This window comes from Notechis scutatus, chromosome 3 (genome assembly GCF_049901735.1).
Source record: "Notechis scutatus isolate UNSWTSFEM ecotype Mainland chromosome 3, rNotScu1.2, whole genome shotgun sequence".
Taxonomy (NCBI): domain Eukaryota; kingdom Metazoa; phylum Chordata; class Lepidosauria; order Squamata; family Elapidae; genus Notechis; species Notechis scutatus.
The window spans coordinates 135,359,091-135,566,971 of record NC_142011.1 but is presented as its reverse complement, the minus strand read 5'-3'; the positions used below and the strand labels follow the sequence as shown (position 1 = coordinate 135,566,971).

Here is a 207,881-nt window from a genome sequence, read left to right as displayed (position 1 = left end):
AAAGCTTTTTTGGAAGATGTTCACCACACAAAAACAATATTTGCATTTATTGTTATTTCTTGTCAGTGATAATTTATTACACTTAAAAAAAAGTTAACATAGCTTGTTAAATGATGTGAGGAAAGTGATCTTTCTTAATCTTCCCAATTTTTGTTTTCGGTTACTATTAAAAGCATCGGATATTTATTTTTTAAAGAATCAGTTATGCAATTTTTGCAATGATGGTGCATATTATAGTATGTATATATTTATTACACACATACAGTATGTGTGTGTATACATATGTATGCACACATACATATACAAAAGTGTGTCTGGAAATATAAGCAGCTATGAAATTCTGTGATTAAACAAAATCAAAACCATAACAATAGCATGAGGGAAATACTTAGGGCTAGGTACTATTCTGAAATTTATCATTCACATTAATATTAGAAACTATGTTTTTAATATAGGCCTGTTTTTATATTGTCCAGTATTTTTTTAAAAACCAATATCATAAATCTGCAAATTCCATAAATAATTTAAATTGCATCAAAAATAATTTCATTTTCTAGCAATCAGTAGCTGTTCTTTTTTAATACTATATGAGGTAGGTGTCCAAAATAATTTAGTAAATACAATCAACCAATAATAATAACAATAAACTATTTTAAATGCTCAAAAATCACTATCAATAATTTTAATAATCAGTATATTTTTACATTTTGCTGGTACATAAAGATTTTAATATGGAAGTTTTACTTTTAAAGATAGATATCCACTGCTCAAAAAAATAAAGGGAACACTTAAAAAACACAATGTAACTCCAAGTCAATCACACTTCTGTGAAATCAAACTGTCCACTTAGGTAGCAACACTGACAATCAATTTCACATGCTGTTGTGCAAATGGAATAGACAACAGGTGGAAAGCATAGGCAGTTAGCAAGACATGCCCAATAAAGGAGTGGTTCTGCAGGTGGTGACCACAGACCACTTCTCAGTTCCTATGCTTTCTGGCTGATGGTTTGGTCACTTTTGAATGCTGGCGGTGCTTTCACTCTAGTGGTAGCATGAGACGGAGTCTACAACCCACACAAGTGGCTCAGGTAGTGCAGCTCATCCAGGATGGCACATCAATGCGAGCTGTGGCAAGTAGGTTTGCTGTGTCTATCAGCGTAGTGTCCAGAGCATGGAGGTGCTACCAGGAGACAGGCCAGTACATCAGGAGACATGGAGGAGGCCATAGGAGAGCAACAACCCAGCATCAGGACCGCTACCTCCGCCTTTGTGCAAGGAGGGACAGGAGGAGCACTGCCAGAGCCCTGCAAAATGACCTCCAGCTGGCGACAAATGTGCATGTGGCTGCTCAAACGGTCAGAAACAGACTCCATGAGGGTGGTATGAGGGCCTGACGTCCACAGGCGGGGGTTGTGCTTACAGCCCAACACTGTGCAGGACGTTTGGCATTTGCCAGAGAACACCAAGTTTGGCAAATTCGCCTGGAGACACCGTGGAGAACATTCTGCTGCCTGCAACATCCTCCAGCATGACCGGTTTGGCAGTGGGTCAGTAATGGTGTGGGGTGGCATTTCTTTAGGGGGCAGCACAGCCCTCCATGTGCTCGCCAGAGGTAGCCTGACTGCCATGAGGTACCGAGATGAGATCCTCAGACCCCTTCTGAGACCATATGCTGGGGCAGTTAGCCCTGGGTTCCTCCTAATGCACGACAATGCTAGACCTCATGTGCTGGAGTGTGTCAGCATTTCCTGCAAGACCAAGGCATTGATGCTATGGACTGGCTTGCCCATTCCCCAGACCTGAATCCAATTGAGCACATCTGGGACATCATGTCTCGCTCCATCCACCAATGCCATGTTGCACCACAGACTGTCCAGGAGTTGGGGGATGCTTTAGTCCAGGTGTGGGAGGAGATCCTTCAGGAGACCATCCGCCACCTCATCAGGAGCATGCCCAGGCGTTGTAGGGAGGTCATACAGGCACGTGGAGGCCCCACACACTACTGAGCCTCATTTTGACTTGTTTTAAGGACATTACATCAAAGTTGGATCAGCCTGTAGTGTTTTTTCCACTTTAATTTTGAGTATAACTCCAAATCCAGACCTCCATGGGTTGCTAAATTTGATTTCCATTGATAATTTTTGTGTGATTTTGTTGTCGGCACATTCAACTATGTAATAAACAAAGTATTTAATAAGAATATTTCATTCATTCAAATCTAGGATGTCTTATTTTTGTGTTCCTTTTATTTTTTTGAGCAGTGTATTTTGGATGTTTCCTCCTTTTGATAGGTGATCTGCTATTACAGGTGCTTTAGTTGTTTATTGAGACCAAGATCACTCAAGCTTGATGAACTGTCTTGTCCTTACTACATTGATCCTCCCCCTCTGGTCTGGCAGGAAGGGCATAATGTAGACCCCTTTGACTAAAGAATTTTGATTGGTGGGATCTAGGAGGAGAGCCATCTCTGCCATTGACCTCATCCTATGGAACATCCTATCTCTGGAAGTGAGGTTGGCCTCTACTCTTTTGACCTTCTGGAACAGTGTTAAGACTTGGTTCAGCCAACTAGTTGGGGATCCAAGAGGGATGAACAGCCATAGGGGTGGCTGGTTCCTTCTGGAGGCTCTTTCAGACTTTCCATATTGTTTTTATGGTCTCTTTTATTATAAATCACCTAGAGTTACTGATACAGTGAGATGGGTGGTGTATAAACTTGGTCAATTAATAAAGTCAATGCTAAGGACAGGTAAATATGTCCTGAGAAGTGATTTGTAGAATTAATAGTGTGCTTTATCCTATAATGAAAAAGAAAGGAAAGAGAGAGAGAAAGGAAAGAAAGAAAGAAAGAAAGAAAGAAAGAAAGAAAGAAAGAAAGAAAGAAAGAAAGAAAGAAAGAAAGAAAGAAAGAAAGAAAGAAAGAAAGAAACAACAACAACCCTGGTGCCTTGAGTCCCAGTTAGAAAAGTAAATATATTCTCCCAAGCAGCTTTCATTGATTATGTCAGCCATAATTGTAACTCAACTTGTCATAACAAAGTTTGTACGGGAATATAAACTAGCAAAAAAATAAGCCACTTCGAATTCACTGGATATTAAACATGCTAATGTTATTCAATATCCAATTACAGAGTTTCTGGAAAGACAATTAAAATTCTGAAAGATAAGGAGTCTCAGTGACTTCATTGGACAGGTCAGCCAAAACTGCCGTATCAGCCATCTGTTCTTGGGGTGATAAAGATTTTCAATTGCTTTCATAAACTTTTAAACTTTGTCATAATTAGTGCAGAAGAGGGGAGATGGAGTGGTTTACTTTAGTCCTTGAAGAGCTGGGCCAGACCTTTGCTAGAGAAGGTTTCATTTGGTGGAATTCTTGGCCCTTTGAGATGCGTTTGGGTTAGGAAGAAAACCGCTAAAATAAAACAATGTGCTTTTAAAGATCAAATGTGGGTATTAATTATAGCCTGAAGAAATGGATTAAAATGTTCCACTTCCAGGTTAGGAAATGACTTATGATAGTTTCATTGGGCAACCACCTTAAATGACAGGGTGTGTGGAGTTTCAAAGTGTGCTTTACTTCATCAGAGCTTTGTGATCTCCTGTGAAAGTGAAGCAGAGTATCTCTTCTAAGAGTCAAGAGGTGATCCAGCTTCAATCACCTGATTATGGGATGAGAACAGAGAATAGAATAGAATAGAATAGAATAGAATAGAATAGAATAGAATAGAATAGAATAGAGTAGAATTCTTTATTGGCCAAGTGTGGTTGGACACACAAGGAATTTGTCTTGGTGCATATACTCTCAGTATACATAAAAGAAAAGATACATTCGTCAAGAATCATAAGAAACAACACTTAGTGATAGTCATAAGCAATCAAATCATACTAAGAAACAGTCAATATAAATCGTAAAGATACAAGCAACAAAGTTACAGTCATCAAGTCTCTCCAACTTGAAGCAAGTTGAGGGGAGATGCTGCATCGTGGTAAGTAACTACCTTGCACAAAGCAAAATAATCTAAATAAAACAGCCTGGTCCACAGCAGCCAAATAAAAAATTTCTCCATCCAATCTTCTCTCTGCTGTACTTTATGTGATAAGTGCTGGTCCCAAATAACTTTCTCCCAGAGACCAATCCTCTGCACCATTGCACTTTCTAAGTACTACTTGACAGGTTTACTTCTTGTATTTTTTTCAATGTAGTTGCCTTGTCTGTTGTTATGGTAAGTGATGTTTTAGAATTTAAGAAAATGTTGTTATATATTGAATTGGTTTATATCCTGGGAGTTTAAAGCAACCTATATGGGTTTTCTGCAAACTTTATCTCCCCTCTACCCCAGCCCAACTACAAAAATAGTTGAAATGAGAGAGAGACTCTTTGGTACTAAGTCACTTTAATGGAATACTTGCGCCTGAAAGGTAATTCATGTTACACCAATTCTGGATTCAGTTCAACATTAAAGATGACTCCTGGACTTTCAGGCAGTCCCCCAAAGGAGACTGGTGGCTCACAAGGTTAGGACACTGGGCTGATGATTATCAGGCTTGCATTGTACCCTATGACTATCACTAAGTGTTGTACCTTATGATTCTTGATGAATGTATCTTTTCTTTTATTTATACTGAGAGTATTTGCACCAAGTCAAACTCCTTGTGTGTCGAACCACACTTGGCCAATAAAGAATTCTATTCTATTCTATTCTATTCTATTCTATTCTATTCTATTCTATTCTATTCTATTCTATTCTATTCTATTCTATTCTATTCAACTGTCTCACTTAGCAGCATAAATTTTGGGCTCAATTGTCGCCGTAAAGTCGAGGATTACCTGTAATGATTGCAGACAGAAACCAACATGAACATTTCTCATCATCATTATTGATCCACTATCTTCTTATATCATTCCATGAGATCTTTGTTTTCTATAGAAGAGAGGGGATGCCCATACCCCCAAAACCTTTTTTTTAAATAACCATCAAGGTACTCCAGGATCCTGGAATTTCCGGTTTGTCGGCTTTGCGAGCGGTAGGGATTCGCGAAGCTGCGCGATCCTGCCGCGCTAGCCGCTTTTGGGGCTCCGATCCGAAAGGGTGCGGAGCAAGGCCCCTGCAGGGGCAGCTGAAGGTAGGGGATCCGGAAAAGGGTTTGGGGTGTTGCAGACCCCCTCCTGGCCGGCAGAACCTCCTTTTACCAAGACGGCGTAGCGGCGGTCCATAATGGCCACCACAAAGAAGCCGGCAGCTGGGCAAGTATGCGCAGGAGGAAGAGGAGAAAGTTTTTAAAAGTGAAAGTCTTCTTGGTCAATCCAGGACTCTGAGATATATTTAATTTAACTCCTGGAAGTGATGGCTTTTTGGATGATTCTTTCCACAAGAGAAAGTAAGCGGCAATTCTGAGGTGCTGAAAGGAAAGTTTACTCTCCCTCCCGACGGAATTAACAAATGGATATTGAGAAACCTGTTTTTTTTTTCAGGTAAAACTAGCTTTATGGGATAAGTCGGAAGGGAGAGGACAAAAATATATTTATCTGGCTGGATTTTGTTGGAGGAGATGCCTTAAGGATTTGGAGACAGAAATAAAATTTTAATAAGGCTTCAAAACACAGATTTGGATTTTCTTTTTTCCTTTGTCTGATACTACCCCTGGAAGAGAAAGTGGGAATTTTGGCTTGGCTTGGATTGATTGAGGATTGTGGACTTTGGGATTGTCTTACTTTTCTTTTGGAATATTTTGGTTGGAGTAAGAAGAAAGAGGGGAAAAAGAAAAGAAAAGATTTATAATGGCTTTCTCCCTTGAGGAACTGAGGGATGAATATGAGCAAACAAAAGCAGCCTGTAAGGATGGTATGGAAAAAGCTTTTCTATTTTTGGAAATGGCGCTGGTTAACTATGAACAGACGGTGCGACAGATGGAACAACAACAAGATGAAGACGAAGACACCATCTTTAATGAATCCCAAAATTTACCTGGGGAAGAAGGAAGGAAGAAAGCGAGGAAAATGAAGGACTTAAGATCTAAAAAAACATTTAAGAAAGAGAAAAATATGATGCAAAATAAATACAATGATAGCAAACAAGACAAAAAGGGAATACAACAGAGAAGGGATGCCAGCAAGACAGAGGTTAGAAGAAGGGGGGTAGGAAGATTTGGTGGGGGAAGAAAGAAAGGGGAAAGGCGGAGAAAAGCCACAAAGTTTTAAAATTGGATGGGAAAAGAGGAATCTTTTTCAGGGATAAAGGGTAAAGTATAAATTTTCTTAAAAAAGATTTTGCAAGGTACATAAGACGGTATTGTAATATTTGTATTAGAAATAGAAAATTAGAATGGCTTAAGAGTTAATAAGAAATTAAAATGTTGAAATGTTTAATAATGATTGATTTTTAAAATGTAATAAAATATTGAAGGAAAGGCAATGAGTGTTATAAGATTTATTATTTAGATTTATTATTTAACTACGTATTTAGGAGGATACTATGTATTTAAACATTTCCGATTTATTACTCTGTTTTTATTGTTATTAAAAGTAAAAATTAATAGATAGAATGTACCAAGCAGAATCAGATTGGATATTAGGTGTCATTTTAAATGTTAATCTAATATTTAGGGAGAGGATAGAAAGGCATCATACTCTGATTAGAGATTTCAGGAGAAATTCTTTTTTTTTTTTTTTCATTATAAGGAATGAGATAGAGTGATAATAAAGGATGGGCAAAAGATACAAATATAATGATTTAAATTAAGATGGATTGAATAGGATAGAATTGTGAAGAGTGAAATGTGTGGAGAAGTATATATAGAAGATACAGAATGGTAAATAAAATAGGTAATGATCTGTAAGATGAGCATGAATATAATTAAAGCCCATATAAAGAGAGGTACCGGGGGCCAAGTTACTTTACTAAAAGATTTTTATATGTTTGTTTGTGTCTGTTTATGCTTTTGAGAAGTATTGGTGAAACCTTTTAGAAACACAGAAAGAGAACGACGATAATCAAGTCAGAAAGAAATAGAGGACAAGAGATGTTTTTATGTTCATTTAGAAATGGTTTAAAATAGAATTGTATTGTATAAGATAAGGTTTTATCTGACTTGTAAAATTTATAATGGAAAAAGGTTCAAATATGTAATGGTTGATGATGATTTGTTTGTTTTTGAAATTAATAAAACTTGTTTAAAAAAAAAAAAAGGTACTCCAGGATCCTCTCACTGAAATGTACTGGCTAATCACAAAAGCATGGCAATATGATATCTTCTTAGTATCCAGTGGAAAAGCAGTTAAAAGAGTATTCAGCCCTTGGGGTAATTTAGCCCAAGAAAACAGTAGGGGGTGGATTTTCTTCCCTTTGTCTTGATGTATGATATTCGTATTCAGACAATGTGTACAGTTCAAGCTGACCAGAATTTATGTTGATGAGTAAATGCTGCTGTTCCTTTCCTCTATGCATTAGGAATACTGTATTAACAATGTCCTTTAAGTTTCCTTTTAAAATTATTCATCTGTTACCCAGTTGCAACTTTTAGTTGACGTTGCTTGGTCCAAAACATTGACATAACAAGAGAGTTTGGGAAGGCAAGCAAAGTCCCAGCCAGACATTTAAAAGAAAGTTTTGTCTCTTGGGTCAACCTTGTCCTTTTGTGATTGGTTGGATATTTTATTTAATGATACTGACCTTTGTAGTGAATGTTGGCTTCCGATAAAAGCTAAAATTGTTGACCTGCTGGGACTCGCTTCTTGGGAAGTGTTTGACTGGTTTTTTTTTTGTTTTTTTACTTGTTCAGATGTGTAAATATAAGTCGTTGTTGACCCAATTGCCTTTTATCTCACTTTCCAACCTGTCCTATATTTTGCGATTGATAAGGTGGGCTTGAACCAAACTAGCTTTACAGTATTTTTTTTAATATGTCTTATTAAATTTCTACAAAAAATAAAATATTAAAGAAAGGAAAAAAGTACGAGAAGGGGCAAAGGGGAAAAAAAGCAGAAATAGAAGAAGGGTGATTTTCAACTTTCTTCAATACAGTTATAATGCATTTTATCTAAAATTAAATAATAGTATTTCTATAATCATAAACATTTCCAATAGTCAAATCCTGAATCCTAAAATTAATGGAACTTTTTTTTGTTTCTAGCAAAAAGTCCAGAAGTGCTGTCCATGTAGAAACAAAGAAAGAGAAAGTCTTTGCTTTAATCAAGATAGTTAATTTCACCAAGTTAGCCAGTACCATTAATTTCATTTTCAGTGGTAAATTTTTGTATGAACATTCTTAAAACCTAATGTCTTGCTTTTGTGTACTGATAAGGGCAGGTAGCATTTTCTTCCCATTGACATGGAAGTTCATTGCAACTACTTTACTCCTACCCTTTGGGCTTGAAAAAGCCAAGAAAAGTTGCTAAAATCTTATTTGCACCAGCTTTATATTGAGCTGATTGCCTTGACAAGCTCTAGTTTGTAGTTTCTATAGATTAATCTACTACTACTAATCTAATGAGAAAATGGGACTGTTGTGGAGGAATGACCTAATAGGACTGTGAAGGTGCATAGACACATTAATTGGAAAAAAATAGCAGTTTCCTTTAAAAAAAATCAGTTTAAATGTTTATTTATTAAAATTAGAACAATTAATCAGTGGAACAAGTTGCCTCCAGAACTTGTGAATGCTCCAACCCTGGAAGATTTTAAGAAGAGATTGGACATTTGTCTGAAATGGTATAGGATTTCGTGCTTGAGCAGGGGATTGGACTAGAAGACCCCCCCAAATCCCTTCTAACTCTGTTATTCTGTTATTTTAAATAAATAAATAAAATTTAAATTTATTTAAATTTTCTGCCCATCTTGCCACAAGGCAATTCAGGGACAAGGGGGAGGCTTACAATATTAAAAACAGTAAAACCATTCAAATAAATATTTCTAATGACAATAAAAATATAAATGCAAAAAAAGTCAACCAAATTATTTACAAAATGATTGTACCTCCAATGGACTGACTAAATGTTGTCTTACAGAATAACCTCTTAAATCTTGCCATCCTATAAGAGATTTCTATGGGCTGATGTTTCATGCCCTTACATTCTGTACCATATTTTGTCCATAAATATGTAAATGATGATGCAAATAATTGGTACTTATTTATAGAAGGAGCAATATCATTTCTCTTCTGCTCCGAGGGCAACCCCCCCTGCTTTTAGAGCATTTATAAAATCTATACATTGCTATCACCAATGGCATAGCATTAAGCCCAGCTAGAGTAATCTATCACTGATATTTGTATATGATGCTATGGTTTAGAGTGTCAGCAACCTGTGGCTCTGGAGCTGTGTGCAGCTCTTTGGGCCCTTTGCTGTTGCTCCCTGTTGGGTGATCCCACCCCTGGCTGGCCCTGCCCCTCACCGTCCCCTCCCAGTCACTCCTTGCCTGGCCTGAGAAGATAAAACACAAAAACCAGAAACGAGAGGGAGAGAGGGAGGGGGAGAGAGAGAGAGAGAGAGAGAGACCCATTTCCCACAGAAAACACCAGGAGCCACAAAACCTGAGAAGGCATGGCAGGGGGGGTCATGTGACTGGGTGGTAATGATGTTGAGTTGGCCACTCCCACCCAGGTTTTGTGGCTCCCGGTGTTTTCTGTGGTAAACTGGTCCAAATGGCTCTTTGAGTATTTAATGTTGCAGACCCCTTTAGACAGTTGCCCTTAACATCCAATAAGAGAGACTGCCAGGGTGGCACTTGAGAGATTCATTCTTTAATTATGGCACTTTAAAAAAAATCTAAATAGGTCATAAATCCCAAGAAAATGGTTAGGGAGTTTGTTTAGTAGGGCTCTGTGCCATCTAGTTTAAAGTCACCTTCCAGAACTACTGGAATTAGCCAAGATTGGTAAAATTCTGGCTGAGCTTAATAAACTATGGACGTATATGTCTGTCTTAGATAAATGCTGGGGAAATTTGTCTTAAATTCAGAATTCAGAAACTCTAAAGAATCATGAGGACTGCTGGAAAAAGTTGAATAAGTGTTTAAAGTGACATTCTCTCAGTAAGCCTAACATTCCATACTTTATCATCTTCCGATGTCCCTTACATGAAAAAGAAGTAGAAACAAACAAGAATGTCCAGAACACTTGAATTTTATGGGACTATTTATTCCATCATTCTTATTGGCATCTAGCTAATGAGCCTGCATTGTTGATATTTATGTAGTGGTTACTTTTGAATGTTCCAGTATTCTAATTATTCTTCTGTATTTAGAATACTGCATTCTGTTCTATTTAGCCTAGATTTTTCCTTCCCTACCTTCATAGCTTCTTTTTATGTCTTATTCACAGAAAGTTCAATTTTGTTAATTAAATTCTTTCTTTTCTCATGTTACCTTGAAACATTTTTTGAACTATGATCCCATCCCTTTTGGCTGTTTTCTTTTTCCTATTACAAAATTTGTGTGTGTGTGTGTGCAGTGATACATTATTTCTATCCATGCATATTATTTGCAGGAACATTCATCCTAGAACTATTATGGACACTTTCTACAATCATTTTGACACTACTGTATAGCTATTTCAAACTAATAGCATTTATCCTATTCATCCTTATTCATTTTCCCTATGACACATAATAGGTATATACACATAATTTTGAATTCAGTAAGAACCTAGGAGTAGCTTTATTGAATATCAGTGATGAGAAGCAATAAATCTGTTGTTTGCTAGCTAGAGAGTTACTAGATGGACAATAGAAACTAGGAAGAATAAGACTAGATAATATAGTACATTGGTAAGAGTTGAATATTTCTTCTACCTTATCAAGCATTAAGGAGAGTTCTTATTATATTTTAGAAGCAGATGCATAATAGTAAAAGTTTTGGGCATTATATGGCAATTCATTTCACTTCTAAAGGATGAAATGAAAATAGGATAGTGGTTGTATTTAGAAAGCCCTGTATTAAAGAACTGCATTACCATGACATTTGGGTGAGGCATCAAAATTCCTTGGTAAGGAACCTGGCAAACTCCAAAAGGATGCATGTATGGGTTCTAAACGTTACCTCCTTGCTATTGTCACTGTATTGTTGTTGGTAGTTACAAAGTCTGTCTGACCCATTGAGACCCCATAGACAATGTTCCTCCAGGCCTTCCTGTCCTCTACCATTCCCTGGAATCCATTTAAGCTCACACTGACTGCTTCAGTGATTCCATCCAACTCATTCTCTGTCATCCCCTTCTTATTTTGCCCACAATTGTTCCCAGCATTAGGCTCTTCTCCATTGAGTCCTTCCTTCTCATTAGGTGGCCAAAGTATTTGACTTTCATCTTCAGGATCTGGCCTTCTAAAGAGCAGTTGGGGTTGATCTCCTCTAGGACTGAACTGTTTGATCGCCTTGCAATCCAAGCACCATAGTTCAAAGGCCTCAATTCTTTAGTGCTCAGCCTTCCTTATGGTTCAACTTTCACAGCCATACATTGCAACTGTGAAAACCATAGCCTTGATTATATACACTTTTGTTGGCAGGGTGATGTCTCTGCTTTTTAGTATGCTGCCTAGATTTGACATAGCTTTCCTCCCAGGAGCAAGCTTCTTTTAATTTCTTGGCTGTAGTCCCCATCTGCAGTGACCTTGGAGCCCAGGAAAATAAAATCTTTCACTACTTCCATTTCTTCCCTATCTATTTGCCAGGAATTGAGAGGGCTGGATGCCATGATCTTAGTTTTTTTAAATGTTGAATTTAAAGCCAACTTTTGCACTCTCCTACTTCATATGCATTAAGAGGCTCTTTAGTTCCTCTTCACAGTCCTGGATAAGATTTTTTTTTCCAGTTTCCAACCTTTCCTTTTTAGGGAAAGTGTTTAAGAAAATAGCTTTAGTTGACCTTGTGGGAAACAAATAATCTGGACTATTGGGAGAAATATCCATTTGTTCAGTTCCAAGCCGGGAGAAAGACACTTGGAAATGTGGAGGCTGATTGGAAAGATAGTTTAATGATGAAGCAGAACCACATGGCCTTGAGGTCCTGGACAGCTGACCAAATAGAGTTGAGAGTGAGGGGTATTTATACATTCTCTTGGGCTTTGCACTTGAACTTCCTGTTCCTGTGCAAGAACATGTATTCTATTGGCTGCTGTAGGGGTCATACCTGGCTCTGTAGATTGTCTGAGCTCTCAGGTTTGGTTGAAGTTTGGATTCTGATGCAATGTCCTTAGGAGATTGTGCAATGTAGTGAGCTCTACTGCTAGTGAGTTAATCCTATTATGTCCTGGAGGATCATGTCTTAATCCCATCATCCTGGAGCTGAGGGTCTCTTGTTTTATAGGTAGGATGGCCTTGTCTTTCTTAATGGGCAAAAAATATCTGCTGTTAAGAAAGGTGGTGGGGTCTTTCTGTCTCCCAAGAGCATGTTTCTTTATTCCTCCTTTAGGGAAATATAATATTCTGCCTTTTTAATATTTCTCAAAATATTTCATTCATCTAGGAGAGGGGACTCTTCCCTCAGGACCTTTTCCATTTTTTGTTTGTTTAAAGACAATGAGTTTTCAATTACATAAGATTCTTTTTAGTTTTTCCTCACCTATTAATATACCTTCTCTAGGAATACATCCTTGTTAGTTTTTATTTTTATTAACTCAGATAATCCCAAACAACAATGTGTTATTTTCTATCTTCTTCTCACTTGTCCTTCCAAGCAGAATCTCCCAGTTTTCATTTTGGCACGACAAGTGTACGTTGATATATTAGACAGTCGCACCAGAGGAGCAGAATTATCGGGAATCCCTAAAGATTATTGCTGAATTGGGGTTGGCAACAGGTTATTGGGAATGCTGAGGAGGGGATATAAGCAGTGAGTTGTCAGGATCAAAAGAGCATGTAAGAAGCCTGGAGTGATGTGTCTACTAAATTTATGATAGACATAATGCTTCAAAATTGTGGTCTAGCTTTCAAATATTTTCCTTCCCACTGTAGGGAGGAGCAAAATAGTTACAAGCACTTTAATATCCTAGACAGAAAATACACATATCAGTTACAAAGAAACGTGGGGTCTGTGTCCCCTCATAATGCTCCATCTTTTCTGAAATCTTTGCCCTCCTCTGACAAAAAGAACTACTCTATAAGTGTTGTGGCCTGCCAGCGGCCAGCAGAGCTGGTGGCAGACTCGGACAGTGAGGAGGTTGGAGAAGAACATAGGCCAGTCCTGGAATCTGGGGAAGGCTCTGATGAGTGTTCTGCGTCGGAGGCAGAGATAAGGCCAGGGCCGCCTGATAGTTATCAGCTGCCTTTGGAGTTAGAGATCAGTGGGGCAGAAGAACAATTGGAGCCTGTTCCCGTTGTGCGCATGCACAGAGCTGCCAGGAGAAGGGAACAGTTAAGGAACAAGTATCAACTTGGGAGTAAAGGCTCAGGTGGACGGTGAATGGCCCCTCCCATAGGGAATAAAGAGGAACGAAAGGGGAGTGGTGTTTGCAGGAGACAATTGGTTCAATTCATTAGGGTGAAGATCTGTGCCTGACTTCTTGCCAAGTAATTGCTGCTAGAGCGTGGCGTTTGGAAGGTATCAGTTTGGCAACTCTCCAAGCCTGATGAAAGTCTGTAGTTGTGAAATCTCATGAAAGACTGTTTGCCAGGACTTTGCTGGAGAGGAATTCCCTTTAACCTAAATACAAGGTTTTATCAGGACAAGGAGTCTGCTTCATGATCTTGGGAAGAACCTAGGTCAGAAAAATAGGTGCTTGAGAGGCATGGATGATTTCCCCCTGCTAGTTCTGGTTCTCTCAACCAACATGCCAGAATCAGGAATGAGTCAGAGTGAATTATGTGGCTAGTAGTTTTCCCATAAACTTAATGAATACCCAGAGATTGCAAAGACATTCCAGCCTGAAAGTTTTCCATCACATTAGAGGTCTATTTCTCCTCCCTCCTCCCCAGTTGCTACTGTTCAGTTTTTATCATTTGCCAAGTCACATTCGGAACTTTGGCAACAATTAAAAAAATGATCAACCCATGAAACTACAGACATTTCTTCTTTTTTTTTTTTTTTAAAAAAAGTGATGTCTGTGATTATAAAAGAGTACAGTACTTAGTCATTGATTTGCTTCTGAGAGTTCTTTTGGCTATATAAATCTCATCATAAATCTGTAACGATCTAACTCTACAAGGCCATCGTTTTGATTACTTTTATTTCCATCTCCCTTTCTCAGAAAAAAAGTGCAGAAAAGTCGGGATTTTAGCCGGAATGGTCCTCTTAGCAGCTTGAAAGTGCGGGTTTATTTATTTATTTTTAAATATGCACAAGGTTGAAAAATGCAGGCAAACAGATATTGTTGCACTGGTTGATCTTCATCACACTGCACGTGTAATAATACAAAGAGCATTTAAAATTGATTTGAATGGAAGGAGTAATAAAGATTCTTGCTGGTGAAGGAGAAAAAGTATTTATTGTCTCTTGACAATTCGGGATAGGAAATTTGGGAGACAACGTACATATGACTTCAGCAACCATACTTCCTTCTTCCATGGGAGGAATTGTTTTGTTTGTTTCTTTTAATAAAACAAGTCTGTTCTACTCATGCAGGGTGGGCCTACTTTGGATGCCATCAAAGAACGCTGTCTGTCAGGATCCCGAACAACTTTCTCAAAGTGCTTGCCCTTTGAAACATCTTACCCTTTTAAGGCAATGGTCCCCAACCTCTCCAGTTCTGTGGACCAATGGTAGGGCAGCAGGGGAAGGGATGGTTTCACATGCACATGCCCCATTTGGGCAAATGCAGCTTTACACATTTGCCTGTGAAGTCCAGTTCCCAACCATTTGGGAACAAAACAACCACTTCATAAATGCATGGCACAACATAGGAGAACAAACCCATCAGGACAAGATTCAGTAGTCCATCTGCATTTAAAATACACAGGCTACTCTTTTGAAGACAGCAAAGTCCAAATTGCTGGGTTTCCTCCTTCTCCTTCCTCTGGGGCTTGTTCCAACAAGTGTTAACAGCCTACGATTCCTACTTTATGGGTGTGTGTGTGTCTCAGGGCTCTATATTCTTTTCTCTCCTATTTAATATCTACCTGAGGCTGCTGAGTGAGGTGTGATGAAATATCACCAATATGCAGATGATACCCGGTTTTATATCTCTACCCCCAGCCCCTTGAGTCATTTAATAGATGTCCTATCCCAACGTCCAGAAGCTGTTGGGGTTTTAATGAGGTGAAATGGGCTGTGGTTCAACCCTAGCAAAACTGAGTGGTGTTGAGTATTTGTATTGTCTGAAGACGTGTTTATTCCATCGTTGGTTCTGATGGGGTAGCACTGCTCCATACAACTTGGTGCACAATCTGACTCATGGCTCCTACTTGAAGAGCACGTAGCAGTCTTGGCAAGGAAAAGCTTATGTGTACTTTCAGGAGGTGTGTCAGTTGCACCCTTTCCTGGATTGGGAGGTTCTGCTCATTGTCACCCATGCTCTCTCATTTGGATTACTGTAATGAGTGCTACATGGGCTGCCCTTGAAGAGCTTTCAGAAGCTTCAACTGATGCAGAATACGATGGCACAAGTAGCAAATGGTATCATACACTTGGCACATGTAATACCTCTGTAACCTGAGCTACTTTGACTGCTGGTGCATTTCTGGATGCAATTCAAGGTGCTGGTTGTCACTTTTAAAGCCTTACATGGCTTGGAAGTGGGTTACTTGAGGGATTGACTGTCTTTGTCCAACTCTATCCAATTTTGTCCAGCATGCTGCAAATCCCATCAGCTAGTGGGAAGCTGAAGACAAAGAAAAGCAGAAGAAGAGAAGGCCTTCTGTGCTTTGGTCCCTGCCTTGACTGCAGGGTAGGGGTACAATCTTCAAAGATTAGAATGGCTCTGTTGATCTTAAGTTTAAAAACTTCACTGGACCTCCAAATATTTTAAGAGTGTAGTTTCATGGCTTTACTGTTAACTGTTTACTTGACTGTTCTATGTATATTTAGTTTTGGATTGTTTTATTGGTTTTAAATGTGTTATTGTTTTAGAACTATAAACTGCCCAGGGTCACTTGGTTGAGATGGATGGCCATAGATATTAAATAAATAAATATGTATAGTCCGAGGTCAGGCTGGAACATGGACATAAATCTTCCTGCCCAAGATGCACTAAGTATCTTTTTTAGAAATATGAAACTATTGACCTAATATTTACTTTACCAATAGAGACACTGAGTCAAGCTTGCTCTGCTCTTCTGTCTCGATAGCATCACCACTCTAGACAAAGTTGAGTGCTGCACTTTTTTTTTAATAGCTGAAAGATACACCATTAGAAATATTGCCTGGCCTCTGAGCATTGGAGACATGACACTATTCAGGTGATATTAGGGAGGTTGGAATTTTTTCTGCACTTATTTTTGTATGTAAGGAGTTGAAAGGAACTTTTAAGAAGGAAATGGATAAGCCTAATGGAGTATTTGTTTTCTGTTTAAAGTAGAAAATTGCACCAATGATTTTCTATGATTTGCTATATAATTTCAGCCATGCTATCTTGGAGAGGATCTGAGTTAATAGAGAGGAATGTATGTTGTCCTAAGATCACTCAGTTTTGCTCTATTTTTTTTAAAAAATCTATATACCACTAAAACTCTCCTGTCTGCATCATTGGACAGCAAACTGCATCATAATTTTCAGAATTTGGGACCCATTATTCCACTCTAATTGAAATTTCAAGAAAATAAGTCCTTCCAGCCTATTCCAAATTCATTGAGACAGTAGGAGAGGCAATACAATTCATTTGGAGAATAGCAAGGTGTGAAAGTTAAGTAACATCGTTCTCATTACATTACTTGTCTTTCTAGTGGCCTGTATTTAGAAACACATCAGCATATCTAGGATTATGTTTCATATTTTAATATTTGTGGATCATTTTATCTGTATTTCATATTTTTTAAGTTATCTTTTCTTAATATTTTTTTTGTAAAGACCAAAGTCTTTATAAAATATTAATAATATTCTTTTTTTTGTAAAAGACCAAAGTCGTCCAGTGAACTTCTACATCTGAGGATGATCTCAGACATAGAATTTCAGAGCTCTGATTGAGCATCTTAACTAGTACATCACACTGGGGGGAAGAGGAAAAAAAAATTCAGGACTCCATTTTGTTTATGAAATTTACTTCTGAAATGCAAGGCCATCTTTCAGAAAGGAATCTTCTGAGTTAAATAGTAGCGATGACAGGAAAGAAAGTCTGTAGAATTGCAAGGGCATTGTAAGGGCATTTTTGTAATTTACAGGTTTCAAAATTGAGCTCTACCTAGTGTTGAAAAAAAATGTCATTGTGAATTCCATTACAAACTAAATCCTGCATCCACTGCTGAGAATTTTGTGCACTGTGAAAGTCATGTGGATTTTAGTAGCTGAGATCTGTCAGTCTTAAAGCAAAATATTTCTCTATGTTAAGTATGTTCCCATCCTGTCTTCTACCTCAGGTGATTTAAAACAACTGCATTGGAAGAATAGCCTTTCAATCTTGTCAAATGGTGCCTTCCCCCTCTTAATTTATACTCAGGTCCATTCATTTAATTAAAAGAAATCAATATAAAAAGGGGGAATTTTAAGGATTTGAAAACCACTAATCACAGCAAACACTTTCAAAATTAATGTACCTCCCCGCTCCAAACATTATATGCTTAAAGTACGTACAGCATTTATTGTAAGGCATGAAAACTAAGGTGATGTGTGTGGAGAGAGAGAAAGAGTTTTTTTTTTTCAGAATAAGTACAATGGAATTGGACCATAAAAGTTGATCATAAGGAAGGCTGAGCACTGAAGAATTGATGCTTTTGAATTGCTGGTGCTGGACAAGACTCTTAGGAGTTTCTTGGACTGCAAGGTCAAATCAGTCAACCCTAAAAGGAATCAACCGTGACTATTCTTTGGAACCATAGATACTAAAGTTGAAACTCAAAAACTTTAGCCACCTAAAGAGGACTCGTTAGAAGAGGCTCTGATGTTGGGAAAGAGGGAAGGCAAAGGGATGAGATAGTGATCAACACAATGAACATGAATTTGGGGAAACTTTGGGAGACAGTGGAGGACCGGGGGGGGTGTGTGTTGTGCTCAGAGGTGGGCTTCAAAAGTTTTAGCAAAGAGTTCTCTGCCTGTTGCTGTGTAGCCATGGCCATGGTAGGCATGGTCTAGTCGGCCTCCTGCACCATGGCAGGGTGTGTGTGTTTTTGCCCTCCCCGGGCTCTGGAGGCTTTCCTCAAGCTCCAGGAGGGTGAAAATGGCCTCCCCAGGCTCTGGAGGCTCTCTGGAAGCCAGAAACGGGCCCATTTATAGCCTTCACAGGAGGCCCGTTTTCACCCTCCCTGAGCCTCCGCACGCTTCCCTGCACTTCCCTGCATCCAAAACTGGTCGCGTGGGGACTCCTGGGTGGGGCGGGGCAAGGTAGGAGGAGCCAGCCAGGAGTGGGATTTGGGGGTTCTCTGAATTGCACAGAATCTTAGCTAGGGGCAGGGGTGGGATTCTACCGGTTCTGGGTGGCTGTATAGAACTGGTAGTTCTGAAGAACAGCGGACACTGAACCAGTTCTGTGTTTGCTGCTGTTTGGCCCACCCACCCGCCCGGGCTCTTACCTGTCCTTTATTTCCTGCTTTTTCAACCGCAGCTGCTTTGCGCGGCACAGCTGAGGTTGAAAAAGCAGGAAAATAGAGGCTTTTCCAACCACTGCGCACCCTCACGCAGCGCTGCTCAGCTGTCCTGTCTGGACAGCTCAGCAGGTCATAAATTGCACTTGCGCACAACGCAAAGCAACAGAACTGGTAGTTATACCAGTCGGATCCCATCCCTGGCTTGGGGCTCTCCCGATCCCCTGCAAACCCCCAGCAGTCCACCCCTGTTCTATGGTCCATGGGGTTGTGAAGAGTTGGACATGACCTAGAGACCAAAAACAACAACAAACCATGGAATATAACTTTTGAAGAGTTGTCTTCTGCACCAGTTGTCTGGTCAGAGTGAAAGTAGCAACAACATGGTCGTTTTAAAATTTTTTATTTTATTTAAAATGTCTTTACCTGAATGCCTAATACTATACAGTTTTAATAAACACTAAATTAATAGACTTTAGAAAACTAAAAGCTTATCGAAAGTGTTATCTGGATGTATTTACATAAACAGTGCAGTCTTGTAGAGAAAGGCCAAAAAAAAAAAAAAGGCAAACAAATGTTTTCAGACAAAACCTGCCGTTCTGCAGGTCCCTTTCCTCTCTTCTGGACTTGTACAAGGGTTCAGGTCACATTTCCTATTTGAATCATTCGGAGTCCCCCACAATTCTCTCCCAACTCCCACCCCTCTCTTTCTGATTATGGACATACACTATGCAAAAAGAAACCTAGGGAGAGAAAGATGGCATGGCTGCACAACATTGTTTGATTGGCAGTATGAGGACATTTTTTTTTTTCCTTTTGGAAACTCCCTTTGCCTACCTTTACCAAAACTATCACATCTAGAAGACAGGAAAGTAAAACCTTGATTTTACAAACTGGGAGGAAAGAGTGTTGGCAATGCAAGATTTACAAATACATAACATAAATGTAAATTTTGTGTGATGTATATACAATTATGTTCTTTATGTAAAATAAGCAAATTCCAGTTTTGTCCATAATATCAAAGTCTGTGCAACGAAGAGGTCTTAAAAATTGAGGTTTTATTCTGCATCCTTTGCACCTGGTGTAAATGGCTCACATTTTCCATCCCCCTGTTCCAAATAAAACTCAAGACCACTTTTCTGCTTTGCTTCCCAAACTTAGAATTCACAAATGGCCTTACTTCTGGGCCTTTATGGTAGCTTGAGGTGGAGAAAATGGAAGTTGAAAGCCTTCACTGTCATGTGGGTAACTTTCTACATATCTGCAGCTGAATTGCTGTAAGGTTCAATCAGTTTTAAAAATGGACGACTTTATCCTGTATACAGTATACCTATTATTAAAAAGCAGGTCATTAGTACGTTTCCCTCAAAGTTGCTGCTCTATCACTCTTCCCCTCCCTGTGTTTGTCTGAATGTCAGCGGAACTCCCTTGGACTCAATTTGCTTGCTTTAAAGGGACTTTCTCATATGCAAGAAATCTTGGATGAGAACTCTAGTGCTGGAAAGGGTTGATGTGTTGAAGATAGTCTCAACAGTAGCTATTTAAACTGCTAATACAGGAAATGTAAGAAATCAATGACATAAAAATAATAACTTGCTTCATTCACTTCTAATAATTATGCCAACCATAGCATTTTCTCTTTAGAAAGCCTTCAAGCTCTTAAAGACATCAAATAAAATACGGTTTCAGTCAGCACTCCTCAGTTCATTTGCACACAAATCTCATAATAGCTACTTGACTATTTCTGTATCATTACTAGCTATATTACATTGATATGTGACTATTCTCTTATAAATAGGGACATTCTGAGATTCTGGCCAGTTCTTCAGTTAGCAGAAGGTGGTAATCGATGTAAAAAATAATAATCAAAATACTTTAACAAACTCTGCCTTTATCCATCTCCTATGATGATGCAGAACCTCACAAGTATGTTATATAGTATCAGTATTAATGTTTATCCCATTAAATGAAAAACTTATAGATGTTATATTCCTTTTTGAATGTTCCCTTGATTTTGGATACATGTGTATTTATAATCAATAGGCAATGTCTAGTCTCAAATAGACTAGAAAGACTAGACAAATAGACTATGTTAGAAAGCAAATGGTCCATTCCTGAGTATGTTGATTTAGACAAAAGATTCACTGATTGAACCTAATAATAATGTATCAGATCCTGGTCCATATCTTTGTGCTATTAAAAGATAAGATTTTGCCCAGTTCATTTTGAGTAAGTTAGACAAGGATGAAACCCAGGTATTAAAAGTAGATTATTCTGAAAGTACTAATGGGACTATAATTCATTTGTTCATAACTGCTACCAGCTCAGATCCTGTTCATGGGTTCTTGGAAGGTATTCAGTGGGATACATTGGCAGGTATTTATGGAATGAAGCCATAGTCAGAAGATGTTAAAAGGAACAATTGAGCATCAAAGGACATGCAAAGGGTTGTCCGGTTAGTCCTGTTGTATTCAATAGGAATTGTGGCTACAGAAGCATTTATAGGTTTTCAGCCAGCCTTAATACTGTTATGTTTTCATACTGGATTATCTAGTCACATTTCTATTATTCCAACATCAGATAATATACTTTTTTTTTTACTTTTTTCCTTTGTTGTTGCTCCATTCCGGCACTCAGAATTCATGGAATTTTGCTTTGAACTGCATTTTCTGTTGCCTGAAGAGAAAATCTAAAGGTCTTAGTCATATATCAAAAAAGTATGAACCAATGCCAAGACGGGGCCTATTATTGGAAAAATTCATGTTCGTAAATTGCACGAATAAGAAACTTCAGGTGATTAATGCATAATGCGTCAACTTCCAGAGAAGACCATAATTCATTTTTTTATTCAGTTTGGCATCTAAATTTTGATGCCAGTATGTTAAATAGTTTATATAATATTTATGCACAAGCTCTGGGTGGCTTACTGTCATTTTATTGAAAAGGCGAAACATTTCATCAATAAAATGCAAACTTCTGGCTCAAATAACTGGTACTTAGTGTCAGTAATTCCGGGAGGTGGTGAAAGAGCCCTCTAGTTAAGCCATCAGATGTCACAGAATTAGTGTCAGTAATCCTAGCTAAATTAACCTGAGCCATCAAAGGAAATTTGCTGTATCAGGAGAAATGTGCAATCATCGTCTTCATAGCATAAACTCAGCATCCTAAACTGTTAAGACACATTTGGCAAAAGTGGGTTTAAGGAACACCCTTTTCTATGGCCAACATGTGGCGTTACAGTGAACGCTGTTCTTTACATACCTCTAATTTCTACCAATTTAACACTGCTTTTAGGTGGGTTGACAAAAGGTTAGTCTCAAGCTTTACATTTCAGAAGCTGCATATCATACAAAGAACCTTATCAAACACAGGCTATTATTATATATTACTAATACTATCATTATATTAAGCTGATCAAACCTAGCATTTTTTGTCACAACTGATCAACTGCATGCATTTGGCACGCAAGTTTGGTGAGCAATTATTCTCTTGCATTGTTACTTTTCAGCAACCAGTATTAAAGCAGGATGCTGTGATTCAGCAATAAAGAATATTAGTAGGCATTGATAGTCTGCTCTTTGATGAACCTGTTCAATCTCCTTTGAAAACTCTCCAATTGCTTGCAACAAATTTCAGAGTTTAACAAGATGCTATGACATCCACCTCTGTCTCTCTGTCATCTCTCCCCTCCCCATGTTTGGTCCATTGTTTTGTATGAATGAGCAAAGGAGACATGAAGACAACACATTACATGACATAAAGCAAACTCTATCCCTTATGCTCTTGCATATAATATTGTATTGCTAATATGAAAGGGTAGAGTTTTCATTGTGACATTTTATAAACATATTTGACCCTTTTTAATGCCATTGTGATTAAGAGCAGACAATTACAGATGGCTAATGTTCTGCTGCATTTAGTTTCAATGAATTATCTTGAAGTTTAACCATAGGCAAGAGGGGAATAAATTCTCCCTATACATTATGTATGTCATGCATTATTTTATATACCCATAACATCTGTCTTCCTACCCTCCTCAATTTCAAGCTAAACAGCTTGAAATTTGTGTAGTCTTTTTACACAAGGGAATTACTTCAGCCTCCTCATAATTTTAATTGACCTTTTTGTAACTTTTCTAGCTCTGCGTTAGCCTACTATAAAATGCAGAATTCCTCATACTGGTTTGGCACCTACCTCCTTACTTCTGTTGTGACCAGGACTATAATCAATGCCCACATTTGTTCCTTCATAAATTTGTTTAAGTGAATTATTATATTGGTAGTTCTATGTTCAATTCTCTTCCTAATAATGCTAAGTACAAAAGAATTTACCACTTTTTTGCGCACATCTGTGCAGTTGATATTTTCATTGAACTGTCCATCTTGACTCCAAGATGTAGTCAGGAATCTTCTTGAAGACTGAGCACATTCATCACCATGAGTTATCACCATAAAGTGATTGCTTTAATTTTGATTTGTAGCACCAGCTATAGTTCCTTAGGTTATAAACCATGGATTATAAACCATGATGCCTAGATTCATTCATTATACTAAATAAAAAATAAACCACATTTCGCATTACCATGCAATGCAGACTCATTTTAGGTATAACTAAATAATATAGCTAAATAACTATGGTTTAGTTTAAAAAAAATACCTCAAAATGTCTACATATAAATTAAATTTCACTCTGTCTGATTGTTCTTTATTGCTCCTTCTTTATCAAACTAATCTGGATCAACTCCAAATGTATATCTTTTACTTCAGATCAGTTTACACACACTTAATATTAATAACCTAGTTCCATAAAACCAATTAATCCATTTGTAGCATAAAATAAATTATTTGAAAATTACTGTCAGGAGATGATGTCTAAAATTTCACTCTTTTGTTAAAATGTCACTGAACTTTTTATTTGGTTATTTGCAGCACGGTATTCTGTAGACTTGATCTCCTTAAAATAACATATGTCAAGAGATGTACAAAACCTGAAACATTTAACTGATTACTTTGGGATCTGATACACTCTTTGATTTAATTTTCTTACTTGCATCAGGATTAGAAACACATTGGTCTTATTTTGTTCTACTTTTTTTTAAAAAATGAAAACAGATGAAGAATGATTTCATTACCTATCGTGTATGGTAGCATTCCCCAACTTAACTCTTCACTGGGTTACCTACAACTCCCATCCTACCTCGGTAAGCATAGTTTAACAGTAACATCACCACCTATCTGAAAGACACCAGGTTGGGAAATATAAAAGGGATATACATGCCTCAATCCTACTGATTTCGTTGCCAAAACAGACCTAGCAGTTTTGTTTTTTTTAAAAAAAATAGTAAACCAATAACGTCCAAAAACAAAGCAAATTTCTACATAGCTACTTTTACCGCCTCAGAATCTTTTTCCATACTTGCCTTATAAATACTATATTCTCATTGCTATGCCACTCTGTGTTTACCGGCGGCCCGTGCCCAGAACATGGCTGCCCATATAAGGCAACAGAAGGGTAAGTATGTAGCTAGTGTCCCATATCTGCTTGTAGGTGTTTTTTTCCCCCTCTTTTTTCTTTTGCAACAACAAGAACAAAAATACACCCTAGTCGCTGTTTAGTATAATGGCCAATTTGCTTCTCAATTCAATGCACCCTCAAGAGGAAAATGGCACAGTGCCATACAAACTTATTTTGGCAGGGAAGGGCAGACTGGGAGATTCGGGAGATAGATACCAATTTGAAACCTCCCATCTCAAATGTCTTGTGGGAGTTCTGAAGAATTGTTCTCTAGGTTTCTTCTGAGCCTCAGCTGAGCTGAAAATTATTGACTCAGAAGCTTGATTAAGTTGTGAGCCTACCCAAAAGGCAAGTGCTATGTGCTGGAGGGTCCTGAAGATGCCAATCTACGTCAAAATGGAACAATCAGCTGTGTGTGTGTGTGTGTGTGTGTTTGTGTGTAGATACAGCAGAACTGCTCTGGAAATGCTGATAAATCCTACTTTTTCAGTCATATTTTATATTCAGGTCTTATTAAAGAAAAGCAAAAATTACTAGATGGTGGGGGGGGAAACCCCAAATTCAATAATTTTTTAAAGACCTTTAAAAAAGACACACCAATAAATTGGTTTCTTAAGTATGTACCTAAAATTGGACAGGTTTAAAAGAGAGATTCTGGCAATCAAATGACAAATAATTGGGTCCATGGCTTAAAACAGTGGTTCTCAACCTTTTCTTCACCACGGACACCCTCTAAATATCTTTTGTGACCATGGATCATGGCCACGGACCACCAAGACTCAACTGACATTTTAAATCATACCATTTCTTCAAGCTTTTGTGGATACCCTGTGATGACATTGTGCCCACCCACCCTGGGTTCACAGACCATGGTTGAGAACCACTGGCTTAAAGTTTTAGTAACAATTAGGCTAGAAAGCAATACTGTTGGAATTCTCTAATGAATCAATGGGGCTTAGGTATGAGTGGATATGCCTAGGATTACAATATTGGGTTTTTCTGATAGCAGCTTAGTATTTTTTTAACACAGCATAATAGATGGGTCTGATTCAGTGTCTCTCTGACCTTCTATGTAAACCCTTAGCAATTTTTTAAAACTTTTCCAGCCCACTGGACCTTCTGTTAACTATAATACTGAAAAGCTGCTTTATATATCAGACAAAGGAATTCAGGAACACCTAAATGTAATTTTGTACATGTGTATGTGCACACACATGCGCACACGCACACACACACACAAACAATATAAATATTGCAATAGTAATTACAGAAGAGGAAATCCTACAATTAAAAGAAGCTACATCATTTTCATAGGCTTGGATCTACGATACGTAAAAATGAAAAAATAATAATAATAATACAAACATTCGCTTTAAAATGCAGCCATTAAATAAATCAGAGAGCTCATAAGGAACTCCTATTAGACCTCTTTTTGGTGCTGATTGTGAGGCAGATGAGTGGGTCAAGGAGCCATTCAAGCCAAGGTAGCTCAAAGCTTTCCCTGCTCTTTTCAGCCTGCTCATTGCAACTGAGTTTCAGATAGTGGTGGTTAGCACTTCAACCTTGTTTTGTGTCTTGTTCCTGTTTTGCATTTCATTGCCTTAAAACAAAATCTTGACTCTTTGTAACATCTGCCCATGTTTCATATTTTAATCCTATACAGGGCCATCTTTGATGCACCTCATGGCTAGTGCAAATTCTTGTTAATTGGTGTGGCTGAAATCCTTTGCTCCACAGTGACTTAGCAGCATGAACCAGTGTTGAACTGAATTAATATTGTAAGGTGAGGTCATATCAAATGCAATTTGTTGCTGCTTGCTTAGCCAGGCACTACTGTAGTACTAGTTCCTTATTTCTGCCATGTCTTTTCCTTGCTGCACAATATAGCACCTGCTGCCAGCTTAGTCCTAGGCACTACTACCAGAGTATTTTGTTAAGAAGGAGGAGGTAGAAATAACAGCAATCCACCAGCTGAGCAAGTGGGGAGTGATAAAGAGAACATAACATCCTTTGTTTTGCTGGTATGGGTTGTTATTGAGCAATAATTAATATGAATTGACTCACAAAATACACATTAGGAACCCTCTTTATATATTATAGATTGGATCCAGACTCAGTCCTGCTTAAAATAGAGTGACTAAAATCAGTCGGAATTAATTTAGAACTTTCTAACTTGAAATTCATTGATTTCAATTATTCTATAATTATTATTAAGTTGGTTTACTTGAAATCCATACATGTATTTTCAGAAATACTCTGCTTTCTTGATACACGTTCTTACAATCTCTATACATTACCTTACCTAATAGACTACTTTCCAGGAATAGAATATCTCTTGAAGTACATTACTGTAGCCCACATACTGAATTGGCTAGGACCAATTACCAGGCACATATATACACAAACATATTTATCTTTTCTTCTAACTTCTGATTGTCCATTATTATTATGTTTTGATAGTTTGAGGAAAGTGACCAATTCAAAATGAACCCTAGCATTCAAAAGACCATTGAATTACTTTAAAAGTATCTTACAGGTAGCTGTCACTTAATGACGGTAACTGGAACCAACAAGCCCATCGTTAAGTGATATGGTTGTAAAGCCAATCACCACATTGACCAGGCCAACTTAACAGTGGCAGTTCCAGCACTTCCAGTTGCTGTTGTTGAATGAATCCCGCATGGTTGTTAAGCCAGATGTTATGTGATCATGACTTGCAAATTACTGTACTGCTGGCTTGCTTATTGATTTTGCTTGTGGGAAGCCAGAATGAAGGTTGTAAATGATGATCACATGATTATGGGATGCTGCAAGAGTTGTAAATGCAGGTTGGTTGCAATCAAGTGCCCAAATTACCATCAAGTGATCATGGGATTGCTGTCATGGCACAACTTCAAGGCTTGGCCATAAATCCCCTTGTTCGGTGCCGTCATAGCTTCAAATGCCACTGAAAAAGTGATTGTTAAGTGAGAACTGCCTGTAGCTCCCTTGTAACTTTTAAAAAACCTACACTCATTTCCTATAATCTATGATAAGCCATACCATTTCCTTAAAATAGGGTGTTCTATATATAATTTACATACAAACGTGTCTTGGGTAAATCATTAAAATATAGGTTATTTGGTGACCTATAACATTAAGGTAATCCCATTTACAAAATTAGCAGAAACATATTAAAACTAGTATTCCATTTCTGTTTGGGGAGGGGGGGTTTCTCCCTCAATTGCTTTGCCGTTTGGCCGTTGAACTGCCTAAATAAAAATGCGCTTGAAAAAAAATAACAAAGGTTTGGTGGCATTTCTTCCTCTCTTGGAAGCTGAAATTACAGTGGGGAATGACATTAGATCCACAAAGACTGCAGTCAAGAATCAATTTGAACCAATAGGTTTAGAGAAACCTTTCCGAGAATGGTTGATATATAGAAAGAAGTAGCGACATCACACATTTCACTGCTGTTTCTTGAAAAAAGGAAAAGGCAACATTATTAGGAGTCTTTATCACTCTCTTCACCACCATACATATCGGCCAACTTCCTAAAACGAGGTCCCCAGTCACTGAGGTAATCATAGTCCTGGTCCCCATCTGTAGTCGCCGACTCTAAAGAGCTAAGAGAGTCAGCCACTGAGCCACTGCCTTCATATGCATATGTAGCTAATGAGTCATAAGGGGGTGCAGTTGGATCTGTATCATTCTCCTTTAACCTTTGGCTAATAAAATCTCTGACATCAGTGTTGTCTCGTACCACTGGAGTCCGGCGTGGCATGAACAGCGTTTCTGGCACAATGTCTCGGCGCAATTTATTGTCCTCTATGGCTTCAGGATTCCGCAGCGTGCCAATATCAAAGGCTTGGGTGTCCTCTTCTCCACCACCTTCGTCATTGTAACTGACAATGTTATCTCGGATGTCCTCTTTAGAGATGATCAAAGGCTCTTTCTTCCTTTGCCGTCTCAGAGCCGCAAACAGCACCACGGTAACTGGTAAGAAAAGAAAGAAAGAAAGAAATTGAGCAAAGTCGGCTGAGTTGAGAGGGACATTAATTCTCCAGCTAATTAAAACAAAAATCAAGCTGCCATGAAATTTGTATTCTTTGGAACAATTGTTTTGTTTTCTTTTGCAAGAAGATCTGCAAAACAGTACAATCCTTAACCTCATTCTCACTTTGGAGCGCATCATTTTAGGAGTCGCTAAGTACAGGAAAAAAATTGGTGAAATGCAGGTTTCAAGCTAAAACGTAAATGAATTTCAGTTTGCTTTCATGTTGCAACAATGCAATCCTTTTAAAGTCCCAGTGATTATTTTGAGGAGAGACAAAAGAAAAAGAAAATTCAGTTACACCAAAGGTTGATGATGAACTGCTGAAATTATTTGAATTTTGTTCTCTAAGGATTTTTTTAAAAGTGAGATATACAGTATCAATACGATACAAGAAAAATGTTATCGTAACACTTCAAAAATGTCTTCCTTTAAAACATTTATTGAAGGTATATTATAATTCTTTATTTAATCTATGCTATTTAAAAATAGGCAATTCTGAGTATTTTTTTCCAGTTGCCTCTGGTGCTATATTTGCTTTTTGACACTTAAAAAATTTGGGAGCCCAGATTTGGCTCTCAAATGGCCAATTGCCAAAATCTAAGTATGAAAAATTAGGAACTGTTATTTATAACCGGTGGTTTAAAATAATAGCCCCCAACCTTTTGGGCACCAAGGACTGGCTCCATGGAGAAAAATACCAGAGGGGGCATGATTTCACAGGCTGCCTGCATCCCACAGATGGGGCTCGGCTTGTTTGTATGGCCTAGTTTCTGGCATGCTGTGGCCCAGTGTTGGTCCATGGACTGGGAGTTGGGGACCCCTGGTTTAAAATGCGGACTTACCTCCAAACATTTCTGGAATTTTAATGTTTGGATGTGAGTGCTGGTATAAATAAATCTTCAAACACACAACTACCAACATTTTCAATGATATTCTTAATAAGGTCTTTCCCACCTTAGTTTGAACTTAGTTTCTTTTATTTTAAAGAATAACTAATCCAAATAATTTATTTTGGAATATTTATTAGATAATTCTCACTATACTCCAAATTCAAAGATGATTGGCATAACATTAAAATAGACACTTAGCTATATTCTCAAGCTTACTGCCCCATTCTTTTCTCAACTTCACTGAAATGCTTGACTGTGGAAATAAAAATACTAGTTTTCTTATTGATAGAAATAATGAAATTATAATGCCTTTCCAGTCTTCTTACAAAAATATTCAAGTTGTTAATGGAGCTACTCCATGATTTTCAGACGACCCTCAAGGAAGACAACTCTACTGAGTCTCTTAGCTTAGAAGAGTCTTCAAATTATAAATTAAGAAAAATAGAGTCTTACACAAATGAGACTGCTTATCCATCCAATCTAGAACTATTTTTTTTGGCCAGCAGAACTTCTCAGGAATACTTTTCCCCCTCTTAAATGCAGATTACCTGGACAAACCCTATGGTGTTGAACACAAATAAGGTATCCCTAAAATAACTGTTCGGAAATCGGAAGGCATGGAAAGGATCGTGCAAAAATTTCATAGCCTCAACAACTATCATTGGAGTTTATCTCATCCTTTGATCAATATATTTATCTCTGTGCCATATAAATTCTGTCTCAGTCCAAATAGTCATTTGTGCAATATATCGTCTAATGCTTTACCAACTGGTGTAAAAATACAGAGCTAATTTGCAGTTTTAAATTTATTTTTAGTCTGATACTCTAATATCTCCAGAAATGAGATTTCATTCAAAGAAATAAATATGCAAATTGAATTTGTGAAAATTAATAAGTAATTCAGCTCAAAATATAATTGTGTTCTCACTCTCAAGCTATTTTTTCCATTTTATGGAATGTGAACTTGTAGAATAGGTCTTCTTAATGGTAAAAAAAACATGTTAAAAATGAAGCTGAGTTGTTGCTTCTCTTCTGGCTCTTCAGCAATTCTTAGCATTAAAGCTAGGTCTACTAAGATTGAAAATAAAATATATAACCAAAAGCAAATAAACGATCAAATCATCTGCTTTTGTTACTCTTACAAAATAGAATTTGTAGTTTAATTATTTTGCTGTTTTTGGTTAACTACCTGGCATTAACATTGTATTGCAGATCAAAGGAGATTGCAGATCAAAGGAGAAGAAAAAGATGATATCAGCTATTAATTGAATTCCACTGCAGGCTATAGAACTGCAATCCCAATAATTATTATTTTAAACCCCATCCTGAAAGCATAATGTATTGATTCCTAGATTATAGAGTTATAGGGAGAAAATCAAGAAACCATCAAGGAGATATCCTCTTCCCCAAAATTGGCAAGACAAGCTTTTATATCCAAACAGGGGGGAAACCTCACACTCATTCTCACAAATGAAGTTATCTAGTTGGATAATGAAATGTCTACAAGCAGGCAACTAAGCTCAGAGACCATTCACAGTTCAACCCCGAGCTACAGATATTCTCATGTATTGGTGAATTTTTTTGCAAACACTTCAGAATTCCAGTTGATGAACCTTTCCCATCTGCCTCTACCAAACATGTCCTGACAACATTTTGTTGTTGTTGTTATGATCACCTGCTATAACTTTAAGCAGAGGTAAAGAAAGATCAGAAATAAGATACAGCAAAAATTACGAGAATATAGTTTTCTTGCTATGTTGGTTAGCATTTCAACCCAGCAATACCTCTATCAAGCTGGGGAATGATGGGAATAATAATGACCTGATTGGAAGTAGGAGGATATTTCTGGCAGCTGCATTTAAGAAATTAGTATGCCCACAGCTTCTTAGTGGGTGAACTTTAAATTGTATGTATTTGAATTGATCCATGTGAGTTCCTCCATAATTATAACCACAGAACATGGTTAGGATTAATAATTCTGAACTGTTTATGGAGGATACATACTTGAGTTTGTTGATTAGATAGCAAATCCACTGAAACTAATGAGCAAAAGAAATATGGGATATTTGATTGATGTGTAGAAATAGGAAAGATGGCATGACTATGGAGATAATTGAAACTGAAATGGTGGTTTTCGCTTCACCACAATCAATGCATTGGGTATCACTATTGACGAATAGTCAGAAGACCCGGAAAGTAAAAATGTATCACGGGCTAATTCTATCTATACTAAAAGATGACTCTACTAAAAGCACTTCATAGTTATATCCTTCTGTAATATGCTTCATTTGTTCCTTAGCACAATGTTCTCCATCCTACTCCCCATAGCCCTTGAGTTCATGCAAAGTTCTTTACCTAACAATATAATTATACAAAGGAGAATTGCGATCAATGCGCCTGTGCTAAGGCCAGTTGGGTGGATCAGTGCTTCAGCATTACAGGACAGCATTTTGCCTCTTTGGTCACAGGCACACACTTGAATTGTCACCGTCTCTGTGCTACTCTGAACTGGATACTCATTGTCTGAGATTATCACTGGTAGGAGGTACATATTCATTTCATGACGGTTATATCTCATTTTCTTTGTGAAGATTCCAGCTGTGTTATCTGAAAAGAAAGGAAGAATGTAAAAACGTGGCAAGGGTTGTGTTCTTTCTGACTGTCAAAAGCCAAATAAGAAAGAATAGAATAGAATAGAATAGAATAGAATAGAATAGAATAGAATAGAATAGAATAGAATAGAATAGAATTCTTTATTGGCCAAGTGTGGTTGGACACACAAGGAATTTGTCGGTGCAAATATTCTCATTATACATAAAAGAAAAGATACATTTGTCAAGAATCATAAGGTACAACACTTAGTGATAGTCATAGGGTAAAATAAGCAATCAAATCATAGTAGTCAATATAAATTGTAAGGATACAAGCGACAAAGTTACAGTCCTACAGTCACAAGTGGGAGGGGATGGGTGATAAGAAGCGATGAGAAGATTAACAGTAATAGTAATAGTGTGCAATAAAAAACCCAAAGGATACCTTTGTTGTCCCGAAGGGTGAAATTGGAGCTACTGGCTACTTCTGGGGCCAAAGTGAATGAGAATTTGTGCCCACCAAAAGCATCATCTTTGTCAACTGCACTTAGAGTCTGGATGAGCTAGAAAAGTGAAAATATTGTTATTTTATCTTTACCTATGGCACCCAGACCAATATCTACACCTTGTCCTTATTCATCAGTAATAATAAATAGGTTGAAAGCAATCAATTAATAACAACAAACAAGATAACAAATAGTGATTGATAAGGATGGTTTTTTAAAATTGTATATTAATCTTTCCTCCAAATAGAACACTTTCCCCCTGAAAACTGCTTTGAGAGGAAAAAACTTTGCTTTTATATTGGTGATGTAGTTAAAGAGGGATTTATTAATCTCCCAACATGCTTGCATGTTTCAGGCATCACGGAAGGTCAGAGATTAACGTATCCGTCTCTGTCAAATGATTTTGTTACCTACTCTGGTATGTCTCTTTTTCTTCCATTCAGTCATGGCCCGATGCTCAGAGGCTGCCTGGACTAGTTCCTTAATTTTCTTAGCAAGTTTTTTTTCAGAAGTGGTTTGCCGTTGTCTGCGTCTTAGGTCTGAGAGAGTGGGACTGGCCTTGAGGTGGTCCTAAGGCCAGAATAGAATGGTTTCCAGTTTCTAGCTTTATGTCTTAAGCACTATGCGAATCTGGCTCTTGTTATATGTCCATTTCTCTGAAAATATTATGCATGTGGACTTATGTGCGTGTGCACACATACAGACATATACAAACACCACATCTGTTGTGGTTAGTTGGCAGCAGGTGCAGACAGCTGAGGAGAGCGAGGACTCAGATGAGGGACCAGGACCATTAGGGAGTGGACTGCTGCCTTCAAGGGGCTGGCAGCAGCGATGAGGAGGTTCCCGAGGAGCCTGTGCCAAGTGCGCGTGCGCACAGGGCTGCTCACAGGAAAGAGCAGCTGCAGCAGCACAGGCAACTCGGGAGTAAGGCTGCAAGGTAATGCCCCCTCCTTCAAGAAGATAAAAGCCAGCTGTGAATCGGACGTTCTTTGCAGAAAGCAAAGACGTTTTGAAACTCGAGCCTCATGGACATTGCAATATCTTAGTTGGTATTTGAAGACTCTTATATTGTAAAATATTTCTAGATAACCTTATCTGTTATTCTTGGCAGCCTCACACAGTTTTGGTGTGGCTCGTGCTTATCAAAGTTAATTAATTTGCAGCAGCCTTTTAACCGGGGATTCATAAGAATCATTAAAAGGTTTGTGTTCCCTTTGGTTCATGTTTGTTTTATTGGAAAAGGGTTTGGGTCAGAACAACATCATAAGAGTAGGATTGAGGAAAAACAATCCCTCCAATCTCGTTGCAAAAATGAAAGGACTTGCAGATTTTCCATAAGCTGAACACTTATGGGGGAGTGGAAATCCATAGTTACATCAATCATGATTGGAGCCCTGAGGGCAATACCTAAAGGATTCCTTCGATATTTGGAAATACTGAATTCATCAGACTTGAACATCCTTATATTACATACAAAAATACCTTGCTTAGAACTGTCTATAGATAGTGCTCAACTTACAACAGTTCATTTAGTGACCATTCAAAGTTACAACAGCAATGAAAAAAGTGACTTATGACCGTTTTTCACACTTACGACTTTTGCAGCATCCTCATGATCATATGATCAAAATTTCAGATGCTTAGCAACTGGTTCATACTTATGACCATTGCTATGTCCCAAGGTCATGTGATCCCTTCCTTATCCCTTTCTGACAAGCAAAGTCAATGGGGAAGCCAGATTCACTTAACAACCGGGTTACTAACTTATCAACTGCAGTGATTCACTTAACAACTGGCAAGACCGGTCATAAAATAGGGGAAAACTCACTTAACAAATCTCTCACTTAACAACAGAAATTTTGGATTCAATTGTGGTTCATAAGTCGAGGAGCACCTGTATATCCTTGGTTAGGACTTGAATTATTCTGTTTTTGCCAGCCTCTGTTAATGAATCAAATAGAAGATTACACATAAAATAATACTAACTGGTTGTTTGGATTGCTGAATAACCAGAGTTTGGATCTGGCGATATTTGCTTCATTAAGGTTGCAGATCCTGTGTATATTACTCACCATTGGTTTATCAAAAGGAACAGAATTTTCTGTCGAAAGGAACTGAAGAAGGGCAGAATGGCAGATAGTGAAACAAAGTGCAGAAAGAGACATCTAAACCATGCAAAAATGCCAGTTACAGTTTGGGCCAAGAAGCGATGAGCTGATTTCATTTACCATTGTCGACAGTTCCTTGCAACACAAAAGGCACAAATGTCAGATATTTATTTCCTTCAAAACACAAAAATGCTAACCTGCTCGGCTTTTGCATTTTCACAGACGAAGGTCTCATAAAACATGACAAACTCTGGGGCGTTGTCATTCACATCCAGGACTTTTATAAATACCGGGACTTGGCTGCTTTCTTTTGGGTTGTCTGTAAGAACACAAAGGGAAGGTATTTTAACAGGATGACTTGTTTGTGGGGGTTTTGTTTGTTTGTTTGCTTTTTCAGGGAGCAAGACATTCATGAGGTGAATTCAAGCAATGAGTGATAACATTCTTTTACTGAGAGTAGCAGAAATACTGAGGCCTGACAAGTTATTGTCTGAGGAATAATTTTCCTTCCTTACAGGATTAGAAGCAGGATACTATCTTCCCCTCATCCAGTGGTGTGATTCAACTGGTGTAACAACTGGTTCGCATGTGCATGCGCACTTCACGTGTGAGAGTGCCAAATGCGCGCTGCAGGCATGCGCTCCATGTTTTAACAAGCCTCTAATACTTACCTTCAACTGCAGCCTCTATGAATAAAACAGCTGAGGTGCGGCAGACTGCTCTGCCGCACAAATCAGCTGTACTCTAAACAAAGGAAATAAAGCACAGGAAAGAGCAGGGGTGAGCAGGCGGGCCCACATGCTCATCACAGGTTCAGAGCCAGCTGATCATCGGAACAAGGGGTTCTCCCAAACCGGTACAAACCGGGAGAATCCCACCTCATCTATATTATTTCTATTGCTACTACTACAAATGAAAACAGAAAAAAGAAAGAAAAAAAATGCAATATGAAAGAAGAGCCTTTCTGGTAATTCTTGAGATTCCACTATCTGCAGATATGTGGATGATTAATATAACCAGATAAGGTGGGGAATGTGAGTCAGTGATTACCAAGGGTTCAAGGAAAGGGAGCAAATGGGGGAGGATTTACTATTAGAATTTTCATTCTGATTTGAGTAAAATTGAAAGAGAAACTTTACCTGCTTTTATGCTTCTTATCTGTGCTAACATAAACAGAGATCTGACATGCTGTTGCTTGCAACTCCTTTTCCAAGGGTGAACTTCAAAGGAAGCATTGATATAATATTCACTTTGTAGTGGGCAGGTTAATCTTTTCTCTTCATCATAGGCAATCTGAAATGCTTTGGTCCACTTTACTATAATGAAATTTTAGCTTTTCATTTCCATATCAGTTTTCTTCATTTTTAGTCTCGGCCTCAGAACCTATCTATATCTTAACAGAAGTCCTGTTGGAAATGAGTCCTGGAAGTCACAGTGCTTCTTAAAGGCAAATTTCCTAACTTTAGCTCCATTTTTCCATTCACCTTACCAATAGCAATAGCACTGTGACTTATATACTGCTTCATAGTGCTTTACAGTCCTCTCTAAACGTTTACAGAGTCAGCATATTGCCCCCAAACATTTTACCAACCTCAGAAGGTTGGAAGGCTGAGCCAACCTTGAGTTAGTCAGGATTGAACTCCGTGGGCACAATTAGCCGGCAATACTGCATTCTAACCACTGTACCACCACAGTTCTTGCCCCAATTCCCATTTTTAATAGATAAATTTGAATATGACACTCTGGTACTCTGTAGACATTTTCTATTACAATTCCTATTAATTTCACCTAAAATGTAGAAATACTTATTGCGTGGAGCTCAACTATCATATTGGTTTAATTTAAGTGCTTTATCATGAACTTATAAATAATAATGATCATATTTTACATTTTTCAGTCAGTAGTGCTCCTCACAGAAAAACACATAGGAAGAACAGGCAGTTGGGAAGGCAAAAGGGAATTTGTGGAGGAAAGAAATATGCTGGAATTTACTTCTTGCTGCCCATATTAATTATTACAGTGGGTCTTATTACTATTGTTATGTATATTATTGTTATCTGTAAGTGATGAGTATCTTTTATGTCTAGTTACCTTTAATGGGCATACCATATCCGAGCTATAATATCTGGGGAGAAGGGCAACAGTAGCAAATTAAGAGATAAAGACATCTCTGTTTACTGTCATCTCATCATCCTCTAGAATTGTGTAGCCCTGATATAGGAGCTTTATATTATATAGGAAAAAGAAGATGGCTGAATTTACTTCAATGCCACATTTATCTTCAGTTGTTCTGATCCCATGAACCATGGAAATGTATAATTGTGCAGTGAAGAATATGTTACTTTTTAATGTACCACAAGACTCTGCTTTTCAACAAATGAAAATATCTTCATAAATGACTTAGATGAGGGAATAGAAGAGGAATTCATCAAATTTGCAGATAACACTAAGCTAGCAGGAATAGCCAACACCCCAGAAGACAGGTTCAGGATTCAAAAAGGCAGATTTGAACAATGGACCCAATTCAACAACATAAAATTTAATGTGGAGAAAAGGAAGATTTTATATCTAGGCAGGAAAAAACCAATGGTACACATACAGATTAGGCGAAACCTAGCTCAAAAGAGTAACTGTGAGAGGGACCTTGGCATCCTAGTGGACGATATTTAAATATGAGCCAGCAGTGTGTGGCAGCAGCCAAAAAAGCTAATACAATGCTTGTTTGTATGAACAGAGGTATAGAATCAAAATCATGTAATATATTAGCACCACTTTGTAAGTCCTTAGTAAATCCACACCAGTGATGGGATTCAAATTTTTAACAACCGGTTCTGTTGGCGTGGCTTGGTTAGTGGGCATGGCTTGGTGGTCATGTGACTGGGTAGACATGGTTTTGGTGGTCACGTTATTGGCTGGGTGTGGCAAACTCAATATCACTGTGGGGATGCTGCAACAGTCATAAGTGTGAAAAATGGTCATAAGTCACTTTTTTCAATGCCATTGTAACTTTGAATGGTCACTCCACACAAGCAAAGTATCAGCAAAGGAGGGAAAAATAACTACAGAGACGTTCCTGAGACAGGAAGTCTAGTCCTGCCAAGAATGTAATAAGGGTTAACAGAGAGGCAGTTTCTGTAAGCAACACCAGAATGTTTCCTTCCAGCCTTCCTTACAGGATTAGGCCAATAATTTCCTCTAACAACCAGTTCTCCAAACTGCTTAGAATGTTAACAACCGGTTCTAGCAAATAGGTATGAACTGGTAGAATCCCACCCCTGGTCCACACCTGGAATACTGCATCCAGGTTTGGTCACCACATTACAAAAAAGATGTTGAGACTTTGGAAAAAGTGCAAAGAAGAGCAAACAAGATAATTAAGAGCCTGAGACAAAAACATCTGAAGAATAGTTGCAGAAATTGGGTAAGGCCAGTCCAGAGAAAAGAAGGACTTGAGGGACATGATAGCAGTATTCCAGTATTTGAGGGGCTACCACAAAGAAGAGGGGGTCATTTTCCAAAGCGCCAGAAGGCAAGACAAGATACAATGGATGGAAACTAATCAAAGAGAGAAGCAACCTGGAATTAAGGAGAAACTTCCTAACAGTAAGGACAATTAGAAAGTGGAACAGCTTGCCTCCAGAAGTTGTGGGCGCTTCATCATTGGAGGTTTCTAAAAAAAGAATGGACCTATCTGAAATGGTACAGGGTCTCCTACTTGAGCAAGGGGTTGGACTAGAACACCTTCCAAGGTCCCTTCCAGTTCTATTCAGATTGATTGATTGAATCTCCATTATCATGAAAGATCACTCCTTCCTCCATCACCTCCGCTTGGACAAAACTGGACATAGTGAAGGATGATACACGTGGCTGACATTTTCAAAGGCGACAAAACATGCCTTTTGCTTTCACTGCAATCTCATTGTCCTGAGGCTAGTTCTTGAAGCATATCTACTTGAAAATCAGTCTCATCAATAACAACTTTTGCACAAATGGATTTAAGAGTGATGAGCTGGTTTTTAGTTCTCCTAATTAATTCTGATCCTAATTAAATTAATAGGCTTTCGGCAGAAGTAAGTGGCTTTTAAACTTTATTCTTTCATTTTGGTCAATGTTATAGGACTGAAATTCCCAGAAATGAAAAACAGGCAGGATTTTCATTCTCCTCCCTGACATTATATATCTGTATCTTTCTAATCTAGATAACTGTTTTTTTTTTTTTTTGCAAATCAACAATTGCTGACTGATAGTCAATAACCAGAAGAATTTTTCTTGCTTGTTTGATATGAAAAGAGGGACCTCTTCATTTTCTTTCTGTTCAGGCATTCAAGTTGCCTCTTCATAAACTATAGCCAAGGGAAAGATGAAGAAAAATACAGAAACTCTTTTAGGTTTATGTCTTTAAATAACGGCAAGTAACCAAAGCATATACAGTAGACCTAACTTCCTTTCGGCCCTGCTTGGCTAGAACGCTGCACTTGTTGAGCAATGGTGTGTGTGTGAGTGTGCTTACAGACAACTTACTGATTTCAGCAGCTATTACTGTAATATTATGCCACAATAACATTTCTCGGTCGAGAGGTTTGGAAGTAAATATCGATCCATTTCCAGAATCAATGTTGAATATTCTGTCCATATCAGTATGCCGATCCACAGAATATCTACAAATAGAAAAACAGATAAGAAATGAGAAGCATTTCCATTTCACAATTCTTTCCAATTCCAGTTGCTTTCTAAACCTTGGTAGGGAAAAACCAATAAACCTGATCTATTTTTCAGCTACTAATAAACCTGATACTATTTTTCAGTATCCAAAGTCTCATTCTAATTCCTGTTCTGTTGGCTTTTGGAAAATGTATTGGAACGTAACAATTTAGTCTGTTTATACACTGTTTGGTCTCTAGTGGTCAATAAGCTAAAAAGTGCAGACTTATGTTACTAGAGCTGCATTCCATTGTAACAGACTTTTTTTAAAAAAAAAGCACATACAATTGAAGCTCATGTCACTTAATACAAAGTTAATCTTCCCACACTTATCACGTGATCAAGTATAACACAGACATACAAAACATGCTTTGGGCTGAAGCACCTGCATGACACTACAGTTTCAGAAATGGGGAGGGATCCTTTTATATATATATGTTTTCTGAGGTTCTCGCGGGTATTTGTATGTGGATCTTTGGTTATTCGGGTTTTCTCCCGCGTAAAATTGGAAGTATCTAGGCAACGTTTCGATGAAGTCTCATTCATCATCTTCAGGCTTGTGTCTTCGGCTTTGTGCCGAAGACACAAGCCTGAAGATGATGAATGAGACTTCATCAAAACGTCACCTAGATACTTCCAATTTTACGGGGGACCCAATAACCAAAGATCGATCGGTCTGTCTGTCAGGTATGGTATTCAGCTTTGTTGGTATTTTTCCACGTCATTATAGTTGTGCTTTTAAAGTTGTAGCAACGTTTCGGCAAAATCTGAAACGTTGCTACAACTTTAAAAGCACAACTATAATGATGTGGGAAAATACCCGAACAAAGCTGAATACCATACATATAAATACCCGCGAAAACTTAAGAAAACATATATCTACATATATATATTTGCCCATACATTTATGATTGGATTGAAATGTAACCTTTCCCCTCAAAAATTAGTTGCCTGACGTTACAAAAAAAAAAAAAAAAAAAGCAGAAATGAAGGATAACTACTAATTCCTGGCTTGTAAAGTCTTTTCTCTACTCCTAGGTCCAAGATAACTTGAAAGGCAAGTCTATGATGTTGTTGCTTTGAAAACTCTCTAATTGTTAGGAATTACAAGATCGTACAGTGATTTTACATAGCTATAGCAATACCAATTACAATAAATTAAAAGTAACAATCCAACCGTTTTGAATTTCATTAGGATGCTATTGCAGAAGGAGCGTGGGCATAACAGGTGGTGAATTTGTAATACAAATGTGCCAGACGTTGCAGTAATGGGAAAATGTGAGGTTGTGTCATGTTTCAGGAGCCCTTATTTCATATGTTATTCCAGAAATTCATAGTGATTAAGTGGCAGATGACGGCTATTCAGGAAGGAGTTGCTGGCTTGCAGGCACTACAAATTTATAAGCTATCATTCAGCCCACTAACACATTCATTCATTCATTCATTCATTCATTCATTCATTCATTCATTCATTCATATGACTTGTCTAAAGGCAGCTCTCAATAATCCATAAAGATGAAAATAAAGCTACCCCTCTCCCCATGAATCAGACCAAAACACGTTCAAAGGTAGTACTGCTAAATAGAGCTCCTTTTAAATTAGAATTTTAAAGCATTTTCAGCAATCACAACAGAGGCTGGTTCCATTCTTTAAGGCAGTGGTCCCCAACCTTTTTTGTGCCAGGGACCAGTTTCACTCAGAAACACTTTTTCAAGGACCGTGTGTGTGTGTGTGTGTGTGTCCGAGTTTGGTGGTTTGCTTGCAGACGTTTCATTATCTGACTAGGTGACATCTGATGTTGTTACCTAGTCGGGTAATAAAACGTCTGCCAGCAAACCACCAAGTTCAGGGAACGCCAATGCCTCCTCATTGCAACCCTGAGCGACAGATAGTCCCTGCAGGATGGCTGAGAAGCCTCGCCTCTCGGCCCTGCCTTCCTCAGCCCCATCCCTCAGGTGTCTCCCTCCCTCCCTCAGCCTCATCCCTCAGGTGTCTGCCTCGTTCCTCTCTCAGTCGCTCTCTCACTCCTCCACCAGCCCAGGAAGAAACTGCTTCAAAGAAGCCGGCAGGGTGGCTTTTCCTGTCGGTGCAGCTTCCCCAAAGCGCCCGTTCACCCCCACCCCGCCGCCCACGGTTCAATCCTCCGTTCTGCCTGCCTGCCTTCGTTTCTGGTGGTTTCGAGCGCAGCTTCTCCGAAGCGCCCGCTCACCCCCGCCCCGCCCGCCCGCCGCCCACGGTTCAATCCAGTGCTCCGCTCTGTCTGCCTGCCTTCGTTTCTGGTGGTTTCGATCCTCCTGAAGCGCCTGTTCACCCCGCCCCGCCGCCCGCGGTTCAATCCAGTGCTCCGTTCTGCCTGCCTGCCTTCGTTTCTGGTGGTTTCGGATCCTCCGAAGCGCCCGTTCACCCGCCCCACCCCGCGCCCGCAGTTCAATCCAGTGCTCGTTCTGCCTGCCTGCCTGCCTGCCTTGGTTTCTGGTAGTTTCGGAGCAGCTTTGGCTGAGAAAAAGAGGCGAATAGTTATTATTCTCAGCTGAAGCTGCTCCGAAACTACCAGAAACGAAGGCAGGCAGGCAGGCAGAACGGAGCACTGGATTGAACCTGGATTGATTGGCGGCAGGGTGGGGGTGGACGGGCGCTTCGGAGGAGCTGCGCCGACAGGAAAAGCCAAACCCCCCCCGGCTTCTTTGAAGCAGTTTCTTCCTGGGCTGGTGGAGGAGCGAGAGAGCGACTGAGAGAGGAATGAGGCGGGAGGAAGCCGAAGCCACTGAGCCAGAGAGCAGGACAGGCTTCGGTTGCTTCCTCCCTCCCCTTCTCTCATTTGTGTCCTTGATCCCCGATCCCAGCAGCATTCACCGAAGGCGAAGAAAGCCGCCATTTTTTTTATTTTTTTTCCTTTGCGGCCCGGTACAGAGTGCTCCACGGCCCGGTACCGGTCCGCGGCCCAGTGGTTGGGGACCCCTGCTTTAAGGGAAACAATGAAGCCTTTAGAAAGCTTAAAGTGATAAATATCATGAGATTTTTTTTAAGATTAAGGGAAAGGAGCTTCAGGGCTCATTCATTCATTCATTGATGTATGCCATAGTGTACAAACTAAGCCTCAAGGACCGGAATAGCCAATGCCATTCTCAACCAGCCCTCAAACCCACTACAAACCAGCCCTCAAACCCACCTTGCACCAGATTAAAAGCAGTACAGGTAGTCTTCAACTTACAACAGTTCATTCAGTGACCATTTGAAGTTACAATGGCACTGAAAAAAAAAGACTTACAACCATTTTTCACACTTATGACCATTGCCACGTCAGCATGATCACGTGATCAAAATTCAGACACTTGGCAACTAACTCATATTTATGATGGTTGCTGTGTCCCAGGTGTCATGTGATCTGCTTTTGCGACCTTCTGACAAGCAAAGTCAATGGGGAAGCCAGATTAACCATCTTGTTACTAACTTAACATTTGCAGCAATTCACTTAACAACTGTGGCAAGGAACGGGGGGACAAATCTCGCATAGCAAACATCTCATTTAACAACAGAAATTTTGGGCTCAATTGTGGCCATAAGTTGAGGGCCACCTGTATTTTATGACTGTCAGCATAAGTAGTGCTTGCTGTGCTTCATTTGCCTTTTCAGCTGCAATAGCAATAGCACTTAGACTTATATACTACTTTACAGCCCTCTCTAAGTGGTTTACAGAGTCCGCATATTGCCCCTAACAATCTGGGTCCTTATTTTACTGACCTTGGAAGGATGGGAGGCTTAGTCAACCTTGAACCTGGTGAGATTTGAACTGCCAAATTGCAGGCAGCTGACAGGCAGCAGAAGTAGGCCTGTAGTACTGCATTCTAACCACTGCGCCACCGTGGCTCATAGCCTGTCCCCTGAGATTCAGAGAGGTTTTACCCTGGTAGCTTTTGGGAAGGAAGTCCTAGCTTTTCTCTCGGGTTCTGGGGTCAGGATGTGCATTATGTATATATCAAATTTTTACGATTTGTTATGGGAAAATTTTGGCTGCCGCCCTGATTGCATTGCATTCTATTGTATTTTTTTCATTTCCCCTGTTTTTAATATTTTATGCATGCTCAGCATCACTAGATTGATGTGGGTGGCTTTATAAAGCCATCTGCAGCTGAGTCACTACTAGTCTCACCTTCTTTCACACAGTTGAACTTATACTATGGCAGCCCTATCAAAGAGCTGTTTCTCTGTTGAATAGAGATTCTAATAATCATTGCTGTGACAAGACCGGCTCCAAAAGAAGAGAAGTGGGTGGGAATAGCTTAGCGGTGTAATATTTTAACCAACTTATTAAGAGTCATGTTGTAGGTACTTGAAAATTAAATGCAGAAAAAAATTGATAATACGTAGCCCTTGGTGCTCTCTGAGCTTGGTTGTCTGCTTGCAGATGTTTGATTAGTAATAGCAATAGCACTTAGATTTATATACTGCTTCATAGTGCTTTACAGGCCTTTCTGAGTGGTTTACAGAGTCAGCCTATTTCCCCCAGCAATCTGGGTTCTCATTTTACCAACCTTGGAAGGATGGAAGGCTGAGACAACCTTAAGTCCCACCAGGATTGAACTCCAGGCTGTGGGCAGAATTAGCCTGCAATACTGCATCCTAACCACTGTGCCACCATAGCTCTTCATTATCCTACTAGGTGACAACATCAGTGCTATTGAGTATAGGTTTTGCTCCTGTTTATATGGCTTACCTTGCCCATGTTGGTATGCATGTTGTTTTCTCTTGGTAGTTCCTTAATTGGGGCATCGTTTTCTGCTTGATTGTTTGTTTAGCTTGTAATTGTCTCCAATTGGTATTTGTCTGTTTTGAATGGTGCATATATGTGAATTAACCCTGTGTGTCTATTGATAGAAATAGCAATAGCGCTTAGACTTATATAGCACTTCACAGTGCTTTACAGCCCTCTCTAAGTGGTTCACAGAGTCAGCATATTGCTCCCAACAATCTGTCCTCATTTTACTGACCTTGGAAGACTGGAAGGCTGGTGAGATTCGAACTGCCAAATTGCAGTCAGTTGGCAATCATCAGAAGTAGCCCGCAGTACTTCATTCTAACCACTGCACCATAAAGTTAGGGTGATTGATTTGTCTGAATGCCAAGCTTCCACGAATCCCCTAGCATTTTGGAATTATCTTGATCTACGCTGCTCACATCACAGGATGCTCACAGGTACAAAACAATTGCTAAAAGTTGCAGAAAAAGTGTTCACATGTGAGGTGGGGAAAATTAAGAAAAAAACCCACCAGAACATATTATTTCTAGCACCTACATCCAGATACCGAAGGATTAACATTCAAGCAGAAAACAATACCTTAAACAAGAAATTATCAAGGGGAAAACCATGCCCTCACGTCACCAGTAGGACAAACAGGGAGCTCAACCATATACCATTTGTCTGAAATGGTATATGATCTAGCAGGAGATTGGTCCCTTCCAACTCTTTTATTCTACGTTCTATTTTACTCACACTGATGTTTCAGATAATGAAACATCTGCAAGCAAACTCAGAGAGCATCAAGGATACCACAATTCAAACCTGAGTAAAGTACTGTATGTTCTCTTCTATTGGAAATTTGATAAGTACTATAGGACATCTTTTTTTTTATCTAGCAGTAAGGATTACATGGCAAGGGAGGATTTTTCTATTAATGGGTGAAAGACTGATTCTTTAATAAGTTCATAGCTAAGGGAAACTTCTTTCTGCTATGATTCCACTGATGATCTTTCCCATGCCTTGTATTTAATTGAAAAAAAAAATTGGGATGTAATTTCTAATTAAACAATTAACATAACAAATGGATAAGCCCTTAATGGTGACCCTAAAGAAGCAGTCAGAACATAAGATCTACCTCTCAGTAAAGTTAGGCAGGAAAAAAAAAGCAGAAAGCTTATCTCTTATCTTGTCTAGGAACTAATTAATAATAAGAAAGGTCCTACCTTAGTTTCCCCCTATACTTCCCTTTCTTTTATATTAATGATGATGACTAAAATAAACCATCACGAGGCAAAGAATTTAAAGATTTAGAATTACTATAGAAAAACAGCAGTTTGAGAAAATATTGATTTTGTTTTTTGTTTTTTATATTACGAGATGGAAAAAAGAAGAAAAGCAGATTTACAATAATTCTATATATATTCCAATTATATTGTATATTTTGATCTGGAGCAGCCGTCCCAAATCTTTTGGGCACCAGGGACCGGTTCCATGGAGATAGATTTTTCCATGGACCGCAAGGGATGTGGTTTCGTGTGCTGCTTGCATCCTGCAGATGGGATTTCACTCGTTTGCACAACCTGGTTTCTGGCATGTCGTGGCCCAGTGCCGATTGATGGAATGGGGGTTGGGGACCCCTGATTTAGGGGATACATTTAATCCTTTATTCTGTCATTAATTTCATCCTGTTTAAAGAATCCTAGGTCTGTTTTGGTCAAAGACTGCTACTTTGTTGAGGTTCTGGTGACTATGACTGAAAAAATCATAGCCTATTAAGAATTAAGTTGACAACATCAAACTTGTCCATGTCAGCTTTGGAAGCCATACTAAGATCTGATGCTTTCATGCTGCCACAAGCCTGAGAAAATGGGAGGGGTGGATTCAATTGAGTAGCTCTAAGTAGACAAAATAAAATTATTTTGTTAGTTCAAGGTCATTGAGTAAGGCGCAGGATGAAATTAGGATCTTACGTTTGGACGGATTGTGATTGGGCCATGTGATGTGATGATGGCCATGAGGGGATGGATTTGTAGTTTGGGAAATTGTAGGAAGCCCGGAAACTTTCAGATTTGGGATTCCACAGATGTGCCAGTTCTATCCTAGGTACTTTTGAGATACGTTTGTCTCGGAGTTACTGATTGGAATGGAGGTTTGCTGGAACCCTGACAGTCTGTACATTTTATAAATTACTATGTGGGTCTGTCAGACTGTAGAATTTGATTCTTTTTAAATCCTGGGAAATGGTTAAATTGGAAGCTATAATTTGCAATGGCTCAAAGCTTTGCTGTACTTGGAGCGCACAGACAAGACAAATGATCAGGGATTGTTGAGACAGCATCTGGTCAGTAAATTTCAGGAACAGCCATTAATTTATTTGATGATTATCATCTTCTTATCCTTGTTTCAGTGTTTCAATTACATTTTTTTCACGATGTTGGAGAGACATTTTTGATCACATCTGAAGGGCTAAATTTCACTTGAGCTGGTTCTTATCTTCACGCTTTTATTCTGCTTGAGATTTCCTCTCAGGCATAGATTCCATTGTAAAGGACTGTAACATCTCTTCTGTTCACAGCTCATACGGAGCTCTGACTGGTTTAATGTTGGCTTTGATTTTGGCCAAAAATATGTGGAACAATATTTTTCCTGTGATCTGTCTGACTCCCCCACTATTCATTTTTTATTTTATTTTTTGGAAAACAGAGACTAGTAATGAAAGTGACTTTTCTGCTATGGTTCAGAAGTTGTGGCTACTTTTTAATGTGACATGGTTTTGGTTCACTTATACTTTATGAAGTAAATGTTCTTAAAATGTTTTTCCCCTCCTTTTCAAGACTCCTTTTTGAGTCTTACTGAATCAAGCAGCATCTCAGCTGTAGCTAGCAAGCAGATAAAAAAGTAGACTGAAGTGGACTGAAGCCTGAATCATACCTTTGTTCCATCAATTGTTATTGTATTACGTGTATTGTACTAAGTCCATGCTTAGCAACCACAACTGAGACTGGCAACCAGGGGTGGGATTCAAAAATCCCAGCAACTGATTCGCTGCCCGGTTGCTGGGTGGGCGTGGCCATGGTGGGCGTGGCCTACCAGAACTTCCGGGAGGGCCATTTTTTACCTTCCCCAGGGTCTGGAGGCTTCCCTGGAGCCTCTGGGAGGGGAAAACTGCCTCCCCAAGGGTCCGGAGGCCCTCTGGAAGCTGGAAACAGGCCCACTTCCGAACTTCCAGGAATTTCCAGGAGAGCTGCCTTCTCCAGGATCCGGAGGCTTTCCTCAGGTCTTTGGGAAGGCAAAAATGGCCTGCCCCAGGGTCGGAGGCATTCCGGAGGGGCAGGGTGGGATGGGAAGGGCCAGCTGGTCAGTTCAACTACTAGTTTGGCAAGCCAGATGTAATTTTAACATCCAGTTCGCTCAAACCGGTCTGAACCTCTAACCGGTCCGATAGAATCCCACCCCTGCTGGCAACTGTGGTCTCTAAATGGAAAATCACACAACGATAGACTTATATCATCACCTTTCCTTCACTCCTTAAGGAAACATCAGGAAATCGTGACATAGGATTTTACAGGTAGTCCTTGACATACAACAGTTCATTTAGTGACTGTTCAAAGTTACAACAACACTGAAAAAAGGGACTTAGGACCATTTTTCACACTTCTGTCCATCCCAATGGTCACGTGATTTACCTTTGGACCCTTGACAACTGATTCACATTTATGACCGTTGCAGTGTCCTGGGCTCACATGATCATCTCTTGCGACCTTATGATGAGCAAAATCAATGGGGAAGCCAGATTCACTTCATAACTGTGTTACTAATTTAACAATTGCCCCGATTCGCTTAACAAATGTGGCTAGAAAAGTCATAAAATGGGGCAAAACTCACTTAACAACTGTCTCACTTAGCAATATAAATTCTGGACTCCATTGTGGCGTTAAGTCGAGGACTTCCTGTACTTCCACGATCTCCCTTAATTCTGCTTGTTGCAAGCTGGTTATGATTGGGATGGCACAACGGTTGTAAAACTATACGTATTGGCCACACACATCTGTTTTTTTAACACTCTCATTACCCTGAACGATCACTAAATGAGGCAGTTGGTAAGCAAGGCCTATCTGTATGTCCATTACATATAATTGTATTGGCCTGTTTATTCAAGCTCAGACTGCTGCACCATGACTGCATTCTATGAGCCCCTTGATAAACGAAGTAAAATGTTGTTTTTCCTTCACACTGATGCTCCTTGAGCCAAAGGACGAGAGCCTCACTGCAACTATGACTAGAAACTGTCACTTCTAACAGCACATCATTCTATTTATGCCTGGGAAAAAAAATCAGCAACCAAGTAGATGGGGGAGATGGCAACTAAAATGCTATTCTATTGACAAACATACATGCCACGCAAATCTGTTCTTGCCAAAGGCAGGTTTTAACAAATCTGGTTCCTTGGAGATCTTCTCTTAATTACTCTTCTTAAATACAGCATCCTCGTGTTTAATGTGACTTGCAAGTTGAATAGATTTCTGGGTCGACAAGACGTGTATGTGAGTGGCGTTCCCCCCCCCTTTTTTTTTTCTTCCTTCTCACTAAGCATTTTCATAATGCCATTATGAAACATTCTTTAATGGGAGATCAAAAGACTTTAAAACTGACAGTGCTCCCTGATTAGGTTTTTCTTTTTAAAGCTACAGTTAAGAAGGGGGAAAATTGAGGGTTTTCAATGTAACACCCAGCGTCTGAAGGTTTTATTCCTAATTGTCAGAGGAAACTGACAAATAAGTGACAAGTACTTCATATAATGGTCTAATTGCGTCCTCCCTCAAGCTGAGAGGAAAAGTTAGAGCTAGCATTTACACTTGAAATAGGGTATGCACTGGTGGGGGGATATGGAAGTATTGTTAGCGCAGAGCAGCTGTTATAGATCTTGGAAGGTACAAAAGAATATTGTACAAGAAGGTCCTTTTAGATCACATTTTATCACATGCATGAAACTTGCATGGAAGCACAACCCACTTTCTTCATCTCTCATCTAGCATTTTTTTTCTTTGTTTGTCCCTAACTTCATTTATTTTGTCTATTGTAGTATGTGTGTGTGTATATATATATATAAGCAGTTTGTGTGTGTGTGAGATTCTGTGTGTGTATGTGAAACAAATATATATATATATATATATATATATATATATATATATATATATATATATATATATATATATATATATATATATATATCCCTCCATTTTCATCCTTCTCTTTTTAATGACCTACCTCTCTTTTCATTTTTTTAAAATTCCAATTGTTGCCCACAGCCAGGAGTTTCTTTCATTATGCAATGTCTTAATATCATTCACAGAATTTTATTGGGGAGAGGGAAATCCAAACATCATATTCCTTCACGATTTTCCCATGATTTTCCTCCACCCATCATTCCCCGCTCCATTTTTTTGAACAAAAGGATAACTACGCTAGTCATCTCCAACTAAGTAGCCTCATAGACATTGGACTATAATTTCCATCTTTCTCAGCCACCATGGACAATGTTGTGTATGTGCATAGTGAAGGGAAATTATACAGGTAGTTCTCAACTTACAACAGTTCATTTCGCTAACAGTTCAAAGTTCCAATGGCACTGAAAAAAGTGACAGGATCATTTTTCACACTTATGGCCATTGCAATATCCCCATGGTCACATGATCAAAATTCAGGCAACTGTCTCATATTTATGTTGCAGTGTCCCAGGCTCATATGATCCCCTTTTGTGACTTTCTTACAAGCTAAGTCAATCTGGGGAAGCCAGATTCACTTAACAACTATGTTACTAACTTAACAACTGCAGTGATTCACTTAACAACTGTGCCAAGAAAGGTCATAAAATGGGTCTTAACAAATGTCTCACTTTGCAACCAAAATTTTGGGCTCAATTGTGGTCGTAAATCAAGGACTACCTGTATTTAATTTCTTGTTTGCTTCCCAAGATGGTAAGCCACAGAAAAGAAGTTTGGAAGGAAGGAAAGAAGGATGAGGGAAGAAGGAAGGAAGGAAGGAAGGAAGGAAGGAAGGAAGGAAGGAAGGAAGGAAGGAAGGAAGGAAGGAAGGGAAGGGTGGACGGAACTTCCACTTTTACAGCCCTTTACAATACCGTAGAGTGATTTTAGTGTTTTGTCTCGCTTGATATTCTTGCATATATTGAAAGGGGTAGAGGGAATCCAGTTCACTTTTTGTATGTCCACTGTCATTTTTACAGAGTACCTGTGTACATTGGCACATGCCTTCTGGTCCCCCTTTACTACAATTAAACATTCTCATCATGGTTGTATACCGCTGCCTTCTCAATTAACCCTTGCCAGTTGGTCTGTATGCTTACTTGATGGGGTTCTTTGCACTGTCAGGATCCCGGGCTGTAACAGCTCCTATGACGGTATTTATTGAGACATCTTCTTTTACTTCTAATATATAAGCTGGTCTGCTGAAGATTGGAGGTTCATCTACATCCTCTACTTGAATTCTGACAGTAGTAATGTCCTTGAAAGGTCCCAGATAGAGGAATCTGGGATCCACATGAGGATTGCTAGCTTCCACTTTCAGAGTAAACTGTCTCCGCTTTTCAAAATCCAAAGCCTAAGAAGAGAAATATATATGTATATACAGAGAGATTAAGAAAAAAAATTGAGAAAGCATCCAGAAATACCTGTCAATTAGAGAAACATTGAGTTGCAATGAATGAGTTTAGGCTGAATAATTTAAACTTAAGCTTTACAGTCTAATTCAGAAAGAACATCCCTTTAATTCAATGGAAAACATAAATGTTTGTTTTGACTATAGTCAAAGAAGACTTTAATGACCATTCCCTAATAACATTTCTTTGTCATTATAAATAGGTGGATGTGCAGTCAAAAGGCTCAATTTGTAAATAAAGAGATGTCTAAGGCTAATCAGACTTTAAAATATCTTACTTTTGTAATCACTAGCAAGCTGTATAGAGGTGTAATTGAACACCTGATGGGCCATGCTACACGGCTGATTATTTCCATTCTATTCAGTATTTCATGAATCGTGCAAGAATATGCAAACATCTACAATACATCTGTATTCCTATCCCCTCTCTGAAAACTCTGATTTAAGATAGAGATGTTCCTCATCTCTGATTTGTCCCACTCTAGATAAAGCAAAAGTATTTAATTATTAAAACATCTCCATTTGGAATAAAGAAACTATCTTTACCGTATTAAGATTTTGAAACCAAAAAAAAAGGCAATTAACTCATGACAACTATAATCCAGGGGTGGGATTCTACCATTTCGCACCTATTCGGTAGAACCGGTTGTTAACATTCTAAGCAGTTCAGAGAACCGGTTGTTAGAAGAAATTACTGGCCTAATCCTGTAAGGAAGGCAGGAAGGAAACATTCTGGTGTTGCTTACAGAAACTGCCTCTCCATTAACCCTTATTACATTCTTGGCAGGACTAGACTTCCTGCCTCAGGAACTTCTCTGGAATCCCCCCCCCTTTGCTGGTACTTTGCTTGTGTGGAGTGACCATTCAAAGTTACAATGGCACTGAAAAAAGTGACTTATGACCATTTTTCACACTTATGACTGTTGCTGCATCCCCACAGTCATGAGAGGCCAGGGGAGGAGATGCGTGCCTCGATGTGAGTGATATTGAGTTGGCCACACCCAGCCAATAACATGACCACCAAGCCACATTCACCTAGTCACATAACCGCCAAGCCATGCCCACCAACTAAGCCACACCCACAGAATCAGTTGTTAAAAAATTTGAATCCCACTCCTGCTATAATCCTATCTGTGGCAAAGATTTTCAGCATCCAGAATCTGGTACTAAACATTGCTTGGATATGATGCAAAATGATGAGAGGTTCAGCTTCTTAATGGAAGCACAAACACCATTTCACTTTTAGCAAGGTTTAATGGCATCAGCTTTGTTTAAGTCAACAGAATGATGTTGACACACTTAATTTGACCTTAAGTAGGTCAAGAGTGTATGCTGGCAGGAGTTCAAATTCACACTTTCCCATCTTTTCTGAAAGGAACATTCCCAAATAGGTTTGCAAAACTCTTTATCAGCTTCCTTGTCATAACAGAACATTTCCTGCACAAATGAGAAAACATAGCATTCTTTTAGCATTCCCTTTTCTTTTCCTTAAAAGCACATGCCCCCAAATAGTACACTGAGGATGCAACTGAGTGCAATATGTGCAGTCAAAAGCAATCAAGTGTAATATTCAGCAAATTGGTGCAGCAGAAATGCTATCAGCAAACAAAATGATAACCATCATGTGATTGCTTACTAACAAGCACTGATGGTGAATTAATGTTTCTAGAAGGAGCTGAAGGAATTTGCCTTAATGGCTTTTGCTGTCCACAAGATTATTGTGCATCAGCCTTAATGGCATCTACTAGCTTTGTGGATGACCCATATGCTTGGTAGTAGAAAATCGTTATAGTACCATCAATGAAAAACATTATTTTGAGTTTTATACTTGGACTGTAGAAGAGAATTAAAGTAGAAAACCAGGAACCAAGGAGGTTGCTATGTAAGTTTCAGCAGATTTTGGTAAACTGATGTGTTATAGGCAAACTTTTTAATGATTCAAAGTCTTTATGTTTCTCATTAGTGAACTTTATCTACTCAGTGATACTGATAAAAGATAATACTTGAAGCTCAGGGTTGAAATGAGGGGTCATTGGTGCTCTCTGAGCTTGGTTGTTTTCTTGCAGACATTTCATTACTCAAACTAGGTAACATCATCAGTACACTGATGATGTTACCTAATTTGGGTAATGAAACATCTGTGAGAAAACAACCAAGCTCAGAATGTTCAATGAGGATGTACAAATTATTTCGATGAACAAACAAACAATACACTTGCCTCTTCAATGTCCTATTGCTTCTGGAAGTGGAAATATTTCTGTGACTAGGTGTAATTACACACACTCTTATTTTCAGAAGATAATATGTACACCTTATGTCTTCTCATGGGAATGGTATTTTGCCAGCTTGTTTAATTATGCTAAGCATTCAGATAAGGTACATAAACCTTTTATTTTTTACTCTTTTAGTAATCCTTATAGTAAGGATTAGTTATAGGAAGACATCATTATTTGTCCTAAACACTGCTTGTTCAGTTTGTTATCCTGTTCAACTTGCTTATTTGAAGGCTGAAAGGCTACTTTTAAATATGCTTGTGTGTTTGTGCTACAGTTTGGAAAAGGTTGGTAAAAAATAATGCTAACAAATCACCTTGTGACTCTGAATCTCTCCTTATCAGGCAACAACACTTGAGAGCCTTTTTCTATCAGCCAAAAACAGGAGCCTTTTTCAGTCTTTAGCCTTAGATCTCTGACGTGCCCATGCACATGGAAACTTTGGAAATATTTATTATTTATTTGTTAAATTTATTGGCCTCTCATCTCACCCTGGGGCTACTTAACAGTTTACAATAGTTAAAGTGGAAAAGAGAAATGCTTTTAAAAAATGTAAACATAACAAAAGCAAGGCAATGAAACAATAAAAATCAACAATGAAAGTACAATAATATGAATTAAAAGGTAGGTGGAAGGAATGGGACATACATAAGTATCCATTGCTCAGTTCTTACCCTCATACGTTCAGGTAAACATCAGCAATCAGCTATTTTTTTTATCTTTGTTAAAGAAGGGTTAGGATTAGGATTAAGGTTAGGAAAGAAAGATAAGGCTGCTGAAATGGTTATTTAATTAAGGCTACCTATCTCCATGGCAAGCAAATGTATTGAATTACGTATCCTTGGTGTGCTACTTTGTGCAGTATGCAATATCAGCTGGCATCAATAACTTATGTTGCCATCGGCATTAGGACAGTCTACTGTAGTAACAAATTTAATAAATAAATAAATATATACCTTCTACATGGGGCTAGTTGTGATGTTTACTAGAAAACTGAAATTGGTGCAGAACACAGCTATCGTCAGGCATACAATGGGTATAATGAAGTAGCTGCTTGATTTACTTTCACTGACTGACTACTACTCAGTTTCTGGGTTCTATTCAAAGTATTGGAATTATATACCTACAGTACATAGCTTCACTCATTGGTATGTATAGCTTTCTCAGTCTCCGTATGATGATCCGGTTTGGAGATGTCCCTGGTATATGGATGGGAGTCCAAGACAGTGTTTCTTGGTGGGGACATTCAATTTGGGTGGAGAAGTCAGATTTCCAGCAACCTCTGTGAAAGACTTTGGTCTTAAAGCAATGAAGACAAGACTATTTCCCAGGCATTTGAGGACTGACATCCAGGTTTGAGGGGTATCTACTTGACTACATGGCTTTATTATATTGGTTTTATCAAAATAACATTTTTACTGTGTTTTGGTTTTGTATTTTACTAGTTTACTGTTGTTTCATTATTGTAAGCTGCTGTGAGCACCGAGATTCAATGGCTTACAAATCTAATAAATAAATGGCACATGTGTCTTCTTGGCACATCTTGAATAACAGGGCCATCAACTGTGTACCGAATGAAGGCAAATATACATGTCCAAGGATAATGTTGCAGGATCCAATCACAAGAAAAAAACTGACCCAGACTGGATCCTGCAACATTTTGTACCATTTAAAAACAATTGGATATACTTTTGGATTTGGCTCTACTTTCATTTCAGGGTAATTAAATGCTTCCCCCCTCCCATATGATTGAAATCATTAACCATAATTCACAGTCCTCACAGGGCCTCTGCCATACAAGCAACCACATTCCATATTTAGCTTTCACAAGAATAGTTATTACGAATGAAGCACAAATGGAAGTCTTATGATAGGTTTAGAAATCCAGGGCTGAGGATTTCAAAGCTAGAATGGATTCTGAAGAGTCTCCATTGGGTACATTCAACAGATGATAGGGCAGCCTGGAAATATATTAGCCAAATTAATTTTGTTGCATCTCCTGGGCCTTGAAGTTAGCTGACACAATAGAGGTACTCTGAAAAATATGTCAGAGAAATTCTGTGGCCATACCTTCAGCAGGAAGGGATTACAGAATCCTTAAAAAAAAAACAGGCAGGAAGGCAGGCAGGACATGACTTATTATCTATTAACTTTTTTATTTGCTTATTTATGTTACAATTTTTATAGCTCACTCCAATCAAAAGACTTTAGACAAGTCACAACGGAGTAAAACATATATAAAAAGCTAAATCAATTAGAATAGACCAGCTCGCCCAGGACAGATGCCAGTAATATTCAATTAGGATTGAAAGCTTGCTGAAATTATAAATATAATACTAATGTGGTTTTTCTAGTCAACTCTAAGGACATAATATAATTTTATTCTGTATCATATTGTACAATGCCAAAGGGTTTGGTGATTGTTCAAAAGGACATAAAAGGTGTAATTAGCTTTAAATGATAATGAAATAAGAACAAGTCACCCATAAAAAATACTTGAGTATTCAGATGCAAATCATGGTTTTGTCATCAAGCCATCTCAAGGTTCTTTTTTTTTCCTTGGTGGCATTCTGCTCTTTAACTTTATAACTCAAGTTTTTAATTTACCTTTGGTATTCTCATATGGATTTCTAGATTTGGTGCATAACTGGAAGGGATCTAATTAGTTTATAGTGAAAATTTTAAGGTATACCACCCTTATGAGAAATGCCAGTATAAGACTGGAAGCAAATCTATGATCCGTTAAATGAAATGCTTGAAATGATAGTTCAGTTTTCAGTTTTCTACTACTGCTCCTTGTTATATTTATTTATTGCTTTCAGGGTTTAGTTTTTTCCTCTCTTTTTTAAATCAGTATGTGAATCTGGGATATGGGGAAAAAATACTGTATTTCTTTCTTGAGGTTTTGAGTAATTACAGCCTAAAGAAGGTTTTGCTCTCTTTTATGTAGAGATTAATAGAGCTAAATTTACAAAATAAGAGAGCTGCAGCTGGCAAGTCTTGTTCTTCTTTATCCTTAAATAACTTTTAAATTATGGAACAGATAAAGCTCTGTATTTGCACACATCAACTGTTTAAATACAGGAGGGTATTTTATGTTCACTTATTTTTAATGTGCTGCACTCTGAATTGTTAATTGATTGATTCAACAAGATTCTGTTTAATGGATGACTTTATCCTTCTGGAATTAGAACTGTCACCAAAGATCTTTTATATATTAAGGATTTTACCCAGAAGACATATTAAAAATGGGGATATCTTTCTGGATAAGCCGTACAGTCCTCTTACTGCCATTGTCGCTAAATCCCTCTTATCTTTAATATACTTTATTTTGCCTCTTTAATTTTATTTGTGTGCAAATTGTAAATCTGTTTGTGTGCGCATTTATATTTGGCCTATGTGTATTTGGTTTTATCAAGTTTGAATTTTTTTCCACTTGTATCTATTCCCCGAGAACCTGGTTTTTTCTGCAACATTCCCATGAAGTTAGGATATACTGGAAATTATTTAAGCATGACTTTGTGTTTGAAACAAATGCAAAATGGCAGAAATGATGAGAATGAATATAAAGAACAACGAGAATGAATATAAATGAATGTTAAGATATTCCTTGCACATCCCTGAGGTGTAGAATTTTAAAACTACCCACACCCCAGCAATCGTTCTATCAGATTTAGCTGAAAATATTTTCAGAGTCCATGCCAAGGTATTCAAAACATGCACAAGGACTGCACTATAAAACTTAAAAATCCCCCCCACCCCACACACATATCTTGCATGAGACTATACAACTGTAGGGATCCTATCTATATTATTTATTTGGTTTCTGAATCCAATAGATTTTTTTTTGTTTAATAACATCTTTAAAATTTAATTTTGCACGTCACAATAAAAGCTTGAATCAAGCATCTTAGAATATACACACCTTTTTTACAATAACAATGCCTTCTTGCGTTTCCTTGTCTGTTGTAATCCCAAACATTTCCGAGCCATCCCCTTCAAGAACACTATATTCCATCTCAGCATTTGGACCCACATCCGCATCATTAGCCTTTATCCGTCCAATTGGTGAATTAAGGGGTGCAGATTCCACGATTTTGAATTGATAGGCACCTAAAGACACGGTTAACATTATTTCAGCATTTTTCAACAATCCCTTTAAATGTTCTTGCTTTACCTGTTTGCTGCCTGTATACACATTGATACACATTGATAGTTACAACTGGATTCCTGCTCCTTTAAAAATAGGGAAGCTTAGGTTACATAAAAGTTTTTGTGGTGCCTCCTTTGGGCCTGGTGCCCTAAGCACGTGCTTAGTCTGCTTAATGGTTAATACACCACTGTATATACTGCTTCACAGTGCTTTACAGCCCACTCTAAGCAGTTTACAGTGTCAGCATATTGCCCCCAACAGTCTGGTTCTATACCTATTTAGGAGGGTTGGGGATCAAAACTGGGATCATCTGCATGCAAATCATGTGATCTAAGACAAAAGAGTCCTCTCCCTCACCAATATCTCTTTGCCAAGCAAGCTCCATGATTAGTTATGCAAACAGAAAGATGCACAAACATTAAAATGTAGGGTTTATATAAATAAAACTGGCTTAAGAATTCTTTAATTGCAGTAGTATGATGCATGACAATGATCAAACTGGTGACTATGATACACGGTACTTTACTCTGAGCAACTTAGTGACAGCTGCAGAGTAAAGAGACAGCTCTTGCTTTTGAATAGTGCTGCCACTGAACAGCACTACTTGTGGTAGGGAAATGGTACTACATCTACTAATTTAACATGAGTGACATAAAGAACAAATCCGAATCTGGCTCAGTTTATTCTTTCAGTCTGAGGAGGTTATGTTCCTTACACTTAAAGGGAACTATTTTAAATTCTTTTATTTTTTTACAAGCTTGCCAGACAGGCAAGTATTCGGAAACCATTAGATGACCAAACATTCTAGGATAGAGAAGTGTGCATAGTCCAACACAGGCGAGTGCTATATCTATAGCAGGGGTGTCAAATTCAATTTCATTGAGGGGGCTGGGGGTGATGGCCAAGGTGGACATGGCCAGCTCGATGTCACTCATATTGGGGGCACCTGTAGTGGCCTGGGCAGGGCTGGGAAGATCCTCCTGCAGCCCTGCCAGCAAAAATGGAGCTCATTTCGTTGGCAGCAAAAATGGAGCAAAAATGGAGTTCTGCCAGCGAAAATGGAGCTCAAGAGGCCTGTGTGCAGCCCTCCTGAGTTCCATTTTCACTGGCAGAGTCACCACAGGCTGGTCCTTTGTTGTTTACATGGTGGCCCCATGGACTAGATCTAAGCATCCCATGGGCTGGATCCGGCCCACGGGCCTTGAGTTTGACACTCCTGATCTATAGCTATTATCTTTTCTTTAAAGCTGATTTCATCCTGTGCCAAACTGTTGTCTTTTCTTTGCTTCATTCTTAGCACAACAGAAGAAGCCATTTTTACCCAAAGAAGAAACTAGAAACACTTATGATATCAAATAAAAACATGCAATACATTTCAGTAATCCAAAACTGAGCACCACCAAAGACTGCCTTCTGATGTGCTGCTCTGCAAATGTCCCACAGATACTTTGTTGGGGGCTGTTTTGTTATTGTGCTATCTGTATTGTTGTTTTACAGTATCTGCAAAGCTTGGGGCATCATCAGAGCATTTCACATTATAAAGAGCTCATGTCAACAGGAATTGCCTGTTCTCTGTACCCACAGGCTGATATTTGCCCTATATTATGAATATTTCTTCAGCAGGAAAAGAAAAAAGAAAAATAAATTCATTTCTCATACTTTTCTCTCCTTAATTTTTTTTTCCTTGTAGAAAAAAGAACTTGACAATGCCTACTTGGGTAGTTGTGCTTTGCAATGCATGGAGAATTCCTTGCTTCTGGAAAGCAAATATGTCAGGCAAAAGGATTCTAATTCAACTTTCTCCCAAATCTATTACTGGTAGATCTGTGTGAGATTTTCACAACGTTTAGCAAAAATAAGAGCCCCAAAATGCATCATATGTAGGTGATTTAAGTAGTGAAAAGGGGAGAGAAAAATAAATGATGTAGACATAGATTAACAATTGGACTAATTTTCCCTATTATATTTGAATTGGTTCCTAAGTGATTTCTTTTCAACACCAGAATAGCTGAAAAGAAAACTCTTATAAGTAATTGCCAGTAGTTAAGATGTGAATTAATCTGTGCCTTGAATAACAAGAAAAGAAAAATAGAAAAATAGAAAGTTTTTTTTTTTAAAAAAAAGAAAACAGAGAAATAAACCAAAAAATAGAGGAAAAAAGTAGGGAACAGCTTTCCCACAATGCAAAAAGGGAATAAAATTCTACATTAGGGTAGCTAGTTACTTAACATTTTAACAATATGTTGGCAATCATAAGGCCTAATTTTCCTTTTTACTAAAATATGTGAATACAAAGAAGATAAATACATTATGAAATAAGAGTTTTGGCTGTTTTTTTGTGTGCTTGCAGAGATCTGTAAACTAAAGTTGACAGTAAATTGTAAAAAGTCATTCCTTTTCCCTCAGCTAGGTCCATTGACTTTTCCATATCTCTACTTGATCATAAAGTTCCTATCATTTTATTGCCAAAATGTTCTATGGATGTAACTAAATAAGGAAAAAAAATATTTTTCCCATACTCTGGGGGAAGTGGGGTGGATTGTCATTGACATCAGTCAGTGTGATGTTCACCGTGGTGGTTCCTGATAATCCACCCATCTGGCCTCCCATATCCTTGGCTTGGATGACTACTTGGTACTGCTCCCGGTTTTCTCGATCCATGTTCAGCAAAGCTGTTTTGATGATACCTAGGAATGAAAAAAAAAGATTTTTAAAAAATATGTTATTCTAAGTAATACTTCAGTCATCAGAATGCAGTGTCTCTAAGATGAGATAGATAAATAGTTAGATAGAGATACAGAGATAGAAATTAGAGATGGTTTGGAAGAGATGGAGATGGCAAAAAAGATAATGCAATACCTCTCCTTCATACCTCCCAGTATGAGTCCAGTTGTGAATTGCTGGAGTAGTAGCTATGTTTAATCTTATGATGACAGAATGTACTGCATACCAAATATGTGCATAAATTATTTCAGTAATTTCTATATTTAATGCTTTGATGACCCTTCTCTTTAATGGGGTAACTCACATATTTCAAAATAAAAAAATATTCTAAAATGGATTTTAGTAACGCTCTCTCTCTCTCTCTCCCTCCCTCCCTCCCTCCCTCCCTCTCTCTCTCTTCCATATGAGCTAATGTGCTGCAATATTGATCTAGAACCAGGCAAACCCAGTCCGATATCGTTCTGAAATGATGGAAAAGCATTAGGTGATTTTCAGTCACTGTCACAATCTAGCTGACAAGGTTGTGTTAGGGAAAAATTGGAAGAAGGAATGCCACATAGCGACTGAATGTATGTTTGTTATCAAAGCTGAAGTAGGCTGCAAACTAAATAGGAGGAGAAATTCAGTAAGTCTAGTTCCATTTTTTAAAAGACTTTCGATTAACAAGATCTTTTTCCTGCATATAATTCCTTTTCTTTTCTCCCACATTCAAAGTCAAATGACTGTGCTAAGCACAGCTTTAATAGAAGTATCTACATACCCAATATTTGCTAAATGGATTTGCATTCAGGCTAAGTTCTGCTTATTAGGTTAAGATATTCTGATTAAAAAATGTATCATGCTTATAGATGTATTGCTCTGTTGGAACTCTCAAAGCTTGCATCAAGTCAAATGGATTTCTTTGAAGAGTTTGCCTAATGACATCCTAGCTTGACTTAACAAGTCATTTTAAATTATGGAGGTTATCAGAGTATGACAGATTAAAGTCCTCTGACCTGACTCAGACTCAACAGAAAAATATGGCTGCCCTTGAAGAATACTGTAGACAACTCGAGCGCTGTTCCCATATGTAGGGTCATCGGCATCCGTTGCAGTGACTTGCATGACAAATGTACCTGTGACAATGAAATGCAGAGTTATAAACTGGTGTATTAAAGGAGGCCATTTCAATGGCTGTCAAGAGTTAACAGAATTTGGGTTTGAGAATAGATTTTATGAGGACAAGTCAGATACCGCAAATTTTGAAGGTCTGCCCTTGGAGCACTGCCTCGACTAATTTTATGAAAATTAGCTGTAAATATAAGCATGCCCATCCTGCTTTGAAAGATGGCATTGTTCCAATGTTTTGTGAATGGCTCAAAGGAATCAAACTGCACGTGATGGCATTGTGTCATTCGTTTTTCAGTTCATTGACATTTATTTTACAAATAGCAGTTATCAAGTTGAAAAGGAGATTTAACCCATATGAGGGAAGGGGCTTTCTATATTCTTTAATGGAATCAGTTCACGCTTGTGCCTGCTGTTTGAAATAAAAGCAAATCCTTATTCTCCTGTTGGAAACAATGAAAGAAGGGCAATTCCGACAAGCCACAGAAGGAGAAAGGAAATTTCTGCTTATCGTGGTTCTTTCTCTCGCTCCGTCTCCTCCCCATTTGGCTGTTCTTGAAAGATCAAACAATTTAAAGAAGAGGCAAGCAAATGGCTAAATTCAGACCGACAAAAATGTATTTTTTCTGATATGAGAAAATTTCTTCTGGGGGAAGAGCAAAAAGAGAGCGTGCTAAAGAACATATAGTACAGACAAGCACAGAGAACCAGATCCCAAGTAACTGATAGTATTTTGGCTAAATTAAAAAGCAAAACAGATTGGTTGAGGGTCCCCAAGGAAATCCAGAACTGTAGGCAAAATTCGAAGATCAAAACACAATGCTAGAAAAGGTGGCAAAAACTTTTTTGGCTCGATATTAAGAAAACTGCATGGCGGTATCTATACAAATCAGCACAAACCTGGCTTGATTTGAAACTGATTTTATAAATACTCCAAAATTATTTATTTATATGGTAAACACACACTCATTCTTTCTAAAGTGGACACTCTTTTCTGGCCTGGCTGGATTTTTTCTTCCTGTCTGGGAACTATAAAGTGCATACTGTGATGGATGCTTAAAAATGAATGAAAAAATGTATTTACTTATTCCATTTATATTCCATTTGTCACACTATCCAGAGTGATCCTGAATACTCTTGGAAGCGTAACACCTATCTCTATTTCATTAAAGCAAGCTAAGTTTTTTCAGACACCTTTATGAAGCAGTTCAAATTAATGCAACTTGTATCCAATCCAAACATACTGGATAAACATAAAAATGACAATGGAAAAATATTGAAGAGACAAATATTAATTAAATCTGAAGCTTTTTTTTAGGTATGATGAACAAATCAATTGAAAAACAATTTGGGGTGTTATTCCTTCACATGGTGACAGCTACAAGGATTGTACTTGCCACACATTGGAAAGAAAAAGAGATGCCGACTATTGAAGAATGGATTTTGAAATTGACTGAATTACAATGTGACCAACTCTATGGACACATCCATATCGTTTTTCTGGTAGCAGTATGGAAGTGGTTTGCACGGCCTGCTACTGGATGTATTGTTTTAAATTTCCTAGTGTAGCTTACAGTCCTGCAATTTCCTTGTGGTCTTTCATCCAACTATTAAACCATGTTCACACCTGCTTAGTTTTCTAAGATCAATCAAAGTCAGCAAAGTGTTCTCTACCTGCTGGGCTGATAGAAGATAGATAGAACCTAATGCTGGTGCATGGGAATGTTACAATAAAATAGCTGCATAAACTTAGATGACACATGAAAATCATTTCATGAACTTAATCAGATGCTAATACACCCGGTTGAATTCTCCTTATTTTTGTCAAATAGACATTTTATCTTCATTCAAAGCAAAAACATTTCAATATACAGAATGTGTATACTATGATTGATACTACAGAATTTTGATTTAAGTGGAAATACTGAGAAAACCAAAGGGAAAAATTGCATGGATTTGTGAATAGTTTTCCAGTTAACAAAAAATTAAAACATCGTTTCCCCTCCTTACCTACACATACAAATTTGTGCAAGTCAGTTCTAATTCAAATGGGACCTTCATGTACTGCAATACAATCTCACTTCCAAATACCAAATCTTTGTCAATTTTCAGAAAGTGTACCGAGTTGACGTCTATCAGAACCTAGAAACTACTGTAATATTCATAGAAGGGCATATGTGAAAACAGTGAAAACAGTTGCTGTTTTCAGTTGCTGAAAACAGTTGCTGAAAGTTAACTATTAGAGGACCTGGTTATAAGGGTGCTTTTGAATTGTTCTCCTTCTTTCTTTTATGACCATGCATAATCTAATCTTATGAAGACACCATCTTATCAAATGGATGCTACAATGATACCAGATGCTTATCTGCATCTACAAACCACTTTTCTCTGTCATCTTTCTTCCAACATAAATGACTTAATGCAGATCTTCTGTCTTTATCCCCCGCACCCTACTGCAGAGCAGAAAAACACACAGCTGGACATGTTAAGTACTCATTGCTTTTGATTTTAGTAATCCCAATTTTAGAACTGCCATTTGACTAGCTCATGAAAACTAATCCCACCATGGTTGAGTGATCTGACACCTACCTACATCAGACATTTCTGGGACGCTGGCATTGTAAATGTCCTTTGTAAACAGGGGCTCATTGTCATTGATATCGTGGATCTTAATGATAAATTCTGATTCTGGTTCCACGGGTCTCTCAGTCTTTTTGTTGATAGCCTGAGCACGAAGAATGTAAACAGGCTTCTCTTCTCTATCAAGTCTTCTCGTGGCCTGGATATCTCCAGTGTTTTCATTGATGATGAACAGGTCCCCTGCTCCATCTCCAGAAAGGATGTACTTGAGTGAACCATCTCCTTTATCCTGGTCAGAATGAAGCTGTGAGAGAAACAAGAATTTTAAACAAAAGCGTATCTGGAAAATTCTTCCAAAGCTTCACCTCTGTCAACCAAGATTTATGGTCACACAAAATTTTGGCTAGAGTGAGTCAGGGAGATTATTTATTACACTGTACATTTCACTCCTCTCCAGAATATTTCTATAATGAGTGATTTCCATCCATTCTAGTCTTATCAACAAAAATTTTTTTCTAAAAAAGGAGAGGGATTATTGTAAGACAGTTTAGACACTGTGAAGAGTTTGGATGGTGATAGCTCTTGCTAAAGTTTAATTTTACTACATAGCATCCATTCCAATGGGCAACTCTGTACTGGGGGTGCCAAGAAACTTAATTTCTTTCACTATCCAAGTATGTGGACCGCAAAATATGGCTTTTCATTTCATATATAGGCTTGTCAAAGTGCCAATAACATCAATAGGTAATGAAAACGATTATGACTATAACAATATATTTCTGGAGAAAATCAATCTATGTGGTTGCTAAGAGTCGACATCAACTTGATGGCTCATAATCAATCAATCATCATCATAATATATTCATGAATATAATAATGGCTGGGACTAAAGCAGCCATTAAAGAACAATTCGTGTGTGTCAGTACTTTTGAGTCAGTATTGACTCCTGGCAGCTGCCAGGACAGGTTTGTGCAGTTTTCTTGGCAAGATTGCAGAAGTACTTTGCTCTGGCCTGCTTAGCTATGGTTGAGAGAGACGGCTTGACCCAAGGTCACCTGACTGGCTAAGTTCCTAAACTGGGACTAGAATTCATGATGTCCTGATTTCTAGCTTAATGCCTTAACCACTAGACCAAATGAACTCAAGGAGCAAATTAACCTAGAAATTTATTTGTTAGGATCGTAAGGAAATTCTTTCAAAAATGGTATCGGCACTGACATAAAAGTTATGTTCCCTGTTATTGGCATTTTATTTAGAATCCCAAATTGGAATGATTTCTTTCTAGTATAAATACCAGCTTTAGATTAGATGTTTTCTCCAGACTTTCTTCAGAAAAAAACAAACACATTTCAATTGTCTCTTTTTGCTTGCTGTGAGCCCAATAATTGTCCTCTCCTAAGATGCCGCTATTTGTATTAAGGGGAAAAATTTCCCTTAAAATCTAGCATGCTAAATATGAAGATATGTTAAATGTGTAAATTTAAATCTGATTTTAAATTTTGTGTGCTTACCTCAGTTCATTTACTCCTAGAGCAAATACATAATCTTGAATGCTAGTAGTAAACAGATATTTTTAATCATTTTATATATGAATTTAAATAGCCTTATGAAGTAGTTATTTTATAGAAACAAATATAAGAAAATTATTCCATATCTCATCTAGAGCGGTAACAAGAAATTACAGAAGATACCTGTTTTTTTCTGATATACAATTTTAAGGATGTCAGATTAAACCAAAGGTTTAGCTCTGGTTTCCCCATACTTTACTCTACAAAATGAAAAACTGCTCAAGAAAATAGCAAAAAAACAAAAAAACAAAACAAAACCCCACCCCATATTCTACATGTAAGAAGGAAAGGTGAACCCACGATTATTATAATAAGGCAAAGGTAAATGCCTGAGATACAACACAGATAGGTAGCCTACTTATGTTGGAATAAATAAAACAAAAGATTTTTTGAAAAGACATTTATGTTTAGAACTGATAAACTCCAGGCTGAGTTATTATATAAAATATGGGATATTGAGAGAGGCCATTTTGCAACTGGGAAGCCTGTCTCTGCTGAGACTGAGATGGAACAAGTAGTATTTTTTTAGTCAACATAATTATGGAAAATAACAATAACAATATATTTATTGTTGCCATCAAATTTATGCACAGGGAAAATGTGTTTGTACTGGAAGTTTTGAGTTATATATATTTATCTGTTACTCATATATTCAAGAGCCCTGGTGGCGCAATGGTTAGAATGCGGTACTGCAGGCTACTTCTACTAACTGCTGTCTGCCTGCAATTTGGCAGTTCGAATCCCACCAGGCTCAAGCTTGACTCAACCTTCCATCCTTCTGAGGTGGGTAAAATGAGGGGCAAGATTGTTGGGGTCAATATGCTGACTCTGTAAACCACTTAGAGAGGGCTGCAAAGCACTATTAAAGTGGTATATAAGTGCCGTTGCTATTGCTATTTTCAAAGTATGATAGCTTATGTACTTGCATCAGACTTTGGGGATAAGGATGGAATTTGCATCATGACATCATCACACATATGTTGGCATTTTTTGGATCATTGTAGCTTTCTGAGGATGCTTCTGTCATAATTATTAAATTACTCTATTTATAGCATTATTATAAATATGTCCATAATATGCTCTTTTACATGTAAAAATCCGTGGAGTCAATTAAAATCCACACACCATTCTGATGAATTATGTATTTTACATTGTGCAGAGCTCATTTGGCAGAGTTGTAAAGCCATCATATTCATTGCAATCATCCAGAATAATTGTTATACATTTTTTTGCAATTAAAATTGAAAGCATAAAAGAGAGATCTTTCACTTGAAGCAAGGAGAGAAAGTTAAAATTCTAGCCAGCTGTGAAATAAATCTGCTCATAACGACTCTCTCTGCTTTTTGTAAAATAAAATGGAATATGCATGTCACCTTCATGTTCTGTAGAAAATAATCCACTTTAAATATAAAGAATATATGTGATAAAACTAAACACAAAGATTTGGATTAATGTATCAAGCATAGTTTAAATTGCACATATCTTTTCCCACAATCACCCGTCCCCTGGAAAAAGAAGTTTGTGAGTCCAGAAAAAATAGTTCTTTTAAGGTGCTCTTGAGAGGTACTATGCTCATGAATCAGTTTAGAGCATTCAATCTGGTACCCTGCAAAACTCTAGTAAATATGATAACAATGTAGTATTTAAATCCCAGGTCAACCTTCCCATACTCCTGCATTCTCAGCTTATTGGATGATGCAAGTTGCTCTCCATTGTTGCTTGAGGGCATCAGGTGAAGGAAAAACTGAGATGCATTTTCAGTTTGAACCTAAAGTAAGCTTATTCATTTAATCAATTTATATATCAACCAATATACCATGTACGAATTATATTAATTTTGACTACCACTTGCAACTCTGGCTAATATACAGTAATGTAAAGAATACAAGTTATAATGACAACGAGGAAGAAGAAATTAAGGAATAACCATGGGATGGAAACATCCTATTGCACAACCAGCACATGCCCCAAGGAAATCCCAATCCCAATACGTCATGGGCTTTTGAAAGAACTAGGACTTCAGATGGTCAGCAGTGTCTAGACTGGGTGAATTTTGCGGGATTTGATACCATTTTAGAGAGAAGGAATATTCCCAGATAAGAGTGACACATGGTGGGACCAGGGGCATGCTGATTGCTCCCAGTTCTTCCCGGACAGGCGGAGACCGCTGAAGAAAGGCAATCCCAAAAGCATGAGAAACTCTAAAACCACGAAGTCCCAACAGTACTTTTTCAAAAGGCAACTGGACTTCGTTTTCCTTGAAGATGTTTTGCTTCTCATCCAAGAAGCTTCTTCAGATCTGACTGAATGGTTGGGTAATAGAAGGATTTATATTCCTTGCAGTCATCTGGTCATTAGCACCCTTTCTGAGTCGCTTGAGGGAGGTTTATGTGTGCCCTCAGGGTCACCTGAATAGTGCAAATGGGTGTGGAAGCTTCTTGGAACTGCTGAAAGGAAAAACAAAGTCCAGTTGCCTTTTGAAAAATGATCATCCTTCGGGATAATCAGGACCCGGGTGACTGAGAGTCTCCACTAGAAATCCTTGATTTTTTCAGTTTTACATTACCAAGTGAACAATATATGTAGAACAGAGTACCAGAAGAAAAATGTCATTCGCAAAGATATTGTAGTTGTTCCCTATCACTTGTCCTTGCTCTAATCCAGATGTGTCATCCCATGGGCTGGATATGTCACATGTAGGCCATGCTCACCCCAGCTCCATAAAGACAAAAAACATCATAATACGTCATGATCTGGTCCGTGACGCAGTCAAATTTGATACCCGTGCAGTCTAGTCTTATGCTTCACACAGACTATTAGTTGTTACTGCTGTTCATGCAGAGACTTTAACTCTTTTCATTAATGGATGGGATGCTGCTTTAGTTATGTGAAGCATTAGCATATTAGGATAAAGCATTTCTAGAAAACACACACACACACACACACACAAATAAAAGCAGTATTCTAAAACAAAATACTCAGCTCTTATTGCAAGATTTCTTGGGGTTTCACAAAATGGTATAGCCACTTTTCAAATTAAGCCAATATCAATTGAGAGTCATACGGGATGCTTAAAAAAAATTAAATAAATAAGTGTAGTCTGTTTGGTCATTTAAGACATTTGTAATGGCAACTTCTTCTAAGGTATTTCCAATTAAAGCTTTTATTGTACAATCACCTTGCCTCATTTATTAATTTTTTTAGAAGGGGAATGTTGGTGTCCAGAATAATTATCTCCCACTTGTGACCTTCTGCGTTTTCCCACTGCTTTTTCTATCTTTTTTTCTAAGTTCAGGAAATTCACTAAGGAGAAAATAAAACATTTGCATAAAAACTTTGGATTGGTCATGTTAGGAATGTTTTATTTCAATAACCCATGGAAGAAAGGCAACAAGATCTAATATTGAGTTCTCATGTTGGGCACAGCCAGATGTTCAGGTTAAACTTCTTGGCTCTATATCAGTAAATGTGTTTTAACTCAAGACAAGTTAAGGAAAGTAATATATGGGTTTTCTGCTTTTATTTTTCCTTCCATCAAGCATAATATGCTAGGGTACAAACAACTATCAACTGTCTTCATGCAGGAGATACATGTAGGAGTGTGGAGGTGAATATAGATGAACACTTAGAACAGGTGGCCTGGCCACCTGTCAAGGCGGCAGGTTGCAGAAGTGGAGTCAGCCAGGCTATTTCTGAACCCGGGTCTCGTGTTCTTTTGAAAGAATGGAAAAATAACCACGATGATAGGTCATAGACATGGAGGAAAGTCTCAAGGTGAAATGGATGGGGAGGAATTGATAATGTGTGAACATCATCCTTGGCTAATAAGGGAAGGGAACTCTTGTAAGTGGCTGGATCTGGCAGTATCCAGATGTAGCTCATGGAATAGGAAAAATGAACTCCTACCCCTCACCCATTTGAAGCAATGGCAACAGGAAAAAGAATGGTCATATGAAATACCGTGTGGACAGAAGCAACAAAAACTTGTAACACAATCATTAGTGTCATCTGGCAGAAGCTGGATCTCCAAGTTAAATTGTTTTTCAATGCAGTACAGGATTACCTCTCTTATTCAAAATATCAGTAAACCTGTACATAAGGGAACATGCACGAAACTGGACAAGCACTTTAGAATGAGCAATGGCACCAGTGAAAGCCAGATGTTCAGTCTTTCTTGCAAGGCAAACAAAATGATCATAGAGAGCAATGCCCAGTGACTGGCGGAAAAAGGGCATGTTCAGCTCAAGTGGCCAATAGGAATGGGAATATCCCCCAATTCCTGACCATGTCTACAACCACATCTTTGATGAAGTATGCCAGATGGTATTTCCCTGGTGGTAATTATATTGGGGGAAAAGAGAAAATGTTCCTGAAACACCCCATTTTAACTTGCCTCAGGGGAAGAGATGACATCATCTGAAGGATAAAGGATCAAAAAATAGTTACTGGGTTATGTTCTTGCCATGATTAAGAGTAAATTTCTGTAAGAACAGAACGTGAGATTTCCACTTCTCATATTAATATAATCTGGCATTAGCATTCTATACAATAAGCTGTTCAAAATAAGATGTGGCTTTGCAAACAGGCTTCCTCTATCAATCTGTCTAGCTGCCTACCAATCAAATGACTGTCAATGGATTGCATAGAATATAAGACAATATTAAACATCCACAGTTTGAATAAAACAACGAGAGGCTATTCAAAAGTCATAAACAAAGGCTACAGAAATTGGAGAAACAAAAAAAAAACCTAGTCACATGTAAGGGTAAGAGAAATTTAACAATTTCAAAAAAAAAAAAAAAAGCAGGGAGGTGGGCTAGCCTGATCTCTTGCTATAGTACCAGAGGTGGTATTCAGCCAGTTCTGACAGGTTCTGGAGAACTGGTAGCGGAAATTTTGAGTAGTTTGGAGAACTGGCAAATAACACCTCTGACTGGCCACGACCCCATCTATTCTCTGCCTCCCGAGTTCCCGCTGATTGGCTGGGTCTTCTTTGGTTGCTCTGCACAGGAGTTGGAAAGCAGGTTAGTGGGGTGGGGAGGGAATGGGGATCTTGCAATAACCTTCCCCCAGGAGTGGGACAGAATGGGGACTTTACAGTACAGTGGGAATGGAGATTTTGGAGTATCCTTCCCCTGCCATGCCCACCAAGCCACACCCACAAAACCGATAGTAAAAGTCTTTGAATCCCACCACTGTATAGTACTTCTAATTTAAAAAAGTTTTCAGTTTATGTTTAAAACAGTTACAATAATGAATGAAAACCTACATTGAGAGATTTTATTAACTGTAGAACAAAATGAAAAAGAAGTCATATATGTTGAACAGCCGCATGAACACATCATTAAAAGACTTTGTAAAATGAACGCATGTTTTTTCCTAATGCCAAAAATTAGTCTTTTCAAACTCTACCTTGCTAGGGAATCTCAGGGGGAGGCTATTATTGAAAAGGTGCTGTTGGGTAGTCACTTCTCACTTCTGAGCATAAGACGGGATAGAATTTTTTAGAAATTGAAGATTCTGAACCATCATGAAAGTCAGTTCAGTACCTTACAGTAATCTAAAGAGGAAGTTGTTAGCTTGTGGGTTACCATAAAGAGAATATCTGAGAATATCAAGATCAAGTGAAGTGTTAATACCACTTTATAATGCCTTGGTATGGCCACACTTGGAATACTGCATCCAGTTTTGGTCGCCATGATGTAAAAAAAAGATGTTGAAACTCTGGAAAGAGTGCAGAGAAGAGCAACAAAGATGATTAGGGGACTGGAGGCTAAAACATATAAAGAACAGTTTCTGGAATTGGGTATGTCTAGTTTAATGAAAAGAAGGACTCGGGGGTGACACGATAGCAGCGTTTCAATATCTCAGGGATTGCCAAAAAGAAGAGAAAGTCAAGCTATTCCCCAAAGCACCCAAAGGCAAGACAAGAAGCAATGGATGAAAATTAATCAAGGAGAGAAGCAATCTAGAACTAAAAAGAAATTTCCTGACAGTTAGAACAATTAATAAGTGGAACAACTTGCCTCCAGAAATTTTGAATGCTCCACACTGGAAGATTTTAAGAAGAGATTGGACAACCGTTTGCATAAAATGGTATACGGTTTCCTGCCTGAGCAGAGGGTTGGACTTGAAGACCACTAAGGTCCCTTCCAACTATTCTATTCTATTCTATTCTATTCTATTCTATTCTATTCTATTCTATTCTATTCTATTCTATTCCTACTCCACTCCATTCCATTCTCGAGTCGTAACCCAACATATTGTGAGGTGGTGAAAGATGCTATGTTCTATAGAAGATCCTATTGCCACTACAGACAAAAATGGACATCAAAGTTATCCAAACTTTAAACTTTGGAGGAAATTTAACACCATTGAGAACAAGCTGGATTTAAAATGGAGATACAACCCATCTATCATTAGCACTTCTATCTTCTCTGGAATGAGCTTCAGGGTTTTGATCCTCATCCAGCTCATTACAGCAGCCAAGTTGAACAATTCTAAGGCCTCTCCCTCCCTCCTCTCCTCCCTCCCTCCCTCCTCCCTCCTTTCTTTCTTTCTTTCTTTCTTTCTTTCTTTCTTTCTTTCTTTCTTTCTTTCTTTCTTTCTTTCTTTCTTTCTTTCTTTCTTTCTTTCTTTCTTCTCTCTCTCTCTCTCTCTCTCTCTCTCTCTCTCTCTCTCTCTCTCTCTCTCTCTCTCTCTCTCTCCAAATGAACTAATTGTTTCCTACAAAACCCCCACTCCCCTTTCATTCCTCTTTATTCCCTATGGGAGGGACCATTCACCGTCCACCTGTGCCCTTACTCCCAAGTCGACCCTTGTTCCTTAACTGTTCCCTTCTCCTGGCAGCTCTGCGCATGTGTACACTGGGAACAGGCTCCAGCTGTTCTTCTGTCCCACTGATCTCCAACTCCGAAGGCAGCTGATAACTGTCAGATGGCCCTGGCTCCATCTCTGCCTCTGATGCAGAGAACCTTCCCTAGACTTCAGGACTGGCTCATGTTCCTCCCCAGCCTCCTCACTGTCTGAATCTGCTGCCAGCTCTGCTGGCTGCTGGCGGCCCACAACATTAACAACCAGGTTACTAACTTATCAAGTGCAGTGATTCACTTAACAACTGTGGCAAGAAAGCTCATAAAATGGAGCAAAACTCGCTTAACAAATTCTCACTTAACAACAAAAAAATTGGGCTCTATTGTGGTCATAAGTCGAGGACTACCTGTATTACTCACCATGGCTTTTAAAGTTAAGTTATATACAAACTCAGAGAGTTATCAATGAGCCCTCCATGAAGTAGATTATTCTGTTCACAGGTGATGTTTAAATTGATCTTGTTATTTCATTTCCCATATCTGTTAACTAAATGAGAAGGCTATACTGACTAGAAGAGCAATTCAGCTGGCTGTGCTCACAAGGAGCAGATAAAGATCCAGCTCTATTGGCAGCTATTCCCAAATACACCATTGCAATCTATAATCTCTTTGTATCATCTTAGCACTTAAGTACTGCTAAAATAAAAGAAATGCATTACAAAAAAGGGCAAAAGAGGATACAAATTGCAGAGGTGTGTTTATATGCCTTTATGTAAATTTAGAAGTAATTGCCATAATTTAAACAGAAGATAATTAATCTTACTGTAGGAGGGAGTGGCAGCTTGAATACCTGCTCAGTGGTATATGCAATGCTGTGAACCATGTGCAGATCTGTACATTGGGGAAACAAAACAACCACTTCATAAATGCATGACACAACATAGGAGAACAAAGCCATCAGGACAAGATTCAGCAGTCCATCTGCATTTAAAAGCAAAGTCCACTTTTTGGACAGAGAGGATCGCTGGTTTGAAAGAGGGGTCAAAATTGAACAGCCCTCTCTCAACAGAAGGGTTGGTATATGACATCATCTATCTCCGGTCTACAACAGCAGTTCCAAGAAGGCTCCACACCCATTTGCACTACTCGGGATACACTGAGGACATAGATCTACCGCCAAGTGGTCTCAATGACTTTCTAAAATAATGCAAATGACCAGCTGCCTACAAAAAGTATCCTTCCATTTCCTACCATCCAATCAGAGCAGAAGAAGCTTCTTGGATGAGAAGCGAAAAGTCTTCAAAGAAAAACAAGAAAATCTAGTTGCTTCTTGAAAAAAAAGCACCTTTGGGACATTTAAACAGAGGTTACCCTCAAACACAAAATTGAAGCTAAAGAGGCTGGTGAGCATCAAAGGAATCCCCAAACCCTGATGAGGCAGAGGAAGCAATGGTTTAATTTGTTACTGTATTATTTGTAAGAACTATCAGATATATTAACAATCTTGACTATCTGTTAAGGTGGCTTCTGTAAAAAAGTGCAAACCCCCCCCCTCTTTCCACCAAAATACTGATTATATTGAATCAAAATCTTGACACATTTTATATTTTTTCAAATGTAAGTGGGATGGAGAGGGCAAATTTATGCTCATTGATGACTGATGGCTTGAAAATGATAAAACTCAAGAGTTTGCACAGCAGGCAAGCATTTTAGAATTGTCGCAAACCCATATGTGATCTGTCATGGTTTATAGCTTATTTATACTAAGAATGTTTTCTTGTTTCTGTGACGATCAGATTTATGATTTGCTGGTACCAACAACATGCAGAACAAAGTATTTCAAACACTGAATAGGAGCTAGGTGATTTGCTGTCAAGCTAAAATATTGGTTTGCACATGGCAGATGCTGACTTCATTTACATTGTTACTTCACCAAAACGCTCATTTTAAATCTAAGATTTCTGTGGCACCAAACAATTTGTTGTGTACAAAGGAAAGAGTTCAACTAGGTATATCATATCAAGACTGAACAATATTGAATAAATGAAATTGTTGGCTTACACCTAGTTTTTCTTTCATGTTAAAATATCCTTTTTACTTTTAAAAATGTTTTTTCCCCTACAGATAAAACAAAAAACATTAGAGTTTTGTTTTCCTGCTGCTTATTTTATTAAAACATCTAGGAACACTGATCCCAGTGTGCTTGTAAAGATTGCAAAAATTGTTCCATCAACATACAGACTGTATTACATTTAAAATCTTGGCACAGTTCTAGTTTTCTTTCAAATGTTAATGGGATGGTGCCTACAGTGACAAAACAAACAAACAAGCATGATTGATTTGTCTGATACTGACAATTGGTATGTACTTAATTTCAGGGGTGGGGTTCAAATTTTTTAACAAACAGTTCTGTGGGAGTGGCTTAGTTGGTGGGTGTGGCTTGGTGGTCATGTTATTGGCTGGGTGTGGCCAACTCAATATCACTCACATCAAGGCATGCATCTCCTCGCCTGGCCTCTCATGATTGTGGGGATGCTGCAACAGTCGTAAGTGTGAGAAACGGTCATAAGTCACTTTTTTCAGTGCCATTGTAACTTTGAATGGTCATTCCACACAAGCAAAGTACCAGCAAAGGAGGAGAAAAAAAAACTCCAGAGAAGTTCCTGAGACAGGAAGTCTAGTCCTGCCAAGAACGTAATAAGGGTCAACAGAGAGGCAGTTTCTGTAAGCAACACCAGAATGTTTCCTTCCTGCCTTCCTTACAGGATTAGGTCAGTAATTTCTTCTAACAACAGGTTCTCCGAACTGTTTAGAATGTTAACAACCGGTTCTAGCAAATAGGTGAGAACTGGTAGAATCCCACCCCTGCTTAATTTGATGGTAACTCAAAAATTACAGTTGAGTATCCACTTCGTGTATAACTGAGTTCTCAGTTGGTTACTCTTTATTATTTCAGCATAAGATGACTGTTCAGCTTGCTTCAGATGTTTGTCCCAAACATTTCTTGTCAAATTAGGTTTGAGAAGATCCAACTTTGTGCACAAAGTAAATCCCAAGAATAACATTACTGCAGTTTGAGTTGTGTTGTGTGTACTGCATTGCAATAATTGGATTCAGTATGATGTTTTCATTGTTCACAAAGCATTCTTAAAACATTTCATCCAATCTATTCATAGCTGGATGATTAGGTTCTGTTGTTATATGCATGATTCTGTACTTTTTCAGAAAGTTCCAAAACTTTTCCCCTTCAGATTGCGATACCTTGCCACTCACAGGTAGTTGTGGAACATCTGTGCTGCCAAAGAGCTCTTTCAAACAATAATATGTGTGGCTATGCCGGAAAACACCTCTTGTCATTTTGTAATAGATTTCCAACTAAATTTTCCAACTAAACAGATTGTGCTCATAACAAGCCTGTTGACAATTCTCTGTAGCAAACCACTTTGCCTCCAAAGATGCAAAACACATTTGCCAGCAAAACATCAGACAATTTGTTCTTCAAACCACGGTCACTAAATCCCTGAGCCCAACATTTTCTGTCAGATACTGGCCATGAAAGGCTACATCAGAATATTAATCTTACAAAATCTGAAGTAGTGCAGGTTTTTTGGCATTTGGGGACCTGCTAGCAACCTGAGAAACTTTGCAAACTGCTCTCTACCATCACTGTTCTGAGGTTCATCTCCTTCAATACTTAAGCTTTCAGGTAGGAATAGTGAGATGTTTCTCAGCCTCCACTTGGTACAACTGTTGTTAACTCTCAGTTTATCACAGCTTTGATAAAACTCCATAAATTTTTTGCAGTCTATTCCAACTGTTCTGGGATTGCTACATAGATTTTAGACAGATCTCTCTGAAATTTCTTGGTTGTAATGGAAAACCCTCAATCTTTGCAAGTGAAACATGTCAAAAAAAAATCCATCTGATGTGGATTTTCCAGATCATTTACCCTGTACAGGTAAATAGGGCAATTTGTGTGATTGGATGTCATTTTGAATTCTACTTTGTATGTGTGCCTCCCTATGGGCAAGTTATATTCAAACCATTGCTATAAACATAATCTCTTGTTCAGGGGGACTGAGAATTATCAGCTGGGGCTGATGAACAGTGATGAGAGTAAACTCCCTTCTGTACAAGTAGTTAACATATTTGACTTTCCAAACCAAATTTCCCTGCCTACTTGTGTATTATTCTTGGTATCAGTTATTAAGCCTTATGTAAAAGCTATGTAGCATTTATTCCCATCTTCCATGACAGGTGGCATAACCACACTGACACCAAATGGCTGTCAGAAGCCCCCTCTCCCAGAAGAATGAAATATTTTGAGGAATATTTAAAAGGCAGGATATTATATTTTCCCCCAAAGGGAGAAATGGAGAAACATGCTCTTAAGGGAGACAGAAACCAGCCTCAGTCTCCCTGCCCCAAGCAGAAACTGAGGAGGCCAGCTTTTAGAAATGCAGATTTGATAAGCCATTCAAAAAGACTGGCTCAACAAGGAACTTCAGATAAGCAAAACAATAAGCAACACAATTAAGCCAAAAGTTGGCAAAATGAGCTCAGACAAACACCTAGGATTTGCATTTCCTCTTTTGCCTATAGAGCCAGCTATGACCCCTACTTAACCTCTACATGAACCCCATAGGAATCCAGAAGGTATAAAGACCCACCCACTCTAAACTCCATTTTATCAGCTGCCTCAGAACCACAAACCCTGGTGGCTTGTTCACCAAAAAACGGACCTTCTTTCCAATCAGCCTCCAGCCTCCATTTTGTTTCCAGTATCTTTCTCCCAGACTGGAACTGAACCAGATGGATTTCCTTCCAACATGGCTTTATAAGCCTGCTTCTCTGGTAAATACAGGTTATATGAATAATGCTGCAGTGGTCGACATTAGGAAAGATAAAAGGAAACGACATGGAGTGGGACAAGGCTTTTCTGATTCACTGGGTGGGGAAGGGGAAAGGTAATTTATTAGTCTGTATTCTTTGCAATGTAAAAGAAGACCCCCCCCCCATAGTGGTTACATCTATCAAATGGATACCACGTTATGACCTGGATTGGTCCATTTTATCTAATGAGTAGATCTCCAAACATCCATCATTTGAATAAGTCCATCATCTTGCCAGGGAAGACTAACAGAAATAGTAGTGATTCTGTGGGACAGGGGTCCCTAAACCTGGTCTATGAACTGGCACCGATCCATGGCATGCCAGCAACTGGGCCGCACAAACAAGGAAAACCCCATCTGTAAGATGCAGGCAGCACGCAAAACCACGCTCACTCTGGTCTGCAGAAAAAACTTTCTCCACACAACTAGTCGCTGTGCCCAAAGGTTGGGGGCCGCTGCTGTGGAACACCCAAGGTGGGGGAGTACATACTAAGGGGTAAGGACAGGCACATATTTCAGGATCCCAGATGTTGCACAACAGTCCTGTTTTATGTTTAAAAAAACCAAATTGTTCAGCTTTTAACTAAAAAAAAAAATCATCCAGTATTCTTAGTTCTTAAACTGCCCATGTTGTTATCCTACAATATACATCACACACAGCGATTTAGCTCAATTTTTTTGTGGTCTGAGATGAATTAAACTCATTATTTGGACAACACTAAGACTTGAATATTTATAGGCCTAATACCAGGGGTAGGATACGACAGGGTTAACTACCGGTTCGGGATTTACGAGCTTTCCTGCCCGCTGTGAGTCCCGCACCTGTTAATCGTCATTAGTACACTGCGTGCCTAGAAGCAGCCTTTGAAACAGCCCTCTTTTCTTGTTTTTTTAACTGCAGTTGTGCCTTGTTCAGTCGCTGAGGTTGAAAAATCAGGAAATAAAGGTCAGGTAAGAGCCCAGGTGGGCGGATGGGCAAAAACATCAGCAGACATAGAACCGGTTCTATGTCTGCTGCTCTTCAGAGCTACTGGTTCTACGGAGGTGGACAGAACCAGTAGAAACCCACCCCTGCCTAATACCAATCAGGAAGGCATATTTTTCTTCAAAGATACATGCAAATTTACATTAAAGGGACTTGACCCCTGTTGAGAAAAGACTTAAATCAATTTCCAACCGTTTGAAAGGTATTAACCTTGAGGGACTAAACATATAGTTACAAGTTATTGATTCAGAACATGTGCCAATTGCTTTCTGTCTCTCCTTAACCTTATCTAAATATGCTGCTCCTAGTGTGGAAGATTGCTACCATTGATCTCTTGAACAGAAGGAATCACAGTGGACACAAGAAGCTTGAGGAACATTGCTTTGCACTGCATTGCAGAAATTCATATCCAATACCTTATTACGCATTACATAGGGTATTTCTAAATCTGATAAACAATTGTACTATTTTTTAAAATGGAGATAAACAAAACATAAAATCATATTCTCAAACATAACTATTTACAGTAGCTAAGTGTTAACTAAAATTTCTTTTAAAAACAGAGTGAAAAACTGCAGCAATAATTAAAATGCTGCATTCAAGCTCTCTCTGTGTTATGCACAATGTACTATGAATATTTGTATCATATTTTTTAGAGCAGGCATGTCTAACCATTTGGCTTGCCTGGGCTATACTGAATGAAGAGGAATTTGTCTTGGGTTTCATATAAAATATATAAAGTAGTTAATATATATAAATAATAAATTTCCTTTATTTTTAAATATTTTTATTACGATCTTGTGGGACTGTATAACTAGCTGTCCAGGGCCCCATGGTTTGGACATGCCTGGTTTAGAGACCCTATTGAATACTCTGTATTATAGGACTAGTACATGAAATATTAGAACACGGGTTCAGTGGAGATACTAGATTAGCAGGCCATAGTTGCATAAGTTACTTGTTATTTAATTTGAGTTTAATTGCGGTTATGGGAGCTGGGATTGATAATAACTTGCATTTAAAGGTTTTAACAGAAGAGCCAAAAGGAATGGACCAGATTGATAAAAACAGGAGGAGCTCTTGAATCCTTTATCAATATGGACTAAGCAGCATAGGTGTAACCATGATCTATCTATCTATCTATCTATCTATCTATCTATCTATCTATCTATCTATCTATCTATCTATCTATCTATCATCTATCTTACCTGGTTACACATGGTGATTATCTGAATAAGCCCCTGCAGTTTTCTTGGCAAAATTTCAGAAGTGGTTTGCTATTGCCTCCTTCCTAGAGAGAAAGTTACTGGTCCAAGGTCACCCATCTGGCTTTGTGCCTAAGGTGGGGTTGGAATTTATGGTTTCACAGCCTCCCACTTTTTAGCCTGATGCTTTAACTGCTACACCAATCTGGGTCTTCTTTTTCTTATATATACTTATGCCATATTCCTAAAGTATATTTCTTAAAGACATTAAGCTCCACTGAATTCAATGGGATGATTTATCTGTTAGTTGTATATCTTAATAATGCACCTTGTTTTAGAAAAAAAAAATAGAACATGATTTTGCATACAGATTTTTTAAAATAACAGATAGGTGGCTATTATGTAGTGTGAGAAATGTAGGAACGTAAATAGGATTATAGATAGAATTAAGTTGAATCTCAAAAGCCTATGTGGTTTGGGCTGTGCTGCATTGATTTTTGTGATTCTGATAGGAGAAACAGGGTTGTTTCCGAAATGAACCAGAGACAACTGAAAAAGAGGAAGGCATTTTGCCTGCAAAAAGTAATAGAGATTTTTTTCCCCTTTGTAAAATACCAGAGGAAAGGAGAAATGAAGTAATATAAAAGAATAAAGTCAAATGACTGACTACATCACGGAATGAATACTTTCATTTTCACCTGAAAATGCTGACCAGGGGTTCTCTTATCACAATGATTGGGAAGGGGAGGATGTTTATCTGTAGCAAAGATTGAAATACTGAATTAAACTGCTCTCTGCTTGTAGCTACTGCATACCCATAGGAGAAAGTTTGCATACACGGGTATCTGTGGGGAGCCATTTGGTAAAATAAGTATTAAGGCACAAGTTCTGCTTCTTTTGTACCTATATTGGATGTTGCAAAGCAAGTGTGAAAAAATGGAGCTTCTGTTTGATGCAATTTTTGTCATTTTGGCATGATAACGGTTAACGATGCCGAAGTTAGAATAGCCAATTTGGTTAAGAAAAATAAGCAGTGTGCTGTTTATTTTTGAAGATATCCAAGAATATCAACCTTGCCCAACCACCTTTCATTTTTCATAAATCTAAACATCTGAAATAAAAGTTCACATGATAATGATTTTCTTTTACTTTATAGCCTGAAACCAAGTTAATAAACCGAGAACATGTTCACTGTATGCCCTTACTTGACTTCTCATAATATAAATACAGATCCTTGCCATCTGAAGTTCACATACTAATTTTCAAAGTAATGCTTTAGCACCCAGCTTGAATTTGAAAACATGATACCAACAATAAGAAAAATATCTGAGAATTTTTTGTTTCCCACAAGTCTCTGAGGGAGTAATGAGAAAGGAGAAAATGCTTCAGTAAATGCACTTCAGTAATCAATAAGGAATATACAAATCTCAATACAATATTTAAAGATTCCTCAAGATATGATTGGGGTAGAGATTGTATAAGGAGGAGATTTGATACTGATTAATAAAAGTATGCATATTGGAAAATGATCATGGAGATGTTTTTCCTTTCTTATGTACTACAAGAACCCCAAACCATTAAATGAAACTGAAATGGTAGCAGATTAAGGCCATGTTAAAAATATTATTTTCATGCTGCACAGTTCATCAAAATATGCGAAGAGAATGATTTCCAGGAAAGAAATGGTTTGGTTTTTTTGTTTGACAAAATAATGAATTTTACTTTATTATTTGCAGTTATTAATTATTAAAGTACAACGTTGCTGATTTTGTATCTTATAAAATGGCATCTATTTAGCTCTGCTATATTTTAGAATGCATGTTTTTCACATAAATGTAACAGCAAAAGAAGCTGTGGTAAATGGAAAGATTTAGTAACGGATAAATAAGTAAGCAACTATAAGTAATATAAATCTGATAGGAAAATATACTATGTGTGTGTGTGTGTGTGTGTGTGTGTGTGTGTGTAGGTCTAGGTGTGTTCGGGTCTTTTCCTGTGTAAGATTAAGAGTATCTTGGCGACGTTTCGGTGAGGTCCCACTCACCATCCTCAGGCTGGTGCTTTCGGCTTCATGCTAGTACAAGCAGTGTGTGATCGGAGCTGCTGTCTCTCTATAAATACTGGTGGTGGGGGCTGGTGTGCTGGGCTGGTTGGCAGCGCTGCTGCCTCTTGATTGGTTGATGTTGGTATAATGGGCTGTGTGATGGCCTTGTGAGTTTTGTTGTGGAGGTATCCTGGATCTTGTGCTGTAATCTCTTGGGTTGTTTGATTTGTAGTGATCTTTTTTCCATTAGCCTCTCGTGTTTTAATGGCTTGGGTAATGGGTTGTGTGATGGGCTTGCGAGTTCTTTTGTTGTGGTATGCTGGGTCCTGCGTTGTAATCTCCTGGGTCCTTTGTGTTTTGATCTCTTTTCCATTAGCCTCCTGTGTTGCAACGGCTTGGGTAATGGGTTGTGTGATGACCTTGTGAAATTTATTGCTGTGGTATCCTTGGTCTTGTGCTGTGATTTCCTGGGTCATTTGCTGTGTTGCAACTTCTTGGGTTCTTGTGCTGTAATTTCCTGAGTTTTCTGATGTGATATCCTGAGCGGGTGGCTGTGATGTAGCATTCTGGGTTTTAGTCTGGCTTTGAGTTTGGGGTCACGAGAAGTTGCAAAGTTTGAGTTTTCTTGGCTGATACTGGTTGAAAGTAGGATAAAGGCAAAGGCCTAGCCAACATCAAACACATTTGAGTCTAGTCATTTGGAGAGCAAGATAGCTCTAGTAAAACTAGTTGCTCTATAGATTCTCTGTTATTTTATATAATGACACCCAGATTGTGCAAATGAATAATGCTTACTTGAGATCTTGGGATTGAAGAGCAACTGGCCCTTGAACTGATAATGGTTGAGACTAAACTCCTCAGAATCCTTTTCCTTTTGGCTTCCTTCGAGCTCCCTAACCTGGATATATATTTATGATGGTCAACCTTAACTACTTTAAGAAGTGTACACTTCAACTCCAAGAATCCCTAAGCCAGCATTAGGGTACAAGTGGTGTTCATTCTGGTCTAGTCCTTAGCAAGTATTTTACTGAGGGAACAAGCTGGGCATTTCCTTTTTCCTGGTACATTAGTGGCAGAGGGGATTTCAGTGGAGCTTTCCTCAGAAAACGTAAGGAAGGTAATGCAGGATTGAAGAAGAAGAAGGGTTTGGTGACTTATCATGGAAATCAGCAATAGCCTAAGCCAACCACACCTTGTCTTTGCCTGCATTCACTACAAGAATGAAACAGTGGTACAATGCTGTAATATAATAATTATAAAATAAGTAGACAGCCAGTGGAAATGTGTTCAAAACACAACTGAAGAAGAAGAAGAAAGAAAATCTCTTCTATTCCTTAGAGGAACTCCACTTTTATTCACTCTAAGATTTTTCAGCTACGCTGAAAACAGATGGTATAAAAAGATCCTCCGGAATAAAATTAGCAACTCTCTTTGAGCTTCTCAGTTAAGTGCTTTAAGTAAAGGAGAAACTCTATAAATCTACTATTCCCTGTATTTCAAAAAGAAAATGTTCCCACTTCTCTTGACTCAATAGCAAAATGTTATCCTCTGACTATTCATTTAAAAAATGGCTATCACACTCATGTGAACAATGGTATCTAGAAGAGTAGGCCATTAATAACAAAAGGAAAATACATCTTTGGTTTATGGCCAATATAAATTGAGATAAGTAGCAAAATTTTAAATCTGATGTTCTAAGGGTTATGATATAGAGGCTTGTGCAGGTAGAATACTGTAGAGATAATATTATCCTTGAAGGATAAAGAGTGAATAAAGAAGAAGGAACACTCTTTATAGGGGGGAAAAGGTATGCTGATCTCAATACATTGTCTACAGCCCTTACATTTTTCTTAACACAGATTTTAACTAATGAGGAAGAACATCCTAATGTAGAAAATTGGGAGTTAAACCAGACATCGGTTGATTATCGTTTTTAAGAGAAATATTTTAAAACCATAGCTTTCCTTTGGAGTCAATGAGGAGGCAGAGCGATGTGGCATATAGTGCTCTTGAAGTATATCCAGTTTCATTTTTGCCTTGAGAGGCAGTTTGGGTAAGCAGTACAGTACTTCATTCTTGTAGTTTGGAATAATATACATATAACCCAGTGATGGGATTCAATTTATTTTTACTACTGATTCTGTGGGAGTGGCTTGGTGGGAGTGGCAGGGGAAGGATACTGTAAAATCTCCAGTCAGAGGTGGTATTTGCCGATTCTCCAAACTACTCAAAATTTCCTCTACTAGGTTCTCCAGAACTAGTCAAAACCTGCTGAATACCACCTCTGATATAACCTCAAAAATTACACACCTGTATTTGGCAGTATATATGGGAGGGAATATGCACTCTACGCGCAGAAACTGCTTCTCCCTAAAGATCTTGTAAGTACAATGTGATTTGGAGGGGAGCGGGATTCTAACAGCATGTGTGCGTATGTGTGTATGTGTGTGTGTGTGTGTGTGTGTGTGTGTATAAGAATTCATGTTTTACCGTGTATTTTGGCTGGAGTTCCTTTATGATTTCAACAGTAGCCTTGGCCTTCCATTCTGTTTGGACAGAAAGTCCTCAACTTACAACCACAATTGAACCCAACATTTCTGTTGCTGAGATATTTTGCCCCATTTTACAATCTTTTTTGCCACAGTTGTTAAGTGAATCATTGCAGTTGTTAAAGTCAGTGACATGGTTATTTAGTTAATCTAGCTTCTTGTCAGAAGGTCACCAAAAGGGAATCACACGACTCTGAGACACTGCAACCATCATAACTATGAAGTCAGTTGCCAAGCAACTGAATTTTGGTCACGTGACCATGAGGAGGCTGCAATAGTCACAAGTGTGAAAAATGGTCATAGGTCACTGTTTTCAGTGCCATTGTAACTTCAGGTGGTTACTAAATGAACTGTTGTAAGTTGAAACTACTTGTACTCAGGGGTGGGATTCTACCAGTTCTCACCTATTCACTAGAACCGGTTGTTAACATTCTAAGCAGTTCGGAGAACCGGTTGTTAGAGGAAATTATTGGCCTAATCCTGTAAGGAAGGCAGGAAGGAAACATTCTGGTGTTCCTTACAGAAACACATACATTTAATACATTTAATTTGTATTTAATATATATTTAAATGCCTATGTATGCATTCACATATTAATGATGTACTTGTAGGACAATTGGTATCTTCATATAATGATACACTTGTAGATTGATACGTATAATGATACACTTGTAGGAATATTTAAAAGGGCCTTCTCCGTGGAGGCTCCGTCTCTCTGGAACATCATTCCCTCAGAGATTAGAATGGCCCCCCACACTAGCTCTCTTCCGAAAGGCACTGAAGTTTTGCCAGTGGGCCTGGGGAACCCAGAGAGAGATGGAGCCCATCAGGTGGCTAGTGTGATCTGCTGTCATGAGGGAGGGGGAGGGGAGTTGGTTTTTAATTTTCTGGGTTTTTTTTTGGTTCCCCCCCCCCCCAAATTTTGTTCTATTGTACTTTACTAATTTATTTGATTCTTTTTGTTAGTTTTCATTGTTTTTATTTTTATTTTTTGTTTTAAATATGGTTTTACATTGTGTAAGCCACCTCGAGTCACCATGAGCGAATAGGCGGCAATATAAATAAAATAAATAAATAAATAAATAAAGATAGATAGATAGATAGATAGATAGATAGATAGATAGATAGATAGATAGATAGATAGGTGATAGATGATAGATAGATAGATAGATAGATAGATAGATAGATAGATAGATAGATAGATAGATAGATAGATAGATGGATGGATGGATGGATGGATGGATGGATGGATGGATGGATGGATGGATGGATGGATGGATGGATAGATAGATAGATAGATAGATAGATAGATAGATAGATAGATAGATAGATAGATAGATAGATAGATAATATAGATAGATGATAGATGATAGATAGATAGATAGATAGATAGATAGATAGATAGATAGATAGATAGATAGATAGATAGATAGATAGATAGATAGATAGATAGATAGATGGATGGATGGATGGATGGATGGATGGATGGATGGATGGATGGATGGATGGATAGATAGATAGATAGATAGATAGATAGATAGATAGATAGATAGATAGATAGATAGATAGATAGATAGATAGATAGATAGACAGACTTGTAGAAAAAATGGCATATTCATATAATCTCCATCAGATTATATACAAGAGTAGATAATCAAGTATATAGTAAAATGAATAAAACAAAGATTATACATTTTTCTTTCTAAGACTTTTGCATAAAACTCAGTCACCTTACTTTTTTCAAGTTGATGAAAGTTCTTTTCATTAGCTGCCTATTTTACAGATTTAAATAGCTAGTTTTCTGTTCCAATTTAATGTGTTTTCTTCAGAGAGACTCTGGAGAAGAAAAAGAATCCATTATTTTACTTGCTTAGAAAACAATCATAGTCATATTGGGTCATGAAGAAAGTATTCAAAATCCATAGTTGAGCGATGTCTTTGTGAAGATCAATGAAAATGTCCCCCCAAAAAGCCAGCATAAGCCTTTACATTTTTAAAAACTCTGAACTGTACATTTAAAATAAAATTGGAAGGGTGGAAAAAGTTATAACAAGAGTTTCAGCCACAAAACCAGAAATAAGACCACACATGGAATACTGCATCCAGTTTTGCTTGCCACGATATAAAAAAATGTTGAGATTCTAGAAAGAGGGAAGAGCAACAGAAATTATTAGGGAACTGGACGCTAAAACGTATGAAGAGTTGCAGAAATTGGGCATGTCTAGTTTAATGAAAAGAAGGAGTAGGGGTGACATGATAGCTGTGTTCCAATGTTTGACGGGCTGCCATAAAGAAGAGGGAGTCAAGCTATTCTCCAAAGCATCAGCAGGTAAGACAAAAAGCAATAGATGGAAACTAATCAAGGAGAGAAGGAACCTAGAACTAAGGAGAAACTTCCTAACAGTGAGAACAATTAACCAGTGGAACGACTTGCCTCCAGAAGTTGTGGTGCTCAAACACTGAAGGTTTTTAAGAAGAAATTGGACAACCATTTGTCTGAAATAGTATATAGGGGGTTGGACTAGAAGACCTCCAAGTCCCTCCCAAACTCTGATATTCTGTATTTTATTCTGTAAGTTCAAATTCATTGGGAAGAAGTCTTTATGGAATGAATGCATAATTAGAATTAAGCATTGTCAATATCAGATTACACCTATGAACAGAAGAAAGAAAATGACCACTGTACTCCACAGCTTTGAAAAACCAAAGGCTGTAAAATATCCAAAATATCATACTATTATATTACCTGGTGACCAATATCTGCTGTTGATTTTTATCTCTGTCAGAAATATTAATTTATTGGCACACCATATTTCATATATTTCCAATCTAGGACAAAAAAAAATACTTGAAGTTTGGAGTAGGGCCACGTAAGAGGAAAAAGATTTTCTTAGAAGTGGCACAAAGATATTATCTTGGATATTATGTCAAGAAGATTGTTGCTTGTAAGATGGACTTACGTTCTGCCTTCTATGTATTCCAAAACAAACCATTCCAAATTCAATAGCAATATGAACTTCCTTGTCCTATTTCTGTCCACTGATGACCATGCAAGTTTTAGCCGGTTCATTTTCAGACTGGATGGATGAGTATGAAGAAGGGATTGCTCTTCTACTTCATCATCAAGATTATTTATTGACATGAGAAGATCATTCACTTGTACCTAATGAGAAATTGGTCACCATAGAATGTTTCCCTACAGAGAGTGGGCCTAATGCTTTCTACATTACACAAGCTGCCGTAGTGAACATTTGAATTCAGGAGGAGAAGGTAAAAATACTGTACATTAAAAAAAATAAATCCACAAATGTTTTACCAGAAGCAAATGAATAAAACATCTCTTTCTTTCAGCAGCAGGTTACAGCTTCTTACTAGATGATGGATGCACTTGAAAGAAAATCTCATCTTTTTCTTATTGACAAAGGTGACCCAGTGGAAGCTGAGCATTCAGTGCTGGCCACTCTGTAGACATATACATTACTCATATACTGAGAATAAGGGAGGAGGAGGAGGAGGTGTGCTGAAAACAAAAAAGAAGGACGCCAGAGCCTAAGCCCTAAGCAATACTCTTATTACCTTTCAGATCCAAAATGAGAAATTCGGTCTGCTCTGCAGATATGCATGCACAACACATAGATATGCTGTATTGCTAAGACCGCAACAGATAGGCATTATCATAGGTTTTATGCAGTGAACTATCTGCCACAGGAAGCTGCAGACTGTTAATTTTTAAAGCGGGTGAGCTAATACACATGCCGCCAAGGATGAAATGGTAAAATTGTGGAGTGAATATTGCATTTTGTTCTAATACTGCCCCACGAGAAATATCCTCTGCATGATGCTAATTTGATTATTAGAGACAAGGTTTAATGAAGTCTCCTCCCTGATGGCAGGGCAATGAAAAATCAAATAGAGTTCGAATCCTGAAATGATAAGTGTCTTGAAGCTGCACGACTCTGTTCACCCTTAATGTGGGGCTATCCAGAGGAGATGAAATTAAGCACATAGTTTAGGTGTTCTCTGAGAAAATAACTAAAGTTTATTCTCAGTCTGAATTTCATTACGTAAGCATAGGGCTGCAGAGAGCCTCTTAAATCAGTAAATCACAATCGCCAAGGGTTCCAACATTTTAGAGTTACTGCTACCATTTGCCCAATGAGGCTTATAAGACACAAAGAGTGCACAGAGTATGACACTGCAGTGTAAACTTTGCAAGCCAAGTTGGTGAAACGTTCGTGCACTTGGGCTCAGAGGACAACTTTGGAGTTTATAATAATGTGCATTACACAGAGGAGAGCAAATGGTTTGCAGAGCAAGCTTTAGAAAGACCATCTAAAAAGCACTGTACAACAAAGGGAGTGGTGCACAATGTTCCTATCGTATGTGCTTTTTTCTAAAGTAGCGTATCCCAATCTCCACCTGTACAACCGACAATTCATTATTCTTTGGCTCATAGCATGCTCACTTCTCCTTTTCTTCCTTCATTTTTGCACTTCTAGAAATCTTGAGGTTCCTACAATCAAAGATGTCCTTAAATGAGCTTGCATTGATGTACTTAAGTTTTCTTAGAGCTGTGCACGGTACAATCTTTCAGGATTAAATTTGCTGTATTGAAATGGAGGGTTACAAATTCAAGGTCTGTGACATGGAGGGAATAGGGCAGGAACAATAAAGACCTTATGCTTCTCCCTATTCTTTCCTGGCATTGCTGAGATAAGTTGAGTCGGTCACCACCAGTATCCATATGTTCAGCAACTGGAGCAGCCCAAGCAGGGAAATGACTGGTTTTCTGCATCATCCTCCATAACAGAATAACAGAGTTGGAAGGGACTCTTGCTCAAGCATTTCAGACAAATGGTTGTTTTGGAGGTTAAAAATCTCCAGTGTTGGAGCACCCACAACTTCTGGAGACAAGTTGTTCCACTGATTAATTGTTCTAACTGTCAGGAAATTTCTCTTTAGTTCTAGGTTGGTTCTCTCCTTGCTTAATTTCCATCCATTGCTTCAGGTGCTTTGGAGAATAGATTGACAGTATTCAAATTATAAAGGTTATTCAAGGTATCGTTCATTGCTGAAAATCTTCTAGAATATCTTATCCCAGACACTTCTGCCTGTCCAATATGATCTAGTAGGAAAAGCACCTTTTGAATACTAGTTTTAATGGACCACTCTTTTCATAAAAAAAGGACATATTCTTTTCTCTAGTGGTCTCTCTTCTTTGGAACGGTGCTCAATGAAAGATCAGATCAGCGCCAACTATGTTGCTCTTCAGGAAATGTTCAAGAATGCTTTTGGAAGTTTTAGAAGTTTCCTTTCAACAGGAGGCAACAGTTGCTGTTAGCATTGTTGGCCTTGGTGTGTCCATGGATTCGATTGTTTTTTGTTTGCTTTTCTCCTTTTAATTTTTTCTCTTTTACTTCTGTATTATTGTTAGCTCTTTGGAGCCTTGTTGGAACTGAGCTGCATATAAATTGCAGAACTAAATAAATAAACACAAAGGCAAAGGCAAAATGGTACTGTAGGAAGCAGAGCCAGTTACCAGTGTGTACTCCCTGAGCCCCAACACTATTGTTGACCTGCCCAAGCATCTATCTAAATCTATCTAAATTGCTACAACTCAAGAATTCTGTGAAACTGTGACTGGAAAGTGAATGATTAGTACATGTCCAGCCATGAAGCAAAGTTAGTCTGACTTTCTATTGTGATGCCGAAGATAGCTAGAGATCAACTAATAGATTCCTACCTATGTACGTTTTGTCAATCCCAACTCAGTTGCAGAAGCACAGAAAAAAAAATACACATTTTCTTCTAAGCCCTTCTCTCTAAAATTCCTTCCACAGATGAGTTTTGAGTTTCAGGTATTCTAAAGGATGCTACACATATAACATGATTAAGCATTCTATTAGATGTTAAAGAAGATATTATTTGATCTCATAGAGGGAGAAAGACAGAGGGCCAGTGGTGCCAAGACAAGGTGAATATTAGATATGGACACCTGGAAGAGGTTAGATGGAAATTAATCAAGGAGAGAACCAACTTAAAACTACTGAGAAATTTCTTGACAGAACAACCAACCAGTGGAACAACTTGCCTCCAGAAGTTGTAGATGCTCCAACACTGGAAGTTTTTAAGAAGAGATTGGACAACCATTTGTCTGAAATGGTACAGGGTTTCCTGCCTAAGCAACATATTGGACTAGAAAACCTCCAAGCTCCCTTCCAACTCTGTTATTCTGTTAAATTGTTGAGGAAACTTATTGCTGGTGGCTTTGTGTATGCTGTGCAGGACTGAGGGAGATCTAGAGGGTCTCCAAATATCCCTGAGATAAAAAAAATTCCTGAGATGTTAAAACCGGACTTTCCTGAGTGACCAAGGAGGACATTGTGTTCATCAAATAGGATTCAAATAGAACTGGCCAGTGCAGCTGACCAGGTCACATGGAGAGCTGACAAAGGAGAGTAAAGGTAGTAGTATTATAACATGGTAGTCCTGCAGCACAGATATTGAAGATAAAGTGGTGCAGCAGAGGCAAAAGGGCTGGTGGTGATCTCTGACCAGATAATGGTGCTAGCAGTATGTTCTGTCAAGAAATTTCTCAGTAGTTTTAAGTTGGTTCTCTCCTTGATTAATTTCCATCTAACCTCTTCCAGGTGTCCATATCTAATATTCACCTTGTCTTGATTCTGTCATCTGAGAATAACTTGACTGATTCTGTCATCTGAGAATAAGAATGTTGTAAGAATGAACTTGTAAGATTTTGGAGGTTGAGCCCAAGGATTTATCTGCAGTTAGAATTAGAGATAAGCTTATTGCCATCCTCATTTCCCCCCCTCTTACTCTTCAGGGACAACCTCTGCTTTCCTTGCACTGATTTGTTCCTGGAGTGTTTTATTAACTTAACATAGATCAATAGTAAATATCATATCGCTTATATGCTTTCCTTCACTACTTCAAAAGAGCTTACCAAGGCTCAAAACGTGAACAAAGAATAAATAGCAGCTAATGTGGATTTGATTTTGTTAAATGTGATTTATTAGAAAATTGAATCTGGCCCTTTTTAGAATCACTGTGTATTATATTTCACACATTTCATTACCTCTGCCAAATGCAAAGTTTCCTGGTGCAGCCTTTTGCATTTTTGTTGGTGTTTTAATTTAAAACTTGGAATTCAACCAGCCTTGTCTATGCTGGCAGGAGGCTTCAGATGAATTCTTGACAGAAGAAAATGAAGAGAGATGGTGTAATGAGATGCTTGTTACTGAATGATGGTTGGTTTAATGAACTCTTCTAGGCTGCCTAAAGGGTTCCAAATAAACAGATCAATATTAAGGAGCTATGTATCTAATTTGAAGAAATGAGGTTTGATCCATTTTCCAACTTCTGTTTTTATGTTCCTCTTCTACGTCTGAGGCTCTGTGTTTGATTTTGTGAATACAAAATCAAATGTTTAGGTTCTTTATGAAATCTTTTCCCCTATCTTCATATCCACAAACATTGTAGCTACCTATGATTTTGTGACATTGTTATGGATTGATGGTACAGTGAATTTTTTTATTCATGTCAGTAACCTGAGGATGGAAAAGCAGAGAAATCAAGTGGGTGTATCTATTTGTGGGGGGAGGGGGGGAGAGAGAGAAGGCTAGGGGGAAAAAAGAGATGCACAGAATACCAAAATTTTAAAAATAAGGGTTCTATGATTTTTCTCTTTGCTAGCCATGAATGCCAAAAACAAAAAACCAGCCAGCCACCCAGCCTGACAAGCAAAATTTATGGCTGGCTATGAATTGGATAGCAGGTGAAGAGATTGGTATTTTCACCTGGGAGAGAGTTAGAAAGTACTTAGCTTTAATGAGTACTAAGCTTTAATGAGTGAAAAGACTTTGCACAGAAAAATGTGTCTGAGTGTTAAAGATTTAAGGGAGAAGACCAGGGGTGTGATTTAACCAGTGTAACAATCGGTTTGGTGAGTGCGTGCCAAACACACACTTCTCATGCACGCAGAGGGTTTGCTACTGACCTTCTCCTGAAATCCTGCACTCTCCTTGTGTGTTAAACAGATGTACGGCAATCCGCTGTGTCACGCAAAGCAGCTGAGCTTGAAAACCAGGAAATAAAGGTTAGAATAGAGTGGGGCAGGTGGGCCCAGCAAGTGATCATTGGAGCTAACCAGTTTGCTCACAGATGATCCTTAGAGCTACCGGTTCAGGCAAACCGGGCCGAACCAGTAGAATATCACCCCTGGAGAAGAACCTTTCCCAAGTCGTTGTTTTGAATGAGGGGACTTGATAAAGCAGCAGGGAGACACAAGGCTTATTGGAAGAAGTCAAGCCAGCACTTCTGTCTTTACGGTTATAGCCTGCATTTCCTTCTTTTAGAAAGATTCTTTCTGAACCAAGAGTTGGATTCAAATTGGCTTTCCCAACAGGCACAGAATGCAGTGAAATTTTCAATTCTGACAGGGCTTTCAAAATCCTGTTATCATACCTACAACAGCAAAGTAGCATTCCTGGAATCCTTGCAGCATCTGTTTCCTGACCTGGTCTCCTTCAAAGAGTTTTCAGCTGTGACTCACTCAACAAGTGTGAGACCCAGTGGTGGTATTCAGCTGGTTCGCACCCGATCGGGCAAACCAGTAGCAAGAATTTGGTGTGGGTCGTCGAACCAGTAGTAAGTTCTGGCTGGCCGCGCTCCCCACCCAGTCACCCTCCCGCCCGATGCTCGCTCACCCCGCCCACCTGCCTGACATTTGCCCAAGGTATTTCTTTCTTTTTTTCCCTCCCGATAATCAGCTGTAGATAAGATCAGCTGTGCCGGGATTCCCCTTGCTGAGGCCCAGAAAGGCAAAAAATGGAGGGAGGAGCTCCATTTTTTGCCTTCCAGAGGCCCAGAGGAGCCTTAGGGAGCAAAAACACCCCCCAGAGGCTTCTCTGATGCTAGGAAGCTCCCAAAACAGAGCTTGGAGGGTGCTGTGCGCCTCTCCCATGCTCTGTTCCCTTTTCTTCCTGAGCCCCAAAGGAGCCTTAGGGGAGCAAAAACACCCCCAGAGGCTCCTCTGTGGCTAAGAAGCTCCCCAAAACGGGTGGAGGGCTGCAAAAAAAGCCACACCCACCCAGTCACATGATCACACTCACCTAGCCACACCCACAGAACTGGTAGTAAAAGTTTTTGAATCCCACCACTGGTGAGAACCCCAGCAACAATGGATTGTAGGTTCAGAATTCCAAAGAGCTACGGTGACTCACACAAACAGCACTGGGAAGCAGTAAGACACCTCCCTCCTCTTATTTTCTTTCCATCTGCAAATTCCTGAGAGGTCTGTCTGCCATCAAATATCTAGCACCTCCCCCTGATCTACAATTTGTTTTTACATGTGGAAAAATTTCTCATTTTCTTTTTCCTTTGAATTTTTCCCACTAAATACTAAGGAGGGTAAGCTTCTCTTCTTTCTACTTCAGAGGTATCAAGCTTGTGGCCCATGAGCCACATGCATCACGCACTGGCCACCCCCACCCCAGTTTAGCGAAGGGGGGGAAAGTCATGGTACATCATGTGACGATAACATGATGCCGTGAGTTTGACACCCCTGTTCTACTTCTTTCATATTTGGAATTTATTATTTTAAAACACTCTTTAGTTAGAAGATCTCAATTGCATATTCATTCCCACATAACACATTAGTCCAGCAGGGGCTACAGTAATCTCATCTGGGCATTAACTAAGAGATCTTACAAAGGCTGTTTCTAACTTAAAGGAAACTCTTCAGATAACCTCTTAGATTAAAAGTAGCTGTAATCATAAACAGTATAAGCTCCTCGCAGATTTAGCTATTCACTAAAATATGCATTTGTATGGACTTTACTCTAGATCATGGGGCGCTTACATTTAGTCTTCATATTTCATGTATTTCCCATTCATGCCTCATGGCTAACTGTTCAATTACCAAGACATGAATTGCTCAGGCACCCAAAAACACATAAAAGGCCAACTGTGAAGGGCCGATGGCCATGGCATTAATAACACTTACATAACTTGTATCTGTTTCTAGCTTTACACTTATGCCATTTCCTTGCTTTGCTTCTCAACCCAGTCTTGGATTTTATTATCCATATTTTAATTAACAAGGTTTCCTTGTAATTTTATGAGTATAATTAAGCCTTTTGAATTGCAATCATTGTGGAAACAAAATGATGAAGTGTTTTAAGATCTTTGTCCAAAGAGACACATTAGATAAAAACGATCATTTTTAATTATTATTAAGGTTTTGATGGACATGTTAGCATTTGCAGGACCACCTTCTGATTCTTTTTGGGAGACAAAGGAGGATCCTATCTAGACCATATTGCCCAATCCATTTTAAAAAACCTGTACATTTTGGTAAAGGAAGCAATGCTTCTTTTGAGGTTCTGTCACAAACTTACTGAAGCAGTTAGCTCTTATTATATAATGAGCTCCCAAACAAGCAGGAAAATTATGATTTATCAAATTAACTAGCCCCAAATTGGAGAAGCCACAGGATATGGGATTTTTCCCACCTGCCTTCTGTACTGCAATATTGTGATGCAAAACATGATCCCAACAATGCAAAGCCTTCTAACAATGTCTTGAGAAATATTCTGACTTTTGCCTCCAAGACATTTTCATTCATTCTAGCTAAAGGGACACATAAATCCAGAAACCTCTGCTTGCGATCTTTGTTATTTTTCACATAATAAATGAAAAATATGGAGACAACAAGCTAATACAGTTGTCTTTCGATAGAAACATTTCTGAATATTCACCATAAAAAAACCTTCATGAACCCAGTTAACAAGAGTAATAATAGTCAGTGTCTGTGTTAATTATTTCAGAACAAAATAATTCATACAACATAATCAAAAACAGATACTTCCTACAGGTGGCTTGCTTGGAGTTAATGAATACTTTTACAAAGGGGTCTAGGACAACTTATCACAGCCAACTTCCTACAGCCAACTTACCATGGCCAAGACATCATGGGACAACACACTGCAAGACAACTTGCAGGTGTACAACTCACCATGAGACAAGAGTTACACTAATGTTTAAGAAATGGTGGAATAGAATAATTAAAGAAAGGATGCAAAAGAAAGGACAAAATGACAAAAATGACACGTGAATGGCAAAAATTAAAATATTCTTTAAAATGATTTTAAATAATTAAATTGAATTCTTGAATTCTTTTGCAGCGAGTTGTCCTGTGGTGACTTGTCTATGGTGAGTGGGCTGCAGCAAGTTGTCCCATTCTGTCTATAAAGTACCAGAACAGAAGATACTGGAGAGATGCCCATTTTAAACTAGGAAAATTTGGTAAGTAACATCCATACCCAGCTTTCCTAAGTTCCTCAAGATTTCAGCAGAATTTGAAAATTAACAAACAGGATCAAAAAGCAACTCTGAAACTGAAGTCAAGAAAGTTCAACCAAAAATTAATGTTACCAGATATGATAGTCAGATCCCAAAACATGCCAATATATACAAACTTCATATTTTCTAGGACTGTTTCCTCACCAATGGCCTTTAGTATGTTCGGGGCATTACCCAGCCATCACTGAAGCAATATGAAATCATAGGCATGTAGAATCAGTTGTAATAACCCAAAAATGAAAAAAAACACCCCAATCATCATCACATCACCCTAAAGCAAACTATCTCTTTTTATATTTGCATGCTGGTATTAGATATAAGCATGTAAGCTATATGGTTTTCTTTGTGACATTTTGACACATGTGATCACTTAACCCTCTTTGCTCTCCTGCAAAGGTTGGTGAATGAAATTTGTTATTTTACTTTTCTTTTAGCTCAATGATATTTGGATGTCTCTAGAAAATACATCAGTAATGGGGGAAAAATTAAGCTTCCAACAACTTTCCCCAGATTTACAAGTAGTTAATTTAACAATCAATGGTGGCAACCTTACATGCATTTCTGATTTGCTTGTGTGTAAAAGCAAGAATATTTACATGTATCTTCATGAAGGAAGAAGTTCTACTAAGATAAATTTTAATAGGTCCTTAAATATTAAGTTAATATCCTTCTGCTGAAATTAAAAGGACAAGTTTTAATCTCCTATGCTGGAACTCAGCAATGTATAATTTCTGAAATGTTTTTTTAACAATCAAATTGCAGATTTTATTCTAAACATGTATGGTTGTTTATGTAAATATCACGATTTCTTTCATCTTTTTCAAGGTGTTAGCTAAGCTCTTGGATAATCCCCATAGTACTCTCAGAAGAGATATCTCTACCCCGAGAGACATTGATTAAAGACAGCTGATGTGATGGCATAATATCCCATGCTCCTTTCCCTGTTAGGAAAGAAATAAAATATCCTACCTTGCCGACGTACTGATAATCAGAGCCTGTGTATTCCTCCAGAAGGAAGAACTGATTCCACATCCAGCTCCTTTTGGAACGACTAAGCTCCTTTCTGCTGTTTTGAGATAAATCCAAAACATTTGGGTTTTCTGGAAAACCAGTAGTTTTTTTGGACAATGATATAGAATAACTTTGGTGAAGAGGACCAAACCAAAACAGGAACCAGAAGCAATGATAAGTTCTCATGATGGCAGTGCAAAATGATGCTGAAGTGATGATTTTCTCCCAACCTCAAATGCGAGCTAGTTCTCTGTGCTGAGGCCAATCACATCCCTTCTTTGTTCCTTAATGTGTTTTTTCGTTTCTTTAAGTCTCGGAGGAACTCTGAAAGAAAAAGAGATGACAATTTATCAAGCATTTAGAGAAGGCTATTTAGCACTCAGTGCAATAGCAGATATGATGAAAAGGTAGATGCCATTGCTACAAAGAGAAAATTATATGGCTCTTAGTTGAAGATTGCCATTTACATAAAGTGAATGCAACATCTCTGTTGAGTAGGAGAATAATTGTGTAATTTGTTTTGTTTGCTGTTCTACTTATTTGAAATATATTATTTTTGGCAATATGATTATGTCTTTTACATGGTTTGTGATAATCCTATTTATTTTAACAAAGAAAAAAGTTGGTTTTTCAGTTGGTGCTAATTGAGAGCCATATGGCATAAGTGAAGACTTCCTCCAGATATGTAAACCATGCACTGTATCATTTGTACATTTCTTGATTATCCGTAGATAATGAGGTGGAGCATGGTCTAATCAGTGTACCCTAGGGAACTATGTGCCTATTTATATTAATGAATAGTACTGGAAAAAATAATTTAGAACACTGGGTATTCTGGTGGTTCATTTTTAATTCTAGTATTTGTCCTGAAGATTTTTTTTAAAAAAAGATTGATTCATCTCCCCATCCTTTGAATGATTGAGCAGTCTCTGTTTCTAGGAAAGGAATTCCATTTTTTGGTGTTATATATTTGAAGAATTTCATTGTTCTTATGTCTTGGTAAATCATGTTTTGTTTTATCTGTCACATTCAGTTCATACTAGCAGAAGGTAATAATACGACATAGAATGTGAGGATCAAACTATCTCTGAAGGACACTGAATAAATGTACTGTAAAATAAGAGTGTAATAATACTACTTTCATTTAGAAAAGCCCTACATATGTAATATTGCTATGTTTGAGGAGGAAAGAAATGGCATGAAGCAGTCCCAGGATAAATGAATCCAACCTTTCATATGATTTGTTGGAACAAGTGAAACTAGTAAACACAAGGACTTGAAAATGGGACATGTTAGTAAATTGTACTAGACAGAAGAAGACTGGAATAACAGCACTCTTTAGCAACCTTCCTAGACAACTTAACATCAGTAAATCTCAGCTTTCCAGACACTTAAAACTTTATTCAGCAATTACTCTCAATGTTATTCAACTACATTAACATTGTTATGGATGGATTACAAAAACAAAGTGAGAGAAAGGACAGCGTATGAAATTTTAAAGAAGAAAGAAAAGAAAATTGAAAAGGAATAAAAGCACCTAGGCCATATATTCATGGATTTCAATGAATGGAAGCCATGTTTCATTGCCACAGACAAGGAGGAAGACTCAGAGACAACAGATGGTTTACCATTTGTGGAAGAAATAAGGCAAGCTTTTACATAAGGTCTGTGCTTCAAAGTCTTAAGAATAAGACTTTTCCTTCTGCCTTTCTAAGTTAACAGATGTTTGGTCCCTTTCTTTATGGTTGTGGGAAGTAGTTCAACTATGTTGACATAATGCCTCTCCATTGCTGCCTTGCCAGATTCAGCTCTAGCACACCTCCTTTTCTATTTTCTCCTTTTCATCTCTCAACTTGCTGTTATTAAGTGCTTTTCACTCTTCCTGCTTCAGGACATAAGTGGCTCCTCTTCCATTTCCATTTATTCTTGGTAATACCTTCATCTTTTTATGTCTGTCCACCAAACTGAAGATAGCAAGGGGGAGGGATTTCCATTTTTTCTTTGGTTCAAACTGGTAAGAATCTCCCCAGTTTCACCCCTGCTCTTTCATGACAACAGATAGTAGAAAGGAAACTATTTTCAATTCTTCTACTTTGTCACCCCCAATTTAAAATTCTTCCTTTCATAATCTTTGGGTGGAATAATACCTACCTCTCATTAATCATACAACTATATTCCCCCTCAAATAACATTTACTGCCCTTCCATATCAGAACTGGTAGCAGATTATATGTCTCATTGCATGGTTAGTGGCAGCTTGGTCTTATGCAGGCATTACAAATTGAACTGCCAAAGAGATATGGTGTGTAAATGTTATCTTTCACCTTCCAAAAATATTCAGTAACAAGAAGTCTGTAGGAGAGGAACATGCTGAGTCCGAGGGAGGAGTCAAGAGTGTCATATGTCATGGGTCCCTGTGTGCCCACAAGTGTTCTAAGCTCAGCCCGATTGAATGTCTTTTTATTCCCGCTCATTTCCCTTGATTGTTAATAGGTCAGATTTTTGTAGACAGCTTAAGCTTGCAATAAATCTTTATGCTAATTTGAACTGCTCGAATCTCCTGATTTCCCTGGTGCTTAACAAAGCCCTTTCAATGAATCATATATTTTAGCTTGGCCCTGCCAGGCTAAGATCCAAAACTATGTCCTACTTCAGTTTCTTCCTCTTCTCTCCACCAGTGGGAATGATGATCTGCAGAAAGTACCTTATAATGCCATATTATTGACACATAGAAAAGAGTAAAAAAAAAGTTATTTAAAAGTGATATTGTACTGTTGTACAATACCATGAAAAATTATGCCAAAGAAAAACATGTTGGTTCATTTTCTCATCAGTTGTAACACTGCCTTTTCCAAAAAAAAGAATAACTTACATATCTCCAAAGAAACCACAATCTTTAATGTCTGAAATAATATCACTTTTCCATTTGTCAGAAAAATTCATCTGACAACCACCCATGTCTCATACAATAATCATTTCTTCAAAGACAGAGTTAAAAAGTTTTGAAGAATAAGTTAGCATCACAAAAAAACCTTGAACATTTAAGGATTTCACCATGAATCCACTTAAGTCTCAATACTAAAATTCTATTGCAAAAAAGATATTAATGGTTCCAAAGTCAATAAACTCACATTGTTTTTCCTTGCCCAACAAGGAAAACCTTTCAAATACATTATTTGGGAAGGAGAATTCTGTTTTCTTGCAGCAATAAGTCAGATAGCCAGCAAAGCTATGAAACTGAGACAGAAGGAGATAATGCTACCTATTTCTCTTCTGCAGCTTTTGAGGTCCATCAGACAGCATTACAACTGATGCCTCTGAAGAATTCTGGAAGTTTTATTATCTGAAATTTTAATTTTTATCAGTACAGAATAAAGGACTGGCAATCGTGTTTCCCCCCCACTACTAAAATGTTTCTGGGCACTGAATCCATTTCAAATATCATTTGGGTATCTATGGATAAATGTGTCACAGAGAACTGGTTTGAAGCCTATTGCTTCTCAGTGGCTAAGACACTGAGCTTGTCGATCAGAAAGATCAGCAGTTCGGTGGTTTGAATCCCTAGCGCCGCATAATGGATTGAGCTCCCGTTACTTGTCCCAGCTTCTGCCAACCTAGCAGTTCGAAAGCATGGAAAAATGCAAGTAGAAAAATAGGGATCACCTTGGTGGGAAGGTAACAGCATTCCGTGCACCTTCGGCATTTAGTCATGTTGGCCATATGACCACGGAGACATCTTCAGACGGCTTTGTAATAGAGATGAGCCGGAAACGACTAGCATGTATGTGCGAAGGGAACCTTTACCTTTACCTTTACAGTCCTACTGGAAAAATAATTCACTTTCAAATAGAGATGAATAGTTACAGAAATTTTGATAATGAAAATGAAAGCAAATCCCTTATATTTGAGATATTATTTAGAGATGATTTTGATCCTTGAAGGCCTTAAAAATCTGGGATCCCAAATATGGGATGTGTCTCCTGGCTGTAGTGACATCTACTGTATGTTGGCTTTTTTCCCCCACAGCTGCCATAGATATTTAATTTTGTAGTAATTGTAACTGTTTTTAAATGTTTTATGGTTGTTCACTGCCCAGAGTGACTTGTTAGCCCTTGAATAATGGATGGAAACTGAACAAGGAGAGATTTAACCTGGAAATAAGGAGAAACTTTCTGACAGTGAGAACAATCAAGCAATGGAACAGCTTGCCCTCGGAAGTTGTGGGAGCGCCATCACTTGAGACTTTCAAGAAGAGATTGGACTGCCATTTGTCAGAAATGGTGTAGGGTTTCCTGCTTGGGCAGGGGGTTGGACTAGATGACATACAAGGTCTCTTCCAACTCTGATTATCTGTTATCTGACTTACAACACTTCATTTAGTCATCATCTAAAAAGTTACAACAGCACTGAAAAAAGTGAGTTATGACTATTTTTCACACACATGATTGTTGCAGCATCCCCATGGTCACATGATAAAAAGTCAGACTCGTGACAACTGACTCATATTTATGATGGTTGCAGTATCCTGGGGTCATTCGAGCATCTTGTGCGACTTTATGATAAGCAAAGTCACGGGGAAACCAGATTCCCTAACAATCGTGTTACTAAGTTAACAATGGCAGTTGATTCCCTTAACAACTGTTATAAGAAAGGCCATAACATGGAGCTAAAATCACTTAACAAATGTCTCACTTAGTAACAGAAAGGTTGGGCTCCATTATGGTCGTAAGTCAAGGACTACCTGTAAATAAATATTAATGGAATAGGAATAAACCAGAGGTAAAACTGAGATTAAAAAACTGCTAATGATCATGTAACTCTGAACCAGTTAATGGAACAATATTCAAAAGAACCTGGTCTTGGTCTTGGTCTTGGTTTTGGTCTTGGTCTTGGTCTTGGCCTTGGCCTTGGTCCTGTCCTTTTTTCTTTCTTTCTTTCTTTCTTTCTTTCTTTCTTTCTTTCTTTCTTTCTTTCTTTCTTTCTTTCTTTCTTTCTTTCTTTCTTTCTTTCTTTCTTTCTTTCTTTCTTTCTTTCTCTCTTTCTTTCTTTCTTTCTTTCTTTCTTTCTTTCTTTCTTTCTTTCTTTCTTTCTTTTTCTTCCTTCCTTCCTTTCTCCCTCCCTCCCTTCCCTGCCTCCCCTCTCCCTTCCTCAGAACAAATGAACAATTTTTAAATGAGCGTGTGCGCATGCGCACATGCATGAGTGTGGATTATTTTTCCAAATGTCAAACAAATAAGGCCCCAAATTTATCAAATATCCTTTGAACATTAACTCACTCTATCCCAGGAAAGTGCTATTTATCAATCAACTCACAGGAATCAATGTGCATACGTGACTGGGAAAACAAGTAAGCTTCTATTAAATTGGTAGAATTAAATGGCATAAGGGCAATGGAGGAGGGCAGCGCTGATGCCCGCAACAGCCTTCTGATTTATTTATTCACTTATTTTCAAAATGAACCTCCGCTTTCTTATGAGAGGGTTTTCAATAAGATTCTTTTCATACTTGCGTGGTGGAGTTATTTAAACCCAAACAAGGCAACTTTATAGGACGTAGGGAACTCTTTTATGTTGTTTGAAGGCTTGACTGTAGGCTGGATGAACGCATGTTCCCCATCTGGGGCTGGGAAAGAGGAATTCCACAGGTGAGTTAATTAGGGCAGCCATGGGTTGAAGTCCTGGCGAGCTGCCAGCAAACAGCAGGCTTGTCATCCCGCTTGTTCTGAGAACTGAGGGAAAGTGACTGATGATGAGTTTTGTTTTCGCTCCAGGTGCCTGGGAAGGAAAAGTTTCTGTAGGCATGTATGGAGCTGAGCATCTGAACCCACTTATTATTCTGTCATTAGTTCAAGCTGGGTGGCATGGGGAGAGGGGAGTGGAGCTCACCCTGTCTCAGGCATCTCCATCTTTTCTTTTCTTTCCATTACCCCAATAGATGAAGCCAGCAGTGAGCCATTATTCTTTCAGTCAAGCTGGAAAGAGCCAAGGAAGATGGAGAGGCTGGCCATTTAAAGAAACAGCCCTCCAAATGTCAATTGCCAGGGAGCAATGGCTCCTCTGAGGAGACTTTTCTGCACTTCAGATTGGTCGTTTTTCACTGCTTTGATATTGTGGAAGAGGTTTTTAGAGCAGTCCTGGATGAAATATGGTTTTCGAGGAAGATATCACAGCTGTTAAATGTGATGTTTTAATGTCTCCCTGGCTAGAATATGCTACGGATATCCATAGCAGCGAGTTAATCGTGAAAGATCGTACTTAACTTATTTTCGCACGAAATCTTTTTCTGACAAAAATCCAGGGCCTTCACATACCTGAGCATCCTTACAAATCAGGATTTACATATCAAATGAAACATGGTGTCTTTTCTCTTCCTTTATTCGGTATCATGTGGCGATATAATTCAGCTCAGGGAAATAATAAAAAGGAATGAATCTGCAATTCTGAGCCATTTGACCAGATTGGATCTCTAGCAATAGAGAAAAATGGAGGAATTTGTACACGCGATGAACAAAATATTCTGCATGGAAAATGAGGAAAAAAGAAATAGGATACCAAATGTTTGGAAGGTTTCTGATAGATTTAGCTTGTTTTCATGCCAGCAGAGTGTATTTCCAAAATTCTATTTTTTGAAGAAGCAATTAGTGAAATTAGTTATTGAGGTCTTCTTCTTGGCTATTTGTTCTTTTTCTATAGTCTGTCAATAATTAATTAAATTTGTACAGCACTCGACTCCCAATTTGTGGTTAGCTCACAAATAAAGCTGTCTGTACAAATACAATAAAACATGAATAAAGAATAAAAGATAGCAAAGGTGACAGAAACCAGACTGGAATGGACAAAAGTAACAGATACCCCCAAGCCATAGGGGGCTTCAATGAATCTCACCAAAGGCTGGACAAAGAGTTACCTTAACCCTAACCCTAACCATGACTTTAGGGCCCTCCAAAGTACCAGAAGGATGTGGGCCATCCAGATCTCAGGGGGCAACCACATCCCAAAGGGCAGGCATTATAACAGAGAAAATGCATTTCTGGGGGCCCCAATAGATACTATTTTCAAATGAAGGCAATCTGGACCATGAGTGACAAGCAGTGTCCTAAGGGCCTATTGTGTTCTAGTGAGACATAGCTCATTTAGTAATTTAAATTTACTTGTCTGTCTGTCTGTCTGTCTGTCTGTCTGTTTATCACCTATCTATCTATCTATCTATCTATCTATCTATCTATCTATCTATCTATCTATCTATCTATCTATCTATCTATCCATCCATCCATCCATCCATCCATCCATTATTTTATTCTAAATTATGCAGTTGTCAATTTATTTAATTATATTGATTCACATAAAATGATATCTTTAAATTGTGTGTGTGTGTGTGTGTGTGTGTGTGTTCTTACCTAGCTTTTAATTTGCAGTCTTCATAGCATAAATCCTTTTCTGACAGGAATGTCAAAAGTTTAGCTATAAGCACAAATTTAGTCAAATTGTTAGGGGGAAAATGGACTTCACATTTGAGACAGTTTTTTTCTCTTTCAAACTTGACATCAATTAAACTGTTTTCTAAATCTAATATCTATAAATAATTTCTCTCAAAAACCTTTAAATCCAGGAAGCAAAATAAAGCACATTCATTCTGCTCTTTAAGTGGTTTTGTTTTCATTATTTGCACTTTGGAATTACAGATACTTCTGAAATGTTTCGGTGGAAACTGACAGCATTCTTTAGTGGAATAAAACTAAATAATTGTCTTCATGGATAATATGGTGATATATGAATTCCATTAATGAAAAAGAATGGCAAGATCCCAAACTTTGTGCAGAATTAGATTAATGAATTTGGACTCCTACCATCAGCATTACATAAAGCAATGACGAACATTATGAGCTTTGTAGGTAGGGCCAAGAAGCTAAGATAAGTACATGCAAGAAAACCTAACCTACATACAATAATTCAGCTCAAAACCTCCTATCTTATTTTTGGGAATTGAAGCTTGTCTTTACATCTCCAATGTGCCAAGCTATATTCCATTATACCAATCAATCTAATAATTAATGATATCAGTATTCATTAATTCAGAAGTGCTTACTAAGCTTACTACTTATTTAAGCCCAGCTTTTTATTAAAAATAAAACAGTTTGAAGCACTCAAAAGAGTATTTAGGTAGTATGTGACATTTCAAATATTTTGCAAAGGGACTATACATTTTTTTCTGGTTTCCCATAGTCCATATTAACATATATTCTCACTTTCCTCAAGCAAAAGATAAGGCACAGAGCAGCAAGTTGGAAAAGAAAGAGAGAATATTGTATAGTACTGTATAGTAAAAGTATGGCTCTCTACTGAAAGTTGTAGTATATACTTACCAATGAGAAGAAATACCAGAACACTTCAACTCTAGAGAAGAGCCTTGTCCCACTTCAGATTCCAAATTAAGTGAGATTATATATACTTCTATAACTGGATCAACTAAATCTGAAAACTCTCTGTAAACCAAGATACCAAGTTTACATCAAATTTAATAGGGCATCACAGTCTCTGGCTACTGTACCCAAGTACTATTTCAGTTCTTGGAGTAATTAAAGAAGTCAGTGATACTTTCAGAACAAATACAATAATCAACTGGACAAGAAGTATTCAAAAGCCCCAGTTAATCTCCCAAGAAGCTTTTATATAGTCTCAGAAGTCTTCTTTCTTGTTAATAGGCGGATGCTCAAGCCATTGTTTGCTTTGATCAAGTTGTATGAAAATCTTCAAATAAGTGATTGCTAAACTCAGCTCTCAGGTGTTCAGTAGGGTAGATTTATTGCTTCAATCAACAAGAAAAAAGAAGTATGCATGTTGAATTTTAGAAAGATAATCACGTTTTTATCTAACCCTTTGAACTGTATATCCTCTGAGGTTTTCTTGGTAACTAGCTTCTCTTGCACCTAGTTGCCTCCGTTAAAAACAGGCACACCTGAAAGAAGGAATTCTAAAAAGATGTAAATACCTATGAACTACAGAGTTGCTACAGAGAGATAGGTTTTTCATAAATTCATGTGTCAGCAGAGATATGCAAACTGGAGATGACCCCATAGAGATTTATAATAGTGCCATGTGAGGTTGGGGGATTTACTTCACAATTCTAAGTCCTTTTAAATTCCTTACAAGAAAGTCCTGGTCTAAAATCAATACAGATCAATACATTACAGTGATCATGTCTCATTGTTATTTATTTATTTGTGTATATTTATTTGATAGGGCTCATATTCTACTCCAGTTCAAAGGACTTTGAGTGAGAAGGACACTGCGATGCATGAGGGGCTGATGATGCAACAGTGGCAGTTTCCACTTGTCCTGGCATCCAACATCAAAAATAAGACCTAACATCTGAATAGCTACAGAACTGTGTCTTCAATTGCCTGTAGAACACTGTGACAATCTCCATTGCTCTGAATTTGTGGGTCCAAGATATAGGGAATTCATTAACTCCTAATTTCAAGCAATACACTTTTGCATCGATTTTACTTATTTTTAGTTATTTGTGCATTTGCTTTAGAAATAAAAATAGCTTAAGTTAAGAGTATATGGGTGTGTGTGTGTGTGTGTGTGTGTGTGTGTGTGTGTGAACAGTGTGAAGGGCACATTTATTTGGGACAATATGATAGCCTGCAGTGGCTTATAAGCAGGCATCTCAATTCAGACAAGATTTTCTTCAACCAGCTTAAACTGGCATCAGCACAAGATAGGAGCAACTTAATGTTGCAATGCAGATATGCCCATAATTTAAATATATAAATACACAACTATATAATTCTCACATGTATTAATCTTTCTTTATAAGATCTATTCCTTACCTCCCTTCAAAGGTTCAAAGTTATTCAATGGGCCCAAATGGATACCACAGAGATCCTAACAAATTAATGGGGCCATTGTATGTTGGGGTCAGGTATTAACAAAAATGGAAGACCAGTCATAAAAGAAAAAAAGCCATCCCTGCACATACACAAACACATTCAGATAGAGAAGGAAAAAACATCTATCACTATCACCATAACAGTTCCTAATTTGTCCCTGTTTGGTTGCTTCACTCAGCTTGCCAACACTGAATAATGTTTGGGGTGAGTTATTGTGCAGGGTACACTCAATAAATATTGCAGTTGAATTGATTGAATTGCCTGGGAGCACTTAATATAGTTAAAATAGAAAATGAAGAACATAGCATGAGCTTGAAGGATATAAGCCTGATACAGAGAAAGAATGAACAAGAAACTTCCAGTTCTGTTTACTTAAATATGAAGATACAGCGCTTTAAAGGATAGCTTGAATAATGCTTATGTTTCCATTCCTGATGATACATAGCACTGCAGAGCCATTCATAATGAACTTGATTTAAAATAGCAAATAAGCAGCTCTGAGGCAGCTTTCAAATTATGTTTCTTACAAGCATTACCCTGAAAACTTTCTTTCATTTTCTGCATTATAAATTAGATTCTAAACTACTTTTCCTCGTCATCCTCTTCTCCATGGATCAGCCCTTTCTAAATTATAGCCATGTACAAAGAAAATGCTATTTCCAGAAAGGAAGAAAAAGAAAAGAAAAAGAAAAAAGGCCAATTGGATGTTCAATCATATTGAATATTTGGATCAAGAAATAACTTAATTATACATACATACTTACGTATATGTATGTAAAGATGGATTATCAAATGGAATATATGTACGTATGCATGTATTTATTGCACAAATTTATATGGCTGCCCATCTCTCTCTCTCACACACACAAAATGATTCTGCACGGCATATAAAAAGCTATAAAACAACACATACAAAAGAATGATGGTTCAGGTAACCATTCAAAAGACTGCATACCATCTGTGTACGCTCATAATGAATCACTCCCTCTTGATCCATCAGCAGCCTGAAAACTGGAAGAAGCAATTTCAATAAATGAACTTTGGATAACCATTCAACTGTACTGTGTTTCTCATCTACATATTTGGGTGTTTATTTTTTTAAAAAAAGAAAAGTTGTTCTTGTATGGTCATAAATACACCAACTGGCTGCTTCTAGAACTTGCTGGATATATATATATATATATATTTCAAAACTAGAGCAGGTCACTTCTTGCCTCCAGCCTTGGAATTATTTGAGGGGAAGATTTTAGTGCACATTCTTTATGGTTCAGAGCTTTGAGGAAAATAGAAGATTTGGAAGCTTTTTAAAACAAATGTTAAAACAAGGGTAAGCATCTGATGCCCTCTAGATGTTTTACACTTGAACACCCACCAGTTTCTGGTGGCATGATCTCTGCAAGCAAAGACTGTGGCAGCTAGAAGCAAAATATCTAGAAAGTCCTGGTTTTAAAGATTAATTCTGGCACTTTCTTGTAGGACATAATCCTCTTTTATTTGAGATTTACCATTAATTTTTATTAGAGTAAATAAAGCCATTTTCTCTCATTTGAAAACTTAAATATACCTTGATCAAACTTAGATGTCATTGGATCAACATTTTTTGTTTTGTTTTAAATCTAAGTATAAGGGTAGTTAGGTCATTTGTTTTTCTGAAAAAAACCAGTCCATTTTTTTTTAACCAAATTGTTAATTTTTGGGTTTTTGGTTTTTGTTTTGTTTTTTGCAAATTCTTTAACTGGACCTGAAGATCAGCATCAAACATTGATTATACTCACATGAAGTCTGTAAAGATTTGAAAATTATTTAACAAACAGGATTTAGTGAATGTAACTGTGTTTTTAAATATGAGGTTAATCTTCCATTATAACTTCAGTTATCATGAGTTAAACCCAGCATTTGTGAAATTACATATACAGACTAATACTGTTGTATTAGGAAATATGTTGCAGAAAATATTAGATACATAGATAACTAATATGAGAATTCTTCAATCAATTTTCCAATTCAAGAATAAGCTCATCCGTTTCCATGCTCTGTCTTGCACCATGTAAATGATGAAAGATTGTAGAATTTTAATTCAAAATATCTAAAAAGCACCAGGGTAGCTTCTTTGGATCTTAGACATTTCACATATCCAATAATACTAATGACTGAACAATTTTAAATTCTTGAAATGTGTGTGTAGAGAACAACATTGCATACCTTAAATCCGTTTTAATTAGACAGTTACTGCAGAGAAACTAATTGGTTTAGGATTTTCAGACTGTGAGGAAAGGCTCTAGCTACAGGTACTCTATTTATTGTACATGTTGAAATAATTGCTAATTCATACTTTTCAGTCTTGCACCAAAAGCATTTACAAAATGTTACTTTATAAAAGATATGAATATGTGAACAGACCAGAATAACAGAGTTGGAAGGGAACTTGTAAGTTATCTAATTCAACCACTTGCCCAAGTAGGAGACCCTAAACCATTTCTGAGAGATAGCAATCCAATCTCTTCTTGAAAGCTTTCAGTGATGAACAACTTTTGAAGGCAAGCTATTCCATTGGTTGATTGTTCTCACTGTCAGAAAATTTCTCCTTATTTCTAGGTTGAATCTCTTTGATCAGTATCCATCCATTATTCCTTGCCTGGCCTTCAAGTGCTTTGGAAAATAGCTGGACCCCCTCGTCTCTGTGACAGTCCCTCAAATATTGGAATACTGCTATTATGTCTCCCCTGGTCCTTCTCTTCACTAGACTAGCCATGCCCAGTTCCTGCAACCGTTCTTCATATGTTTTAGCCTCCAGTCCCCTAATCATCTTTGTTGTTCTTCCCCGCACTCTTTCTTGAGTCTCAACATCTTTTTTATAATGTGATGACCAAAATTGGGTGCTGTATTCTAGGTGTAGTCTTACTAAGGCTTTATACAGTAAAATTTAAATACAGAGAGAACTCTTCATTCCAAAGATAACAGATAATCAGAGTTGGAAGGGACCTTGTAGGTCACCAAGCCCAAGCGGGAAACCCTACACCATTTCTGACAAATTGAAGTCCAATCTCTTCTTGACAGTCTCAAGTGATGGCACTCCCATAACTTCTAAGGACAAGGTGTTCCATTGGTTGATTGTTCTCAATGTCAGAAAGTTTCTCCTTATTTCCAGGTTAAATCTCTCCTTGTTCAGTTTCCATCATTATTCCTTGTCTGGCCTACAGGTGCTTTAGAAAATAGCTTGACCCCTTCCTCTCTGTGGCAGCCCCTCAAATATTGGCATACTGCTATAATGTCTCCCCTGGTCCTTTTCTTGTGGTATTAGTATCTCACGTGATCTTGATTGAATCCCACTGTTAATACAATTTTTGGATTGCATTGGCTTTTTTGGTGGCTGCTGCACATTGTTGGCTCATATTTAATTGGTTGTCCACTAAGAGCCAAGATCCCTTTCACAGTTACTGCTATTAGGCTTGGTTTCTCCCTATCTATATGTGTATTTTTGGTTTTTCTTGCCTAAGTGTAAGACTTTACTTTTCTCTATGTTGAATTTCATTTTGTTAATTAGGGCCCAGTGTTCAAGTCTGTCAAGGTCCATTTGGATCTTGAGCCTATCAATTAGGGGGTTGGCTATTCCTGCCAGGTTAGTATCATCTGCAAATTTGATAAATTCCCCAGGGTCAAAAATTGGGCATGACTCACTTATTCTATTCCCAATTGTGGTCGTAAAACAAAGATTACCTGTAGCCCAAACAATACTCCATTTTTCTTCAGGAGGTTAACTATTAACAAGTCTCAGATTCATATAAAGGTAGCAAAGAACTATCTCAAATCTTAACTTTCTGGAATGATCACCTGTCCTACAGGACAGCAGTCCCCAAGCTTTCAGGCTTTGTGGACCGGGGGTGGGATGGAAGGGATAGTTCTGTGCAATCAGTGGGCAGGCACGCTCATGTATACAACTCCATTTGCATGAGCAGCAGGACACACATCTGCCACTCGTACAAATGGAGCTTTGCATGCAAGCAGGAGCCCTTGCTGCTTGCACAAGGAGAGCTGGGCGCATGAGCGTGCCTGCCCACTGCTTGCACAGCCCTGTTCCGAAAGGGCCTTGGCCTGCTATAGGTATCTCAGATTCCCTTTCCTGGAAGGGCATTAATGGATTTTTATTTTCACCCCTCCCTATATTTGTGTGTTTGGTTTTCTAGTTGTTAAGCTATTTCTTGTATTGCTTTAATAATTTCACCACCATACTTAGGAAATTTAAACAGCTGTGACTTTTAGGAGCTGCCATCTAATTTCTCTAGAAAGCACCAGCTCAGGAAAGGCTACTTTGTGTAATTGTTGGAAAAGCAAGATTTGAGAATCTTTGTGTAATTGTTGGAAAAGCAAGATTTGAGAATTTTCTCTCTAGTAAAAAAGTTGAAGCCTTTTACTTCCCTCCTCTCCTTCTCTAGTTTTAGATATCAACGTCAGCAAGTTCACTCAAGATGAGAAGGTAGAAATGTAAAACATCTTATGAACGATACAGGGGGCAAAAAATCTACAAAATGCATTTTTTAAAGATTTGTTTTCTTCACACACCTTCGATTCTGCCCTGTAGTAACTGAAGAAAATGACTGCCACATATCCAAGGGTGCTGAACCCATATTCTCCAAAGTGTGAGTAAGATAATGTGGTCTGAACTCTGGATGAAGCTAAGAGGTCAAGTACCTTGTACTAAGGCAGTGAAGAAGATTCCTATCCTTAATTTAGGTATCAGTGAAATAAAGCAGTGTAAATGGCAGAATATAAGAGGTTATTGCTGGAGTGAATTCTTTGCATATGAATCACTTCCTTCCCATGATTCCTAGTCAAATTCAAATATTTCCAAAGCCCCATAAATATGTCATTTAAATGAACTATTTGAAAATACCGAAAATGAGCATGGCAGTCAGCAATCAGAGAATTCCAATTTATAAATCACATTTTCACTTATTGTGCTGGTAATGACTGTTTTATCCCTGAAAATGCAGCAATCATTCAAACGGAATATGGGTAGTTGCCGAAAGCAGGACTAGAAGAGAAGTATAATTAGGGGTATTTTATTCCTGTTTTGTACGGGATATTGACTTTTAAAATATGTGCCCCGCACTTTGATTCCTAGAGGGCTTGAAACAATGGGCCTATTTGCTTGTTCTGTTCAGGATGATGTAGACTCTTGATTATTATTGAACTTTCTCCTCTCGTAGTTTAGCACACATTGAAATCCACATTATGTTCTTAAACTCCCATACATTATACTTCTAAGAATGTTTGCTGTTGTTGTTCAGTCACTAATCATGTCTGATTGTTTTATGACCCCATCAGTGGTGGGATTCAATTTTTTTTACTACCGGTTCTGTGGGCGTGACTTGGTGGGTGTGGCTTGGTGGGCATGGTAGGGGAAGGATACTGTAAAATCTCCATTCCCTCCCCACCCCACTAACTTGCTTTCCAGCTCCGTTCTCCTCTGCAGGGCAACAAAAGAAGATCCAGCCAATCAACTGGGACTTGGGAGGCAGAGAATAGATGGGGTCAGGGCCAGTCAGAGGTGGTATTTGCCGGTTTTCCAAACTACTCAACATTTCTGCTACCGGTTCTCCAGAACTGATCAGAACCTGCTGAATACCACCTCTGGACCCCATGGAGTATTGCATGCCAGGCACCTAATCCTCTAATATCTCCCAGAGTTGCCCAAATCCATGTTCATTGTGCTGATGATACTGTCTAACCATCTATCTCATTCTTTGCTGTCTTCTTCTCCTTTTGCCCAGTCTTTCCCAAATTCAGGGTCTTTTCCAATGAGTCATCTCTTCTCATTTGGTGGGCCCAAGCTTTTGAGATTCAAGCTTCAGTATGTGTCCTTTCAAAGAACAATCAGGTTTGATTTCCTTTAGAATTGAAGTTGTAAGAACTACAACACTCACATTTTGTTCAATATTAGACATGAACTTCTTTTTAAACACCCCAATCAGGATCAGCTCTACATGTTCTGGGGAGTCTTAAACTTTCCTGTATGCTTACTTTGTTTCAGACATCATCCACAACTAATCAACACTCAAAAAACAACAACACCTCCATTACTAGAAAATACAATATTATTTCTTCTTTTTATGTTGTTTGCATGCACTGGCTACCAGGAGGAAGGAAACCTCTCCAATATGTGTGTCCCATGCCATCTTTTATTTCACTAGTGTACTATCTGAAGAACATCATTTTCAAAATTTTACTCCCCACTAGATTCTCTCTCTCTCTCTCTCTCTCTCTCCTCCCTCCCTCCCTCCCCCTCTCCCCCTCCCTCTCTCTCCCACTTCAACCATCTTGACTTTTTTTTGCTCCACTCTTCTACAGAGTTGCACTTTTATATTAAGAAAAATCTTGAAGCTTACTTAATACCACTTTTTACTAGTCTAACATTTCAGGGGCTTTAGGATTTACCGAATAAGCTAATATTCCCCAGGAATAACTCAAGAGCTACAGTAAGCTCAAAAGATTGAGTCTAATATCATGCTTAAGAACTTCAAATCCACTTAAATATAGAGATGTTATTATCAAATGTGTGGAGATTTGTGACTGCAGCTAGCATATAATTTACTAGTTTTGTTTGGAGCGTGGGATGACAATCAGATAGATAACTGACATATGCATTTTCCCCCTTTTAACAGTAGGATACATAAGGAGGTGGAAGGCCTCAAAAAGGAGTTGTCAATGTTATTTATTGTTCCAGATCTCATCTTTATTCATTCTGCTTCTTTACAATGCTATTACTGGGGTTTCTTTTCTAAAAATGGCATGTGACATTTGAAGAGAATATCTCTTTTGTTCAATGGAAAACAGTACAAGTTACAGTCTACTATATGTAGCCCAGGTAATCTGGAAGGTACTACAAGATATGTGCAAACTATCTTTTATGCCCAGGACTCATGAAGCGAGATATATTGGAACAAACATGTACTGCTCATGTGCTATCTCATCCATTGGAGCCTTTGATTTCCAGGAGCAAAAAATATAAAGCTTTTGGCCATTAAAAAGAAGTCCATCTCTGCTTTTGAGATTCAAATGTATTAATTAAGTATTATTCAGAAGAGGGAAGCTACTGGGACAGCAATTGTGACCACACACTGGGTGTCGAGGGATCCAGGGAACTTTGGAATTTTATGATTATGGAATGCTTTATGGAAATGGTCTTGGGACATGGGTGGAAGAACTGCAGGTTATAGAAAGGTCAGACAAGTGGCAACTGTGTCCCCAGAAGAAATGCGGACATGGCAAATGTTTCAGAATAAAATTCTTTATTGGCCAAGTGTGATTGGCCGCACAAGGAATTTGTCTCCGGTGTATAAGCTCTCAGTGTACATACAAACAACGAAGTGATAGGTCATAGATCGTAAGATACAAACAAACAAGTGATGAATCATACGATACCAATAGGAGAAGAAGGAAGGAAGATGAGAAGGATAATACTACATGGCTCTACTACATGGGTAAATATCTTTAGGCATAAGACAGTGTTGTGGGAGTTAGGAGTTTAGCAGAGTGATGGCATGCGGGAAAAATACTATCTTTATGTCTAATTGTTTTGGCATACAACGCCCTGTAGCAGCATCCTGAGGGGAGAATTTGAAACAGTTTATGTCCAGGATGTGAGAGAATGTGAGAAGGGATCCTCCCTAGTTTCTTGGACTGAAAAGGTGAGGGAGGAAACATGTATTTCACTTGAAAGATTGGTGTCAGCCTCACATGGCAACCCAGACAAGAAGCACCCCAAGAAGTATTAACTCTGATTTTACTATAAGGTTACATTGACAGAATCATGCAAGTCTGAAAGTAGATCTTTCCCCCTCTCACTTTTGCAGTCCAAGAAATGAGGATGGGTCCCTTCTGAGGTGTTTGCTAGGCCTCCATTCCCTCTGGGGACTCAGTTATCACTTGTCCACCTTTGTCTAATCTGTGGCTCTTACTCCTGTTCGCCCAAATTCACTCCTGCATCACAGGATATTAGGAGTCATACAAAATGGGTAAAAACAGTCCTTAGGTAATTCTGGGTTTCCAGCTATACAAGTAGTCCTTGGTTTACGACAGTAATCAAGCCCCACATTTCTCTTGCTAAGTGAGATGTTTGCCAAGTGAATTTTGCCCAGTTTCATGGCCTTCCTTGCCACATTTGTTAAGTGAATCACTCTTCAGTTATTAATGTGGTAACAGGATTGTTAAGGGAATCACTCTTCCCCATTGACTTTGCCTGTCAGAAGGTCACAAAAGGGGATCAATTGATCCCGGGATACCACAATTGTCATAAATATGAGTCAATTGCTAAGCCTCTGAATTTTGATCACGTGACCATGGAAATGCCTCAACGGTCGTAAGTGTGATAAATGGTCATAAATCACTTTTTTTACAACGCCGTTGTAATCTTGAACAGTCACTAAATGAACTGTTGTAAGCTGAGGACCAGCTGTAGCGTGGTAAGAGTTAAATTTCAAGTACCACATCTCTCCTTATTACCACGGCATTGTCAGCCACAATTTAACATTGCCACTACTTTCCTTGAGGTAAAACCTTTTGGACCATTTTCCTCCTGCCTGCTCTGGCTCTATTTTTTGGGGGGAGGAGTGAGGGGGGAGGGCATAAAGCTGACAGTGGAATGGAAAAGGCAACCCCCTCTACCCCACCAAAATAAATTGCAATAGACGATAACTCCTTCTCCTCCCTCCTTAAACTAGCTTTTAAGCCTTTAATTTATAGGATTGATCTTTTGTTTCTTCCACCAAACCTCATTAAAGTATAATGAGAAAATCTTTAGCAGAAAGGTTGGAGCAAATATGCTGCTGCCAGCATATTACTCTTTGCAATTGCTATTCCCCTCCTCCCCCTGCCATACTTTTGATGATAGTTGTTTTCTGGCATGGGATTGATTTTATATAAGTTTCCAGAGGGTTTCTTTTTTTGTATTTCTGTAATTAGATTCAAGCTATATATGCAAATTTTTCAAACCCAATGGCACATGAAACTCAATGCAGGAACTACAGCGTGGGGAGAAATATACCTTATATCATATAACAAGGCAGTCACAGTTGTAGAACTATTTGGTCAAAGGAAAAGTAACTGATCAAGGCATCTTTTGGAAGGCTCAACAGAGAATGATTTTGTTTGGAACCGTGACAGGAAAAATACTGACTTCTCTATTTTGGACCTAAGACTCGGCCTACAACCTATTCTTACCACATTTTATAAAAGGGTTGGCCATCATTTTTTTTTCCCTCAGGAGCCACACTCTATTATGCAAAGCCCTAGGTCCATGATGGCAAACCTATGGCATGCTTGCCACAGGTGGCACACAGAGCCATTTGTGTGGGCACGCGAGCCCCAGGCAAACTTACTCAGTGCACATGCTGATTTTCGGCCCCTTTGAGGCCTTTTTTGCAGGCCGAAAATTTTTTGTCACTTCTGGAAAAACTTTATTTCCGGAAATACTGGAACGGGCCCATTTTTCAGCCTGCAAAGGCTGCAGAGGCTTCCCTCAAGCCTCTGGGAGGCTGAAAAAGGCCTCAAACATGCCAAAAATCAACTGGGAGGCGCAGTGCAGGTAAGGTGGTAGAGGGGAGCATGGGATTGCACGCGCATGCTCAGGGGCGTGGAGGGGCAGTGAGCATTGCATTCTGGGTGCTTGTACGTGAGCGCACGCACGCAAGCGCACACACAGTTTTTCGCACAGGAGTCTAAAAAGCTTAGCCACCACTGCCCTAGGTGATGTGACAATGTCATTCTGTTTCTTTGCCCAAGATTTTTAAAGGCAACATAACTGTATGTATATAGGTAATCTTCGACTTATAGCAGTTCATTTAGTGACTGTTCAAACTGACAACAGAACTGAGAAAACTTATGACCGTTTTTCACAGTTATGACCTTTGCAGCATCCCCATGATCAAAATTCAGATGCTTGGCAACTGGTTCATGCTTACGACCGTTGCTGTGTCCCGAGGTCATGGGATCAGCTTTTGCAACCTTCTGACAAGCAAAGTGCATGGGGAAGCCAGATTCATTTTACAACCGTGTTACTAGCTTACCACCTGCAGTGATTCATTTAACAACTGTAGCAAGGAAGGTCATAAAATGGGGGCAAAACTTATTTAACAAATGTCTCACTCAACAACAGAAATTTTGAGCTCAGTTGTGGACATAAGTTGAGGACTACCTGTATAGTATCTTGCTTTTCTTCTACAAACTCAAAGTGATGATGTTCATGGAGTTCTTTTGTAGAACTATCAAATCAGGGCTGTGAAAATCCAAATGTGAATGTGAGACAAGAGGGGAAATGTAATGTTTTTATAACTCTTTGCTGCCATTTAGTGCTCATCTATATTTCTATAGCTCAGATCTCATTTTATCCCTGTGAAATAGCTTGAGCTAAGGACGAGACTGCCCCAAAGTCATCCAACAGTCCATGGCCACTTAGGCTTTTCAATCTGAGGCACCCTGCTCTCTGACACCTTAACTGCAGTGTTTATTGCCTTAATGCTCTACATCGTTAAGTATGCTGAATTTATAACTTTTTCATTAAACAAAAGAAATTGCAATGATTTTTGGAGACTGAATCAGTTGTGTGCAGCAGTAAATCAGCTTATCAACTCAAGTTTCTCAAAGCACAGCAGTGATGAAGGGGCACCAGAAAGTCCCCTCAAGGGTGCACCAAGGATTGAACCCTATAGATAGCACAGCCTAAGTCAGAGGTCTCCAATTTGGCAACTTTAAGACTTGTGAACTTCAACTCCCAGAATTCTCCAGCCAGCATAGCTGGCTGAGAAATTCTGGGAGTTGAAGTCCACAAGTCTTAAAGTTGCCAAGTTTGTGGACCCCTGGCCTAAGTGATTCCACCCCCAGAGAATAACAGACGATATCACTGCCAAGAATTGTGATAATAATGATAAATATTAATGACAGTATTTATTGGTTTGTTTGCTTGTTTATTTATCTGTCACCTATCTCGTATCCAATGACACTTATGCTGGATACAAGTAAGTAAGTAAATAAATAATGTTCTCGGTTAGATTAAGCAATCACACTGTGACAATTTGTAACTGGATAGGACTGAAATTCAACTAAGAAAGCAGATAGAAAGCTGGGCTGTGCGCAATCACGTTCAGGTTTCAGGAAGAAAACAGAGAAGATGACATCTCACTTGGTAGCCAACATGAAGCACCAACAGTGTCAACATGGGTAATACTAAAGTTGAGACTTCAAAGATCCAGAGCCAGAGGTTGCCAAAGTCCAATCCAGAGGCAGCCATAAGAAACAAGCAGAAAGTGTGAAAGGCAACTATACAATGGCATGGAAGGAAAGAAGCAAGGAAAAAAGGATGAGACAAGCTAACATGAGTTGTAAATCCTAGAATCTGAGACAGAGCAAGATAGGTACCAGGTGGGAGAATTGTTTCCAAAGGTCAGCAAAGTACCATGTTTCTCCGAAAATAAGACTGGCTCTTATATTAATTTTTGCTCCAAAAGACGCATTAGGGCTTATTTTCCAGTTAGGTCTTATTTTTGGGGAAATGCAGCTCCAAATGTGTCCGTCTGGCTGACAATCTTAACTGGGGCTTATTTTCAGGGTAGGGCTTATATTATGAGCATCCTGAAAAATCATATTAGGCCTTATTTTCCAATTGGGTCTTATTTTCAGGGAAACAGGGTAAGTAGATATGGGAATGACGAGAATGTTGCCTTTGTTTTGTCCTTCAAAGTTCCTGCTGCCTCCTGGGCTAGGCCAGTCCACCTAGGATCTTTCATTATCTAAGTACTCCAGCTGCTTATTTCTGCTTCAGATGAGAAAGCACCTTGCTGGCAATACATAGGGTGATGATGTTGTCCCAGTGGTGAATTAAGCTCATTTCTGTAAAAATGTGTACTTTATGTACACATTTAAAAGGCAAATAAGTAATTTTAAACCCAAGATATGTGAACACCAAATGACCAGCAGATGGCAGCAGAATATTATTAAAGATGCTAATGTTTTGTTGCCATCTACTGGTCATCTGGATTTTGGAACCCACAATATTTCATGTTTAGAAATAAGACTGAGATTGTTTCAGTGAAATGGATATTAAAGACATTTCCTTCAGAATGTGAATTTTTAAAATTTATTGGTTTAGGAAAACAATGATAAAAGTATCTGGAATTATGTACAGGTTTGGTTAATCATAGCATATTTTCAAGAATGAAAAGAGAAATAATCTGATGGCAGTTAGTTCCACCTCATTCCTGATACCTGAAATGGTCTCAGTGACTTTTCTTTGTCAGAGGAAGAAGGGCCTGATCTAACCAGTGGTCAGCTCTTAAGATCACAGATAGAAAAATCGAGTTAAACCTGCAGAAAAGGGAAAGGATGAAGAGATACTCACCCATATATCTGTTTTTGCACCATTAATACACATATTTCTTATCTCTTAAGAAGGAAAAAAAGTCAAAAAAATCAAACTAGATATTCTGGTTTGGTGTGAACGTGCTCACTTACTTTCTTATTATCAGTATGTTACATTCAGGGGTGGGCTGCTGGGAGTTTGCAAACGTTCGAGTGATCCTCTAGCTAAGAGTCTGCACAGTTCAGAAAATCCCCAAATCCCACTCCTGGCTGGTCCCGCCCACACCACACTTTCCCTCCCAGGAGTTCCCACATGGCCTGTTTTGGATGCAGGTAACTGCAGGCTGCATGCATAGGCTTAGGGAGGGAAAAAACAGACCTCCCAGAAGTTTAGGAAGAGTAGAAATGAACCCATTTCCGGCTTCCAGAGAGTCTCCGGAGCCCAGGGAGGCTGTTTTCTCCATCCCGGAGGCTGGAGCAGAGTCCCTGGAGCACGGGGAGGGCAAAAACCCTCACCATGGTGCAGGAGGCCACTAGGCCACCCCCATCATGATCACGCCCACACAGCAACTGGGCAGAGAACCCATTTCTAAAATTTTTGAAGCCTGGTTACGTTTGACCATCTTCTTGCTGCACAAATGTATGGGGTAAAACAGAATAGTTCGCCCAACACTTAAGGTATTATAGCAATACATAGGGTGATGATGCTAGAGGATGGTTGGATTAGAGACTCAAGGTCTATCTTGGTAAATAAGAGATGGAGGATACTTGACAAGATAATTCTCTTCAGCATTTATGATTTAAACCTTTGAAGGGATAGAGCTGCCTTCTGCCCTTTCAATATACACGTGGAAGAGGAGGGCTACATGAGAGATGAAATGCATAATGTTTTTATGCTGTGAAATTCAATCTATATATGATAGATGTTAGCAATAGCTTGCTTTGAGCCCTTGGGGCCAAGGCAGGCTATAAATCTAAATGAACACCCGTTGCTTGCTTCATTTTATTGTACCCAAACATAGCACAACTGGATAAATCAGACTTTCTGTATGAAAAAAGAGAAACCAACACAAGCTGTCTGAAGAAAGTCCCAAACTAATTTTGGTAACTCCATTTAAAGGGATCCAAAAGTATTTGATTTATCATTAAGAATTTCATCAGCCAGATACTTTGAAAAGCCACTGTGTTATATAGATAGACTAGCTGATAACCCAGCACTACCTGGATATTTATTTATCCCAAACCTATATTAGACAGGATAATCCTGTATTCGGGACTCACACTGTTGTACTGTCTCTGAAGCTCTAGATGTAGTAGCTCTATCTCTCTTATCCTTTAGTTGGGCCTCACACTATTGTACTGTCTCTTGCACAGCATTGCAAGTCTTTTATTCCTCTCCTCAGGAGTTTCTTGTCTATGCTGGTGTTTCATTTTTGTAGCGTTTGATTGTACTTGGCCAATCGTCTGACGTTTCCTTGAGTGCTGAGAGGGACACCCCCTTGTGGAGTACTGTGAAGCCGTTACCATGGCAAGCCCACTGTGCTATACAGCAGAAGCCATTTTAAGGCACATTCCCCCCCCAAGGGGTGTTAGGGGTGTCTTACCCCCACAGTATTTTTTTCCAGATAGTAAGTCATCTGTGTACCACGTTTGGTTGAAATTGCTCAAGGAATTCCACAGTTATGCTGGAACATACACACACACACACATGTATGTATGTATCTATGTATGTACCCAGTTTCTCCAACAATATGGCCTCCCCCAATAGGAAGTCCCAGCATGTTTTATAGGCATGAAATGAAATTAAACCCCTCCCCCCAAATTAAGGCCTTAAAATTAAAACATGCAAAATGGGGGGGAATGGTTTGCCATTAGGAAGTACTTTTGTTGCACACCCGGATATGGTGCTGCCTGCATTGACCCCAATATGAAGTGCCCCACCAATGCTGAGGTCAACATCCAAGCCATCGCTGCCCGCCCGAAGATGCAAGGGAGGGAATTAAGTCCCCCCCGAAAAGACGGCCTAGCCATTTTTTCGGGGCTCAAAAAAAAATAAGACCCGGCCTTATTATATGAGAAACACGGTATGTATGTATGTATGTATGTATGTATGTATGTATGTATGTATGTATGTATATGTTTGATTTGTGATGTAATTTCCTTTGTTATACACATTATTGTTTATTTATTTATATCCCACCTTTATTATTTTTATAAATAACTCAAGGCAGTGAATTTCTCCTTCTTCTTCCTACTTTCTCCACAACAACAACCCTTTGAGGTGGGTTGGGCTGAGAGAGAGAGAATGAGGACCACAAAGTCATCCAATCAGCTTTCATGCCTATGGCAGGAGTAGAACTCGCAGTCTTCCAGTTTCTAGCCTAGTGCCTTAACCACTACACCAAACTGGGTTCTCAGATTAATAGTATACCCTCTCTATATTATTTCTGCAATTTTTACCACTTCAGCTAAAGGAATGCTAGCACATTTTGAAATGAAGGGAGGCATGTCAAAAGGTTAACTCAGAGTTTTTTACACGAAGCAGAACGGAGAACTGGACAACTTATTTTCATATATAAGATAGTCTAGCCTAGTGTAATTTCCCCATTGGCTGCCAATTCCCCCCAGCCAGCCCTACCTCATTGAGAGCCATCCATGTTTCCCCCTTATCCTTCTCCCTCCCTCCCTCCCTCCCTCCCTCCGGAAATCAATTAAACTATAACTTGCATGAAGTTGGTTTGGGGAATGAAATATGTCTCATGGTTCAATTAATTTGAGCAGAACTATATCAGTATCTGAACTAAGATTTAGTCAGCAAACAAACAAGTTTATCTGAGGTCATATAATCATCTGCAACAGGATGCATAAACTTATAATAATTAAAACAATAGAGGTGACATGGTATTTTGTAGTCACCAAAAACTTATTAATAGGGGGAATATGTCAAATGGAACAAAACTCCAAAATTAATTAGCATTAAAATTAGGTCTACCCACTGAAAGACAGATATGCTAGCTGGAAAGTGGTTCTTAAATTATTTGGTTTGCATAAACGACTCTTCCCAGCATGACTGTAAAATGTTTTGAAATATCTTTGAAATGTCTTCCCCAAGATATGAGGCAGAAGAAATCCAGCATCCTCGCTTCCTTTTGCAGGAACAGGAAAGAAATAAAACAATGCTGGGAGCTGTGGTTGCCAAGCAAGACTCATTGTAAACATGACACAGGAGCAGGGAGTGTGAGACAATAGAAACTAGTGTCACTGCTACACGTTTTAGGTGTGCAAGATGAATATCTTGCAGAAACTCCTACGGTAAGAAGTGATATGAGGAAAACAATTGCGCTTCATAAAAAAAGGAATGTATTTTTAGAACTGGAAATCGCTGTGACCAAATTAGACTGCCAATATTGTAGACTCAAATATTGTACTATTTGGACATATACTCGAATAAACAAAGGTCATTATGATCTAATAACCTGAAATATTTGTATTCTACCAGCAATATAATTCTTACAAGTCTTATTTCCTAAAAGAAGAAACTAGCCCCAAGTCCTCCATCCTTCGTATCTGAGCAGCAAGACCAATCCCTGAAAGAAAAATAATTCTGTTTATTTAGCCTTTCCACTCCAAAATAAACAAAAATAGAATAGCCTCTTACAGGTCAAGAATATACTCATATAACAATGTGTTACATGTCCAGATATTAGCAACATAATACACAAACTGAAAAATAAAACCAGCCCACCACAAACCATTCATAAATCAAACCCTGCTGTGTAACCGAAAGATAATGGGAAGATCAGGCAATGTTTAAATTTATCACAGGGTAAAACCAAATTAAATTTTGTTCTGTAAATGGTGATGGTGAACCCCAGTTTCTTTAAGGTTTTAAGAAGGGATTAGACAGATTCACAGGTGATCCTGTCAGTGGCTACTGGACACGATGGTTATAGATATCATCAAGTGCCAAGCTGATTATGACTCTCTGTACTGCTGAGAAGCTACAAGGGGTTATTGCACCCGTATCTTCCCCAGAGATATTTGTTGGACACTTTAGAGAAGAGGATGTTTGATCTGCTGCAATCGAGTCCTTTTCATGTTCTTATCAAAGGATTTTGTGGATTATTTATTCAGTAACAAAGTTTCAAAAATGAAAGGTTATAGTTAAAAGGGTCTGGTTTTGAAGGGAATGTTGAGCGACACATGGCAGCCTTCCAACTGAGAATATTGTCCCCGCTGTTGGAATGATTGTTAAGAGGTTTGGCAAATCTCAAACAGGAAAGGAAAGCATCTCAAATGTGGAGGAAGATGGGACATCAAAGCCTGCTCAACATAGACCCAACTGTTTGCTGCCCCTGTTTTTTTACATAAACAGAAATATAGCAGATATTTAAGGAGCTTCATGGTAAACAATTCTTTCCTGTATCTTGTACCAGTGAGCTGGCATGATCACACTTCAATTTAGAGACTACAGGGAAGATGAGTCATATATTCTCTTTCAATTAATAGTATTTCATGTTGTCCCTTAAGTCTTCACCCCACCTTAACATCATCGTAGTTATTGCTATCCTCTGCATTAGATTCAATTAACAAAAGCAGTGGGAGGCAAATGCAAGTCAGAATGAACCAGGAAATAAAGAACAATTTCAGACACCAAGAGTTTCTGAATTCTAGAAGCCTAACATCACTCTTAGTTAGGCTTTAAAGACACTTACAAAGACAGGCCGAGATGTTGCCGAGGTTCAAGTGTGCAGAAAGGCAGGGTTGGTTTTTCTTCAAGGTCATGCACATTTCAAAAGATCACTAGCCTGTATTGGCATTCATTTCATGCGAAGAGTGATAGGGGAGCCTCTATTAACAAGGAGCTGAATGACTTCATTCCAAACCCATGCTTGAGTGAAGCTCAATAGTGAGATATAATCAATAATTCAGAAAAGGAGGACTTAAATCCATTGATGCACCATTCCATATTTTTATGCTGTGGGACATTAGGGTAGGGGTGGGTGTGTCAAAATCAGCAAGATGGCAAATGGAGCAAGGTCACCCTTGTATCTGCATCACAAGTATGTTTAAATACTTGTGCTGCAAAAAAAGCCAACACAGTTCTAGGCTGCATAAACAGAGGGATAGAATCTTATGCCACCAGACTTGAAATTCTAGAACTAGAAAACCTTGAATTACGCCGTCTTCGGTCTGACTTAAGCATGGTATACAAAATCATACATTGCAATGTCCTACCTGTCAATGAATACTTCAGCTTCAACCATAACAACACAAGAGCACACAATAGATACAAACTCAAAGTAAACCGCACCAAACTTGATTGCAGGAAATACGACTTCAGCAATAGAGTGGTCAATGTCTGGAATACTCTACCCGACTCTGTAGTTTCTTCCCCAAACCCCAAAAACTTTAACCTTAGACTGTCTACTATTGACCTCACCCCTTTCCTAAGAGGTCTGTAGGGGGCGTGCATAAGCGCACCAATGTGCCTACCGTCCCTGTCCTATTGTTTCTCTTATTCTTTTATTTTTCTTATATGTAACCATTTCATGTATTCACAACTATGTACACATTTATACTTATTATCTTGTAAACAATTGGCAAATCAAATAAATAAATAAATAAATAAATAAAGATCACGTGAAACGTTAATACCACTTTATAATGCCTTGGTAAGGCCACACTTGGAATACTACATTCAGTTTTGGTCACCACAATGTAAAAAAGATGTTGAGACTCTAGAAAGAGTGAAGAGAAGAGCAACAAAGATGATTAGGGGACTGAAGGCTAAAACCAGAGGTGGTATTCAGCAGGTTCTGACCAGTTCTGGAGAACCGGTAGTGGGAATTTTGAGTAGTTCGGAGAGCTGGCAGATACCACCTCTGACTAGAGATTTTACAGTATCCTTCCCCGCCACGCCCACCAAGCCACGCCCACAGAACTGGTAGTAAAAAAAAATGAATCCCACCACTGGCTAAAACATACAAAGAACAGTTGCAGGAACCAGGTATGTCTAGTCTAATTAAAAGAAGGACTAGGGGAGACATGATAGCAGTGTTCCAATATCTCAGGGGCTGCCACAAAGAAGAGGAAGTCCAAAGCACCTGAGGGTAGAACAAGAAGCAATGGGTGGAAACTAATCAAGGAGATAAGCAACTTAGAACTAAGGAGAAATCCTGACAATTAGACAATTAATCAGTGGAACAACTTGCCTCCAGAATTTGTGAATGCTCCAACACTGGGGTTTTTTAAAAAGATGTTGGATAACCATTTGTCTGAAGTGGTGTAGGGTTTCCTGCCTAGGCAGGGGGTTGGACTAGAGGACCTCCAAGGTCCTTTTCAACTCTGTTATTCTATTCTATTCTAAATGGGGCAGGGCTTAAACATTGATGCTCTGACTGCCATTTTAACGTTTTTTCAACATCATCTCCCCCAATTCCCATGAATATACCTATGCCATAACGAGCTGCCATTCATGAATCAAATCCAATGAGAACAAATAAGGCATCAAAGTGGATCAAAGATCAGTGGAAAGAAAGAGCGATTGGAACAAAAGCTGTGAAAGACAATTGAAATGAAGAATAATTGAAATATAAAGTCAGAGGTTGTCTCCTCACCATGTTTGCCTCTAGGAACTGATAAATCATTCATTTAAAGAGAAAAGACAGCAGAAGTTGGTTGAAGTTAAGATGGCATAGCATGGGTATAATAAGACTTAAGTAATTAGGTAAATGATGAAATTTTTAGAGTTAAACTTTTGGATCTCTTCTTCCAACTGGATTATGATATGAAAACTCCCGATGTTACAAAACTCAAAAATCTACCCACAGTGGAGATATGAAAAAGTTTATATCCAAATATCACACAGACACAAATGTGTGTAGGTTGATGATGCATCAATCAAGTTATTTGCAGTTGAGATATGAGATATATTAAAAATAATAGAAAGAACTCATGATGCTTGGGACAAATCTTGATCTCTATCTGTATTCAGTGACATAAACTTTTGGTTTAATGCAAAGGCATCTGAAACTGAAAATTCCACTCAGGCTTCTAGATCACAAGAAACTGAAATACACAAATGCTATTTTATATATAGCTCGATGTAATTTGAAATAACGTTACTGAGGATGTAAACTCCTGGAGCGTGCCACGATATTGTATCTTCTTCAAGAGTTGATAGCTTGCCTCTGAAAAAGTTCTGCCCAATAAAAAAAATACAAAATAGCTCCCCCAAAATAGCACTTATGTTTGCAATTCACAATTAATCTTTTACAAACAAAAGGAGAGATAAGACTAGGGTTTTTGGAAGGTCTATCCAATCTAGATTTTGCTGATGTTGTTATAATTAGTTGTAGATTTAGTTTATTGTATAAGCTCCCTAGATTTCAGCTCACATAACTTTCAAAAGTATCATTAGCAAGAGGTCCAAGGGCTACAAATGGAAGAGTTCCACAAATACGGTTTGTGGAACATGCAATAATGGCTTGCTAAACAAGTCACATTTTAGAAATCTATATTCACAGATGAGGCTTAACCAAACAATTAAAATAAATCTTATTTTGGCTTTGCCTAATGTGTGGATCCAAGTCATGTGAGGTTTTAAAGCCTGGCACTTCTAATGCAATTCTTTTCCTTTATCTCATAGACATTGAACTAAATTTTTTTTAATAGACTTGTTCTCTGAGTGGTGTGATCATTCAAGAACATTTCACACCATTACAATTCTTAGCCAATCATGTGATCTTCACTAGGAGAGTCCATTATAGAATGCTTGAATAGAATAGAATAGAATAGAATAGAATAGAATTCTGTGATTGGACACACAAGGAATTTGTCTTGGTGTAAATACTCTCAGTGTACATAAAAGAAAAGATATATTCGTCAAGAATCATAAGGTACAACACTTAATGATAGTCATAGGGTACAAAAGCTATTTACAGCCATTTTTTAATGCAAAATCGCAACACCTAATTTAATACATCAAAATAAACCATGGTTCCAGTAGTCCTTGACTTACCACAATTGGGACCAGAATTTCCCTGGCTAAGCAAGGAGATTTTAAGTGAGCCACACCCAATTTTACAACTATTTTTGCCACAGTTGAGTGAATCACACTGTTATGAAATAAATCTAGGTTTCCCCATTGACTTTGCTTGTCAGAAGCTAGCAGGGAAGGTGGCAAATGGTGATTACATGATTTCAGGATGCTGCAACCATCATAAATACATGCCAGTTGCCAAGCAGCTGGATTTTGATCACATGACCATGGAGAACTGTGATGGTCATAAATGCAAGGATTAGCTGTAAGTCACTGTTTTCCATGCCATTGTTAACTTCAATGATTATAAGACTAAACGAATGGTTGTTGAGGACTGTATATTTTTAATAACTCTATTGACTCTCTTTTTATATGCAAAATACATCTTATTCACATGCAGCTAAAAACGTAAGTTTTGATATGTTTTTAAGAAAATAATTCTTGACAACTGACCTATCCACATCAACTACGGCTAAAAATTGCCTCTATTAATCTCAAAGCACTGTATATCGTGTGCTAATGCTGCTGTGATATTTATTTTCTTGGTTCACCATTTGATTAATCTATTTTTAAAAGTCACTTAATTGACTAAACTACCTTTAATCTGTTGACAGTTAAGGCATAAATGAGATGCTCTTCTACGTTCTGTCAGTGATAAACTGCTACTTCATCATACACATTTATGTATGTGTGCTCTAATCCTATTCTTTTATGTGTTTTACTTGCTTGCATAGAATTCTGAATTAATGCTTAGAATGCAAGTCTTTGGCTGTCATTTGCATATAATACAATCAAGGCAAATCTGACAGCTTATTTTTTAAAAACTGCCAAAAGAGGTACAGCAGTGGTGGTATTCAATTTTTTTTATTCCTGGTTCTGTGGGCGTGGCTTGGTGGGCTTGGTGGGCTTGGTGGGTGTGGCATGGCTTGGTGGGTGTGGCATGGCTCAGTGGGCGTGGCTTGGTAGCAGTGGAAGGATACTGCAAAATCTCCATTTCCACCCCATTCCAGGGGAAGGATACTGTAAAATCCCCATTCCCTCCCCACCCCACTAACCTGCTCTCCAGCTCCTTTCTCCTGTGCAGGGCAACAAAAGAAGACCCAGCTGATCAGCTGGAACTCCAATCAACTGCGATTCGGGAGGCAGAGAATAGATGGGGGTGGGGCCAACCAGAGGTGGTATTTTACTGCTTCTCTAAACTACTCAAAATTTCCGCTACCAGTTCTCCAGAACCTGTCAGAACTGGCTGAATACGACCTCTGGGATACAGCCTGCGTGTAGGGGTAGTTCCTTTATCTGCTTGCCTCAAATGAAGGAGGGAAAGAAGGGCAGAGGTCATGGAAAGAAGTGGGAAAGTATGTATGCCTTGATATGTATTTTCACCATAAAGGGATTTATTTTGACAAAGTGGTGAAGGAAGTCACACGTACTGTAAGAATATGTGCCTTTCCAGGATTCCATATACCCTCTGTTGTGATCCAGTATTTTTGAATGTAGTACAAAGTTGTATTTTCTCAGGTGGGAATAAATATTGGATTGAGCAGAAAAATAAATTGGGTTGTTGTTGTTGTTGTTGTTGTTGTTGTTGCTGTTGTAATTGGGAAACAGGAATTCAACTGGAGAAAAGGAGGAAGGGACTTCAGCATTGAAGTCTTCATAGCAGCTACGGCTGAAAATTACCATCCGTTTCTATTTCTAATTCAAGCATTTCTAATCTAATGAGAAGAAAGGCGAGGGGTGACGTGATAGCAGTGTTCCAATGTTTAATGGACTGCCATGAAGAAGAGTGGGTCAACCTTTTCCTCAAAGCACCCAAAGGCAGGACAAAAAGCAACAGGTGGAAACGAATCAAGGAGAGAACCAACTTAGAGCTAAGGAGAAATTTCCAGACATTAAGAACAACTAACCAGTGGAATGATTTGCCACCAGAAGTTGTGTTTAAGAAGAGATTGGACAGCAATTTGTCAAAAATGGAATTGGTCTCTTGCTTCAGCAGGGTGTTAACTAGATGACCTCCAAGGTCCCTTCCAACTCTGTTATACTGTATTAGATGCCCCATGTTTACAAGTTAATAGGACTAGGTAAGGGAGCTTCCAAGATCCACCTTCATATCTAATTGAGCTCTTAACTTCTCTGGCTAAAAGGTCAGAGATGAAGGCCAACAAATACAGGATGTGTAGGATGGAATAAATACAACGAAGAAAAAGTAGTGCCTGGGAAAAGGATAAAGGAATAAAAACAAAAAATGAGTGCAACATATTTGTGCCATTCTGAGGAACTTAGTTGGACTGCTCTCCACTGATCACAGAAGACAAAATCTATTGGAATTCCCTTCTCCAACTATCTTCTTCTTAGATTTATTGATTAATTAGAAGAATTCAGGAACTTTCTGTTACAACTTAGCTCTTCTACCACAAGGGCTTCATTGTAATTAATTATCTGACTTTTCAATGCTGACACCAAGATTTTATTTATTTATTTTTACTATGTGATTATGTATTGCTTCATGACTTTATAATATTTATGGTATTTCAACATACTTAAATTTTTTGAATTGATGGTTTGGATTTTTTTTGGTTGACTATATTTGTGATATATAAATATATACAATTTTAAAAGCTAGAAATATTTCAAAGCATTTAAATTCAAAAGCTACTTATGTCACAATTCAGCATCAGATGGCACTAGATTCTTCTTCTGGCATAGAGAGATATTTCAACCCTCTTCCTCATTATTTTGTATAATTTATTCTAAACTGAGAAAGAATTTGGGCACTTAAAAGCAAGAAAGCTTGCATTTCACCCCCAACTGACTATATAAACAGATGGGCAAAGAAGTCTTCATTAGTTGCATAACTCACCCAATATATGACTTAGCTGAAATTGCCTATTTAATTTTTTACTTTAAAAAAACATTTGTAGTTAACCATTTAGAAATACATGCTCCTTTTCCTGAAACACTGTTTGGGTTGTTTAATGATGACAATTTAAGCAGTATAATCAAGTTTATTAGTACAGCTTAAAAGCCTCTATTGTGAATCTCTGGCAATAGCTCTAATGCTGGGAAAGGAAGAAGGAAGAGAGAGAGAGAGAGAGAGAGAGAGAGAGAGAGAGGACAAAAAGCAATCAGGAGCATGGACTCTGTGACATTGGTGATAGGTGGACTGTTAACCAGGGGTGGGCTTCAAACATTTTAGCTACTGGTTCTCTGCCTGGTTGCTGGGTGGGCGTGGCCATGATGGTCGTGGCCATATTGGTCTCCTGCACCACGGTGGGGGAAAGTTTTTACCCTCCCCGGCCTCTGGAAGCTTTCCTCGAGCCTCCAGGATGGTGAAAATGGCCTCCCCTGGGCGCCAGACGTCCTCTGGAGGCCAGAAATGGGCCCATTTCCAGTCTTCTGGAGCCTCCAAGAGGCCCGTTTTTTGCCCTTCCCAAGCCTCCATGTGGGCCCTGCACTTACCTGGTATCCAAAACAGGCCGTGCGGAAAAACAGGATCAGCCAGGGGTGGGATTTGCCAGTTTGCCAAATTGGCCATAAAATTAGCTACAGGTTCACCCAAACAGGGGTGAACTGGTAGCAGCTCACCCCTGCTGTTAACAGAACAACATGGAGGGGGTGTTACTCTCCAAATTTGTCACTCAACCAAATTGCTTTAAATGTGGGGATTATGATAGGCAGTTGGAGAAAAAGAAATCAGTTGACACTACCGTCACTTCATGAAAAACAATTGACAGAAACAGTCACTCTACTTTAAAATAAAATAAAAAAAATAAGCTCTTTGGTTATATCTCCCTTACAGTTGTCAGGAGCTTTTTCCTTCTGCTAGAGAAGAAGCCTTGAGAACCTCAAAGCCTGGTAGTACATATTTCTCTTTCAAAAGGAAATGTGTCAGTTAAATAATTCATCCCATATTCCTTCCTCTTCTGAAATAGAAGCCTGAACCTAACAGGGTGGGATAGACGGACATCTTTTCACAAAATGCTTTTAAAATTCTTATTTCTTCAAACTAGTACAGTTCCCTTCCCTTCAAATCAAGTTGGGAATCACACTCTCCTAAACTGATTTGATTTACTAGATTTACATTCAAAGTCAAATGATCTCTTAATTCTACTGGAGATACAACACTAAGACATCAGGACCGTCATGCCTTCCTCGAGAGCTCTTCAGAATTCACTTTGGCCTCACTTTCATGGAAAGAGAGTTAAACCAGGAAGAGTCAGGCAATTTTTTATCATTTTAAAGTAGAGAGCAAAAGGCAACTGTTGGATATGGATGGGTAAACTTTGAAATGGAAGAAACAAAATGTAAGTTGCCTTTTCAATCACAGCACCCTACCTGGTGAATTTAACTGGTGAATCTAAGCTTATTAATGTCCATTAATAAGATAGCCAGTTACAAGTAATCAAAAACAAATCAATGCACTGTTTCAAAAATGGTTTCTTTGGCTTTAATGCAGTGGTGGTATTCTACTGGTTTGGCCCAGTTCAGCCGAACCGGTAGCACTGAGGATCATCTGTGAGCAAACCAGTTTGCTCCAATGATCAGCTGCTGGGCCTGCCTGCCTGCCCCAGCTCTATTCTGACCTTTATTTCCTGGTTTTGAAACTCAGCTGCTTTGTGTGGCGTAGCAGATTGCTGCCCATCAGCTGTTGAAGACACAGGGAGAGTGCAGGTCAATAGCAAACCCTCTCCACATGTGCAAAGCGCGCCCACCAAGCCACGCCCACAGAATCTGTGGTAAAAAAAAGTTGAATCCCACCACTGCTTTCCATCTGTAGTTAGATTCTCAAGATCTATGAAAATACTCAAAGGGCTCTCCCCCCCTCCTCTTTCTCTTAAATCAATTTGTGAATGGGACCAAGAAAAACAGATCCATCCAATTAAGTAAAAACTAGTGTCCTGAGCTTTTAAATTCCGGATTTAATTTCCGCGATGCTTGTGATGTTAAATTAGAGTTACCATCTTTTATTCTTCTCTTTCCCATTTCCCCTTTTTTCCACATTGTTAAAAGCTGAAGGGCTGACAAGTGTGGCTTGCTTCCCACTGGTAATACTTACTGAATCTGGCTGATGCAAATAAGTGAGAATTACTTTTCCTTTTCTTTTTTCTTTTATTTAGAAACGAGAATGCTTAATACATATGTACAATTTTCTTCATGGAAAAAAAAACATTTTTACAATGTGAAAATTAGTGAAATTGGCATTTTTATCTTTGCATCTTAATCACTCTCTGTGTACAACAGTTTTCTAAACTTATTTATTATCTAGATATAAACTTAAAAGAAAACTCTTTAATAGAAATGCAACATATCTCATCATAGTTTGTTATGTCCCAGTGAAATTTCTTCCTGCAATGTGTCTGTTGCTGGACACAACAGTTAATGTTAGTTAGTTAGTTAGTTGTTAGTGAAAAACTTTAAGACTTCTTTCTGCCTTTAAAAAAAACTTTAAAAAACTGGATTGGAATAGGACATCCAATCCTATTTAAATATAGGGCATCTTCACATAGAGGATTATAGTCTGGCAGCCTTTCAGTGAAAGCTGAAGGATTCTCCTCTGTAAAGTAGAATGCAGAGCCATCCAAATTTCAGTAATATATATGATTCACAAATCATATTATGTACAGACACTTCATATCAGCTGTCATTACTTCAAAGGCAATGGCTTTTCTGTATAAGCACTTTACACATTCACCTGGGAATTATTATGTGCTACGAGTGTCAGTTGCAGGTACAATGTAAGACTTAACACTAAGTTCATCCTGCCAACTGGTTATCTTTTGTGCAAAGTAGAGGTGAATATTTTAAAGTAACTCTACATTAACAGGGCTAGCTGTAGACACTTTCATGCTAAGATGGACAAGGTGGCAACCATCCCCATAAAGATGGGAACCAACTGGATTATAGGTGAATCTTGTTGCATTTTATTTAATGTGGATGAATATCTTGGATCCTTTCTTCTGTGATCAAATGCTTAATTTTGGAACATAGGACAGCTGTTGTGGCATGAACCAGTCCTCATGTGACAGGCAATTCTGTTTTTTTCAGTGCAATATTAGCAATAGCAATAGCACTTAAAGTTATATACTGTTTCACAGTGCTTTACATCCCTCTCTAAGTCTTTTACAGAGTCAGCATATTTTACTCAACAATCTGGGTCCTCATTTTATCGATCTCGGAAGGCTGACTCAACCATGAGCTGGTCAGGATTGAAGGAATTGAACTCCTGCCAGCACGTGCAGAGTTAGCCTGCAATATTGCATTCTAATCACTGCATCACCATGGCTCTAATATTCTCCACAGAAAGGCCTGCAGGATTCAGGAAGGACTGATGGCGTTTGGGCCAGTAGTGGGATTCAACAAAATTTACTACTAGTTCTGTGGGTGTAGCTTGGTGGGCATGGTAGGGGAAGGTTACTGTAAAATCTCCATTCCCTCCCCACTCCAGGGGGAAGATTACAGCAAAATCCCATTCCCTCCCCACCCCCACTAACCTGCTTTCCAGCTCCGTTCTCCTGTGCAGGGCAACAAAAGAAGACCCAGCCAATGAGCTGGGACTCAGGAGGCAGAGAATAGATGGGGGAGGGGCCAGTCAGAGGTGATATTTGCCGGTTCTCCAAACTACTCAAAATTTCTGCTACCAGTTCTCCAGAACTGGTCAGAACCTGCTGAATACCACCTCTGATTTGGGCCCTGAAAAGATCTTTTACTTCTCAAGACAATACTCCACATGCCAAGATGTATATGTGCTCCATATATCTGTGCAAAGGACAGATCAACCTCATTTGATCTGTGCAAAGGACAGATTCCACTCTTTTGTTTCCACTCTTTTGTTTCGTTTTTGCTTATTTGTGTAATCTTCAGCCCATGAAAAGCCAACAAAGCTATGACAGGAAAGAGACGAAGGGCAGTGCTATTTGTCAGATTCCTGTCCTGGTTTCTTTGAGGCAGGAGTCTGGTCAGAAAGCTTTAAAGCTAAGCCCTGCTGTGCCTTCTAAAAAAATGGTGGCTGCAAGTTGACTGGTTCTCTGGAAAGCAGTAATCTCTGAAAGATGTGAACAAGTGGAGCACTACTCCTGAAGTGCTCCAGGAGATTAAAAAACAGTGGGGGGACAAAGAGGAGGGAAGCTGCTGAGTACTTAATGGCACTGGAAGCAGGTGATTTCATACAGGGACAAACATAGCTACAGTTCATGACCTTGCCTGGCCCACACACCCCTGATGACACTGAAGAATCAAGCAAACACGAAAGAAAATTGAGCTACTTCTCTTCACGATTTCTCATTGGTAAGTGGAAGTTTAAAATACTTCAGGAAAAAGGAAAATAATGTATACGTTTGTGTGAAGTTACAATAATGATGGATATTATTATTATTATTATTATTATTATTATTATTATTATAGTAGTAGTAGTAGTAGTAGTAGTAGTAGTAGTAGTAGTAGTTCCAACTGAGGAAAACATGACTGATTGCGGCTAACGGCAACCTATAAAAAATGCTTAGGTTAATTGGAGCCAACGAGGCAGAGCTGCTTAAAAGGGTTATTTTGCAGCCGCCTGTGTGCTCACGTGTTCCCCCTCCTCATGTTTATGGCTAATTTTCCTACTTGTTCAAGTCTCAAAAATTACAAAAAGAAGAGAAGCAAATGAGGAAGGTTGCAATTATACAGCTTAGAAGCAGAGATGCACTTGAGTTGCAGCAGAATTGTGTTACTTAAGTACATGATTACGTTTTACCTTTTTAAAAAGTATCTCTGAGCCCAGAAAACCCACTAGGTAGCTTTTTTGAAAGTAGTGCTCTGTATTTTTTCTCCATTGAAGTCTATTTTAGAATACTAAGTGTTGAATTAAGGACACCATAACTCCCGATTCAATGCTGGATTGACTTTCAAAATCTATCAAATTTACCTTGCAAGTTCTATCTGGGAATTGCTTGCAAGTGGCCGTAGAAATTTAACAAATAAATATTGTTTATCATTAGCACGTTACTGCAATCTTAGCCCTATACTACTGGTGGTCTTCGAGTTACAGCAGTTCATTTAGTACTATGGTTCGCTGGCAGCAGGTGCAGATGGCTGACATCTCGGAGAGCGAGGACTCAGATGAGGGGCCTGCGTGGGATGCAGAGATTGGGCCAGGACTATCAGAGAATGGAGTGCTGCCTTTGGAGCTTGTGGAGGCTGGCAGCAGTTGTTACGAACTAACTAAATAAACTCATTATTAAAAACTCTTCGAGCTTCGCTCCAACTGCAGGCTCGTAAACCTGCAGTTCAGATTGGTCCGCAAGTAAGCGATCATGATTGGCTGCCTTCGGCTAACCTGATTGGCTGACAGTGGTCATCCCGGATTGGAAGACTAAGTGCGGTTAAACTCGTTCTCATTGGTTATTGCGGCAGCAGCCAGCTCTATAAAAGAGCTGCTGCTGCCCAAGTTGGTTGCTCTGTTCTGAAGTCACTATTAAAGAGTTGTGTCACTACCCGATGCCTTGTCTCCGTTATTACGCCCACTCCTCCAAACATAACAGCAGTGATGCAGAGGACCCTGAGGACCCTGTGCCCAGTGCGTGTGCGCGCAGGACTTCTTGAAGGAAAGAGCAGCTGCAGCAGCATGGGTGCAAGGTGATGGGCTCTCCCTTAAGGGATAAAAGCCAGCCCTCAGAGGTGAGATTCTTTGCAGGAAGCAAAGAAGTTCTTGCACTTCAAGTTTTGTGGAAGTTCAGACTATCCTGGTTTGTGTTTGGAGACTTTTGGTTTTGCTTATTTCCTTGCAATTTAAACTAGTGTTCTTGGCAGCCTTGCACAACCTTGGCAAGGCTTGTTCTTATCTGGGACAAAATAATTTTTTTATCGCATTTTCCTGTGAATGGACGGAATTCACAGAGAAGCATTAAAAAGGTTTTGCTTTTATCTATGTTTGGTGTTTGTTTGCTTTGAACGAGGCTTGGGCCAGAACATTTAGTGACCATTCGAAGTTACAGCAGCACTGAAAACATGACTTGTGACCATTTTTCACACTTACGACCATTGCAGCATCCCCAGGGTTATGTGATCAAAATTTGGATGCTTGACAACTGGCTCATATTTATGACAGTTGCAGTGTCCCAGGGTCACTACCTGATTCATGTAATGAGCGTGTTACCAATTTAATAGCTAGTGATTCACCTAACAACACTTAGAAACAACTGTAGCAAGGAAGGCCATAAAAAGGAACAAAAGTTAACAAATGTGTCAGTTAGCAAGAGAAATTTTGGGCTGAATTATCATTTTAAATGCGGTCATACGGTGAGGACTATCTGTACTCTAACTTTACATTAGGAGGTTAGTCCATCTGGACTAGTTTTATTGATATTGACTAGTAGCAATTCTTGATTATTCCACAGATGCATTTTGATTTTCTTCACAAATCATCTGGAGTTATGACTGAGCAAGGAAGTGACCAGGTTGGGAACAACAATTAAGCAAAGCAAAGTCATTCAAAATGGTATCTCTAAACTTAGGGACACAATCATGAAATTGGTAAAATAAGGTTAAGTTTAGGCAAGTAAAAAAAGACATATCTTGGGCAAATTCAATCAAATATAATACTGAGTGCCGTAATAAAATCTACGTGTTGCTGGTGAAGCATTAGCAACACACAGTCCTTGTCTCATGTGGTATTCCTGGAAATGATTCACTAATAAATGAGAGTAATAGAGGTTGGAGGCACAGAAAGACCTGAAATGTTTCAATACTGCATAGAAAGTCAGCGTCTAGCCCTCCTAGAAGAATGAAGTATTTTTGGAAATATTAAAAAGGTAGAATATTATATTTCTCCAAAGGGAGACATGGAGAAACATGTTTTTAGAGGCAGGGAGCAGTGTCACTCTTTCTTAATAGCCCCCAACCCAGCAAATATTTTGTGTCCATTAAGAAAGACTGGGCCAGCTTATCTACAAACAAAAAACCTTCAGTTTCAGGGTGATGGATTAAGAACAAGATATAATAGGATTAATCCACTATCATTTAGTAGAAGACACAGAGTTCACTACATTGCACAATCTCCTACAGGTGTTTCAGAGTAGTCAAAACTTCAACCAAACTTAGCTCAAACACCTGGGATTTGCATCTCCTCTTTTTGTCTATAGAGCCAGCTATGACCCCTACAAAACCCCTACATGACCCCATAGGAATCTGACAACAGCCAATAGAATGCATGTTCTTGCTCAGGAACAGAAAGCTCAAGTGCAAAGCCCAAAGAAGGTATAACCCCAACCCCACTCTCAACTCCATTTTGTCAACTGGCCAGAACACAAACCCAGCTGGTTCTACTTCATCAATAAGCCATCTTTCCAATCAGCCTCCATGTTTCCAGTGTCTTTTCCCAGCTTGGAACTGAACCAGGTGGATATTTCTTCCAACAACTGTGTGAACAAATGGGTGAAAGGGTATAAAGGACCCAGTGATTTTAGTGTGAAATCAAAGAAAAAACAAAAACAAATAGGTTGTGAAATTTGGGTGCAAAGAGGGATGAAATGAAAGAGGGATGATGGATGAATTAAAATGCAATAGAGTAGGGAAATGCTTAATATCTGGAGAAAGAGGATAAAATGTCGTGGAAGGAAAAATAATTAAGGAAAGACGAGGTGGAAAGCTGAAGGTAAGGGATCACGAGGATTTATTGATGCAATAATTGTTAAGAGACGCAAAGCTGAAAATGGCGAAGGAACGATAAAAAAAGCTAACAGAGAAAAATAATTCCAAAGATTAGAAGAATGACAGATCTTTAAAAAAGACACAAGTGAAAGAGAAATTTAACATGGAATGATTTAAAACATACACACACTGAAAATGGATAACAAAATGCTTTTCTGTGACTAATGTTAACTGAGCACTTTTCCTGGAGTTAATATAAATGGAAAAATGGTCCTTAAGAAGAATTTGATTGGTACAGGCTTGATTTATAGTCAACACATCTACTTCCACTATGGTAAAGCTGCTACTTGTTTGCTGTCACATTCCTGTCACTTTTATTCATTACATCCAAAAACAGAAAGAAAGAATTTTGCTAATCAACCAAGGGAGAATTTATTTGTATAAAAACATTTTCTTAGGCTATCAAGATGATATTTGGAAATGTGCAAAAATACATCTGTACCGGAGAGAAGAAAAAGGAAGTCAGAGAAAATGTTCCTGCCTTAATTAATGCTATTTATACTGTATATAAAAAGGCCCAGAAGTAATTCTTAATAGAAGACACACTTCATTTTACATTTGAATAGTATAGGTAAATAACCAAGGACATAATAATTTTTCAAAAATCTTGGACTACTAGCTATATTTATTGAGGTTTATGTAGCTGGATATCTCTGGAGGGTACTAGTTTACATTATATTTCTGCATCAATTTATTCTGAAAACAAAGTGCAGAAACAGAACTGTTCTCCTACCCTTTGGCCCAAAGAGAGACAGACTGATTCACCAAGGCGCAAACATTCCAGAGATTACTATTTCATTTTATGAGAATATCACAGAGAAAGATTTCATATCTGTATTTTTGAAAGAAGCATGCTGCAAAAGCATAACCGTCCCATTCTAGAGAAGATAGCAAGAAACTTCTATCAACTTTGCTAGCCATATCTCTCAGTGGCCCAAAACTCTGGAGAACTGTTCTCATATTACAGCTGCTATAAATCACAGTTCTTTTCTCATTTACCTGGAGAGCAATACCGCTGGAATGGAGCTTATCCTTGAGTACACCTGCAGTATATAGACCAGCACCATGAAAGATTATTAATGACATTGTGCCCAAAATATCATCTGAGCATCTTCAGAATGACACAGCTTTAGTATTACAAGCAACTGCTTAACAAGCACAAATGATTTTACCTTAGGCTAGTTTATTAGACTTAACAAATGGGGATTTAAAGGAGATTTAGGATGAGCTCGTAGACCCTTATATATGCAGAAAATCAGCAAGCCCTTAAAAAGTTCACTTAAATTTGTAAAGGTACATTTAAAGAATATATTTCTGAGGCTACCTGTGTTCTCATTCGGCAGAGAATCGTATTTTTAGAGTTTTAGAGATAAAAGCTGGATATTGTTGAATGGATGTTTGCATTTTTTTAAAATAATCCCTATACCATTCTGGTATCTAGATGTCAATAAACTCTATTGCTCCGTAGTTGCAATCCATTTCTGAGAAGCAAACTAAAGCTATCATGTCTACTCTACAAAAATCTAGCCAATCATTAGATGGCAGCAAAGACAGACAGAAAATCCTATTTGCTATCATCTGGTAGACAACTGGATTCTAGCAATTCAGACTTGGTAGCCTCAAAAGTATACTCCATGAATTCCATGCAATTCTTTTTTAAGTAGAAGGATTCAGTTGAACTGGAATAGGGCAGGGAGGTCCTTATCACCGTAAATTGGACTAGTGCTCAAAAATACACTTCAAAGACAAAGCATTACCTTGAGGAAGATGCTTTCTAAGTCAGAGGAGTTTTTCTTTTTTAAGGTTGAGATAGAGTCTTGTCCTTATTGCCTTTAGTAGGTAATAGTAGCAGATCATTAAGCAAGGAATTCTTTTGAGAGATTATTGCTTCTAAATCTCCACCATAGCTTTCTACGATTCATGTGACAATCCAACTTAGAATACTATACACTGTCTAATGCTCTACAACAAGGAAGTGTGGGGTATGATTCAGTGGTGGGAATTCAATTTTTTTTTACTACCCGTGGGTGTGGCTTAGTGGGCGTGGCAGGGGAAGGATACTGTAAAGTCTCCAGTCAGAGGTGGTATTTGCTGGTTCTCCGAACTACTCAAAATTTCCACTACTGGTTCTCCAGAACTGGTCGGAACCTGCTGAATACCACCTCTGGTATGATCCTTTAGACCAGGGTGTCAAACTCAATTTCATCAAGGGCTGGATCAGGGTTGTGTTTAACCGGGGTGGACATAGCCAATGTAGGTGTGGCCAGCTCGATGTCACTTGTGTCAGGGGTGCTGACAACGCTCTGCCAGAGAAAACGGGCTCCTGAACTCCATTTTCAACTGCAAGGGCCTCCTGCAACCTCTTCCAGAGAAAACAGAGCCTCCCAAACTCTGTTTTTGCAGGCAGAGGTACCGTGTGCCGATCCTTTGCTGTTTACAGGAAGGCCCCGTGGGCCAGATCTAAGCATCTTAAGGGCCTTGAGTCTGACACCCGTGCTTTAGACCTACAACACGCATTGACTATAAGGGAAATGAAAATATCCCATAGTTGGGAGTCCAAGATCAATCAAATGAATTTTATAGCTAAGCACTAAAAGTCTATTTTTCCTAGTCTTAAGTCAGATTTTGCCAGTCCACGAGACTCCAACTGTGTTTTAACTGCAACTCCTTCTGTTTCCTTTTAACAATAAAATTGCTGGGGAGGGGAAAGAAATTTGAGAACATTTATGTTTTTCTTTCAGTACAAAACTATCTAACAGACTGTTGGGTTTTTGAGGGGAGGGAAATCTTGCTATCTTTGATGTTTCATTCTTAAAAGAAAAGCTTGACAGTGATTGCGATGCCAAAAAGAAATTTATTTCAAGATTTATGATGCTTAAATGTTAGGTGTCATTTTTGGCATCTGATACCACAGAAGATATTTCTGGTGTACCCCCTCACTGTACTAATTCTTTTGTGTGTGGGTGTTTTATATTTATTTATTTTTTATTTTCTGCATTCTTCCTTAAAATGTAAAGTCGGTGTCATACTAGAAGATATACAACAGTCAATCCGAACCAGATCATCTTTGCATAACCATAATGCTAACACAGAGATAGCTTCTCACAGGATGCAAAATTGTAATTGTAATTGAATTGCAATTGCAATTGTATTTGAAATGTAGGAATTGAAAAGATTTGCAGAAGGTATTTTATTCAGGAGTGGTTTTTACTCTGTTGAATAAAAGACTGCCTACATTTTTTCTGTATGCTTTTGAGTCATTTTTTGATTCTGGAAAATATATGGACTAATCTCTGCAGTTTTCTTGGCAGGGTTTCAGAAATAGTTTGCCACTGCCTGCTTCCTAGGGCTGACACAGAATGACTGGCTCAAGGTCACCCATGAGCATAAAATGGGACTAGAATTCATGGTCTCCCACTTTCGAGCCTGATACCTTAACCATTACACCAAACTGGCTCTCAAGCTGTGTACATTACTGATGCATTTTCTCACTCCTCCCTCAGTCTTTATTTAAGAAAACAATTAGCTTTAATCCATCTATTATTTTTCCCTGGGTGTTAAATGTGTATTATTTTGCTTAATGCATATTAAACATTTCCATTCCACATTTTATCAGATTGCAGGAAGCTGTAAGAGTGGCATAGATGGTAAATTATACACATAATACAGTCGAGTGACAAAATAAGTCTAAAAAGACAGGGTGAGGAAAAAACTCATTATAGAAGGAATCGCTATTTCCAAAAACCTGCTGGGATCATTCTAAACAAAGGGTTAGACAGAGGATGATGGGCAAAGATAAATCCAGCTGCTGCTTTGGTGGGATAGAAAGGAGTCACTTTTGGGTTAAATTATGGGAAAATGCCATGCCACTTCATGCCACTTCAGCAGTGAGGATGAAGGACTTTGGAGGAGCTGGTAGGTGCAATAAAATGAGAATTTGCAACAGTGAGACGCTTCCCACCCCAATGCTCTGCAAAAAATGTTTTTTTTCTGTATCTAAAGCTGCACTGCAAGTTAATCAACAGAGCAGGTCCTCCCAAACTACACAAACATAGCTGTATTTTCAATAATAGGACAGTACAACTCTTGCCTGAGGAGAATATATCGAGAAGACCAATAACATTTCTCTTAAGGGGTCATTCAGATGGGTTGGTAAAGTACTGATGCAGGAAAGGCTACGTTATGGAACTTTCACAAAGCTTTCAGCATTTAAATCTGGTATGGAATATAGCCATGAAAAGATGAGATGGCATGTGTTATAGACCAGTAATTAATTATGACTAGGAAGGATTAAAATAAACTGTTTTCACCAAGGATAAAAGAAAATGGAAGGGATTGAATAAAATGAATAATGGTAAGAAGAGGCTACTCCCTCCTCTCCCTCTCTCTCCCTCCCCCCCTCTCTTTCCCTGTACATCTATGTATGTAAATAATGGGTGTGGGATGCATTCCACCTTGCTCCATTTATCTATAGCCTAAGAGGTTAAATAGTTTAGGAAAACTACATTAATTTTGTTGCATGTTTAGAATCAATCTAATTTAAAGATCTATTGTCTATGGAGATTCTCAGTCATCCAGGTCATGGTTGTCCCAAAAGTGCTAGAGAAACTTTTTGGATGAAAAGTAAAATGTCTTCAAAGAAAAAACCAGAAAGTCCAGTTGCCTTTTGAAAAGCTATCTTTGGGTTAAAGATCTATTTTACAGAACTCACCCATCCACAAAATATTATTAGAAACCTTCCCTTCCTTTCCACCAGCAAGAAAGAATTTCAGGTTACCAACTGGCTGAAGAATTGGCTTTGAACTCATTTACTGCTTCTGAACTCTAACCATCAGGATGATTGCTGTAGGAGACACGATGTTGGACATGATGGTGGGCACTGGACTGATGCAAATCTATTCTTACAGGTGGTAGGAATAACTTCCTAATCCCTCTGATGCCTGTCTTTTTCTTCCCTTTCTCCCACTCCTTTTATTTAAAAAATATATGGAGAGCGTATTTCCATGAGGCCACAAATCCATGTGCACCGTACCATGGGATCCATTTTAAGGAAAGTGCTAAAATGAGGCAGGAGGAGGGGGCAGGGTGAAAATTAGATTACATATTGTAGCTCTGCATTTCTTTTGTATATACTTTTTTTTTTCAAGGAAATAAACGTCCATTTTCACTAGACAGAATAAGTATCCACTTGAGGGAGCTCCAAACTTGACTAGCTGTTTTGCATACTTAATATAAACCTCAGAGTGGCAATCTATTTGTTGCCTTTTCAAAATCCAGGAACAAGAAAATACACATTCATTTCACATAACAATTTCAGGATGGAAGAAAAACAAGTGTCAGTCTTCAACCAACAATCTCAGCTGATGGTTACTGTTTTGATTTTCTTTTAAAAGTGTGACATGTAATGCAGAGGCACAAACAAACCTTCACCCAACTTAACTAGGACCACAAAACTGAGTGGGACTGAATTTTTTATCCCTTCCCTTCCCTTCCTTTCCTGCCAGATAATACCAGGCCAATTAACCATTTCAGTTAAACAAGCTTACATCCAATGACGCCCTTCGGAAAATGAATACTGACATATAATATCTACATTTTGACTTGACAAATGTTCAGCTTTGGTGGAAAGAGTAATTTCAAGGGATAAAAAAACATGACTAACTTTACAAACAGCATATGTTGTTCTAAACAGATAATACATATAAATGTCCATTTATTTATAAATTAACTAACAGTATAATTATTTGCCAAATGTCCCTTCATTTTTGTAAAGCGTAAACATTTTTGCTATTTTGAATCTTAATGGTGGATTATATTTGCTTTTTTTTAAAAAAAAGTATATTGAGAGCATGATTTAAATTAAGCTTTGAGGTTGATAGATTGTCATAACAATCAGGTAACATAAAAAAATTATTATGTTGGCAAATTAGTGTGATTAACATTACCATATTTGCAAGGCAACAAAATTACAAAACACAATCTCAATCTTTTTTATGAGCCTTTTTTTGTCTCTTTCTCAAACCCTAAACTGTAAATATTTAAAGCTGCTATTATTCCCTCTTTTACAGTCATTTTTGACTCTTCTCTTTCTGATATAGAAGCGCAGGCCAGCACAATACCACTGAGAAAGAAAAACAAGAAATCCAAGAAGAAACCAGCATGGCTGTACAAAGATCTCTCTGGCAAATTGAAAGAGAAAAAGGACAAGTACAAAAAAATGGAAAGAAGGAAATACAACTAAAGCAGAATATCAGCAGATAGCCAGAATCTGCAAAGACGAAGTCAGGGTAGCAAAGGCTCAGAATGAACAAAGACTTGCAACAAAAGTCAAAGATAATTAAAAAAAGTTTCTTCCAACATATTAATAACAAGAAAAAAATCAAGGAAATAGTCAGTCCACTAAAGAGAGAAGATGGCAAGGAAGTAACAGGCAACAGAGAGAAAGCAGAACTGCTTAATTCATTCTTTGCATCTGTCTTCACGCAAAAAGAAATTATAGCTCAACCCACCAAAAACATAACTGTAAAAGACAGACCAGAAATAAAAGTTAAAATAAGCAAAAAAAAAAAATAGCAAGAAAACACCTGTCTGATCTTGATGAAAACAAATCACTGGGGCCTGATGGATTACATCCCAGAGTTTTAAAGGAGCTGGCAGAGGTCATCTTAGAACCACTGCACCATATCTTTCAAAAATCCTGGAGCACCGGGGAACTACCAGAAGACTGGAAAAGAGCTGATGTGGTTCCCATCTTCAAAAAAGGGGAAAAAAACAGACCCAGGAAACTATAGACCAATCAGCCTAACATCAATACCCGGGAAGATACTGGAAAAGATAATAAAAAAACAGATCTGCCAACATCTAGAAACAAGTAAAGTAATAACTAGCAGTCAGCACGGGTTTGTTAAAAACAGATCATGCCAAACCAATCTTATTTCATTTTTCAACACAGTGACTAAATTAGTAGACCAGCAAAATACTATGGACATAATATATTTAGATTTCAGCAAGGCATTCAACAAAGTAGACCACAACCTACTTCTTAGTAAGCTAGAAAAAAGTGGAATAGATAGCACCACCACTAGATGGATTCGCAACTGGCTGGCAAACCATACTCAACGAGTATGGGTCTAGGTCTACATGGAGGGAAGTAAGCAGTGGGGTGCCACAAGGTTCCGTCTTAGGCCCAGTACTCTTCAATATCTTCATTAACGACTTAGATGAGGGAATAGAAGGAGAACTTACCAAATTTGCAGATGCTGGCAGGAATAGCTAACACCCAAGAAGATAGGTTCAAGATCCAGATGGATCTTGACAGACTAGAACACTGGGCCATATCTAATAAAATGAAATTCAATATAGAGAAAAGTAAAGTCCTACACTTAGGCAAGAAAAACCCAAAGTACACATATAGACTGGGTGAAACCAGGCTCAATAGCAGTAACTATGAGTGGGATCTTGGAGTCTTAGTGAACAACCAGCTAAATATGAGCCAGCAGTGTGCAGCTACTGCCAAAAAAGCTAATGCAATCCTCAATTGTATTAACAGAAGGATACAGTCAAGATCAAGGGAAGTAGTAATCCCACTCTATAAAGCCTTAGTAAGACCACACCTAGAGTACTGCATCCAGTTTTGGTCACCACATTATAAAAAAGTTGTTGAGACTCTAGAAAAAGTACAGAGAAGAGCAACTAGGATGATTAGGGGACTGGAGGCTAAAACATACAACGAACGGTTGCAGGAACTGGGCTTGGCTAGTCTAATAAAGAGAAGGACCAGGGGAGACATGATAGCGGTCTTCCAATATTTGAGGGGCTGCCACAGAGAGGAAGGCGTCAAGCTATTTTCTAAAGTGCCTGTAGGCCAGACAAGGAATAATGGATGGAAACTGAACAAGGAGAGATTTAACCAGGAAATAAGGACAAACTTTCTGACAGTGAGAACAATCAACCAATGGAACAGCTTGCCCTTGGAAGTTGTGGGAGCGCCATCACTTGAGGCTTTCAAGAAGAGATTGGACCGCCATTTGTCAGAAATGGTGTAGGGTCTCCCGCTTGGGTGGGGTGGTTGGACTAGGTCCCTTCCAACTCTGATTATCTGTATCTGATATACACGTGTGGACACAAGTACGCATGGGCGATGTCTATAGATATTAAAGATATACACCACTATCCCCACTTTTCCGCCCAGGTTTGGTAACTCCTTCTACCACCATCTGCAACCCTCCTTGTTGTAAATAAGCAACAGATTAAGGTTAATGTTAATAAGGCTGTATTGACCAGGAATGAAAGCTAAAGACCTGAGTGTTGGATTTTTGTTTCTTTGACTCTGTTTATCTTCCCCTGTTTTCTTGCTGTTAGATTTGGTAGGAAAGAGAATGATCATATGTATTCCATCACCACTGCATCTTTTTTTCTAGCTTAAATAAAAGTCTTATTAAAGAAAAATATTTAAATCTACTAAATAGACTTTCAATGGAAAACTTCAGCATAATCTTTTCATTATAGTCTAAAAAGAATAAGGGTAAAGGGCAGTTATGTCCAGCCTCTTCAGCTTGAATCTCTGTGCTTCCTCTTCACATTGTTCATATGGAGCCTTGTATTATTTTGATCTTTGAGCTAACAGAATTATTATTGGATGCCTTAAACCTACCTTTCTAGATAAGATCTACAATCTAGCTGGCATTGTCCTGTTTGCTTTTCACAGAGAGCAAGCCACATATATAGAGAGGCTTAAATCATAAATATCTAGACAACACTCTGTCTAATAGATGGTCTCTATGGCTTACAAGCAGTCCATCAGAGATTAAAATCCAGGAAAAGCTTCCTTAGGTCGATGGAAGAATTTGAAAATATAGTGGACCTATGGAAAGCTATGAAGAACCAACACTGGATGGAACCAACGGAGAAGCAGGCACCTGGATTTGGCAAAAGCTGGGAAATCGGGAAATCATTGAATAGACTGCACAGGAGTACAGCAAGATCCAGAGACACTTTGAACAAATGAGGCTACCCAGTGACTTTTGGCCTTTGCTATTGTGGTGACATGCAGACAGCAGCACATGTGTATACCTGCCCTCAGTGTATACTTGAGGACTTCATGGCAGTGTGACAGTATACAATTAATGTTGCTAGTTTCTGGCCAAGATCTGTTTAACTTTTTAAATGCTTAGCATATTTTAATCAGGTATTTTATATTTTAAATTTGATGTCCTATATGCCTTATTTTAATTGTGATGCTTTTGACATGAATAAACAAACATTTTGATCTCTGGACACTAATGTTTCAGAGTTTAGAACTTGGATTTTACATGTCTGCAAAAGATGGCAGAAAAAGCTAGAATTGTCTGTATTTTTGTATCACCTGTGATATCCAGAACTCTGTATCTCAGATCTGGCATATCAGTAAAAATTCCATGTTTTAAGCAGCATAATAAACTCAAGAACAATACAGGGTTTAACTCACTGTGTACTTTTGTAATGAAGTATCAGGCTATAAACACTGATCAGAGTGCATTATGTTTGCTAAAGATGTTAGTTTGTTAAATATGTAATAATTCCAGTTCCTTTGCTGTACAGTTTTCTTTTTTTTAGAAGTAATTCAAAAATCCATAGGGAATAATTCTGGTTCAGTGATATATCCAGAGAACAATACAGTAGTAGTTCAATGATAAAGCACTGAAAAATCCAAACCTAAGTCTTGTGGGTTAAAATAAATGTCTAGCTGAGCTAGATATCTCTGCTTGCAACCTTACCAACTGTTTCCAGGTAAGGTGAAGCAATAGTGAACTAGATGGACCAGTGGCTGCAGATGTTCATGTTATACTCTTGAAACCTTTTTTTAAACAATAGTCAATAGTCTTCTGTCACGTTATCTGAATAGATGAAAGGCAGTGTGACACATACATGCATAAATAGCAAGAGCATTTAGCAATTTCTATATTGCTCATAGTGCTTTGCCACAATCTCTGGGCAGTTTGTAATGTGGAAGCATTTTTTTGCATATTGCCCCCAACAATTTGAGTCCTCTTTTTACCAATCTCAGAAGGTTGGAGTCAACACTGAGCCCAATCAGGATCAAACTCCAGGCTGTGGGCAGAGTTTGCCTGCAATATGCACTGTGCCATTAAGGCTCCTTGGCTACTTAGCCTTGTATTAATTTTGTTTCATGAATGGCTGATATTAACAATCCATGGTCAACTCTGAATACATCTTTGTCTATTCTTCCCCATTTTAAAGTTGGTTTCATAGATCCTTGAACCATTTCTATGTAGTTAGGGTGCCTTTTTGCTCTTTTTAGAAGGCTATCTTGTAATTCCAGTAATATAACTAAATTCCAGTGCATTAGCACAACTCTGCAGCTAGTACAATCTTATGAATATTTCAAAAATATTCATTTCAGTATCATGTGTATTTTCAAAGTGAGGTATCCTCTAAAGATTTGTTTCAGGGAACCTGATCAGAATAATAATCACCCTACCTTCTATTCAAATAACTCTCAAGTCAATTGGGAGAAGCAGAAAAGAATAGGTAGGATGCCACCAAACACACACACACACACACACACACAAAGTAACCCGATTACAAAGCTCGACATCAAACCCAAGACTTCACACCCAAGTGCCCTCCCTCTCACAATGTTGACAGAACTTTTAAGTTTATCGGTTTGTTAGAAGACAGGTTTAAATATTTTGCCAGATTTGTTATCTGCCCCAATTATAACAGTCACACTGCTGAATGCATGTTCCCAGCATTGTGAAGAAGAGCATGCCAATCCAATCTGTTCTTTCCTTTACTTCTCACTTGTCAGTGTTTCCCTGCTTGTAATTATTTTGGTTCACAGATCCTGTTAGCTTTTCAATGTGGATTTCCAACTCCCCCCTTCCATCTTCTCTTATGTTTGTTTTACTTGAAAAACGTTCAGATTAGCATGCAGATGGCTTTTTGATCACAGTTTTTTTTCCTCTCCCATCTATCTTTCCCATGCTGAACAGCATATTTTGTTTTCTTTTCATCTCTGTTTTTTTCTCTATTTTAGGTTCAGTGTATTGCCATTGTGTTGCATTATAGACATAAACACTGTTTGGGGTTATTTATTTTCCCCCCCTCTTACTTTTCCAGCAGAGAGAAAACACAAATGCATGGATGTTAGGAAAGCAAGGCTGTGTAAGGCAAGAAAAAGAAAACAGTTGTTGGTGACCCTCAAGGTAAAAACAAACAAACAAACAAACAAACGACTATACTGATAGTCCTCAAGATAATCTGTTTGCTTATTGCCCTTAGAATAAAGCTGTATATAAGCCAAGTTATAGTTTTAGGGATTTATTTATTTATTGCAGTCCAAGATTGATAGCCCTAAATGATGTTTGTAGAAAATGTTGCCATGTGAAGACTTCATATTCAAGGTACTTGGTTCTATTACATCACCTAACTAGATTCTTCAAAACAAACCCCCAACCCCCAATTCCCCCTACCTCCCTGGCCCCCCCCGCCCCCCCGGGTCATCCCAACCCCTAAAAAAACAGAAGACCAAAGCCAAGGAATACCCAAAGTTCATATCAAGTCCACCCAACCGAAAGAAATGGTCTCTTTGAGCATGGACTTTGTGGTTCCTGAGTTTAACCAGGAAATTTCTGCAGTATTTTAAGTCACAGGGGTGATGATATGGCTGGAAGAAGCAAAAGACTGTGGATTAGAAGCCCATTTTTTCAAGGATTGTTTTTCTTGAAAATTATATGTACACACATACACCGACATCCTGAAAAATTACATACAACCTGCTCATAATATAAAAACTGATTTTAACATGATCATGAATCTCATATTAATACTGAACACAGTTATGTTCAGAGTAGGATGGAGGAATTTCCCCCACAATAGTTGTGATTTATATAGCACCATCAATATCAGTTACATGATTCTTTAAAGAGTGGTGGGTTGTTCCGTTCAGGGTTGTGTTAGGAAGCCTTAAGTGTTGCATCCCTGGTTAATCTTCCCAAGCTATTCAAGCTTTGTTGTAAGTAGCTTATGTTGCTGGGTTGGAGAGAGGAGTGTGCAACTAGGTTGTGGTTAAATGAAATTGGGAGAATCGTTCTGTAAAGCACATTTATGGAACTTGGAATTGCAGCAAGCCAATAAGATTTGGATTAATATACATCTGAGGTCCAAACAATGGAAGGAGGAAGTTATGCCTTTTATTACAATCACCCATCACCATTTGTTCTTTCTTGTATTAACAGATGATCTTATTGAAGTTGAAATTCTTTAAAAATGGGGCAAGTACTGAAAAGGCCCTGTTGTAGTGCTGGTGTTAAAAGGCCTTATGTCTAACCAAAGATATAGTCAAGATCTTTTCTTACCATAATTAAGAATGAGCAGACAGGAATGGATAAACTATTAATTCAGTTTCTCCTTTTTTTCAGTGTTCATTCCAACTCATTTTCAACCCCATAGATTTGTAAATTATTTTGAAGTCTTGTATAATAATCTTGTTTGCATTTCCAAATGTCTTTATCTTAATATATTTGGAAATACAATGGGGGGAGAGAGAAAGAAGAGAGAGAGAGATAATATTTGTATATATTATGTACACTTTTTGTGCACATTAATATTAGAAAGAGCAGAGTTTCTAATCCCAGGGCAGATCCACTGAAGGAATAAAATAATATGTAGTATCAAAGTATATCTATTATGTAGAAATGTTGCAATAAAATACACACTTCTGTAACTAGTGACAATATCCTACTTCCCTGGTGACAAACTTATGGCACACGTGCCAGAAGTGAGCCATTACTGCCAGCATGCAAGCCCTCACCTAGAAAAAGGTCTACTGCCGCATGCGCACATGCCACCCGCCCAACAGCTGATTGTCGGGTATCTGGTGCACATGCGTGGCAGCGCGGCAGTGCACGGGTCACACACTCATGCGCAAAAGCGTGCAGTGCAGGTTGTGCATGTATATGCAGGGAGCATGGGAGAGCCATGTGCATTGCCTTCTGGGTGATGGCACGTGAGCATGAGTACACAAACACGCGCGCAATTATCTGCATGGGATCCCAAAAAGGTTAGCCACCACTGTCCTACTTAGTATATTGATTCATAACTGAAAATGCTAATCAGTGTGACATTTGCAGAACATTACATTTATTTATATATTTGAATTTATTAGCTGCCCAACTCCAATGAATTCTGGGCAAAATGAAATTTGATCGTCCAGAGTATCTTAATTAACCAAAGTTCTTGTCAGCAGATCAAGCTGAATAATTAAGAAGATGCAAGAAGGACTAATCCGTGAATGTTTATTAACTGGTCAGTAAATACATTCTCAAAGTGTTTCAAGGCATCGTTAATTAAGTAAGGAGAATTCCTTTGGGGTGGGTCTTACTTTCTGAGACTTGACTGAATTGACATCAGTCCTTCTATCACCATCTTTGGATATCGGGGACAATAATATGATCACAATCTAAACGTATTTTTCCACTTGTATTACTCATTTCCCGACCGTTGAAACATAATAGGACCACACAAGCAATTCCCAGCAAGCATGGCCATAATTTGGGGAATATAGAAATTGAAATAAATGAACAAATAAATATGCTATAATTACAGATATAAGTAGAATTACAGACAACGGAATGCTATGGTGCTTGAGTTAGATGCAAATCCTACTATGTTTGTTGATGATTTTTTTTGAGGAATTCAGCTTCAGAATGTGGAGGAGCAGATATAGCCCTCATGGATCCCAATCCACATCAACAAACAAGCCAATATAGCTCATGTTCAAGTCAAATTGAAAAATTGGGATATAGCTAAGCTAGTAACGATGAACTCTTAAGTCCCCAAAGATTTGTTTAGCAAAGTAGCACTAAATTGCCTTAAGCTATTTATTCTGAAAACAACTTTAATGACATTTGTTCATATACTTCAAACCACAACCTTTCTCAATTTAGAAATAAGTGACAACCACCACAGGTAAGTGCTGTGACTTAATGAATTCAAATTCAAATAAAGGCCTACAAGTAATTAGTTTTTTAAAAACAACAACAACAAAGTTCTCTAAATGTTTACCTACAACATTCCAAACTTATTCTCCTCTTCCCATCATATATATATATATATATATATATATATATATATATATATATATGTGTGTGTGTGTGTGTGTGTGTGTGTGTGTGTGTGTATCCAAATTTACAGAGGATATAAGAAACAAACAAACAGCATGTTTAAATTTTCTCAGGCAATGTATTTAAGGATATGGGAACAGGAACAGGAAACCCTTAATCAAAGTCAAATTCTTTTTACAAGGAAATAGATGGAGATCTATTTTTATTCAGTGTTCTTCAAAATAATTTTTTTTTGTTCAAATAGCATTTATAGGGTAAAAGGTAGAGTCCCCGTGGATTTTATTCCGCCACTTTGTTGCTGACTATATGGGACAATGCTCATCTCTGTATCAAGGGCCATTGACCCAGCACTGTCTAAATATGCTTCTGCAATCATGAGGCCAGCATGATGTCCCTACTGAAGTGGTACCCGTTTATCTGCTTGCATTTGCATGCTTTCGAACTGCTAGGTTGGCAGGAACATTTTTAGAGTTTTACAGAATTCACTGTTAAAATTGGCTTTCATGTTCTCAAGTCATTTTTAAACTCTCCAAATGTTTGATACATGAGTAAAAACTATTGTTTTACTATTGTTTTATATGTTTTGACATATAATAACTAAATGCCCTTTTTTGGAGCAGTCCAAATATAATTATAAATTCTGCATCTAAGTGAATCTGATCTGATCTCTGAATTCAAATGTAATAAATGGATGTATATTCCTTGATTTCTGGTGTATTTTTAATAACACTAAGACCAGGCAATAATTCTGAAGAAACTGAAATATTCAATGCTCTTTTATTTTACTTTTCCTGATTTCTGATTACAGATCAATTATCATATAGCTATGATTTCAGATGAACCTTTGTTTTTCTTTCATATAAAAAGAAATGATTACTACCTTAACTGTTATCAATTGGAAAAAAAGATATTTGGAAGTTTTGATATTTGATTTTCAGTTGGTGTCATTTACTGTGATTCAGAACTAGTTCATTCATTTGCAGGGTACATTGTTTTACATGGTAAACCAACCAGATTCTGCTACCTGTAACTTCAGGGTTTTGCATCCAAATAGCACAAAAGATTTAGGCACTCCACTTTCTAAAATGGAAACGCTATTTAAGAATCAGATGTGCCACATTTCATATTTAAATGATCATAGTATCCTGAAATGTTTGGAGTGGGAGACATTGTTCGTTGGTGGTTCTTCTTCTTCCTCCAAGACCATTTCAAGTGTTGTTGGGGAGGTATCAGTTAGGTCTCTGTCTTGTGGGCTGCTGCAGGATTCAATTCTTTCCCTGTTCCTATTTAACATCTACCTGGACCTTCAGCCAATGGTTGTATCTCTACCCCAGGCCATTCAACTGATGTTCTGGAGATGCTTTCTCAGTTCTTGGAGTATGGATGGAAAAAACTGGCTTTGGCTCAATTCTAATAACACTGAAAAGCTGTGAGTTTTATCTCCTCCTCCCTCTGAATTTACTGATGTGCCATTTTGGACTCTATCTTGAGATACATTTCTTCAGTCAGACTTAGTGTACAATATTTGGCTCTCCTGGACTCACAACTCCTGCTTAAAAAACAAATGGCAGCCCTGGCCAGGAAAATAGTAGTTGGCCTTTTTCAAAAATTGGAGATGCTGTTCATGGTTGCACATGCCTAGTCACCTTTCAATTGGGCTTTTGCAACTTTTCTGTAAATGGGTCTGGCTTAGAAGAGCATACAGAAGCTTCAGCTGGTCCAGAATGCAGTCACAATGGCAATAATGGGCATACCACAGAGCCAAGGTACTTGTAGACCTATCACTCATTATTTCTGTCCCTCTCAGAACATGTTCTAGGTCCCTTCAGTGAAACATTGTGGGGCATCATGAGATGCTTTCTTCATGCCTTCAGCCTTATAGAAACTTCCCCCGTGAGGAAGTAGTGAAAACTTGGCTTTTGTCCCAGGACGTTAATGAGACCAGAATGGTATGTTTATTATGTGGATGTTAGTTTCACTGGGATCTCAAAATACTTCAATGGTGTTTGATAATTCTGCTCTGTTTTGATTACTGTCCTTTGTCCAAGGTTAATTTTGGTAAGGCAACAATATAACATTGTTAAACAAACTTCGTGTGTGCTTTTACAGTCAGTCTATCTTTCTTTTTGTGAGATTTGTGGTTATCTGTATGTGCTCTTCCAAACTGTTTCAAACTTTTTTATCCTAATAGAAACAAACATGGGATGGTGTTCCTGTACAGTGGATGGTGTTCCATTCCAAGTTTGAAATAATTTGTTCAAATTCCTATTAATCTTTATAATTAAAGTTTGTGACATAGAAGACACATTCATTGTACTTTGCATTCTTTTTCTAAAAAAATACAAACCCAATTTTTAAAAAGTGATGCATTCTTAACTGTAAATTGTCACATTTAATAATCAGATTAAAAAAGAAGTAATAGAGATATTAAGTATGTAATGCCTAATTTGTATGCAGTTGGAAAATTAGGTAACAGCTGAATGTCTATAAGCCATATTTGATGTAAGAGAATTCTAAAGATAGGGAAAATAATTGCTACAGAATAAGAAATGTATTCAAGATTTCCTGTCTTTTGAAATGTTAAATTTAGTTCCTCCTCAAATTTTAGGACTTTGATTCCTCAAACTTTAATATTCTGGAGCCTGTGCTCAGAAAACTGGTTAAAGTTCCCTTAAATAAAAGGTAAAGGTAAAGGTTCCCCTCACACATACATGCTAGTCATTTCCAGCTCTAGGGGGTGGTGCTCATCTCCGTTACAAAGCCAAAGAGCCAGTGCTGTCTGAAGATGTCTCTGTGGTCATGTGGCCAGCATGACTAAATGCTGAAGGCGCACAGAACGCTGTTACCTTCCCACCAAAGTGGTCCCTATTTTTCTACTTGCATTTTTACATGCTTTCGAAATGCTAGGTTGGCAGAAGCTGGGACAAGTAACGGGAGCTCACTCGGTTACGCGTGCTAGGGATTCGAACTGCTAAACTGCCAACCTTTCTGATCAACAAGCACAGCGCTTTAGCCACTGAGCCACCGTGTTCCTTAAATGATTTTTCCTGATACATTACCCAGATGTAAGGGAATGAAGTTGGAGTTTCTGTCTGCCCTTTGAAAATGGAGCTGCAGCCAGACAGAAACACTTCCTACCCCGACTTTACTCATGCATTCATAGATTAATTCACAACTTTACTAGTTGGACTCATTCAAACTGGTGTTCCATCTGATTGTGATAATTGAGCCACACCCTGGCATTTTCAAGGATGTACCAATGTTCAACCACATCCCACCCAGGCCCTTAGCTTACAAGTACAAACATTAAGACAGAGGATGTGCTGCTATGTAGGTGTATAGAAGAAAAGAGATGCCATACAGGTGAGGAAGTAGAAGGCAATGTCTGGAGATTGACAGCTATTAGAGGCAGGTCAGACTATCACTGAAGTGTCAGGCCTACAAGTTACAGTAAGCAGCATATCCTGATCGTAGCCCTGTCTGGAGTTTGGCTCAGGAGCTCATTTGGAGTGCTCAGAAGCAACATATCTTAAGAGCAGAGCCTGGAATTTGGCCTGGAGCTCAATAGTAATTAGAAGAACAACCACACTGACACAGCACCTCATCCCAACTAGTGCAAGAACTTTTGGAAAAAGGTGAAGGTTGTATACTACTGTACAGACTTTGAGACTTTTTGTCTTAACTGAATATTAAAAGGCCGAGTATAAAGGATTGAATATTAAAGACATTTATGTGGCAACAGCAACTTGCCAAACCTAGAAGGGTGGAGTTAACCCAAAGTAATAGACTCTTGTTGGAGAAGTTGTGTGCAGCAATAAAGTAATTTTGTAGATTTGGGGTATACTGTGATATGTCCAGTCCTTGGAAACCAAAGAACCCTCATACCTGAGCATGGGAGAACTTGATCATCTTGCAGCATTCAAAAACTAATAGATTGATAAGTGTGGTAAGATCACATTTGGAATATTGCGTCCAGTTTTAACTGCCACAATATAAAAAAGATGTTGAGACTCTAGAAAGAATGCAGGGAAGAGGAAAAAAAGAGGCTAAAGCATATAAGAACAGTTGCAGGAATTGGGTGTGTCTAGTTTAATGAAAAGAAGGATTAGGTAGCAGTCTTCCAGTACTTGAGGGGATGTCACAGAAAAGAGGGGATCAACTTATTCTTCAAACCCAAATCTGAAGGCAGAACAAGAAGTAGGATGGAAACTAATCAAGGAGAGACACAACCTAGAACTAAGAAGAAATTTCCTGAGAGTGAACACAATCAACCAGTGGAACCTTTAGAAGTTGTGGGCGCTTCTTCACTGGAAGCTTTTAAGAAGAGACTGGACAGCCACTTGTCTGAACTGGTATAGGGTTTCCCACTTGACAGGGGATTGGAAGACCTCCAAGGTCCCTTCCAACTGTGTTATTCTGCTAAATTTCAATAGACTTGGAGGCTATTCAAAGTATTTTGTTTTAATTTAATTGACAGACAACCTGGTCTTTTCCTATACATGGTTTGGAACTGTCCAAGGTACTGTTCTATCTGATTCCTCCTTATAGACTTTTTGCTGGGCTCCAAACTCTCACTTGTGCTTGGAGTCCTCCTTAGATTACACCATAACCAGGTTGTGTGTATTTTCTGATATCTTGGTAGATGTATTTTTTTTAAAAAAAATAAGTTAATGTAATGTGTAGAGTTTTGGCTTTAGAGTTGAAATAAGACTTACAGACATGAGTACTACACTGCAATGTTATTATACTGATGTTCCTCAGACAAAAAAGAGATTTTAAAAAAGGTTGTTACTTGGTCGTGGTATTGAGAAGTAAATGTAACCCAAGGAATACATATTATCTACTTCTGCTGTTTTATAGGGCTTTTTATAAGGCTACGCCCTATGTCTGGGTTATGTGGTAGAACAGAAGTCTCCAAACTTGGCAACTTTAAGACTTGTGGACTTCAACTCCCAGAATGCCTCAGCCAGCATAACAAATAGGAGCTGAAGTCTTAAAGTTGCCAAGTTTGGGGACCCCTGTGGTAGAATAATTTCAGAAAGTCTTTTCAGAATCACATCATGAACTCTGGAATTTTCTTCTCATTTGTAACCCCTTGTCCCCTATTACAACCAAATAATGCAATGCTGAAATTTGAAACAATTTCAGCTTGACATAAATCCAATGGTCTGTATTTTTCTATAACAATTGTAGTAATGGTTATTGAAGTGGGGGTGGGGGTGTCAGTGGTAATGTCCACATTTGAGTGAAATGTCAACCAACTGAGCAGATGTTTTTATTTTTTACAGAAGGGAATAAAAATAGTGGGTGTAGGGAAGACAGCTCAGTTGGCACTGGAAAAGAGTAAGCTTTCTGAAGAGTTACTATTGGGTATGTATGAGGAACAATGGCTTTAAAAATGTTACTTTAAAAATGCTGCTATAATTTTAACCATATTGGTTATAGGACTGGTTTTGTTTTTCAAACAATAGTCTTCCTTTTTTTGTCCAACAGGCAACTGCCAATAGAAGCACTGTGGAGAATACACAAATAGTGTTATAAAGACCTTTTGAAAAAAACAAAAAAACTTACGAGCCATTAAAAAGTAATAGCCAACAATCTTTATGTAACCTTTTAAACAGCAGCTTGCCTCCAAGCTAGATTCCATCTATGATAAGCATATAAAAGAAAGTAAATTTTTAACTGACTACATTTACCTTAACTTTCATTTCTAGAGACGGGGCATGGTAGCCTTTTCAAACATAATTAGATGATATATCAAGATAGATGATAGATGGATAGATAGATGGAGATAGATGATAGATAGATGATAGATAGATGATAGATAGATGATAGATAGATAGACAGATGGATATAGATAGATGATAGATAGATAGATAGATAGATAGATAGATAGATAGATAGATAGATAGATAGATAGATAGATAGATAGATAGATAGATAGATAGATAGATAGATAGATAGATAGATAGATAGATATTGTATTTGCAACTGCCATCCATCCCCCAAAAGGATGGGGGTGATGATAGATGTTTTCCTATCCAGGTAAAGGACACTCAATTAGAAAATATTGGCACAAAGTTTAGGGTTTGACAGTCAAAATCTGGTCACCTGGTCAATTGTTAATGTTATGAATATCCTAAAACAAAACAACAACCAAGATACATGATGCCAGTTATTTTCAATGGGTAGTGGGATATGGAATATATTAAAATGTTAATTACATAGTTAAAACACACTAAAATGATAACTATAATAAACAAATACCTACAAGTCCTTCTCAGATAAAAATATCTTGTATCTCACATATAAGCCAGATTCCAAGTTCATGTGTATGAAGACAAGTTCAAGACTGGAACTGTCATCAACAACCACTTCTTCATGGATAATATCAAACTGTATGCTAAGAGTGGATGAGATACCAACTTGCTGATCCATATAACACAGTTTTACAGTGAGGACATTGGGGTGTCATTTGGATTTTACAAGTGTGGCTGGATGATAGTAAAGAGAGCAAATGTAGTTTAAACTGATGTGAACTACCAGCACTTGGAAAAACTACAATGTCTGGCATTAATAACATCTGGAAAAGTAAAGACATCAGCCTCACAACCAAACGCAATAATTTTTCCAACTGCTACTTATGGCTGTGAAACATGGACTCTGAAAAAGAAACATAAGAGAATAGTGGATGCCTCTGAACTGTGATGCTAGAGGTGACTATTACACAACAATGAACTGCAAAACTAACAAAGAAGTTCAAGACTGAACCTCACCAAAGTATCACCGGGAACCAAGCTATATGTCAGGATTCTGGCAGTTACCCCAATTAAATCATGAGTCTCGAGCCAAACTTCCAAAACTTCAAAAGGATTTATTGGAAGTTAACATGTCCGGCACTGCCTGGGTGTAGCCAACTCTGAGACACATAATTCATTGTCACCCTTTCTGTTGGCAACTCTAAAACGACCAAAGAAAAACTTTATGAGTTGACATTATGCCAAACAGAGACTGTCATATTTTGGTCATGTCATGAGAGCTGACTCGTTTGAAAAATCAATCCTGAAGGAGTGATCAGTATAAAAAGGAGAAGGGGCCACTCTAGTACCCACTGTCTGGATACTATAATGATACTAGGATAACAATGGTGGATCTGAAGGAAACAGTGCGAGATGGGTCTATGACAATTTGCCTTGGCCAACTCACCATGGCCAACTCACAAATGGACAATTCACTGTTGGACAAGAGTTACACTAATACCAAAGAAATGGTGGAATAGAATCATTAAGGAAAGGATGCAAAAGGAGGGACAGAATGAATTGTGATGGCAAAAAATAAAATAATTTTTATTCATTTTAAATGATTAAATAGAACTGTTAAATTGTCCCTCAGTGAGTTGTCCTGCAGTGAGATGGCCATGAAAAGTTGTCCTTCAGCAAGTTGGCCTTGGTGAGTTGGCTACAGAAAGTTGGCTGTGGCAAGTTGTCCCATTCCTGTGACAGACAGAAGGGTATGGAGAGTGCTGATCCATAGAGTGGCCAAGGGTCAAACACGACTGAATGGCTGATGAAGATGATGATACAGTACAATGTCAATATATTTCCCCAAAGGGTTGCTGAGTTTCAATTTCGAGATAGGTTTTACATTTCTTAAAATTCAATTTATATAATATCTTTTTTCTCAAAAATATGCTGAAGTAAAGAATAAAACAAATATATAAACATATTTATTTAATAGATGTATATGACCACCCATCTCACCATAGCATCCATGTGTGGCTAACAACAGATAAAAATACCATAAAACTACCCCAAAACCCCCACATAAATCAATCAAGATATAAAACCTATTATAAACTATACTATACCAATAAAATTCAGATAAATGTGAACAATTCACTATCTTTTTCCACAGTAAGCAGCGGAAGGCATCAATAATTTCAGTAAAGGAATCAATGAATTTATTCACATTTACAACAAAGTTAATTACTTATGAAAAAAGGTATTACATATCACTGTGCTAATTAATTACTCGAGCAGTATCAGAGTCACTGCATCTTTGAGCTATTGATCAATGCACAATACAGTAGGATTACTAGTCCTACAACGGGATAGAATTTACAACCCAATAGTTTCATTTGTAGGATGGTATTTAGCTGAACAGGGACTGAAATCTAAATTTTCTACCTGCTAATCAGACTTCACCTCCATTGCCTCCTTGACGATGATATCATTTTCAGTCACTTCTAGATCACTGCTATGCACTTTAAAAAATATAAGTGTGATTGAGTTTTATTTTTCTGAAGATTACAGAGGTTTTAGCCTCTGTAATCTCTATAGAGAGAAATGCACATGAATGTGTGTGTGTGTGTGTTCCTATTGTAGAAAATTAGCACCCACTCCTCTCCTAGAAGAATGAAATATTTTAAGAAATATTAAAAAGGTGGAATACGATATTTCCCTGGAAACATGTTTCTTTTTACAGGCAGGAAGTAGACTCACTCTTAATATCCCCCACCTTTCTTAATAGCCCTCAGTGGATGTCAGCATTTAAAAGATAAAGAGAGAGCTAGCTCTATTCATAAGCAAATCCCCGCAGCAAGGTCTGAACAAAGGTAGGATTCGCCCTCAGCCATAATAGAAATTGCCCAACACCCTTTCAGAACACAAGCTCCTTCACTGCATCATCTCAGTTGCACCACACCCTCCAAACTTCAACCAAACTTGGGGCAACTTACAGAACCAGCTATGACCCCTACAACAGCCAATAGAATACATGTTCTTGCACACAAACAGGAAGCTCAAATTCAAAACCCAAGAGAAGGTATAAAATCCCTCACTCTCAGCACCAGGTGGTCAGCTGCCCAGGACCTCAAACCCATGTGCTTCTGCTTCATCAATAAATGGACTTTCTTTCCAATCAGCCTCCAGCTCCATTTTGTCTCCAGTGCCTTCATCCTGACTTGGAACTGAACCAGAAGGATATTTCTTCCAACACTATTCTTATTATAAAAGAGTATATTCCTATCTGTATATAATATATACGTGTGTATAATTATTGTTATTATCTAATGAGAATAAAATCAATAGAATTTTATTTCAGTTCTATTTGATTTGATAAAACGTCAGTCAGAAGTTTGTTTAATATGGGTTTGTTCGCTGCTCAAAACTCTTACTTTTGGAAGAGTTGCTGCCAGTCAATTAATTAAACAGGCACCAAACTTTCAATCCGTCTCTTCAACCTGGTTTCTCTTAGCTGCATTGGATTTTTAAGTTTCCAAATCCTTATATAATTTGAAACTAGCATAACTTTCAGGGAGCAGATTGTGTCTGCCTTGAGAATGGAAATCTAATAGATATTGCTGAAATGATTAATTCATCTTCTTACAGTAAGCCTGAATAGCAATTAGTTTTGGATGGGGGGGAGTGAGTGAGGCTGAATCCACCCTTATTTGATAATTGGGGTGTTAAGGCCTGGGGCTATGGCCTTTATGACTAAACTGCCCATTAAGGCATAATTTAGTCAAATTAGACTCAAAACCAGGCTGGCAATGTCATGTGCTTTGTTTATTAAACCATGGCTAATAGTGAACATTTCAGAGGACTAATAGCTGATGCAATCAAATTGCATGTTGCATAGAAGAACTGACAATTGTAGAAATTCTTCTCCTTTCTCAAATCCGTTCCTTGACTCTGCAGCAAAGAGGGAAGATGTGACAGAAGTGAACAGCCTCAATATACCCAAAGTTGCCAAAAAAAAAACCAATCCAACCCAACCCCCCCACAACCACCAAATTGTCTTTAGATTTGCTGCAGCAATCAGCAAAAGTATAAAACGAGAGGGGCAGAATTCCAAAGAGGCTAGAATTGTGCAGTGTGCTGTTCAGTTCAAAATGTGCTGCAGAAGACAATAAAAATGGAGCAGGGTTCCAAAAACTCTGAGGACTGGAAAAGGATGACCAAGTATACAAAGCTGATTTTACCCGTTCCACCCCACAACAGAAGGCAGGATTTTACGTGGTCAGCTGAGGGCAGAACTTAGCCCAGAGACATTTCAAGTATAACTCTTGACCTTCAAGACTGTTTTGTTTTTCTTTCTGCTGTGCTTCACTCTCCTTTCCTTCCCATTTATTTAGGCAGTTTCTCAAACTTGGGCTTCCACTTTTATCACCTGAAACCATTTAGGACAGGGGTCTCCAACCTTGGCCACTTTAAGCCTGGAGGACTTCAACTCCCAGAATTCCCCAGCCAGCTGATTTAGGAGATCTTTTCTGAGGTAGAAGCAAGAAAAGATGACGCACAAAACAATTCTTTTCTGACACAAACCCCGAGACAAGCATCACTCCTCTGCAGAGCAGAGGTAGACAGGTAGCATCCAGGCATCTCTCTTAGCAGCCTTTTCCCTTTGAAGAACATTTTTTTCCAAAGATCCTTTTCATAGCAACAACACTGACAACTAGTGCAACAAATAGGAAGGTGGCACACTGGAAAGCAAACTGTCAGCACCTCGCATATTTATTTGCAAGCAATAAACATTTCACCTGAAGTAGCAAAGACAGCAGATTGACAAAGTCGTCTACATCAAATAAACCAATATTTTTGAGGCTGGCCTTACTCATCATGGGAGATGTCCTCTGGAAATCTGTTATGGCAGCCATTTTGAGTCCTTTGATGATATGCCTTCAATTCCCAAATATATCTCTATCCCAAATCAGGTTTCTGTAGTGAATAGGGAGGAATCTCTTTCCCAAAGGTTCAGGCAGGAAACATTACAAAAATAAATAAATCTGATTTCTCCTCCAAGAAGGTTACAAAACATTACAAAAATAAATAAATCTGATCTCCAAGAAAGACAATCAAGAACTGGGAAAATCAAATGCTACAGATCAGATTAGGAATCAAAAGTTCCACTCTCGGGTGAGTTTTTAGAAAGGGAAAGGAGTAGGTCCATTTTGTCTTTATTCCTTTATGAAAGGGATGCAATATCTGTCCCCAGGCTGATTCCAAGCCCTGTAAACAGCACCCCAATCTTGGGGAATCTGGAATTGGACAACCAAGAAAAAAAATGACAAAGCAATAGTGGATTTAGATGCACATTGGAACTGAAACATTGTTAAGAGTGTGATTTTTTTTCCAGATTACATTTTTGCGGATTTTTTTCCATTACTTATTTTTTTACGTCTTAGGAACTAAACAATTGCAATGATGTGGCAGAATGCTTGTTTTAAGTTGGCTACTTAGAAGAGTATTATTCAAACAGCCCTACTGTTTGTCAATAAGTGTGTGACAGGGCAGTCCATTTTTTTTTGTTTTTTTCCTCCTCCTCCTCCTCCTCTTCCTCCTGACCTTGGTGAAGGTACTCCTTTAGCATTTATGTTGTTTTGTGCCATAGACTACAAAAATAGTACACTAAATGGAGAGGAATTGATCAGGATATTTGTTTCTTACTTTCATGTTCAACACCAGCACTTTAACTGTCACACTACAAGTAGTCCTTGACTTACAACAGTTCATTTAGTAACTGTTATAAGTTACAGAGGCACTGAAAAAAAAGACATGAGCATTTTTCACACTTACAACCTTTGTAGCATCCCCATGATAGTGTGGTCAAAATTCAGATGCTTGGCAAGTGACAATTGCTGTGCCCCAAAGTCATGTGATCACCTTTGGCAATCTTTTGAAAAACAAAAATCAATAGGGAGGCTAGATTCACTCAACAACCATGTTCCTAACTTTTCAACTGCGGTGATTCACTTAGCAACTGTGGCAGGAAAGGTCGTAAAATGGGGCAAAACAAATGTCTCACTTAACAACAGAAATTTTAGGCTCAACTGTGGTCATAAATCAAAGATTACCTATATTCAGTTCCATTTTCTGAATACATCATCCTCATCCATCAAAATGTTTCTTTAAAAGTGTAGAATAGAGGAAGGATCACCTGAGGTCTTCCATCTGTGTTCTACTGCTATTATTTACATACAGTAGAAGGGTAAAGGTCGGGATACTCAAAGACTCAACTCTTTGTGACTTTCCATGCTAATTACCCACAGTATTGTTTCTAGTTCTGGAAAGTTCTGTCACAGTTAGGATAGATGGATGTAGATAATGTAAATTCTTGTCTATTTTTCATGCTCTTTCCCTGCTTTTGCTTTTTTTTTAACCTCTGTTAGTTTTTTATTTTTGCTGATATTTAGTAAATCAAACTACATTTTTTTTTTTTGCAAATTTAACTTAGTGGAGTGTGTGCTTGTTCTGACCTGGATATAGGGATTAACTGAGAATGTGCTGGATGCAAACCAAAATGGAAATTATCCTCAGTAATATTTCAGCATCACATTGGTTAATCTGCATAAAGCAAATTATCAAGGAACCTGTACCAACATAATTCAAATTACCCAATACAATGCCAATGTATAAAAGAATTGACCCCTTCTCTTCCTAGCTAACTGGATTCATCACCTTTGAGAATTTTTTTTCCTCCTCAGGCAGCGGTGATGTACTGCTGAATTCTGAAGTGTGGAGCTTGTCATTGTAACCCCCAAAGTCACCTCTCCAAGGAAAATCTACAAACGTGCCATGACATCGTGCTTGTGTTATTTATTCTGTAAGAAACTAACACTCTGGCTGAGAAGTCTATTACGGAACACCGAATTTGGTATTAAACCACAAATAAAACCTTACAAAAGGTTTACGATGCATTTCTACAATCCTAGGCATCAACTTCTCTGAGATTTAATGGTGTTCAGTTTCAATATGAAAAGGAAACAATATTGCAAGACAACAATATTGAAGAAGGCTGCTGTCAGAATACCAAACTAGGAAACCAAAGTTACAATATGAATGTTTAAACTATAGTTATTGTAAGGTAATAGTAACAGAACCTTGCAAATCGGAATATATGCCCCTCTCCTGTCTGTCTGTCTGTCTGTCTGTCTGTCTGTCTCTTTGTCTGTCTCTTTCTCTCTCTCTTTCTCTCTCTCTTTCTCACACACACACTTTTTGTGATCAACATGAAGTTCTCACTTGAGGCAAAATAATGACCAGGTTCAGATTATCCTGCTTCAACCCATTATGCAAAGATTGAGTTCTCTGGAAAAGGATCTAATACTGGGAAAAGTCAAAAAAATGAGAGGACAAGAATGACCAGCAGTAAGGTGGATAGATTCAGTTATAGTGGCAATGGGGTCCCAGGTAGAGAGATGTTGGAACAACAGGTTAGGGATAGATGGACATGGAGAAAAATCTATTTATGTGGTCAATGGGAGTCGAAATGACTAGATGGCACCTAATCAATCAGTCAATCAATATCTTCAAAATCACTAGCGTGGGTGAAGTCTGAAACGATTTCTCAAATGATTTTTCTGATGCTTTCTCAAAGTGCCTCTTTCTCAGTCTTTCTCAAATGTCCTTATATTGCCTTGATTATGTCTCTTTCTCCTGCTCTCAAGGTTATTCTTAACCTAATACTCATTACAGTAGGAATAGTAGAGAAGCCTTTGGGCCCCTTTGAATATTTATCTCACTTTATCTTCTTTATGCTAATTTATTACAATCACAGAGAAACTTGAATGCCTTATTATTACTTCATTCTTTTGCCAGACATGGAAGGCATGTTAATTGTCCAATGGAGACACCACTGCTGCAGTTTCACACCATGTCATTAAATGTGATCAGGACAGTTACATGGTTCTTTTTTTCCTTTTGGGCCATCAGTTGAACAAGAATCATAACAATATTTACCTATTCATTTAAATACATGCTACTTTAACATCCCTTGCATCGGTGGTGGGATTCAATTTTTTTACTACCAGTTCTGTGGGTGTGGCTTGGTGGTCATGGTAGGGGAAGGATACTGTAAAATCTCCAGTCAGAGGTGGTATTTGCCAGTTCTCCAAATGACTCAAAATTTCTCCTACCGGTATTCCAGAACGAGTCAGAACCTGCTGAATACCACCTCTGCCTTGCATGTTTGTGAGTTTAAATAGATAGGATAAATTCAAAACATGAAAAAATAGCAAATGTGACATTTTAGGGAAAATACAAAGGAAAGATGTTTTCTGTTGCCAAACCTTAATGATTTCACTGAAACAAATGTTTGAATTATCGAATGCCTCTATGACTCAGTACAAGCCAATTTTTTCTCACTTTTGTGTTTGCTGAACACAAAAAAAAGTGAAAATTGGAACAAGTCATCCTGTACAGACTTCCCAATCACAGATGTGCAGGAATGTAGCTCCCATCATTCTAATCTGAGACTGGAAAGCCACAGTTCACTCAGCTGACATGTTAGTTATAGGAAAGAGTGATCTGTTCAATTCAGTCTAGAGTTTTATTTTTAACATTATCTATTCTGTTTGCTCTGGGAAGTTTCCAAGCAGACCATGGAAACACACACTCTCCCTTTCAACTCTCCTCAGCAGTGGTAAAACATGTATTGTCTCTGAGCACAGAAGCTGTTTTTGCTGTTTTGTTGGACCAAGGCTTCAAATATTCCAACTGAACAAGATTTTAGGACTGTGGCAAGAATTAAGGATAAATTTTGAAAGGTTCACATTAAAAAAAAATCCCATCACCCTCCTCAAAATGCAAATGAAGGCTTAACTATCAATATAATAAGTGCCTGTTAATCTTTTATGAAGAAACAAGTATTTTCTGTGCAGTGTGGTTTACAGTGGTACCAACTTCAACCATATTCTTGCCTAAGACCAAAAATCAGCCATGGTTTTGTTTCTTCACGGTTGACATCCTATTTTCCTGCTGGGTGCTGTCTGACTGGCTCAGTGATTTTGGTCTCTTTCAAATAATCTTATGTAGAAGATCTTCTGCGCATGGTGAAATCGCCTTATTAGAAACAGGCATTTGTATTTACATCATGAAAAAACTGGATGAGGAAAATAAAGGGTAGAATGGAAGGAATGTTATTTATACAAAGTGACACGGCTGCATTGTTGATGTAAAAGTGGTAATCCATAATCCATAATTCACTTTCAGAAATGAACCCATCATATTATATCACGGCGCGACAAATTGCTACTGTCGTGCTATCCAGCAATAAATTACACAGAATTGTTCCTGTCAGAGCAGAAACTTCTTTGTGCCTTAAAAAAAAAAAAAGCAATGTCACTACAAGGTTATTTTTTTGTTCTTCCAAGGGACTTTCTTATCACCGGAACCATCTTTCAGCTCCATTTTATAGTCTGAGAAGAATAAATTCACAGGCCTTTTCTATCAATGAAGGGGAAAAGAATTGTTCTACATGTGTGTGTATGTGGGGGAGACGGGATATGTCTGTTCTTTTTTATTCCTTAATTTTATTTGTGTCAAACCCTGTGTGTGTGTGTGTGCATGTGTGCATGGAACTTGTGTTTGCATATATAACAAGAGCACCCTCCTCAAGTCTGCCTTTCTAATGTTTCCCTAGGGCTGCTCCTTACCATTTCATTGTTTATTTTGCAAGGGGGGAAAAGCCTATTGATTGCTTTGAAATTTTTGATTATGATACTGTAGAGATAATAGCAGAAGATTCTTAATTATAAAGAAGTTCCTCCTCTCCCCCCCTCTCTACTTTTAGTAACAGGGACAGATATCTCAGGCCAACCAAGATAATCTGTTTGCCTGCAGATAAGCAAGGCAGGGCACACAAACAACAGACACTTTAAATTTCATTGGACTATTTTTCAATTACTTAATAACAAATGGGGACTGTGGGTTGGGTTAAATTAGCCACAGAAGCTTCGCATCAGGGTGAAGTGAAGCTCCCTTTCAGCTGCTTAATTAATCAGTTTGGTTCCCCTCTCTAAATGAAACCATTTTTCTATCCCCCCCTCTATCTTTTCTAAAAATCTCACCACAGGCTCTGCATCGAGTTAATCTCGTTTATTTCAGAAAGAAGCTCAGCTCGATGCTATATCTCATTGCTGTCCTGGCAAAGGAATGGAGTCATCGCTCATTTATTCATTCCCACAGATGAGGGCAGTTTTCCACTTGGCAAATGCAATTGCTCCTCAGGTATTATGAAGTGTCCAGACAGCTGTTTAAATAATTGTAGCTCTCTTGTGCAGAATAGTTACTTCCCGAGATTAAAAGGGGAGAGAGAAAAAGAGAGGAAAATAAAAACAACTTGCAATTAATGAGTTGCTAGAAAAATGAGACCATATAAAAGCAATGTTCTTGCTGGGACTGTGGAGTGTGGCTCTGCTCATTTTGGAAAATCTAGAGTACCCATTGACAAGGATCCTAATGCTCATGTTCTTTTCTGAAAAAATAAATAAATTCAATTACATTATTTTTTCTCTGGATAAGAAGGCAGAATCCTGTCCTTTGGGGCTGGGTTGGGGAACAGCCACAAAACTCAAATGAATCTCTTCTTTAGGATCCCATTGCTATGATTCTAATTTTCTCTCTTAGTACAGTGTCTGTTCCATGTGCATCTGTCTATAGCTCAGACACAGATAAACCAGACATAAATTAGCATTTATGTCAGCTGACTACAAGCTTACCTTTGTTATTAGTGTCTGGAAACTGCATCGACTCCTTCAAATAGAAAGGCCTTCACTGCCAAATTAAAGGTGTGGGTTATATCTTTTACAAACCTTTGGAGGACAAAACTAACTGCAGAAGACAAGGATATATACCCTTGATCAGGACTGGCATGAAGGCACATTAGTGAATGTTTACAGTTCTGAAGAAGAGCTTGGCCAGAGGAGACATGGAATGCTTTTATCATCTGCTTGTGGCCTTTGCATAACCTCTTGCTCAGTTTGTATTGGCAAGGTCTTTGAAGCACCTTGAATTGGCAGTTCCCAAGAAGAATGATCATTCCCATTTGTTAAATACAAGGAAATGCCTGATCTGATACTCCCCATATGTCAGAGAGGTACAGAATAAGAAAATAAGAGAATTGGGAGAGATGTTGGAGGTCTTTCCAATCCAACCTCCTGCACAAGTAGGAAACCCTTGCACCAGTTAGGAAATTCTTTAGTGTTATGGTGCCAGTATATTTCAAGAAGCTTCGACTGTCCTATTCAGCATTCTCCAAATACATCTGTGAAGAAAAGTTTGGGAAATGGTACCAAGGTCTAGATTATAAAAACCCCAAACCTATATTCTATAGATGTTCAGAGTTGTTGCTGGCCAAATGGTACAATCACTCCTATCAATCACTCCCCTGCACATACCTATTGTACACAAAAAAAAACTCCAATAGCTATTACAGGGCCTGACATTGTATGTGTGCATATGTGAGAAGGAAAGAACATAAGAAAATGAAAGACATGTGCATGGGTGTTGGACAGCGTGCAGTTTTCCCTGAATAATACAGTCCTTGGGATGAAAAATCATGCATTAAAAGGAAGAGCTGAAAGAAGGCACACCAATAATCTCTGGAATATTTCTGTCTATTGCAAAATGATCTCGTTTACATCTGATAAGGTTGCTTGGGCACAGCTGAAGCTACAATGCCAAGCAAGTCCTGGGCTGAAGGGAGTGCTGCCAACAGAATAGATGAAAAAAACAGTGTCAATGGTAATACATGTATCCTGAGTGAACAGCCTGCATCCATTTTTGCAGGCAGCTTGGGAGAAATACTGTATTCCATTCAGAGATGCCGAAGATCTCGAAGTCTTGTTAGGTCATCCATTCCAAATAGTCTGTTGAACCATAGCAGCCAGGCTCTAGGCAATGTTGTGTTTTCTCCTGCCCTTTTCTGAAGCAATGGCCTCTGACAGAGATGCACATTAAAGGCACCGCATCCATGCACTGAAACTCTGACGGGGGGTTTACAAAATAATCTGCCAATGCAGAAATCCCTTCCAGTGACCAGCAGCCTCTTAGCCGCTTTTGCTCTCTAGGTGGCATCACAGATTAAGTAACTCATGTATGTCTTGACCAGCCAGACACATCACATTTTCCAATAGTCAGTAAGTGAGGGGGACATCAGAGGGAGGGGAGAAAACCTGCAGCTTGAAATAAACCCACTAAGATGGCACAGCTGAAGTCTGCCTTGCAAATCTGGAGATTCCCAAGCTTGTCCTGCTAAATTTAAATCCACTTCAACCTACTTATCCAAATTGTCCACGATGAACACATTGTTGTTATAAATGAGGTCCACCGAGTGTGCTTGGTGAAAAGTTCAGTGTAATAGATCACCGGGAAATGCAGGAGAAGGTTGTGCATTAACTCTGTGGGCTTCTGACAACAACATCCAGCAAGCAACCAAACGGTGACTTGTGCTAATTGGACTGATGAAATTTCAACCAGTTGCTGGGAAGGAGGAGAAGTTCTGATCTCCTTGCAGATGATGATCTACAAGGTCAGGCAGAGCATATTTAAGCAGCTAGGCTGAATCGGTTTTGTGGGACCTTGGGACAGAATGTCCCCTCACCTCTCTTTTCTTTGCCTTTGTCACTGCTGCCAATTTAAAAGAAGGTTCTATTGAAGAACGCAAAGGGAGGAGAATCATCCTCCTGATCTCTATTCCCTCCCCGCCAACACAAAGACCCCATTTAAACTGGTTTTGGCTATGTTCATGTTGGGATGGCAGACACCAAGAAATCCCAGGCAGCTTAAATATTAAGGATCAACCAAAGTGTTTGGGGGAGAATAATAACTTAACAATAGTGGCTGCACCAATACAGGTAGTCCTCGGTTTTACAAAATTGTACACAACGTTCAACCACAAAATTTATGTTTCTACGAGACATTTGTTCAGTGAATTTTACCCCATTCTATAGGAGCAAGATGTGGCTCTGGATCATTTACAGCAAGGGCCCCCAAATTATGGACCACAGGCTACATCAGCCCTCTGGAACAGGGGTCTCCAACCTTGGCCACTTTAAACTTGGTGGACTTCAACTCCCAGAATTCCCCAGCCAGCTGGCTGGGGAATTCTGGAAGTTGAAGTCCACCAGGCTTAAAGTGGCCAAGGTTGGAGATCTCCGTTCTGGAAGGTTCTTTTCAGCCTGCCAGCTCCTCCGAAGTTCTGTGTTCCAATCCTTTCCAAACAGCATAGGGAAAGAAACCAGGGTTATATATTCACCACTGTTTGGAAATGAAGGTAGGATTCCCTCAATTTTTCCAATGTGGGGGAGGAGTTTGTGAGCCAGCTGAAGGTTGTTGGACAAGGAAGGGAAAGCATCTTAAAATTTTAATCCCTTGGATTATTCCCCCCTTCCAAAGAAACGGCGTCCGAATTGACTTAGGGCCAGCCAGACAAGAAAGAGAAATCCACTTAGTGGGTCTACCTGAGAGTGTGGAGAGGAGAGATCTGGACTGGCTGAGCCCTGGCCCCATCCAGCATAGTTTATCTCCATTTTTATGTTTGCTAATGTTTGACATTTCTCTTATATCATTTGTCCCTACAAACACAGCACTGTTACTTCGTAGTTGTCAAATTTCTTTTTTGCAGTTGTTATGAATCGTATCGCATTGAGCAAAATAAAACACATTCGTTCAATTAAATTTTGTCTACTCACTTATAAAACTGATTCCTCTCCCCCCGAATGTTTTCCCTTAGATGTTTGCAAAATATCCAATGTGGCCCTTAAAAGTTTGGAGACCCAAATTTATAGAGTCAAACTAGTCTTTCTCTTCCCTATGCTAGAAATAGGAAACGTTGATCTTTCAAACAAGGAAGGGGAAGAACTGAACAGAAATCTGTAGAGCAAAGCAGGGGAAAAGGAAGGTTTTCTATCTCTCCAGCATCTTCTGTTACAATGTTTTAAAAGGAAAGAGAAGGCCTTTGCTTCAGAAATCCACTATTTCTATAGTCAACTTCCTGATCTCTATCTATCTCTATAGAAATAAGTAACATATTTGGCCACATATTTATACTAGGACTTTGTTTCTGTTTTAAGGGGCCACCAAGTCTTACTGGCTCCAATTCTGTTTCCCTGCTTTAAAAAAAAACTCAGCTTTTATCCATACTTTGAGCTGAAAGTTTGTTATAGTCAAAGGACTTTGATTGTTCATGAATCATGAACAAATCATTCAGAAAATAGTTTTGTCCTGCATTAATCATGGCAGCCAAAACATTTTATTCAGGTATCAAGAAGACTTTAGGGCAGTGGTGGCTAACCTTTTTGGGTTCCTGTGCCGAAAATTGTGTGTGCTCTTGCGCTCATGCGCTCACGTGCCAGCACCCAGAAGGCAATGCATGCAATCCCCCGATGCCCCCTGTGCATGCACGTGTGATTCCCCCCGCCGCCCCCTTACCTGCACTGTGCATGTGCATGCCTCTCAGCTGATTTTTGGCCCATTTGAGGCCTTTTTCGGCCTCCCAGAGGCTCAAGGAAAGCCTTTGCAGCCTTTGGAGGCCGAAAAATGGGCCCGTTTCGTCACTTCCGATATTTTTGGAAATACCGAAAGTGACAAAACGGGCCTTTTTTTCAGCCTCCAAAGGCTGCAGAGGCTTCCCTTGAGCCTCTGGGAGGCCACAAAAGGCCTCCAAAGGGCCAGAAATCAGCTGGGAGGCACGCACATGCACAGTGCAGGTACGTTTGGCTGGGGCTCGCATGCCCGCACAAATGGCTTTGTGTGCCACCTGTGGCACGCATGTCATAGGTTCGCCATCATGGCTTTAGGGTCTGTAGTAATAATTGGATATCCTTCCAGTCACTTATGGAGATATTGGACAGAGAGTTCTGAATGTGTAGAAGATTATCGCCATTCTGTAGCCTGTCTGAAATTTTATATTTTCTACTGTCTGGAATTTATATTTCCTTCCTTCCTTTCTTTCTTCATTGTTGAATATTTGTGCCTTGTTGTTTAAACTACTGCATTTTAAAACTATTTTTTTAAACTATAAAAATGGATAAAATGTGAGAATGATTTATTTCCCAAAGGGGCAGAAAAGAATCCTCTAGTTATAGTTTAATCTGACATAGCCAGAAGCAAAGTCTACAACATTTATTTCAAATTTTGGCATGTTGACTTTTTAAGAGAACTCTTTAGATCTCTCAGACACTGGGATTAGAGGTGGATTCCAGAGATAGTAATCCTGATAGTTAAGTAGTGGCAACAGCATTGGCATAAAGACTCAGATGACTTCTGGGACAAGAGATTTGGTATCTACACTACAGCCTTCAAGTTTTTGATCCAAGCATCCTACTATATAGCCTGATAACCAACACAGGGCCAAAGTTTGCCAAGATTGCTTCAGACTGTCCCTTACTTTAAGAAGTGTGCAGTTCCCTAATTATTGATCTTGGCTTACAGAAGGTCCCCATTATTTCAGTTATGGAGCATTTCTCTTTAACTCCTATCATTCTGTGCTGTTCAGCTATTTTACATTCTTCATTAAAAAATGTTTGCCAGCTGATTTAAAACAGAGTCTGAAAAGATGCATATTTATTTTTTAAACTCACTAAAATGATCCTTTATGTAAAAGAGGACAGTTTTCTAATGGGACAAAAACTCTATTATGGAAATAATAGAACCAGGATTTCCAGGTGTTTAGAATGCTGCTTCTTCACATATGAGACATTCTTTAAACTTGATCCTATAATTTTAGATGCCAAATCAGTGGTGGGTTTCAATTTTTTTTACTACCAGTTCTGTGGGCGTGGCTTGGTGGGCGTGGTAGGGGAAGGATACTGTAAAATCTCCAGTCAGAGGTGGCATTTGCCGGTTCTCCGAACTACTCAAAATGTCCGCTACCAGTTCTCCAGAACTGGTCAGAACCCGCTGAATACCACCTCTGTGCCAAATACTATAGAAAGATGGAATTGGCCTAGATGTGCTTCTTTAAATGAACTTAGGAGGTACATATATAGAATTTTTACAAGGGACATAGAAGACTGCCATGTGAATTGGGATAGAGTAGGTTTGTATCCTGAGCTAAAATTGTTAGGTAATGTTGAATCACAACATTTCAATCTCTCTCTCTTTCCCAGTTAAACTTTACAGAAAATAAAGTTTCTTGCAATGACAGGCATTAGAGATGAACAATGGCACCATTCCGAAACTATATTCCTTCAGCACGGAAAAGAGAAAAATACAAAATTAGAATGGCCCGAATAGAAGAAATAAAAAATATATCTTCTAAGCGATCAGATATGATTGCTTACAGTCTGCTGCAGCTTTTCTTGTTTTTGGTTCTGGTCAGGTTTTTAAAAAGTATAATAAATATTCTACAGGCAGAATAAGGATTATAAACAATACTACATTTATCTAGTCAGTACACCTCATAACGTGAGACCAAAGCCTCAGATTGTGGCATGTGGGCTCAAGCTGCATTTTAAAAAAGAGCTTTGTGGGAAAGAAAAGGAAATGGGGTGGGGGTGAGATTTCTTTAGACATACTTCAAAGCCTCTGCCCTTGGATACACCTTTTGGACAGCAAAAGTTAAGGCATGTGAATGGTGGCTGCATAAAACTTTAACTACCATAGTTCTAAGGCCTTATTGCTCAGATAGGCTTGGTGATATTGTGGCTTAGTAGTCTCTGCTTGGTGATATTGTGCTGCTTGGTGATATTGTGGCTTAGTAGCCTCTGGCAGAAGCTGGCTGATAATGTTTAAAAAGCAGAAACACAATCACAAGTCTAATTATCTCTTTCCTCATCAACAGTAATGGTGAAGTGTGCCTCCTCCTCAGATCATTGCCTTTATGAAGCTTTCAAGAGTACTCGCCTTCTGTAGCACATTTTGGTTATTCCATTTTTTTTAAGCATTTAAGATTATTCCAATAATACTAACTCTGCTTGGCATTTTGAAGTCCCATTTTGCACACATGTCAAGTTCTGCCTGAGGTGGTAGTTCCAATTCTTCCACACTCAGTCAACAATATGATCTATCGTCCAATCCTATGCGCAACCACTCAGAAAGAATTGTGTCCAATGGAGTTTGATGAGCCTTAGTCAAAGATAGGATTGTAGCTTCAAGCTATCTTTAATATATCCATTCCTTCTTCTTTCTGAAAGCCTTAAAGCCTGTTTCTAAACCAATGCCTCTAGTGTCACCAATAAAAAAAGACACTATTGTGGAGCTATTCCATACTTTTTCTACTTTAATACTTTCTTTGGTGTGGAAAGAAACAAGACGGAAGAATACAAAAAGAAAACAGGAGAAAGGTTCAAAAAGTGGGATGTGGAAAAGTGTGGAATTTCATAGAATTCGCACTCCCCACCACCACTTCCTTGGGTGCCCTATGCACCTATCTTTAAATTAGCCATTTCTTTTTTTTTTTTAATATTCATAGAAATCTTTATTTTGGCATGTATTATATGTGGAAAGCATACTATTTTCCTCAACAAAATCACAATAATAATAATAATAATAATAATAATAATAATAATAATAATAATAATAATAATAATAATAATAATAATAATAATAATAATAATAATAATAATCATCATCATCATCATCATCATCATCATCATCATCATCATCATGATGCTCTGGAAGATTATATGAAAGACAGTGTTGAACCAGCTTTGATGGAGGTCAAAAATAGGAAGCTGCTCAAAGTGCAGCAAACCAAGGATCAATACAGGAAAACAATAATGCAAACTCGGGCTGACAGCTGGTGTAACAAAGCACTGCATGGACAATTCCTTGAAAAGATCCAAGGAAAAGTAGATAAGGAAAAGACCTGGTTATGGCAGACCAACGGAACACTGAAGAAAGAGACAGAAGGCCTGATTCTTGCAGCCCAGGAACAAGCCATCAGAATGAATGTAATCAAAGCCAGACTAGAAAAATCTGCTGATGACTCCAAATGCAGACTCTGCAAAGAAGCGGATGAAACCATTGATCACATACTGAGCTGCTGCAAGACAATAGCTCAGACTGTCTACAAACAATGTCACAACACAGTCACTCAGGTGGCCCACTGGAACTTGTGTCACAACTATCATCTGCCTATAGAAAAGTACTGGTGGGACCATAAGCCTGAAAAATGTGGTCGAAAATGAGCATGCAAAACTTCTGTTGGATTTCCGAATACAGACTGATAAAGTTTTAAAACACAACCCCCCGGATACCATGATTGTGGAGAAGAAAAAGATGTGTATCGTCGACATTGCCATACCTGGTGACAGCACAATCGACAAGAAACAACTTGAAAAAATCACCAGATATCAAGACTTGAAAATCGAACTGCAGAGACTCTGGCATAAACCAGTGCAGGTGGTTCCAGTGGTACTCGGCACACTAGGTGATGTGCCTAAAGACCTAGGCAGCACTCAAAAACAATTGACGCTGACAAAATCACCATTGGTCAGTTGCAGAAGGCCACCTTAACTGGGATCTGCTCACATAATCGGCCGATACATCACGCAGTCCTAAATGCTTGGGAAATGTTCGACTATTGAGTCTATTATCTGCACCTCTATAACTGTCTGGTTTGGTTCTGCAACCTAGAGGATAATTAGGACTGCAGAAAAAACAATTACTACCCACCTGCCTTCAATCGAGGACCTGTATACTGCACGACTCAAAAAGAGTGCTGTGAAAATATTTACAGACCCCTCACATCCCGGACATAAACTGTTTCAACTCCTTCCCTCAAAATGACGCTATAGAGCAGTGATCCCCAACCTTTTTGACGCCGCGGCCCGGTACCGGCATCAACTGGGCGCCGCCATCTTTTTTTGACGAAAAAGTGCTTCCGGTGACCTCACCGGAAGCACTTTTCGTCAAAAGATGGCAGCGCCAGCGCTTCGGTGAGCTTTTTGGGTAGAAATGGCTTTCTACCGGAAAAGCTCACGGGCATAACGCCGCCATCTTTTGATGAAAAAGTGCTTCCGGTGAGCTTTCTACCGGAAAAGCTCACCGGAAGCACTTTTACCAAAAAGATGGCGGCGCCCAACCAGCGGCCCGGTAAGACTTGTTCCGCGGACCGGTACCGGTCCGCGGACCGGCGGTTGGGGACCCCTGCTATAGAGCACTGCACACCAGAACAACTAGACACAAGAACAGTTTTTCCCCGAAAGCCATCACTCTGCTAAACAAATAATTCCTTCAACACTGTTCAACTATTACAAAGTCTGCACTACTATTACTGTTAATCTTCTCATCACTCCTTATCACCCATTCCCTCCCACTTGTGATTGTAGGACTGTAACTTTGTCGCTTGTATCCTTACAATTTATATTGACTATTTCCTAGTATGATTTGATTGTTGATTGTACCCTATGACTATCATTAAGTGTTGTACGTTATGATTCTTGATTCTTAATGAATGTATCTTTTCTTTATGTATACTGAGAGTATTTACACCAAGACAAATTCCTTGTGTGTCCAATCACACTTGGCCAATAAAGTATTCTATTCTATTCTATTCTATTCTATTCTATTCTATTCTATTCTATTCTAGACATTTGTGATATGTAAGCCAGCATAGTTATCTTGTTTGCTGTGTACACTGTTGTTTTTTGATGAGGATGATGATGATGATGATGATGATGATGATAATAATAATAATAATAATAATAATAATAATAATAATAATAATAATAATAATGATAATAATCCATGTAGTATCTTTCTCTGGTTGGGCCAGCCACCCCATCTCAATCCAAGCCACTTCATAGGGCAGTCATCTCACAGGGCAGCCACTAAATTAGTCATTTCTAATGTTCTTGCTTTTGTCCCCTCTTTGGTGATTTGCTTTAAGTCCTTAACTTTTCCCTGCGCATTTTAAAAACCCACTTGTAACAAGACCAATCTCTACCTCTATTATGGATAGTAGGAGCACTATGCAAATGTAGAATCTCATCTATTACAATAGCTTTCTTCAAACTGGCTGAGGTGAGTTGAATTTTAATAATAATTCCCAGCCAGTGTGAGCAGCGTTCATGCTGTTAAGAAAGAAAATGAGATGTAGACTCTCAAGCATCTCTGGCCCTCCTTGGAGAATGTAGTATTACTACCTTTTATAGGTAGTCCTCAACTTACAACAGATCATTAAATGACCATTCGAAGTTACAACGGCACTGAAAAAAAAGTTACAACGGCACTGGGAAAAAAAAATGATGATTTTTCACACTTATGACCGTTGCAATATCCCCATGGTCACGTGATCAAAATTCGGACACTTGGCAACTGACTCACATTTATGACGGTGGCAGTGTCCCTGAGTTACGTGATTCCCCCCCTTTGCAACCTTCTGACAAGTAAAGTCAATGGAGAAACCAGATTCATTAACAACCGTGTTATTAATTTAACAACTGCAGTGATTCACTTAACAAGCGTGGCAAGGAAAGTCGTAAAAGGGGGCAAAACTCACTTCACACATTTCTCACTTAATGGCATAAATTTTGGGTTCAGTTGTGGTCATAAGGCAAGGACTACCTGTAGTTAATTCGGCTCAAATTAATCTGAATTATTATACTAGCAGATATGTCTGCAGTGAGATTTTTTCTTCTTCTTCAGTGCTGTTGGCAGCCAGAACAAAATATGCCAGGCAAGAACGTTGTGCTGAGACATCACAGCAATTCTCTTTGGAAGTTAATTGCAATCAGCTATGATTTGCAAAAGCTCAGCTAGGATTAGAATTGATAAATGGCCAAAAATTACCTTCTCCATTCTCCAAGGCATTCAAGTAGGACAGCCTTGAATGTCAAAATCATTCACGCTCTGAGTTTTTATGTATGGCCAACGTTTTCCTCACTGAATCAGCTACATAAGTAACAAGAACTGGAGAATAAGGGATTCGTGGTTTAAAAAAAAAAAAAACTATGCATGATTATTCTGAAACAATTATTACTCCCCATTGCCCTCAAATCCCCTGGGAAAGTGGGCAACAAGATTCATGCCAATGCCAGCACCTTCCTAAACTCTCAGACTAAGACTCTACCACCAAAATCTGACAAGAAGCCACTAAATAAAGGTGCCATAATTTTTCAACAGTTTTCATGTAGAAATCGAATAAAATAGCTATGTTATTATTAGAGCTTTATCCAAGGATGGATGGGGGGAGGAAGGGGGAGGGAGATGGACAGTCAGACAGATGATAGATTATTTAACTCAAAGTAGCAAACATACCTAATACATAATATTACTGCCTCCTATTTTCCCCCCACAACCCTATGATGTTAGTTGGCCTGATTGGCTCAAAATCACGTAGTCAACTCTTGTCTGTTTGTCTGTCTGTCTGTCTGTCTGTCTGTCTGTCTATCTATCTATCTATCTATCTATCTATCTATCTATCTATCTATCTGTAAAGCCACCCAGCTTACATGAAATTGACTCTAGGTTTTCATGCTTAACTCTTGAACTCACAGTATCTTGTTTCTAGGCCAGCACCTTCATTACTACACCTCACTGGCCCCACTGGCTCTCCAGAAGTGTTAAACATCTGATATATTGAAGGCATCTATAAAATGAGAGGAGAAGAAGTGAAAGTCGAACCTTGAGACAAATGTCACAGTGAGTTCTAGGCTCATCCTTTTATGACTGCATCTTACTGAACTGTGTGCAGATATATGTGTGAATTTATTAAACCTGTAAAAGGAAATTGATATCTTCAATACACACATGCCAATGATGCACAGATTATTTCAGTGAAAGTTGTCCTATGCTTATGGATAAAATACACCACTTCAAATTATAAAGTCAGGTCTAATATGAAATTTTGAATTTTACCTCTGTTTAATCTACAACTCTCTTTCATGCTTTCTGTCAGGATTCCAGCACTTAGTTTTGATTTTCAGGCTGCTGCACTGCTCCCCACCCCCCTTCTGTTGGCTAAAAGACCATAGAAATATTTTATGAGTTGATAGGTTTCATAGGTTACAATATGCCACAAGTTAAATAGGAACATGTTCCTCTTCTACGTTGTTCATTTAATAGCAACAAGATATGCCAACTGGTTTTAGGAAACTCCAAATCCTTCTTGATCAATTATTATATTGAAACTGGCTTTGGAACAAACAGACCTTCAAACAAGGGAGTTTGAAATGTTTGAACTATTGAAATATTAATGCTGTTCCTGCTTCCTCAATCAAAGATCACTGCTTGAACATTCAATCCTGGATTGTTAATTATACATATTTGAAATAGCAATTATATGATAATTATATATGGTACATTATTTAATTTAACTATATGTCTCTATGCTGAAAAGAGAAGGGAGAGGAATTTGTTCAGTTCATGTTTTCATGCACATTTAGCCAAACTGCATTTTGCCGATCGTCATATCATAGTGCAATTGCTCATTTTTAACAATTAAAGAAATTAGTTAATACACAAATTTGCATGTAGGAAAAGTGCATGCAAAGGGACATAAATTTTCATGCAGGCCTTTTAACCAAAGTCCCCATATGAAGAAAAAAGACTGAATAAATTTATGATTAGAAATCAGAGAAATTGGTTAAAATTAGCCTTGGGCAGATTGATCCATTGCTTCTAAGAACCCCATTTAAATCAATGGGATACTGACCTAAGCATCCCCACAATTCCTCCAACCTCCTCCTCCAGCTACAGGCCTCTTGATTTGTGCTGCCATATCATGGCTTCAAATACCAGCCAATGGTATCAAACTGTTATGAAAACTCTAGTCCCGTGATGGCAAACACAAGCGGCATGCAGAGCCATTGGTGCTGGCACGCAAGCTGCAGACAAACTTACCTCACTGCGCATGCCCGCGCCTCACAGCTGATGTTTTTTGGTTGGTTTGAGGCCTTTTTCGGCCTCCCAGAGGCTTGGAAAAAGCCTCTGCAAGGCTTCTCAGTCCGAATTATAGGCCCATTTTGTCACTTCCAGTATTACAGGAAGTGACAAAACAGGCCTATAATTCGGCCTGAGAAGCCTCTGGGAGGCTGATAAAGGCCTCAAACCAGCTGAAAAATCAGCTGTGTGGCGCAGTGCAGGTAAGGGAGCAGGGGTAGGGATTGCACACGCATGCAAAGGGGTCGTGGGGGGGCACACATTGCATTCTGGGTGCTGGCACGCAAGTATGGGCATGCTGGCATGCTCACAATTTTTGGCACGTGAGCCCAAAAAGGTTAGCCACCACTACTCTAGTGCTTTTGCTGCAATCTTTTGAAGATACAATTTTCAGGAGACCAGTGGTAGAACAGCTCTTGATAACTGTGCAATCCTGTACTTGCTTCAGAAGCAAAAAGAAAGCACCTGCTCTATTTTGAATGTTAAAAAGAGCTAACCATACATGCATCTGGTTACGTCCTTAAGTTCTAGGAATGCAGAAACATGCAGGCTAGAATCAAAATAAAAGTTTGGGGATAAAATGAATGATCACTACATAAACATTCATGGATCACAGGCCACCGTATCGGATACAACAGGGGTATCAAACCCGATTTCATTCAGGACCACATCAGGGTTGTGTTTGACCTTGGGGGGGGGGTCAGGTGGGCATGGCCAGGATGGGCATGGCCAACTCAACATCACTTGTGTCAGGGGCATCTGTGGTGACCTGAGCGCTCTGCCAGCAAAAACTGACTCCTGGGCTCCATTTTTGGCTGCAACAGCCTCCTGCAACCCTCTGCCAGAGAAAACGGGGCTCAGGAGGGCCGCACACAGCCCTCTGGAGGTCTGTTTTCACTGGCAAAGGCACTGTGGTCCAGTCCTTCACTGTTTCCAGGGCGGCTCGCAGGCCAGATGTAAGCACCCCGGGGACCAGCCCTGGCCCCGGGGCCTTGAGTTTGACATCCCTGCGATACAACATGCTCTTAATCAGTCCTAAAACCTTTCCCAAATTTTTCTAGTGACCCAGCCACTAGAGTACTAAAATCTGGAGAACATCAATCCTTTCCAATAGGCAAATATAAAAAAAAATGGCAAAAGAATGCTTTACTTGCGTTTGGTATGGAAAAGATGGACTGAGGATGTGCATTTATCGCTAGCATGGGTTTTAATCTATTTTTTTTCACAAGAGTTGACCTTGGACTCATTGATTAACAGCTTTCAGCACAGTCTTATAATATCATATGTTCCTTAGAGGTACTACTACTACTACTACTACTACTACTACTACTACTACTAAATTTAGGTGCTACCTGACTCCAAAATGTCTCTGAGTTTGTTCATGGTTACCCCCAGATAATATTTTTTTCATGAAGATTAAAGATGTCATTAAGCAACCACTTACAATATATTGTATTTTCAGTATCTGCCTGCATTAACAGAAGAACAAGAGAATCTTGCTAAATTCAGATCCTGTTTGCAGGCAATGAACACACAGGAGTTGACCCACCACTGCTCTTTCCTACTACAAGCAGTAAAACTTTAATCCTATATGCATCTCCTGAAAAGCAGCAACTCCACTAAAGATTAATAGGGTTTACCTGGAAGTAAATAATATTAAATTTTACTTAGCACTGCAACCCTCCAAATATTTAACCTGAAGGATGGTTGCCTGATCATAATTCTCAGTAACCATATTTAGCATGGGACTAATTGTTGGCATTTTGCCTACAGCATAATCTCATGCACATCTAGGAGAAGCCCCAGTGACCTTAAAGGGAGTTGCTCCTAACAAAATGTGCACCTTAGGTTGAAGCCTGAGTTTCTGGCCAGGAGATATAAACATTGGGGTTTGCCTTTGGTCATTCTCTTTTTTCAATTGTAACGAATATTTCCATAGTTTTAGCAAGCATATACAGATACAAAGGATAGCAAACATAAAAATACCTAACTACAGGTATATTTCTTTCTTTCTTTTAAGTTTCATTCATTTTGTTTTCATTTGTGATACTTCTGGTTTTGTTTTGCTTTTGTTTTTTTGGCTCAGGGTAACAGGCTTGAAAGCAGCAGTGAGACTACAACTTCCAGCTGCCTGAACTTTACCTACAGCTGAATCCCACCGAGTTCAATATATCTTATTTCCTAATAAGTATACTTAGAAATGCAAACTCAGTGGGGTTTCCTTCCCAAGTAACCTGTTTTGGATGAAGCTGTCAGCTGCCTTTTTCCTCTGCTCAAAAAAAAAAAAAAAGCAGTGGAGAGATAGATGTCTGAGATCTTTTGAAGAGCCTACCAAGAACAGAATCTCTCACCACTTTGGAAATTCAGTGGATGGGGATCATCTCAGAATGGCAGCTTCCATCATCTTATCAACTTACAACACAGAGAATTTACACCATTATTAACTTTACTTTTAAAAACCATTAGATTTCTCTTCCGATATGTGATTGGAATTGCCAAGTGCAGGCCCCATGTCATTTGTGGGTGTGTTTGTGTGTTTCCAGTCCAATGCTACCCTTTGTGACATACCATTTTCTGGTTTTATACTTCCCATCAAATTAGAATGCAGTTGAGTAAGGAGTACCTGATCCTTTGGAGACTATGAGCAGAAAATTAAGACAGTATAGTAGTAGTTGACAAGTTAAGCCAATGGAAATGGCTTTTTCATAAATGGGGGAAGTGGCTTTGCTCTGAGGCCAGGTTTAATGACCTGTTGACCTGCCACAGTCTTCCCCAGCATACTCCATTCTGTTCCTCAAGGTTCCTCAGTCCTCATTAGCAGATCTTAGGAGCCTGGAGATCTTTAGAGCGAGAAAATGAGGATTCCCCGAATTGAATTGTTTGTTGCTAAGGCAAAGCCACAATGCATACAACCCATTCAAGTTATAACAGAAAAAGCCCACCTCTCAACTTATCATTCCTCTAGTAATCTACAGTTTCCCTCTATTGAACTGAGCCTTTCTCTAACCTATTCCTGATTTGACACCACAGTTAGTCAAAACAAATGGAAATGCAGAACAGATTCAATACCCATTTTCTTGCATGCCATTGTAAACTTGTAAGGAGATAAAGGAATCACTTTAGCAGGGAGCAATTCAAAGATGCTAAACAAGCACCAGTAGTGCATTCAGAACAGTTCTTGTCACCTATTCTCTCCTTGTGTCTTTGTGTGTGTGTGTGTGTATGAGTGAGTGTATCTGTGCTTGCATATCATGTGCACATACAGTGTAAGACAACATTTGGAAGATCTAGGATGCATATTTTACATTTAAAATAAAATCCAGTGTTACATTTTGACTATAATATTCATTCTGGCATGGCAGCCTAATTAATCCATAAATGCCTCCCCATATTGCCAAAGGCAAGGGCATCGTTAAATGGATTGGTTTGAAACATAACAAGGTTGGCAAGGATCTGAGCTTGAACAGATGGAAGATATATAGCCAATGAGCATACGGTATTTGGGATATGGAACTGCGTCTTGTCATGGTGATTTATTGTGATGATTGGTCACACAATCAGCCAGATGTTTAGACTGGATTTGATATTTTTTTATCTACCTATCAAGTCCTTCCCAAGGACCTGGGATAGGCAGATGTTGTTTGTTGATGTTGAAAGTATTGTCGCAGGATGTAAATTGTTCCAAGTGAAGCTGCCTTTCGCATTTGACTGATGGCGATTTTGTCCATGCCAATGCTTTGGTGCTCCAGATGTTTTGGGATCAAGTGGTGCTTTAGATGTTTTGGAATTGCAGCCATGGCAACTATTACTATTGGTAGTATTTTTGCTTTCTTTTGCCACAGTCATTTGCAAGTCTTTGTATGTTGTGATTTTTTTCCCCAGTTCTTTCTCTTCTCTTCTGCTGCCTCCAGGTACTATTATGGATGTAAACTGTTCAGAGTAAAGCTACCTTTTGCAATTCATTGATGATGATTTTGTTATCATTATTACTTTATTTTAAATAACCTCCCAGGTAAAGATATTAACAGAGGGAGCAACAATAACTGTGTGTTTCATTTCCAATAAAGGTGCACAGAGAAGAGAAGTTTGCAAAATTGGATTAAGATTAGATTATGGCATTGGTTAAAAGATTACCTAGCTCTATGATGGATTTTTCTTACTGATGGGAATGATTTTTTTCTCATAAACTTGAGCATTTTCCTAGTGGTCTGGACTGAAATCAAGTAAAAGAAAGTGTGTAAGAACAGGAATGAAAAACATCTGGGCTCTCAAAACTCTCATTTATAGCCAGGGTTTCAAACATGCTTAGAAATGTCACTCTGTGTCACTGTATGTAGGATGGATAGAAATTCAGAAAGGGCTTTTAGGATGTGTGTGTGTGTGTGTGTGTGTGTGTGTGTGCTAATCAGTTTGCTAATCAGCGAGAAAATGAAAAGGGGAATAACCAGTAGGGCTAATAATAATCAGAGCTGCTGCTGAGCCTCTATTAACAGAGCTGAAAGTTGAAAGAATTTGACTTTTGGAGTTTGATGGTTTTCAGTTTTCATTGCAACTCTACAAATCCACACCCAATCTATGGAACAAAAGGTATTATATGTTTACCCTGGAACCCTATGATTTTAATAGAAGATAATATATTTTCTAACTCAGGGTTGATCTGTGTAGTCACAAGTACCCTCTGAACTTGCTTGTTTGTAACATCATCAGTGCTAGTGAGTGTGAGGTTTGATCTCTGTTTAGCCTCTTCTTTATGACTCTATCGTTCCAATGGGAAACTCTGATAGGAAAAAAAACTGTTTCCAGCCAACTTGTCAATAGAAGAAATCAGAAGAAAAATTAGTGTAATGACACACTGAAAACTGAGAATCTTCCTTCATTTGTAATTTTCAGTGGCATCTGTAAAACCTTGAAGTTCAAAATTGAACTCCTGTTTATATGACCACTTCCCCCATCTCATCTTCAGCATATTATTTAAAAGATATCATATGTGCTCCATAAGCACCTCCAAGCCACAGCATCTAAACTGTACTGTCATCTCTTACATACTTTGGGAGATGGGTTTATCTACAATTGCACCAAACCTAGCAGAACACAAAGAAAGTCAGATCAGCATATCATCTTCCTTGCAAGAAAGGTATAGATATAGAAAAACTACATTGTGCTAAGTACAACAGGTCAGATTAACTTTGGGGGGCTTCTGGTTTAATTAAACACATGCACACAAAATCTTTACACTGATTCCATTCATATATGGGGTGGGGAGAGGTGGACAGGCATCTTGGAAGCAAGACAAAGAATGGGTAAATGGTTAAGCTCTACAGACAGATTGAAGGATGCAAGGATAGCATTGACTTCAAGCAGTGATTAATTCTTTCTTGATGAAAAGGATAATTCTGCCAGCTCTTAGTGAGATTGTGGTTCACTCACTTCTCGAGGACCATCGCTTGACCCAACAAGTCTGGACAGTTTCTGTCCAGTTTCCAATCTTCTCTTTTTAAGGAAGGTTATAGAGAAAGTGTTTGTTGGGCTGTAGCTTCAAAGGACTCTAATGGAATAGATTAACTGGACTCATTTCAGTTAGGATTCAGGCCAAGATATGGAGTGGAAATGCCGTTCATCATACTCTTGGAGGACTCTGCTGGGAGCGGGGTTGGATTATTGCATCCATCTTACCTCTTCTTGACATCTCAGCAGCTTTCAATACCATCAATTATGGTAGTCTTCTGGACTGGCACTGGGAGTTATGGGTGAGTAGCACTGTGCTACTGGTTTGGCCTGGTTCAGCCGAACCAGTTCGCTCTGACGATCAGCTTCTGGACCCTCCCACATGCCCTGGCTCTATACTGACTTTATTTCCTGGTTTTGAAGCTCAACTGCTTTGCGCGGCACAGAGGATTACCGTGCGTCAGCTGTTAAAGACACAAGGAGAGTGCAAGATTGCAGGAGAAGGTCAGTATCAAACTCTTTGCACACACGCGCGAAGCGCACCCATCAAGCCACACCCACAGAACCGGTGGTAAAAAAAAAAAGTTGAATCCCACCACTGACTGTGTTGTGTTGATTCTCCTTTTCCTCTGGACTGGTTCCAGTCAATTTTGATAAGAGTAGGGAGCTCCAGTCCACAGCTTGGTTCTTTCCCCTCTCATGTTCATATACATGAGGCCACTAGGTAAGCTCATCTGACAGTTTGGGTGAGGTGTTACCAGTATGCCAATGATATAGTCAACTTTATAGTTGAGTATCCACCCCAGCTCACCTGAACGATGCTGTGGCCATTCTGTTTCACTGTCAGGAGCAGTGTGGGCTTACATGGGGCACAACAGACTTCAGAAAAAAACCAAGTAAGATTGAGTTGTTTCAGGTGTTTGGACCTTATGGTGTTGGTAACCTTTCATCATTGGCCTTAAATAAGGTGACACTGGTGCAAAATTTGGGAGTCCTCCTGAATTCAGAGGTGTCCTTCTCCAAAAGCAAGTGGCAGTTGTGGCTAGGCTGGCCCTTGCACACCTTCCTGCCCTTCAAGGACATTCCCTCTGCCCTCAACCTACATCATGGCAAGAAAAAAAAAAGGGCAGGGAAAGAGATGGAGGGACAAGCAGGAGATAGCAAGAGAGGAATTGGCAGAAAGTTTACACATGAACAAGAGACGAAGGAAAGAAAGCACAGACTTTATGGAAGGAATATCAGAGGGGACTGAGACAGTGTTGGTTGGAAAGCCGGAAATTTCATCATGAGGAGAAACCGAGAAACCATTTGGAGATCTAGCTAAGATTCTAGGACAGAGAGAAAGGGAGAATGAAGAATTGTCACCATAAATAATCAGCTAGAGGAGACATTGGCATAGTCACTTAGAGTGAATCCATCTTGGATGGTTGCAAATCAGAATTACTTGATTGTCATATGTTCATTCAACAACTTCGTATATTGCTGAGTTCCTAATACCAGTGTGGAACTCATACCATTTTCAATGACATTTGTAAAAGATGTGTGGTGCTTACAATGGGATGTTCTTCTCTTATTAAATGCCACCCTTAAAGCTCTCCCCCACCCCACCCTAGGAACAGTATAGCAGCAGTGATAGTTGATGGGAACCCATTCTGGAGGACTGCTTGGCTGATCTCTGGGTGGAATCAGCTCTTACATATGCCACACTATACAGAGAGGAAAGAGTGCTACCATCGTGTTCATTCAAAAGAAAGCTCTGGGGAGACAGATGTGGGGAGGAGACCAAACTGTCACACAGTGTACACAGCCTGTTTAATAGGAATTATCACCCCTCCAGGTGCACCCGAGATACAACAGAAAGAAAACGTAGGAAATGTAACATATACAAGGGGCCAAAGAACCCTTCAGTAAAATGTGTTAAACACAATGTATTAAATACGATGCATTAAATGCATAAATGCATATGTCTATTCATTACACCCTGTTTTAAACTGTCTGCCAATATTACAGTGGGACAGGGCTTTGAAAATCCTGTTTCTTAAAGGTCAAGACACCAAAAGTAGTCAACTCTACAGAGCTTTTCCTTGTTCTTTGGTGAGTCAGATGTGGATTTTTGATTTTAGAATGGTGGGTTTTTGGCAATAAGTTGCCAAAATGGGAATGGGAAAAGTCAAAATAGTACTGACATAAACAAATTCAAAACCTTCTGACATTTTGGCTCTGCTTTGTTCTCTTGCCAAGTCTGTGTCGTTTCTATAGACTATTCACATCTCAGATTGATGTGTGCTATGAAGCTGAGTCTGAATGTATCCAGTTGTGAAAATGAACTCAACAATTCTGCATCACTCTGCCTTTTGGGGCAACAGTATAAGCACCATCCAACCAACATTAATTACTTTTAATGAGGTGATTTTATTCAGAGAGACTTAGTTCTGGTTCTTAAGCATCCCATTGAAATTCACTGGACAGAAAACAAACATTTTGGGGTTAGCTGTTTGAATGGGAATACATCTGAATAGGAATATTTCTTATGGCATCAAAGAACAATAATAACTAAATCTTCCATTTCCAAACAAAAATCTGCTGTATTTATGTATTTATTTACTTGAGAATTAGGATGATTCTTCCAATAAACATTGCACTTTATTGATGCTTAATATATTCCTTCAGATATTTGTGACAGCTACACAGCATTTTTCCTTCAAAGGAAAAAAAAAAAAACAGATCCAGGGAATTATAGATCAATCAGCCTGATATTAATACCTGGGAAGATCTTGGAAAAGAAAATCAAGCAACAAATCTGGGAACAAGCAAACAAAGTTATAACCAGTAGGCAACATGGGTTAGTCAAAAACAGATCATGCAAAACAAATCTTATTTCATTCTTTGAAATAGTGACTAAATTAATAGATCAGTGAAATGCTGTGGACATTGTATATATAGATTTCAGTAAAGCATTTGATAATCATCCACCGATAGATAAAACAAATCCTTTGCACATTGACTGATATTGCCATAACATCATCCCATAACAGAGTTGTAAGTGCCTGAAATGCCCCAGAGCATCTATTGCTAGATCATATGCATGGAACTTAAATATTCATGCTTTCATGAATTAGGATTTTATGGTCTCTGGGACGAACATAGGACCAACTGATATGTTATTGAATCAATGCATAGAAAACAGAACACCTCGCGACAGGTGAAAAACAGACTCTTAATTTGGAAATGTTCCTAGAAAATATAAATATATATTGTATACATACTATGTGTGTGTGTGTGTTTGTTTGTTTGTATGTGTGTATATTATATGTATATATATATATATATACAATCTTCTCTCTCTCTTTCTCTCTCTCTCTCTCTCTCTCTCTGTGTGTGTGTGTGTGTGTGTGTGTGTGTGTGAGAGAGAGAGAGAGAGAGAGAGAGAGAGAGAAATATCCTTAACTGTTATGTTAAGGATCTGTTGGATGCTAAGAAATTGTAGGGTTTTGAATTGAGGTGCCTTCCTGGGTCTTATTTTAAGGACATATAGCAGGTTTCTGGTCCAAAAACCCATATTTGATCCTTAAATAGTACATCAGAGTCCACCCTTCAAAACCTGGGTGGAGCTGAAATAAAAAGGAGGTAGGTCAGGACAAACACATCAAAATATCAAATTAATTTTGCATAATATGATTCATTTCCATACATGAATATCTCTCATATTTCAATTCACATGTTATTTTCTGATATTGGCTTCCAAGTAGTATCGAAATATAAAGTCAATATCTTTTTTTCCAGAAGCACAAGAAATAGCACCATGACAAAATGCAGATGAATTTTACCTTCCACCAACATTCAATTGCAAACATTCATAACATTGACTTCTTTCTATACTCATTTAAATAAAGACATATAAGTGGGCCAATGTCAACAATTACAATAAAATGGAACTTGCTGACCTATAAGCATAAACATGACATTCCAGAACTCAATGGCATGTCCATATACTGAAGCTTCTTATTGTTTGAAAGGAACATTATGATAAATAATTTAATCAAGGTCAGATAGGGAATCTTTGTCAAGAGCAAATGATCAAGACTGAGAACCTAGCTCAAAATTAGCAGTCCAGTATAACATCTTGATGAAAATGTTACCATTACATTTTTTTAAAAAAAAATATTTGCCATGGATAGATTTTTCTCCACACATCACATTTGATTTATAACTTGGATTCTTGCCTGTAAAATTCAGAATTCAGAGGAAAAAGTATTGATAATATGTTCTTGCACCATTTTTTTAGGCAAGGTAGATCTACAGGTGCCAAAATCAGAACTAATTTTTTTTTTTTTGGGGGGGGAGAAAAACACACTGTTGTCTACCTTCATTGGCCATCCCTACTCCAGTCAGAGAAAGGTTTCAAAACAGAAGCCAATAAGGACAGAAAATCTGATCCTATCAAATTCCAATAGTTAAAATCCTTTCCGATTTGAAAGCCATAAAGTGCAAGTTGATTTACACACCAAGTCAACAGGAGAACTGATTTACTAGCCCACAGGATTACTCATTCAGGTATTTATATATAAAACTACAGATATGTTCTCCAAGGGAACATTAGCAGTAGATTCCTAGTCACATCAACAGTGCATCCTTCTCCAATGTTATTTTTAAAAAAAACTACACAGAAGACTACATTGATGGTATCCAACAATAACCGCAAAAGGCAATACAAAGGAACCCTCCTTTGCTTTTCCATTATTTTACAGGTCAAGGAAAACATTTGTTCAAAGTGCAAATCTAAATGAAATGACTTAAGTGAAGTCATAAATACATACATTTACGAAGTGCTCTAATGCATGCTTTGAGACCATAGTCAAGAAAGCTGAGCTACAAGCTATTAGGTATGTTCCCTGCCCTGAGTTTCTTATAAAGTAATAAAAATGGGATAACAATAAACACAGAAAATAAAGAAAATCCATACCAATCAATGAATAAACATAAATGCACACCGATAAATAAATAAATATATTAGCAGAACCTGACTCTACTAATCTTTAGTGCCAACGTTGTTAATTCCTCACATCAGAATTATTGCAATGTGGCAGGTTAATGCTTATGCCGATGCATGATCATAAATCTATATTTAAAGCTTGGTTTTGCAGTCAGGTTAATGCCGGGACCAATGGATTAATTTCAGTTTTGCTAGCTGCTTCACATTCCATAAACTTCTGTAACAAAGTTGCTATTTAAATAAGCTTTAATACTAGAACATGGCATTGAAATATACCTATGCTGGTTTATCTCTCCACCCCACCAACACCTCCCCCCCTCTCTCTCTCTCTCACACACACACAAGAAACAATGAAATAAAATGTGCTCATAACTTGCAGCATCACAGTTAACTCGGGAGGGACCTCCCCTTAAATTTCCATCCCAAAATATGAACAGGTAGGTTGTGAGGAAGGAAAAATCTTCCAAGAAAGCAAAACATTTTGAGGAAACTTTTGTTCAAACTTTAGTACATGTTTTAAATACTCGGTGACCAAGGTTCCATGCATGCGCAAAGAGTGCTGGAACGTATCTTCAGTCAGTTCCACATATTGGTTTTGGCGCCACAGCTTTTAATGCTCTGACCTTTCTCTCCAGAGGGTTAAAGCATATTCAAACGGCAGGCGGTTTTGCTCTCACTGCACACATCGAGAGAAACGTCATTTAACGGTAAGGAGTGATTATTTTTTTTATCAGTGTTGTTCTTTTTTTAATCAGCGTAATCCTTAATAGGCTAGCCTTGAGATACATGATTCACAAGTGTAAAAAAAACTCTTCGCGGTAGGAACTGGGACTTGAATCCCTAAAAGGGCACACACTTCCCAGGCCCTCAAATGGCCGCAGAGGATAACTGCAAAGGAGCTAGCTCCAATCTGAAATAACATTGACTTGCTTTTAGGACCTCTCTCCTCTGCTTCTGGTATCCGAACAACCAGGGACTCACTTGGGTTGCAAAACTGGGAGAGCAGAACAGCCAGGATGCAATTCCAATGCTAGGAAACAGACAAAGGCTTGGGATATACAATCAATGGGAAGCCACGGGGAAGACCTGCCACTCTGTATTAGTGCATTCAATCTACTTCGGGTGATATTGAATTACTTCCTCTCACGTGGGGAGGGGGGGGCACTGGGACAAAAGATCTGTGTTTGCACCTCAGCGCAGTGCAAGGTTCATCTGCAGATTTCCCCCCATCCTGCTTCCCAAGGAAAGAAAGAGGCAAGACATGGGGTGGGGTGGGAGGATGCTGACGTTGTCAATCATGCTCATCATGTCAAGAGGAGAGAGGGAGCTCTCAATCAATTTGCTAGAACCGTTTAAAGTTCAAGGCAAAGATTTATTGCGGAACCATTGCAACCACCAAAGAAAGCTTCTGCCCAGAGCAAGAATGGAAGGATTTTTTTAAAAAAAATCTGGTAAGGTACTTCCACTGTAGTCACTCTCTTAAAAAAGCAAGGTGGGGAAATATTTGCATGTGCGCCTATCGAAAGCAAAGATCTTCCATGTAATCCCACATCTAGCATCATTTTTTAAAAAAATGTAAATTTCCACACCTCTCTCCACACAACACTAAGCATATAACTTTACACAGAACTTTTAACAAGCAACCAGCAAGCTCCATGCTGGAATGTTTCATCTTACAGAGTCACTTGCTGGTTCCACCATCAATGCAGGATCCATCAAACTATTGTTCTTGAGTAACCGACTACCGATGGAGAAGTGCATTGATCTTGTTCGCTCTTCAGACATGCAGATTGGTGCACGTCTCTTAGATTAAACCAGGGGCCTCCGACCTTGGCAACTTTAAGCCTGGAAGACTTCAACTCCAAGAATTCCCCAGCCAAGTTGCCAAGGTTGAAGACCCCTGTCTTTGGGGGGTCTAAGGTCCGAAGCTGCTATCTCTCTCTCCCAAGTGAAGTCAGAAAAAAACTTTTAAGTATTCGGGGCCATAAAGAAACATCCCCTTGACCTCTTCAGTGAGGAGGAGGAACTAACAGATGCGCGCTTTGATCCCTTTCTGGTTAAAGGCAGCGGATGCCTTGCTGAGCCGAGCGGAATCTTAGCCATTACACTTCGCGATCCTTGAATGTCATCGGGAGTTACCGTGTCTACGGCTCTCCAACCGCAGCTTACAAAGCGCTGCATTTAACTCGCCATAAAATATGGATTTTATTGCAGCGCTGTCAAGAACTCATTCAACAACCGCTGACCTCGGGGCCGTTTACCTATCCCGCAGTTCCTCCAGCCTTTGAATTAATACACACACACACATGCCTCCGCCGCGTTTCAATATCTAGACTTTTGTCTCACCCTGAATTTTTTTGTAGAATCACTTAATGCCGATCTATATACATCTTGACACCATCTCATCTCCTCCCTTCTCACACACGCACCCTTCGTTTAACCGGTAAAGGGTTTTATAGTTTAGCAGCTTTCTCCAGCCATCCCTTCTTCTCTCGGCTCTTCCTAACAGAAACCTCTCCTTTCCATCGCGCGGCCCTTCTAAATCAGCATCTTACCACCGGCTCTCCTTCTTCTTCTTCTTCTCTCTCTCTGCCTCAGAAGAAGAGCAAAATCAGATCTCCGGAGAAGTTTTCTTTTCTTTTCTTTTCTTTTTTTTGGGGGGGAGGGGGTGGAATACAAACCAGCAAGAGAGGGCTTTGTGAGCTTCCCGGGATCTGGCAGGCTTCGCAAACGGCAGCCGCGCAACATATCCGATTCCCTCTACTTAACGCGGCGCAGGCACCTACTCTACTCCTCTTCACGAGCCCATTCATTTCGCGCATCCAATTGCCACCCTATCCGTGCTCCAAGCGGACACGCCGCCTTTCCCCCCCCACCCCCAACCCCCCAGCCTTCCAGAGCGCTGCGCTGCGTTGCCCTGCCCATGTGCGAGCCCGGGCGCCTCGTCTGCGCCCCCCGCCCCCGACTAACGGACCTGCCAACTTTTGCAAACAACGAGGAAGGCTGAGCCTTGACGGCAGTCCAAACAAAAAGAAAAAAGAAAAGAGAATAAAAGAAAAGAAAAGAAAAAGAGAAGGAGGGAGAGAGAAAAGAGGGGAGAGAGAGGGGAGGGAGAGGGAGGGGAGGGAGAAAGGGAGGGAGAGAAAGAGTGGGAGAGGGAAGGAGAGGAGAGAGAGGGAAGGGAGGAGGGAGGGGAGAAGGAGAGAGAGGGAGAGAGAGGGGGGGAGAGAGGGGGAGAAAGGGAGGGAAGGAGAGAAAGAGTGGAAGAGGGGAGGAGGGGAGAGAGGGGGAGGGAAGGAGGGAGGGGAGAAGGAGAGAGAGGGAGAGAGAGGGGAGGGAGGGAGGGAGGGAGAGGGAGGGAGAAAGGGAGGGAGAGAGAGAAAGAGTGGGAGAGGGGAGGAGAGGGAGAGAGAGAGGGGGAGGGAAGGAGGGAGGGAGAAGAGAGAGAGGGGAGAGGGAGGGAGGGAGGAGAGAGAAGTAAAGCAAAAGAAGCCCAACGGCCTTGCCAAAGGAAGAAGAGCTGCTTTGCCGGCAGGTTCCGCGGACTGGGGGGGGATGGGGCTCCTTTCCCGGAGCTCAGCGCCTCAGCCTTACCGTGGGGAAGGGAAGGCGAAGGATGCTTTAGCCGCTCCGTTTTACAAAGCCGGGCAGGAAACACGGCCAGCGTCGGTGGCAACGGCGCCGCTTCGCCACCTGCCTCTCTGCGCCTCCTCTGCCGGTGCGGCGGCTGCCGGTGCGACTTCCTTGGACTGGAGTTGCTCTTCCGTCTCTTGTTCGCCCAGCATCCCTTTACAACTCTGCCTTTGGTGTGGGGGTGGAAGGGAAAGCCAAGGCAAGAGGGCTCTCGCGGGTCGATGCAATTCCCCTCACTCAGCCCTCGCCGGGATCGGAAAGGGAGAAGAGTACGAGGAAGAAGAAGAGGAGGAGGAGGAGGAGGAGGAGGAAGAGGAGAAGGAAGAAGAAGAAAAGGGGCTCCTCGATCGCCCGCCCGCTCCTTCTGAGACGCCCAGCCACTGGACCGCTCCCGTTGCTGCTGCTCTCTCTGCCGCGCCGCTTAGCAAACTGCAGCCTCCGAGAGGAAGGTTAAAGGCTGGGGAAAAAGAAAGCGCCTCTTCCAAGCACTCAGCGATTTGCAAGTGAATGAGATGGGAGGGACGAGGGGGAGGGCTTTGTGGAAGGACACCCCCCCCCTCACCCGGCTTGTCTGAATGGGTGACAAAGACTGGCTTTCTTGGGGGGGGGGGGGCGGAGGGGGGGGAAGAGAGAGAATCGCTCCAGCAAGACCTCATCCCGGCCAACAGCCATCAACTAAAGTGTCTTCAGACATTTGTGTGTTCCTTGCATATGCCTTGAAGAGGTAGATTTATCTCCTCCACCCTGGCTCTCTCTTGTTACTACATAACCCTGGGTTAAATGTTGGTGTGGTGTGGGGGTGTGGGGGTTCCGGTTCAATGTGTGAAGGGTGAAGGATGTGTGTTTGTATTTATTTTCATAGTCATGGTCATGATGTGCACTGAAGATGGTGTTTGATTTCGTTCTATGAGGTGCAATGACAATAAAGTAAACTAAACTAAACTAAATAGACTTGTATACTGCATGAGTCAAAAAGAAGGTTGTGAAAATATCTACAGACCCCTCACATCCTGGACATAAACTGTTTCAACTCCTTTCCTCAAAATGATGCTATAGAGCACTGCACACCAGAACAACAAAGAGAATCCCGCCCCCAAGCCATCACTCTGCTAAACAACTATTTCCCACAACACTTTCAAATTAACTACTACTGTATTCTTCTTCTCTACTTCTTCTCATCCTTACTATACTTATCTCTTCCCACTTATGGCTATATCCATGTTGCTTGCATCTTTACAACTTATATTGTTTTTATTGTTTCCTAGTATGATTTGATTACTTGTTAGTATCCTAGGACTATCACTAAGTGTTGTATCTTACGATTCTTGACAAATATATTTTATTTTTTTCTTTATGTCACCACTGAGAGCATATGCACCAAAGGCAAATTCCTTGTGTGTCCAATCATACTTGGCCAATAAAGAATAAAAAATTCTATTAAAGTCACTGATCCCCAGATTTTTTTGGCACATTTGGAAAACAAATTTCCTGCCATGAGCTGCACCACCTTAGCATTGATGTAGAAATTAAACACGGGCAGGTGCTATAAAATAGACCTTTGGGTGAAGCCTTGTAGGTAGGCCCCACACTAGAAAGCTGACTTGAGTGGCCAAGACTGTGATTTGATTTACAACTCTTTTTTTTTTTTTTTAAGAAAAGTAGGAAAGTGGGGAGGTTAGGACAGGGGGCTCAGTCTCCAACTCTGGGCAGGAATCCAAATTACAAGCCTTCAGGTTCTTTTCTTCTGTTTGAACCTGATGCAATGGTTAAAGTGCTGGCAAATTAGGAAATTAGGAAGACTTGTGAGTTGTAGTCCTGCCTTGGGCATGAAAGCCAGCTGGGTGACTTTAGGCCAGTCACTCTCCCTCAGCCCAACTCAACTCATAGGGTTGTTATGGGGAAAATAGGAAGAGGAAGGAATAGTAGGTAGGTTCACCTCCTTGAGTTGTGCCTTATACAAAATAATAATGGTGACATAAAAAAATCTAATAAATAAAATAAACACTTCTAGTGATCCAAAGTCCACCACAGGTTCCCCTGCTGAATTGCACTATTTATGGTTCCCCCACAATTGAGTATTGTCAAATGTTAAGAAAATATTCTTCTTTCTTAAATATATTCTATAGTCTGTCTTTTGTATGATATCCTTTAGATACCTGAGAAGGGTACATGATCCCCCACTAGTCTTTTCTCTGAAGATGAAATATCTCAAGATCTGTCAAAAATCTCCATAGAATTTACTTTCCTGTCTTAGATCATCCTTGTTGTTTGCCTCTGAGCATATACCAAACTCTCAGAGTCTTTACAATGTACTGCCTAAACAGAATTCATTTTCAAGGCAATCAGCCTAGTATAAAATGGAATAATAAACACACGTGTTTAGGAATCCATACATCTGTAGATGCAGCCTAAAATTACATTCGCCATTTATGCAGCCCTGTCACACTCTTGACTTGAGCAGTGTGCTTGATTTTATGCTAATTTAAAATAATTACCAAGGTGAATTCAAGATGATGCTGATAAATATAAACTCCAAAAGTCTTTTGAGCCAGAATATTTAAAAACTCGCATTATCTCATATGTGCTTTCTTTCAGTTAGCTCTACTTTCAGTTAGCTCAATTGGCTATCATGTCAAGTCAGCAAACTTTTCTACTGTGGCACCCAGGTTGTGAACCTTCCTTTCAAGCACATTTAGAGCTTTCTGGTTTGAAGTTCTCTTGACTGCTAAAACCATTTTCAGTGTTAAACATGATCTCTTCTTTCCTCATCATGGGCTCCTCCTAAATTAATTCCCAACAAAGGTCATGCTGGGTACAAAATTCAGGGAATCGCAGTCTTCACATCTGGAAGAGACCTTGAAAGGAAGTGGATGTCTGTTTTTATTTTATTTTTAATTTTATACACACACACAAATAATAAGGTGCAAGGGGGTCGCCAACCTTTTGGACCTCAGGAACTACCAAACTCATAATTTTAAATCCCGCAGACCAGAGACCCTGGGAAAATCCCCAAAAAAGTCTGCAGGAAAATTTCCCATCCTGTTTTCCTACTGATCGATCAGGTTACCATCTCCAGCTCCATTCTCAGGGGAGAGAGCGAGAGAGAGAGAGAGAGAGAGAGAGAGAGGAGGGAGGGAGGGAGGGAGGAGGGAGAGAGAGAGAGAGAGAGAGAGAGAGAGAGAGACTGACTGACTGACTTTTGGCTTCATGCAAGGAAAGCAGCAGGAGCAGCAGAAGTCTTTCTTTCTCTCTCCCAAACTCCGCCAGAAATGAGTCTTTGTGAGACTTGTCATGCTGGAGAAGCCTTTTGGAGCAGGATGCTTTCAGGGTCCCAAAGACTCACTTCTGGTGGAGTTTGGGGGAAAGAAAGACTTTTGCTTCTATCCTTGTGTGCAGCCAAACGCAGAAGAAGAAAGAAGTGGAAAGAAGCCGCCTGGTGACCAGGCCGAGTGTGTGGAGCGAGTGGGGCAAATTCCCCCCCCCCTGCCCTTTCCCGCCTCCCCTCACTACCTTGTGTTGTTCTCAATGCAAATGATGCAAGCCTTGTGTTCCCACAGGCCATGTGGGTGGCACAGCCTTGTGTTCCTGCATAGCCTGGATTAATTGCTTTGGGGGTGACATTTCTCTGCGGACCACCAACATTTTCTCGTGGAACACCAGTGGTCCCCGACCCACTGGTTGGCGACCACTGATTTACATTAAATTACATTACATTATTATATTTTTCCAATTTGGTATAAGGGTCTTTAGGAATATAGACTTTAGCCATCAGAAGCTCTTGAAGTTTAAAAATTAGGAACTGAAATCTTTTTATGAAGCAATTAAACTTTGGACTAGAGCTAACCATTAAACTTGGATTTAAATCCAGATCTTTCTCCAGTATGTCTAAGTACTCTTGTTTCTTCTTTAAATATTATAAAAACTCCTTTCTGTATTATTGAGTATGGCAACAAAGCAAAACTATTACCCATTTGTTAACTCAGAATTCAAGGCAATACTTTTATTTGTATTCTATGATGTTCGGAGTATTTTGCATACATTATTCATATAATTCTTGAATATAATCATTGTACTATTGCAGATGGGAACTGACAAAAGTTAGTTTGAGTTTTTAGTTGAGCTGAAATTTAAAATTGGATTGGAGCTTTATTGTTTTTCTTTTCTTGTTTTATTTTTGTGCTATGTAATACATTTTTAAGAAGAAATAAATGCAACCTGCTCAGCCTGAAAGTTAAAGCTTGTCTGCCAAAAGTCCCATCACGGAGGGGTTTTTTGGGTGGGAGGGGGAGATGTGGAAAGTAAAAATGAGATTCCTAAGTGGGGTGAAAATGTTTTGCTGCTCAGAGTGAAAAATATGGTGACAGAGGGAGAAATACATTATCAGAAATGTAGGTTTTGATTAATAGCTATCAAATCCATTGACTTCAGTGGATTTCATAAACAGTGCCCACTTTAAAAATAGTAACATACTCTGGTTTCTCTTTGGATCATATTTTAAATGTAAATGTTATTTTACAGTAAATTCCTGCATGAACACTAACTACTAGGTCTAATTCTATGGGGATTCTCAATCATTCAGGTCATGATTGTCCCAATGGTGTTTTTCAAAAAAGCCAACTGGACTTTCTTGGTTTTTGTAGATGTTTCACTTATCATCCAAGAAGCTTCTTCAATTCTGGCTGAATGGTGAGGAATGGAAGGATTTATATTCCTTAATCATCTGAGTGTTAGCATCTGATGGTCAGTTGTTAGCTCTCTGAGAATCCTTGACGTCACTTGGGGGGTCTGTCTGTACACTCAGGGTCATCTGAATCAGAGTGCAAATGGGTGCCTTCTTGGCACTGCTAAAAGTCCTTCAGAATACTAACAACCAGATGACTTCTAAGGCATATACATCTTTTAGCCAGAACTGAAGAAGCTTCTTGGTTGAGAAGTGAAACTTCTTCAAGAAAAAAGTCAAGAAAGTCTAGTTGCCTTTTGAAAAAAAAATACTTTTGGGACTACTGGGTCTAATATATGAAGAAATATCTGAAGGCTGAATGTACCCTTTATATCCTTTCGAAACCTTGGTCACCCCAAAATAGGACCAATTAATTATGCTAATCACTGGGGATATAGTTGTGAGAAAATTTATTCACAGATCCTCAACATTCCTTAAGAAAACTCCAGGCCATGAATATCGTCTCTACTAACTGTCTATATGTGGCATACTAGACCAAAAAGTTTATTCAACTAAACCAGGGGTCTTCAAACTTGATAGCTTTAAGACTTGTGGATTTCTACTCAAAGAATTCCTCCTCCAGTCAAGTTAGCTCAGGAATTCTGGGAATTGAAGCCCACAAGTCTTAAACTTGCCAAGTTTGAAGACCCTTGAACTAAATAGACCAGTGGTGGGATTCAATTTTTCTTACTACAGGTTCTGTGGGTGTGGCTTGGTGGGCGTGGCAGGGGAAGAATACTGTAAAATCTCCAGTCAGAGGTGGTATTTGCTGGTTCTCCGAACTACTCAAAATTTCTGCTACCGGTTCTCCAGAACCTGCTGAATACCATCTCTGAAATAGACATTAGAAGAGGCATTTCCTATATGTGTGAGAAGCATTTCCTGTGCATGAGAATACTTCTTTTAAATGCCAGGTTGTTGTTGTTGTTTTAGAAAAAGACTGAATGTTAAACTTCTATACAATAATATTTCCTGCCAAATGAGACTGAAACTTTTCAGCTGAGTGAAAATTTGGAGTTATTTTTTCAGTTAATGTTTCGAGACATCCATTACTTTTATAGTCCAAAATCTTTACTTCTAGAGAATATGAGTGGCCTTCCTGCTCTATTTCTGTGTCAACTATTGTTCTATACATGTCCTCTTTGAGAAAAAGTATTTTAGTAGCGTTCATGGCCCAGTAAACCTGGGTCATCCAATCATTCTCAATAACTCAAAAAAAAAAAAAAAAAAAAAAAAACCCAACCCAAAACAGAGACACAGCAAAAGTTATTTGACTTCAGCAAAATCTGATTTGAAAAAATTCAGAGCCCCAAAATGTTTAGAGGAAACAATCCAGGTTTTATAGACCAAGTTTGGCAAATCACACTCTCACCTTATAGAATTTTTTAAAGTATATAATAGGATTGAGTATGTTGCCTTGAGCTCTTCTGAAGAAAAAAAAAGTATTAACCAATATAAATTAAATTATTTTTCATGAAACACCAATAGATTTCTTGCATGCACTATGGAAGAAATTATTCTTCTGTAATACCAGCGTTTAATGAAAGGATACTATAAATACTCCAGCACAAGAAAAAAGTAAACATTAATCATGTTATGGCAACACCACTCTTGTCCTTAAGTAGGAAGTAAGTATCATTGAACTTTAGCAACTATTCAAAGATCTGAAAGACCTAGTTAGGGACAGATCATCATGGACAAAATCTATTTATCTGTTTGCTAATATGCTGATGGTATATAATCAAATAATCAGTTGTATAATATAAGTGTATTCTATATGTAATACATATACAGGATTGGACATTTCATTGGTTCCGCAGTTATTCTCCAATCCCAGTCTATGGTTGGGAATAATCATGGCCCAATGGTAGGACCTGTATGCAAGAAATTCCAATTTCTGGCATAATGAATTCAGAGACAGAAATGGAATTTATCTTCTAATCTCAGAAGCTTCTGTCAGTCAAAGTATATTGAGCTAGGCAGATTCCTTATAAGGCACCTTCATATGTTCACATATGAAAGCAGCAATCCAGGCAGGCTGGATGAATGTGATTGAGCTTCAAAAATATCTTGTTCCAGATCAGGAGATGGTTCTCCAGTCTATGTTCTGTTGGGATGTTTCCCCTCACTTTTTAAGAGCACATAACAATGATATATTGATCTGTCTGTTTTTCATTATTGAAAACACTTGTAAAACAAACTCCTCTTTTATTTTATTTTCTGCCATTTGAGATCAGTAGTGCCAGCATATTAATGTGGTATTGCAGAATAGGAAAAGCATGCCCATCAAGTGTAATTTGCATCTGTTAACATTAAATGCAATTTTTTTTCTAATAGTAAATCAGTAGTCCAAAGAATTATTATCTTCAAAACAGCAATTGATGAATCTCAGACCCAATCCTATCAAGACTGAATAGCTGTGGGTATTGGCGGCACCTGATTCTGGAGACATTCTGTCTTGTATGGGGTTATATTTTCTCATTCAAGGGTGAGGCATTGGCTGGGGGTCTTCATGGACTCATATCTCCTATTCAATAAGTAGGTAGCATCTTTGGCAGGAAGGCCATTGCACAGCTTCCTCTGTGCACTATTGGACCCTTTCCTAGAATGAGAAGTCCTTCAGTCATTCATGACTTGTCACTCCATACTTCAACCATTGTAAAGCATTACACAGTAGAAGGTTTTCCCTTAAAGACCATTTAGAATCTTCAAGTAGTCCAGAAATCAATGACATGGGCAAATTACGTGGATGTCTACATAAACCTAAGTGACATCTCTGCTCTATAACCTGCATTGTTTGGCAATTGGACTGCTTTCCTTATTCTGAAAGTAGTTTATACATTCCGCCTATAATTGATTCCTACTCAGTTATGGCATCACAAATGACAATTGCTTGATAGTTATGGTTATTAAAGGATTGGACCATGGTTAATGGATATTTATCAATGGCTACAAATTATGGTGGTTCTTCATTATCAGTAATTGCAGAACAACAATGGAAGATAATTATTTCCTTGATGTTCTGTTTATGGGCTTCCAATTGATCATTATTTGAAGCTGGAGACAGAACTAGATTGTCCTTTAATCTGATAACCAGATTCTTCTTATGCTTACATTTCTGTTTTCTAATTTCTCTTACGTTAGTTTTTATAGTGCAGGAAAACTGGCTCTTTATGGAATTCAGTATAAAGGTTCCCTTTGGATCTCTAGGCCAACTATGGTATACATTTTTTTTGCTGGCTTATGACTGATTTCGTATTATATAATTCTGCTTTTATGATTGTTTTACACATGCACACATCCATATGTACATGAACATTATAATATTCCTGAATCGTGGTGGCACAGTGGTTAGAAAGCAGTATTGCATGGAAACTCTGCTCACTGCCAGGAGTCGAGCCTGCTGTGGCTCAAGGCTTCCATCCTTCTGACGTTGGTAAAATGAAGACCCAGATTGTTGGGGGCAGGGGTGGGTTTCTACCGGTTCTGTCCACCTCTGTAGAACTGGTAGCTCTGAAGAGCAGCAGACATAGAACCGGTTCTATGTCTGCTGATGTTTTTGCCCACCCGCCCACCTGGACTCTTACCTGACCTTTATTTCCTGATTTTTTCAACTTCAGCTGCCGTGCAAGGCACAGCTGCAGTTAAAAAAGCAGAAAAAAAGGGCTTTTTGAAAGGCTGTTTCTCTGCACACAGCATGCTGATGACCATTTACAGCCGCGTGCCAGCAGCGTGCAGGGAAGCACATTGTAAATCACCGAACCTTGTAAATGACCGAACTGGTAGTTGACCCTCTCGGATCCCACCCCTGGTTGGGGGCAATATACTGATTCGGTAAACCGCTTAGAGAGGGTTGTATAGCACTGTGAAGCAGTATTTAAGTCTACGTGCTATTGCTATAATCTGATTTGAAAACAGTCTAATGCAGTAGCAACCTAAATTGGAAAAAAAAAAGTGTATTTACATATACATTAATAATTTATTGAACATTTAAGAGTCCATTATTCCCTGAAGAAAAGCATTATGAAGAAAAGCAATATATTCCAACCAACTTGATCCTACCTGCCCTTCTATATCCAAATGAAAAGAAATCATGGAAAGTCATATTCACATTCATCAGCCACCCATAGTCACTTATGAGTCATCAGATGAAACACACCATTTGATTCTAAAACCAACATCCAAAAATCTACCCAGAAGTAAAAATCAATCATTTTGAAATTTTTGGAAGCAAGTTATTTGCTTGAGATATACGGTAGTTATAATTTACCTGCTTAAAATAGAGCAAAATCAATGCAGCTTGAAATTCAGAATAGACCATTTCTGTATCTTTTATCTACATGGTGTTTTTTTCCCCCCTAGTCACAAAGCCCAATCATTCCAAGAGTACATCCCTTTGCCTGGAATTCATATTTGTTTAATACTTGGGTTCCTCATTGGGATAAATGAAAATATTTTATTTCAGGAACAGGCTTAGCTTATATCCCAATCCAAATTGGAAAACAGGCCCATAATTTCAGTTATCTGAACATACAGCCATAGCATACAGAAGGTATTATTCTGTATGTCAAGCAATAAGTATGCACTTCTAATCATTCTTACAAAAAAGTTCTAAGAGGTAAACAAACACAATCCCCAATTGTTTATGTGTATGGAAGAATCTGTGAGCTTTTTCCATCTAGTTTCTAGGGTCCTGACAAGTTTACAACTCAGATTAATCTAGCCTACACTGATGCTTCTTACATGTAAACAGGCTAAAATGATATAACACACTATTCCAAACAATAATTTATTTACTTATTCAAGGGAAGCAGCAAATGTGAGGCCAGCTTGTGCAATGCCACACAGAACAGAGATATCTAGCCATCCGCTGTAAACCATCAGCCGACCATATGAATTATGAAACAAGAATAATATTATCTTTGCCTGTATAACTACAGAGGCTATTGATGACCGCAGTTCCCTCCAGACCTTTGAAAATCCAGATGCATTGTTTGACCCATTGACCTTCTGCAGTAATGAGTTCCACAGGTGGATAATACATAGCATAAATATTCCCCCTTTGTTTGTGTTTTGTGCTGTCTTGTATGCCTATGGCATGCCCCATTCTCAACTTATGGGGTCAGAGCCAACCCTGGCCCCTGCCTTTCTTTGAGATTGACTGGTAGCCTGGTTTGAGACTGGCTTACCTTCTTGGACTTCACATTCTTTTGAAATAAATTTCAGCCCAAAATGTTTTCTCCTAAATGCCACCCAGTAGTTCTTAACTATGTATGTTAACACTGGTATTCTCCGTGTGTTTGAGAAGGCATTTGAATTGCATTACATTGATATGAAAGCCACAGAGAAGATTCACCATTCTTATTTTTGTTGTAGGTTCTTCTGCCTGAACCATGAAATGATAGTTTTCAGGTCACCTTAAATCATCTCTATCTCCCTCCCTCCCTCCCTCCCTCCCTCTCAGAGAGAGGGAGAGAGAGAGTGTGCATTAAGTGATGAAACATGCAATAGGAAATAACTGACCCTATAATTTACCTATTTGGTTCTGATGCTAGATGCAAATACAAAGTATTTAATTTAATCATGATATCATATTTTTGATCATTGTAGCTGAGAGCAGATACTGTGCTGGAGGCTATCTATTTAACTTTCAGCAAAAATGGACAAGATTGCTGTGACAGAAATTGGAAAGGAAACTAGATCCAGTTGTTAAAGCACAACCAAATTTGTGATCAGACTATTTCTATCAAGACAATTAGACAACAACTCCCAGTAAAAATCAACTATACAACTAAAGATTGGAGATAAAAATGCACCCATATTCAGAATGTATCTGTATGTGCATATATGAAACCTCCTGATCTTTGTTTATTTGTCTATTTAATTTCTGTAGCCATCCATCTCAGCAAAAACACCTCTGGCCAGTACAAAAGAGAGAGAAAAAAGTACGTATATAAAAAACGTTCAGCTGCTTAAGAGAGAGAATAGCAAATTGTCTATTCTGTACATATAAACCAGGTATATTAATTTATCATCTTGCCTCTAATAAATATCTATCCAACTTATCTAAAAAGCCAGACCTATTATTTTTTCTTAGATAAACATCACCCAAACTTCTAAAGATAACCCATTCTTTTGCACCAATCATCAAATTTGTTTCAGTGAACGCTTCTTACCCAACCAACCCAATCATTTCCTATCTGTCCAATTTCATAATCAAATAAAAGCCAATAAACTCAAAATGTTCTGATAGTGTTTCTGCTGTTTATTGCGTGGCTTGCTTCTAAATGTAGATGTTTGGACTTTTAGAACCTTTTAATTAAACAATGTATTACCACTGTAGGCCAACTGAAGAGTTGTTAAGATCGCAGGCTTTTAAAAACTCTGTTCTGGAAAAAAAATTCACAGTTGTGAAATATCATTGAAAAGTCTGCCAAGCACAAGTGCTTTTACAGGTCATCATTCTATAAGATAAAGAACAGGCTTATGCTGAAACAGAGCATAGTGATATCTCTGGAATACATTCCTGCTTGAATGTAAGTGTTGCAGGAGAAATCTTTCCTACTCTTGCTACGTGAGATTATTTAACCAGAGACTGAACGTGGGATCAAATGTGCTCTACCGTTGAGCTATAGCATTTAATAAATTTGTAGGCTTCACCCAGCTTTGATCTATTTTGTCTGAATTTTTTAATTAAAGACTCTGCAATCTACCTTTTTATGTTATGTTTATAATATAAAATACATAGCATTTTTAATTTTAATAGTATAGTGTAAAAATCCACCCCTACAGTGTAACATTATATAAAACAGTTTTTTTTCCTTATGCCTAATGTAAATGAGTACATAGAAAATCAAGTGAGCTTCTAACTGCAAAAGCATGGGAATAATAATAGTTATTATTTGATACAGGTTATTGCAATGGCTTTAATCAGAATCTCACAAAATTGTGAATATTTCCATCTGCCATAAAATGGCATCTTTTAAAAATATAACCTCAACTTTTCTTTCTACTTTTCAAGGTTATGTGCTCTTCTAGGCAGTAAATGTCTCCTATATTTTTGTAACAAGCATTTTGTGCTAATTTAATTTTGCTGGGTGTTTTGAACTCTCTTTTGATCTGTCTTTCTTTCTCCTTTTTATTATTTTTGAAAATTGAACCTGCACATTGTAATTCAATTGTTTCTGCCTGGCACTTGGGAAAAGATAAAACAGCTTTGCCAGGCTACAGAAGTTCAGATTTCTCTGGAATTCAGGAGCTTGACAGCCAATTAAAGAAATGTCACTGATTACGAAATAATTTTATACATATTTACATCTCATTTGAACGGGAGCATATTTCACTGCTGAGGTGTCCTTCAAACCCCTAAAACGAATGATTAGTAAGAGATCTCTTATTAAAGTCCCTATGCTGCAAACTACAACAATCAAGAACCTTCTCTGAGGTAAACATTTTAGATCAACCTAACTACCTATCTACCTAACTAACTATATGTTACCTATAACAGTGTTTCTCAACCTCATCAACTAAGATTTGTGGACTACAATTCCCAGAATTCCTCTGCCAGCATGCTGGCTTGGGGAATTCTGGCCTGGGGAGTTCTGGGAGTTGACACATCTTAAAGTTGCTGAAATTGAGAAACTCTTCTCTATAAAATAGATTCTAGTAGCCCATTCTTTATTAAAAAAAAGTCACTTCCCTGCAGAGTCTTTCTAAGTATCATAGTACATAGTAAAAAAATACTATTTTAAGTATGTTAGGAAAGATGCTTATTTTCCATTTCAGCTGTTTCTTACATTTTATAAAAATGAATATGTAAAATTGGGGAGATAATTACCAGTATCATAATGATATGTATCTATGGTTTAATCAATGTATTTCTGCCTTTCACATGGGATCCACATGTGGCATATATTCATCCTCCAATTATTACCCATAAAAAAATCACTGCAAAATACAGTGAGCTGAAAAGTACTGTAATCTAATGGATGTGAGTAGATTCTATGGCTGTGGGTGGATTAAGACCTGACTCTCCTCAAAGACATCTACATTGCTATCAATAGGCAACATGAATCCACTGTACTATTCCATTATCACCCTGTTTATTTTGGGTGTCTAGACTCCAGACAAGATATTGTAAAGATCCAGAAAATGGCAACGAAGATTTGAGCTTTTTATGATTATGAGAAAGCGAGGAATGAGCATTGGCCTATGCATGAAGGAGCAAAACAGATGTGAAGGCTGCCTTCAAAGAAGCTCTTTGTTTAAAAACTATAGTTGAGGCTGGGTATTTACTCTTAGAGTTTTCAAGGTTCTTCATTTCCCCCTAACTAGCATTAGAAATGCCTTCCTGAAATTTGTGTTTTCCTTGCTTCCTCGGTTTTGCCAACTATGTAGATTTGAAAAATATAGCAGGAGAATGACAAGCATTTGACTGGACCTGGGTTAGACTTAGCCTGGTTCAGTGTACCTCTTGGTACAGTCTGTTCTTGCTGTCATCTGATGTCTAAAGTTCCCATAAGAGGAAGGATTCATGACCTGCTATTGGGATGGTATGCTTTCTTCTGGTATAAGGGAACTAAAATACAGGGGTCTTTTAGAAGACATTATATTCAAGAGTCATTGTTTTTAAATTGGGAGAAGATAAAAAAGCAATATTATTTAAAGATTCCATTATGGATATCTACCATTGAAGCTTTTTCTTATCCAATTATATTTAAAAAGGAACAAACAGTTAGATATGGTGAGATATTGAATGAAAAGGGTGAACTTAAATTAATGCAAGCATTGGAAGAACAAGGTATAAAAATGAATTGGTTGTCATATTTGCAAATACAATCTAGATTTGATAAAGATATTAAATTAGAAGGTATTTATGATAAGCTAACTGATTTAGATAAAATCTTGATAGGTACTGATGAAAATGTAATTAAAAAACTTTATGGACATTTACTAGAATTTAAATTGGAGGAGGAACAAGTTAAAGAAATGATGATTGCTTGGGGAAAATTTTTGGATATGGGATTGATTTAGAGAAATGGCAAAAATTATGGTCTCAATATTATAAAATTACAATGTCAACTGCTTACAAAGAAAATTTGTATAAGATGTTTTACAGGTGGCACTTACCCCCGACGAGAATTGCAAGAATGTTTAAGGATAAATCGGATAAATGTTGGAAATGTCATCAGATACCTGGTTCGTGTTACCATATGTGGTGGACGTGCTTGGATGCAAAAAGATATTGGACTAAAATCCACACATGGTTGGAAAAAATGATAAAACAACATATAGACTTTAAGTCAGAAATATTTTTATTGGAAATTATACCAGAAGTGTACAATAAAGAATTGAAATATTTGATTGTAAATGTTTTGACAGTGGCTAGGATTGTATTTGCTAAGAATTGGAAAAATGAAAAAATACCTATGCAAGAGGAAGTTATTTAGAAAATTATGAACTGTGCTGAAATGAGTAAATTGACATTTGAAATCAGAGAACAAGAAGATAAATAATTTTACATGATATGGGATTTGTTTTATCAATGGTTGGATAAAAAGACATGGTAATGTAATAGACTAGCAAATTTTGTAATAGAAGTTTAATAGATCAATATCAAATATAATACAAATATATATAACCATTGGATGAAAGTGTAATACAAACTTTATAATAAAATCTAGAATATCTCATATAAATGATGGAATAAATAGTTTAGTCATGAATGATTAATAACTG

The 207,881-nt window shown here is 38.6% G+C and overlaps 1 protein-coding gene across 1 annotated transcript; it reads right to left on the bottom strand.

Moving 5' to 3' along the window:
- Positions 1 to 26,128: 26,128 nt before the first annotated feature.
- On the bottom strand, positions 26,129 to 193,924 carry LOC113417161 (cadherin-6). The gene is made up of 12 exons (XM_087961179.1): positions 193,385 to 193,924; positions 95,603 to 95,968; positions 63,206 to 63,500; positions 60,505 to 60,624; positions 59,305 to 59,472; positions 56,558 to 56,745; positions 50,049 to 50,302; positions 38,767 to 38,903; positions 34,443 to 34,564; positions 32,074 to 32,191; positions 31,393 to 31,644; positions 26,129 to 28,086 (listed from the first exon to the last, which is right to left on the bottom strand). The coding sequence occupies exons 2-12, from the start codon at positions 95,828 to 95,830 to the stop codon at positions 27,596 to 27,598; spliced, it is 2,373 nt and encodes a 790-aa protein (XP_087817305.1). The 5' UTR covers positions 95,831 to 95,968; positions 193,385 to 193,924; the 3' UTR covers positions 26,129 to 27,595.
- Positions 193,925 to 207,881: the final 13,957 nt, after the last annotated feature.

Bases quoted from the DNA above. Each gene is read 5' to 3' on its own strand.
- LOC113417161 (XM_087961179.1), bottom strand. From the start codon at position 95,830: ATGAGAACTTATCATTGCTTCTGGTTCCTGTTTTGGTTTGGTCCTCTT. The intron at 34,565-38,766 runs GTAAGTTGTCTG...GTGTTCTTACAG, and splicing joins AGTAATAGCTGCTGAAATCA to ACAACCCAAAAGAAAGCAGC. The intron at 31,645-32,073 runs GTATCCTTTGGG...CTTTCTTTTCAG, and splicing joins CACCCTTCGGGACAACAAAG to ATAACACAGCTGGAATCTTC.